This window comes from Tachyglossus aculeatus, chromosome 1 (genome assembly GCF_015852505.1).
Source record: "Tachyglossus aculeatus isolate mTacAcu1 chromosome 1, mTacAcu1.pri, whole genome shotgun sequence".
Taxonomy (NCBI): Eukaryota; Metazoa; Chordata; class Mammalia; order Monotremata; family Tachyglossidae; genus Tachyglossus; species Tachyglossus aculeatus.
In genome coordinates, this window is record NC_052066.1 from 149,051,952 (window position 1) to 149,322,715 (window position 270,764).

At 46.7% G+C, this 270,764-nt stretch overlaps 2 protein-coding genes across 2 annotated transcripts; one reads left to right on the plus strand and one right to left on the minus strand.

Moving 5' to 3' along the window:
* The first annotated feature begins 21,309 nt into the window (after nucleotides 1–21,309).
* On the plus strand, nucleotides 21,310–51,678 carry DEGS2 (delta 4-desaturase, sphingolipid 2). The gene is made up of 3 exons (XM_038749446.1): nucleotides 21,310–21,438; nucleotides 45,126–45,868; nucleotides 51,342–51,678. The coding sequence occupies exons 1-3, from the start codon at nucleotides 21,357–21,359 to the stop codon at nucleotides 51,486–51,488; spliced, it is 972 nt and encodes a 323-aa protein (XP_038605374.1). The 5' UTR covers nucleotides 21,310–21,356; the 3' UTR covers nucleotides 51,489–51,678.
* Nucleotides 51,679–57,368: 5,690 nt separating this feature from the next.
* EVL (Enah/Vasp-like) lies at nucleotides 57,369–226,280 on the minus strand. The gene is made up of 14 exons (XM_038743277.1): nucleotides 226,103–226,280; nucleotides 120,454–120,622; nucleotides 116,878–117,055; nucleotides 82,525–82,588; nucleotides 81,410–81,474; nucleotides 76,494–76,723; nucleotides 76,140–76,267; nucleotides 75,334–75,394; nucleotides 74,502–74,565; nucleotides 73,540–73,606; nucleotides 73,384–73,446; nucleotides 69,332–69,398; nucleotides 65,817–65,874; nucleotides 57,369–57,888 (listed from the first exon to the last, which is right to left on the minus strand). Exons 1-14 carry the CDS (start codon nucleotides 226,123–226,125, stop codon nucleotides 57,851–57,853), a joined length of 1,275 nt encoding a protein of 424 aa, XP_038599205.1. The 5' UTR covers nucleotides 226,126–226,280; the 3' UTR covers nucleotides 57,369–57,850.
* Nucleotides 226,281–270,764: the final 44,484 nt, after the last annotated feature.

The window sequence follows — 270,764 nt, forward strand, 5'->3', positions numbered from 1 at the left end:
ACCGCCCCATTAATATTTTACTTATAAATTCCCATTGCCGATGGATTATTTTCTACTCTCTCAGGAGACATTTCGGGGACATTAAATCCTTCTCAACCTTGAGTGCTTCACATAGGACTCAGGTCAACTCTGGCTGGACAGGACTTTCCAGTTCTATTAAAAAAAGTTAATAAATGCCAATTTGTTCTCTCCCAAGCACCTATTACAGTGTTTGGCGCACAGTGAGTACTCAATACATACCACTGATTGATTGATAAGCTCATTCCTCCCCCCTTCTCTCTTCCTCCCTTCAAGACCCTACTGAGAGCTCACCTCCTCCAGGAGGCCTTCCCAGACTGAGCCCCTTCCTTCCTCTCCCCTTCGTCCCCCTCTCCATCACCCCCGCCTTACCTCCTTCCCTTCCCCACAGCACCTGTATATATGTATATATGTTTGTACATATTTATTACTCTATTTATCTTACTTGTACATATCTATTTTATTTATTTTATTTTGTTAGTATGTTTGGTTTTGTTCTCTGTCTCCCCCTTCTAGACTGTGAGCCCGCTGTTGTATAGGGACCATCTCAATATGTTGCCAACTTGTACTTCCCAAGCTCTTAGTACAGTGCTCTGCACACAGTAAGCGCTCAATAAATATGATTGAATGAATGAATGAATGGTCATTTGAGAAAGTTTTGAAATGTTTGTCAAACCAGGATAATATGGCAGTGCTTCATCTATCCCACATTTTTCTCTGTTTGAGCTTTATAGTTCTGAGACTAGAATGGACAGGATATGCTTCGAGTCTGTTAGCATTTGCCACATCTTCCCGTTGTAAATTCCTGACTATTGAGAGCTTAAGGCGTAGGGTTTCTCATGTTATAACTACTCATAGTATATTAATAATATTATTTATAATATAATATAGTATCATATTCTATATGTAATTATTTATTTCCTCTCTCAGGGTCGCACCTGGAGACTTTCCAGTACTCTACCAGTCACTACTACAGGAGGGAGAGTTAAGCAGAGGCATATCCATTCCATTCCTAGCTTGGGCAGTGGCTACTGAATGGAAGGCAATCTGCTACCAGTCAAAATCAATCAATCAATCGTATTTATTGAGCGCTTACTGTGTGCAGAGCACTGTACTAAGTGCTTGGGCAGTACAAATCGGCAACGTACAGAGACGGTCCCTACCCGACAGCGGGCTCACAGTCTAGAATCAATCAATCAATCGTATTTATTGAGCGCTTACTGTGTGCCGAGCACCGTACTAAGCGCTTGGGAAGTACAAGTTGGTGACATAAGGGGGAGACAGACAACAAAACAGAACATATTAACAAAATAAATAGAATAAATATGTACAGATAAAATAGAGTAGTAAATAGATGCAAACATATATGCATATATACAGGTGCTGTGGGGAGGGGAATCAATCAATCAATTGTATTTATTGAGCGCTTACTGTGTGCAGAGCACTGTACTAAGTGCTTGGGAAGTACAAATCAGCAACGTAGAGAGACGGTCCCTACCCGACAATGGGCTCGTTGTCAAAACTCACCTATGCTGGGCAGCAGCGGCATGGGAGAGAGTTGAGAGCAGAGACTCGTTCACTGCGCGGAAGGAGGTAATGGTAAATCAGTTCCGTATTTTTACCAAGAAAACTCTATGGATACACTACTGGGATGATTGGAGATGGAAGTGGGGTGTTCTGGGAGAGATGTGTCTATGGAGTCGCTATGGGTTGGGCACGACTCGACAGCATAAGACAACAACAACTATTTATTTCATTAATGTCCGTCTCCCCCTCTAGATTGGAAGCTTGTTGTGGGTAAGGAACATGTCTACCACTCTGTTGAACTCTCCCAAGCGCTTAGTACGGTGCCCTGCACACAGTAGGCATTCAATAAACGTCATCGATTGATTGATCATATATTATTGTCATCTTTTGTGATGGGTTCTAGTGCTTACTGTGCTAAGCGCTTGGGAAGTCCAAGTCGGCAACATCTAGAGACGGTCCCTACCCAACAGCGGGCTCGCAGTCTAGAAGGGGGATACAGACAACAAAACAAAACATATTAACAAAATAAAATAAATAGAATAAATATGTAAAAGTAAAATAAAGTAATAAATATGTGCAGACATATATATGTATATGTATACATATACATATATGTATATACATACATATATACCCCAGTGCTTAGAACAGGGCCTGGCACCTAGCACTTAGGAAATACCATCATATATGTACTTTGTAGTGCTTTGCACATAGTAAGCGCTTAACAAATACCATCATATATACACTTTGCATCTCCCCCAGTGCTTAGAACAGTGCTTGGCACATAGTAAACGCTTAACAAATGTCATCATAGATGTATTTTGTATCTACCCCAGTGCTTAGAACAGGACCTAGTGCTTAGCAAATACCATCATATATGTACTTTGAAGTGCTTTGCACATAGTAAGCGCTTAACAAATACCATCATATATACACTTTGTTCTCCCCCGGCGCTTAGAACAGCGCTTGGCACATAGTAAACGCTTAACAAATGTCATCATAGATGTATTTTGTATTCATTCATTCATTCAATCGTATTTATTGAGCGCTTACTGTGCTAAGCGCTTGGGAAGTCCAAGTCGGCAACATCTAGAGACGGTCCCTACCCAACAGTGGGCTCACAGTCTAGAAGGGGGAGACAGACAACAAAACAAAGCATAGTAACAAAATGAAGTGAATAAATATGTACAAATAAAATGGAGTAATAAATATGTACAGATATACATATATCTGAATGTATATTATATATATATATGTATATATATATATATATATATATATTTATATATATACCCCAGTGCTTAGAACAGGTCCTGGCACCTAGCGCTTAGCAAATACCATTATATATGTACTTTGTAGTGCTTTGCACATAGTAAGCGCTTAACAGATACCATGATATATACACTTTGTATCTCCCCCAGCGCTTAGAACAGCGCCTGGCACATAGTAAATGCTTAACAAATGTCATGTATTTCGTATCTACCCCAGTGCTTAGAACAGGACCTAGCGCTTAGCAAATACCATCATATATATACTTTGTAGTGCTTTGCACACAGTAAGCGCTTAACAAATACTATCATATATACACTTTGTATCTACCCCAGCGCTTAGAGCAGCGCCCAGCGCATAGTAAGCGCTTAACAAACACCATCATATATATAATCCGGGCTCCGCCACTTGTCTGCTATGGGTCTTTGGGCAAGTCACTTCACTTCTCTGGACTTCAGTTCCCTCATCTGTAAAATGGGGCTCGAGACTGTGAGCCTCTTGTGGGACGGGGACGGTGTCCAACCCGATTTGCTGGTATCCACCCCAGAGTTTAGTACAGTGCCTGGCATATGGTGAGCGCTTAACAAAAACGATAATAACTTACCTCGGTTGGGGGAGAGTTGGATGCGATTAATTTAAGGATCCACTAGATGTCAGAGTCCAATCAATCAGAACGGCTCAGGGCCCGGGACCGTGTGAACGTTGAGGACGTGGGGAAACCAGGCACACAAACTGGCATCCAGGCAATGTCCAAATGGATGTAATCCAGGAAGAGCTGCTTTAACGAGGAACATGCATTAACGATCCCTTCCTCGTATTGCTGAACACGGTGTCCCTGCGGATCAGGGCCAGGAACTTGAACGCTAAAAGACAGTTGCCATCAAGAGGCAACTGATCTCCGATTGAAAAAAAGTTCAGGTCAGTTGGGTTGGTAAGTGCGGTAAATTCCTATTATCCTCAAGTTTGCCTCTTCCTCCTTCCAGACCCAAGCCACTTTCTATCGCCCTCTGATCACTCCTTTTCTTGAGGTATTTTTGGGAAACACTGTGGCGTAGTAGAAAGTCCACGGTCCCGGGAGTCAGAAGACCTGGGTGCTAATCCCTACTGGCTCCACCACCTGCCCACTGTGTGACCTTGGGCAAGTCACTTAACTTCTCTGGGGTCAGGGACTGTGTCCATCCTGATGATCTTTTATCTACTTCATTGCTTAATACAAAGCTCGGCACATAGTAAGGGCTTAATAGATACCATAATTAAATTAATTAATGAATTCTGCAAATGCTTCTCCCAGAACTCCCCTCCCAACTCCTTCCTCACTTGTCTTCCCAATAGAGGAAAAAAAAAAAAGACACACTGACCTGGAAAAAAGCCAATGAAAGCCTCAAGCCTCAAAGCTGGGTAGTGCCTTCTTGTCGTTTCTTTCCTTCCATTCTCCTTATTCATCCCACCCAGTGAAGCAATGGTACAGTGAGTATTTACATCTGTGTTGGCAAGCTATCTGCCTTTTAGCCTTATTTAAATCACATCTCCTCCAACAGGCCTGCTCTGACTAAACCCTCATTTCTCCTGCTACCTCTGTCACCTTGCACTTTTTTTTTTTAATGGTATTTGTTATGTCCTTACTTTTGCCAGGCACAGTCTTAACATTTAAGTCTTAAAATGGGGATTGAGACTGTGAGCCCTCGTGGGACAGGGACTGCGTCCAACCCAATTTGCTTGTATCCACCCCAGCATTTATTACAGTCCCCGGCACATGGTAAGTGCTTAACAAGGACCACAATTGTTAATATTATTATTGCTATTATTATAAATAATAATAACTGAGGCACAGAGAAGTGAAGTGACTTGCCCAAGGTCACACAGCAGACAAGTGGCAGGTAAGTGGTGGAGTAGGATTAGAACCCAGGTACTTATGACTCCCAGGCCAGTGCTCTATTCACTGGGCCATGTTGATTCTCACTTGGATTTGTACCCTTTATTCACCCCACCTCAACCCCACAGCACTTATGTCCATATCTCTACATACGTCTCCTCTTTCTAGGATGTAATCTCTTTGTTGGAGAGGGAATGTGAGCCCACTATTGGGTAGGGACCATCTCTCTGTGTTGCCGATTTGTACTTCCCAATCGCTTAGTCCAGTGCTCTGCACACAGTAAGCGCTCAATAAATACAATTGAATAAATGTATCTAGCAACTCTGTTATACTGTACTTCCCAAGTGCACAGCAAGCACTCAATAAATACGATTGATTGAATGACTGATTCCCGGACCTAGGTGTTGATCCTGCCTTTCGATGTTGAATCCGGCTCAAAGGGGCTGCTAGACATGAAACTTGATGCTCAGTGTTGCCAAACCCTGTTCAACTCAAATACATTTCCTACCAAGAGTGGACTAACCTATCACCCTACCCCTATGCGAAAGTCCTATCCAATCACACTGCTCGGGATTTTCGTAGTCTGATAGTTAATGAAGGAGAGGAAGTAATCAATCAATCAATCAATCGTATTTATTGAGCACTTACTGTGTGCAGAGCACTGTACTAAGCACTTGGGAAGTACAAGTTGGCAACATATAGAGACAGTCCCTACCCAACAGTGGGCTCACAGTCTAGAAGGGGGAGACAGAGAACAAAACCAAACATACTAACAAAACAAAATAAATAGAATAGATATGTTCAAGTAAAATAAATAAATAGAGTAATAAATATGTACAAACATATATACATATATACAGGTGCTGTGGGGAAGGGAAGGAGGTAAGATGGGGGGATGAAGGGGGGGGCGAGGGGGAGAGGAAGGAAGGGGCTCAGTCTGGGAAGGCCTCCTGGAGGAGGTGAGCTCTCAGTAGGGCCTTGAAGGGAGGAAGAGAGCTAGCCTGGCAGGTGGGCAGAGGGAGGGCATTCCAGGCCCGGGGGACGACATGGGCCGGGGGTCGATGGCGGGACAGGCGAGAACGAGGTACGGTGAGGAGATTAGCGGCAGAGGAGCGGAGGGTGCGGGCTGGGCTGGAGAAGGAGAGAAGGGAGGTGAGGTAGGAGGGGGCGTGGTGATGAACAGCCTTGAAGCCCAGGGTGAGGAGTTTCTGCCTGATGTGCAGATTGATTGGTAGCCACTGGAGATTTTTGAGGAGGGGAGTAACATGCCCAGAGCGTTTCTGGACAAAGACAATCTGGGCAGCAGCATGAAGTATGGATTGAAGTGGGGAGAGACATGAGGATGGGAGATCAGAGAGAAGGCTGATGCAGTAGTCCAGACGGGATAGGATGAGAGCTTGAACAAGCAGGGTAGTGGTATGGATAGAGAGGAAAGGGCAGATCTTGGCAACGTTGTGGAGCTGAGACCGGCAGGTTTTGGTGACGGCTTGGATGTGAGGGGTGAATGAGAGAGCGGAGTCGAGGATGACACCAAGTTTGCGGGCTTGTGAGACGGGAAGGATGGTAGTGCCGTCAACAGAGATGGGAAAGTCAGGGAGAGGGCAGGGTTTGGGAGGGAAGACAAGGAGTTCAGTCTTGGACATGTTGAGTTTTAGGTGGCGGGCAGACATCCAGATGGAGATGTCCTGAAGGCAGGAGGAGATGCAAGCCTGGAGAGAGGGGGAGAGAGCAGGGGCAGAGATGTAGATCTGGGTGTCATCAGCGTAGAGATGATCGTTGAAGCCGTGGGAGCGAATGAGGTCACCAAGGGAGTGCGTGTAGATTGAGAACAGAAGGGGACCGAGCACTGAACCTTGGGGAACCCCCACAGTAAGGGGATGGGAGGGGGAGGAGGAGCCCGCAAAAGAGACTGAGAATGAACGACCGGAGAGATAAGAGGAGAACCAGGAGAGGACGGAGTCTGTGAAGCCAAGGTCAGATAGCATTTTGAGGAGAAGGAGGTGGTCCACAGTATCGAAGGCAGCTGAGAGGTCGAGGAGGATTAGGACGGAGTATGAGCCATTGGATTTGGCAAGCAGGAGGTCATTGGTGACCTTTGAGAGGGCAGTTTCCATGGAATGTAGGGGACGGAAGCCAGACTGGAAGGGGTCGAGGAGAGAGTTGATGTTGAGGAATTCGAGGCAGTGCATGTAGACAACTCGTTCAAGGAGTTTGGAAAGGAATGGTAGGAGGGATATGGGGCGATAACTAGAAGGTGAGGTGGGGTCAAGAGAGGGTTTTTTTAGGATGGGAGAGACATGGGCATGTTTGAAGGCAGAGGGGAAGGAACCAGTGGAGAGTGAGCAGTTGAAGATGGAAGTTAAGGAGGGGAGAAGGGATGGAGCGAGAGATTTAATGAGATGAGAGGGAATGGGGTCAGAAGCACAGGTGGCAAGAGTAGCACTTGAGAGGAGGGAGGAGAGCTCCTCTGAGGATACTGCTGGGAAGGATGGGAGAGTAGCAGAGAGTGTTGAGAGCCGGGGGGTTGGAGAAGGTGGGGGGAGTGACTTTGGGGAGGTCGGACCTGATGGATTTAATTTTGTTAATGAAGTAGGAGGCCAGATCGTTGGGGGTGAGGGAAGGAGGAGGGGGAGGAACCGGGGGTCTGAGAAGGGAGTTGAATGTACGGAAGAGCTGGCAGGGGTGATGGGCATGGGTGTCAATGAGGGAGGAGAAATAGTTTTGTCTGGCAGAGGAGAGGGCTGAGTTAAGGCAGGAAAGGATAAACTTGAAGTGAACGAGGTTGGCATGGTGTTTAGACTTTCGCCAGCAGCGTTCGGCAGCTCAAGCATATGAGCGAAGGAGGCGGACAGTGGCAGTGATCCAGGGCTGTGGGTTAGTGGTACGAGAGCGGCGAAGGGAAAGGGGAGCGAGTGAGTCTAGCTGAGTAGAAAGGGTAGAGTTGAGAGCCAGAATAGGGCAGAAGTGCCCCACTCACCACAAATCGGGGAGAGGCTGGAAAAGGTGCCCATAAATCTGACCTGTTCAAACCTGCTTCACCAGAAGATTGGCCCTGGTGAGTCTCTATCTTGCCATCTGGGTCGGGTCTTATCTATAGCAGAAGAGGCCAAACCTCACAAACTGAAGGACTGCAAACCAAAAACCTAGTCCTGTAGACCGTAAACTCCTTGTGGGCAGGGATTGTGCCTACTAACTCTGTTGTATTCTCTCCCAAGTGCTTAGTACTGTGCTCTGCACACAGTAAACACTCAGTAAGTGCTAATGATTGTTTACTATGATGTTCTTTTTTTTAAAAAAAATGGTATTTGTGAAGCACTTTCTAAGTGCCAGGCACCTTTAATAACTGTGGTTTTTGTTAAGTGTTTGTTATATGCCAAGACACTGTACTAAACTCTGGGGTGGACATAAGCAAATCGGGTTGGATCCACTCCCTGTCCCACGTGAGGGTCCCAGTCTTTACCCCCATTTTCCAGATGAGGGAACTGAGGCCCAGAGAAGTGAAGCGACTTGCCCAATGTCAAACATAAGACAAGTGGCAGAGCCAGGACTAGAATCCAGGTCTCTCTGACTCCTAGGCCTGTGTTCTATCCACTAGGCCACACTGCTTGGATGGCTGAAGCAAGCAGCAGCAGCAGCAGGGAGCAAGAAGCAACGGGATCAGAGTCCCAGCCCCAACTCCTCTGTGCCTTAGTTACCTAAATGGGGATTAAGACTGGGAGCCTCATGTGGGACAGGGACTGTGTGCACTCTGATTACCTTGTATCTACCCCAGCACTTAGAACAGTGCTTAGAACATAGCAAGTGCTTAACAAATACCACAATTATTATTACTATTATTATCCCCCATCCTATTTCTACCTATCTTCATTCCTCTCTCACTGCAACCCATCCCACCCACTTTGCTCCTCTAAGTCTAACCTTACTCACTTTGCCTCCATCTCGTCTCTCTTGCCCTCAACCCCTTCCTCCCAGCCTCCGTCCTGACTGGAATTCCCTCCACCTTCACACCTGACAGACTACGAGGAGAAGCAGCCTGGCTTAGTGGAAAGAGCCCAGGCTTGGGAGTCAGAGGACGTGGGTTCATTCATTCATTCGATCGTATTTATTGAGCGCTTACTGTGTGCAGAGCACTGTACTAAGCGCTTGGGAAGTACAAGTCGGCAACATATAGAGACGGTCCCTATTCAACAGTGGGCTCACAGTCTAGAAGGGGGAGACAGAGAACAAAACAAAACATATTAACAAAATAAAATAAATAGAATAAATATGTACAAATAAAATAAAGAGTAATTGAGTCGGGTTCTAATCCCAACTCCGCCACTTGTCTGCTGTGTGACCTTGGGCAAGCTGCTTAACTTCTCTGGGCCTCAGTTACCTCATCTGTAAAATGGGGGTTATACTGTGAGCCCCACGTGGGACAACCTGATTACCTTGTATCTACCCCAGTGCTTAGAGCAGTGTTTGGCACCATAATTGTTATTATTATTATTGTCTTCAAATCCCTACTAAAGTCACATCTCCAGAAAGCCTTCCCTGACTAACCTCATCTGTATACCTTATCCTTTCTTCCCTCTACCATCAAGTCCATTCTCCAGAGAACAATTTGATACTCATCCATCCGTCCACGTATTTATTGAGTGCTTAGTGTGCAGAGCACTGTACTAAGCACTTGGGAGGGTACAATACAACAAAATAACAGACACATTCCCTGCCCACAGTGAGCTAATGTACACATTCTTATGTACAGCTGCAGCATGGCTTAATGGAAAGAGCCTAGGCTTGGGAGTCAGAGGCCGTGGGTTCTAATGTCGGCTCCGCCACTTGTCAGATGTGTGACTTTGGACAAGTCTCTTAATTTCCCTGTGCTTCAGTTACTTCATCTGTAAAATGGGGATTAGGACTGTGTGTCCCACACGGGACAACCTGATAACCTTATATCTACCCCAGTGCTTAGAACAGTGCTTGGCACATTAGTAAGTGCTTAACAAATACCATCATCATTATTATTATTCCCCTACCTGTAATTTGTTTTAATGCCCATCTCCCCTGCTAGATTTTAAGTTCCTTGGGAGCAGGGATTGTGTCTACGTTTTTTTTTTAAAGTACTCATTAAGTGTGTTAAGCTCCGAGGTAGATATAAGATAATCAGTTTGGACCCTTTCCATCTCCCATATGAGACTCACAGTCTAAATCAGGGAGGAGGATCTAATCTCATTTTGCAGATTAAGAAATTGAGGCATAGAGAAGTGTTATAACTTGCCCAAAGTCACACAGAATCAGGTAACAGAGCTGGGATTAGAAGCCTAGAGAAGCAGTGTGGTTTAGTGGCAAGAGAACGGGCTTGGGAGTCAGCGGATGTGGGTTCTAATTCCGGTTCTGACACTTGTCTGCTGTGTGACCTTGGGCAAGTCACTTAACTTCTCTGTGCTTCAGTTACCTCACCTGTAAAATGAGGATTAAGACTGTGAGCCCCATGTGGGACAACCTGATTACCTTGTATCTACCCCAACACTTAGAACAGTGCTTGGCTCATAGTAAGCGCTTAACAAATACCATAATTAAAATTATTATTAGACTCCCAGACCTGTGCTCTTTCCAGTAGGTGACACTGTTTGCCTACTCTAGTGTGCTCTCCAAAATACTTAGAACAGTGCTCTGAACATAATAATAATGATGATGATGGCATTTATTAAGTGCTTACTATGTGCAAAGCACTGTTCTAAGCACTGGGGAAGTTACAAGGTGATCAGGTTGTCCCACGGGGGGCTCACAGTCTTCATCCCCATTTTACAGATGAGGTAACTGAGGCACAGAGAAGTTAAGTGACTTGCCCAAAGTCACACAGCTGACAGTTGGTGGAGCCGGGATTTGAACCCATGAACTCTGACTCCAAAGCTGGAGTCACGCTGCTTCTCATAGAAAGCACATAGAAAGCACTCAATAAATACCATTGATTGATTGATTACCACTCCAGCACTTCTGTGTCACCCAAGCCCTTGGGTACGTACCGTGTCCCTTCCCCCATAGCACTTACATTCTATTGCTTCATCTTGTGATTTATTTTAGTGGCTAGCCCCCACTCTAAAGTGAAAACCCCTTGAGGGCAGGGATCATCTCTATTAACTCTGTTGTATGCTTCATACAGTGCTTAGCACAGTGTAAATGCTCAGTAAATACTTTTGACTGATGGAATGCAGGACCAAAAAATGTTCCAAAAATGTTTCTTTTGTTCCCCACAACAAGATCCCTGTCCCCACTTTGAGCCTCCCCAACCTTTGGAGTTACAGTGCTTCATTATTCATACATGTTACACTCCTTGCCTTGTTCTGGTCACATGATGAACTTCTCTGGACAGGCATGCTTCTTGGAAATCTTTCACAAGTTTAAATACACCACTGTGGGTCACCAACGTCAATGGAAATCTTTTCATATCAGTCAGATAGTATTTATTGAGCACTTACTGTGCACAGAGCACTATACTAAGCACTTGGGAAAGTATAATACAACAGAGTTGGTAGACATGTTCCCCACCCACAGTGAGCTTGCAGTCTACAAGAGGTTTTTGTTATGAAGGAATTCATTATAAAGGCATTTTTCAGTTTCTTAAAAACAGAAAGTCCTGTCTGTTGAGAATCAGAAACCTGAACTTCTACCCTACCGTTTTTTTTTGAAATGGGTATTTATTAAGCACTTGCTAGGTGTCAGGCACTGTACTAAGCACTGGGGTAGTTATGAGCTATTCAGGTTGGACACAGTCCATGTTCCACATGGGGCTCACAATCTTAATCTCCATTTTACAGATGAGGTAACTGAGGCCCAGAGAAGTGAAATGACTTGCTCAAGGTCACCCATCAGGCAAGTGGCAGATCCGGGATTAGAACCCAGGTCCTTCTGACTTCTAGGCACATGCTTTAGCCACTAGGTCATGCTACTTTTCATTTCACATGTTCCGTGAACGCCTGATCTATGAGGAATTCTGGGAGGGAAACATTTGATCTTTTAAAAAAGATCCGCCACTTGTCAGCTGTGTGACTTTGGGCAAGTCACTTAACTTCTCGGTGCCTCAGTTACCTCATCTGTAAAATGGGGATTAAGTCTGTCATCCCCACGTGGGACAACCCGATAACCTTGTATTTACCTGAGTGCTTAGAACAGTGCTTGGCACATAGTAGGTGCTTAACAAATAGCATTATTATTATTATTATTATTATTATTCTTAAAAAGGCACACGTACGAGCCAGACTAACAGGATCTCCATGTACCCAGCTGCGAGGCCCAGGTCCTCGACTCCAAACAGGGAGCAAGCTTGGTTCACCATATCCGCATGAGGGACTGGAAGCAAAAATGGGCTTAAAGGGGGCAAGGTCAAGGGTGAACACATGCCTGGCCATTCTGCATCGTATGTGGGGGCAGGGTGATGGGCAAGGGGTGGGGAGGGGAGGGAAGACCAAGGCATTTTAACTCCTGCTGGCAGTGAGACTCTGGTTCACCCTGCAGCACAGAGTGTACAAGGTGAACACCAAAGTTCCCCGGGCAGACTGAAAGAGCAGGAGCACGGGCCGGATTTCTTCTGAACCCAGAGCTGGAGCCCCACCCGGAGCCACCCAGGATCTCCGCGGGAGTTGGTGACCACCTCACTCACTATCTGACACACTGCAGGCCGGGCCTCACCCTGTGAGCTCAGGCAAGGGTCGCCACCACATCGGGGCCAAGTCCACTCCCTGGCACACACGCCCATGAGCCAACATGGTCCAGTGGAAAGAGTGTGGGCCCGGGAGTCAGAGCATCTGGGTTCTAAGCCCACCTCTGCCAATTGCTTGCCGGGTGACCCTGTGCAAATCACTTACCTTTTCTGTGCCTCAGTTACCCCATCTGTAAAATGGGGATTAGATCCTCCTCCCTCCAACTTAGACTGTGAGCCCCTAGTGGGACTGGGACTGTGTCCAACCTGATAAACTTGTATTTACCCCAGCAATTACATTTAATAAATGCTTAACAGATACCTAAAAAATGCAGGGCAGTCCAACCCCTGTACTACTCTGGAGTAAGAAATAAAAGTGTCTGCTTCAAGATAATTTAACCTTGAACAGGGACATTCTTAATCTTGTTTTTCTACTGATGCTCCATTCCAGACTGCTCTACCTCATTTCAATCAATCAGTCATATTTAATCATCATCATCATCATTATCAATCACATTTATTGAGCACTTACTGTGTGCAGAGCACTGTACTAAGTGCTTGGGAAGTACAAATTGGCAACATATAGAGACAGTCCCTACCCAAACTCTTACTGTGCGCAGGGCACTATACTAAGCACTTGGGAGAGTTCAGTATAACAGAGTTGGTAGACATGTTCCCTGCCTAAAACAAGCTTACAGTCTAGAGGGGGAAGCTGACAGTCCACTCTGGTTCTTCTGTGGTGAATTACAAGAAGGCAGCAGGCCAACATCTCGCTTCAAGGAATTTTCAGGTAATTGGGGGAGGCGGGGCAAATGCAAACATATAAAAATGCAAATAAATAAATAGCCAACACACCACACAGAAAAGACTTAGAAGTGTTTAAAGCTATCATGTATAGCAAATATACACAAGTGCCAGGGGGATACAGACATTTTTGTTACGCTCTTACTATGACCCAGGTGCTGCATGAAGCACTGGGCTGGATACAAAAATTTATTTGAAAGAATAGAAGCCTCTGGGAAGGCTTCATGGAAGAGATGATTTAGGTCTTGGTGAGGGAAAGAGTTGGAGGTAAGGTGGTAGATGGGGGGACAGTTGACAATTGGTGAAGGGACAACCTAGAGTTGGGGGACCCACACTCAGAAGAAAGCAGCAAGTGTGACCAGATGAAGCTGTCAAAGCCATTGATAAAGCAGGTTGCTGGAGGTAAGGCGGTAGATGGGGGGGACAGTTGACAATTGTTGAAGGGACAACCTAGAGTCGGGGGACTCACACTCAGAAGAAAGCAGCAAGTGTGACCAAATGAAGCTGTCAAAGCCATTGATAAAGCAGGTTGCTGGAGGTAAGGTGGTAGACGTGGGGACAGTTGACAATTGTTGAAGGGACAACCTAGAGTTGGGGGACTCATACTCAGAAGAAAGCAGCAAGTGTGACCAGACAAAGCTGTCAAAGCCATAGATAAAGCAGGTTGCTTGTAGCATTTTTGTTCTCCCAAACACTCAGAATGACAGACTGTGACTGTGAGCACACTGTTGGGTAGGGACTGTCTCTATATGTTGCCAGTTTGTACTTCCCAAGCGCTTAGTACAGTGCTCTGCACATAGTAAGCACTCAATAAATGCAATTGATGATGATGATGACAGAGGCCTGATGATCCTAAAAAAACACTCACATCTGCAAAACCCACAGCTCTATGTTCCTTCACATGCCTTTCTGATCCGAGCCAAATGGGACAAGAACTCAGTAAACATTGAAAGGTGTCAGGATCAGTTTCTGCCAGTGTGGGTAGGGAGTTTGGGCCCTAAGGTGGTGTCCTGATCGGCTGAAGGGTTTGCCTGATGGACATTTGCTGGTTATTCTGCACTGCCTCTACCTCACCTTGCTAACAGCCTGCTTCTACAAGAGGGCATTCTCCGCCTACTCTTCAGAATGCGGGGCGGGATTGGGGCCTGGAAAATCCCCAAATACCACTGCCACTCAGGAGTACTCGCTGACGTCAAGGCCCTAGGACAGTATTACCTGTAGGAAACTCACAAGACCGTCTTCGGCTTGTATTGCTCTCCAGAAACACTGGATTGCTGGCCGAGGTTTTAGACTTGTGCAGATTGTAGCCAGGAGGAATTTTCCACGAGAAAATTCCTCTCCAAAAATGCACTTGGCTCCACACAGACCAGGGTTGGTTGTTATTTTTTTTTTCCCTTTTAGAAACCATAGCGAGCTAGTCTGCCCATTGTGGAGAGGTTCTCTGACAATTCTTGGGCCTCAAAGATACCTACTAATACTGTACTCACTTTACTAGGCTGTCAGTGAATTAGTTCCCAAGCACCAACCAACTCCTTCCACGATTTACTTTGGACCTGACATTTAAAAACAGTTAGAACATCTCAAGACCAGGGAACCACCAGAAAGTCAACCATTAGCAATAAAAAGTAGACTTTAGTCTCTGCTGTCAGTTTTGTACCTCACTTGATCTAGCGGCTCCAAATGGAGATGAGTTGGAAGGGTTGGTATGGCAGTCCGAGACCTTATCAATTAAATTGCATTTGCATTCTTCTCCACCCTCCATTCCTTAGCTCCTTTAGACTGTGAACCTCATGTGGGATGGGCACCGTGTTTGTCCTGATCACCTTGTATCTGCCGCAGCCCTTAGCACGTAGTAAGCATTTAATGCTAAGAATTATCATGATCTTCTATAACAGTGAGAGGAGGTGGCTGAGAAATTTCTTGAACTAGAAGCGCATCCTCTAGACTGTAAGCTTGCAGTGGGAAGGGAACTTGCCTACAAACTCTGTAGTATTGCACTCTCCCAAGCCCTTAGTACAGTGCCCTTAGAGAAGCATTCAGTCATCCATTCATTTATTGAGGGCATACTGTGTGCAGAGCGCTGTACTAAGTGCTTGGAAAATACAATTCAGCAACAAATAGAGACAATCCCTGCCCAACAGTGGGCTCACAGTCTTGAAGGGGGAGACAGACATTAAAACAAGCAAACAGGCATCAGTAGAATCAATATGAATAAAATTATAGATATATACATATCATTAATAAAATAAATAGAATAATAAATAGGTACATATATACATAAGTGTTCTGGGGGAGGGAGTGGGGTAGAGCAGAGGTAGCGGGTTGGGGCGATAGGGAGGGGAGGAGAAGCAGAGGTAAAGAAGCAGCGTGGCCTAGTGAAAAGAGTACGGGTCTGGCAGTCGGAGGACCTGGGTTCTAATCCCAGTTCTTCCACTTGCTCTCTGTGTGACCTTGGGCCAGTCACTTCCCTTCCTCTGTATCTCAGTTCCCTCATCTGTAAAATGGGGATTAAGACTGTGAGTCCCATGTGGGACAGGGACTGTGTCCACCTAGGGTCCAAACCCTGCGATTTGAACTGTGCTTGACACATAGTAAGCGATTAACAAGAACTATTGTTATTGTTATTACCCCAACGCTTAGTACAGTGCTTAGGTACTATTATTGTTATTACTCGGTTACACATTACACATACGGTAAGCGCCCAGTAAATATGACTAATGAGGTTGAAAAGCAACACTTTCTGCCGCTCCTACTACAAGATGTTAAACCACTCCCTGTGTAAATGGGACTGAAAGCGGCTTCCAGCTTCTTTAGTCTACTTCAGGGCAGGGGGGAATGAGCTCCACCCCCCAGCCACCCTCCGCCCCGCACAGCTCGGTAATAATCAATCAATCAATCATATTTATTGAGTGCTTACTGTGTGCAGAGCACTGTACTAAGCACTTGGGAAGTACAAGTTGGCAACATATAGAGACGGTCCCTACTCAACAGTGGGCTCACAGTCTAGAAGGGGGAGACAGAGAACAAAACAAAACATATTAACAAAATAAAATAAATAGAAACATTAACAAAATAAAATAAATAGAAATAATAATTATGGTACTTGCTAAGCGCTTACTATGTGCCAGGCACTGTACTAAGCATTGGGGTAGATACAAGCGAATTGGGTTGGACACAGACTCTGTCTCACATGGGACTTACAGTCTCCATCCCCATTTTATAGATGAGGGAACTGAGGCCCAAAGAAGTGAATGAGAAGCAGCGTGGCTTAGCAGAAAGAGCCCGGGCTTGGGAGTCAGAGGACGTGGGCTCTAATCCCGGCTCTGCCACTTGTCTGCTGTGTGACCTGAGCCCGTTCATTCATTCAATCACTCAATCGTATTTATTGGGTGCTTACTGTGTGCAGAGCACTGTACTAGGCGCTTGGGAAGTACAAGTTGGCAACATATAGAGACGGTCCCCACCCAACAACAGGCTCACAGTCAACAAGGGGGAGACAGACAACAAAACAAAACATATTAACAAAATAAAATAAATAGAATAAATATCTACAAATAAAATAAATAAATAAATAGAGTAATAAATACGTACAAACATATATACATAAGAGAAGCGGCGTGGCTCAGTGGAAAGAGCGCGGGCTTGAGAGTCAGAGGTCATGGGTTCTAATCCTGGCTCCGCCACTTATCAGCTGTGTGACTTTGGGCAAGTCACTTCACTTCTCTGTGCCTCAGTTACCTCATCTGGAAAATGGGGATTAAAACTGTGAGCCCCACGTGGGACAACCTGATTACCTTGTATCTCCCCCAGTGCTTAGAACAGTGCTTGGCACATAGTAAGCGCTTAACAAATGCCATTATTATTATTATTATATTCATTCAAATCATATTTATTGAGCGCTTACTGTGTGCAGAGCACTGTACTAAGTGCTTGGGAAGTACAAGTTGGCAACATATAGAGACGGTCCCTACCCAACAGCGTGCTCACAGTCTAGAAGGGGGAGACAGACAACAAAACAAAACATATTAACAAAATCAAATAATAGAATAAATAGGTACAAATAAAATAGAGTAATAAATACGTACAAACATATATACATATATACAGGTGCTGTGGGGAGGGGAAGGAGGTAAGGCGATATTATATGTTGCCGACTTGTACTTCCCAAGCGCTGCACGCAGTAAACGCTCAATAAATACAGTTGAATGAATGAACATAATAAGCGCTCAATAACATAATAACAATTATTATTATGTTATTATAATATAATATCACAGCATAATACATTATATCATTATAAATACAATATATAGTATATTATAACACTATACTATTACTAATAATTAACAATTATCATTTATAATAATGATACTAACGATTATTATTATTAAATGACTTGCCCAAGGTCACACAGCAGACAAGAGGCGGAGTCGGGATTAGAACCCATGGCCTTCTGCCTCTCATCCCAGGCCCAGGCTCTTTCCACTAGGCCACACTGCTTCCTTCTAGACTGTGAGCCCGTTGTTGGCTAGGGACCGTCTCTATATGTTGCCAACTTGTACTTCCCAAGCGCTTAGTACAGTGCTCTGCACACAGTAAGCGCTCAATAAATACGGTTGAATGAATGAAATCCGGGCGCGGTGGACCCTAGACGCGGTTCGGATTCGGGACCGGACCCTTCGGCCCATTCTGAGCGCGGGCCTCAATCGGCTTCGAGGAGGGGAAAGAGCGAGCCAATCGGCTTCTGGGAGGGGAAAGAGCGAGCCAATCGGCTTCGGGGAGGGGAAAGAGCGAGCCAATCACCTTCGGGGAGGGGAAAGAGCGAGCCAATCACCTTCGGGGAGGGGAAAGAGCGAGCCCCGCCCACGGACGGTCCCCTATTCATTCATTCATTCAATCGTATTTATTGAGCGCTTACTGTGTGCAGAGCACTGTACTAAGCGCTTGGGAAGGACAAGTTGGCAACATATAGAGGCGGTCCCTACCCAACAGCGGGCTCACAGTCTAGAAGGGAGAGACAGAGAACAAAACAAAACGTATTAACAAAATAAAATCAATAGAATAAATATGTACAAATAAAATAAATAAATAGAGTTAAAAATACGTACAAACTTATATACAGGTGCTGTGGGGAGGGGAAGGAGGTAAGGCGGGGTGGATAAGGAGGGGAAGGAGGGGGCTCAGTCCCTATTCATTCATTCATTCATTCATTCAATCATATTTATTGAGCGCTTACTGTGTGCAGAGCACTGTACTAAGCGCTTGGGAAGTACAAATTGGCAACATACAGAGACGGTCCCTACGCAACAGCGGGCTCACAATCTAGAACAGGGAGACAGACAACGAAACACATTAACAAAATAAAATAAATAGAATAAATATGTACAAGTAAAATAGAGTAATAAATATGTACAAACATTTATACATATTCATTCATTCATTCAATCGTATTTATTGAGCGCTTACTGTGTGCAGAGCACTGTACTAAGCGCTTGGGAAGTACAAGTTGGCAACATATAGAAACGGTCCCTACCCGACAGCGGGCTCACAGTCTAGAAGCGGGAGACAGACAACAAAACCAAACATATTAACAAAATAAAATAACTAGAATAAATATGTACAAGTAAATAAATAAATAGAGTAATAAACATGTACAAACATATCTACATATATACAGGTGCTGTGGGGAGGGGAAGGAGGTTCCCCCCCTCCTGCCATGGGTCGGCAGTCTGATTAATGTTGGCATTTCTTAAGCGCTTACTATGTGCCAAGCACTGTTCCAAGCGCTGATAATAATAGCAATTATTATTATTATTATTATTGTGGTATTTGTTAAGTACTTACTATGTGCCAAGCACTGTTCTAAGAGCTGATAATAATAGCAATTATTATTATTATTATTATTGTGGTATTTGTTAAGTACTTACTATGTGCCAAGCACTGTTCTAAGAGCTGATAATAATAGCAATTATTATTATTATTATTATTATTATTATTGTGGTATTTGTTAAGCACTTACTATGTGCCAAGTACTGTTCTAAGCGCTGATAATAGTAGCAATTATTATTATTATTATTATCATTGTGGTATTTGTTAAGCACTTACTATGTGCCAAGCACTATTCTAAGCGCTGATAATAATAGTAATTATTATTATTATTATTGTGGTATTTGTTAAGCACTTACTATGTGCCAAGCACTATTCTATGCGCTGGGGGGGGGGGGGGGGGGGGCGGTACAAGGTAAACGAGGTTGTCCCACGTAGGGCTCGCAGTTTTAATCCCCATTTTACAGATGAGGGAACTGAGGCACAGAGAAGTTAAGAGACTCGCCTAAAGCCACACAGCTGACAAGTGGCGGAGCCGGGATTAGATCCCATGACATCTGACTCCCAAACCCGGGCTCTATTCATTGAGCCACGCTGCAGTCCGATGACTTCATTCAGTCGTATTTACTGAGCGTTTACCGTGTGCAGAGCACTGTACTAAGCGCTTGGGAGAGTGCGATTCAGCAATAGAGACAATCCCTGCTCACAGTGAGCAGTCTAGAGGGGCGGGGTGGGCGGGCCAGCTCACGAGGGACACAGTTCGCCACTCCTGTCCTGATGTACTTGGGAATTGTACTTCCCAAGCGCTTAGTACAGTGCTCTGCACACAGTAAGCGCTCAATAAATACGACTGAATGAATGAATGAATGAATGATGGGGACGGGGAAGGCCAGCCCAGAGAAATGGAAGGAGAAGAAAGCGGGGGACATCAAAGAAAAACGAGCCTCAGCTCAATCCGGTGTGCACCGCAGGGAACGCAGTTATTCATTCATTCATTCGTATTTATTGAGCGCTTACTATGTGCAGAGCACTGTACTGAGCGCTGGGGAAGTATAATTCGGCAACAGAGACAATCCCTACCCAACAACAGGCTCACAGTCTAGAAGGGAGTGACAGACAACAAAACAAAGCAGTCAAGAGACTTTAAGCCAGCAAACTCCCATCCGGCATATCTCTTTGGTTTTTCCTCCTTCTGGGGAGCAGGAGAACCCCAAAGGGGAAACAGAGGAAGGAATCAAGGCCTGTCCACCCCGTCCTGATGACCATCTATCTACCCCATTCGTTCTTTCATTCATTCAATTGTATTTATTGAGCGTTTACTGTGTGCAGAGCACTGGACTAAGCGCTTGGGAAGTACAAGTTGGCAATATATAGAGACGGTCCCTACCCAACAACAGGCTCACAGTCTAGAAGAGGGGGAGACAGACAACAAAACAAGTAGACGGTATTTATTGAGCGCTATTTATTTTATTAATGATGTATATATATATATATAATTCTATTTATATTGATGCTTGTCTACTTCATTCAATTGTATTTATTGAGCGCTGACTGTGTGCAGAGCACTGTACTAAGCGCTTGGGAAGTACAAGTTGGCAACATATAGAGGCTGTCCCTACCCAACAGTGGGCTCACAGTCTAGAAGGGAGAGACAGAGAACAAAACAAAACATATTAACAAAATAAAATAAGTAGAATAAAAATGTACAAGTAAAATAAATAGAATAATAAATACGTACAAACGTATATACATATATACAGGTGCTGTTGGGAAGGGAAGGAGGTAAGGTGGGGGGATGGAGAGGGGGAGGAGGGGGAGAGGAAGGAGGGGGCTCAGTCTGGGACTCAGTTTCAGTCTCCTTCTCCTGGAGTAGGTGAGCTCTCAGTAGGGTCTACTTGTTTTGTTGTCTGTCTCCCCCCACCTTCTAGACCGTGAGCCCATTGTTGGGTAGGGATTGTCTTTATCCGTTATGGAATTGTACTTTCCAAGCGCTTAGTACAGTGCCCTGCGCACAGTAAGCGCTCACTAAAAACGGTTGAATGAATACTGGGTGCAGAGCGCTTAAGAAATACCCTGATGACTCTTCTTATTAAAGGCCCCCCGGCCGAGGGTCTTCCTCTTGTCCCCTCCGAGCCCGGGCAACCCCGCTAGGAGGGGGGAGGACTCCGCGCCCGTAGCTCCACCCCCCTAACAGGTGTGCCCGCGTCCCATACAGCCCCGACCCCTCCCTTCCGTACAAGTGCGCCTGCAATCCATAAAAGCCCGGGCCAGGTGGCTGGACACCTTGCAGGGGAGACTGAGTCAGGAAGACAAGGTGCCCTGGGCACCTGGGGGCTCTGCCCACTGCTCCCACCGGCCATGGGCAACAGGGTGACTCGGGGGGACTTCGAGTGGGTGTATACAGACCAGCCACATACCCAGCGGCGCAAGGAAATCCTCGGTAGGTGCTGGGGTCAGGGCCAGCCTATACAGGTGTCCTGGGGAGGGTGAAGGAGTTGCCCGGTGAAGCAGCAGGGAGTTTCAGTCGGTCATGGGGCTGGGGCGCACAGCATGTCATTGCTTAAGGACTCTGCTGTCAGAAGGAAGGAATTTCTTGATTTTGTTTTTCAAAATAAGTGGTGTTTTTATTGGAGGGGGAAAAAAAGGCTCTGTGTTTCATCCTCTGGGGATTGGCTTTGGCTAGTAAGGTTGTCCCTCGTCCCCTTCCTGTTGAGTTTGATTCATTGGCTCCGTGCCTGGAATGTGGGAATGTTTGGAAGGTTGGCTGGGGTTTCTTTGGGATTGCGTCCTGGGGAACTTAAAGGTGTTCCAGAGGCACAGTGCTTGGGTAGGGTTTACTCCCGAATTCCAAGGGGAAGTGGGTGAGTTGTCCCTTTCTGGCTTAATCTCCCTGTTGGTAGACGGCTGGACACTAGTCCTTTTGCCCTCTTTCTTCTCCCAACCCATTTCTCCACCCTGGGGCGTTCTCCCCCATCGAGCGTTTGCTAACTCTCTGACAAGGCGTGTTGACTGGCTGGGAGCCTGAGTCGATACCTAGTTAAAGGAGGAAAGTGGCATAGGTATCGATGGGCATGATGCACCTCACTGTTCTATGTAAACCCAGCCTGGCCTTGCCACTTCCCCAGGTAGGTGTGTTGATGGAAATAACTAGAAAGCTTCCAAAACAAAGGTGTTGTCAGAAGAAGGCCCTGTTCTCAGTCTGTGTGCACATGTGCGTGTGGGTCTCTCCCTCATTCCTTCTTGGCTTCCTTCTTCTCCCAGCACCTTGTCGTCTTCCCACACCAGTCCCATATCAGGAACTGGTCTTGGGACGTGTTCTGAGCTGTTTTTTTAAAACTTTCCACCAGGCCAAGGTGGGGCATCCAGGAGGAATTCAAAAGGAGCAGATTGTTCTTGTTGCAGAACTCAAACTGCTGAAGCAGCCAGGGAATTTTACCTCCTCTGAGGGAAAGGGAGAGGAGCCAGTTCTTCATCAGTCGATCAGTCAATGGTATTTGAGTGCTTATGTGCAGACCATTGTGCTAAGTGCTTGGGAGAGTACAATACAGCAGAGTTAGATATGTTCTCATCCCTCAATGAACTTACAGTCTAGAGGAGGAGACAGACACTAACATAAATAACTTATAGTACATAACTTGAAAACATGTACACAAGTGCTGTGGGGTTGAGGTTGGGGCAAATATCAAGGTCACAGAGCCAAGTCACAGGTGACACAGAAGGGAGAGGGAGGTAGGGAAAGGAGGTCTTAACTGGGGAAGGCCTCTTGGCAGCAGTGTGACCTCAATAATGCTTTGTAGGTGGGGAGGGTGGTGGTCTGGTGTACATGAAGGGGAAGGGAATTCCAGGCTACGGGGAGGACATGGGAAAGAGGTTTGTGGCAAGATAGGTATGATCAGGGCACAGTGAGTAAACTGGCACTAGAGCATCAGAGTGTGCAGGCTGGGCCCTGACTAAGCCTCCTTTCCTCTTCTCCCACTCCCTTCTGCATGCGCTGACTTGCTCCCTTTACTCATTTTCCCCCCTCCCAGCCCCATAGCACTAATGTCATTCTCCTCACCATGCCTCGTTCTCACCTGTCCCGCCATCGACCCCTGGCCCACGTCATCCCCCGGGCCTGGAATGCCCTCCCTCTGCCCATCCGCCAAGCTAGCTCTCTTCCCCCCTTCAAGGCCCTACTGAGAGCTCACCTCCTCCAGGAGGCCTTCCCAGCCTGAGCCCCTTCCTTCCCCTCCCCCTCATCCCCCTCTCCATCCCCCCGTCTTACCTCCTTCCCTTCCCCACAGCACCTGTAGATATGTATATATGTTTGTACATATTTATTACTCTATTTATCTTGTACATATCTATTCTATTTTATTTTGTTAGTATGTTTGGTTTTGTTCTCTGTCTCCCCCTTCTAGACTGTGAGCCCACTGTTGGGTAGGGACTGTCTCTATATGTTGCCAACTTGTACTTCCCAAGCGCTTAGTACAGTGCTCTGCACACAGTAAGCACTCAATAAATACGATTGTACATATCTGCAACTTATTTGTCTGCCTCCTCCTCTAGACTGTAAGCTCATCGTGGGCAGAGAATGTATTTGTTTATTGTTATATCGTACTCTCCCAGGCACTTAGTACTGTGCTCGGCACACAGTAAGTACTCAATAAGCACGATTGAGTGAGGAGATACACGAGGTAGGATGGGGCAAGATGACTGAATCATCATCAATCGTATTTATTGAGCGCTTACTGTGTGCAGAGCACTAAGCGCTTGGGAAGTACAAATTGGCAACATATAGAGACAGTCCCTACCCAACAGTGGGGTTACAGTCTAAATGTCTGAATGCCCTAAAGCCTATGGTAAGGAGTTTCCCCCTTGATGCAGAGGTGGATAGATAGCCATAGGAGGTTCTTGAGGAGTGGGGAGACATGGACTGAACTATTTTTAGAATAATGATCAGTGCAGCAGAGTAAAGTATGGACTGGAGTAAGGAGAGAGTAGAGGCAGGAGGACAGCAAGGAAACAGTTGCAGTAGTCAAGCTGGGATAGGTAGCAGTTTGTTAAAATCCACCCCTTTCTCACCATCCAATGTGTGAAGGTAGGACAGACTGGTTTCGGTGACAGACCGAATATTTGGGTGGAATGAGTGTGATGAGTCGAGGACAATGCCAAGGTTAGTGGCTTGTGAGATAGGGAGGATAGTATCCTCTACAGGTTATGGGAAAGACAGGGAAAGAACAGGATTTGGGTAAGAAGGAGTTCAGTTTTGTGACATGTTTAGTTTGAAGTGTCCATGGGACATCCAGATAAAGATGTCCTGAAGACAGGAGAAAATGTGAGACTGCAGAGAAGGAGAGAGGGTGGAGTTGGAGATGTAGATTTGGAAATCATCGACATAGAGATGGTAGCTTGAAGTCATAGGAGCGAATGAATTCTCCAAGGGAGTGGGTGTAGATGGGGACCTACAACTGAGCCTTGAGGGACACCCCCCCGCCTCCCCCTACCACTGACAGAAGGTGGGAGGCAGAGGAGAAGCCAGCAAAAGCAAACTGAGAAAGGAGGATCAGAGAGATGAAAGGACAGTGTCAATGAAGCCAAGGTCGGGTAAAATTTCAAGAAGGGGCTGGTCTATGGGGTGGAAGGCAGCTGAGAGGTCTGGGTGGATTAGGATAGAGAAGAAGCTGTCAGACCTGACTAGAAGAAGGTCATTGCTTACGTTACAGAGGACTACTTCCATGGAGTGAAGGGGGCGGAAGGCAGATTGGAGGGGATTAAGGAGAGAATTGGAGGAGAGGAAGAGGAGACAGTGAGTGTAAACCACTCTTTCAAGAAGTGTGGACAGGAAAGGTTGGAGGGAGCTGAGGGGTTAGAAGAGGGCTTTTTTAAGTTAGGGGATACGTAAGCATCGTCACTGTCCACAGTGTTAGTTGCCAGCTTCTTGCACACAGGGTGCTTTATTAGACACCTCTTGTGAGCAGGGTGCCTGAAATGGACGCCTGGGAATGTACTTCCATCTTAAAAGCTGCTTGTGTGCGGGCAGCTAATGGTTGGAGAAGGGTGTTTCGGCACCACAGACAAATCCTTCTAGACTGTGAGCCCGTTGTTGGGTAGGGACTGTCTCTATATGTTGCCGACTTGTACTTCCAAGCTAGTACAGTGCTTTGCACACAGTAAGTGCTCAATAAATATGATTGAATGAATGAAACCCACCTAAATTGGACAAATCCCCAGGTTCCACTTTGGCTGCACCGGTGGGAACTGGATTTAAGAATGTTCTCATTCCCGCAGACCTCCATTTTAAACTTTTAAACAATGCACTGTCACTGAATGGCTTCATCTGTAAGACCAGCTGTGAGCCATTCTCACAGGGGCTGGGTCCTTTTTTGTTTATTATGCTTCTAAGTTCCACTCCCTGCACATTAGTGCAGAACTGAGCAGACAAGTAAGAGATTGTCAGTACGAAACAGAACCATTGCTTACAAACAAAGCGGAGGGATCAAGGTTGGGAGAGGCAGCAACCTGTGGTAAGAGACTCTTGCCGCAGGTTATTGAGAAGCAGTGTGTCCTAGGGGAAAGAGCATATGGGGCTGGGAGTCGGAAGACCTGAGATCTAATCCTAGCTCTGCCATTTGTCTGCTGTGTGACCTTGGGCAAGTCACTTCATTTCCCTGTGCCTACTTCCCTCATCTGCAAAATGAGGATTCAGTACCTCTTCTCCCTCCTATTTACACTGCTAACCCCATGTAGGATGTGATTATCTTGCGTCTACCACAGTGCTTAGTACATTCTTTCATTCATTCAATCGTATTTATTGAGCGCTTACTGTGTGCAGAGCACTGTACTAAGCGCTTGGGAAGTACAAGTTGGCAACATCTAGAGACGGTCCCTACCCAACAGTGGGCTCACAGTCTAGAAGGGGGAGACAGACAACAAAACAAAACATATAAACCAAATAAAATAAACAGAATTGTCAGATGAGTGACTTTAGGCACATCATCTCTCTGGGCCTCAGTTCCCTCATCTTGGCACATAGTAAATGCTTAACAAATACCATTATTATTATTATTCCCACTTAAAGGAGTCCATCAATCAGTTATTGACATTTATGATGATGGTATTTGTTAAGTGCTTACCATGTGCCAAGCGCTGCTCTAAGCGCTAGGGTAGATATGAGGTTATCAGGTTGTCCCACATAGGGCTCACAGTCTTAATCCCCATTTTACAGATGAGGCAACTGAGACATAGAGAAGTTAAGTGACTTGCCCAAAGTCACACAGCTGACAAATGGTGGAGTGGGATTAGAACCCACGACCTCTGACTCCCAAATCTGTGCTCTTTCCTCTAAGCCACACACACTTCTTTATGGAGCACACAGAGTGTGCAGAGCACTATACTAAATTCTTATGAGAATTTGATGCAGGAGAGTCAGCAGAGATGTTCCCTGCCCGCAAGAAGATTACAGTGTAGAGGGGGGAGAAAGGCATTAAAATAAATTATGGATATGTATGTAAGTGCTGTGGGGTTGAGGGTGGAGTGAGTGACTACCAGTTGCTTAGAGGGTACAAATCCTAGTCCAGGGATGATGAAGATGGTAGAGGGAGCTGAGGAAATGAGGGTTTAGTCAGGGAAGGCTTTTTGAAGAAGATGTAATTTTATCATCCAGAGTTTTTGTTTTTTCCAGTGAACGTTTCACTCTTCTCAGTTAAATTCCCTCAAGAGCTGATTACCACCTTTAGGTTAGAGAGGTGATTCCTCCCTTCCCTAGTCCTGGTTACCCCCTGCCATGCCTACCTTCACTGGAGAGGAAAGAAGTATCTCTAGATGGGTGCTTCATTATCAGTGGTATTCATGAAGTGCTGCTGAGTGCAGAGCACTATATTGAGCAACTAGGGGACTACAACAGAAATGACATACTGTTCCCCGCCCCCAAGGGATCTATTATCTAGTGACCGCTTGCTAATGGGGACAGATCTAGTCCAGAATTACTGGAGGTGAGTTGAGGGCTTGTCTCTATGACGCTTAAAAATATTCTGCCTCTATTCCCCATTTTGGGTTGGGAGTGGCTATGGAATACAAAGCTGCCTTCACTCCTGAGTGCTGTTGGGAAGGATAAACTAGGAGGATGGCATAGATTGTCAGCCAGGTTACCAGATCCTTGAAGGCAGGGGTTACACCTTCTCCCTGTACTGTGTTCTCCCAAGGGCTTAATACCATGCTCTACACAATTGCTCAATTGCTAATTTCTCAATACATTCTCCTGATTACCGAGAAGGATTTGTGAGTTCCAGGATTTGCCCTTAAAGGCCAAGGCAGTGTTGGAGGCCAGGGGCTGCTCTCGATCTCTCAAAACTTTCTCATGGGAGGGAAGGTCGAATGACGTGGGTAGCTAGGCCTCATCAAGTTCACCAGGATGCAGGAGGCATGAGGGGTGGGAGTCTCACAACACAGGGCTGAGGGACAGAGGAAGGACTTGTAGCAACAGACTCCAGGCCATTAGGCAAAGGAGAAAGCTGATGAAGGTGGAATGGGATGGGTTGGGGGTAAGAGGAGGAGGCAGCTCTCTGAGGCTGTTGGATGCAGTGGGTAAAGGGTCCCCTCCCTATACCTTCTTTCTGCTCTTCTTCCAGTTGTTCTCCTTCCTCTCTCTGCCTACTGGTGGGCATCTCTCTCAGTAGTGGGTGTGTGGGTGACCCTTTACAGGCTGTATCTTTGGCAAATCGGCTGTTTCCTGGATGGAAAATGGTGCTGTGGTTTCTCATGAATTCAAAAACACAGTTCATGTGTTTGGGTTTTTTTGTGTGTGTTTGTGTGTGTATTTTTTTTTTAAAGACAGAGGGGCTCTGTTGAAGACACAGCATGATCACTGATAGTATTGACTGTAAGGCTGATGCTTGGCCTAGTGGATAGAGCACAGGCCTGGGAGTTAGTTCTAATCCTGGCTCCACCATCTGTCTGCTGTGTGACCTTGAGCAAGTCACTTCACTTCTCTGTGGCTGTTACCTCATCTGTAAAATGGGGATTAAGACTGTAAACCCCATGTGGGACATGGACTGTGTCCAACCTGATTAGCTTGTACCTACCCTAGTGCTCAGTACAGTGCCTGGCACATAGTAAGGGTTTAACAAATACCTTTTTTTTTAAGAAAAGATGCTTCTGGGAATGAACAGTAATGGTAAAATCAATCAATTATATTTATTGAGCGCTTACTGTGTGCAGAGCACTGTACTAAGCGCTTGGGAAGTACAAGTTGGCAACATATAGAGACAGTCCCTACCCAACAGTGGGCTCACAGTCTAGAAAGATTGGTTTTATTTTAATGATGGATAATTATTCAGTGGTTCCTGTGCACCAAGCCCTCTAAGTGCTGTGGTAGATTCGGATCATCAGATTGCACAAAGTCTGGCTCCCAACGGGGCTCACAGTCTAAGAGGGAGTGAGAACAGGTATTTCATCCCCATTTTACAGATGAGGAAACTGAGGCCTCAAGAGGTTAAATGACTTACCCAAGGTCACACAGAAGGCAAGCGGAGAGCTGGGACTAGAACCCAGGTCTTCTGACTCCCAGGCCTGTGTTTTTTCCAATGAGGAGGGAGACAAATGGACGTAAAAATACCATAGAAAGAGGAGTAGGAGCATAGACACCAGCAATAAATGGTAAGCAAATGAAGGCTAAATAAACAGGTCATGAAGTCCTAAAATGGCAGATGCTAACCACCTGCTCCCAAGTGAGTTGCTGGCAGACTGGCACTAACTTCCAGACCAGTGGCTCATTTTTACTCTTGTACTCTCTCCTTTTGAGACCTTCCCTGGTGGCCCAGAAGATGATAATAATAATAATGATGGTATTTGTTAAGCACTTACTATGTGCGGAGCACTGTTCTAAGCGCTGGGGGGGATACAAGGTAATTAGGTAACCCCACGTGGGGCTCACAGTCTTAATCCTCATTTTACAGATGAGATAAATGAGGCACAGAAAAGTTAAGTGATTTGCCCGAAGTCACACAGCTGACAAGTGGCAGAGACGGGATTAGAACCCACAATGTCTGCCTCTCAAGCCCGTGCTGTTTCCACTGAGCCACGCTGCAGAAGATACTGTCTGTACTTGGATAGGATTGACCACCTTCCTTGTACATTGTCTTCTGCACTATGACTTCTGAGTGCAGGGATTCCAGCAACCGCTGGTATTTATTGAGCTTTGTAAGTGCACAGGAGCCAGTTGGCGAAGACACCAATAATGCAAGGAGTACAAAGCTGCATTTTGTAAGCAGATCTAATAGGGAAGCATACTCACACCCCGATCGGTGCAGGGAGAGGCTGACACAGCTGCACGGGAGGAGCGCAGGGAGCAAGACAGATCGTCGTTGGTATCAGTCGTGATGGCGTCTCAAATTCCTTGTTCGCGATCCCCCAAATATAGTATAAACAAGCCTATACATGAGGCCGTGACCTTGCTGTGAGGGAAGTGCATCACCACCTAATCTATACACAACTCAAGGCCCACAATGCTCCTGGGGCTTCCTCCTTCAGTGGCTCCTCCACTCCTTGCAGCTGGTACATTTCACCCTTATCACTGGAAGGGTCATTCTGAATCTGGGACAGGGATACAGAGACCTCCCTCCTGGAAATAGGAATCAAGGAGCCCACAGCTCCTGGGTTGGCAACAGGAGATATGCGGTGTGTTCGTTCAGGTCTCGCACACAAGATTGGTTGTGCCACCAAGAGCCCTTCTCATTATTCTTCCATGGAGTCCCTCTTTATAGTCCACCCTTGACACTTTGCCAATCACGAGGAGCGGCACTTCCGGGCACCGAGTATGCCGACAGCAGCAACCGTAAAGTAGGACAAAGAAAAGTAGAAGTAGTTAGCAAGCAAGGAGAATTCACAAACTGAGTTTCTCCATGAGTGAGGACACCCACTCCTTGGGTTGCCAAGTGGTGTCCCACAAGTGGGTCCGAGAAGCTGTATCGCGGACAGTTGTGTGAAGTGTTGGGAATAACCATTGTCCACATGACTGCCGTTGCCTGGTTAACTTCTGTTCCACCCTGACGGGAACAGGGCCTATCGCATCCCCCAGGCTGCAGCTGTGGCTCTATCCAGGTGATGTGCTAAGTGATGGAAGCAGTAAAATAGAAAGCCATTGCAACAAGTACTGAGAATGAGGACAAATAGCAGTATGCATCAAAACATCCCCCAGTTTACCTCAGCGCTTAGAACAGTGCTTTTCACATAGTAAGCACTTAACAAATGCCATTATTATTATTATTATTATTATTGTTATCTCTCAAAGGAGAATTCATTACAACATGGTCTAAGGGCCGGGCTCACCTAGCGTAACTAATATGCTAGCACTTTAAATATCATGCATGAATATATCGAGTCTAACCACACAAGGTGATTTAACGCCTCATCTGGCAGCAGCAGGTGGCATGGACACCCAGGTCGAAGTGGGGTCTACAGACATACAAACAACGACCAATCAGATACCCCTTCTTCCTTGCAGCATCAAGGCCAAGCAGGTGTCCTACACTCTGGGCAGGAGGGAGTGTTAGACCAGCTGACAAAAGTCTCATCCCATTGCAAAGAGCTGTTCCTCAATGCCAGTTTATATAGGGGTATCTGGCTGGACCCAGTTATTTTCCACTATGGGTACTTGCTTTGCTCTGTTTTGTTCCCCTCATTAACTCAGGGGAATGGGTGACAACCACTTCCTTATCCCCTCAGGGTCAGCAGCTGCAGTTGAGGACATCGACAACATCTGCTAACCCAAGGATAGTGGAGGACAGGCCATGCCCGCTTTGTGCTAAAGGCATCTTGGCCAAACAAAATGGAGTCCAGGCCTTGAGCCTGTCACATTCCACCCCACGGTATTTGGCCACCCCTTGGATTCTAGCCACCTGGGTTACCGTGACCATGGCCTGCCGTGTCCAGCACGTGGAGTTCCTTGCCTAGTCCATTGGGACCCTGCCCGGAAGAGGGGTGACTATGGTTGTGTGTTGTTTGAGTGTAGGCAGATATATGCAAGCATGCTTTGGAGGTGGTTTGCAATGCCAACTGACTTTAAAACTGGTTAACAAGTGCTCTGCTTTGCAAAAGGGTATGCTCACACATTAGCATCTGTGCCTTGTGGTGTGTCCAACAGTTAAGCGACAAGGTACAGAGTAAAACAACTGCCTGCAGAAACAATAGAATGACAACAGGATGCAGGGCCCACTTTAATCTTGTCCTTTGCCACAGTTGTCCTTGACTCTCCTATTTAGCTGAGAACCAAGGGAAGGATAGTCAGGAAGATTACTGCTTCCCCCCCAAAACAACATCATGTGGGGTTCTACCTGATCTATATATTGCCTTCTATTACCCACTTAGTATTCTGTTGCTCTCTGTTTACAGTTATCAAGAAAGATCATCCCCAAAATTATATAAAACAATCCATCAAAGACAAATATTCTTATGGTCTTGAAGTCCTCATCTTTACCCAGATGCTGGTGACCAAATTATCTGGACCAGGTGGTCTGGTGGAAGCATGTCCCCTTCCCTGTTGATTGCCCATCATGGCCCAGATTTGAAGACAGGCTCTCTGGGAGGTAGTTGAGCCATGATCTTTTTGCTGGACCTGTATGGAAGCCAGTGTTTCCCATTGGACTAAAACCTAGAAAGATACACTCTTAATCATTCAATTGTTAGGCAAATAAGTACCTAGCAGGTAAATTAGCAGATAAGTATGGTCAGATGCAATTGATGAAGTTTGAAGTAGCAGCTTTTCCCCTATAATACTTAACAAGAGCACATATTCCCAAGTATAAGCCTTCCTTAACTTTCCAAATCTCTGGGATCTGAGGTCTAAAACTTTTCCCATCCCCTTAAAAGGAAGCACAATTGCGAAGGCAAAGATAAATAAGCATCCAGACCTTGTCTTTTACATAAAAAAAATAATAATAATATTATAAGTGACTTGCCCAAAGTCTCACAGCTGAGAAGTGTGTGACAAGACGAGAAACACTGTGGCTAAGTGGCAAAAGCCCGGGCTTGTGAGTCAGAGGTTGTGGTTTCTAATCCTGCCTCCACCGCTTGTCAGCTGTGTGACTTTGGGCAAGTCATTTCACTTCTCTGGGCCTCAGTTACCTCATCTGTAAAATGGGGATTAAGACTGTGAGCCCCACATGGGGCAACCTGATCGCCTTGTATCCTCCCAGTGCTTAGAACAGTGCTTTGCACATAGTAAGTGCTTAACAAAACCATCATTCTTAAGTGGCAGAGCTGGGATTAGAGCCCTTGACCTCTGACTCCCAATCCTGGGCTCTTTCCATTGAGCCACACTGCTTCTCTATAATAATGATGGCATTTGTTAAGCACTAACTATATGCCAAGCACTGGGGAAGATACAAGGTAATCAGATTGTCCCACGTGGAACTCCATTTTACAGATGAGGTAACTAAGGCACAGAGAAGGTAAGTGACTTTCCCAAAATCACACAGTTGACAAGTGGCGGAGCCGGGATTAGAACCTATGACCTCTGACTCCCAAATCCGTGCTCTGTCCACTAAGCCACTGCTTCTTACATATGATCCTATACCCCTCAGAGTGACAACTTTATCTGCTCCTAGACGCATTCACCAGACTATGGTAGAGACAGCATGCAAAGTTTTCATTGTTTTAACCCTTAACATAGTAAGCATTTCATATTAAAGACCATTTGAACCAAAGGGCAAAGTAACAAGCAAATATGAAGAGAGAAATCCAGCTTTTAATACCCTTAATTTATGATGCTTAGCAATTTAATCTCTCTCTTGTGTGCAGCTGCCTCCCTTATCACAGATTTCTAGATTAATGGCTGACAAAGCTTTTCAGCCTAATACTATTCCTGTTAACCCTTGAGTAGTTTTGAGAGATGGGTTTTTTTTTGTGTGTGAATCTAAAATCCCTTGTCAAATGAGAAAATTTCCCAATCTTGGGCCCTTTTCCCAAGAAATTTATGCAACCCAGTAGGCCTCCCTGGGTCTAACACTGATTTCTTGGGTTTTTTTTAACTCCCATTTGCAAAAAAAAATCTAGATTTACTTATTCCAAATTCTCCCTTTCCAATCTTTAGTACTACCTTTTCATTCAGAACATTTCTTTATACTAAATTTCCATATTCCAGTTTACCCAAAATTATGTAAGAAAGGAACACTTGGTTTTTCTTTATGTTCCCATTTTTCACTAGACATTGTTAGTTCCATAGTGAATATATTAAGGCAAATTTCCTCATTCAGACCATCACATTTATACCAGCCAGATATGAAGGTTTGTAAGCAAGACTGTATCCGGCTTGCTTACAGACGCCTTTCATCAAATTTAGCAAAATCTAGAACTAGTACAATAGAATTTCTGCTATAGTAATTGAATTGTTACCCGTACAGGCATTAGAGAAGCAGCATGGCGTGGTGGATAGAGCACGGGCCTGGGAATCAGAAGGACCCGGGTTCATTCATTCAATCATATTTATTGAGCGCTTACTGTGTGCAGAGCACTGTACTAAACGCTTGCAAAGTACAATTCGGCAACAGATAGTCAGTCCCAACCCAACAAATGGCTCACACTCTAGAAGGGGGAGACAGAGAACAAAACAAGTAGACAAGTGTCAATACCATCAAAATAGATGAATAGAATTATAGATATATACATACCATTAAAAAAGTAGAGTAATAAATATGTACAAACACACAAGTGCTGTGTGGGGGGAAGGGGGTAGGGTAGGGGGAGGAGCAGAGGAAAAGGGGGGGCTCAGTCTGGGAAGGCCTCCTGGAGGAGATGAGCTCTCAGTAGGGCTTTGAAGGGAGGAAGAGAACTAGTTTGGCAGACGTGTGGAGGGAAGGCATTCCAGGCCAGAGTTAGGACGTGGGCCAGGGGTCGACGGCAGGACAGGCGAGAACAAGGCACAGTGAGGAGGCTAGCTGCAAAGGAGCAGAGGGTGCGGGCTGGGCTATAGAAGGAGAGAAGGGAGGTGAAGTAGGAGGGGGCAAGGTAATGGACAGCCTTGAAGCTGAGAGTGAGGAGTTTTTGCTTGATTCGAAGATTTATAGGCAACCACTAGAGATTTTCGAGGAGGGGAGTCACATGCCCAGAGCGTTTCTGTAGAAAGATAATCTGGGCAGCAGAGTGAAGTATAGACTGAACCTGGGTTTTAATCCCAGCTCTGTTACTTGTCTGCTATGTGACCTTGGGTAAGTCATTTATCTTCTCTGGGCCTCAGTTACCTCATCTGTAAAATGGGAATTAAGCCTGTGAGCCCTATGTGGGACCGGGACTGTGAACAACCTGATTAACCTAGCGCTTAGAATAGTACTTGTCATGTAGTAAGCACTTAAAAAGTACCATAATAATTATTATTAATTATTATTATTATTCCTAGCCTGAGAGCAATTGCAGATTCTCCTCTCCCAATTACCTCCTTAGAATTTGCACACTTAATCAGTTGAAAACTAACTTTTCCAGCAGTGAGATCCATACTTCACAATAAAGCAAGCTAATAATTTACTTGAGGGAGGCACCTTCCCTCAAACAAATTTTCCCTTTTGATCTTCTAAAGTGATAGCTCCAGCCACACTTTCAAACTGTGGAGTCACCCAAATTCATTTAGGAATTTCTCCCTGCATTACACATTTCCACAGCACTGGCCAGGTTATTTAAACAAACCCATCTCACACACACACACACACACACTCCTCTCTCTCTCTCTCTCTCTCTCTCTCTCTCTCTCTCTCTCTCTCTCTCTCTCTCTCTCTCTCTCTCTCTCTCTCTCTCTTCCCCCCCCCCTTTCCCCACCCCCACCCCACGAGCCTTCCTGTCAAATGAGGTGTTGGTTTCCATCTCCTCCCAAAAAAAACAAATGCCTAAATCCTTATTCAAAATTCTCATTCCTTTCCGCCAGGTACAGGTTCCTTCTCTATCCAAATTCACACCCCCACTATCTCCTTTAGGGATGACTCTTCAAATTTTTCACCCTTTTCCCATCTTTACAGATAATAATAATGATGGCATTTGTTAAGCGCTTACGCTGAGAAGCAGCGTGGCTCAGTGGAAAGAGTATGGGCTTTGGAGTCAGAGGTCATGGGTTCAACTCCTGGCTCCACCAATTGTCAGCTGTGTGACTTTGGGCAAGTCACTTAACATCTCTGTGCCTCAGTTCCCTCATCTGTAAAATGGGGATTAAGACTGTGAGCCCCACGTGGGACAATCTGATCACCTTGTATCCCCCCAGCACTTAGAACAGTGCTTTGCACATAGTAAGTGCTTAACAAATACCATCAATATTATTATTATTATTTTTACTACTATGTGGCAACCACTGTTCTAAGCACTAGGGGGGATACAAGGTAATCAGATTGTCCCACATGGGGTTCACAGTCTTAATCCCCATTTTCCAGATGAGGTAACTGAGGTACAGAGAAGTTAAGTAATTTGCCCAAAGTCACCCAGCTGATGAGTGGAGGAGACGGAATTAGAACCCATGACTGATGTAAAAGCTCTTTTCCTCGTTTCTAATCTATCTGCATCCATATGCTCATTATCTCTCTATAGGCATAATTTCACATTTCTACTCCTTTGACACACTCACACATACACAAACATGAGACTGGGGGGGAACCTTTAAACACATTTATATAGTCCGTTTGATACCTTAAAACAGAACTCAGATGTTCTGCCTTCACCATCAGTGACTTCTCTTCATTCAGCAGAGGCTAAGGGGCCTCTAACATTCTTCTTCCAGGGACTTGGGTATCAGATTACAGCACAAACTGTATCAGACAAACACTGATTTTTTCATGAGACACTCAACTACAATTTCTACTTGGTTAGTACCTATCTGAACATATACTTCACAAATTGAACTTTCCTTTCGTGAGGACTACACTTAGCTATTTGCATGCGGTGAACTGAACTTCCCTTTCAGGAGGACTACTCTTAATAATAATAATAATAATAATAATAATAATAATAATGTTGGTATTTGTTAAGCGCTTACTATGTGCAGAGCACTGTTCTAAGCGCTGGGGTAGATACAAGGTGATCAGGTTGTCCCACATGGGGCTCACAGTCTTCATCCCCATTTTACAGATGAGGGAACTGAGGCCCAGAGAAGTGAAGTGACTTGCCCAAAGTCACACAGCTGACAAGTGGCGGAGCCGGGATTTGAACCCACGACCTCTTGACTTCAAAGCCCGGGCTCTTTCCACTGAGCCACGCTGCTTCTCTAAATCAGCAGTTTCTCTTAATCAGTTCAGCGAATTGAACTTCTCTCTTGGAAGGAATGAACTTAGTTTTGTGGTGGTCTTTTAAGAGCCTCTGTCTCTTGCCTTTGTCGGTACCCTGCAGACTAGTGCAATGCAGCTACGAGGAGTCTGAGAAAGGCAGCCTTCTAGTTCCCCTACTCAGCGCTTAGAACAGTGCTTTGCACATAGTAAGCACTTAATAAATGCCATCATTACTACCCAATGCCTCCCCTGGATCTCAAGGAGGGCATCGTCCAGGATGCATAGGCCTGCTGCCTCCCACTCTGCCTTCCCTCTAGCTTCCAGCCAGAGTCAGTCCATCCAATCCATTACCCTGTTAGGGGTTAGTGCCATCACCACCTCTAACTCCGACCAGGCAGTTGGGACAGTCAAGCTCTCCAGCTGTGGTGCAACTGGTGCCCACGTCTTTATATCTGACCAACCTGGTACGCATCCTATCTCCCTGAGACCCTTTTTCATCCTGAAAAGCAGCAATGCAGTACTGGCATCCTGCCGACTACATCAGATGTAAATGCACAAGACATGGTTAATAATAATTAATGATAATTATGGTATTTGTTAAGTGCTTACTATGTGACAAGCGCTGTTCTAGGTGCTGGGGTAGAAACAAGTTAATCATGTTGGACATAGTCCCATGCGGGGCTCACAATTTTAATCCCCATTTTATAGACGAGGAAACTGAGGCCCAGAGAAGTTAAGTGACTTGCTGCCCAAGGTCATACAGCAGACGTGTGGCGGAGCCGGGATTATGATTCACAAAGATACCAATAATGCGAGGCACACAAAGCTGCGTTTGGTAGGCAGATTAAATAGGGAAGCATACTCATCCCCTGATCAGCGTGAGAAGATGCAGATACAGCTGCACGGGAGGACCACAGGGAGTATGACTGATAGACATCAGTATCAGTCATGATGGCATCTCAAATTCCTCATTCGTGATCCCCCCCAAATATATAGTAGAGAGTAAGCAAGGCTATACATCAGGCTGTGACATTGATGTGAGGGAAATTCATAACCACCCTAATCTACACACAACTCAAGGCCAACAACCGGTCTCAGGGCTTCCTCCTTCAGTGGCTTCTCCGCTCCTGGGAGCTGGTACATTTCACCCTTATCACTGGAAGTGCTGTTCTGACCCCGGGACAGGGATGCAGGGACCTCCCTCTCAGGAATAGGAATCAAGAGGCCCACAGTTCTTGGGTTGGCGCTGGGAGACACGTGGTATGTTCATTCAGGTCTCTCGCACAAGATTGGTTGTGCCACTAAGAGCTCTCCTTGTTATTCTTCCACAGTATCCTTCTTACAAGCGCTTAGTGTGTGCAGAGCACTGTACTAAGCACTTTGGAGAGTACAATACAACAGACTTGGTAGACACTTTCCCTGTCCACAAGGAGTTTACATATACAGGGTTCCAGTATCCTTGTTGGTCATCAAATAATGCTGGGTACCTGTGGCCTTTCATTAACGGGTCCTCTCTGTCCATATATTTCCTCCAAGCATTAGCCCTGGGCTCTGCTCTTCAACTGGTCCTCTCTTGATACCCGTGGTGCTGAAGACCAAACTCCCAATGCAACTGTCACCACTGTGAGTGTTGACTGAGCACTGACACTGTGCAGAAAGCTTGGTATGAAGCAATTAGGGACTGTGGGCAGGGATGGTTTCTTTAGACCTAATCCTGCTCTGTTTCCCATCAAATTCCCAGATAATTATAATGATAATTGTGGTATTTAAGTATTTACTCTGGGCTGAGTATTGGGGTAGATACAAGGTAATCAGGACCCACATGGGGTTCACCTTCTAGGAGGGAGCACAGGTATTGAATCACCATTTTTGCATATGAGGGAACTGAGGCTCAGAGAAGTTAAGTGCTTTGCCCAGAGTCACACAGCCGGTACATGGCAGGGCCAGAATTAGAACCCAGGTACTCTGATTCCCAGGTGCATGCTTTTTCCACTAGGTCATGCTGCTTTTTACATAAACGTACACATACACCCTTACAATTCACGCTTAGGAAAACTCTGTTTGGACTACAGCCTTCTATCTTGCTCTCAACCCAAAGGCAAATCTGGAGGGTCTTTCACCTAGAAGGTTTTGCTCCCAAGTGCAGCTCAAAGGTCAGCTGGGGACGGGAAGTACTGGAGATATCTCTGGGCAGTTTGACTGGAGGAAGGGTGGGGAAATGGAGGGTAGAGGTTCAGGCTATCATTCAAACATAAGTGGCAAACCCTTTTATGGAACTAATAAAGATGGAAATCTTTTTGTGTGAGCAAGCAAAACAGTAATCCCGCCTCCACTCCTTCTCCTGATACTGACAAAGATCTCACCAAAACAAAGTCCCAGGGTCTGACAGGGAGATGACAGAGAGGGTTAGAGAGAGAAAAAAAAGAAACTGCGACTGACTGACACTTCTTTAGCACCTCCAAACTGAAATCCCAAGTTCCTTGGGTAGGGTTAGCACAGGGTCCTTCTTGCTGGGTGTGGATAAAGAAAAGCCAACACTGACCTCTTCCCCACCCCTGTGGGTGTTCATGGGTCTGTGCACTTTAAAGCATGGAATGGACCTCCTGCTCTCAACCCTCCACAGACAGGCTCCTCTTTTCCCTATCCAGGCTGCGATTCAAATCTTCCCTCTCCCTGGTTGGGAGCCTCTCTGAGCTGTGGCATGCAAAATGGTTATTTTGAGCCCAGGGCCCTAGCGAGAGGTTTAAACTGGGATAACAGAGTTGGTGGTCTAGCCCTTGGATACCTCTTGGGTGACTGCTAGAGATCACTCAACCTCTCTGTCCTCAATTTCCTCAGCTGTAAAATCAGGATAGTGACCTGACTCACTGGGTTTTTGGGCTGATGAAATGAGATGACTGAAAGCAAGTTGGAAAAATACATGCTCTTCCAAGTCAACATATTTTTTCTTTCTCTCTAGAATCCCGAATCTGTTTGCTCCCTTCCTTGTTTGGGTGGCTTGTTTTCCACCACAAGACAGGTTTAGATCCTCACTAGCAACAGTTACCATATGTGTGGATGACACTTTGTTCATTAGTATGAGATCTCCACTACCATTTCTTTCCTGGACCCCAGACCCTTCTACTACCTAGGTTGCTGCAAAAAGGGAAAAACAGACCTATTTTCTGTAGCTCCTGTCAATTCTCCTCCCCCTCCCAACTATAAAGTGCTACTATTATTAATAATGATGATAATTGTCATATTTGTTTAGTGCTTATAGTATGCTAAGCACTGTATTTAACTCTGGGATAGATACAAGATAATCAGGTCCCACATGGAGCGCTCAGTCTAAGTAGGAGGGAGAGCAGGAATTGAATCTTCATTATTCAGATGAGGGAACTGAGGTTCAAAGAAGTTTAAATGATTTGCCCAGGGTCACTCAGTAGGTAAATGGTGGAGCCGGGATTAGAATCCAGGTCCTCTGACTGCCAGGCCCATAGGCTCTTTCTGCTAGGCCACACCGCTTCTCTGTGCAGCTTGGTTGGGTAAAGAGATGTATAGAGGCTAGAGAAAATACAATAGAAAGAAAATATATGGACCCTGCCTTCACACAGCTTGCAATTTAATGAGTGGAGTCCGACAGATACAAATTGACTTCCCAAGTGGGAAGCGCTCAGGACTGGCAGTCGGAAGACCCTATTTCTAATCCCAATTCTGCCACTTGCCCGCTGGGTAATCTTAGACAAGTCACTTAATCTATCTGCACTTCAGTTTCCTCAACTGTGAAACGGGAATTAGAGAGATTGTAAACCCCGTGTGGGAAAGGGGCTGTGTGCAGTCTGAGAACCTTGTATCTACCCCAGCGCTTAACATGCAATAAGAACTTAATGCTATGATTCTCCGTGACTATTACTATTAAATAGTAGGAACAGGAGGAAGATCAAAGTTAGAACTGGTAGTAGCAGTAGTATGGAAAGACGAAGTGATGATGAATGAATGAGTTGTGGACCATATGTCACACCCCTTATGCTCTTTGCATTTCCTCAAGCAGTACTGGGAGGATTTGGTCTTACCCAACACCAAATTGTGACAGCTAGTGTGCCTCTCTCTGTGAACCATAACCCCATTCCCCTCCACTGCTCTTGCTTCCTAGTCATGTGTTCTCCTTGGTTCACCCTGAAAGGGCCCCCTGCTTCTAAGAGGGTTTTCACCTCCCCATGTGATCTGCCCCACCTAACAACTTTTCCACTGCTGGTGTGTCACCTCAACTCGCCCCCTTTGCTCTTCCTCCACTCTCCCTGCTCCACAGCACTTATGTATGCATATATCTAAAATTCTATTTATTTATATTGATGCCTGTTTCCTTGTTTTGATGCCTGTCTCCCCCCTCTAGACTGTAAGCCCATTGTGGGCAGGGATTGTCTCTATTGTTGAATTGTACTTTCCAAGCACTTGGTACAGTGCTCTGCACACAGTAAGCAATCAATAAATACAACTGAATGAGGGAGGAGAGCATGACAACCTCCCTGTTTTGTGAGACTGAGCCCCAAGAGACTAGTCTCTGCCCCAACTGAGAGAAATAGTGGGATGGAGGGTTTGAGAAGAGTCCTCTCCTGCTCTGTGATCGAAAGAAGGAGAGGCTGCTGGGAGGTGCAGCGTGGCTCAGTGGAAAGAGCACGGGCTTTGGAGTCAGAGGTCATGGGTTCAAATCCCGGCTCTGCCAACTGTCAGCTGTGTGACTTGGGCAAGTCACTTAACTTCTCTGTGCCTCAGTTATCTCATCTGTAAAATGGGGATTAAGACTGTGAGCCCCCCGGGGGACAACCTGATCACCTTGTAACCTCCCCAGCGCTTAGAACAGTGCTTTGCATATTGTAAGCACTTAATAAATACCATTATTATTATTATTGTTATAGGTGGGGGTGGGGTCTGCTTTGAGCCCCAAGAGTGATCTCCAAAGGGGCATGCCAAAGGGGCTTGGCAGTGGGGATCCCAGGCCAGGGCAGAAAGAATGGTCAGAGACCTCATCAGGAGTAAAACCTCAAGTGATTGAGAATCCATATGACAGCTATTAAAGTTCTCTCTCTTCTACTTATCCACTCTCTTCTCTCACTACATCCTAGCTCGCACTCTTCAGTCCTCTCAAGCCAACCTTCTCACTGAGCCTCATTCTAGCCTCTCCTGCCACCCACCTCTTGCTCACACCCTTCTTCCTGCCTGGGATTTTCTCCCACTTCCGAGCTGACACCACTGTTCTCTGCATCTTCAAAGCCCTTCTAAAACCATATTTCCTCCTGGAAGCCTTCCCTGATCAATTTCTTATCTCCCTACCTTCCATCCTCCCCCCAATTATCACTATAACAGTTCTGTCCCAACTGAACACAAGAGTACTCTCAAACTCCCTCCCCCAGAAGATTTACATAACCAAATACTTCCCAACTATAACAATAATTATTATACTCATTAAGTGCTTAATATATGCCAAGCACTGTTCTAAGCACTGGGGTAGTTACAAGACAATCAGGTGAGACACAGTTCCTGTTCACAAGGGGCTCACAGTCTGAGTAGGAGGGAGTAAGATTTATTCCCCATTTTACAGATGAGGAAACGGAGGCACAGACAAGCTAAGTGACTGCCTGGGGTCACACAGGAAACAAGTGGCTGAGTCAACATTAGAACTCAGGTCATCTGACTCCCAGGCCTGTGTTTTCTTCACTAGGTCATGCTGCTTCTCAAATAAATCTTTAATTTATTTTAATGTCAGCATCCACCTCACACGGTTATGAACTGTAAGCTCACTGTGGGCAGGGAATGTCTTTCAATCTATTGTACTCTTCCAAATTCTTAGAACAGTGCTACACATACAGTAAGTGCTCAATAAATATGACTGATTGATAGATTGTAAGCTCCTTGAGATCTGGGCGCCAATCTAGTAATTATATTATACTCTCAGAAGCAGTTAGTTCTCTGCAAAGAATAGGTTTGCGATAAATGCAATTGGTTGATTATGGGGAAGTAGAGTGAAATGGGCTAAAGTAAGGTGGTTGGGTGGATAAGAGGGAGATCCCCCCCCCCACCCCCAAGACTGTTAGCTCGTTGTGGGCAGGTAATGTCTGTTACTGTTGTACTCTCCCAAGTGCTTAGTACAGAGCTCTATACACAGTAAGCAGTCAAATACAATTGAATGAATGAACGAGACAAGATCCCATCAGCCCTCAGCTACACCTGCTGTGAGAGAATCAAACACCAATCTATGGAGTCATTTCTCTTGCATTCATTCATTCATTCAATTGTATTTATTGAGCGCTTACTGTGTGCAGAGCACTGGACTAAGCACTAGGGAAGTACAAATTGGCAATATATAGAGACAGTCCCTACCCAACAACGGGCTCACAGTCTAAAAGGGGGAGACAGAAAATAAAACAAAACAAATACACAGGTGTCAATACCATCAGAATAAACAGAATTATAGCTATATACACATCATAGCTATATAAACATCCCTTCTAGACTGTGAGCCCGTTGTTGGGTAGGGACCGTCTCTATATGTTGCCAACTTGTACTTCCCAAGTACTTAGTACAGTGCTCTGCACACAGTAAGTGCTCAATACAATTGAATGAATGAATCATTAATAAAATAGAGTAATAAATATGTACAAATAAAATAGAGTAATAATTCTGTACAAATATATACAAGTGCTGTAGGAAGGGGAAGGGGGTAGGGTGGAGGGGGGGCCATGGGGCGGGGAGGAGAAGGAGGAGTGGAAACAGGGGAGGCTCAGTCTACGAAGGCCTCAGGGTTATACCTGACCAGGTGGTTTTTATGCAAACTCAGCTGACAGGGTTGGGCTGACCAAAAAAGGCTCTGGGCTGGAACCCCAACAGGCCAGTGATTCTAGTGTAAAAATGCCCCCCTCTCCATGCTGCCCAGGAGGAATCTGGATGACCCAAGAGCCCTGGAGGCAGACTTCAAGTCCAACTTACCTCTCCCTTGTCCTGTTCCAGGACCAGTAACAAAAGTCAGAGGAAAGGACTTCCTCGTTGTTCTGTACATTCACCTGCCAAGGCTATAGCTCCTGGGGAGCCAGGGGAAAGGACGTGGGGCAGCAAAGGGCTGAAGGCTTTACTAGATTGAACTGGGGAAATGGTCCAGGCACAGCCTAATGGCCGTTCACATCCTTCAGCCTCCGACTGTCCAGTCAGGAGTGGAAATGGGTTCCATTCATTCATTCAGTTGTATTTATTGAACACTTACTGTGTGCACAACACTATACTATGCTTGGGAGAGTACAGTATAACAATAAGAAACCACCTTGGTTTCTCTGCCAAGGATGCATACAAGGAAGGGGCAAGCCCAAGACCCCTGAGCACTGACCCTGACTGAGGGTGCATGGGGGCAGGGGCATCTGAGGACTTTTCTATCAAGGGTTGTCCTTTCTGGCTTTTCCTTTTTCTCTTCTCTCCTGTGAGTTGCACAGTGGGTTAAATGGCAGCTGTCAGTGGTTTAGGAGTTTGGGGAAGTTTCAAGGGGGAAAGGGGAATGGGTGGCTATGGGGATCTGTGCTGGGCTAGATCTAGTCCATGCCCAGATTCAGCATGGTGGTCCAGACTTGAGAAGAAGCAGCATGGCCTAGTGAAATAGGCATGGGCTTGGGAATCGGAGGGGTGTTGGTTCCAATGCCAGCTCTGCCACATGTCTTTTGTGTGACCATGAGCATGTTACTAATCTGCTCTGTGAAGCCATTTCCTCATTTGTAAAATGGGGATTCCACATGTGATCTCTCTCCCCCTTAGATTGTGAGCCCCACATGGAACAGGGACTGGGTCCAACCTGATTACCTTGTATCCACCCTAGCACTTAGTACAGTGTGCTCTAGACTATGGGCAGAGAATTTGCCTACCAACTCTGTTATGTTATATTGTAATCTTCCAGGCACTTAGTGCAGTGCTCTGCACAGAGTAGATGCTTAATAAATACGATTGATTTGATTGACAGAATAAGCATTAACAAATACCACCATTATTAGTATTAGGAGGAGAGGTTAAATGAATTGAGACTGATTAGCTGGAATAAGAGGAGGGCTGGTGGTAACTGTCAGCAGAACAAAAAGAGGTCTTTTGGGGAGAATGCTACTGGCTTCCTTGTTCACAGAATAATAATAATAATAATAATGATGGCATTTATTAAGCACTTACTATATGCAAAGCACTGTTCTAAGCGCTGGGGAGGTTACAAGGTGATCAGGTTGTCTCCCGGGGGGCTCACAGTCTTAATCCCCATTTTACAGATGAGGTAACTGAGGCACAGAGAAGTTAAGTGACTTGCCCGAAGTCACACAGATGACAATTGGCAGAGCCAGGATTTGAACCCATGACTTCTTACTCCACAGTCCATGCTCTTTCCACTGGGCCACGCTGCTTCTCTAAGAAACGGGTTGGAATTAAAGCAGGAGAAACTTGTGCAGGACATACAGAAGGTCCTCCTGACTGTCCACCATTAAGCTCAACAGACTCCCATCTGATGACATTTCATCCTTTATCTACTTGGTGGCAGGGAGCTGGACCAGATGGACATTTTTGAATCCCTCTGTGGTTTCAGCAATAATAATAGTAATGATAACTGTGATATTTGCTAAGTGCCAAGCATTGTACTAAGCTCTGGGGTAGGTACAAGCTAATGAGATTGGACATAGTCTTTGTCCCACATGGGACTTAAAGTCTAAGTAGGAGGGAGAACAGATATTGAATCCCTATTTTACAGACAAGGAAACTGAGGCTTAGGGAAATGACTTGCCCAAGGTGGTGGACAGGTGATGGAGCCAGGATCAGAATCCAGGTCCTCTGATCCCCAGGTCTGTGCTCTTTCCACTAGGCCACACTGCTTCTCATTAGTCCTTAGGTGCCTCTCTCTGACTTCATGCTCTCTTTGTCTTAGCCAAGTATCCGGCAATCAAGTCCTTAATGGGCTCAGACCCCCACCTGAAGTGGATCGTGTCCAGCATGGTACTGACTCAGCTGTTGGCCTGCTACTTGGTCAAGGACCTTTCCTGGAGGTGGCTCTTTTTCTGGGCCTACGGCTTCGGGGGCTGCATCAACCACTCGCTGACCCTGGCCATCCACGACATCTCGCACAACGTGGCCTTTGGGAACAAGCTGGCCAAGTGGAACCGCTGGTTCGCCATCTTTGCCAACCTGCCTGTCGGCGTGCCCTACTCCGCCTCCTTCAAGAAGTACCACATCGACCACCACCGCTACCTGGGCGGGGACATGCTGGACGTCGACATCCCCACGGACTTCGAGGGCTGGTTCTTCTGCACCCCGGGTCGGAAGCTGGTCTGGCTCATCCTCCAGCCTCTGTTCTATGCCCTGAGGCCACTGTTAGTCAACCCCAAGGCCGTCACCGAGATGGAGGTGCTCAACTTTCTGGTGCAGCTGGCGGCAGACGGGGCCTTGTACGCCCTGTGGGGACTGAAACCCGTGGTCTACCTGGTCGCCGGCTCCATTCTGGGGATGGGGCTGCACCCCTTCTCCGGCCACTTCATCGCAGAGCATTACATGTTCCTGAAGGGCCATGAGACCTATTCCTACTACGGGCCTCTGAACTGGATCACATTTAACGTGGGCTACCACATGGAACACCATGATTTCCCCAGTATTCCAGGATGCAAGCTGCCCCAGGTAGGCCCACCAGGCGGTGAGAGAAGGGGAGGAAGGAGGGAGGGTGGTCCCTGAAGGCCCACAAGCACAGGGCAGGAGGGCGTCTGTTATTCTAGCTCTACTGGACGAGGGGCTGACCAGCTGGTTACCTGACTGGGGAGATTCCTGTTCGGATTCCAGAGTTGTGGGGTGGAAGGTGTGGTGGCTTTAGCAGGGCTGACTGCACTAGAGTGTGCCCCAGGGCCTGGAGATCTTCCAACAGGTGGAGGAATCTGGGGAAAATAATAATAATGATAGTCATGACAACTGTGATATTTCTTAAGGGGAAGCGCTTACTGTGCCAAGCACTGAGGTAAATCCAAACAGATCAGACAGGGTCCCTGTCAGCCACAGGGCTCACAGTCAAAGTGGGGAGGGAGGGGCATTTAATCCCCGTTTTTCAGATTAGGAAAATTAGCCTCTCAGTGTACCATGATGGAGTCCCCATATTTGGGGGTCCACTGGTAAACCTCCATCTTGGCCCCTTGGGATTCAGTGGCCAAATCACTGAGTTGACCCTCTGGCCCCTGAAACGTGAAGCTGAGGAGATTCCCTGGATTTCTCTAGGCAACGAGATTTAGTAGTTTTGGCACTGTAGTTTCAAGGCACAAAGTGGCCTAGTAGAGCACAGGCCTGGGAGTCGGAGGATCTGGGTATTAATGCCAGCTCCGTCACTTGCCTAGTGTGTGACCTTGGGCAAGTCATTCATTTCTCTGGACCTCAGTTTCTTCATCTGTAAAATGAAGAAATTCGATGCTCGTTTTCCCTGCCCCTTGTGGGATGTGAGCCCACAAAAAACCAGATTTTTTTGTATCTACCCCAGCACTTTGTACAGTGGATAGCACAAGGTAAGGTCTTAACGAATACCACTATTAGTATTATTATTATTATCACTAATAATATTTAGCCAAGTCATAGGGCTTGAGGGCAAAGAGGGGAACTGGAGTCTCCAGGAGGATTCCTCCCCCGACTCACCGAGGATGCTGGGTGTTCTCCTTTGGGCCACTGAACCACTAGCTCTGACCTCACGGCTGAGTCTTGGCCACAAGGAGATTGGCACCTGGGAGTCCTTGGGCATGGGACGTTCTGCCTCAGGCTTGGGAATGGGTATTCAGTGGGGTCCTGAGAAGCCCCTTGCCACGTTCATGCTCCCATGGAATTATGATGATGGCATTTTTTGTTAAGTGCTTACTATGTGCAAAGCACCGTTCTAAGCACTGGGAAGGATACAAGGTGATTAGGTTGTCCCACTTGGGGCTCACAGTCTTAATCCCCATTTTACAAATGAGGTAACTGAGGAACAGAGAAGTTAAGTGACTTGCCCAAAGTCACACAGCTGACAATTGGCGGAGCAGGGATTTGAACCCATGACCTCTGACTCCCAAGCCCAGGCTCTTTCCACTAAGCCACGATGCCTTTCTGCCCTCCAGCACCCACTAGGTGAGGGGTCATTGCATTCTTAAAAGTCTTCCCCCTTATCCTTACTTATCTGTCTCTCCCTTTTTGAATTCCTCAGGGAGCTTCTGTGCTACTCTTCCAAGTGCTTAGTGCAGTACTTCCCAGTCAATCCATGAATCAGAGATATTTGAGTGTTTCCTGTGTGCAGAGCACTGGACTGAGAGCCTGGGAGAGTACAATACAACAGAGCTAATAGATACGTTCCCTGCCCACAAAGTGCTTGCAGCCTACAAGGGGAGACAGACATTAAAATAAAAAATAGATATGTATATAAAGTGCCATAAGGCTGAGGCTGGGCTGACTATCAAATGCTTAAAGAGTACAGATCCAAGTGCATGGGCGTTGAAGAGGAGAGAAGGGGTAGGGGAAATGAGGACTTAGTGAAAGCCTACTGATTGATTGATCAGCCCCACTGATCGATCAATTGCAAAGCACCCTGGCAACTCAAGTTTTTCATGAGACTCGGTTAGGAGAGAGAGTATGGCATAGTGGATAAAGCACCGTCTGGGAGTTAGAAGGTCATGTGTTCTAATCTTGCCTCCACTACTTGTCTGCTGTGTGACCTTGTGCAAGTCACTTCACTTCTCTGTGCCTCACGTACCTCATCTGGAAAATGGCGATTGAGACTGTGAGCCCCACATGAGACAAGGACCGTGTCCAATGTGATTTGCTTGTATCCACCCCAGCACTTAGTACAGTGCGTGGGACAAAGTAAGCACTTAACAAATATTATTATTATTCTCCATTTCATAAGCACAATCAGTGTCACCGTCAGATAACCCAGTCCCTCTGCCTTCCCAGTGCCTCTGGAACTGCATGCTGAAAGACCCAAATGTGGGTGGCCCTCCTTGATACCCCACTGGTGGCTAGGGATGGACCAACCAACCAAAACCCCCTCCATCCCTGACTTTCCCTCCAGGGATCCAGGGTACACACTCGTCCATGAAGCATTCCAAACCCTCCTTTAACCTGCTGCTATTTTCAGGCACGTATTTTCCCTCGGGAACAGATTCTGTACGTTTACCATCCGCAAGGTGAAGGAGTGTTTCCTTTAGTTTGCTCTGACATTGCCACCCTCCAGGCCTGAGGAATTCCAGCCCCTAGAGGATAGATCGGCCAGATAATACTCATTGGCCCTGCCTGGGTTTAATGAGTAACTTGTCTGCCTGGAGCAATGCAGTGACTGGGATTTGAGTTTATGATTAAAATTGGGAACAGGTGTGTGTCTGTGGCAGCAATTGAGGGGAGCCAAATAGAGTAATGCCAAGAAGCAGCATCCTTGAGTAGAGGTAAGGAATTCCAAGCTCTGGGAGAGCCAAAGGGGAATGGAAAGATCCACATTCAAAGAGTGAGGAGGTTTCCTCCAATTTGTACTTCCCAAGCGCTTAGTACAGTGCTCTGCACATAGTAAGCGCTCAATAAATACGATTGATTGATTGATTGATTTCCTAGATATTTCCCACCCTATCTGCAAGGTAGATCCTCGGGTCCAATGAGATTTCCCTCCCCATTTCCCTGCCCTTTCCACAAAAGGAAGTCATTATGTGAGGTTAGTGGCATCATGGGCTATGCTGTCCAGCTCCTCTCAGTGGGCAGCGCCCCATGCCCCATTTTCCTGAGTGTGGAGGAGGGTTTCCTCTCCCGATCAGCTGGTTCCATATAGGACAGTCTCTTTGTCATCTGGCCCGTCCCTTGTCTAGTCCTGGATGCTTTTATGCTCCTGTTAAGTTTTCACTGTTTACCGTTCCTCTGTCATGGCTCCAGCCGTGGAGTTCTGTGGCTCTGATGTTGTTCCAGACTCCATCTGGACCTGAGAGAGGAATGCACAGGCTTTGGATCAAGTGTGGGAAGGGATTTGGGGTCCCTCCGCCACCCAGGAATGCTCCAGGATCAAGCATGATTCACAAACTTCTGGAAAATAGTGGCCACAACTTCCACACGGTACTTGGTGCTCCTTGGCTTTTGGCAATTTTCTGTTTGCTAGGCAAGGCAGGGAGACGAATTGAAAATTTAAACTAATCTCTTTTACTGCTTTACATTCCCTCTGATGAAAGGTTTTGGTTAGGAAGGAATCTCCAGTGAGCTCAGGTAATCAACTCATCTGGAGTCCAATGAAATCTACTGATAACAGACTCACACGCTATCTTTTTTTAAAATGGTATTTGTTAAGTGATTACTCTATGCCAAGTACTATTCTAAGGTACATGCTAATCAGGTTGGACACAGTCCCCCAGGGTCCATACACTCTTAATCTCCATTTTACAGATGAGGTAACTGAGGCACAGAGAAGTGAAGTGACTTGCCCAAGGTTACCTAGCAGACATGTGGCAGAGCCAGGACTAGCTTCTTGAGGGCAAGGATCTTGTCTACCAACTCTGTTGTATTTTACTTGCCCAAGTGCGTAGAACAGTGCTCTAAACACATTAAGCACTCAATAAATACTACTGATTGATAGCAAATTCTTGGCAGCTGGAAAGCCCACTTCCTTCAGGTAGCTTTCCCTGCTTGGACCCCTGGAGCCCTGTCTGACCCACCCTCTAACCCTGGGAATAATAATAATAATAATAATAATGTTGGTATTTACTAAGTGCTTACTATGTGCCAAGCACTGTTCTAAGCACTAGGATAGATACAAAGTTATTAGGTTGTACCACTTGGGGCTTACAGTGATCCCCATTTTACAGAAGAGGTAACTGAGGCACAGAGAAGTTAAGTGACTTGCCCAAAGTCACACAGCTGACAAGTGGCAGAACCAGGATTAGAACCCATGACCTCTGACTCCCAAGCCTGTGCTCTTTCCACCAAGCAACTTTGCTTCTTAACTCAGATCCAAGATTAGGAAGTAATGGATGTGTTTTGTCCAGTTTTCAGTCCCGGACTGTGAGCTCCTAGAGGGCAGAGGTCACCGCCTGAGTGGCAAGTTTTGCGCAGCCTCCAGCTTGGTGCCCCAGGCCTGACAGGCCCAGTGGCAGTGATTTTTGATGGCAAAATCACTCATTTTCTCCTAAGCAGCCTTACACCTGCGTAATTGGGGCGGGGATTTGGGGACAGAGCAGTGATTCAGCTGAATCAACAGTAGCTAGGAGGAGAACAGGAAAGAGTAGGGAAAGGATACTTCTCTGAATCCCAACCAGGAGGGGAGAACCTCCGTCATGGCTTAGGGCCTGAGGGAGGGGGTGATACTTGCCATGGTTTAGGGCCTGTGGGAGTGGGAACCCTCAGCCGTGGCTTAGAGCCTCCGGGGGAGACCCTGTCGTGGCTTACGGCCCACGGGGGTGTTGGGGCATCTGTTCTAGCCCAGCGAGAGCCCAGGAAGGGTGGACCCAATGCAGGATGCCTCCAATTTCTGTAGGCTGCTGGGGCTGAGAGTTGGGGGGCTGAGTTTTCTCCTGCCAGTGCTGGTCTCCCCAGTGTAACAGGAGGTCTGGTCTCAGCCTCTTCTTCATGCTCTCCCCACACCCACTGTGTACCTAACCATCTGACTCTCCAGCCCTCTCTGCTGCCCTGGGTACCTCGCTGCAGGGCCCTCAGTGCCTCTCCTACCCATGGAGGAGTGGTATTTGGGACCCTAAGGGTGGGGATGGGGGGCAGGCAGAGATGGCATGGACCCTCTGAGCCATGAGGGAGAGGCAGTGCAGCAGACCCAATCTGATACAGCTGGTGCTGCTCTCTCTTGGCCACTAAATGGAATCTTTTCTATTTCACCCAGCTGGTGGGGGATGGGGGCGGGGGGAAACTGGGGGACCAATCAATCAATCGTATTAAGCGCTTACTGTGTGCAGAGCACTGTACTAAGCGCTTGGGAAGTACAAGTTGACAGTGAGGTCCTGCTCCCTTCAGCTCTTCCTACTTAGCCCCAGTCCACCACCCCTTCCAGACTGGACCACTCACCGGGAACCAAACCATCCCCTGGTCTTGTCCAGTGGGCAGAAGGTGGTGGGAGAAGGGGCTGGGGAGGCCTGGGCTGAGCCTGACCCAACACTCTCTGCTCTGTCAGGTGCGGAAGATCGCGGCTGAGTACTACGACCATCTGCCCCAGCACTCCTCCTGGGTGCAGGTCCTCTGGGACTTCATCTTCGACAGTGCCATCGGACCTTACTCCAGGGTTAAACGGGTGTACAAGCGGGCAGAGGATGGTCTATGACCCTGCGGTGAGGGGTCATGGCCTGTCACGGCAGGGTCTCCCCCTGCCCCTGGACCTTACTCTGACTCCTCTGAAGCGACGAGCCAGCCAGCCTGGACGGAGCAGACATTCACCACTCTCCTATTTCAAGAAGGGGATGTGTTCCCCTGGTGGTCACAGTCTCAGCGTTTCCCAGCTTGCCCCGGCCACCCCAGTGCCCCAATGCCTGGAGCAATACAAGCACATTCGGTGTTGGGGCAGGGGGACCAGGGGGACGGGGTGCGGGGTAGGAAGGGGGGTGAAATGGGTGGATCAGGCCCAGTACGGGCAGGTAAGCGTTTCCAGGCCACCCAGAGGGAGTGGGAAGATTCTCCCCTCTGGGCCGAGGCAGCGGAACTGGTTTTCCGGCATTGTGCACCCTGCCCGGGCTGCCGGTGCCCTGGGGGCTGGTTTGTGCCCTCTAACCCACCTGTGTCCTGGGGATGACGATCCTGGGCTTCCTAGGTGAACACTGAAAACTGACGTGTTTCTTCTTCAGGTCTGATCATCACTCAGGGCTTTCTTCCACCACCTGCTGGAGTTCTCAGGGCAAGACCCCTGCCCTCCCCACTCCCTCTTCTCCCCCTCCAAGGCTTCAGTGCTTCTCAGTCCTCCTGCCTCACCCTTTGAGCAGACAGCTGTAGCACTGGAAGGATTTTTCCGCCTCCCCAAAGGGCTGGTCTCTCTCCCCTTCCCCCCACTCCCTGTGAGAACAAGTCTCTCTCCATTAGACCCTAGATCTGAGCAACTTTCTCCCTGGCCGTGGTCCAGGCCAGAGCAACTGGCTCTAAAACTCAGAGTAGGGAACTGGGATCCTGTCAGAGAGGCTGGGAAGACAGTGAGTCTCACTCCAGGCAAGGGCCAAAGTGTGAAACTCAGCACTTGCCACTCGCTTAGTGTGTTCATGTTTGGCATGACACATTCTATCTATTCACACGTTGTGTGACCCTCAGAGCTATGGCACTTACTCTGGGATGACCAGTTCAGGGGAATCATTTTGCACTGGGTGGTTACAACCAGAATTTTCTTTTAACCATGATCCTACCCTTCTCCAAAGCTGAGAATGGTCCCTGTTTCTCAACTTGTCCCATCCCTCGCTCTGACCCCAACCCCTCCTGGCTTCCTCGGGCCTGAGACAGATCCTTAACCACTCTGCCTTCACCACTGTCTCCCTGCTTGCAACTCAGGAGCCTTGAGAAGCCATTATTTGGCCTGAAGGGGCCAGGAACACAATCCCCCTTTACTGAAGTAGAACTGGGTTGACTATATGGCCTTTTTTTCAACGTGTTATCCTTAGCTAAAGCAAAGGATGCCTGATGCGATCTCTCTGCAAGAGAGAATGCAATGACAGTGTCTGATTTTGCATAGCCTCGGTCCTGAGCTGGGCCCCTGGCTGCAGATTTTGCATATCTATTTGTGTGATGCTCCATTGGAGTTCAGTCTGCCTTGACTTTCAGGGAGGTGGCAGAAGGGGCAGACCCCCTAAGGGCTGGTGGGCAGACGAGAGGCCATCCATTAACACCTCTGCATCCTCTGACAGCTGACCTCTCATCAGAGCTGAGTCTCTGCCAGTCCTGAATCTTCTTCAGCTGAGGGCTGGGCCCATCTCTAGCTTTCACGGAGAGCATGTCTTAAGTGCATGGACTCCCGCTTTCAATCACCCTTCCTTGTAGGGTCGGCCTCTGGTTGTGCCCAACTGAGCCATCGCATGGCCTAGATTTTGTTTTGGAGTGGGAGGAAACATGGAAGCAGATGTGTGGAGGAGGCAGAATGCTGTTAGCCTCCTCAACCCGCTGGGGTTGGGCCAGTGATTCACACGTGGATGCGAGGAACTTGTGAATCTGACAGGGCCAGGGTCATCTCTAAATAGACCCTGGCCCATGGAGAGTGCTAAGAGGCTGGGACCAACCTAGCCCTATGCCTCATCCCTGTGTTTCCTGTCAGCCTGCTGCAGCCTGGACTTGCTTCTCCATCCTCATCTGGAGTGCAGGCCACCCAGAGCCTTGGCCTCCTCCTAAACTGGATTCAGGAGGCAGGCCTTGCCCTTGGGGATGGGGGCACTCCGACTCCCACAGTGACCCAGCTCTCCTCTCTTTGTGCCCAGGGAAAGGCCTGCAGACCACCCAGGTGCTAGCCACTCTCCATTATCCTGAGTCATAGCAGAACGAGCTAGGAACTCTGTGGCTAATTGAAGTCCACGCATAATACAGAAACCTCCTTTTTTGTCAAGAGTTTCAGCTTCTTCCTCCATCCTGCGAGGTGTCGGTTTGGGTGTTGATGCTGAGTGTGGATAGAGGCCAGGAGGATGCCTGCTCAGGCTTGTAGTAGACAGTGGGGTCCCTCTCCAGGAAGGCTGCTTGCTGTCAAGGAACCAGTTGTGACAGGGACTGAGGATTGGTCCATCCCATTCCCACTGATCAGGCCTTGTTGGGTGGAAGGAGGGGGCAGGGGATCCTCTGGTTCTGGAGGTATAGGGTTAAAGTGTCATCCTGTTGAGGGAGCCAGTTTGTAAGCATCTCAGGGGTCTGCAACCTCATGCTATGGAGGAAGCAGAACGGGCTGGTTGGGAAGTTTAGTGCACTGAGAAGTAAGAGTAAGACCTGGCTCCACTATTGTTTAAGCAGCTCTTCAGAGCTCCCTAGGATGGCTGCCACACAACCACCTGGATAAAACTCACCCGAACAAAGGAGGATGGTAGTACTTGCATTCAGGAAAGCCCTGGACACCCCCAGCCTCTGGTTCCCCGCTCCCCTGTCCAGGTTGGTGGCCCTAGTGACTTAAACACTGACCACCCTCTCTCCCTTCTCACCCCCAAGAGGTGGCTGTTTGCAGACCGGTCTCTGCTCGGGGGTTCCCACCATGTTCCTGCTTGTGATTTGATAGCTTCTTTCCTCTCCCCTGCCCTACCTCCAGGGGAAGAGTCAATCCTTTTCAGAGACAGGTGTGCAGATATCTCCCTCATTCTGCTCCAAAAGAGGGGCCACTCTGACTCATCAATACTGCCAGGGAAAGGGGCTTGGAGTTAGTAGAGCTGACTCTATGAGTAGGATGGATGCCACAGGAGTGAGTTAGGCTTGTCTTATGGAAGGCCTTCCCCGAAGGGTTGCCCAGCCTGTGGGCTGGATGGTCAGGATGGTTAAAGTTTGGAAACAGTGGCCTTTGGTGAATTTCCCTTCCCAGCGTTCTTTGTGAGCAGTGAGGGAGAGAATGATGAGGGAGGGTCATCCTGCTTAGAGGCTGAGGGCTGGATTATATGACCTGTATGGGACAATGGGCTGAGTTTCCTGGGCAAGTGGATGGGGAGAGGGAAGAGGAGGAGGGAATCCTTGAGTCTTCACCCTGCTGTGTCCCAGTTAGTCCTAGGAAGTGACTGTGAAGGGATGGGCAACTGTTAGTTGCCTCTCCCATCAGCCCATTGTCTTGCTGGAGGGGAGACGAGCTGAAAGTGATCAGTGAAACCAGGTACAGCCTGGTTCCCAGGATCACCTGAACAGCCTGAAGGATGGACTCTGTCCTATCACTTAACACTGAACCTCTTATGGGCTGGGCAATTGACCTTTTACCTCTTGCTCTTCCTTCTGTCCTACATCAATCTATCGATGGTGTTTGCTGAGTCCTTTTTATGTGAACGGCATTGAACTAAGTACTTGGGAGAGTTTGAAGTAATAGAATTGGTCATCATGAGATCATAAAGAAACTCATGCCAGGTTTTCCCAAGATTAGAAATCCAGCCTGGTTGGGTCAGCGTCAGGAATAGCAGTGCTTGGGGACCCTCGTTCAAACCAAATTAATTTGTGTGCAGCTTTTGGGTTCCCTGTCATGCCTCTCCCCGTCCCCACCCCGCAACCTCCAGTAAGGGTGCCTCCTGCCTCCAGCCATGTTGAAGACTGGATCGGAGTGGCATATCAGTCCTGTCCGGAGCCTGCTCCAGCCCATCTCCAAACCTACAGATGGCTCTCCCCACCCCAGCACTTGGCTTCCTAGCTCACCATTTCCCCTGTGCCACCTGGCACCTGCCCTCACCCACTCTGACAGGCCCTGGGGGGAAAGGCTGAGCCCAAAGTGACCGGGGTGGGGGGAAGTGGGGGCTAGGGGGTGCACATGAGGGATTGGGGGGTCCTAGATTGCTAACCACTCTTTGGGGTGGGATCTGCTCTCAGATTTTTTGCCCTCCTTAGCCAACTCTAAATAACAGTGACATTCTTGTTTGGGTAGGACTAGCTCCAGATACTCCTCCTCTCAGGGTCACACCTGGAGAGCTTCCGGTACCCTTCCAGTCTTGACTCTGGGAGGGTCAAGCATACCCACTCCATTCCTAGCTTGGCCAGTGGCTAGTGAGTGGAAGGCAATCTGCTACAAGTCAAAACTCACCTGTGCTGGGCAGCAGCAGCAGCAGCAGCATGGGAGAGAGTCGAGGGTGGAGACTCAAGTTCACTGTGCAGAAGGAAGCAGTGGTAAACCACTTCAGTATTTTTACCAAGAAAACTCTAAGGATCCATTACCAGAACGATTGCAGATGGAGGTGGGGCGTTCTGGGAGAGATGGGTCCATGGCGTCATTCTGGGTTGGAGACTACTCAAAGACATAAGGCACAAGATATTAGGGGAGGTGAGATGCAGATAGGAGGAGCAATTAGGGAAGAAGAAGGGGGAAGCAAAGAGTGGGAAAATGGAGAGGAGGAAGGGGCAAGGGGAAGAGACTTTGCTCCTCTCCTTCCTATTCCTCCTGTTCCTCTTTCTCCTCTCCTTCCAACTTCTCCTGCTCCTCCTCATCCTCCACTTTCTCCTCAATGGTGGCAACAGCAGCTTCTATCATGGCTGCCACAACTGTGTGGTTCCATCCCATGCCCTGGATCCAGGGGCGGAACATGGGACAGGGCCGTAACAAAGTGCCACCAGCCCTCTCAGCTCAGGGTCTCCCAGAAAGGGGAGGAAAGGACTGCTCCCACTGCTCCTGGAACTCAGGGTGGCACCCCATGGGCCAGGCCAGCCCCCAGACCAGTCACCATGCCCTCTCATCATGGAGCCTTACTGGGGTGGATGCTGGCCCCAGGGCCCGGGTCAAAGAAGGACCTGATGCCAGGCTGACATCCCCCTATCGTTCCAGAGGTCCTGGGGTCACCAGAGGGTCAGGACCAATGGGGGAAATCCTCCCGTACCATCAAGACCAGCCTCGGTCCAACAACTCGTCAACACAGCTAGCCATAATAACAGTAGTGCACTTGGTGAGAGTGCCACATCAACTAGCTGCCCCTTTGGCTTCCATGACCTGCAGGTGCTCCAGGTAATCCCCAGGAAATGGAATTCACCAGGCCCTTGGAAAACGGCTGCCCTCATTTATTCACTTACTTTGGGGCCAAGTGGTCCCAAGGGCCAGATGAGAGAGAAGCAGCATGGCCTAGTGAAAAGAACATGGGTCTGGGAGTGAGTCAGAGGACCTGGGTTCTAATCCCGGCTCTGCCCCTTGTCTGCTATGTGATCTTGAGCAAGACACTTCTCTGTGCCTCAGTTCCCTTATCTGTAAAATGGGGATCAAACCCTACACCCCCTCAGCCCCCTGCTTCTTAGACTGGGCACTCCATGTGGGACAAGAACTGTGTCCAACTTGATTATCTTATATCTACCCCAGTGCTTAGAACAGCGCTTGGCACATAGTAAGCACTTAACAAGTACCATTAAATGAAGAGAAAGGCAGACCAGCCGGGGCCCTGTGGACAGTAAACAGTTTATTACCAATATGGACACAGATACTGTGGTACACTGATGTACCATTTGAATAGCGTGAGAACTCTGAAACAGCGGTCATTCAACAACGCTAAACGTCTCTGTTTCTCTGGTGATGCCACAATAAATGATTGATTGATTTTTTTTTTCTTTTTTGCTGCTGTTGTTGTTGGCAAGGGGGTCTTTAACATTGCGGACTACCAATAAAATTACTCTGAAGTCATCTATTAAAGCAAATGGCTCACGTGTCTTCTTACCTACTACTAAAAGAAACGGAATACATTTAAATAAGCAAATACAAAATACAAAAAAGCCAAACAACCCAATGTGCAATGTCAGATGGAATCTAAAAAATCCAGAAATTGAAAATCTTGATCTTTCCTTTCGGTTAAGACTTTTTAAATGATGCAAACCCAAGGCAGCGAGCTCCAGAGTGGGCCGAGTCTGCTAATAAAAAGGGCTGAAAGAACCGAGACAGCTCGGGTGTCTTCATTCGCCAGTCCGTGGGACCTTGGAATGCTCCAGGCCATCCGGGTTTCCGAGGATCTGGGATTGGGGGGTGGGGGAGGGTGGGGTCTTCTGAGGCCAGGCGAGGGCAGGGCGGAGGGAGGGACGCGGTCACTATGTCGTGCTGATCCGACTCAACTCCTGCCTGATGGCTGCAGAGACACAAGGGGCAGGAGACTCAGAAACACAGTTAGTGGCAGCACCAAATTGGAGCCTGGGCTAGTCCTTACGGGAGTGGCTGGGGCCAGAGGTGGCCCCATTCAGTAGCCCCCATAAGTTCCAGTGGCCCATAAGGGGCTACTGGAGGGAAATGCGAAGGGAGTTAGACAGCCATCCCTAGCCACAAAGATGGAGGTCCAGGAGGGCAGTCATCCCAAACTTCCCCCACATATCTTGATGCCCTTCCGTACATTCAACTCCCTTCTCAGGCTCCCGGTTCCTCCCCCTCCTCCTTCCCTCACCCACAACGATCTGGCCTCCTACTTCATTAATAAAATTAAATCCATCAGGTCCGACCTCCCCAAAGTCACTTCCCCCCCCTTCTCCAACCCCCCGGCTCTCAACACTCTCTGCTACTCTCCCATCCTTCCCAGCAGTATCCTCAGAGGAGCTCTCCTCCCTCCTCTCAAGTGCTACTCCGGCCACCTGTGCTTCAGACCCCATTCCCTCTCATCTCATGAAATCGCTCATTCCATCCCTTCTCCCCTCCTTAACTTCCATCTTCAACGGCTCACTCTCCACTGGTTCCTTCCCCTCTGCCTTCAAACATGCCCATGTCTCTCCCATCCTAAAAAAACCCTCTCTTGACCCCACTTCACCTTCTAGTTATAGCCCCATCTCCCTCCTACCATTCCTTTCCAAACTCCTTGAACGAGTTGTCTACATGCACTGCCTCGAATTCCTCAACACCAACTCTCTCCTCGACCCCCTCCAGTCTGGCTTCCGTCCCCTACGTTCCACGGAAACTGCCCTCTCAAAGGTCACCAATGACCTCCTGCTTGCCAAATCCAACGGCTCATACTCTGTCCTAATCCTCCTCGACCTCTCAGCTGCCTTCGACGCTGTGGACCACCCCCTTCTCCTCAACACGCTATCTGACCTTGGCTTCACAGACTCCGTCCTCTCCTGGTTCTCCTCTTATCTCTCCGGTCGTTTATTCTCAGTCTCTTTTGCAGGCTCCTCCTCCCCCTCCCATCCCCTTACTATGGGGGTTCCCCAAGGTTCAGTGCTTGGTCCCCTTCTGTTCTCGATCTACACGCACTCCCTTGGTGACCTCATTCACTCCCATAGCTTCAACTATCATCTCTACGCTGATGACACCCAGATCTACATCTCTGCCCTTCCTCTCTCCCCCTCCCTCCAGACTCGCATCTCCTCCTGCCTTCAGGACATCTCCATCTGGATGTCTGCCCGCCACCTAGAACTCAACATGTCCAAGACTGAACTCCTTGTCTTCCCTCCCAAACCCTGCCCTCTCCCTGACTTTCCCATCTCTGTTGACGGCACTACCATCCTTCCCGTCTCTCAAGCCCGCAACCTTGGTGTCATCCTCGACTCCGCTCTCTCATTCACCCCTCACATCCAAGCCGTCACCAAAATCTGCCAGTCTCAGCTCCGCAACATTGCCAAGATCCGCCCTTTCCTCTCCATCCAAACCGCTACCCTGCTCGTTCAAGCTCTCATCCTATCCCGTCTGGACTACTGCATCAGCCTTCTCTCTGATCTCCCATCCTCGTGTCTCTCCCCACTTCAATCCATACTTCATGCTGCTGCCTGGATTGTCTTTGTCCAGAAACGCTCTGGGCATGTTACTCCCTTCCTCAAAAATCTCCAGTGGCTACCAATCAATCTGCGCATCAGGCAGAAACTCCTCACCCTGGGCTTCAAGGCTGTCCATCACCTCGCCCCCTCCTACCTCACCTCCCTTCTCTCCTTCTCCAGCCCAGCCCGCACCCTCCGCTCCTCTGCCTCTGATCTCCTCACCGTACCTCGTTCTCGCCTGTCCCGCCATCGACCCCCGGCCCACGTCATCCCCCGGGCCTGGAATGCCCTTCCTCTACCCACCCGCCAAGCTAGCTCTCTTCCTCCCTTCAAGGCCCTACTGAGAGCTCACCTCCTCCAGGAGGCCTTCCCAGACTGAGCCCCTTCCTTCCTCTCCCCCTCGTCCCCCTCTCCATTCCCCCCATCTTACCTCCTCCCCTTCCCCACAGCAACTGTATATATGTATATATGTTTGTACATATTTATTACTCTATTTATTTTACTTGTACATATCTATTCTATTTATTTTATTTTGTTAGTATGTTTGGTTTTGTTCTCTGTCTCCCCCTTTTAGACTGTGAGCCCACTGTTGGGTAGGGACTGTCCCTATATGTTGCCAACTTGTACTTCCCAAGCGCTTAGTACAGTGCTCTGCACACAGTAAGCGCTCAATTAATACGATTGATGATGATGATGATGATGCCCTGGGGGAGGTAAAATGCTGGGTTGTGGATGGACCGTGGGAATCGTTCCAAGAATGAAGCTGTACAGGGTGCATGCTTTGCTCCATTGCTCAGTTTCCGGGTCCTGTCTGTGACTTTCTTGCTACTGCTGTGCACCTACCATTCCCTCTGCTGGCATGTTTACCTTCCTGCTCCTTTTCCTCCTCTTCCTCCACTTTATCAATCATCAACCCATCCTGGTTTTCCAATTCCCAGAGCCAACACAGTGCTCTGGCCTGCCCCTTCTCCAGCTTCCCCAGCCCGGTTTCCTCCGTGGCTACTTGTGTCTCTTAAAGTTCTGTTCCACAGACCCATGAGCATTTCTCCTAACTCAGTGCTTGGATCTCTCAGACACTGGTTCACCAAGTCCAGCGGGGCCGGAAAGGCCCTGCTTGTGGTTTGCCAGGTGAAAGCAGGTTTCCTGGGCTCCTGCTCTGCCTCCCACCCGTTAATTGTGGGGCGTCCCTCAAAGCTCGATTCTGGGACCCCTTCTATTCTGATCTATATCACTCCCTTGGAGAACTCATTTACTCCCATGGCTCCAACTACCTTCTCTATGCAGATGACTTCCACATCTACAGATCAGTGGCTCAATGGAAAGAGCACGGGCTTTGGAGTCAGAGGTCATGGGTTCAAATCCCTGCTCCACCAATTGTCAGCTGTGTGACCTTGGGCAAGCCACTTAACTTCTCTGGGCCTCAGCTACCTCATCTGTAAAATGGGGATTAAGACTGTGAGCCCCCCAGGGGACAACCTGATCACCTTGTAACCTCCCCAGCACTTAGAACAGTGCTCTGCACATAGTAAGCGCTTAATAAATACCATTAGTATTATTATCTACATTTCCAGCCCTGATCTCACTCCTTCTCCACATTCTCACATTTTCTCCAACCTTCAGGACATCTCTTCTCTGATGTCCTGCCAACACCTCAGACTTAACATGGCCAAAACAGAACTCATCTTCCCACCCCAAACCTGTCTCCACACAGTCTTTCCTATCACTGTAGACAATCCCACCACCTTGTCTGTCTCACAAGCCCATAATCTTGGCATTATCCCCGATTCATCTCTCACATTCAACCCACATATTCAATCTGTCTCCAAATCCTGTCTATCCTGCCTTCACACCATTGCTAAAATCCACCCTTTACTCTCCATTCACTTACCATATCCCATCTTGATACTGCATCAGCCTCTTTGCTGACCTCTCTGCCTCCCATCTCTCCCCTCCTGGGTCCATACTTCATTGCACTGCCCAAGTCATTTTTCTAAAAAAACTGTTCAGTCCATGCTTCAACAACCTCCAGGGGTTGCCCATCTACCTCCACAGCAAACAGGCACTCCTTACCACTGATTTTAAAGCATTCAATCACCTTGTCCCCTCCTCTCTTACCTTGCTGATTTCCTCATACAACCCAACACACTTAATTCGCTCCTCTACTGTCTACCTACTCACTGTACTCTGTTCCTGCTTATCTCGCTGCCAAATTTTGGCCCATGCCCTGCCTCTGGCTTGGAACTCCTTCCCCCTCCAAATACAACAGATCATCACTCTCTCCACCCTCGAAGTCTTATTAAAATCACAACTCCTCCAAGAGGTCTTCCCCAGTTTAGAACTCATTTCCTCTACTCCCTCACCCTTCTGCATTGCCCTTTACCCTTTAAGCACTTGATATTCACTCCACCCTCAATGCCATGGTACTTATGTACATGTTCATAATTTATTTTAATGTCGGTCTCCCCCTCTAGACTGTAAGCTCACTGTGGGCAGGGAACAGGTCTACCAACTCTGTTGTATTATACTCTCTCAAGCACTTAGTTCAGTGCACTGTACATGGTAAGTGCTCAGTAAACACCACTGAAAGCAGTCAACACTAGTCCCAGAGAGAGGAGCAGGGAAAAAAAGGGGTGCAGTCTGGCGGTAGCAGCAAGTCCAGGGCAGGGTGGGCAGGGAAGGACAAGAGGGTGACATTTGCATGTGCAAACATGATCTGTGCCTTAGTTCTCATTTTTCTGCCAACCCCTGGCCCCACATTATCTTAATGGGGATGGGCACTGCTGGGGACAGAGGACACCAGAGTTGGGTGTTGGGAAATCCTCAAACCACCGGTTGTTTACTTTTTTGATTGGAGTTGGTTTCACCTGATAATTCTGGATCCTCTCTGGGCTTTCTTTGCTTTACGACTCTTTTCTCTCTGTCTGTTAATGTGACTCTGGACTGGATTGGAGGTGGGGTGAGGGGTGTCATTCCTGACTGAGGCTAGGGCTAATGGCTAAGCAGAGTACTAGGGATGTTTTGGAGACTGCGGACCGAGTGGCCCAGCTCCTTCAGAGGGCCATGCGGGCATGGGAAAGATCAGTGGTATTCCTGGGAGATAATCCCTGCTGGTGGGGTGTCAGTTGGGTTCCCCCATGGCTGGTCGGGGTGGGGGGACCCTGGCTGGTGATTTTTTTTTCCTGTATCCTCTATGTCACATGGCCTAGTGGACAGAGCACATGCCTAGGAGTCAGAAGAACCTGGGTTCTAATCCCGGCTCCGTAACTTGTCTGCTATGTGATCTTGGGCAAGCCACTTAACTTCTCTGGGCCTCAGTGACCTCATCTGTAAAATGGGGATTAAGACTGTGAGCCCCATGTGGGACAACCTGATTACCTTGTATCAACCCCAGTGCTTAGAATAGTGCTTGGCACCTAGTAAATGCTTAACAAATACCATTATTATTATTATTATTATTATTATTATGGATGTGGGTTCTAATCCCTGATCTGCCACTTGTCTGTGAAGTGACCTTGGGTAAGTCACTTCACTTCTCTGTGCCTCATTTACCTCATCTGTAAAATGGGGATTAAGACTGTGAGCCCCTTGCAGGGCAGGGACTGTGTCCAACCTAATTACCTTGTAATGGTCTTTGCTAAGCACTTACTATGCACCAGGAACTGTTCTAAGCATTGGGGTAGATACAGGATAACTGGGTTGGACACAGTCCAACTTGAATATCAACTAAGTGCTTGTATCAACTCCGCACTTAGCAGAGTGCCCGGCACATAGTAAGCACTCAACAAATACTACAATTATTATTATTATCATTATTATGATTATTATTATATTCTGGGGCCTTGAGTGCGCTGGCCCATTCCCTCAAGAGCTAGCAACAGTTCCAGGCTTCCCCACAGGTGAATGTAGGGCTGCGTCAGGTAGAGCACTGTTGCTGGAACTGGACCTCCTGGGAGATGTGGTTTGGCCCCGGTTGAGGGTTAATCTGCAGCCATATTGGCTCTGGGGTAATAATAATAATAATAATAATGATAACATTTATTAAGCGCTTACTATGTGCAAAGCCCTAAGCGCTGGGGTGGTTACAAGGTGATCAGGTTGTCCCACAGGGGGCTCACAGTCTTAATCCCCATTTTACAGTTGCGGTAACTGAGGCACAGAGAATTTAAGTAATTTGCCCAAAGTCACACAGCTGATAGTTGGCAGAGCTGGGATTTGAACCCCTGACCTCTGACTCCAAAGCCCGTGCTCTTTCCACTGAGCCACGCTGGGGGTAGTGTGTCAAACAGTGCAAGGGGGACTAAAAGGGGTTCCCCCTTTTAGACTGTGAGCCCACTGTTGGGTAGGGACTGTCTCTATATGTTGCCAATTTGTACTTCCCAAGCGCTTAGTACAGTGCTCTGCACATAGTAAGCACTCAATAAATACGATTGATTGATTGATTGATTGACTGCTAGGGCAGAACAGAGGGCCAGGGGCTGAGCCTAGACCACCCCCAAAGAAGAAGCCACACCTGTTTCTTTGGGGATCTACCCTGGGCTCTCTGGGGGCCAAATGGGTTACCATCAGACCACAGACCCTGTCTGGAGAGATCAGGCCCAGACGATGTATCTTCATAACACTTCCAGAATCCCGCCCCTTCCTCTCCATCCAAACTATTGCCACATTGATTAACACAATTGTCATAGCCCGTTCGACTAGCGCATCAGCCTCCTCACTGATCTCCCTTCTTCCAGCCTCTCCACATTGCAGTCCATACTCCACCCTGCTGCCCAGATTACTTTTCTAAAAAATCATATTTGACAGATAACTGCTGTCCACATCTTCCAAGTCCTACTAAAATCACGTTTCCTCCAGGAAGCCTTCCCTGAATAACCACTCACCTCCCCAGTCGATTCAGCCTCCCTTTTGTGATGCCTACGCACTTGAGCCTATACCCCCTGAGCACTTTGACATCCACCCCATCGCCACCCCCCACAGCACTTAGGTACATATCCATATGCTCTGTTGTTTTCCTTGCGTACAACTTATTTTAGTGTCTGCTTCCCCGCTAGATTGTAAGCACCCTGAGGGCAGGGATCATTTCAAGTATTCTAATATTATTAAGAGAAGCAGTGTGGCTCAGTGGAAAGAGCCTGGGCTTTGGAGTCAGAGGTCATGGGTTCAAATCCCAGCTCCGCCAGTTGTCAGCTTTGTGACTTTGGGCAAGTCACTTAACTTCTCTGTGCCTCAGTTCCCTCATCTGTAAAATGGGGATTAAGACTGTGAGCCCCACATGAGACAATCTGATCACCTTGTATCCCCCCAGCGCTTAGAACAGTGCTTTGCACATAGAAAGCACTTAACAAATACCATCATTATTATTATTAACCCTATGGTACTCTCCCAAGTGCTCAATACAGTGCTCTGCACAGACTAAGTGCTTAATAAATTGGATGATTGATACAACTATGAATTAAATACTGTGAATTATTTATTTATATTAATGTCTGTTTCCCCTTCTACACTGTATGCTTATTATGGGTGGGGAAAGTGCCTACCAACTCTGTTGTAGCGTACCCTCCTAAGTGCTTAGTACAGTGCTCTGCACATAGTAAGGGCTCAGTGAGTACCAATGATTGATTGACTGACTGGGTTAGAGGGAAGACCCTTGGGGGCCAATGTCCTTCTCCTGTGCCCTGGCCTCTGGGCCTGGGTCAGATTGAAGCCGATGCCCACCCACTGGCACAGAGTACAAGGAAGGAACATAGCACCTGGAGCTCTTTGAGAGCCATCGGTGCTGAACTGAGAAAGCAGTTGCAGCCTAGTGGAAAGAGCACAGGTCTGGGAATCAGAGGACCTGAGTTCTAATCCCAGCTCTGCCAATTTCTTGCTGTGTGATCTTGGGTAAGTCACTTAACTGCTCTGTACCTCCGATTCTTCAACTGCAAAATGGGGACTAAATCCCTGTTCTCCCTCCTACTTAGAGTGTGAGTCCCATGCGGTACAGGGACTGTGTCCAACCTAATTAACATGCACCTACCCCAATGTTTAGAACAGTCTTTGACACATAGTGCTTAATCAATCAATCTTATTGAGCGCTTACTGTGTGCACAGCACTGTACTAAGTGTATGGGAGAATACAACATAATAATATAACAGACACATTCCCTGCTAAATACCATTAAAAGACCCCCCCCAACCCAAAAAGCAAAAAAACTGAGTGCATTGCCACAAAGTTAGAGAACTCAGGGGAGCCCCTGACAGTAGCATTGGGCAAGGGACAGAGGGAGGCCACTTCTCTCTGATGGGAGGCAGTCCCCATGCCTTTCTGGCTTCTTACCGTCAATAATCTCCTCTTTCACTTTGTGGAGCTCCCGGACCACTTCCTCCAAGATTTCCTGTGGGGACATGGTGGGAAATAGTTTCAGACTTTCTACTGTACTGCCATCCCCCTACCCTGCCCACCCCTCCCAAACCCACATTGTCCCCCAGAGTCACCACTCACTCCGGGAGGTCCAGGCCCCGCTCCCGGGGCAGGGGGGCCCCGTGGGCCCACTGGCCACCACAAAACTCATCAAGTGAAAAGAAATCTCTGGCCGTGAGTATCTGAACAGAGCAGGAGGCAGCCGGGTGTCCTATCTGATGGGGGGAGATGTCATAACGCGTTGACTGTGACTGGGCCTCGGCAGCCGTGCCTCTTCGGCTGTGAGGCCGTAGAATTTGTCTGAGACCTCCCTAGACTCCCCCCAGCTCCACCCCCTGTCCCCTCAAGTGCCTCCTAAACTCACCTTCTAATTTACCTCACTCTTGATTTTCCACTGCCAACTCCTCAACTCATATGGCTCTCCCAGCCTGGAATTCCCTCAACCATCAATCTGCCAGACCCCAGCTCTCCCCATATTCAAAGGTCCCTTAAAATATCACCTCCTCCAAGAAACCTATCCTGATTAATTCTCAACATCCTAATCATGTCACTTCAGTGGTCACTTACTAACTGCCCAAACTCAGCCTTTATGTTCATAAGTAAATTCCTTCCTATAATCATTTTTCCAGTTCTCTCATCCTGGCAGATTTGAGTTACTTTGTATCTTATTGTGTTCTTCCTCTTGCTCCCACAATCTGAAAATCTTTTTTGTCTCTCTCTCCTATTAGATTGTGCGCACTCCAAGGACAGGGGATATATGTTCTGCTTTTGTTATATCCGCCCAAGTGCTTAGCACAGTAATTTATCCTCAGTAGGTCAATAGCTACTATTAATCTATTGATCGATTGATCCTACCTGAGCCAGAGGAATAAGTAACTGCCAGCTCCCTTGGCAGTGTTGGGCTGCTACCTCCCCTTCCCCTCGGCTTGGGGAACTCCGGGAGCCGGTGGTTGGGGTCGCCAAGAGAAGGGACTGGGCTAAGGGGCTAGGAAATCTGATATTTTACCTGAAAATCAGGGAGTTGTGATGATGGCAGGATCCTGGATTAGGCCTTGAGGTTTTTTTATGGCATTTGTTAAGTGCTTACGATGTACCAGGTACTTTACTAAGCACTGGGGCAGATGCAAGCTAATCAGGTTGGATACAGTGTCTGTCCTACGGAGGGCACCCAGTCTTAATCGCCATTTTACAGATGAGGGAACTGAGGCACAGAGAACTCAAGTGACTTGCCCAAGGTCATACCGCAGACAAATGGCGGAGCTGGGATTTGAACCCAGGTCCTTCTGACCCCAGGCGCATGCTCTATCCACTAGGCCATGCTGCTTCTCCTTCGTTGTTCATGGTTCTACAAACGTTACCCCTGTCAAGTTCTGAAGCAATGGGTTCAGGGAGATTCCTGGTCAAAGGTCCAAATGGGTTACTAATGGGAATATTAAGGATGTAGAGGAGAAAGATAGGGACCTATCCTAACCATAATGGTGGATGTCCAGGAGGGCAACAAATCAATCATTCATATTTATTAAACTCCTACTAAGTGTAGAGCAATGTACCAAGCACTTAGGAAGCAGGAAGTGTAGAGACCCATTGGGCAGGAGACCGAGGTGCTAATCCCAGCCCCATCACTTGCCTGCTGTGTGACCTTGGGTAGGTCATTTAATTTAGCTGTACTTCAGTTACCATACCTGTAAAATGGGGATTAAATACCTATTCTCCCTCTGGTGGATGTCACTGGGTTAGGGACTGTGCCTGATCTGACAGAATTGCATCTACTTCACCATTTAGTACAATGCTTGGTAGCAATAAGTGCTTAAGAAATACCTCAATGATTATTAGTATTGCTATTATTAGAAGAGTGCAATAGGTAGTAGGTATGATCCCTGTCCTCAAGGATCTTACAGTTCAGCAAGAGAGGCACTTAGTAAAATTATTAAAAAGTGAGAGGAAGAAGAAAAAAGGATTATGTTCCCCTCTAGACTGTGGTAGGAAATGGGTCTGTTCCACTGTACTCTCCCAAGTGCTTAGTTACAGTGCTCTGCACACAGTAAGCCCTCAATAAATACAAGTGACTGACTGACTACGTACTGGCATTAGTGCTTAAATGATGGGGTATAAAGATCTGTACCCAGGTGCTAAGGAAGGTTGTGAGTATACAAATACTTCAGAGGTGCTGAAGTGGCAGTTAGAGGATAAAACAAGGGGGGATTAGAAAGTAAATGGGGAAGGCCACCTGGAGCTGTGATTTCAGGAAGGCTCTGAAGATGAGGTTGTGAAGAGGGAGGAAAAGGGGAGGGAGTAAGCAAAAGGCTGGAGGTGGGAGAGTCGAGAATGAGGCTCAGTGAGTAGGTTAATGTCCAAGCCCCGGTAACCACTGTTGAAAACAGAATCCTGGGCTGGATGGACCATGGGTTGGACCTAGTAGGGGCCTTGAGCACGGCCTGACGTTCTCATGGCCAGTGCCCTCCCTGTCCTGTATTTTTAATCCTGAGGAATGGACAGGCCTTGAACAGATTCCCATTAGAAATGGAAATCTCCAGCAGAAAAACCTTCTCCAAAAATACACTTTCTCCAGCCACCTAGACTCAAGTGATTCTCAAATGCCTTTATCCTGTGAACCCTCTCTGGGGCTGCCTCCTCCCCTTTCCCTTCCACCCCACCCAAAAATAGGGTTAGAACTCTCAGCTGGGGAGGAGGTGAGAGAGAAAGGAAGGATGGCCATTTAACCCACTTTGGAAGTGGTCAAATGGGGGTGGAAAGGAGGGGAGGGAGAGTTGAGGAATAAAAAATGCTGATGGGGTCGGGGGCAGGGTGGGGAGGGAAGATGGGGAGAACGAGGGATGGGGCATGGTAGGAGATCCCTGTTTTCCATTCTTGTCTATCCTGCCTTCAACCTCTTCTTGTTCATGCCCTTCATCCCACCTGGAACTTCCCTCTCCTTCACAGCCTCCAGTCCGCAGCTCTCCGCATTGTCAAATCCCCTTCTGACATCACATTTTCTCCAAGAGGCCAGCTCCAATTTATTTTTCTTCTTCCCAGGCTATGGCCATTTGCTTTTTGCCACCTCAGCACTCTTGTACCAACTACATACTTACAGTCACCTAGCACTTCTGTACACATCAACCCACCTAGGCTGGAAGCTGAAGGCCAGTATCGTGCCTACCTATCTACTGCATTCTTCCAGGGGCTTAGTACAGTGTGCTGCACACCGCAGGTGCTCAATAAATAAAGCGGATTGACTGACTGATTAAAGGGGAAGAGGGTGACCAGGAGGCTGGTGAGCTGGGAATGATCCGGGATAGAGGATTTGGTGCCCAGACCCCCAATTTGTGAAGCAGTGATTTGGTCTGAGTAGCGATCCTCCTTTCAAGTCCCCCACTAATGGAGGGAAAACAGTCCCCCAGTGTTCACCAGCAGAGAGAGAGACCCCAACTCACCTGTTTCATCCGGTCAAAATCTAAGGCGTCCATAGTCACGTCATTGCCACCAGTGACAGGTTTCATCCTGGGGATGGAACAGGGAAAGAATCAAAGAAAGGTCTTGCCCATCTCTTCTGTGATGCTGACGGAGTGGCATCATCATCGACCACTCTGCCCTGCCCCACCACCCTCCCCTCATCCCCTCCATGTGGGCCTCTCATGGAGTCTGGGAACCTAGGGCTCTTAAAACTTTCTCCTCCCCCTCAGCCTCGACTGCTCCCATGTTTCGCACCCCAAACCACAGGACAGGGTGGGGACCCAGTGACAGCAGGAGGTTATGGGAGAAACAGTACAATTCAAGTCCCTTTTCTAGGCCCTCAGATTACACCGGAGTGGAGAGAACTTGAAATGATACCGCTAGGGTGTGGGGCTGTGTGTTCTACTTTCTCATAGTTTCCTCTTTGCCCTTCCTCACCTTTTCCCTTCCCATCAGCACTAATCGGCTCTTCCCCACCCAACCCAACTAGCTCATTTTTTTTTTATGGTATTTGTTAGGCACATACGACTTGCCAGGCACCATACTAGCACTGGGGTAGAAACAAGATAATCGGGTTGGACACAGTTCCTGTCCCACATGGGGCTCACAGCTTTAATCTCCAATTTACAGATGAGATAACAGAGGCACAGAGAAATGAAGTGATTTGCCCAAGGTCACCCAGCAGACAAGTGGGAGTAGAACCTAGGTCTTTTCTGACTCCCAGAAACTTGCTCTACCCACTAGACCAGTGGCTAGTCCACTGGCTAGTCCAGTGGCTAGACAAGCAGCGTGGCTCAGCGGCAAGAGCCCGGGCTTGGGAGTCAGAGGTCGTGGGTTCTAATCCCGGCTCCACCACTTGTCAGCTGTGTGACTTGGGGCAAGTCACTTCACTTCTCCGGGCCTAAGTTCCCTCATCCGTAAAATGGGATGAAGACTGTGAGCCCCCCGTGGGGCAACCTGATCACCTTGTAACCTCCCCAGTGCTTAGAGCAGTGCTTTGCACATAGTAAGCACTTAGTAAATGCCATTATTATTATTATTGTTATTATTATGCCATGCCACTTTTCCATTTCATGCTTCCTCCCCAAGACCAGGGCTTCTCCTGCCCCAGCCTTCCCGAACGGCCAGAGCACACACACCCAGAAGATGTTTGGCCCTGGCTGGGATGTTAAGTCTCAAAAAGTGGGAAGGTGATGGTTGGGGAGATGAGGGCACCAAATCTCTCTGGAAAAGGAGAGGAGTTGGCCAGCTGCTCCCTGGTCCCAGATAGGGAGAAAGCATTGATTTTATTTATATCAGTGTCTGTCTCCCCTTCTAGACTGTATGCTCACTGTGGGCAGGGAATTTATCTATTTCATTCAATTGTATTTATTGAGCGCTTACTGTGTGCAGAGCACTGTACTAAGCGCTTGGGAAGTACAAGTCGGCAACATATAGAGACGGTCCCTACCCAACAGCGGGCTCACATTGTACTCTCACAAGTGCTTAGTACAGTGCTCTGCACACAGTAAGTGCTCAATAAATACGATGGGCTGACTGACTTTAGATCCCATAACCGTGCTTAGGTTTGCTGAGTCCGGCTCGTGCCTGGTTCTGTGGCTTTTGCCCTGGGTCAAGCCAGGGCACCAGTACAGCCGACAGGGTCTTGTTGGTGAGAGTGGTGAGGCAGTGGCTCCCCCTTGTGTGGGTTGCTCATATATATGTATATATGTTTGTACATATTTATTACTCTATTTATTTATTTTACTTGTACATATCTACTCTATTTTATTTTGTTAGTATGTTTGGTTTTGTTCTCCGTCTCCCCCTTTTAGACTGTGAGCCCACTGTTGGGTAGGGACTGTCTCTATATGTTGCCAACTTGTACTTCCCAAGTGCTTAGTACAGTGCTCTGCACACAGTAAGTGCTCAATAAATACTATTGATTGATTGATTGATTGATTGATCCCTCCCCAGTCTGGATGAGGTCATCCTGGAGGCAAGGGCCACAGAAAACAGGGGATCAGCCCCAGTGGCCACACGCCTGGTCTCTGGAGCCTGAACTGGCCCATGAGGGGCCTGGCTTCTTTGGGCTAGGGTTGGCATGTGTCTCTAAAGCAGCCCCATGCACTCTTCCCTCACTAGGCACTTACTTTCCTTTTGTCCCCCTTGCCAGGGCAGTCCAAACTGAAGGCACTGTCACCAGGCTTTCCTTTCCTTCCTTTTCCCCTGCTCCACCATCTTGTCGTCAATTGAGGCCCAGCTTGGGGCCGGGGTAGCCCCAACACACCAGAGGGCTGCCCTGACCCTGCAGCTCCAGGGGGCCCAGAGAAGCAGCGTGGCTCAGTGGAAGGAGCATGGGCTTGGGAGTCAGAGGTCATGGTTCTAATCCCGGCTCCACCACATGTCTGCTGTGTGACCTTGGGCAAGTCACTTAACTTCTCTGAGCTTCAGTTACCTCATCTGTAAAATGGGGATTAAGACTGTGAGCCCCACGTGGGACAACCTGATCACCTCGTATCCCCCCCAGCACTTAGAACAGTGTTTCGCACATAGTAAGTGCTTAACAAATGCTATCATTATTATTACATGGTGCTGTTGCATTCATTCATTCATTCAATCGCATTTATTGAGCGCTTACTGTGTGCACAGCACTGTACTAAGCGCTTGGGAAGTACAAGTTGGCAACATATAGAGACGGTCCCTACACAACAGCGGGCTCACAGTCTAGAAGGGGGAGACAGACAACAAAACAAAACATATTAACAAAATAAAATAAATGGAATAAATATGTACAAATAAAATAGAGTAATAAATACGTACAAACATATATCCATATGCTGTGCTGTGGGGAGGGGAAGGAGGTAAGGCGGGGGGATGGGGGAGAAGGGGGAAAGGAAGGGGGGCTCAGTCTGGGAAGGCCTCCTGGAGGAGGTGAGCTCTCAGTAGGGCTTTGAAGGGAGGAAGAGAGCTAGCTTGGCGCATGTGCAGAGGGAGGGCATTCCAGACCAGGGGGATGATGTGGGCCAGGGGTCAATGGTGGGACAGGTGAGAACAAGGCACAGTGAGAATGAGGCACAGTGAGGAGATTAGTGGCAGAGGAGTGGAGTGTGTGGGCTGGGCTGTGGAAGGAGAGAAGGGAGGTGAGGTAGGAGGGGGCGAGGTGATGGAGAGCCTTGAAGCCGAGGGTGAGGAGTTTTTGCCTGATGCATAGGTCGATTGGTAGCCACTGGAGATTTCTGAGGAGGGGAGAAACATGCCCAGAGCGTTTCTGCACAAAGACCATCCGGGCAGCGGCGTGAAGCATGGATTGAAGTGGGGAGAGACAGGAGGTTGGGAGATCGGAGAGGAGGCTGATGCAGGCCCAGTCAGGACAAGGGGCTTCCAGAATCTCCTTCCTTTGCCACCACGGGGCTCTAACTGGTGCTGAGCTGAGTGAGGAGCCATGAGGATTCACAAGGAGCCAGCTCAGAGACCAGCCCAGATGAAGCAGAGGAACCTGTGCATTTCAGCAGGAACCCTAACCACCCGTCTCACCCCCGGTCCCTGACCCCGGGCACCCCCCACCCAAACATCCTGCCCCGGGGTTCCCCACGCCATTAGTCCAGCAGGACCTGGTGGTGCAGCCCTCCACCCTCCTGGAAGCCTTTGGTGGCTGGACCCCAGGTTCATTCATTCATTCATTTATTAAACTGTATTCATTGAGCACTTACTGTGTGCAAAGCACTGTACTAAGCTCTTGGGAGAGTCACTCCTGAGACCTGAGCCTATGGTCTCACTTGGCCATGGGTGGCTGCAGGGTGGCATGCCAATGCCCTGGCCTTTCCAGCCCACTGTTTCCCATTCCCATCCCACCAGAGCGAGACTTCAGCCCCCTTACCCATCCCTCCAGTCCTGCTCCCTGTCCCCCACCCCCAGCTCCGCCACCCACTGCCGTGACAAGGGCCAGGGGGTGGGGGGAGTGATGAGTGGTGGGACAGGAGTGGAGGAGCACAGCGGCTGTCCCCCTGAGAACTCACAGACACAGGGAAGCCCCAGAGCCCCTGCTCATTACCTAGAGTGTGGCTGGGACTGTACGGGACTCTTAGCTTCCGGACTCTTCACCACAGACGGCGTTCTACAGCAATGGAATGAGACGACAAGTGAATGGCAGTCACCTTCCTGCCCCGGACCTCCCACTCCAGATACCCGCCCTGAGACACACACTCACCGAGAAAGTAGCGAGGACACTGGTTTCTCCACCGAGTTGCTTCTTTCCCAGGGTTTCTTCCCGGGGTCTGCCGGGAAAGGGACGGGGGGAGGAGGAAAAGTGTCTGTTTTGGGGGATTCCAGAGAGGCTTGCCTGCTGGCCTCCTCTGTGAGGGTGACCTCCCACTGGAGCCGTCAAGTGGATGCAGGATGTCATGGTGGATTTGGGTCGATGGGGCTGCTCCCCAGAGGGGGGACATTTTCCCCTCTGCCTGACCCCCTGGTCTCTGCCAGTCCTATTCAATGGTGAGCACCATTCTGTGGAGATAGACCGTGCTGGACCAGGCCAAGGTCACCCTAGGAATGTATGGTAAGCTGTGGGGAAGGACAATCCCTGGAGTATGTTAGAGGTGCTCAGGGAGATGGGAGTGGGGGTGTGACTGGGGGCTTTTTATAGTTCAGCTACAAAAACTTCCAGAGAACGAATGATCCATTTCCCATCTGGGCAGCCTGGGCAGACCAGTGCTTGCAGCAGGCCAGGGTTGGGGAAGGACTTGAGGGACCAGGTTCCTGGAATCCTCGAGCAGAGATTTATGCTTCGCCCACAGGACCGGTCCCTTGTTGAGACTCCTGCTTCTTCCCATCCTGTCTCCCCATTAGATTCAGGGGAAGGGAAGGACTTCCCTTCTGGCTGAGACACTCTGCCTCGAGACTCTCAGCTAATGCTATTCCTTGGGCCTGCAGTGCCCCCACATCTGTCCCCTCCCACACCCTAATGCGGCTGCCTCCTTTCAGAGCACAATCTCTCAGTGCCCCTCCCTCCCTGCAACTCAGGGACTCTGCCTCAAAGTAAAAAGAGAAACCAAGCAGTTTCCTCTCCTGGTAAGGAGCAGCAGGTGACCACCCCCAGAGCCACCGCCTCTTGTCCGTCCCTATGGCTCGCCACCCCCAGCCCTCTCCTCAAGCGACCATCTACTTTGATACCTGAAGAATTCTGTGTCTGGCTGGGTCCTCGAGTGATGGGGGACGGGGAGAGGCTAGCATCTTCCTGAAACAGAACAAAATGGAAGTGTGGTCAGTCCCCCCCCGCCCCCGAAACCATCTTGGGGCCAAGCCTACCCAAAAGGCCGGCTGCTTCTCAACCCAGTTCTGATCAAAAAGGCATCAGTTTGGCTTGCCAGTTTGGGGCAGAGGTAGGAATTTTGATAGCTGGCTTTGAGCTCCCTGGGGGTGAAGGGAGAAGGAGGTGAGGGAGGTGGTGGAGATGCTTTCTCGAGAGATTTTTGAGGAAGGACAGTAGGCAGTGATTTGCTCGGAATGGTTCGAGTATCGGCCATCCTGGAGGCAGGGGGTTGGAGTATATGAGCTTCCCAGCCCCTGCTCCCGGGGTCTGAGCTAGCATGAAGTCACCCTGTCTCAAGCAAAACGTCTCCTATCTTCTGTACCACCCCTGTGCTTCCCTAACAGCCTTCTGGGCCTCCCCAAGTACCTGCTGTTGCAAAGTTTCACCCTTCCAGGAACCGCTAAGATTACATTCCATGCTCCCTGTCGGCCCCTGAACTGACGAAAGGCCCTTTCATATTGAATAGGGCCAGGACAGGGCCTGTTCTACCAATGTTGAGAATGAAGACTTCAGGGTCTGGTTCTGACTCCCTCCCAAGAGGGATTGGGTGTGTGTGTGTGTGTGTGTGTGTGTGTGTGTGTGTGTGTGGGTGTGGGTGTGTGTGTGTGGGGTGTGTGTGTGTGTGGGGGTGTGTGTGTCTGCAGACCCCTGGAATCCCACCCAGGCCATTGGGGAGGGGCAGACGGTGCTTACGTTTTGGCTTTCATCTTCCTTTTTCTCGGCAGGCTTGTCCGTCTGGGACGCTGCTTTTCTCCTAAGCACGGGGGAGATAGGGCATGGGTCAATCTGGCTGCCGGCCTCTTGTTCCAGCCCCTGTTTCCTCAGAAACTGTCACCTGGACAAGAAAATCCCAGCCCTTCTGGGCTTGGTGGCTTTGAGTGCCCTGAGGTGGGTGCCGGGGGGGGGCCCTTCCCACAGCCCCAGCTCTGGCCCAGCTCCAGATCCATGACCAAGTGAAGGAATGGGGTGGACGAGCCAGCTGGTCCCCTTCCCCATCCCCCAGACACGTGTGGCTCTCTGGACCTGTTCCTTGTATTTGCAACATGGCAAGATTCTCATGCCCTGAAAGAATGGTGCTTTGACTTTCCCAAGGAGCTTTCCCATTGTTTGTCTCACTTTGTCCTTCCAAGATCCCTGTGAGGGAGGGAGAACCTTATCCACATTTCACAGATGGGGAAATTGAGGCTCAGGGAAGTTAAGTAACTTGTTCAACAGGACCACACAGCAGGGAAAGCTGGGACTACAGTCTGGGTCCTCTGACCCCCAGGCCACTGGAACACTGAAAGCCGCTGCTCTGCCGACCCCCACTCCAGGGTGTGAACGGTGTCCCTGGGTGGCTAAGTTCAGATTGCCCCAGTTTTAGGAGAACACGGGGAGAATTTGGAACCTGCCCCCTGGTTTGGGCCTCTCTCGAAAGGGGGAAGGCGGGGCTTGGAGAGGGATGGGGAATGAGCCCTATCAGTGCCCCAACCACCAGCTTTAGGCGTGGGTATACAAACCTCTTTGCCAGTAATTTGTTCATTTCTTCCATGAGTCCACCGCTGCCACCACCACCACCGCTACTCGTCCGACTGGCATCAGTCTTCGGGACCCCGCTGGGGCTGGATCCTCCAGACCCATCTTCTGGCTTTAAGACAGAGCCCCCCACCCCCAGGCCTGGTTACAAGAGGAACTCTTGGGAGCTGGGGCCTGGGGAGCTCCAGCAGTAGCCGCCAGAAAGAGAGGCTCCCTCCCAGGAACCACCAAATGGGAACGTGGCACCCGAAGCGGGGCTGTTTCTGTGACAGACGGGCACCCCTCCCGTCCCCTCCAGCTGCTCCCCGAGTCCCAGCTCCCTGACCCAGGATGCTCACCCGCTGGACCCTCCTCAGTTTGGCACCGGCCAAGGCCGCAGCAAGCCCCGACACGGAGCAGTCATCCAGGCCCACCCCCAGGCTTCCTCCGGCTGGCAGCGGGGGTGGGGGTGGCGGCGCAGCTCCCATGGGTGGAGGGGGCACTGGTGGGGGCGGCGGGGGCGGGGGTCCACTGGAGCAGGCGGGTGTGGGGGCTGCCGATGAGGGATGCCCCAGTGGGAGGGTGGGACCTGGAACACAAAGGAGGCAGGGACGTGGTTTCTGTGGCCCCTGGGGTGTGTAGGGATGGGAAGAAATGAGATGGGATGGCATGGGGTGGGGCAGCCACATCCGGCTTCCGGTGTCCCCAGGTGTGGCCAAGGTGGGCCGAGGGACCCCAGCGCAGAGGAAATGGGGGAGTGCCACATGCCTAGGCCACCTTCTGGCATGTGGCCACCCGGTATTCCCGCAGGCTCCTTCGGCCCACTCCCTGCCTTGGCTGGGGCCAGGTACGTCATCCTCCTGCTTCCCGCAGCCTTCTGGAAGGAAGCACTCAGCCATCATGGGAAAGGGCAGAGCAGTGCTAAGCACTGCCATTCGCCCCACGGGGGCTGCACTGGGAGTCACATTGGCTGGCTCATCTTCATTCTAAATAGGGAAAGGTTTGGGAGTCCTGGCCGAGATGGGTCGGGGAGTCTTCCTCGAGCTCCCTGAGGGCAGGAACTGTGTCTTTCATCTCCACTGTACTCTCCCAAGCCCCGCAGTATATGCCTAGTACATCATTCACCAACACGGCACCCTGTACCCAGTCAGGGCCCACTACAGAGTTCTGTGCACAGTAGGTGTTCAGTAAATACTATTCACTGTTTGGTTGACTGTCCCCCACCTTGATTCAGACATTCTGCGAACATCTCCCCTGTCCCCGAAGAGCTTCGATGGTTTCCATTCCTCTCCACATCAAGCAGAAAGTCCTGACCATCATCGACTTTAAGGCGCTCGATCAGCTCTCCCCCTCCTACCTCTCCTCATTCCTCTCCCACCATTTCTCAGCTCGCACACTTCGCTCTCTTCAAGCCAACCTACTCACCATGCCTCGTTCTCTTCTCTGCCTACACCAACCTCTGGCTCATGCCCTCCCTCCTGCCTGGGGCTCCCTCCCTCTTCACCTTTGCCAGTCCACCATTATCCCCATTCCCCAAAGCCCTTCTGAAATCATATCTCCTTCAGGAGGACTTCCTGGATTGAGTTCTAATTTCCCCATCTTATATCCTCCCAACGGTCAATTGAGCACCTCCTCATTTCAGAAACATTTGGTTACTCCCATCACCCCTTAAGCACCATAAACATATGTTTATACTCTCTTACTTCCTCCTACTTGTAATTTATTTTCGTGTTTGTCTCTCTTGCTAGAGTCTAAGGTTCTTGAGGTCAGGGATTGTGTCTACGTTCTCTATTGCTCTCTCCCAACTATAGTGCTCTACTCTGAATAAACCCTCAATAAAACCCTTGGAGCAACGCAGGCTAGTGGAAAGAGGATGGGTTGGAGTCAGAGGACCTGGTTTCTAATCTCGGTTCGGCCACCTACCTGTTGCGTGATCTTGCGTAAGTCATTTCACTTCTCTGTGCCCCAGTTCACTCATTTGCAAAATGGGGATTCAAATCTCACTCTCATCTTACTTAGACTGTGAGTCCCAGGTGGAATCTGATTATCTTGTCTTTAACCCAGCACTTAGCACAGTGGTTGGCAAATGGTAATTATTATTATTATTATAATATATTATTACAGTGTACCACAACGTGGCTCAGGTAGAAAGAGCCCGGGCTTGGGAGTCAGAGATCACGGGTTCTAATCCCGACTCCACCACTTGTCAGCTGTGTGACTTTGGGCAAGTCACTTCACTTCTCTGTGCCTCAATTCCCTCATCTGTTAAATGGGGATGAAGACTGTGAGCCCCACATGGGACAACCTGATCACCTTGTATCCCCCCCATGCTTAGAACAGTGCTTCGCACATAGTAACTGCTTAACAAATGCCATAATAATAATAATTATTATTATTATTATTATTATCATCATTATCATTATTGCTCTTATTAAAATAGAGAAGCAGTATGGCCTTAAAGAAGCAGCATGGCCCAGACCTGGGAGTCAGAGGACCTGGATTCTAATCCTGAATCTGCCAACTTCTGGCTGTGTGACCTTGAACAGGTTGCTTAACTTCTCTGGGACTCACTTTCCTCAACTGTAAAATGGGGATTAAATCTTTCTTCCTCCAATTTAGACTGTGCACCCCATGTGGGACAGGGACTGTATCCAATTTGGTAAACTTGTATCTACCCCAGTGCTTAAAACAGTGCTTGATACCTATGTTGAGCAGTTAACAAATACCATTATGGGCAGGAAACATGTCTGCTAATTCTGTTGTATTGTACTCACCCAAGCACTTTGTACAGTGCTCTGCACATAGTTATCCCTCAAAAAAATGCATTGATTGATTGATTAATTTTAAAAAGTAAACAAAACAGTGACTGACTGAATGGGAAGTTCTTACTGCGAGTCTCCTGCTTTGACAAATTGGACTCTCGGGTAGAAGAAAGTTTTGCTACTGAGTTTGGGACTAGAGAGACAGCGAGAGACTGAAGTGCTAACTGAGGCCTAAGGTGGCAGCAGTAGTAGTTGAAGCAGTACTAATTATTAGTGTTCACTGGCTGCAACTCACTGCAAAGTGACATGCTTCCCGCTCCCCAGGAGCTTAGGGAAGACAGGATTCAACAGTATTTAGTTGTGTCTTCTGAGTGCAAAGTCCTGTAATAAAAATAATTCTGATATTTCTTAAGCACTTACTATGAGCCCAACACTCTACTACACACTGGGATAGACACAAGATAATCAGTTTGAACACAGACTCTGTCCTGCGGGGGCTCACAGTCTAAGGAGGAAGGAGAACAGGTATTTAATCACCACGTTACAGAGCAGGAAACAGAGGCACAGAGAAGTGAAGTGGTTTGCCCAAGGTCATACAACAGGCAAGTGATGGAGCCAGAATTTGAATCTGGGTTCCCTGATTCCCAGGCCTGTGCTCTTTCCACTAGGCTACGTTGCTTGCTCTTGGAAGATATAACAAAAGCAAGACAAATAATCCCTGCCCTCAACGAGTTTACAATCTAATGCACAGAAGTGTTTCCGCTACCACAGTTAGGAGGAGACTCCTTGTGGGAAGGGAACATGTACTCTCCCAAGTGCTTAGTAGAGTGCCCTACACAATAAATATCACCGATTAATCAATCGACTGGTTGAGACTGGCAGTGGAAACTGGGATAAGATGGGTTTATCATCTGGGTAGAAAACCATTGAGCATGAAAGAAAATAAAGAGACTACACCAGTTACACCCCAAGGAGAGAAACTAGACAAAGCAATTAAGGAAGAGGAGAGTCTAAGCTGTAAGAAGTAGAGCATCAATTAATCATTTAATGGTATTTATTGAGTGCTTAACTGTGCACAGAACACTGTACTAAATGCTTGGGAGAAGAAAATATAATATAGTTGGTAGAAGTGTTTCCTGACCCTAGTGAGCTCCAAAATGGGGGTTTTCTCTCCTGTCTGAAAGGACCCCAGGATTCAGAACTCCTCTTGCTTCAGCTACAACCCTGTGGTCCCCTTAGCTGGTTACAATCTGTTTTCTCTTCAGCATTGCTCCTGACTCAGGATCAGGTCTGCTACTTTGGCTCTGTAGACAGAGTCACATTTTGGAACCCAGGGACAGAGGTGACAGTCCAACAGTTCACTATGCAGAGTGTAATCATAAATAACCATTCAGGCAGCACTGCTGTACTTTCCAAAGAGCTTTCATATCACATACACTTTTATCCTTATAGTATTTTTGTGAGGTAGGGAGAGGAAGGCATTTTTGGCCCCATTTTATAGGTGAGAGAACTGAGACTCACAATTACCCAACAGGCTAGTGGCAGAACTGGGATTACAACCAGGACTCCTGGTTTCCAGGCCCATCCTTTTTTCAGTAGGCCACGTGGATGCCTATAATGGCCCAGTAAAAAGAGAACGGGCCTATGAGTCCGAGGACCTGGATTCTAATCCCAGCTCCACCACTTGTCTGTGTGTGACCTTGGGCCAGCCACTAAACTGCTCTGTGCCTCAGTTTCCTCATCTCTAAAATGGGGTTTCAATACCCATTCTTCCTCCCTCTTAAACTTTGAGCCCCATGTGGGACAGGGACTGTGTCCAACCTGATTATCTTGCATCTCCCCCAGAGATTAGTGCAGTTCTTAGCATAAAGTAACCCTTAACAAATATCTCAGCTGCTTATTATTATTAACCAATGGCTGGGAATGACTTTTTATGACATTTCAGCCTGCTAGCAGACATCCCTTAAGTTAGTAAATGAGTCAGTTCATTTTCCCACACTGTTTTCAGTGATAAGGGCCCGGGTCATGAAGAGTTCAGTATTCAAAGGACCTGGGGTTTTATGTGCAACAGGGCAGCAGTTTACTGCTGTTTTTCCAGAAGGCTGAAGCCTTCTGCCTTCCACCAAGGCACTGACCCAAACAACCCCGCTGGCACAAAGGGGCAACTCACAACCGAAGGGGTCAGGTCCGCTCTACCTTTCAGCCCGCCCCCTCCCCGTCCCATGACCCTCTTGCCCACAAGCTCACAGAATCTTCACCTGTGAAGTCCTACCTTCCTCTTCACCTCACGATTCCAAAGCCAAAGGTCGAACAGCTTCTGCCAGCTAGATGGGGTGTCTTTTGTCCGAACGACTTGTGAAAAATATGTCAAAGCCAGAACAGTCTCTACCCCGCTTGTCTCACCCCCCGTTCAAGCCCGTAACAAGGAAGCGAAGGGCTGATGTGATGCTGGGGACCTGGACTGGGTTGGGGGTGGGGGATGCAGGCGAGGGTCACACACCTGCAGTACTTACCTGTGGTTGAGGTTCTTCTCTCCAGTGATTCCTGACGCTGCTGCTGCTGTTGCTCCATCACCTGCCTATGGAGGGCAGAGCTGTAGCTTCGTTCCCTCCTCCCCCCATCCCATCCCTCCCACCCCCACACAACACCCCGGTCCGCTCGCCAACCAAAAATTGGGACTGTTGGTCCTGGTGAGCTGTGTGTCCCGCCACAGAGACCCGAGGATCAAGGCCTCCGGAAACAACCTGACATCCGAGCCCTCTCTCCGCAGAGGCTCCCAATGGGAAACCAAGTGCCGGCGTGTTTAGGGGGTCCTGATGGCCGGCAGACCACTTCCGGGGAAACTTCCTCATGGGAAAGTCAGTCCACACGTGGAACCATATCAGTATTTCTCCTGAGACTTTTTACCTTGCCCTTGACCTCAGCAAGGGCTGTGGAAATTCATTAAAAATCAACTTTTCAGGACACGTTAATCAGGTCTCTCCATCCTGGAGGGCAGTTCTGGCCAGAATGGAGGGCGAGGAAGCAGTACGACTGAATTCAACCTGCCCGGGCCCTGAAGCATATACTGCAGTTGTCGATAAGATAAATCCTTTGGCCGAGCGTGACCCTTCTCTACATATTCTCCTATTCGCCAGCTAGGCCCAGGGACCACTCTGACTGGGAAATGAATACATATTGCAAAATGAATGCTCCCTTGAAATCATCTTAAACCAACCACAAAGGTAGAAATGATTTAGTTAGCTACACTAACTACCTTTCGTTCAAGGCCTCGACAGAGTGCCACGGATGAGATTTTGCAGATACCCTACTAGAGGGCTTCGGCTCCTAGACACCACATACAAGGCCTTAAGGGTGGCAAACTTCCCCTTGGTGCCCCTTGGATTTAGCCAAGGGATCAGAAAACAGCAATAACTTCTAGGTCCTCTCAAATTTAAGTGGTGAAGCATGATGTAACCTGGAAAGCTGCAGGGTACGAGGCCGGTGGGCTCCCAGGAATGTGAACTGGGAGTTGCTCTTGGTCGGCCCATTGGGTAGGCGGGGTGGATCCCCCTCGCTCACAAGTGATGGGACATTCGGACCCGAAATCTGCTGCCACCAGCCCGTGGGCCAGGGCTGTGGTCGTTACCTTCTCTGCACTTCCATTTCATCGGGAGAGGGCCCATTCTGCACCTGGCGCTGGGTGGGAGGGCCTGTGGGACAGGAAACACAAAGAGACGCTGAATGGTGAACCATGTGAACAGGAAACAGATTCACTGAGGGAACTTATCAATCAATTTATCCGTTGTATTTATTGGGCACTTGCTGTATGCAGGGCACTTTACTAAGCACTCGGGAGGGTACAACACAACAGTATAATAGAAACATTCTCAGCCCACGACAATCTACAGTCTAGAGGAAGAACCAAGGTGCTAGGCTAAGAGAAATTCACCCCCCAACATTTTCCGCCAATGCTCTCTCAGACACAGGAAGTTCTCAGTCTTCCGTGAACTCTCGTCCCAGGTGTGACACTCCCTTTTGGCATCCTTAGTGACATGATTTATGGAACCCGTGGAGGGCCTGAATCACAAAATGACTGTGCTCCCAAACTTCCCCACTGATAACTGGAGGGGAGAAATCAGCCAAAGTCAATGAATCAGGCTGAATCAGAATGATCAGTCAGAGAGTCTCCTCTGGGGGAAGCAGGCACAAGTGGCAGATCAAAGGACAGAGAAAGGCCATTTGGGAGTGAGGGAGAATGTGGCGATGGACAGGTGACCTGGCTGTTGAGAGAGAGGGTCAGGAGGTGGATGGCACTAACTGCTCATCATTGCAGGGACGTTTGGGTGGGCTGGGAGTGCTGGGGAGACTAGGTTCCCAGGCACGTGGGCCAATGGCTCAGACAGCCACACAGGCAAGAAGCACAAGATGGCAGCAGGCTGAAGTTTAGCTCCTCCACGAGAGACCAGAGGTGCTGTCACCCGAGAACATGATGCTGGAAAGGGAAAGGCCACATGGAGAAGTAGCATTAGCTATGTTAAACCTCCCAGCTGTCAGCTTCTTGGCTCCCCTTCGTCTGGCTTCCTCTTAACTAGCTGCTCTCCCCTCCACACTCCTCCCAAGCCCATCTCCTAACTGTTCCTCCACGGCCACCAAACCGTGTCCCTCCCCACCTCTGAGGCCCTTCTACAATGCCACCTCCTCCAAGAGGCATTCTTTAATTAATCCCCACCCTGTGCTCCATACTTTCTGTCATGTCACCTCTTTAGCCTGCTCAGTATTCTGATGTGCTCACCTAATTAAAGCTGTCCTAAGATTATATTTCCTCCAGGAAGCCTTCCCTGATTAACCCCTCATGCTCCCCATCCTATTTTCCCTCCCTAACACATCATCCAGGCATTTGAGTTGGTATCCACTAAACACTTAATGACTCACCCCAACCCTCATCCCCACAGCACTGGATTACAATAGAGTATGGAGTAAGCCCCTCAGAGGGCTTACCATCTAGCAGGGGTGAGACAGACACTACAGTAAATTATAGGTAGGAGAAGCAAGCAACAATAATGATACCTGCATAAGTTCTTAGAACAGTGTTCTGCACTCAGTAAGCACTCAATCAATACCACCGATTGACTTACATTTTTACATTATAGTGATTTACTTATAGATTTGCACTTACCATTTAAATCTACTCTTACACTTTTTTTTACTTCTTTTCCAAAGTCTACTGTTTGCCCTCCCTATTGGATTGTAGCTTCTTCGCAGGGGAGATTGTCTTACCCTTTGGTATACAGTACAATGAAACAGAGTTGGTAGACACGATCCTGGCCCATAAGGAGCTTACAATCTAATATAGTTAAGGTGACCACTGAGGGTTCAGACAAATGTCAGGTAAGTATGTGATGTCACATGCATAACACGGAGTAGAATGTAACGCGATGACGTCTTAATCTCCATTTTGTGGCACTACACTGATTCTGCATGATCTGAGGACATTTTTCTGGGAGAAGCCTGATTCCCCAGCTTGCTCAAGAGCCTTTGTGTTTCCCTCCCAGGCACAAATTAACTCTGGCGCCATGTCCGAGCCATGGAACTGGGCAGCAGGATCTGTGGTGGACAGAAGCTTTACATTGAGAAATTTAAAAAGGCTTAAAAGTGTCTGGTTCCATTTCAGTACCAGACAGGAGATGGACAAGCTGGAAACTGGACAAATGGCCTCCCTAAGGTCGATGCTGTCTGTGCATAAGAAGTGCTCAGTCAATACTGTTGACGGTAATGTCGATGAGACCCTAAATAAATGTGATGCAAAATCCAATCTATTCCCCAAGCATAACACCTGCTAATCAGAACAGCGGGGAAAGGGGGAGATGTGGGGGGTGGTAGAGTGAAAGAGAAAGGAAGGGAAGAGAGATGGAGAGAGTGTGAGAGGTGCAAAAGAGAGAGAGAGCAATTTTCCAGAGACTTGTGGGAAGGGCAGACTGATCTTAATATTTGGTCCTTCCCATATCCCCCACTTTCGATAAAATCAGGTGCCCCTGCCTTCTCTTGCTATTGAAATAGTCAGTGGACCACTTGGTTTCTGTAGGCCAATCAATTTGTGGGGACGCAGCATAGTCTGTTGGCTACAGTACGGGCCTCGGAGTCAGAGGACGTAGGTTCTAATCTCAGCTCTGCCACGTGTCTGCTGTGTGATCTTGGGCAAGTCACTTCACTTACCTGTGCCTCAGTTACCTCATCTGTAAAATGGGGATTGAGACCGTGAGCCCCATATGGGACAGGGACCGTGTCCAACCTATTACTTTGTATTTATCCCAGTGCTTAGAAGAGTCCTTGGCATATAGTAAATGCTTAACAAATACCACAATTATTATTATTATTTTTACTTTCACATAACAATACCGTATTATCTGGCCAACGTGGTTTCAGAACACACCTGCTTTCTGCTGGAGGATCTCCCAGTTTGCTCCAGCCTTAGGGAATGAGTTTCCCCATGATTGTTTGGAGCAGCATGGCCTAATGGAAAGAGCAGGTGCCTGAGAGTCAGAGGACCTGGATTCCAATCCCACCTCTACCACTGACCTGCTGTATGACCTTGGGCAAGTCGCTTCTTGTCTCTGTGCCTCCATTACCTCATTTACAAAATGGGGATTCAATACCTGTTCTTCCTCCTACTTACACTGTGAGCTCCATGTAAGACCTGACATCTCATTACCTACCCTAGCATTTACTACAGTAAACACTTAACAAATACCCCAATTACTATTATTATTGTGATCTGGTGGCCCCATCTCAGATCCTAACCAATGGAGATATCCTCACTTCCAGCCCACTCACCCACACCCCCAGACTGTGCATTTGGCTTTGGTTTCAGGTCCTTGAGCTGGTCAGATTCACCCAGGCAGGTCTGCAGGCTAAGCAGCCAGCCCAGGGAATAGCAAACTAACTCAACGAGCAAGCAAGCATCAGACCAAGTATCTCCTACAGTGTGCCGCTTAATGCTGGTGGTTAATTGCTACTTGGCTAAAATTTCCTCAGTGAGTTCCCAGTGGGCAGAGACCACGTCAGAGTCAGCATCGTGGGACCTTTCCCTGCCAAGTACATTGTCAGCACTTAACAAATATTGGAAAAAATAACCCATGTGTGCTTGTTGGTACAGAGAAGCAGTGTGGCTCAATGGAAAGAGCACGGGCTTAGGAGTCAGAGGTCATGGGTTCAAATCCTGGCTCCGCCAATTGTCAGCTATGTGACTTTGGGCAAGTCACTTAACTTCTCTGTGCCTCAGTTCCCTCATCTGTAAAATGGGGATGAAGACGGTGAGCCCCATGTGGGGCAATCTGATCACCTTGTATCCTCCCGAGCACTTAGAACAGTGCTTTGCACATAGTAAGCACTTAACAAATGCCATTATTATTATTATTATTATTACAGAAACTCCCCGTGGCATGTTAAATCACAGCCTACTGGTTCTCTGCATCTAGATCCACAGGTGACATACTCAGGCAATTCAGGCCCATGGCCCGCGGGGGTCCCGCCCAACACACTTGGGGATGGAGAGGTCCGGCATAAGTCAGGCTGGGTGTGGGCACAGGGGGCATCGCTCGGGAGTGCTGGGGAGTCCAGCTGGGGGCTTCTTTAGGGGCTGCAGCTGGCTGAATGGCGTGCCCCAGCCTCTGACCTGCTACCTTTATCTCCAGATCCTGTATCCTTGGGGATTTCAGTTGGGATGAACTGAATAGTTGGCTAAACTGTTATAGCAAACTGACCCTGTTGGTCCTTTGGGGCTCTTCCTTCCCCCTCCCCACAACCTAGGGGAAGCAAATACACCCAGCTGCTGAAACATCCCCACATCTTTGAGGCTCCTTCCCCAGAAGAGGACACCAAGATCCACAGTGCTTATTAGTTGTTTAGTTGATAATTCATACAACTATTACAAACAATAGTAGCAACATTTGTAATGCACTTATTATGTGTCAGGCATTGTATTATGTATTGGGGTAGATCAGTTCAGATACGAGCACTGTCCTACCTGGGGTTCGCAGTCTAAGAGGAAGAGGGAACAGGGATTGAATCCCCATTGTACAGAAGATGAAACTGAGGATCAGGAAGGTTAAGTGACTTGCCCAAGGTCATGCAGCAGACAAGTGGAGGAGTTGGCATTAGAACCCAGATCCTTTGACTACCGGGCCCGGACTCTTTCCATAGAAGCAGCATGGCTCAGTGGAAGGAGCACGGGCTTCAGAGTCAGAGGTCATGGGTTCAAATCCCGGCTCCGCCACTTGTCAGCTGTGTGACTCTGGGGAAGTCACTTAACTTCTCTGTGCCTCAGTTACCTCATCTGTAAAATGGGGATTAGGACTGTGAGTCCCCTGTGGGACAACCTGATCACCTGTTAACCTCCCCAGTGCTTAGAACAGTGCTTTGCATAAAGTAAGCACTTAATAAATGCCACCAACGTTATTATTATTATTATTATTATTATTATTATTATTATTATTATGGCAGGCTCCATCCCAGTAGGCCATGTTGTAGTATCTGACAGGACTCACAGTTTTCCTTTCCCTTCTGGCCTGGAGCAGGTGGGATCCAGTGTCCTGCAGGTAACATGTCCCTGTGCTCACTCTTCACCCCATCTACCCTAGCTCTAAGAACGGTGCTTGGCCCACACTAACTGGTTAAATGCCACATTGGTGGCATTCACTAAAACCCTCAATGGCAGCGAGACAGACTCTCACGTGAGTGGAGCTCAAAAATCTCCAGTGGCTACCAATCAATCTGCGCATCAGGCAGAAACTCCTCACCCTGGGCTTCAAGGCTGTCCATCACCTCACCCTCTCCTCCCTCCTCTCCTTCTACAGCCCAGCCCGTACCCTCCGCTCCTCCAGCGCTAATCTCCTCACCGTACCTCGTTCTCGCCTGTCCCGCCATCCACCCCCGGCCCACGTCATCCCCCGGGCCTGGAATGCCCTCCCTCTGCCATCCACCAAGCTAGCTCTCTTCCTCCCTTCAAGGCCCTGCTGAGAGCTCACCTCCTCCAGGAGACCTTCCCAGACTGAGCCCCTTCCTTCCTCTCCCCCTCGTCTCCCTCTCCATCACCCCCATCTTGCCTCCTTCCCTTCCCCACAGCACCTGTATATATGTATATATGCTTGTACATATTTATTACTCTATTGATTTATTTATTTTATTTGTACATATCTATTCTATTTATTTTATTTTGTTAGTATGTTTGGTTTTGTTCTCTGTCTCCCCTTTTAGACTGTGAGCCCACTGTTGGGTAGGGACTGTCTTTATATGTTGCCAATTTGTACTTCCCAAGCGCTTAGTACAGTGCTCTGCACATAGTAAGCACTCAATAAATACGATTGATGATGACTAAAGGAATAGGGGGGAATCAAACACAAGTTTGGCAGAACACCCCCCCCCCCCAAAAAAAAAAAAAAGAGTTCCACTGACCCTGATCCTGGGCCTTCCTTGACCTGGGGAGGTGTATCTGTAGAATCTGGACTTTACTTGCATCTCTGGTCTGTCCTCCTACCCATATTGCCTTTTATTCTCTCCCACTACCACCCAGATCCAGGAACTTGATGGGGACTAAATGCTTTCCATGGACTTCTTTCCTTCCCTCCAGCACCAATAACCCAGAAAGTCGTCTGTAATGAAAAACTGGAGTTTTTATTTAAAACATGCTCCATTTCCCTTTCCGGTTCCAGTGATTCTGTGGAGAAGCTCTTTGCTGGAGCTTGGTGGACTAGAGAGGTAGGCATGGCTGTTGGCTTCAGAGTGGGCATTGGCAATGCCTGGCACTTGGGTCAGAGCATGGCACTCCAGATCTCTGGTCGTGGCTTAACTGTGGTATTTGTTAAGTTCTTACTATGTTCCAGGTACTGTACTAAGCCCTGGGGTAGGTACAAGCAAATCAGGTAGGACAGAGTCCCCAACCCACGTGAGGCTCCCAGTCTTAATCCCTATTTTACAGAGGAGGTGATTGAGAGAAGTGAAGTGACTTAGCCAGGGTCACATAGCAGAGGTGTGGTGGAACTGGGATGAGAACCCAAGTCCTCTGACTCCCATTAGATCTGAGTTCTAATCCTAACTTTTGCACTTGTCTCTATCCACTACGCCACACTGCTGGGAGCTACCATGCTCTCTTACTTGCTGTGGGTGCCCCTCACTCGCCATCTCCACGATCCTTTCTGGGAACTGGGGAATTGGGGGTTAGCCTCCTTCCAGACATGAGGCTTCTGAGGGATCCCAGGCAGGGTCCTCTCAGGCTGAGCCCAGACAAGCAACCAGGGCCATTTCCCAAGCCAAGCAAGCCCCAGGCCTCTCCGCTGGCTAGGTGGAGCAGAAACCAATAACTTAGTAACAGTTCAATTATGCCCGAATGAAGCAAGGTGAACCCACCTACCACCTGTTCCTGGAGCTCTGCCCGTCATCAAAACACTGATGAGTGAATCACACCTGCTGCCTCTCCCTCATCCCCTCCTAAATGCAGGTGCAGGGACTATGTCAGACCTAATTATCTTGTAGGTTCCCAAGCACTTAGTATGGTGGGTGACACAGAGTAAGCACTTGACAAATATTATTATTGCATTTGCTAAGTAGTTGGCAGAATCTAAGCACTTAAATATTATTATTACTATTACTAATGTATTTGTTAAGTGGTTACTATGTGTCAAGCACTGTTCTAAGTGCTGGGGTAGATACAGGTTTATGAAGTTGGACATAGTCCCTGTCCTGCACCCCCATGTTACAGAGGAGGAAACTGAGACAAAGAGAATTTGAGTGATTTGCCCAAGATCACACAGCAGGGATTAGAAACCAGGTCCCCTGACTCCTAGAATCATAATCTTTCTGTCAGGCCATGCTGCTTCTCATACTATTATTATTATTACATCTTAAAAAGAAAACATGGCTTCCCTATCAATCAGAAAAGATCCCACCACTGACATGGTGGGATCAACAGGCCATCAGCTTTCTGATCGGTACCAGGTTTCACCTCCATTCACGTGCCTGAATTCTCCTGTCGCCTGGGTCAGAATCTGGGTTGAGGAACTATAAGCTCCTCATGGCCAGCTTTTGCATCTCCTAAGTCTATTGTATTGTTCCCTCCCAGAGTTTAGTACAGTGCTCTCCCCACAGTAAGCGCCCAATAAATACTACTGATTGATTGATCGAAGGAAGGTGTTTCATTTGGTTACCCCCAAATGTCGCTGGATTAATGTTCTAGGGAGAGTTTTGGGCCACATAGCTGCAGCCTCGGGGTGTTTATTTCTGTATTTAATTGAGTGCTATGAGAGCCAACAGCACCAGTGATGGCTGTGTTCAGAATGTCTCTGAAATTGCCTGGTTCCCGGAATAATTCTGGGCCGCAGTGGCAGCGACAGACTAGCTCAGGGGCGGATTATTAATATTATTATTATTACTACTGTTGTTATCATTATGACATTTGTTAAACTCTAGTATGTGTCAACCCCTGTTCTAAGAGCTGGGGCAGATATGAGTTAATCAGGCCAGGCCACAGTTCGTGTCCCACCTGAGGCTCATAATCTTAGTAGGAGGATAAACAGGCATTTAATCCCCATTTTACAGTTGAGGAACTGAGGCAGAAAGAAGTGAAGTAACTTTCCCAAGGTCACATAGCAAGCAATTGGCAGGGCCAGGATTAGAATCCAGGTCCTCTGACACCCAGACCTGTGCTCTTTCCATTAGGCCATGCTGCTTCTCAGCGGCATTTTAGATGGGGCAATAGGGTGGTCTAGGTAACCTGAGCCTGAATGGCCCACCCTACAGCCCCACACAGCCTGGCATGTCACTGTTTCTCGAACAGCTAGCTCCATAGCCCCCCACAGCTCCACTTTGGCTCTCGTTCCCTTTCCTGAAGAGTCGAATCATCAGAAAGTGAGCTTCTCCCTCTCAGGCGGGCTTTCCGACAATTCCAGCAGAGTGGCACCCCTGAAGATACCTACTTGAGTTTTTCTTTCATGAGACTGAAAAAGATCATGTAAAGATCATCCTCAAAGAGCCAAGGATACCCGTCATCCAATCCTGGATGAGCCTGAGGGGTTTTGGAGGGCAAACGACGACGACTGTAATGAGATTTCTTGAAGAAAATCCTGAGGGCAACTGAAAACCGAGGGAGAAGTACATCTAGGCTTTACAATACAGTGACCAGATGAATTGGGAACATTGTTCTCTCCTCAGATCCTCAGTTTAGACCTCCACTGAAGTGTGGGGATGCTGGAATTATAGCCAGCCCCGAGCCCAACCTAATGACGACTCCCCTGCTCCCCTTTGACCTCTCCGATCGCCCCTCTCCCTGCCCCCTTAGACTTACCAATGGGACGCCTCGTGGGGGCTTTCTTCCCTATGAAGTAGTTTTCTTTCCGTCCTGTCCAACTAATCACCCTCCTATCCCACTGAACTTGAAAAGAAGCCTCGGTTTAATTAGAGGAAATGGGTCTTGCGGATGTATTTCGTAGAAGAGCTCCCTGTTTCAATCCTCCGACAAGCCACACATGGATATGCCGTGTCCAGCCCCGGGCCCCTGACGGGCAGCGAAAGCGGAAGCCAAATCAAGGGACAGTAAGTAGATGAAAAAAGTTTCCATCACCTACAAGACATTCTGCAAAGGATGAGGCAGTCACAGTGGCAGAGGCAGAAGCAGTGAAATATCCATTCCCTGGCGATCATAGTCCGTCCGGGCCTCCCGCCAAGCCCTCCTCTGTGCCGGGCTCGCATCCTCTCCACTCCTCGGGCTGGGTTACGCTAACTGTAATTGATACTCCAAGCCGGCAGGGAGAGGAGCCTCTTGATCTAAATATTTAATAGGACTTTCTCCGGGACCTATTGGAGGGCCTCCTGCATCAGATCCCAGGGCTGGTCGGGGCTGCTCAAAAGCCGGGCCCAGCCAGCCGAATCCAACGGAACCCCCGGAGCTCCTACTTTGGAGAGCGTCTCAGGTTTCCAAGGCCATCGAATTTCCCAAAGGTGTTCCCTCTGTTCCCTCCCTCCCCAGCCAGGACCTGCCAGCTTCCTTGCTCCCAGAAATCATGTGAAAGCACTTTGGAATAATAAAAATGCCATACAAAGTTAAGCTATTATTATTAATCAGGGTGAATCAATGGTAAGGTTTTATTTTTCAACATGTGCCTAAGGAGGTTGACAAACTGAAAATATGAAGATATAGAGTCTACACACACACAAAGACTTGTCTCCTCCCTTTCCCCTTCTTTCTCTGTTTCTCTCAGAGACACAGACAAACCCAAATTTAAGTCAGGGTGTGTATTCCGATTACAATTTGGCATTCAAACATAATATTTCACACTGTAGGGTCCTATTTCAAGGAACTGAATTGTATTCCATCTGGATCAGCAGGGATTCCATCTTAATACCTCACAACAGGAAACAATGAAAGCCATCCATCATCCTGATGATTATTTCTCCTGGGAAGTGCGCCGAGAGGGCACGTAACCAGGGCTCATAACTTGGTTCCCTTTCATTCATTCAGTCATTCATTCAATCATATTTATTGAGTGCTTACTTTGTGACTGGCACCTTACTAACCTCTTGGGAGAGTATAATAATACAATAAACTGACACATTCCTTGCCCACAGCGAGCTTCAGTGGCTTGCTGCCTGATCTCAGAGAGGGAGATGTGTCTGGACAATGTCTGGCCTCCTTCCCCTTGGGGCAGGTCCCTCCTGCCCAGGGGGAGCCTATCCAGAAAGGTCTTCCATAGACTCCCACGTTCCACAGTTTCTTGTGGGCAGGGAACATGTTTACCTACTTTATTATACTGTACTCTCCTAAGAGCTTCGTACAGTGCTCTGCACACAGAAAATGCTCAATAAAGTGCTCAAGATGAAGCATGGCTTAGTGGATAGAGAGAGCATAGGTTTGGGAGTCAGAAGGATCTGGGTTCTAATCCCAGCTCCGCCAAATGTCTGCTGTGTGACCTTGGACACGTCACTTCTCTTCTCTGGGGCTCAGTTACCTCATCTGTAAAATGTGGAATAAGAGTGTGAGTCCAAGATGGGACAGGGACTGTGTCCAGCCTGATTAACTTGTATCTACCCCAGCGCTTAGAACAGTGCTTTGCACATAGTAAGCGCTTAATAAGTACCATAATAATAATAATAATGATAGATGATTGTTTGATCAGAGCTCTACCTCACATTTATCTTACACATTTGTCCATCTCATTTCCTTTCCATCCATCAAGGGTTTTTATTGAGTGCTCCCTGTGAGTGATTGGGAGAGTACATTCCCTGCTCAGTAGGAGCTTATGTCCCAGGAGTTGATAAGCTGTGCCTGGGAGAGGGGCACCTCCAGGGGGTGCCCAGCCCCAATCAGTTAATTGGATTTATTGAGTGCTTACTGTGTTCAGAGCAATGTACTAAATGCTTGGGAGAGTACAGTGTAACAATAAACAGACACATTCCCTGCCCACAATGAGCTTACTATCAAGTTGTGGGCAGGGCGAGGTTCAGAGTACTGAGAAGCCAATGCCCAATTTTAGGTTTGGTCCTGAAGGCAGACACAAGTACTCCACTGCAAGATTTCTCAGTTTGGCAGGGGAGAGAGCACAAACAGCAGTGTCCAGAATGATCAGTGCTGCTTGTTGGCGTGACAGTGTATGTGTTGGATATTTCCTTCCCCACATTCTCAGGATTTCAAGGTCAACTTCACACAATCGCTTTCACTGGAGAAGCAGCATGGCTTAGTGGAAAAAGCACAGGCTTGGGAGTCAGAGGTCATGGGTTCTAATCCTGCCTCTGCCACTTGTCAGCTGTGTGACTTTGGACAAGTCACTTAACTTCTCTGTGCCTCAGTTACCTCATCTGTTAAATGGGGATGAAGCCTGTGAGCCCCATGTGGGACAACCTGATTACCTTGTATCTACCCCAGTGTTTAGAACAGTGCTTGGCACATAGTATGCACTTAACAAATACCATCATCATCATTAATATTTGATCCCTCTTGCCTTCTTTCAACCTGGCCGACTGTGGCCAGGAGGACCCAATGAGTGGGAGAATGGATATTGGCAGAAGGCCTTGGACATCAAAACACCATCAGACACCAGGGGCAACTGAAAGGTTACTCCTCATCCCGTCCCTCCCTCCACCGCCCCCCACACCATCACCCGGGTGAAACCCACCCCCTGGAGCAGAGTAGATAGAAGCTGAAACTGCAGCATCCCCATTCAGATATGGCAGAGGTTGTGGATGTTGGATGAGGGCATTTTAATTGCAACTCACCACTTCGGCTGTCTTGGTTTTGTTTATTTATTAACATTGCTTTGTCATTTTATTCTTTCCTTATGGGTTTATCTAAAGTCAATCAATCAATAATATTGTAGTGCCATGCATATATTATATTATATTAGAGAAGCAGCATTGCTCAATGGAAAGAGCATGGGCTTTGGAGTCAGAGGTTGTGGGTTCGAGTCCCGGCTCCACCAATTGTCAGCTGTGTGACTTTGGGCAAGTCACTTCACTTCTCTGGGCCTCAGTTCTCTCATCTGTAAAATGGGGATGAAGACTGTGAGCCCCCCGTGGGACAACCTGATCACCTTGTAACGTCCCCAGCACTTACAACAGTGCTTTGCACATAGTAAGCGCTTAACAAATGCCATCATTATTATTATTAATGTGTCTCTGTGCGTGTATGTGTGTGTCTATGTATATGTATGTGTGTGTTTGTGTGGGAGTAGTTATCTCCAGGACACTTTAGCCAGAGGGAAAACATTTCACTTCACAGAGAGAAACCAAGCATAGTAGAGCTGCCCCAGAGTAATGAATTTTGTTTACCAATTAGTGGGGGGAGGAGGAAGTGAAGTTGCGGCCTTTTCTTCCTATTCTGAATTTCTATCTGAATTGGGAAGAGCTTGCTTTTTCACCTTTAATGGGAAAAACGCTACGTCTGCATGATCTGGGGGTGGGGAGGTGGTGAAAGTGCTCAAGGTAACTAGGAAGAGGTGACGCAAAACCTAGTCAGTGTTGGAGGGATGGAGAGGGAGTGAGGAGAGATGCAGGAGGAGGGGGAGGAAGGGGGGAGTGGGGCAGGGGCAGCAGTCCCTCTGCTTCCTTTGTCATTGGCTCTTCGGTCCCTTTGGCCCGGACTACCTGGCAATGAGACAGCCCAGGGGTGGAGTGAGAGGTTGCCCAGGCCCAGCTCTACCCCTCCTGACTGGGGTTGGAGAGGTGGCGACGTTGGCCCCGGACCACCTGGCCCCTTCTGGGCTATGTCTATTCTAGGATCTGGTCTTGCAAGGGCAGCTGGGGCTTCTTCCCAGCATGTCTTCCCTTCAGCTGCTCCCCTCCCCTTCCCCCGACCAAGCATGGAAGACCAGGGCCAATGATCTCCCTCCCCAACATGATCTTTGACTGGGAGGGCACCATCTTGGCCGACCTGACTTGGGCCCCGAGCACAGAGTGAAGACATGCTGTAGCAGGGGTTGTGATAAACCTTTCCCTCCTCCAATTTTGGGCTGTTCCATCTGAACTGGGGCATCTGGTCACCTTACCCTAGGTATGACTTTGGGGGCAGCAAAATCAGGGAATTGCCTCGGATATAAAACGATGGTTGGAATGAAGTCCCATAGTCCTGTTCTAAAAATAATTTTTGAGCCATGAAATATGGACCCAACCCTTCTTACCCTCTATCAATAATCCCGGCTGTACCCTGGTCTGCTGTATGACCTCAGGCGAGTCGATTAATTTTTCTGTGCCTCAGTTTCCTCATCTGTAAAATGGGGACTCAATACCTGTCCTCCCTCCTACTTAGACTGTGAGCCCCACGTTGGTGGTAAAGGGGACTATGTCTGACCTGATGATCTTATGTCTACTCCGGTGCTTGGCACATAGAGAACGCTTAATAAATACCACGATAATGATGATGATTATCATTGCGGGGTCTCCCCGAAACAACAGAAGAAGCTGAAGTCCCACCCAGTTTCTCCCTCAACTGCATCCCAGGCCACTTGCCTCTTGGAACTGCAGTAGGGCCAGGACCTCCCTCCTGGAGGTGGAGAGCATGGGAAAGTCACGGGGCTGCCGGCCCTTTAAATTCTAAGGGAAGGAAATGATGCCATTTTGTCTAGAGCTAGAAAGTCGATTGCCAAAGTTAGCAAGACCTCATTCAGATGACCAGACTGGTCAGAGCAGATCACGGTGTCACCCACGATGATGGCCATTGCCACAAATCATCAGGGACCAGCAGTCTGGAGGGGCTGGAACCCTGTCATGAAAGTGTCCTGTGATGCCTCAATATGGTAAGTTTGTGGGCACAGAATGGGTCTACCAATTCTGTTATACTGTTCTCTCCCAAGTGCTTAGTATAATGCTCTGAATACAGTAAGCGCTCAATAAATGCCATTGATTGATTGTCCCCCATGAGTTCTGGAGATTCATCGTGACCTATTTGGGCAAACCAGTTCTCCAATTTGCTGAAGAGTGAAGGTTGTGAAAATTATCATTAGGATGGCTTTAGAGTGTGGTCTTTTTCAATCCACAGCATCTAAAATGGACAGAAAATATATTATGAGATGGCTATCCTTTGAGGGAAATGCCCTGAATTGCCTGAAAAAGTAGAAAAGACTGATTTGATGAAAGACTTCAGTGTCCCAGATCAGCTATCCTGCTGACAGAGAAGGAGTGTCCAAGCAATTAACTGATTCGGAAGATGGATCTGGGAAAAATTTGAGAGAGAGAGGAGAGCCATCAAAGATATGCAAAGATATCATATGATATCAAAGATATCAGAGAAGCAGCGTGGCTCGGTGGAAAGAGCACGGGCTTTGGAGTCAGAGGTCATGGGTTCGAATCCCAGCTCCACCACATGTCTGCTGTGTGACCTTGGGCAAGTCACTTAACTTCTCTGAGCCTCAGTTCCCTCATCTGTAAAATGGGGATGAAGACTGTGAGCCTCATGTGGGACAACCTGATTACCTTGTATCCCCCCCAGCGCTTAGAACAGAGCTTTGCACTTAGTAAGCACTTAATAAATGCCATTATTATTATTATTATTACATGAAAAGGGCCCATTTTGGCCAAGCTAGGAAGATTAGTGCATATTAGTGACTCCCATCTGAACTTTGGTTTTGCAAGGAGAGCAGTGGGTGCATAGTGGTATCGGAGATAATAATTGTGCTATTACATGCTTACTATGTGCTAAGCATCGTACTAAATGCTGAGGTAATGTAAGATAATCAGGTCCCACATGGGGCTCACAATCTAAGTAGGAGGGAGAACAGGTATTGATTCCCTTTTTGCAGATGAGGGAACTGAGGCACAGAGAAGTGCCCAAGGTCACACAGCAGGTAAGCGATGGAGTTGAGATTAGAACCCAGGTTCTCTGACTCCCAGGACTGTGCTCTTTCCACTGGACCACACTGCTTCTCCATGTAGGAAAGCCTACATTCAGGGCCACGGGTTAACAAGCTCCTTTCAGTGAGTTATCCCATCCCACCCCATCCCAACCCATCCCTTTCAGGTGTGGGTCTTCTGTTCACTTTTATCAAGAGTTAAGCCCATGGAGTCGGCCAGCCCCAGCACCCTGGAAAACATTCATTCATTCATTCAATCGTATTTATTGAGCGCTTACTGTGTGCAGAGCACTGTACTAAGCACTTGGGAAGTACAAGTCAGCAACATATAGAGACGGTCCCTACCCAACAACGGGCTCACAGTCTAGAAGGGAGAGACAGACAACAAAACAAAACATGTAGACAGGTGTCAAAGTCGTCAGATAGACAAATAGAATTAAAGCTATGTGCACGTCATTAACAAAATAAATAGAATAGTAAATATGTACAAGTAACATAAATAGAGTAATAAATCTGTACAACTATATGTACAAGTGCTGTGGGCCGGGGAACTAGGGTGGCGGGGATGGGGAGGAGGAAAGGAAAAAGGTGGCTTAGTCTGGGAATCAATCAATCAATCGTATTTATTGAGCACTTACTGTGTGCAGAGCACTGTACTAAGCACTTGGGAAGTACAAGTTGGCAACATATAGAGACAGTCCCTACCCAACAGTGGGCTCACAGTCTAAAAGGGGGAGACAGAGAACAAAACCAAACATACTAACAAAATAAAATAAATAGAATAGATATGTACAAGTAAAATAAATAGAGTAATAAATATGTACAAACATATATACATATATACAGGTGCTGTGGGAAAGGGAAGGAGGTAAGATGGGGGGATGGAAAACATCAGCTGGGGGCTGGTATTGAAGCCCTTCATCCTAGTGCCACTTCATCGGGTGCCTATCAGGGAGCCCGGAACAGAATTTTGGCAACTAGAATACGGAAACATTGTGTTGTATCTTCCCATATCTTCCCACCAGCCCCCACTCCCCCGGACCTGCAAAGAGGGGAGAGGAGGGGGCCAGACGTGGTTCTAATCCCAGACTCGCCACTTGTCAGCTGTGTGACTTTGGGCAAGTCACTTTATTTCTCTGTGCCTCAGTTCCCTCATCTGTAAAATGGGGATTAAGACTGTGAGCCCCATGTGGAACAATCTGATTACCTTGTATCTACCTCAGTGCTTAGAACAGTGCTTGGCACATAGTAAGAGCTTAATAAATACCATTATTATTATTATTTTAATAATAATGATGATGATGATGATAATAACAACAGTAGTAACAATAATGATAATAACAATAACAGTGTTAAGTGCATACTATGTGCCAAGCACTGGAGTAGATACAAGATAACCAGTTGGGACACAGTCCCTTTCTCACAAAGGATTTAAAGCCTAAGGGGGAGACAGCAGGTAATTAGCTCCCATTTTACAGATCCAGCAAGCGAGGGACAGAAGAGTTACCAGACTTGCCCAAGTTCCCGCAGCAGACAAGTGACAGAGCCAGAACCAGAATTTGGGTCTTTGGTCTCTCAGTCCTAGGCCTTTTCATTAGGCCAAACTACTTTTTTTTTTCATTTTAATGACATTTGCTAAGCACTTACTATTTGCCAGGCACTGTACTAAGCACAGGGTAAATACAAGCTAATCAGGTTGTAATCTCATTACAATTCACGCTAATCGCAGTCCATGTGAAACTCACAGTTTTAACTGAGGCACAGAGAAGTGAAGCGACTTGCCCAAAGTCACATAGCTGACAAGTGGAGGAGCCAGGATTAGAACCCATGACCTCTGATTCCCAAATCCATGCTCTTTCCACTGAGCCAATCACAACCCAGCTTACACATTTTGCCCCTCTAACGCCAACCCCCTTACTTATAATAATAATAATAATAATAATAATGGCATTTATTAAGCGCTTACTATGTGCAAAGCACTGTTCTAAGTGCTGGGGAGAATACAAGGTGAGTAGGTTGTCCCACGGGGGGCTCACAGTCTTCATCCCCATTTTCCAGATGAGGTAACTGAGGCACAGAGAAGTTAAGTGACTTGCCCAAAGTCACACAGCTGACAAGAAGCGAAGCCGGGATTTGAACCCACGACCTCTGACTCCAAAGCCCGGGCTCTTTCCACTGAGCCACGCTGCTTCTCTACTTATCTCACCTCATCTCACCTCTCTCACTGCCATCCCTTTGCTCACATCCTCCCTCTTGCCTGAAACTCCCTCCTCTTCCATATCTAACAGACCACTACTCTCCCATCTTCAAAACCCTACTAATATCATACCTCATCATCACCAACAGTATTTATCGAGTGCTTACTGTGCGTAGAGCACTGAACTAAGTACTTGGAAAAGTACAAGTTGGTATACATGGTTCCTAGCCACAAGGAGCTTACGGTCTAGAGGATCTGGGGCAGCTCCCCAAGAAAGACACTGAACCCCACTCTTGTCCCATTTCCTTAGTTTCCACCCATCCCTGCGAGAATCTCCAGGACCATGGAAATCCCCTCCAGCATCCCAGAAACAGGAAGACTGCTTTCTAGCCTGCAGCCTTTTCAAAGAGCCATGAAAATGGTCTGCTGTTTGGCAGATAACCTCCAGTGAAACTGGTTGGCTAATGCCATAAGTAAAATGGAGGTCCAGGTGAGATCAGCAGTGGTCAGGAAGGAAGGTGAATGAGAGAGAAGAGGGCGTCCCTCGGGAATGGAAAGGATCCGAGGAAGCAACATGGCCTAGTGGGAACAGAACTGGACTGGGAGTCAGAAAATCCTCGGTCTAATCCTGGCTCTACTGTTTGTCATCTGCGTGACCTTGGGCAAGTCACTTTACCTCTCTAGGCCTCAGTTTCCTCACCTATAAAATGAGGATAAAAATTCCCATCTCCTCTCCCTCTTCGAATGTAAGCCCCATGTGGGATAGGGACTTTGTTTGATCTGCTTAGATTATATCTACACCAGCAATTGGAAATTATTGGTACCACAATTATTATTATTATTATTGTTAGTCAATCATATTTATCGAGTACATAATGTGTGCAGAGCACTGTACTAAGCACTTGGGAGAGTACAACGTGACAATAACTCACATTCCCTTCTCACAATGAGCTTACAGTCTAGAGAGGGACACAGACAATAATATAAATTAATTAATTAATTACAGATATGTACATAAGTGCTGTGGGGCTGGGAGGGGGGATGAATAAAAGGAGCAAGTCAGTGATGCAGAAGGGAGGTGAAGAGAAGGAAAAAAGGGCTTAGTCAGGGAAGACTTTCTGGAGATGTGCTTTCAATAAGGTTTTGAAGGGGGAGAGTAATTGTCAGATATGAAGAGGGAGGGCATTGCAGACTAGAGGCAGGATATGGGTGAGAGGTTGGTGGTTCGATAGAGGAGATCAAGGTACAGTGAGTAGCATTAGAGGAGCAAAGTGTGCGGGCTGGGTTGTAGTAGGAGAGTAGTGAGATGAGGTAGGAGGGGGCAAAGAGATTGAGTGCTTTAAAGCCAATGGTGAGGAGTTTCTTTTTGATGCGGAGGTGGATGTGCAACCACTGGAGGTTCGTCAGGAGTGGGGGGACATGGACTGAATGTTTCTGTAGAAATATGATCTGGGCAGTAGAGTGAACTATGGATTGGAGTGGGGAGAGACAGAAGGCTGGGAGGTCAGCAAGGAGACTGATACAGAAATCAAGATGTGATAGGATAAATGATTGGATTAACGTGGTAGCAGTTTGGGTGGAGAGGAAAGGGCAGATTTTAGCAATGTTATGAAGGCTGACGTGACAGGATTTAGTGATGGATTGAATATGAGGGTTCAATAAGAATGAATTATTATTTTTATTGAAGGTAACTATGGTCTCCTTAATCCTTTCCAAAAGGGTGATCCTGAGACTCGACAAAATCTCTTACTGAAGAAGGGCAGGGCAGAGGGACACCTGAAGGAGCAGAAGCAGTATGGCTTAGTGGAAAGAGCACGGGCTTGGGAGTCAGTGGATGTGGGTTCTAATCCTGGCTCTGCCACTTGTTTGCTGTGTGACCTTGGGCAAGGCACTTAACTTCTCTAAGCCTCAGTTACCTCATCTGTAAAATGGGGATTAAGATTGTGAGCCCCATGTGGCACAACCTGATTATCTTGCATTTACCCCAGTGCTTAAAACAGTGCTTGGCACATAGCACTTAACAAATACCATAATTATTATTATTATTACTCTTAGTACCTAAAAGAATCAGCTCAGCTTACAACACATTTTACAGCCTGTTTCTTTGGCAAATGTGTAAACCAGAATAATTCCTTGAATTTATACAGTGTTTTTTATTTTCGCTAAGTACTTTTAGAACAATGATCTAATTTCTAGTCTCACAATAATCCTGGGAGGGGCGGGGGAAGATGGCAGGAATTGTAAATCTCATTTTACAGAGGAGGGAACTGAGGTACAAAGAGCAGACTGGAGCAGAACTGGGTCTCCTGACTCCCAGATTCCTGCTCTTTCCACCCACCATTCTGTGGCCTTACCAGTCAATCAATTGTATTTACTGGGTGCTTACTGTGTGCAGGGTACTGTACTAAGTGCATGGGAGAGTACAATAAAACAGACACGGGACGAAAAGCAAGGCCTAGTGGAAAGAGCATGGGCCTGGGAGTTAGAGGATGAGGCTCTGCCAAATGTCTGTTATGTGACTTTGGGTAAGTCACTTCACTTCTCTGTGCCTCAGTTACCTCATTGGTAAAATGGGAAATAAGACTATGAGCCCCAAGTGGGACAGGGACTGTTCCAACCCGATAACCTTGTATCTACCCCAAAGCTTAGAACGGTGGCACATAATATGCACTTAATGAAAACCACAATTATTGTCATATTATTATCATTACTATTATTAACAATATAACAGACATTCCCTGCCCACAACAAGCTCAACAGACACCATGATTCTGGTTTCCCTGTGCCGTTTCTGATCTCCAGCACCAATAGCAGATCTGGGTTCAGACTCCAAACCTGCTAAAGCAGGAGTTGGAGCGTCTAGCCAGAAAAAGCCCAAGGATGGGGTCAAGAAGCTAATAATGATAAGGATGCTGATGATGATCATAATAATAATAATAATAATAATCTTAAGCACTTACCCTGTCCCAAGCAATCAATCAGTCAGATTTATTGAGCGCTTGGGAGAGTACAATATAACAGAGTTGGTAGACATGTTCTCTGCCCACAACTATATTAAAGTCTAGAGGTCTGGACTAAGTCCTGAGGTAAATACAAGATTATCAGGTTCGACCTAATTTCCCATCCCAAATGGGGCTCACAGTTTGTAGTAAAAGGGTTAACGGGTATTTAATCCCCATTTTACATATTCATTCATTCACTCATTCAATCGTATTTATTGAGCGCTTACTGTGTGCAGAGTACTGTACTAAGCGCTTGGGAAGTACAAGAAGGCAACATACAGAGACGGTCCCTACCCAACAATGGGCTCACAGTCTAGAAGGGGGAGACAGACAACAAGACAAAACATGTAGACAGGTGTCAAAGTCATCAGAACAAATAGAATTAAAGCTATATGCACATCATTAACAAAATTAATAGAATAGTAAATATATACAAGCAAAATAAACAGAGTAATAAATCTGTACAAATATATAAACAAGTGCTGTGGGGAGGGGAAGGTGGTAGGGCGGGAAGATGGGGGGAGAGGAAAAAGGGGGCTCTGTCTGGGAAGGCCTCTTGGAGGAGGTGAACTCTCAGTAGGGCTTTGAAGGGAGGAAGAGAGCTAGCTTGGCAGATGTGCAGAGGGAGGGTATTCCAGGCCAGGGGGAGGACGTGGGCAGGGGGGTCGACGGTGGGACAGGTGAGAATGAGATACAGTGAGGAGGTTAGCGGCAAAGGAGCAGAGGGTGCGGGCTGGGCTGTAGAAGGAGAGAAGGGAGGTGAGGTAGGAGGGGGCAAGGTGATGGAGGGCCTTGAAACTGAGAGTGAGGAGTTTATCCTTGATGTGTAGGTTGACAGGCCACCACTGGAGATTTTTGAGGAGGGGAGTAACATGCCCAGAGTGTTTCTGCACAAAGATGATCTGGGCAGCAGAGTGAAGTATAGACTGAAGCGGGGAGGGACAGAAGGATGGGAGATCAGAGAGGAGGCTGATGCAGTAATCCAGTCGGGATAGGATGAGAGACTGAACCAGCAAGGTAGCAGTTTGGATGGAGAGGACAGAGGCACAGAGATGTTAAGTGACTTGCCCAACATCACATAGCAGGCAGGTGACATAGGCCTGCTACCCAAACCCCAAAATGCTCCCAACCCAGGAAGATGGGGCTTTTCTCTCTTGAGGCTTAGGAGTTACAGTCTCTCCTGGCCACCAACATAAAAGCAAAATGTAAAAGGCCGGTTATAGCCAGAGAGTGTCCCCTCAGCTCTCCCACAAGAGGGAAGTAGCTTGAAACCCAGAAGGAAACTAGAACTGCAGGTGTGATGGATAGAAGGCCAGTTTGTGAGGCTGCTTGGAACAACCGCTGTGCGGAGAAAGTTCCTTCTCGGTTCCCTCCAGAGTTGGGCAAGGCTTTCTGGGAAGCTGGATACCTGGGTGACTTCTCCCACCCCAATCTTTGGATAGCCGCCAGTCATCCCCTGTCCCTTCCTTGGGCAGTTGGCAACCCCACCTTGCCCTCATCCCTGACCACCTCAAGTGTTCACCCTGCCCCCTCAGGCTCCTCCTTCCAACTTTAAGGAAACCAAGGTGCAGGGGGTCTGAAACAGGAAGGAGATCAAGCCCCCAAGACCACCCTCCAATCAGTCAATCAATCAATGGTATTTATTGAGCACTTACTGTGTGCAAAGCATTGAACTAAGTGCTTGGGAGAGTACAATATAACAGTGTTGGTAGAACACTCCCTGCCCACAAAGACCTTACAGTTCAGAGGGAAGGCTTCCTGAATGCTGTTGCCCAGTGTCTGGAAGGCAGAAACTGGTGAGTCTCAGTTTGTCTAGGGAGATTCCTTGGTGTCTCCCTTTCCTTGCAACTCATCTTGCAAGGCCCAGGAAGGAACGAAAGAGAGTAGGAAGGTTGGAAAGAACCACCAGAAGACCATCATTCTGCTCTCCCGTGGTGGTTGGGTTTCCAGGATTTCTTATGGATTTCCAGAGGGAAATGAGAAAGGCCTGGGTGGGTGGTTTGGGGAGCAGTGGGGTTTGTGGCCCACTGGAGTAGCTTGTCATGATATTAGAGAAGCAGTGTGGCCTAATGGATAGAGCATAGGCCTGGGAATCAGAAGGAACTTGGTTCTAATCCCAGCTCTGCCACTTGTCTGCTGTGTGAAATTGGGCACATCACTTCACTTCTCTGTACCTCAGTTACCTCATCCGTAAAATGGGGATAAGACTTGGGAGCCCCATGTGGGCGAGGGATTGTGTCCAACCTGGTCAGCTTGTATCTATTCCAGTGCTTAGTACTAATGCCTAGCACATAGTAAGTATTTAACAAATACCACAATCATTATTAAATGATTATGATGTCTCTGGGGTCTGGCATTTCAGCAGAACTGCCATCACAGAAATGGATCACCAGGTACAGCTATGCTACAGCTAACTTCCTTCCTTATTACTAAAACTGGTCCCATGGGGAGGGAGCAGAGCAGTTAATAATAGTAATAATCATGACAGTTGGGGTATAGTGAGGTGCTTACTATGTGCTATGCACTGGGACAGCTACAACCTATTCAGGTAAGATACAGTCCCTATCCTACATGGGGCTCATAGTCCAAATGGGAAGGAGAACAGGCATTTAACTCCCATTTTATAGATGAGGAAACAGAGGTCCAGAGCCGCTTCTCATGTGCCGCTTCCCACATCCCGTTCTCTCCGGACCGCCCGGAGCCGGGGAGAGGCGGGACCGTGCCCAGGGGGACCGTAGTCTTTCAGACTGGCATCTGTGCAGTTGATAACCAATGCAGAGAAGCAGCGTGGCTCAGTGGAAAGAGCCTGGGCTTTGGAGTCAGAGGTCATGGGTTCGAATCCCAACTCCGCCACATATCTCGGGAGAGGACAATTTGACAGAGGTGGCGACTTTGCAGTCTGAAGCGTCCAGGAGCCTTCTGAGTCCCTCTTCATGAGCAGTGTGGCTCAGTGGAAAGAGCATGGGCTTTGGAGTCAGAAGTCTATTAATATTATTATTATTATTATTATTACTCTATTTTATATGTACATATTTATTTTATTTTGTTAATGTGTTTTGTTTTGTTCTCTGTCTCCCCCTTCTAGACTGTGAGCCCGCTGTTGGGTAGGGACTGTCTCCAGATGTTGCCAACTTGGACTTCCCAAGCGCTTAGTACAGTGCTCTGCACACAGTAAGCGCTCAATAAATATGATTGAATGAATGAATGAATGAAAAAGTGAAGGCAGCTCCTAGTGGGCAGGGAATGTGTCCATTTAGTGTTATATTGTACTCGCCCAAGCACTTAGTACAGTGCTTAGCACACAGTAAGCGCTCAATAAATACTATTGAGTGAATGACTGGAGCAGGCATGTGGCAGAGCTGGGATTAGAACCAAGGTGCTCTGATTCCCAGCCCCGTGCTCTTTCCACTAGGTCACGGGGAGTTCACCAGATAGGCCTTGGGACATCCAGAAAAGCCCTACAAAGGGAGCAGCTGGCTGGCAGAGCAGAGGTGATCGAGGACCAGGGGTAGGGGGCATGGATTTTCTCAGAGGGCAGAGAGTGCCACCTTGGCTGCCCAGGAAGGTTTGAGGTGTCTCCGCTTGCATGGTGAAAGGTGCATTCCCACGACAGGAAGATATCAGGGCACACACAGCAGGGGGAGGACTTGGCTAGCAGGTGTCAGGCCAGGTGTCTGTCGAATGTTACATCGTACTCTTCCAAGCGCTTAGTTTAGTGCTTTGCATACAGTAAGCACTCAATAAATATGATTGAATGAACAAATGAGTTGAGAATAACTTCCCACCTGCTGCCAACGAGTCCTTGTTTGGAAAACGGTGTTAGGCGGGTGTGTTAGGGAGCATTAAATAATTCATTGGGCTCCCCCGGGGCTTTGTGTAGGACTCAACAATGACACAGTTTTCATTCCTCCCACAGCCATGGGCAAGGGGAAGTCTCAGGACCAGGCTAAGTTGGGCAACAGTGATATGTGACTTCCTGGAAAGAGGGAGTCCATACTGCAACGACCGCTACAGATAGCGGTTTCCATTTTCCTTTAAAGAGAGTGGAAATGATGGAATTCTGGAAATCATCTGATTCCCAAAGAACTGCCCCAGGGGTGGACACAGCAGAATTAACTGTGAGCCAGGTCTCAACTTGTGAACAAGAAAGTTTTTATTCCACCTTAGACTGTTCAGGAATCACCAGTCTCTCTCAAATACAGGGGGGTAGACATGCCCCAAAACCAGTCGAGGCTTTCCCACTTTAGCAAAAGTGACCCAGAGAAGGTAATGAAAAGAAAGTCTCCTTTTCTGGCTGCCTCTATCCTGGTCAGAAGAAGGGTGTTATCTGTAGAGATGCCAGAAGATATTGCCCAGGATGCCTTGTGGTGGGAAAGCACGGCATTCACTGAAGGCAATGCCAGTTCTGCAGACTTCGCATTTATGGAAAGGGCAGGGCCCCCTCTCGTGGAATAACACCTCATGGAAGAATACAGGACTCAGTGGAGCTATGCTGCCTACTCAGAGACTCACTTTCTCTGCCTTCTCTATGCAGTGATGACAGCAATAATACATAGCATTATGGATAGAGTACCAGCCTCGGAGTCAGAAGGTCATAGGCTCTAATCCCAGCTCTGCCACTTCTCTGCTGTGTGGCCTTTGGAGAAGTGGCGTGGCTCAGTGGAAAGAACACAGGCTTTGGAGTCTGAGGTCATAGGTTTGAATACCGGCTTCGCCAACTGTCAGCTGTGTGACTTTGGGCAAGTCACTTAACTTCTCTGGGCCTCAGTTACCTCATCTGTAAAATGGGGATTAAGACTGTGAGCCCCCCGTTGGACAACCTGATCACCTTGTAACCTCCCCAGCGTTTAGAACAGTGCTTTGCACATAGTAAGTGCTTAATAAATGCCATTAAAAAAAGTCACTTCATTTCTCTGTGACTCAGTTACCTCAGCTGTAAAATGGGGATTAAGACTGTGAGCCCTATGAGGGACAGGGACTGTGTCCAACCCAATTTGCTTGTATCTACCCCAGCACTCAGTACGGTGCCTGGCACATAATAAGTGCTTAACAAATACCACAATTATTAATTATTATTATTATTACCTTGAATTGGGAAAGCATCTAAATTTTTCAGAAGCAGCTGCCCAGCACATCTCCATGGTCGGCAGGGGCAATTATTGTTATCCCTGTTTTATGGATGAGGAAACTGAGGCTCAGAGAGGTCAAGTGACTTGCCCAAGGTCACACATCAGATCACAGTGGGAGAGGCAGGACCAGAACCCAGCTTTCTGGCCTCCCAGAACTTGGGCTTTCTCTACTAGGCCTGTGAGGGCAAGGGCTCCAGGAGAAGTGGGGGGAACTGGGTGGGGAGCTGGCGGGGTGGTGGGCACATTGGCCCAGTGAGCTCCCTATCTTTTAGCCACTGAATCCCAGGTCCCGGCTTTGGGGCTCCAATCAGGGTTGCCAGTTAGGAAGTAAGGTGAAAGTAGTGCCAAGGAGCTCTCACACACACATGCACAACAGAAACTCCTCACCATCACCATATAAAGCACTCCATCACCTTGCCCTCTCATACCTCACCTCACTACTCTCCTACTACAACCCAGCCAGCACACTTTGCTTCTTTGTTCATTCAATCATATTTACTGAGTGCTTACTGTGTGCAAAACACTGTACTAAGTGCTTGGGAGAGCACGATATAACAATAAAGAGACACATTCCCTGCCCGCAATGAGCTTACAGTTTGCTAACCTCGCTGTACCTCAGTCTCATCTTTCTGGCCGCCATCCTCTCGCCTGGAATGCCCTCCTTCCTCACATCCGATAGACAATTATTCTTCCCCACTTCAAAGTCTTACTGAAGTCAAATCTCCTCCAAGAGGCCTTCCCTGTCTAAACCCTCCTTTCCTCTTTTCCCACTCCCTTCTACATTGCTCTGACTTGCTCTCTTTATTCACCGCCCCCACCAGCCCTACAGCACTTATATACGCACCTGTAATTTAATTTATTTATACTAATGTTGGTCTCCCCCTCTAGACTGTAAGCTCGTTGTGGGCAGGAGATGTGTGTTACACTGTTCTCTCCCAAGAGCTTTGTACAGTACTCTGCACACAGTAAGTGCTCAATAAATATGATTCACAGACTGACTGACTGACTGACAGTGGGTGGCCCCATCTCTGCATGCTGAGAGACAGCATCTCATTTCCTCAGGGGTGGGGACTTGAAACGGGAAAGAGAAGAGGTCAGCTCCACCCTACCTCCGGCTGCCTGGGCTGGCTCTGTACAGGGGATGGAGGAGAACTATTGGGTCTCCGAGGTAATCTGGGCTTCTTTCTGACTTACTTCAAAATGCTCACAGATCCACAAAGGATTTCTGCAGAAATACATTTCAAAAATGGGATTCCTGCAAGGGAACATCTTGATCTTCCAAAGGATTGTTTTTTTAAAGCTCTCAAATCCTCATCATTCTCATCAAAAACCTGGATCCAGTTGAGAGCCCGTTCCCAGTTGAGAATCAGGAGGACTGATTCTCTGGAGAAGACACTAATCCTAGGAAAAGTCCAGGAAAACCATAGAAGAAGCAGACAAGCAGCTAGATGGATGGAGACCATAACAACGATAACGGAAGAACCATTAGAAATGTTGCAGATTATGGCAGAGGACAGGATGTTCTGGAGAACGTATATCCATGGGGTTGCTATGAATTGGAAATAACTTGATGGCACATAATAATAATAATAATAGTTGAAGGGAAGGTGAGGGTTGTTGGGGTTGGGCTTTTCCCCAACAGGCAGTGCAGGGGTGTGTGTGGCCAGAGGCCGAGAGGGGATGGGGGCTATGAATGGGGATCTTCCTCAGCACTCTGGTAATTACTGCCACTGGAGCTCAAGTTACACAAACAACCCTATCCTCCTATAGCATGGGGGGAGGGGGGTGCTCCCTGAGAGCCCCTCCATAGGGGAAGCCCACCACCCTCATATCTCTGCAAAATGCTTCTTCTGACGTGGTGCTCCACTCAGACAGACAGACGGGTGGCCATCTGAAGAACATGCCCCACTGCCTCTACCACTGCATTCTAGCCAAGACCTGATCAACTATGTGCAGGGCACTATACTGAGAGCGTGGGAAAGTACAATCAAACAGAATTAGCAGTCACGTTTCCTGCCCCATAACAAGCTTACGGTCTAGAGGGGGAGACAGAGTGGAAACTCATGTTTTGGCAGGATGGAGCAAATTAACTAAAGCCCAAGACACCAGCTGAAGACAGCAGGGTCCACGGGCAATCTGGGAACTGACCCTCATCATGGCCAAGTATTCCAAAAAAATTCCCAAGTACCCATAGTAATAATAATAATTATGGTACTTGTTAAGCACTCACTACTTGTCAAACAATGTCCTAAGCGCTGGGGTAGATACAAGTTAATCATGTTGCACATAGTCCCTGTCCCACATGGGGCTCACAGCCTTAATCCCCCTTTTACAGATGAGGTGTCTGAGGCCCGGAGAAGTTAAGTGACTTGCCCAAGGTCACCCAGCACCAGCACATGGCAGAGTGGAGATTAGAACATAGGTACTTCTGACTCCCAGGCTTGTGCTCTATCTGCTAAGCAACTCTGCTTCAGTGGGCATCAAGAGGGAAAAAGTACATGCAATCATTATGCCGAGTCTCCTTGTTCTCCTGCACTACATCTATGCTACTGGCTCTGCCATGAGCCATTTCTGTTGGTCTCTTTCTTTTGCAATCTACTATCAAACACATTTTCTGTCCTATTAGGAATACATCTGGGGCAGGTGACTCTTTTACTTCGATCTCAGACGGAGACGGAAAAGGCAGCCACAGCCACACACACCTCCAGTTCAGCTTCCTGAACAACTCCATCCAAACGGCTTTCCAAAATGACAACAGCAGAAGCTTAAAAATACTGCCTTTTTTTTAAACAGTATTTGTTACGCACTAACTATGTGCTCCACACTATATTAAGCCCTGGGGTGGATATAAAGCTTATCAGGTTAGACACAGTCCCTGTCCCACATGGGGCTCACAGTCTTAATCCCTATTTTACAGATGAGGTAACTGAAACACAGAGAAATGAGATAACTGAGGCACAGAGAAGTGAAGTGACTTGCCCAAGATAAGACAGCAGATAAGTGGAGGAGCTAGGTTCAGAACCCATGTAATTCTGTTTCTGGGGCCAGTGCTCTACCCATTAGGCAATACTGCTTCCACCAGCCCGGTCTCAAGCTTGCCAAGTGAACCTACTCCCAAGGAACTGTGCCAGGCAGGGCCTGTTCACTAGGAGGAACCTGACAGACGGTGTCTGATGTCCTGGAATACAGTGGGTGACATTTCCCAAAGCCAGAAACGTGAGGGGAAAATCCCCTTCTGCTTGGGTTTCGGCCAGGGGAGAGGGCTGAATGTGCCACTTGTCCCTCGGGGCTGGGCAGCCGGCAGGTAGGTAGGGTGCACAGGGGGAGAGAAAACGCTTGGTGTGTCAGTCAAAGTGGCAGAAAGCCACCCCGCCCAAACCCCGGAGGAAATGGGGCCCAAGCATTCTGTATCCTCCCCAAAATCTTAATAATAATAATTGTGGTATTTGTTAAGTGCTTACTATGTGCTAGGCACTGTACTTGCTGCGGGGATGGGTACAAACAAATCGGGTTTCTTCCTGGAACTCATTCATTTATTCAGTCACATTTACTGAGTGTTTACTGAGTGCAAAGCACTGTACTAAACATTTGGGAGAGCACAATATAACAATAAACGGACATATTTCCTGCCTGCAACGAGCTTCCAGTTCTGTTTTCAGTTTGGCCACCCTCTGGGGGCCAGGGCAGGGTGCCTTCTTCCTTCCTCCTTCTTCCCCCTCTAGACTGTAAGCCTATTTTGGGCAGAGACTGCCTGTTATACTGTTAGATGGCCACTCTCCCAAGGGCTCAGTACAGTGCTCTGCATCCACTAGGCACTCAATAAATACAACTGACTCCTGCTCCTATTCTTTGTAAATCATCAGATTATGCACATATCTTTCAATTATATATTGTAAATTATTTATTTATATTAATGTCTGTCTCTCCCTCTAGGCTGTAAGTTCATTATGGGCAGGAAACATGTCAGCTCATTTTTTTTATAATGGCATTTTTATTAAGCGCTTACTATGTGCAAAGCACTGTTCTAAGCATTGGGGAGGTTACAAGGTGATCAGGTTGTCACACAGGGGGCTCACTCAGATTGTACTCTCCCAAGCGCTTAGTACAATGCTCTGCACATAGTAAGCGCTCAATAAATACCACTGAATGATTGGTTGATCTGCATCTGCCTTTCTCCCTGCTGGTGCACTGTAAGCTCCCCCAAGTGCAGACTGAGCCCCCTTTTTCCTCTCCTCCTCCCCATCCCCCCGCCCTACCTCCTTCCCCTCCCCACAGCACCTGTATATACGTTTGCACAGATTTATTACTCTATTTATTTTACTTGTACATATTTACTATGTACTATTCTATTTATTTTGTTAATGATGTGCATCTAGCTTTATTTCTATTTATTCTGATCATCATCATCATCATCATCAATCATATTTATTGAGCGCTTACTATGTGCAGAGCACTGTACTAAGCGCTTGGGAAGTACAAATTGGCAACATATAGAGACAGTCCCTACCCAACAGTGGGCTCACAGTCTAAAAGTCTGATGACTTGACACCTGTCCACATGTTTTCTTTTGTTGTCTGTCTCCCAGTTCTAGACTGTGAGCCCGTTGTTGGGTAGGGACCGTCTCTATATGTTGCCAACTTGTACTTCCCAAGCGCTTAGTACAGTGCTCTGCACACAGTAAGCGCTCAATAAATACGATTGAATGAATGAATGAATGAATGAAAGTGCTTAGTATAGTGCTATGCAGCCAGAACGGGCTCGATAAACACCAATGACTGATCAGCTGCTTGACTGAAAGTGAGAGGTGGATAATAATAATAACGATGGTATTTGTTACATGCTTACTATGTGCAAAGCACTGTTCTAAGTGCTGGGAGGATACAAGGTGATCAGGTTGTCCCACGTTGGGATCACAATCTTTAATCCACATTTTACAGATGAGGTAACAGGCACAGAGAAGTCAAGTGACTTGCCCAAAGTTACCCAGCTGACAATTGGCAGAGCTGGGATTTGAACCCATGACCTCTGACTTCCAAGCCCATGCTTTTTCCACTGAGTCATGCTGCTTCCCAAGATAAGACGGGCGAGTGGAATACAGATTTCTGCCCGGGTGGGGGGAGCGGAGGAAAAAATCAGACCCACCCTGTTAGGCAACGAGGTCTGAGGAAAAAAGGTCCCACTTGAGTTTCCTTGTTGTTCGATCACCAGCTGCATGATGGAGCCCTACCTGACCTCTTCTGGCATGACACTCACCACCCAGTTGAATGCTAGAGGCCCGGTCATAACCAAACTGTCTCCCTTTCCCCAAATTGGCTTCCTCTAGTTTCCAGCCCTGCTCACTGCCTCAGGGGGTTCAAGTAGTCTCCTGATCTTTGTGCAGAAACGCTCTGGGCATGTTACTCCCTTCCTCAAAAATCTCCAGTGGCTACCAATCAACCTATGCATCAGGCAAAAAGTCCTCACCCTGGGCTTCAAGGCTGTCCATCACCTCGCCCCCCACCTACCTCACCTCCCTTCTCTCCTTCTACAGCCCAGCCTGCACCCTCCACTCCTCTGCCGCTAACCTCCTCACTGTGCCTCATTCTTGCCTGTCCCACCATCAACCCCTGGCCAACGTCCTCCCCCTGGCCTGGAATGCCCTCCCTCCGTACATCCACCACACATCCTTCTCTCTTCCTCCCTTCAAAGCCCTACTGAGAGCTCACCTCCTCCAGGAGGCCTTCCCAGACTGAGCCCCCTTGAGGTCTTCCCAGACTGAGCCCCCTTTTTCGTCTCCTCCTCCCCAACCCCCCTGCCCTACCTCCTTCCCCTTCCCACAGCACCTGTATATATGTTTGTACAGATTTATTACTCTATTTATTTTACTTGTACATATTTACTATTCTATTTATTTTGCTAATGATGTGCATCTAGCTTTAATTCTATTTGTTCTGACGACTTGACTCCTGTCCACATGTTTTGTTTTGTTGTCTGTCTCCCCCTTCTAGACTGTGAGCCCGTTGTTGGGTAGGGACCGTTTCTATATGTTGCCAACTTGTACTTCCCAAGCACTTAGTACAGTGCTCTGCACACAGTAAGTGCTCAATAAATACGGTTGAATGAATGATCTTGGGCCACCTGGAATCAGTTGACTCATTTAAAAAAAACACCTGGTTTGAGCCAGGGAGTCGTTCTCGGGGGTTGCATCTACCTGGGCCATCCTGTTCCCTTGGGTTTGTACATCCTGATGCTGGTCGTTCGGGCATGGCCTGAAGTTGGCTAGCTGGGCCGGGTGACTTATTCATGACTTTGGACTAAATATAGATCTCAGCAAGAGCAGGTCAGGGAGGGCGAACACATCACCTTTGCCTCATCCGGGGGAACAAAGAGGCCCACTTGAGACTTTTAAGTTTCTCACTCACACACAACTCCCTCCCCCTCGTTTTATCCACCCTGACATTAGAGAAGCAGTGTGGCGTAATGGAAAGAGTATTGGCCTGGGAGTCAGGAGACCTGGGTTCAAATCCCGACTCCACCACTTGCCTGCTGCATGACCCTGGGCAAGTCATTTAACTTCCCCGTGCCTTGGGGATTCAATACCTCTTCTCCCCACCCCTACACTGTGAGCCCCATGTGGGGTAAGAGACTGTGTCCAACCCGATCATCTTGTATTTCAACTCTATTGAACTCTTTCCAGTGCTTAGTACAGTCCTTTGCACACAGTTAGTGCCCCCCGCACAATGTGATGGATCAGGGCAGACCTGCTCAAGAGTCTTTAGCAGGAGAAATTATATGGACACAGCTCTCATGTTTCAAGATGGCCAGCCCTTATCTTACATTGTGAGCCCCTCAAAGTCCAGGGCCGTGTCAAATTCCTACTTGTGTATTTTCTCCTAGGGCTCAGTACAGTGCTTTGCACACAGTATGTGCTTAAACAATACGATTACTATTACCTGCAGGCAGCACAGTCTAATGGATAGAACACGGGCCCAGGAGTCAGAAGGACCTGGGTTCCAATCCCAGCTCCATCGCCTGTCAGTCAGTTAGTCAGTCAGCTGGTCAAATGTACTTAATGAGTGCATACTGTTTGCAGAGCTCTGTACTAAGTGCTTGGGAGACTACAATATAACAATAAACAGACCTTGCTGTGTGACCTTGGGAAAGCCACTTACCTTCTCTTGGCCTCAGTTATCTCATCTGTAAAGTGGGGATTCAGACAGGGACAGGGCCCCCAGTGCTTAGTACAGTGCCTAATTGTTATTATTATTATTACTTTCCTGCTAGAGCTGTGTATTTGGCCCAACTTTTTTTTCGGGTCAAAGTGCTGAAAAATAGCATGTCCCTCTGGGTGTGAGTGCAGTTACTTGAAGGTGACACACACAATCCACCCCCATTTTTAAAGGTCACAGAATAAGCCACAAATTAAGAGCTCAGATGGGAACGAATATTTCTCTCTTGCACACACGCAGAAACTAACCATGCATAAGCTCCAGACACTAAGATAGCAGGCGGAATCTACCCACTATCGCTGTCCTCTTCAGTCTAGGCTCTGGGCCAACAACTTTACACTTGAAACCTCAATTCCGTCAATAGCAATATTTATAAAAGCAAACACCAATGAATCACACTGTCTCGCTCAGACACAGTCTCCCAAGTTTGTTCTGTTTCCCGATCTCCCCACCCAAAGATCAATGTGGTCTAGCAGCCCCCAGCATTCCCAAATTCCTTCCCCCCTTACTCCTATCCCAGGGCCTAAAAGTCTCACATAATTCCAGTCAATCAATAAGTCAATCGTATTTATTGAGGGCTTCCTCTGTGCACAGCTCTGTGCTAAGCACTTGGAAGAGTAAACCAGAGATGGTAGACATGTTCCCTTCCCACCAAGACCTTGCAGTCTAGTGGGAGATAGACATTAAAACATATTATGGATCTGGACTAAAGTGCTGTGGATGGGGTGAATATCAAGTGCTTAAAGGGTATAGGGCCAAGTCCAAAGGTGACACAGAAGGGAGAAGGAGAAAAGAAAAGGAGGGCTTGTTTGCCTAATCCCATCATGGGAAACTACTTTTCATAATGGATGGGGATTTTAAAAAAAGATTTACGTCATTTGCTAAGACCTTACCATATGTCAAACAGTTCTAAGCAATAGGGCAGGCACTAGTTAATTAGTTCAGACATAGTCACTGTCCCACATGGAGCTCACTGTCTAAGTAGGAGGGAGAACAGGTGTTTAATCACCATTTTACAAGTGAGGAATTGAGGCACAGAAAAGTTAAGTGATTTGTCCGAGGTCACACAGCAAGCAATTGGCAGAGCCAGAATTAGAATCCAGGTCCTCTGACTCTCAGGCCCATTCTCTTTCCACTAGAACAAGCTGCTTCTCTTGGGGATGAAGGCAAAACCTCCAAACTGCATAGATGAAATAACCCATGTCACTTGGCGTGCTAATGGGCAGTATATGAATATCATTTATCCTTATTTACATAGATGGCATATATGTGCAACTGCCGACAGAATCAACCCGATGGAAATGAAAGCCTTTTTGCAAACGATCAGAAAATTTGGTATGATAAGATCTAGTAGAAAGGGTCTGGCAGCTATTTCACCCAAAACCCTGGTCAGGGCCTCAGGTATGATTTCGGCAGACAATACTGTGTCCTGGTGGCAGCATGGCCTAGTGGCTAGAGCAGGAGCCTGGGAATCAGAAGGACCTGGGTTTTAATCCTGACTCCACCACTTGTCTGCTCTATGACCTTGGGCAAGTGACTTCACTTCTCTGGGACTCAGCTCCCTCACCCATAAAGCCCATTGCGGGCAGGGATTGTCTCTATTTGTTGCTGAATTGTACTTTCCAAGTGCTTAGTACAGTGCTCTGCACACAAGAAGCGCTCAATAAATATGATTGATTGAATAAAATGGAGATTAAGATTGTGAGCCCAATGTGGGACAGGGACTGTGTCCAACCTGATTAGCCTGTATCTACCCCAGGGCTTAGAATGGTACGTTACACAGAGTAAGCGCTTAACAAATACTATTATTATTATTAGTATTAGTATTGAGAAGCAGCGTGGCTCAGTGGAAAGAGCCCGGGCTTTGGAGTCAGAGGTCATGGGTTCAAATCCCAGCTCCACCACTTGTCAGCTGTGTGACTTTGGGCAAGTCACTTCACTTCTCTGGGCTTCAGTTCCCTCATCTGTAAAATGAGATGTATCCTCCCCAGTGCTTAGAACAGTGCCCTGCACATAGTAAGCGCTTAATAAATACCATTATTATTATTATTAGTAGTAGTATTATTAGTAAGAGGGCAAGAGGAAACCACCGGTCCACCCAGGGAGAAGTGGGGCAATTGGTGTGGGGTGGCCTTACCTCCATCCTGGGAATTCATGATGTTCAGGGCAAACAGCATCGCATTGGAGAAGGTGGTGGCCTCTTCCTTGCTCGCAAAGTTCAGTCCGTACACCTGCCGTGCATCGCGCCACTGGTGGAACGTAGGTGTTGCTTGATTGTACTTCAGCCCTTTCACGATTGAATAATTAATTACTACCTGTAATTGAAGTTGGAGAAATACGTGTAAATAAATTAAACGTAAGCAAATAGCTCTGCCTGTGTGGCTAGAGGGAGCAGGGCTTGGGTAAGGCTCACTAACCTCTTGCTTGGCTGAAGGAGAGAGTGGGGCGGAGAGCGGGCAGAAGATGGTGTCGGTCGAAAATGCTGACCTTCCAGAGGGTAGAAGTTTGGAGAATGGCTGCCTTTTGGGATGGTCCCAAGAGTAGGATGGACCGGGGAAATTGCCCTGGGCCCTTATACTTGGATTAGCTCCTTTTTTTTCCCACCCCTCCCTCAGCCCAACATCACTTAGGTACATATCCGTAATTCATTTATTTACCTTAATGTCTGTCTCTCCCTCTAGACTGCAGGTCGTTGTGGGCAGGGGACTTGTCTACCAACTCGGCTAAATTGTAGTCTCCCAGTACAGTGCTCTGCACACAGTAAGAGCTCAATAAATACGATTGATTGATTGATTGCATCTTTGGGAGTCCCATACTCCTCAGGCAAATGGAAGAGGTGAGGGCCCAAATCAGGCCCCAGACCTGCTTCTGGGTGGGTGGAGGGGGGGGGTGTGATTTGAAGATGGACCCACTCTTACTCTTAAACACTCTCCTCTCTCAACCCCTGACCCTCTACCAGGGAGAGGGTCAAGACTCTTCCTCCTCACCATCCCAGTGATGGCTGTACCACCACATATTTCATTTTCCTCTCATTGGCTCAACCCAGGATGTTGGGGCTCAGAGGATGCCCAAATTCCCTCTTTATTGGTTGGTTTAGGACTCCCAGACTGCTGTTGGCCTCCTTCCTCTTCATCAATAGGGCAACATCACAGGCCTGGAAATCAGAGCACCTGGCTTCTACAGCGAGGTAACTGAGGCACAAATAATTAAGTGACTTTATCCTCTTACGGCATTTGTTAAGCACTTACTATGTTTCAGGCACTGTACTAAGCGCTGGGGTAGAAACAACCTAATCCTGTTGGACACAGCCCATGTCCCACATGGGGCTCACAGTTTTTCATCCACGTTCTACAGATGACGTAACTGAGGCAAAGAGATGTTAAGTGACTTAGCGAAGGTCACCCAGCAGACAAGTGGCAGAGCTGGGATTAGAATTTAGGTCCTTCTAACTCCCAGGCCCCTTCTCTACCCATTAGACTATGCTGCTTCTCATACAAGTGGGAGAGCCGGGAATAGAATCTAGTTCTCTTTATGATAATAGTAATAAAAATGATGATAATCATCATCATCATCAATCGTATTTATTGAGCGCTTACTGTGTGCAGAGCACTGTACTAAGCGCTTGGGAAGTACAAGTTGGCAACATATAGAGACAGTCCCTACCCAACAGTGGGCTCACAGTCTGAAAGGGGGAGACAGAGAACAAAACCAAACATACTAACAAAATGAAATAAACAGAATAGATATGTACAAGTAAAATAAATAGAGTAATAAATATGTACAAACATATATACATATATACAGGTGCTGTGGGGAAGGGAAGGAGGTAAGATGGGGGGATGGAAAACATCAGCTGGGGGCTGGTATTGAAGCCCTTCATCCTAGTGCCACTTCATCCGGTGCCCATCAGGGAGCCCGGAACAGAATTTTGCCAACTAGAATACAGAAACATTGTGTTGTATCTCCCCATATCTTCCCACCAGCCCCCACTGTTAAGCATTTACTGTATACTGTACTAAACACTTGGATAGATACAAGATAATCAGGTTGGTCATAGCCCCTGTCCCCATTTTACAGTTGAGATACTGAGACCCAGAGAAGTTAAGTTACCGGCCAAAGGACATACATCAGACAAGTGGCAGGGCTGGAATTAGAACCAGGTTTTCTGACTTCTGGGCCCATGTTCTTTCCACTAGTCCATATGGCTTCTCAAGAAGCAGAGAAAAAAAAAGGGAGAGGAAGAAAAGGAAGAAGAAGAAGAAGGATAAGAAGAAGAGAAAGAGCAGGAACAGAAGAGAAGGGAAGAGGAGGAAGAGGAAGAAAAGGAAGAAGAATAAGAAAGAAGAGGAGGAAGAAAAAATAAGAGGAGGTAGGAAGAAGATGAAGATGAAAATGGAGTCGGAGATGATGAAGAAGGGAGAAGGGGAAAAGGGGAAATAGAATGCTTGCCTGCACACATTTTTTGGGTGAGCAGGGTTCACACCTTGATTTTTATTTCTTATTCCTTCATCCAGAGTCCCCTCATGGACTACAGCAGTGTGAAGCATTCCCACCCAGCATGGCCTACTGGGAAGAATACAGGCCTAGGAGTCAGAGGCCCTGGGTCCCAGCTCTGCCAATTGCTTGCTGTGCAACTTAGGGCAAGTTGCTTAACTTTTCCATGCCTCAGTTTCCTGTCCTCCCTCCTACTTGGACTGTGAGCCTCATGTAGACATGTACTACATGGAAGTCAGGACAGGGGTTCTAATCCCAGCTCCACTACTTGTCTGCTGTGTGACCTTGGGCAAGCCACTTCACATCTCGGTGCCTCTGTTACCATCTGTAAAATGGGGATTAAGACTGTAAGCCCCACAAGGGACACAACCTGATAATCTTGTATCTACCCCAGTGCTTAGAACAGTGCTTGGCACATAGTAAGCGCTTAACAAATACCATAATAATAGTAATAATAATGTCCAACCTAATTAGCTAGTATCCATCAATCATATTTATTGAGCGTTTACTGTGTGCAGAGCACTGTACTATTCCAGTGCTTAGCACAGTGTTTGACACATAGTAAGAGCATAATAAATACCATAAAAACACCCAAAACAAACAAATATACAAAAACTCACTTCCCTGGAAGGAAAAGCCACCAGACAATGAATTTAAAGGGAGTTGGGGGTTGGGGAGGTAGTGGGGGGAAGGACAGAGCCTGACATTTTGATGTCATCCTGGTAGAGAGGAGCTGAGCTGCAGCTTGCCTCAGGCAGAGTGGTGGGAAGCAGAAGAACCAAGTCTCAAGGGCAGGGGCAGTGCCAGGGGCAGTCACTGATGTCAAAGCTGGGCACAGTCCCTCTGCTCTCTCCGCCTGGAGCGCCCACTTCAGCAGGGCTCGAAGGGCCAGAGTAGGCGTGCACATTGCCGTCAGGCTCCGGGAAATGCCCTCCCCTCCCCGCTACCACTGGACTTTTCTCAAACCCATCTGGCTCTTACTGCCCTCTCACTCTCCACATTAACAATACAATTCAACAGGGTCAGTAGACGCGTTTCCTGCCCACAGCGGCCTAGACCTTTCAGTCTAGGAAGCGGCCCCATATACTCCACATGTCATATTGACATGGAGGTACCACCAGTGGCTCAATCACAGGCAAAGGCAAATCTTAGTTTTCTCTAGGAAATAGGTCTGAGGTCTTCCCTGAGAGGCGGGAACGAAGGAGGTCATGACTCTCACCTGTTGGTCTTGTAGTTTCACGCCAACCACTCGGAAGGTGTTACTGGCAGTGTTGTGGTAGATGTTGATCCTGCTGAATCCCTGCTGTCCGGGTTTAATTGGCACCCATTTTTTACTGGTGTCATCGTACACCATTACTGAAGCCCGGGCTTGGCAAATACTCTGTTCACTGTGAGACAAAAAGAATATGGCCATAAGTTATCATCGTTATTATTGTCATTATTATTATTATTGTACTTGTTAAAGCACTTACTACGCACCAAGCACTGCTCTGAGTGCTGGGGTAGATACAAGTTAATCAGTTTGGACACAGTCCATGTCCCACTTGGGGCTCACCTGGGGAGTAATGTAGAACAAGGTAAAAGCAACATCGCAGGTCAAGTTTTTAGCAGTAACTTTGAAAACCATCTCTGGTCCGGACTGCTTTTTGAGAAGATCCATTAACTGGTTTCAGAAACTTCCTTAGTGTCTCCAAGGGGAATGTGGACTGGTACAAGTCAGTACTCATTTGGAAGACTGCGTTAACTGAGATTGCATAATAATGACCATTGTTTTTATGGTAGCTATTAGGGGCTCACTAGGTGCTATGTACTATGTTAACTGCTGGGGTAGATAATCAGATTGCTTCCTCATTTGGAGCATCACTCCCTGAGGTGAGGAGTACAAGTGACTTATCTTCATGCTACAAATATGGAAACCAGTCCAGAGAGGGTAAGGGACTTGCCCAAGCTCACACAGCAGACCAGTGACAGAATAATAATAATAATAACAATTATAGTAATAATGATTGTGGTATTTGCTAAGCACTTATTATGTGCTAGGCACTGTAATAAGCGCTGGGGTGAATACAAGCAAATCAGGTTGGACACAGTCCCTGTCCCACATGGGGCTCACAGTCTTCATCCCCATTTTACAGTTGAGGTAACTGAGGCCCAGGGAAGTTAAGTGACTGTCCACACAGCAGACAAGTGGCAGAGCCGGGATCAGAACTTGTGTTGCCTGACTTCCAGTCTTATGCTCTTTCCACTAGGCTATGCTTCCTTTTTGCAACCCTTATCACAGAATGGCAGCGTGCAGAAGAAGGAGAGGGAGGTCACAGTGGGGCAGTGCAGAAGAAGGTGCAGGGAGGGCAAGGAGAATCCTGACTTAAGGCCACAGGTTCTCAAATTAACTAAGTAAAAGCCTCGGCTTGTACCCTGGAGGGGTCCATCTCTTTCTACTGCTCTCGAGACTTTGAGTATTTGTCTACAGATTCCCTCTAATGATAATAACAATAATGACAATACTGGTATTTGTTAAGCACTTACTATGTGCCAGGCACTGAACTAAGCACTGGGGTGGATACAAGCAAATTCTCCTGAATACAGTCTCTGTCCCAGGCTCACAGTCTGGATCCCCATTTTACAGATAGACTGTAAGCTTACTACAGGCAGGGAATGTGACAGCTAATTCGGTTGTACTGTTCTCTCCCAAGCACACAGAGCAGTGCTCTGCACATAGTAAGTGCTCAATAAATACCATTGATTGGTACTCCGAAGATTTCCTCTCCCCAAACACAGATTTCCCCCAAACCAAATCAGGAGGGACTAGAAATGAAATAGCATTGGATTTCCACTCAGCCCTCTGACTGATGTCACTTACTCTTGAATTTTTGCCCTGATTTCTTCACTCAGTTAATCAATGGTATTTATTATTAATAATAATAATAATGATGATCATGGTATTTGTTGAGCACTAACAATGTGCCAAGCACTGTTCTAAGCACTGGGGTAGATATAGGGTAATCAGGTTGTCCCACGTGGGACTCACAGTCTTAATCCCCATTTTACAGATGAGGAAACTGAGGCACAGAGAAGTTAAGTGACTTTCCCAAAGTCACACAGCTGGCAAGTGGCGGAGCCGGGATTAGAACCCACGGCCTCTGACTCCCAAGCCCGTGCTCTTTCCACTGAGCCACACTGCTTCTCTATTTATTGAGGGGTTACTCTAGAGCATGTATTTAGTGCTTGGGAGAGTAGAACACGACAGTGTTGGTAGACGCGTTCCCTGCCCATAAAGAGCTTACAGTCTAGGATGGAGGAAAAACAGACTTAGTGCAATCAATTACTTTGAGCCTCAGAGCTTGATTTTCATTAGCTGCTTGTTTCCTTTACAACATCAGGCATGGAGATGGGGACTTACTGTCATGACTGCTTTCAGAAAAGCCCGAATTTCCATGCTGCTGGACAAAAAATGTATTAAATGCTTATAGATGGTACCTATCACCAGGAAGTGGTACCTACATCTAACACACACACACACACACACACACACACACACACACACACACACACACACACACACACACACACACACAGAGAGACAACATGACTCTCTTATTTAGTTTTTCAATATGAGTTGAAGAATAAAGCATTTGAGCAGAGCTGACCTGGAACCTTCTCAAGCCTTCTTTCTATGGAGAAAGAAGTAGAAATAGGGAATGAAGATGAGGGGGTAGGTTTAATTGGAAGCAAGTGGACTCAACCTCAAATCCCAGCTAGTTGGGAACTAGATATAGTCTGGTCTACATCTCTGAACCTGCTCAAATCTACATCTCTGCCCCTGCTCTCTCTCCCTCCCTCCAGGCTCGCATCTCCTCCAGCCTTCAGGACATCTCCATCTGGATGTCTGCCCGCCATCTAAAACTCAACATACCCAAGACTGAACTCCTTGCCTTCCCTCCCAAACCCTGCCCTCTCCCTGACTTTCCCATCACTGTTGACGGCACTACCATCCTTCCTGTCTCACAAGCCCGCAACCTTGGTGTCATCCTCGACTCCGCTCTCTTGTTCACCCCTCACATCCAAGCCGTCACCAAAACCTGCCGGTCTCACCTCCACAACATTGCCAAGATCCACCCTTTCCTCTCCATCCAAACCGCTACCCTGCTTGTTCAAGCTCTCATCCTATCCCATCTGGATTACTGCATCAGCCTCCTCTCCGATCTCCCATCCTCCTGTCTCTCCCCACTTCAATCCATACTTCATGCTGCTGCCCGGATCGTCTTTGCGCAGAAACGCTCTGGGCATGTTACTCCCCTCCTCAAAAATCTTCAGTGGCTACCAATCGACCTACACATCAGGCAAAAACTCCTCACCCTGGGCTTCAAGGCTGTCCATTACCTTGCCCCCTCCTACCTCACCTCCCTTCTCTCCTTCTACAGCCCAGACCGCACCCTCCGCTCCTCTGCTGCTAATCTCCTCACTGTGCCTCATTCTCACCTGTCCCGCCGTCGACCCCCGGCCCACATCCTCCCCCTGGCCTGGAATGCCCTCCTTCTGCACACCTGCCAAGCTAGCTCTCTTCCTCCCTTCAAGGCCCTACTGAGAGCTCACCTCCTCCAGGAGGGCTTCCCAGACTGAGCCCCCTCCTTCCTCTCCCTCTCCTCCCCCTAACCATCCCCCCAGCCTTACCTCCTTCCCCTCCCCACAGCACCTGTATATATGTATATATGTTTGTACGTATTTATTACTCTATTTTATTTGTACATATTTATTCTATTTATTTTATTTTGTTAATATGTTTTGTTTTGTTGTCTGTCTCCCCCTTCTAGACTGTGAGCGCACTGTTGGGTAGGGACCAACTTGTACTTCCCAAGCGCTTAGTACAGTGCTCTGCATATAGTAAGCGTTCAATAAATACGATTGAATGAATGAATGGTGGACACAGACGGATGCCCCAATCCTAAATCTCAGAATATAGTGTAATGCAGACCTAGTCACACTTTCTAAAAGAGACACAAATACACACAGACACAACAAAAAATAGACCCACTCACAAATTCATTTCTAAAAAACCTTCTTCCTTTCATGGAATCTGGGAGGGTAAACATGTTACAATCGAAGCCATACCATCCAAACCAAAATTCAAAAAAGACTCTGGAAATGTCATCGGGCACTTGAGTCTGTAACTCCTAAGGACATAGGGGTACTCACCCCACCCTAATCTCTGCAGCACGTATGTTCAAACCCTTACTCTCAGATACTTCCCCTTTACAGTTTACTTTAATGCCTGTCTCCCCAGTTAGATTAGAAGCTTCTTGAGGGCAGGGGTCATGTCTCCTTACTCGGCTGTACTACCTCAATTTAGTACCATGCCCTGCACAGAGAAAGCACTCCATCAATCAATCATATTTATTGAGTGCTTACTGTGTGCAGAGCACTGTACCAAGTACTTGGGAGTATTTGGGAGAGCACAATATAATAAAGTTGGTAGACACCTTCCTTGCCTACAGTGGAGCTGGGATTAGAACCTGGGTCCTCAGCCTCCGAAAACCATGATTTTCCCACTAGCTCTTCAGAAATCCTGAGTCAAACACATAACTAACTTGCTAGTCTAGGGGCCAGTAGTCAATCAATCAATCAATCAATTGTATTTATTGAGCGCTTACTGTGTGCAGAGCACAGTACTAAGTGCTTGGCAACACATAGAGACGGTCCCTACCCAACAGTGGGCTCACAGTCTAGAAGGGGGAGACAGAGAACAAAACATATTAACAAAATAAAATAAATAGAATAAATATGTACAAATAAAACAGAGTAATAAATATATACAAACATATATACATAAATACAGGTGCTGTGGGGAGGGGAAGGAGGTAAGGCGGGGGAGATGGAGAGGGGGAGGAGGGGGAGAGGAAGGAGGGGGCTCAGTCTGGGAAGGCCTCCTGGAGGAGGTGAGCTCTCAGTAGGGCCTTGAAGGGAGGAAGAGAGCTAGCTTGGTGGATGTGGGGAGGGAGGGCATTCCAGGCCAGAGGGATGACGTGGTCGGGGGGTCGACTGCGGGACAGGCGAGAACGAGGCACAGTGAGGAGATTAGCAGTAGAGGAGCAGAGGGTGCGGGCTGGGCTGTAGAAGGAGAGAAGGGAGGTGAGGTAGGAGGGGGCGAGGTGGTGGACAGCCTTGAAGCCGAGGGTGAGGAGTCCAAGCCTCTTTCTTTGCCTTCTTCCTGTTCATTTCCCTAATATCAGTTTCCCAGTGCATGGAGGTCAGGAGGAGGAGATGGTGCTGAAGCACCAGTCTATCATGACTGGAGTTAGTCATTCAAATCAGTCTCTTTAGCATAGTGTACCCAAGTCTATCAGAACCAGTGTCAGTTATTCAAATTGGTCTCTTTAGCATAGTGTACCTGCGCCTGTGCTAGCCCTACTCTAGACAGGAAGCATATTATTCTTATGTTGTTACCCTAGACAGAGAAGCAGTGTGGCCTACTGGATAGAACACGGCCTGGGAGTCAGAAGGACCTGAGTTCTAATCCTGACTCCGTCTCACATCTGCCGGGTGACCTTGGGCAAGTTACTTAACTTCTCTGGGCCTCGGTTACCTCATCTGTTAAGTGGGGATTAAGGCTGAGTCCCATGTGGGCCACGGACTTTGTCTAACCTGATTAGCTTGAATCTGCCCCAGTGCTTAATACAGTGCCTGGCACAGAGTAAGAGGTTAACAAATATCATAAAAAGAATTCCCGCCATATATTACCCAGCAACTGGCAGAGGGTAGCCACTGTCCTCTTAGCCTTGTGGCCGGGAGGGCAAAACTTTGAAACACCTATCACTGGGGAAGGCATGAGCCTCCTGAAAGAGGCACAGTTCCTTTCAGGGCTTGGAATCTTAAAAAAAAATTGGGAGGGGGGTCTAATGCCATCCAACTGACAAGAGTTGAGCCTCTGGGGAGTATAATCCTTAGCAGGTTCATCGCTATTAAAAGTTATAACGTGATGCCCAGTGCCTGCCAAGTCCTCTGGAATCCACCCCTTCTTCTTCATCCAAACTGTTACCACGCTGCTCCAAGCACTCATCATTCATTTATTCAATTGTATTTACTGAACACTTACTGTGTGCAGAGCACTGTACTAAGAGCTTTGGAGAGTACAATACAACAATAAACAGACACATTCCCTGCCCACAATGAGCCTACAGTCTAGAGACAATGAGCTTACACTCTGCCTCCACTACTACACTGGCCTCCTTGTTGACCTCTCTCCTCCAGTCTCTCCCCAGGCCAGGCCATACTTGGCTCTGCTGCCTGGATCATTTTTCCTCAAAAAATTGTTCTGTGCACAACCCCCAACTCCTCCAAAACCTCCAAAGGTTGCCTGTGCATCTCAGCATCAAACAGAAACTCCTCACCTTCGGCTTTACGGGCTCAATCAGTTCTTTCCTTCCTATCAAGCCTTGATCCTCTCCCACTCCAACCCAATCAACTTATTCCCCTCCTCTAACACCTCACCAGTGGCTTTAAACCAATCACCTCGCCCACTCCTATGTCGCCTCACTCCTCTAATACTACAACCCAGCTCACACACTTCACTCCTCTAATGCTAACCTTCTCACTGTTCCTCAATCTCAACTATCTCGCCATCAACCTCTCACCCACATCCTCCCTCTGGCCTGGAAGACCCTCCCTCCTCAAATCTGACAATTACTCTCCCCTCCCTTCAAAGCCCCTCTTTCCTCTTCCACTCTTTTCTGCATTGCCCTGACTTGCTCCCTTTAGTCATCCCACAGCACTTATGTACACATCTGTAATTTATTTATATTAATTGTCTGTCTCCCCCTCTAGACTGTAAGCTCATTGTGGATAGGGAATGTATCTGTTTATTGTTATACTGCACTCCCCCAGGCACTTAGTACAGTGCTCTGCACACAGCGCTCAATCAGTCAGTCAATCAATAGTATTTATTGAGCGCTTACTGTGTGCAGAGCACTGTACTAAGCTCTTGGGAAGTACAAGTTGGCAACATATAGAGATGGTCCCTACCCAACAGTGGGCTCACAGTCTAGATTCAATTAAATACAATTGAATGAATGAATGAATAACACTAACCTACTTACTGTTTCCCAATCTCATCTCTCTTGCTGTTGAGCCCTAGCTCACATATTCCCTCCAGCTTGGAACTCCCTCCCCCATCATATCTGCTAGACTAGCAATTTCCCCATCTTCAAAGCCCTTTTAAAATTGCATCTCCTCCAGGAAGCCTTCCCCGACTAACCACGAACCACTGAGCTTCCCACCCCCTTCCCTTCTACATCACCTATGCACTTGCATCCAAACCCACTGAGCACTTTAATCCTCAAACCAGCCCCACATCATTTGTGTACACATCCTTATCCTCTGCACTTCCCCTGTCTGTAATTTAAATTAATGTCTGTCTCCTCTACTAGATTGTAAATTCCTTGTGAGCAGGAATCCTGTCTACCAACTCTATTAAACTGCACTCTCCCAGAGTTTAGTAAAGTGCTCTGCACACAGCAAGCACTTGGTAAATACTATTGAATGACTGACTGATTGATTAGGCACTGGGGTAGATACAAGTTAATCAAGTTGGACACAGTCCGTGTCCCACATGAGGTTCACAGTCTAAATCCACATTCTACAGATGAGCTAACTGAGGCCCAGAGAAGTGAAGGGACTTGTCTAGAGCCACACAGCAGATAAGTGGCAGAGCCAGAATTAGAACCCAGGTCCTTCTGACTCCCAGTGCTCCTATCTACCAGGCCTCGATGCTTCTCACCATTAGGCAGTCCTAGAAAATGGATCAGTACTGTGAATGCAACTGGACAGAGGCATCTCTCTGAAGACCAGCCACAGCGGGGATCGGTGATTTAAAATGCTTAATTGAACTTTAGTCTCAGTTGATTAAAATAATCCCTCCAACTCCTGCACACACACACACACACACACACACACACACACACACAACTGTGTTAGAGGGAGAACTCTGGAAAACAGGTTGGATTTACTTTTTGCCCAGGTTGGTATGAGGTGGGCCTGTTTCCTATTTGAGCAAAGGGAAAACTCAACTTGAAGGCCTAGATTCTGCTGCTCACATTTTTGGAGTTCGATCATTTCTTCCGATTTTTAGAGATGTGCTCGGCATCCAGGCCTCTGGAAACCAAATGCAATGATGAAAAGGAACTGACAAAACCAAAATAGACTTTGCTGGCTGAGCCTGGATGAAAATAAGCACTCATCCACAGATCCAGGACTTTAAAGCAATTGGGGCAAGGCAAATGAGAATCAGTAAGTGATCCAAAAAAAGAATATCACCCTACCTCTTCCTCCAGCTTATTTTGGTTGGATTCCAGTGGCCAGTGGGAGAACTCAACCCCATTGAGATCCCGGGGTTGGCTCATCCCAGTGGAGGGGCCAAATAGAGGGGCAACCTCAGGAAATTGGGTTGGTGTGGATCAATGGCTTTCAAAAGTCACTGGGTCCACAGAAATTCTATATGTAATTGGACCAAGCCACACAATGAAAGGCAATAAACCAGAAGCCTAATGGCTCTGGATAGGAAGAGAATTTGACCTTTCTCTGGGGAAGCAGCATGGCCCAGAGGAAAAAGCACAAGCCTTAGAAGGTACAGAATCTGTGTTCTACTCCCTCTCCTCCATGTACCACATACATATGATCTCAGGGAAATCACTTCTCTAGGCCTCAATTACCTCATCTGTAAAATGGGGATTAGGACTGCGAGTCCCATGTGGAACTGTGTCCAACCCGATTATCTTATATCTACCCTAGCACTTAGTACAGTTTCCCTCAGATAGTAAGTGCTTCACAAATACCATAAAAACAAAACCAAAACAAAAAGACACGCTGTTCGAAACCCGGTCAAGAGCATGACCCTGGAAACCATCAGGAAGACCATTTTAGGCATTGAGAACCACATAGGATATTCTGGGTCCGGCCGAGAGGAGATCAGCAAAGGGATTCTACTCAGTCTTTCTCAGTCTTGTGCTGTAGCTCTCCAAACAGCCTACAGAATGGCATCTCCTCTCCAGAGTTGTGGAGCACCACAAGAATTAGCATCACGGGGCCTGCCTATCACCACATAGCCAACACCAGACCTTATGAAAGCACCCACGCTGTTGGGCCTTTTTCTTTTTTTAAAAAAATGGTATTACCTTTCTACGTGTCAAGGAGTGTTCTAAGTGATGGGGTAGATACAAGTTTATTATCTCAGATACAGCCCCTGTCCCACATGGGGCTCACAGTCTAAGTAGGAAGGATTAGGATGCAATCCCCATTTTTACAGTTGAGGAAACTGAGGCACAGAGAAGTTAAGTGACTTTCCCATGGTCAGGCAGCAGACAAGTGGCAGAGCCAGGATCAGAACCCAGGTCCTCTGACTTCCATGTCTGTGCTCTATCCCATAGGCTGCTCTGCTTAAGCACATAGTATAGTGCTCTGCACACAGTAAGTGCTCAATAAATACCATTGGTGGATTGATTGTCACGAAATGACCAATATCCCCATCAAAATGTTGGGTTGGGTGTGGCCCCCTTTGACTATTTCAGTTTGGGGAGTTCTGTGGCCACTGATAATCCCAGATTCAGTCAGATGCTATTTGCTTTGAGATGGCAGAATTTTGCTCTCGAGTCCATTCGGACTCTTCTGGAACTGAGCTGTGGAACAGCCTGTTTGGCCACCCTGTGTTCAAAGAAAGCTATCTCTTTGGTCAGGCTAATCCCAATGTAAATAATCTCTACGTTGATTTGTTTTTTAAATGAAACTACATTTTTGCCTTGGGATTCAAACAAGGAGTGTCAGATAACAATTCCCTTCATCACAGCCTCCCACCTGTAGCAAATTTGGGCAAAGGTGATGAAATTCAATAGAAAGGGACCTCAATGACCACAGGGATCTTGTCCCAGGATTTCGACACCTTTTTCTACCACCGACAATAAGAAATTTAATAGGTCACGACCCATCATGGCTCTTCCCACTTGTTTCTATCCCCTCATTTTGATTTCACTTTCCTTCCCCAGCTCTTGCAAGATCAGTTGGAGATGAAGGCTTCAGCTGCCTGCAGCTAACACAAGCCTGAGCATTTTGTACAAAATAATCAATCAATTGAATATATTTATTGAATGCTTACTGTGTGTAGAGCACTGTACTAAGCCTTGGGAGACCAGCAATACAGAAGATACAATACAGCAGAGGTGGTTAGACATAAGTGCTTAGTACAGTGCTCTGCACACAGTAAGCGTGCAATAAATATGATTGAATGAATACCCTCAATGAGCTTAAAAGCCTACATAAACTGAGACACGAAAGCATGGGGTACTCCAATGTACTTCATTCATGATTACGATTAAGTATTTATTGAGTGCTTACTGTGTGCAGAGCACTGTACTAAGCCGTTGGGAGAGTACAACAATAAACAGACACATTACCTGCCCACAATGAGTTTACAGTCTAGTGGGGGGGGAGACAGACATCAATCCAAATAAATTAACTCAATCGTATTTATTGAGCACTTACTGTGTGCAGAGCACTGTACTAAGCACTTGTGTATGTACATAAGTTCTGTGGGGTTGGAAGGGGGAAAGAACAAAGGGACCCAATCAGGGCAGTGCAGAAGGGAGTGGGAGAAGAGGAAAGGGTAGGGCTTAGTCTGGGAGGGCCTATTGAGGAGATGTGCCCTTAATAAGCCTTTGAACCTGGGGGGAGAGTAAATGTCTGTTGGATCTGAGGAGGCACTCCAGGCAAGTGGCAGGATGTGGGCGAGGGGTTGGTAGCCAAGATAAGTGAGATAGAGGCACAGTGAGGTGGTTAGCACTAGACAACCCAAGTGTGTGGGCTGGGTTGTAGAGGGAGAGTAGCAAGATGAGGTAGGAGGGGGCAAGGTGGTGGAGTGCTTTAAAGCCAATGGTGAGGAGTTTTTGTTTGATGCAGAGGTGGATGGGCACCCATTGGAGTTTTTTTGAGACACAATCCAATTAATACCATCCCTTCCATCTTACAGTGAATTGGAAATTAAATGCCAAAGGAGCATCAAAAATGGGTACAATGGCTTCCATGTGTCTAAGTCATCCCTGATGGTGGCTTGGACATCCCCAGCATAATGAAATCTATTCATTACGAGAATTGAGAAGTAGCATGACTTAGTGGATAGAGCATGGGCGTGGGAGTCAGAAGGACCTGGGTTCTAATTCCGGCTCCACCACGTGTCTGCTGTGTGACCTTGGGAAAGTCACTTCACTTCTTTGGGCCTCAGTTCCCTCATCTGTAAAACGGGGATCAAGAGTGTGAGTCCCATGAGGGACAGGGACCGTATCCAACCTGATTAACTTGCATCTACCCCAGTGTTTTGAATGGTGCTTGGCACATAGTAAGCTGTTATCAAGTGCCATAATTGTTATTATCTAGCACGGAAGCCAGCAGGAACAGGTTGGAGTTACCCTTTTAGTGTCACGGCAGAAATCAGAGATAGTCTACGGAGCTTAGCCTGGTCTGCAGGGACTGGTTATGGGGAAGGGGTAGGAGGAGGGGTATGAAGGGACTCTACAGGACCAGAGGGGAAGTTAACTGGATGGAGGACTGTAAATTGAGCTCCTTTCACTGGACTTTTCACTCCAAGAAGTGGATTTCTTATTGGACAAGTATTTTAATTCGACCTCATTCAACTTGGGGCCCCACTGCCAGCTGTGTGTGTTTTGGAGGAGGTGTAGGGGGTTGCTTTTTGAAATGCACACCTAAGTTCCCTCTGAAATGAGTCATGGCAGGAAACGAACACCTCTCACAGTCCCGGCTGAACTTAAATAAGAAAAATAAAGGTGAAAGGGTGTTTGTTCATCTTCTGAATCAGGTTCTTAACACAGAGGCCCAGGGATAATAATAATAATAATAATAATTATGATATATGTTAAGTGCTTACTATGTGCCAGGCACTGTAGTAAGCACAGGGGTGGATACAAGTACACAGCTGATCATTACACTTTGCGTCATCATTTTACACTTCGGAGAGTTTGTGATTTCTGGATCTTTAAGATTTCTGGGATCATGCTCTTTCCTTGTAAGATGGAAATCAAGAGTGTGGGAAGATGGAATCCCTGCCCATAAACCTTCTGGGTTTCTCACCAGTTCATAATGATAATAATAATAATAATTGCGGTATTTCTTAAGTGCTTGCTATGTGGCAGGCACTGTACTAAGTGCCGGGGTGGATACAAGCAAATCAGGTTGGACACAGTTTCTGCCTCACGAAGGGCTCACGGTCTCAATCCCCAATTTACAGATGAGGTAACTGAGGCCCAGTGAAGTGAAGTGACTTGTCCAAGGTCACACAGCAGACAAGAGGCAGCACCAGGGTTAGAAATGACCTTCTGACTCTCAGGCCTGTGTTCTATCCACTATACCATGCTGCTTCTCAATGCTACATGTCTCCACTGGGCACCAAGGGCATTTGCATCTCTTCCTGACCTCTTTCTTCCCGAGGATCTTGGGCAAGCCACAAAGGGAAAACAAGAACAAAATCCCAATAGTGAATATATCGCCACAAAGGTTCCATTCCAGAGCCCTGGAATCTGGATTTCAGTCCATGGACCAGGAGATGCAGACATGCTCAAACCCTCACCAAAAAACTAAGTAGGTTCCTCCACTTCCACTGGGCAAATCAACCCTCCAGAAAACTCCGAGGAGGGGTAGTTGGGGATCACATGGCTAACAGCAGCATGGCCTAGTAGATAGAGCGCAGGCCTGTGAGTCAGAAGGATCTGGGTTCTTATCCTGGTTCTTCCATTCATCTGATATATGACCTTGGGTAAGTCACTTCAATTCTCTGTGCCTCGGTCACCTCATCTGTAAAATGGGGATTAAGACTGTAAACCCCATGCGGGACAGGGACTGTGTCCAACCGGATTAGTTTATATCCACCCCAGAGCTTAGAATAGTGATTGACACATAGTAAGCCCTTAACAAATACCATCATCATTATTATTATTAGAGTGAGGTAAACATGGTGCCTCAGAAGGCAGGAATGCCTTTGGAAAGAAATGAAGGATTGAAGGATTAGAGAGGTCTTCCTAAGGAATGCCAAGCTTAACCCAAAGATCCCATCAGCTTATCAAAGGGAGCCCCTGCTCACAAAAACAGGAGCACCTCTGTATGTTTTCTTCCAAAGAGATGAATTAAGACCTGCCCTCAGTCTCAAAATGAAAATTGTTAAAAAAAATTGGCTTCATTTTGTCCATTTCAAACCATGACTTCCCTTTGAGGTTTGGTCTGACGAATGCCCTTACAGAGGTGGAGTTACTGCTTAGAAGAAAGCTGGTGGGCAGGGAGTGTGTCTGTTTATTGTTATATTGTATCTTCCAAGCACTTAGTACAGTACTCTGCACACAGTAAGTGCTCAGTAAATACAACTGAATGAATAAATGAATGAATGATGGACTGGGGTCAAGCCAGGGGGCTGACTTTTGCCAGCCTCAGCCTCCTGGGTCCCGTTTCAACAACCCTCCCTTTTTTTGAGCTACTGCAACAAGGTCTAGACAGGGGGATGGAGAGGGGGGTGAGGGGGAGAGGAAGGAGGGGGCTCAGTCTTGGGAAGGCCTCCTGGAGGAGGTGAGGTCTCAGTAGGGCCTTGAAGGGAGGAAGAGAGCTAGCTTGGCGGATGGGCAGAGGGAGGGCATGCCAGGCCAGGGGGATGACGTGGGCTGAGGATCGACAGCGGGACAAGCGAGAACGAGGCACGGTGAGGAGATTAGAGGCAGAGGAGCGGAGGGTGCGGGCTGGGCTGGAGAAGGAGAGAAGGGAGGTGAGGTAGGAGGGGGCTAGGTGATGGAGAGCCTTGAAGCCCAGGGTGAGGAGTTTCTGCCTGATGTGCAGATTGATCGGTAGCCACTGGAGATTTTTGAGGAGGGGAGAAACATGTCTAGAAATAAATACCATTAACTGATTGATTCAAGTCCTGGAATGAAGTCAGTCTGGAAGCGTTGAAGCCAGTGCTGGTCTCAACACGTGAGCCAGGTGGCCCATTTGGGGAGAATGAATGACCACGGGGTACCGAAACTGCTATTTGGTAGTTAGCGGAAACAGGGAAACCGAAAGCAAGGTGGATGGAGGAAACACTTTTAAAACCCAGTACTTAGTACAGTGTTTGTCACAAAGCAAATGCTTGTCTTGTCTTATGCCGTCGAGTCATTTCCAACCCATAGCAACACCACAGACACATCTCTCCCAGAATGCCCGCTCTCCATCTGCAATCGTTCTGGTAGTGTATCTATAGAGTTTTCTTGGTCAAAATCCGGAATTGGTTTACCATTGCCACCTTCCACACAATAAACTCAAGTCTCCGCTCTTGACTCCCTCCTGTGACACTGCTGCCCAGCATGGGTGAGTTTTGACTCGTAGCAAATTGCCTTCCACTTGCTAGCCACTGCCCAAGCTAGAAATAGAAGGAATAGGCCTCGGCTTGACTCTCCCTCCCATAGCCGAGAATGGTAGAGTACTGGGAACTCTCCAGGTGTGACCCTGAGAGGGGAAGTAAATGCTTAACAAACATTATTATTATCACTATTATTATTATTGTTGTTGTTGAAATTCAGGAGAGCTTGGGTGTTCTCTGCCCTGATCAATTGGACCTGTCCCCTGGTGGTGAATTTTGCACAACCTTCTGGGCTTTCCATCCTTCTCCAGTTCCTTTCAAACATAACCAGGTCAGTCAAGGCCAGGTTGGTCAAAAGCAACTGCCACTAGGCCCCTGAGTTTTTAGCTTGGAGAAGAGAAGCAGTGTGATCTAGTGGTTAGAGCCCGGGCCTGGGAGTTGGAAGGACCTAGGTTCTAATCCCAGCTCCTCCACTGTTTGCTATGTGACCTTGGGCAAGTCACTTCACTTCTCTGGTCCTCAGTTCCCTCATCTGTAAAATGGGGAATAAATAAATAAAATAAATTGCGGTATTTGTGAAGCGCTTACTATGTGTCAAGCACCATACTAAGCGCTGGGGTGGTACAAGCAAATTGGGTTAAGCAAATAAGGCTTTGAGCCCCATGTGGGACATGGACTGTGTCCAAGCTGATTATCTTCTATCTACTACAGCACTTAGTAAAGTGCCTGGCACATAGTAAGCACTTAGTAAATACAAAAAAAAAAAAAAAAAGAGAAAGCGAAGGGATGCCTTGGTGATTCTCTCCAAAATTTTGGAGGTTTATTCAGGTATATGAAGGGAACACTGATCTTCATGTTCACAGAGAACAGAGGAAAATGAGTTTGAGTTAAAGTAAGATGGAACTCAGCTAGCCGTAAGGAGGAACTACCTCGTCATCAGGGTAATTAAATCCTGGGACAGGCTACTAACTGAAGCTATAGGTGCCAATTTTTTTTTATTTTGTGTGGGTTGGGTGGGGGGTGAAAAGGGAGCAGGGATTTTAATGGGGGTTGGGGAAACAGGGACTGGGCGGGTACAACAGTCTAAGAACTAACAGGCCAGAGAGCTACCATTGTGGGTCTTTTCAGCCCTGAGTAGAACTCTGAGGGCTTGTACAAGAGCTGCCACCACCCCTCATTGCCACAGGGCACCAATAACTGAGGAAGATAATGGGCACTCCTTGCCTGGAAGTCGGGCGGTCTTGGAAAAAGAAGTTGGGGAGTCCTGGTTCGGACCCAGCTTGTCCATTGATTTGCAGGAAGCCTTTGGAGATTCCTTAAGGAATTTAGGAGGCCTGCAAAAACTTCTAAAAAAAAAATGGCCAGGTGAATAATATGTACATATTTCTGTCTGTGAATTTAAATATATTGTTGTCCTTCTTGTTGAAAAGGACACCGTTGATGGGGAAATTTACCTATAGGTGGGTGTGTGACTGGAGCTCTCCCAAACACTTAGTGCAGTGCTCTGCATAATGTAAGCACTCAATAAATGTGATTGATTGTTTGATTGGAAGGGCTAATGGGGGATTCACAATCCTGATTGCACAGTGTACACACTAACACTGTGCTGACATGTCTATCTTAGCAGCAACTGGCACTGGGTTTTTTTGCTTTTTAATGGTATTTGTTAAGTACTTAATAATAATAATAACTGTGTTATTTGTTAAGCACTTTTTTATGGTATTTGTTAAGCACTGCCAGGCACTGTACTAAGCACTGGGGTAAATACAAGGTAATCGAGTTGGGTGCAGACCCTTTCCCACATTGGGCTTGCAGTCTTAGTCCCCATGCCAGGCGCTGTACTAAACGCTGGGGTAGATACAAGGTAATCAGATTGGGTACAAACCCTGTCCCACATAGGGCTTACAGTCTTAATCCCCACTTTACAGATGAGGGAACTGAAGCCCAGAGAAGTGAAGTCACTTCCCCAAGGTCATACTCCAAACAAGTGGCAGAACTGGGATTAGAACCCAGGTCCTTCTGACTCCCAAGCCCATGCTCAATTCACTAGGCCAGGCTGCTTCTCAGTGTTTCAGCTCCTTCTTCTCCTTTTTTTGGTGACAATATGCTGGTCTAGAGAACTTCATTCCCAGGTATCAACTGGGATGTGGCACATCCTTAAAAGTCAGTTAGTTATAATTATTGGGTGCTTACTATGTGCAGAGCACTGTACTAAGTGCTTGGGAAAATACAATATAACAGTATACAGAAACACATTTCCTGCCCACAACAAGTTTACAGTCTAGAGAGGGAAACAGACATTAATATAAATAAATAAATTACAGACATGTACATAAGTGCTATGGGGATGGGAGGGGGAAAGGAATAAAGTGAGCAAGTCAGGACAACACAGAAGAGACTGGGAGAAGAGGAGAGGAGGGCTTAGTCAGGGAAAGCCTCTTGGAGGAGTTGTGCCTTCAATAAGGCATTTGGGGGGGAGAGGGTAGTAATCATCTGTCGGATGTAAGGATGGAGGACTTTCCAGGCCAGAGGCAGGATGTGGGTGAGAGGTTGGTGGTGAGATAGACGAGATCGAGGTACAATGAGAAGTTTAGCAATAGTGGAGCAATAGTGGAGCTTAGTGTGTAGGAAAGTAGTGAGGTAAGGTAGGAAGGGGCAAGTTGATTTGAGTGTTTTAAAACCAATGGTGAGGAGTTTCTCTTTGATGTGGAGGTGGATGGTCAACCACTGGAGTTTCTTGAGGAGTGGAGAAACAAGGCCTGAAAGTTTTTGTAGAAAAATGATCAGGGTAGCAGAGTAAAGTTTGGACTGGAGTTGGGAGAGCCATCAAATGGGGAGGTCAGCAAGGAGACTGTTAGAGTAATCAAGGTGGGATAGGAAAAGTGATTGGATTAACGTGGTAGCAGTTTGGATGGAGAGGAAAGTGTGGATTTTAGTGATGTGTGAAGGTGGAACCAACAGGATTTAGTAATGGGTTGAATATGTGGGTTGAATGAGAGAGACAAGTCAAGGATAACACAAAGTTTACAGGCTTGTGAGATGGGAAGGATGGTGGTGTTGTCTACAGTGATGGGGAAGTCATAGGGAGGACAGGGTTTGGGTGGGAAGATAAGTTCTGTTTTAGACATATTAAGTTTGAGGTGATGGGAGGACATTCAAGTAGAGATGTCTTGAAAGCAGGAGGAAATGTGAGACTGAAGAGAGGGAGAGAGTTCAGGGCTGGAGATGCAGATTTGGGTGTCATCTGCATAGAGGTGGTAGTTGAAGCAAATGGGTTCTCCAAGGGAGTGGATGCAGATGGAGAATAGAAGGGGACCCAGAACTTAAACTGAGGGACACCCACAGTTAGGAGGTGGGAGGTAGAGGAGGAGCCTTCAGAAGAGACTGAGAATGAGCAGCCAGAGATATAGGAGGAGAACCAGGAGAGGACAGTGCCAGTGAAGCTGAGGTTGGATAATGTTTCCAGGAGAAGGGGGTGGTCAGTACCGTTGAAGGCAGCTGAGAAGTCAAGGAGAATTAAAATTGGTTTTAAAAGTGTAGTCCAGAAACATGCCCAAAGCATTTCTGGACAAAGACAATCCAGGCAGCAGCATGAAGTATGGATTGAAGTGGGGAGAGACACGAGGATAGGAGATCAGAGAGAAGGCTGATGTAGTAGTCCAGACGGGATAGGATGAGAGCTTGAATGAGCAGGGTAGCGGTTTGGATGGAGAGGAAAGGGCAGATCTTGGCAATGTTGGGGAGCTGAGACTGGCAGGTTTTGGTGATGGCTTGGATGTGAGGGGTGAATGAGAGAGCGGAGTCGAGGATGACACCAAGGTTGCGGGCTTGTGAGACGGGAAGTCACTTCACTTCTCTGGGCCTCAGTTACCTCATCTGTAAAATGGGGATTGAGACTGTGACACCCACACAGGACAGGATTGTATCCAACCCGATTTGCTTATATCCACCCCAGCACTTAGAACAGTGCCTAGCACATAGTAAGCAATTAAATACCAAAATAATAATAATAATAATGAGCATGAGGGAGAACCGGGATTTAATCGTCACTTTACAGATGAGGAAACAGGCACAAAGATCAATCAACAATATTTATTGAGTGCTTACTGTGTGGAGAGCACTATACTAAGTGCTTGGGAGAGGACAATGTAAACATCAAGTGACTTGTCCAAGGACACACAGAAAGCAAGTAGCAGAACTGGGACTGGAACCCAGGTCCTCTGACTGGCAGACTCATGCTCTTTCCATTAGGCCACAGTGCTTCTCAAACTTCCTTGTCAGGGTTTCAAGCTAGCCTCAGCAAAAGAAGAACATGCTCTCTTTTAAAAACCCAGGCTTTCATTACCTCTTTTATCATGTAACTGAAAAACTTTACCCTTTTCTAGAATGTAAGTAAGCAGTAAGTCAGAAACTGCAAAGATCAAGCGCTTGAAAACACAAAACTCTCTGTTACAAAGCCATGTGCAGGCCTGGAGCTTGCATGATAAACAGAACTGCTCAGAATCGCCAAAGAAGTTTGGCCCGGCTTCTATTTAAAGCTAAAGATCCAAATTTCACTAGTTCTGCTGATTGGGAGTGAGACAAAATTCTATCCAGGTCTTCACCAGCGTCCTTCCACAAACATAAAGCTCCCATGAAGCTTTAACAAACACATTTCCCTTCTTTGAGACAGATTTGCCAAGTCCTTTTTGTGTAAAGGACAGAACGTATAAAGAATCCTGGATTCACACCAAGTCTGCCGGCCCAGAGGGATGCATGAGGCTGGAATGGCAAAAGACCCAGATTTTAATTCCAGCTTTGCCACATACTGGCAGTGTGAGCTTGGACAAGTCATTTTATCCAGTAGTAGTTACTTATCGAGCATCATATAATAGTAATAGAGGCATTCGTTAAGCGCTATGTGTTAAACCCTGTACCAAGTGTTAGGATAGATAAAAGATAAACAGGTCCCACATGGGGTTCACAGTCTAAGTAGGAGGGAGAACGGATAATGAATCCCCATTTTGCAGATGAGGAAATTGAGGCACAGAGAAGTTAAGTGGCTTGCCCAGAGTTACACAGCAGACAAGTAGTGGAGTCAGAATTAGAACTCAGATCTTTTGACTCCTGGGCCTGTGTTTTCCCCACTAAGCCCTTCTGCTTCCCAACATCACCTGACTACCCTAACCCTAAGTGCTTTACTAAGGACTTGGGAAAGAACAGTAAGGGACATGTTTGCCACCCATGAGCTTACGCTCTGAAAGGGGACTTACATTTCCACATTTCTAAATTGGAGATAATAATTCCTTCCTCTACTTGCAAGGCTGCTGTGAGGGTAAAATGAGCTAGTTATACTGAAAGAGCTTTGAAAAAATGAAAGCACTCTATATATTCATGACGTTATTAAATTCAGTATTAGTAAAATGATCCCAACAGTCACTTTGCTTCCAAATGATTGACAAAGAAGACATCTCATCATATAGGAGGGAGAAAAAAAAATTTGTAGCAATTCTTCTCTACTCCACTTTTTCATCAATGTGCACCCCAGGCCTGATTAATTATTAAGTTTGAAGGAATATGAAAGAAAAGCTCTTGCTAAATGCACTAAGCACCTTGTGGGCAGGAAATGTGTCTCCCAACTCTGTTATATTGTACTTTTCCAAGCTCTTAGAACAATGTTCTACAATCAGTAAAAGCTCAATAAATACCACAAATTGACTGAATGATTAAATGTTCAATGATTCTTCCATTGTTCGCTTAATCCCAAATTACAGGCTCTCTCTAGTATCACACATCAGCACTTGGATTCATTTACTTTGATTTTTATAGGAATATTTGTTGGCCTTTTGCAGTTACTTTATTACTAATCCAAGCCTCATCAGGCTGTAGGAAGAGCTGTAGTTATGACTAATCAATCAATCGATCAATCAAGCATAGCTATTTAGCGCTGTTCTAAGTGCTTGGAAGAGTACAGTACACCAGAGTTGGTAAATACGGCCCCTGCCCACAACAAGCTTACAGTCTGGGGGGAGAGGCAGACATTAGTATAAATAAATTATGGATACATACATAAGTGTGGTAGGGCTGAGGGAAGGGTGAATAAAAGGAGCAGAGCCAAGTGCAAGGACGATGCAGAAGAGAGTGGGAGAAGAGGAAATAAGAGATGAGTCTGGGTTTAACTGACCCCTGACCCACAGATCTTTGAGGATGTATAATTCTAAGAAGAAGAAATTTTCATAGAACCACCCACTGCTTAGTCCAGTGAAGTCTAGGAGAAAGTTGCCCACCAGCCTAACCTGACTCAGTGGCTGGGGGACATTGGTTACTAATTTTTTTTTTGGGGGGGGTGTGATATTTGTTAAGCGCTTACTATATACCAGGCACTGTATTAAGCACTAAGTTAATTGGGTTGGACATAGTCCCTGTCCCACGTGGGGTTCAATCTAAATCCCCATTTTACAGATGAGGTAACTGAGGAATGGAGAAGTGAAATGTCTTGCCCAAGGTCACACAGCAGACTAGTGGTGGAGCCGGGATTAGAACAGGTCCTTCTGCCTCTCAGGTATGTGCTCTACTCACTGGGCCATGCTGTTTTTCAGTTTTCTACTAGATCGTTTTACTCCTAGTTGAAAATGCCGGTGAAAATGAGCCTTTACTTTTTTCCACATCACCCAAGCTTTGGAACTCAAAACAATTTGGATAATAATAATAATAATTGTTATTAGTAGTCCCAGGGAGGTACTGCAAGCTGTGGAACCAATCAATCATATTTATTAAGCACTTCCTGTGTGCAGAGCCCTCTATTAAGCACTTGAGACAGTACAGTACAACAGAGTGGTAGACACATTCCCTGCCCACAAGGAGCTTACGGTCTAGAGGAACAGACTGCATAATAGACAGAATACTAGTACTGTGCCTGCAACAGTTCAGGGCAGACAATATAGTCATCTCCGGAACTGCTCAAGGAGAAGGTTCACACATACTATTTTATTTTTAATGGTACTTGTTAAGCACTTGCTATGAGTCAAGAACTGAACTAAGCACTGGGGTTGATACAAGTTTATTAGTTTGGGCACAGTTCCTGTCCCACATGGGGTTCGGAGTCTAAATAGGAAGGAGTAGTTAGAAGCAGCGTGACCTATTGGCAAGAGAACGGGCTTGGGAGTCAGAGAATGTGGGTTCTAATCCCAGCTCCACCACTTGTCTGCTGTATGGCCTTGGGCAAGTCACTTCACTTCTCTGTGCCTCAGTTACCTCATCTGTAAAATGGGGATAAAGACCGTGAGGCCCCACGTGGGACAACCTGATTAACTTGTATCTATCCCATTGCTTAGAACAGTGCTTGGCACATAGTAAGCACTTAACAAATACCATCATTATTATTTAATCTCCATTTTACAGATGAGGGAACTGAGGCACAGAGAAGTTAAGTGACTTGTCCAAGGTCATGCAGCAGGCTAATGGCAGAGCCAGGATTAGAAGCCAGGTCCTCTGACTCCCAGGACTATGCTCTTTCCACTAGGCCACCCTGCTCTGCTATGAACACAAGGGGAGGAATCAACGCTGTTGACATCTTCAGGAGAGGAATTTCCTTTGAGAACAGATTCCTGGAGGAATTTCCTTTATGAAGAAATTACCTGCAAAAAGATTCCCACACGTTCCCACACACTATTAAATTTCCTTCGAGAAGAGATTCCCGGAGGAATTTCCTTTATGAAGAAATTACCTGAGAAGAGATTCCCACATATTCCCACACACTATCTTCTAAAGAAAGGAGGAACTTGCTCATCCTGAAGGACTCTTTGATGGACTGGGAACTAAGGGTAGGAGTCTGGGAAGAATTTAGGGGTTTGGATTTCTTTGGCAATGAAAAGCACAAGGCTTTGCTGGAAAAGTGTGCATCTATCAGATGATGCTGGGAAGGCTTTGGAAGCCGTGATCGTGTGGTCTCTTTGGTAATGGTTACCTGGTGGGACAGTTCTATTTTTTTATGGTATTTGTTAAGTATGCAGTATGTGTCAAACATCGTTTTAAGCCACGGGGTAGATACAAGTTAATCAGGTTGGATATAGTCCCTGTCCCATATAGGGCTCACCGTCTAAGTCGGAGGAAGACAGACTTAATCCCCATTTTACAGATGAGATAATTGAGGCACAGAGAAGTTAAGTGGCATGCCCGAAGTCACACAACAGATAGGTGGTGGACCAGGGATTAGAACCCAGATGCTCTTTTCTCTAGGCCAAGCTGCTTCCCCAGTCCTGTTACCTGAGCAGGTCAAGCAGTCAGAATAGTAATAATAATCATAACAATAATTATGGCAGTTATCTGCTTATTATGTGCCAAGCACCATTTTAGATGCAATTGTACAATACAATCAGATCAGACTCAATCTGTTCTGGGGATCACAGTTCAAGGGGGAGGGAGAACAGGTCTTGAACAGCCATTTTACAGATGAAGAAACTGAGGCCCAGAAAAGTTTAGCAATTTGCCCAAGGTCACATAGCAGGCAAGTGGCGGAGCCAGGATTAGAGCCAGGAAGGGTACCACAAAAGCTAAGCAAACGTTCCCTGCCCTTCAGGAGTTTATAATCGAACCCAGGCCACTGACCCCCTAAGCTCGGCACTCTGCCCACAAAACCAACAGGCGTGGTAGGAGGTGGTGGCAAAGACACCAAATCGATGTGCAGCCTCAATAAATCCGGCAGGCTCACAACTTTCTCCGGGACCCTCCCACTGTTACTCAGTGACTTTGCACCCTTGAGGACTTTGCACCTTTAAGGCCCTGCTGAGAGCTCACCTCCTCCAGGAGGCCTTCCCAGACTGAGCCCCTTCCTTCCTCTCCCCTCATCTCCCTCTCCATCCCCCCCATCTTACCTCCTTTCCTTCCCCACAGCACCTGTATATATGTATATATATTTGTACATATTTATTACTCTATTTATTTATTTATTTTACTTGTACATATCTATCCTATTTATTTTATTTTGTTAGTATGTTTGGTTTTGTTCTCTGTCTCCCCCTTTTAGACTGTGAGCCCACTGTTGGGTAGGGACTGTCTCTATATGTTGCCCATTTGTACTTCCCAAGTGCTTAGTACAGTGCTCTGCACATAGTAAGCGCTCAATAAATACGATTGATTGATTGATTGATTGAGGAGAAGGAAGGGTCGAGGACCCTCTCTCCCTCTTGGAATGGAGCAGAGGGGGAGGAGACACCAGCAGGGGAGTAACTCTGACGGGTCTGCCCCTTCCTCTGAGTTATTTCCAGCTCTCCGGCAAACCCTCAGTCACATGTCTATCCCAGAATAGCCAGAGTGTGGTTGCTGAGGCTGAACTGAGAGAAACTTCCTCTACTCTTCCTGTGGCTGCTGAGGAGTCTGGGTCTCAGTCGCTGAGGAGACAGCTCAGACTCTTCAGGAGTTTGAATGCTGGGGTCTAGCAAGGTTCTAGCATGGGTGGGCTTTAGGGTTGGGGGATGACATAGAGGAGAGCTTGGCCTTTCCAATCTGCCCTTGAATCTCCCCACTTCATAGCTCTGGTCTCAAGTTGTGTTGGGGGAAACAGGGTGGGGTTTTCTGGCAGAGGCTTGGGACCTCGCCAGGGTCAAAGCAGCAAACAACCAAAATTTGGCCTTAGTCTTGCATGTCGGTGAGGAGCTGGGGAGGTGGGTTATCAATGTGCAGTGAGAATCAAGCTTATCTCTCAAGTCTACCAATGAGAGGGAGACAAGACTGAACGAGCAATGGTTCTACCACAACCTAACCAGGCAATGGCACTGCTGGTGACTGAAGGGAGAAAAGAGGGGCTTAACTTTTGATGTGACCTGTCAATCTAACTGCAGATTCCTTCAGCTCTGATGATGATGGTAATAACAATAATGATAGAACATGTTAAACTATACATACACTGTGCATCGGCCTCCTCGCTGACCCTGCTTCCTGTCTCTCCCCACTCCAATCCATACTTCACCTTGCTGCTCAGACCATTTTTCTATAAAACTGTCCAGTCCACATTTCCCCACTCCTCAAGAACCTCCAGTGGTTGCCCATCCACCTCCACCTGGATCATTTTTCTCCAAAAACATTCAGGCTGTGGTTGCCCATCCACCTCCTCATAACACAGAAACTCCTCACCATTGGCTTTAAAGCACTCCTTCTCCCTCTTACTTCACCTTGCACTTTGGTGCTGCCCCCTCCTACTTCACCTTGCCTCCTCCTACAGCCCAGCCCACATACATCACTCCTCTAATGCCAACCTACTCACTGTACCTCAATCTCATCTGTCTCGCTGCCGACCTCTCGCCCACATCCTGCTTCTGTCCTGGAACTCCCTCCCTCCTCTTACCTGACAGGCAATTACTCTCCTCAACATTTCAAAGACTCATTGAAGGCACTTCTCCTCCAAGAGGCATTTCCTGACTAAGCCCTCCTTTCTTCTTCTCCCACTTCTTTCTACATCTCCCTGACTTGCTCCCTTTATTCATTCAATCATATTTACTGAGCGCTTACTGTGTGCAGAGCACTGTACTAAGTGCTTGGGAAGCACAAGTTGGCAACATAAAGAGACGGTCCCTATCCAACAACGGGTTCACAGTCCGTTTTCCCCCTCCCAGCCCCTTATGCACTTATACACATATCTGTAATTTATTTCTTTATATTACTGCCTGTCTCACCCTCTATTCATTCATTCGATCATATTTATTGAGTGCTTACTGAGTGCAGAGTACTGTACTAAGCGCTTGGGAAGTACAAGTCAGCTACACAGTCTAGACTGTAAGCTTGTTGTGGGCAGGAAATGTGTCTGTTTATTGTTATAGTGTGCTCTCCCAAGTGCTTAGTACAGTGCTCTGCAAAGAGTAACTGCTCAATAAATATGGCTGACTGACCGACAGATCATCCATCTCTGCATCAAACAGAAACTCCTTACCATTGGCTTTAAAGTAATCAATCACCTTTCCCCTTCCTACTTAACCTTTCTGATTTCCTACTACAATGCAGCCCGCACACTTCGCTCCTCTAGAGCTAAATTACTCATTGTATCTTGATCTCATCTGTCTTGCCACCGACCCCTTTCATATCCAACAGACAGACCACTACTCTCCCCAACTTCAAAGTCCCACTAAAATCACTATCTCCTCTACAAAGCATTCTCTAACTAAACTCTTCTCCCTACCATCTCTCCCTCCCGCCTTACCTAAGCACTTAGTCCCACTCCCTGGCACCTAGGTACTCCCCGCATCCCCACCACCACAGCACTTAATAATAATAATAATAATAATAATAATAATAATGGTATTTGTTAAGCGCTTACTATGTGCCAAGCACCGTTCAAAGCACTGGGGAGGTTACAAGGTGATCAGGTTGTCCCATGGGGGGCTCACAGTTTTAATCCCCATTTTCCAGATGAGGTCACTGAGGCCCAGAGAAGTGAAGTGACTTGTCCAAAGTCACACAGCTGACAATTAGCAGAGCCGGGATTTGAACCCACAACCTCTGACTCCAAAGGCCGGGCTCTTCTCACTGAGCCACTGAGTCACGCTGCTTCTCCATAATCAATCAATCATATTTACTGAACACTGTTCTAAGCACTTGGGAGATTACAATGTAACAGAGTTAATAGACATTAACTTACAGACATTAACCACAGAGAACTTACAGTCTAGAGGGGGAGGCAGACATTGATGTAAATAAATATATTATGCAAATGTACACAATTGCTGTGGGGCTGAGGGAGAAATGAATAAAGGAAGCAAATCCAAAGGCAAGGGCAACACAGAAAGGAATGGGAGAAGAGGAAATGAGGGCTTAGCCTGGGAAGGCCTCTTGGAAGAGATGTACCTTCAATCAGGCTTTGGAGATGGGGACAGTGATAGTCTGTCAGATATGAAGAGGGAGAATGTTCCAGGCCAGTGGTGGGATGTAGGGAAGAGGTTGGAGGCAAGATAGTTGAGATCAAGATACAATGAGTAGGTTGGCGTTGAGATGTGGGAAGTGGGTGAGCTGGGTTGTAGTAGGAAAGCAAGGAGGTAAGGTAGGAGTGGGCAATGTGATTGAGTGCTTTAAAGCCGATGGTAATGTGTTTCTGTTTGATGCAGAGGTGGATGGGCAATAACTGGAGGTTCTTCAGGAGTGGGGAAAGATGACTGAACATTTTTATAGAAACATGATCCAGGCAGCAGAGTGAAGTATGGACTAGAACAGGGAGAGACAGGATGCAGCAAGGAGGCCGATAGAATAGTAAGGAGGGATAACAAAAGTGCTTGGATTAACATTGTAGCAGTTTGGTTGGAGAGGAAAGGGTAGGTTTTAGCAATATTGTGGAGGCAGAACCAACAGGACTTAGTGACAGATTGAACATGTGGGTAGAATGAGAAAGAGGAGTGAAGGATAAAGCTAGGATTTTGGGCTTGTGAAATAGGGAGCATGGTGGTGCTACCTACAGTGATGGGGAAGTCAGGGGGAGGAGAGGGTTTGGGTGGGAAGGTAAAGAGTTTTGCTCAAGACATATTAAGTTTGAGGTATTAGTGGGATATTCAAGTAGACGTCCTGAAGGTAGGAAGAAACGTGAGACTGCAGAGAAGGAGAAAGATCAGGGCTGGAGATTTAGATTTGGGAATCATCTGTAAAAAGGTGGGAGTTAAAGCCATGGGAGCAAATGAGTTCTCCAACGGAGTGGGTGTAGATGGAGGATAGAAGAGGGCTCAGAACCTGAACTCTGAGGGACACCCACCATCAAGAGTTGGGAGGCAGAGGAGAAGCCCATGAAAGAGACTGGGAATGAGTGGCAAGAGACATAGGAGGAGAACCTGAAGAGGATAGTTTCAGTGAAGCTGAGTTTGGATAATGTTTCCAGGAGAAGGGGGTTGTTGACAGTGTTGAAAGCAGCTGAGAGGTCAAGGAGGATTAGGATCGAGTAGAGGCCATGGGTTTGGCAAGAAGAAGATCACTTGTGACCTTTGAGAGGACAATTTCTGTGGAGCGAAGTGGGCGGGAGCCAGATTGGAGGGGGTCAAGGAGAGAGTAGGAGGAGAGGAACTGGAGACAGCTGATTTAGACAACTTGCTCAAGGAGTTTGGGGAGAAATGGTAGGAGGGAGATGGGGTGGTAACTGGAGGGAGCCGTGGGATCAAGGGAGGGTTTTTTTAGGATGGGGAGACATAAGCACGATTGAAAGCAGTGGGGAAATAGCCTTTGGAGAACAAACAGTTAGATGGTGGTCAGGGGAGGGGCAAGTGTTTTGAAAAGTGAAGGGATGGGGTCAGATGCACAGGCAGAGGAGGTGGATTGTGAGAGAAGGCAGGAGATCTCCTCTGGAGATACTGCCAGGGAAAGATGTGAGAGTTGCTTCCCCAAATCATATTTTACTTTAATGTCTCTCTCCCCCATTTAGACTGTAAGCTCCTTGAGGGCAAGGATCACGTCTATCAGTTGCAATAGTAACTGTGGTATTTGTTAAGCATTTACTATATGCCAAGCATTGAACTAAGCTCTGGGGTAGATACAAGATAATCAGTCCATGTCCTACATGGGGTTCACAGTCTTAATCCCCATTTTACAGATGAGGTAACTGAGGCACCGAGAAGTGAATTAATAATAATAACTGTGGTATTTGTTAAGCACTTATTATATGCCAGGCACTGTTCTAAGCACTGAGGTAGATACAAGATAATTGGGTTGAACATAGTTTCTGTCCCACAGCAGGATTCACAGTTCTAATCCCCATTTTACAGATGAGGGAATGAGAAGTGAAGTGACTTGCCCAAGGTCACCCAGCAGACAAGTGGCAGAGCCAGAATTAGAACCCAGGACTTCTAACTTCCAGGCCCGGGCTCTTTCCTCTAGGCCTCCCGGTTTCTCAATCGTATTGTACTCTCCCAATCGCTTGTAAAAAAAAGCAATCAATAAATACCATTGATTGATTGATTGTGTGCCAAGCATTCAATCAATCATATTTATTGAGAGCTTACTATGTGCAGAGCACTGTACTAAGTGCTTGGGAAATACAAGTCGGCAACATATAGAGACGGTCCTCACCCAACAATGGGCTCACATTCTAGAAGGATCAGACATAGTCCCTGTCCCTCACAGGACTAAGGAAGAAAGAGAAAATGGGTATATAATCCCCAGTCTATTGATGGTGAAACTGAGGCACAGAGCAGGTATGTTGAATGGCCCAAGGTCACATGGCTGACAAGGGGCAGAGCCAGGACTGGAACTCAGACCTTTGGACCCCCCAGGCCTGTACTCTCTCCACTACGTCAGGCTACTCTGCCAGCCATTTTCAAGCAGCCCGAATCAAAAGGGTCTTAGCACCACTCGCAATGACCGGGCATTTCAGAGGACCCTCACTACTCCAGTCACAACTTAGCAGTCATAGGTCTGGGTCGACCAGTGGGTGGGCTGGAAATCAATAATGCCACAGCAATAAGCTCCAGGCTGGTATTCTGCAGATGAATAAGAACCAGGATTGGTTGTTCCTGGTCTTTTTTTGAATGCTATTTGTTATGCACTTATTTTGTGCCAGGCACTGTTCTAAGCACTGGGTAAGAAGTTGAACACAGTCCCTGTCCCACATGGGGCTCACAGTCTTCACCCCCATTTTACAGATGAGGGAACTGAGGCACAGAGAAGTGACGTGACTTGCCCAAGGTCACACAGCTGACATGTGCCGGAGCTGGGATTGGAACCCAGGTCTTTCTGACTCCAGTCCCATGCTTTATCTACTGGGCCATGATACTTCTCATTCTGCTTTTCCCTCAGCTTGGTGAAAGTTCCTTTTGTTCAAATAATTTTGATGCATATTTACCAATAAGAATAGAGGAGGTAGGGACCAGGTCGTGCTCTTTGTTCTCTACTTTCTACGAGCATGGGTATTAAATAACCAAAAAATTCAAGGTAAAAACCACAACTTTACAGCTATCAGAGGAGGCCCCTTGCCGGGGGCAGACATTTCAAACTGACACGGTGGTTTCTTAGAACACGATCCATCCCAAGAGAAAACCAGCCTTGGAAATGTCAGCAGTTTTTGGTAGAATTGAAGCTGTCATCCTACTAACACCCCCTTCCCCGGCCCCTCGAGAAACTTGGACCACTTCAAGACACCTTCAGTTGTCTTTATCAAAATAATCAATTCTATCTGATTTAAACTAAAGATGACGGACTGGCTGTTTCCTTTCTGAAGTGCATTTTTAGTTGGGGGAAGAAGTCAGTAGACATGTCAGAAACTTCCTATTTCTTCCTTTTCCCACTCAGACCACCACCACTGCTGCCACCACCATCAGAGAAAGGGTTATTTTCCCGCTAGGCTGCAGACAATCCTGTCAGCAATGCGATGGTATCCACTGCTCTCAGCAGAATGCTTTGAGAAATTCACTCATTCCATCGTACTTATTAAGCGCTTACTATGTGCAGAGCACTATACTAAGTTCTTGGGAAAGTACAATACAGCAGCAATAAAGAGGGACAATCCTGTCCCACAACGAGCTGAGATTCACAGTGTGTGCTGAAAAATAATGATGCAAATAGTCAGGAAGAGCCAGGTTCTCCTGATTTGGGTGAACCACTTATTTATAATAATAATTGCGGTATTTGTTAAGCACTTACTATGTGCCAGGCACTGTACTAAATACTGGAGTAGATACAAGGTAATCATGTTGGACACAGTCCCTGTTCCACGTGGGGCTCACAGACTCAATTCCCATTTTACAGATAAGGTAACTGAAGCCCAGAGTGAAGAGACTTCCCAAGGTCACTCAGCAGATCAGCCCTTAGTATAGTGTCTGGCACGTAGTAAGCACTTAAAAAATGCCACAACTATTAGTGGTGGAGCCGGAATTAGAACCCAGGTCCTTCTAATTCCCAGGCTCATGCTTTTCCACTAGGCCATGCTGCTTCTCCTGTCTGGGTCAATATTATTCTTTAACGTTTGGGGAGAGGGAGAAGATTGACCCAGGGAATGCACTGATGTTTATAAATACTGACCAACAGGAATCTGTTTTCAGTCAGTCAGTCAGTGGTATTTATTGAGCGCTTACTGTATGCAGGGTACTATACTAAGCACTTGGGTTTTCAAAGGAGTAGCACGTCCATTTTCACCGATGGGGGTTAAATTTCCTCTCTCTCCTGGCCAGAATCCACACTTAGGAAGGAGTAGCTTTGATACTATTAGCAATGTGCCAGGCTAAAAACCTTGGATTCAGGCTAGCTTTCAGCCCGCCCCCACCCCCCAGGCCCACATGCTGGTACTCACCCTGTTGCCATGGAGAAGACAATCCAGTCTTACCACAAACCCCCCAACAAGGATGGATGGTAAATCCGGGAACTGGATTTTTTACTTCTACTGCCTGCTACAGAGTTGCCTGAGAAGACTTTGCTCTCTGGAGACAGCTATAGAATTTGGTTTCAGATTCTTCTTAAAACCAAACAGGAAAAAGGAAGTTCTACCAGTCGTAAAGGGGAAATGAACCTGGTCGACAAGAAGAGTAGAACATGGAGACACAAAAGCTCCATAGCCCAGGCTCTAAACTGTGACGCAAAATATAGAGAAACCTAAGTCTTGGAAGGGATGTCAGAGCTAACTGACTTCCCCAATCCTGCACAGTAGGCAAGTGGAAGAACTGGGATTCAAACACAGATCCCCTGATAATCAAGCCTGTGCTTTTTCCACTAAGCTGGTTGCAAAATAGTTTAAACACTTAACATAACTGCTTTCTCAAGAGAGCTCCAGGAAGACACAGGGGCTTAGGGAGGAAAAGCTTTCTGTGTACATCAAGCCCATGTGAAGCCATGGACACAAAAGCTCCATAGCCCAGGCTCTAAACTGTGGAGTAAAAAAAAGAGAAACCTGTCTTAGAAGGGATGTCAGAGGTCATCTGTCTGTCCCTCAGCCTCTGACCTGGGTGACTCCTAGTGAGTTCACTTGGCCAGCTGGGACAGCTATCCTAGCTTGAACAACCCATCACCTTCCATTTTCCATCCTGGGAAAATGTACATTAAAACCACTGAGTTATCGAGGTGGGGTCCTGTGGAGAATAGACAAGAGATTACTGGGTTTACTGTAGATCTGCAATTGAGTAAACCCTTGTCAGGGGCAAGGTCATTGCTGTGATAGACAGAGCTAGGCAATGGATAGCCACCGGTGAAGAAATATCATCCAGGCTATTCCCTAATTTACATTTTATATTCACACACCACACACACTTACAGGTGCATGTGTGCAAGTGGGTGTGCGCACGTGTGCGTATGCAAGCATGAGACTATGTTTGCCTTCTGACAGTAAGGGAAGCTTCCCGCTGTCCAGGTGAGTGTGGCTGAAAAGACCAATGTGTGATTGACAGTCCATTCCTCATTGAAGGCATGCAAAGATCATCCATCACCTGACACATGCTTTGTCACTTGCAGCACCTCTGGCTGTTTTAGAATCTGGATCTCCAAATCTTCCTGCTATCTCTGCTTGAGGGGAATAAGGCCTCTCCTGATTTCCACGCATCAGACTGGTCTGTCTGCTCTCGAGGTCTTCCGTGACCCTGTAACTTGCCCAAACCCAGGGGCAGAAATACCACAGGGTGGCACTTTTCACCAAAGTGCCAAATGGCCCAGGCAGGCTGTGAGATGGCCAAAGCTAATGGTTCTGAACTCCCAGCCCAGTAGATGAGAATTTCTGTTTACAGATGAAGCGTGAGCACCGATTCCGCTCTTCACCAAGGGCATATGATCTCAGAGACTCTGTTCTCCCAGCTCTGCCCTGCTTCATGGACATGCCTTCTGTAGGCTTTCCTCCTCTTTCAGGACAGAGTGGACAGCAAGACTGTGCAATGTAGGTATCATTGCTTTGCTGTCTATGATCTGTCTGGGAGCACCTAACTTTAGGTTCTTCTAGCTAACATTTTTGTCTGACAGCTTGCCTGGGGTAGGGCTGCCCCGTTGTGCTACTGTCTTTGTAGAGGAGGGGGAGAGAAGCAGTGTGGCCTGGTGGATAGGGCATAGGATTCGGAGTCGGGAGACCTGGGCTCTTATCACAGCTCCGCCTCTCACGGTACTTAACCCTTATTTTACAGATTAGGAAACTGAGGTGCAAAGAAGCTAACTGACTTCCCAGTGCCGCACAGTAGGCAAGTGGAAGAACCGGGATTCAAACCCAAGTCCCCTGATAATCAAGCCCATGGTTTTTCCACCAAGCTGGTTGCAAAATAGTTTAGTTAAAAACTTAACACAGCCGCTTTCTTGAGAGAGTTCCAGGAAGACACAGGGGCTTATGGAGGAAAAGCTTTCTGTGTACATAAAGCCCATGTGAAGGTGAATGTCTCTGTTATTGTACTGTCTCAATTGCTTAGTACAGTGCTCTGCACACAGTAAGTGCTCAATAAATATGACTGACTGATGAAGCATAAGCCTTTGTAGGAAGGGGTGGCACAGGGATGGAGTTTTGAAGACCAGCTGAGGAAACTGTAGTGATGGGGTGAGTGCCTAAAGGAAGTGAAGGGCTCAGAACCATTGATTTAACACAAAGATGTGTTGCCCTAGATATCACTTCAAACAAGTTGATGCAGCAACGACAGTAGCTGAGTTAGTGTGGGTATGACAGTAGCTGAGCTAGTGTGGGTTTGGGTGCATCGATATCAGGATGTCTGGGGAAATCGCCTGTGCTCTATCCACTAGGCCACGCTGCCTATGCTGGTGATACGCAGGGAAACTGAACTCTGCTATTCACAGGAGTTGAGAGGTCCCATCCAGGAAGGGCCAGAAGAGTGGGATGGAGGAAAGAGGGAGAGTAGTGAAGGGGGAAAGGGAAAGAGGAGAGCAAAGAGGGGAAAAAGAAGAAGGTAGAGGGGAAAAGGGGAGGAGGAGGAATGGAAGAAAGGGGTAGGAAAGAAAAAGAAGAGACAGGAACTGCCCAAAGCCCTTTGGGGACTAGGACAGAATGCCCCTTTGGAGGGGGATGCCAGGATTGGGAGGAAGAGCCATACCAGGTGATCCCGGCAAGTCTTCCCTTCCAAGACATTTTTGAAAACTGCAATACTTGAGTTTCTGCCTGGAGATTAAGCTAAATAGCCAGATCCAGATGGTGGCCTAGTTAAATTCTGAAATGCAGCCTCTCTCCCAGAATGCATATTTCTCAGGACTGTGACCTTAGCTTCTCTCTCAAGAGCATACACTGGACCTGCCCAGCCATAATTCTCACAAGTACGGAGACTAGGCTGAAACAAAAATGAAAACAAATCCCACCTTTCAATGGCTTTAGTTTGAAAATGTTCCTCTTAGCAGTGACTACCTAGGCTCTTTAGTCACAGTTTGTGTCTTTAGAGGGACTAAAGGGACTAGAGGGACTCATATTTATTGTGTGCTTACTGGGTGCAGGGCACTGTACTAAGCACTTGGGAGAGTACAACACAACAATAGGAGTAGGTTGGCGTTAGAGGAGCGAAGTGTGTGGGTTGTAGTAGGAGAGTAGTGAGGTGAGGTATGAGGGGGCAAGGTGATTGACTGCTTTAAAGTCAACGGTAATGAGTTTCTGTTTGACTGTTTGATGCAGAGGTGGATGGGAAAACAAAGGAGGTTCTTGAGGAGTGGGGAAACATGGACTGCATGTTTTTGTTGAAATATGATCAGGGTAGCAGAGTGGAATATGGACTTGGCTGGAGGAGAGTGAGGTCAGCAAGGAGGCTGATATAGTAGTAGTAATAATAATAATAATTATAATGGTGTTTGTTAACCGCTTATTATGCACTAGGCAATTCCCAATCTTACTATTTGTCTCAATCCCCATTTTACAGATGAGGTAACAGAGGCATAGAGAAGTGACTTGCCCAAGGTCACACAGTAGACAAGTGGAGGAGCCAGGACTAGAACTCATGACTTTTGCCCCGATTCACTCCCTTTGCTCTACCCCAGCCCCCTGCCACCATACAGCACTTGTGTATATATGTACATATCTATAATTCTATTTATTTATATGAATGCCAGCTTTACTTGTTCTGGTGTGTATAGATATCTTTAATTCTATTTATTTATATTGATGCTATTAATGCCTGTCTACTTGTTTTGATGTCTGTCTCCCCCCTTCTAGACTGTGAGCCCGTTGTGGGCAGGGATTGACTCTCTTTGTAGCTGAATCGTACTTTCCAAGCGTTTAGTACAGTGCTCTGCACACAGTAAGCGCTCAATAAATATGACTGAATGAATAAATGACCTTCATACTCCCAGGCCCATGCCCTATTCACTACACTATGCTGCTTCTCTAATGATAGTATTCAAGGTGGGATAGGATAAGTAATAATAATAATAATAATAATGGCATTTATTAAGTGCTTACTATGTGCAAAGCACTGTTCTAAGCACTGGGGAGGATACAAGGTGATAAGGTTGTCCCACGTGGGGCTCACAGTCTTCATCCCCATTTGACAGATGAGGTAACTGAGGCCCAGAGAAGTTAAGTGTCTTGCCCAAAGTCACACAGCTGACAATTGGCAGAGTCGGAATTTGAACCCATGACCTCTGACTCCAAAGCCTGGGCTCTTTTCCACTGAGCCACACTGCTTCTCTATCAAGAAGAGATACTGCTTCTGCTACTCTATCAAGTATTATATTGTACTCTCTCAAATGCCCAGTACAGTGCTCTGCACACAGTAAGTGCTCAGTAAATATGATTCAACGAATGAAGTGCTTGGATGAACACGGAAGCAGTTTGGATGGATGAGGTCTTGACCATCGGGGTTAGCTTCAGATGCCCTTGTGTGAGAGAGGCAGCCCTGGCAGAAGGAGCTGTAGACCATAAGTTCCTTGAGGGCAGGGATCGTACTTACCAAGAGCTTAGCACAGTGCTCTGCACAGTGGTCACTCAATAAAATACCACTGATTGATTGATTGATTGGAGGGGGAAGCTAACGTCCAGGCCTCACAGTTCCATTCGGAAGTCTTAAAATAGGGCAACTTGGAGCTCTGCTCCTTGTAAGATTAAAATTGTTGGTGGATTACATTTATCATTTGTTCTTATTATCAATCAATGAATCAATAGTATCAATGGAGTGCTCACTAGGTGCAGAGCACTGTTCTAAGCATTTGTCAGAGTACAATAGAGTTAGTACACATGATCCCCACCCTTGTGTTCCATGTGACACCACTTTGTTTCTCTGTGTGCCTGGTATAGCGCATGCAGCATCACGTGCTGGGGAGGGACAGTGAAATTTGCCCAGTTTAGAGTGGTCTAATATAATGACAATAATAATAGTGGTATTTGTTAAGCACCTGCTTTGTGCCAAGCACTGTTCTATCATCATCATCATCAATCATATTTATTGAGCGTTTACTGTGTGCAGAGCACTGTACTAAGCGCTTGGGAAGTACAAGTTGGCAACATATAGAGACAGTCCCTACCCAACAGTGGGCTCACAGTCTAAAAGGGGGAGACAGAGAACCAAACCAAACATACTAACAAAATAAAATAGAATAGATATGTACAAGTAAAATAAATAAATAAATAAATAGAGTAACAAATATGTACAAACATATATACATATATACAGGTGCAGTGGGGAAGGGAAGGAGGTAAGATGGGGGATGGAGAGGGGGACGAGGGGGAGAGGAAGGAAGGGGCTCAGTCTGGGAAGGCCTCCTGGAGTAGGTGAGCTCTCAGTTCTAAGAACTGGGATAGATATAAGGTAATCAGGTTGTCCCATGCGGAGCTCACAGTTTTAATCCCCACTTTACAGATGAGGTAACAGGCACAGAGAAGTTAAGTGGCCTCCCCCAGGTCACTCAGCAGACCAGTGCCAGAGCCGGGATTAGAACTCATGTCCTCTGACTCTCAAGCCTGTACTCTGGCTAGGCCTCCACAAAGCATCATCTAACCCTCACCCTAACTCTAACCCAGACTGACTACAGCTTAAAGAACGTCTCTACCCCACAGAAAGGCAAGCCTTCCTCCAGTTCAACTGTGACTGGCTTGCCTCTCCCAGTCAAAAGAGGGGCAGGCTCCGGGCCACCTCCCATGGCCTGCCAGGCTCTTTTGATCTTGAGTTTTAAGCCCGAGTTGACAACCAGTATTAATGGATTTCTGGAGATCAGTTGGCAGAAGGTAAAATACATAGGCCTCCAGTTCTGCTCTCCTCCATCACTCCGCCAGAGCTCTGCCACTCAATCAATCAATCAATCATATTTATCAAGTGCTTATGTGTGCAGAGCATATATTAAGCACTTGGGAGAATACAATATAACAGAGTTGGTAGTCATGTTCCACAGTGAGCTAAAACACACATTAACAATAAGAATAATGATAATAATAATTGTAGTATTTGTCAAGTGCTTACTGTGTGCCAAGCATTGAACTAAGCAAGGGAGTAGATACAAGATAGCCAGGTTAGGCATCATCCCTGTCTCCCACTAAGTGGGAAGGAGAACAGGTATTGAATCTCTATTTTACAGATGGGGATTCAATATTTCTTCTCTCTCCTATGTACCCTGTGAGCCCCATGCAGGATTTAATTACCCTGTATCCACTTCTGCATTTTTACCAAGTAAACTCTATGGATACACTACCAGAACAATTGCAGATGGAGGTGGGGCGTTCTGGGAGAGAGGTGTCCATGGCGTCACTACGGGTCGAACACAACTTGATAGCATAAGACAACAACATCTACCCCAGCACTTAGGACAGTGCTTGGTGTATAGTAAGCGCTTAACAAATATCACAATTGTTATTAGGAAGCTGAGGTATAGGGAAGTTAAGTGATTTGCCTAAGGTTAAAAGTCGGCAAGTGGGGGAGCCAGGGTTAGAACGCAAGCCCTCTGTCTCCCAGGCCTGTGATCCTTCCACTAAGCCATGGTGTGGAGATAATAATGCCAGCCTCTCCCTACCTGTCAGGGGTATTTGAGGGCAAAATGGAGTAAGAAATGGGAGAGCAGTGGGAGGATAAAAGGGCTCTGCAAATTTGAGGGTTTTGGAATCGCTGCCTTTGCCTCTTTGCCTCAGGACCTCGCTGTGGGCCTGACCCGCTGCCGAGGGGTGTTTCCGCTCAGGCTCCTGAGGGTTCGGCTTGAGGAGGTACGCTGACCCTCTCAGGCTGGTGGCTGCTCTGATTGGATGAAGGGTGGAACAGCCCTCCAAGGACTGTTTAATCAGGAGGGGCAGAAAGCAATTGGTGCAGTCTGAAGGAGTGGAGTGTGAGGCTGGGGTATGAGCCAGTTGGCCATTCCGTTGTGCATGTGTGTGGGGAAAGGATAAAGGTATGTTTGTGTGCATGTGTTTTTTGGGGCGGGCGGGGGGAGGTGTGTGTAGATACAGATGATGTCCCACTGAGAGCTTCCTTTGTATAATGCTGTGGTTCACCTGTTTCCTGCCCAAGTCTGAGCGAAAACTTCAGGGCCTCCAACTGCACAAGAGTTGCCAAGGCTTTGGTACAGAGCAGATAGGATAAATGATTGGATTAACCCTATCCCGCCTTGATTTCTGTAACAGCCTCCTCGCTGACTACCCTGTCTCCTTTCTCTCCCCACTCCAGTGGGTACTTCAATCTGCTGCCCAGATCATTTTTCTACAAAAACATTCGGGACACATATCCCCACTCCTCAAGAACCTCCTGTGGTTGCCCATCTACCTCTGCATTAAACAGAAACTCGTTACCATTGGCTTTATAGCACTCAATCACCTTGCTCCATCCTACCTCACCTCGCTACTCTCTTCCTACAACCCAGCCCACACACTTGGCTCTATTAATGCTAACCTTCTCACTGTACCTCAATCTCGTCTATCTCTCCGGCGACCTCTCGCCCACGTCCTGCCTCTGACCTGGAACACCCTCCCTCCTCAAAGTTGACAGTGATTCTTCCCCACCTTCAAAGCCTTATTCATTCATTCAATCATATTTATTGAGTGCTTACTGTGTGCAGAGCACTGTACTAAGCGCTTGGGAAGTACAAGTTGGCAACATATAGAGTGCACACCTCCCTCCAGAGGCCTTCCCTGACTAAACCCTCCTTTTCTCTTCTCCCACTCTCTTCTGAGTCACCCTGACTTGATCCCCTTATTTATCCCCCCTCTCAGCCCCACAGCACTTACGTATATATCTGTAATTTACTTATATTAATGTCTGACTCCCTCTCTAGACTGAAAGCTCACTGAGGGCAGGAATGGTGCTTGTTCATTCATTCAATCATATTTATTGAGCTCTTACTGTGTGCAGAGCGCTATACTAAGTGCTTACAGAGAATGTCAGGAGTGGGATTCAAACCCACTCCTCTAGAGGAGACTGCGACCTGAATGCAGTGCCTTAGACCACTCGGCCATCCCAACCATGTGCTTAGCACAGTGCTCTGCACACAATAAGCATTCAATAAATACGACTGACTGATTGACTAGCCCCCTGGACCTTGTGTGCTGAGAGATTTTCAGAGAAAAATCTATTTCACGCCAAGATGTTTCTCTCCATACTCTGTCCAACCTGATTAGCTTGCATCTACCCCAGCCTTAGTACAGTGCCCGGCACATAGTAAGCACTTAACAAATATCATTAACAAAAAAAAAAGAGAGAGAGAGGATATGGACAAAAATGCAAGTGGTTGGAGTGGGCTATCATCAAACCAATATCCAAGGGAAAGATGGAGGTTCCAAGGGCCCAGCTGGCTAGACATATTGAATCCCTCCAGAAGGCAAGTGAAGATTAACTTAATGTGCCTTACTACTGCAGCTGCTGCTACTGCTACTAACTACTACTACTATCATTACTGTTAAGCACTTACTATGTGCCAAGCACTGTACTAAGCACTGGGGTAGATACACAACAGTCACATTGGACACCATCCCTGTCCCACATGGGGCTCCCAGTGTAAGAGGGAGGGAGAACAGGTATTGAATCTCCTTCTTACAGAGGAGGAAACTGAGACCCAGAGAAATTAAGAGATTTGTCCAAGGTGTCACATCAGGCAAGTGAGACAGCTGGGATTAGAACCCAGGTCGTCCAACTTCCAGGCCTGCTGCCTTTTCACTAGGCTACGCTGTTCCCCCATCTCATGAATGTTTCCAGGCCCTTATTTGCATGGCTCAAATTCCTGAAGAGCTTTAGGGATTACTGGGAGCGAGCTGGGTGCAGGACTAAGTCACCCTGGAATCTCGAGGTGACTGACTTTGTCATTTCACAATCTTGAGAAAGGTAGAGCCCCAGATTTGGGGTGGATCAGCAAACCAGAGTCCTGGAAAACTGGATCGTCACTGCCATGAAATAACCCAATTTCAGGAAATGTTTATACAAATGAAGCTGTTACCTCATCCCAAATGGTACGGGTTTAGCTCCAGCACCCCAGGAAGTTTGAGGGTGGTAGATTCAAATCAAACAAAAGAAAACATAGCCTGTAAAAGGAATTTGTTCCAACAGGAAGCTGGGCAGGTTGAAAACATGAGTAGGTTCACAGGAGTTTGGATTCGTTGATGAAAAGTTAGTAATGTTTGAAGACTTTAGAAGGATTAAATAGATTTGTCTGTTGCCTAGTGGATAGAGCACAGACCTGGGAATCAGAGGGATCTGGTTTCTAATCCCAACTCCACCACTTGTCTGCTGTGTGACCTTGGACAAGTCACTTTACTTCTCTGCCCTCAGTTTCCTCATTTGTAAAATGAGGCTTAAGACTGTGAGCCCCGTGTGGGATGTGGAATGTGTTCAGCCTGGTTAGTTTGTATCTGCCATAGTGCTTAGTACAGTACCTGGCACATAGTAAGAGCTTAACAAATATCATTGAAAAAAATTGTGGATGTTAGGCCCACAGTGGGCTACTAGAGGGAAAAGTAAGAAATGTAGAAAGAAAAGTCAGAGATATTAGATGGTTCATTCCAGATAGGAATTAGGGGACATAAGCCTTCATGTTACTGGAGGAATCCCACAGATGATTCTAACAGTCTCCTCTACAATTTTTTTATCCAAGCATCTCACCAATCACAGAACTGTCTCTTCTGTGTTTCACCTATCTTTCTTTACCCAGGCCTCTCCAGGGAAACTTAAGACCTTCCAGGTGGACAGGGAGGAAGGGGAGGAGAAAAAGTGAAAGCAAGGAGGCCTGGATTGATAATCCACACTGTGGAGAATCAGAGTTTAGATAATCTCTCTCCATCTTCAAAACCTTCCTAAAATCTCATTTCCTCTGGAAGCCTTCCCTGATTAACTCACAATATTCTAGTTTTATTTTTAATGGTATTAGTTAAGCACTTACTATGTGCTAGGCACTGTTCAAAGTGCTGGGATAGGTACATGATAATGAGGTTGAACACAGCCCATGTCCCACATGGGGTTCACAGTCTTAATCTCCATTTTATAGGTGAGGTAACTGAGGCACAGAGAAGTGAAGTGGCTTACCTAAGGTCACAAAGCAACAAGTAGCAGAGCCTGGATTAGAATCCAGGTCCTCTAACTCACAGGCCCATGCTCTATCCACTAGACCATGCTTTCTAGCTTTCAAACCCCAAAGGGGTGTCCCCTCTTCCTGTTGGAGTGGTATGTACGGAACAATAATTCGGTATTCTTCCTGTCCACATCCATCATGGTTTTATACTTTTCAATCTTGTCCCCTCTTGGCCTAGGTCTCTCCGGACTGGAGAGTCCTGACCTCCTCAACTCCTCCTTATAAGAAAGCTGATCAATCTTTCTAATGCTCTTAAGTCTAATGACCTCCTTATACATAGTTGTGGTATTTGTTAAGCGCTTATTATGTGTAAGACATTGTACTAAGCACTGGGCGCACACAAGCAAATCGGATTGGACACAGTTCCTCTCCCACATGAGGCTCACAGCCTCAATCCCCATTTTACAGGTGAGGTAATTGAGGCAGAGAGAAGTGAAGTGACTTGCGACTTGCCCAAGGCCACCCAGCAGACAAGTGACCTCTTTGCTCCATTATCTTAAAAAATTAAATTTGGTAAACTGGGCTAAGCACCACCACCGCCACCAGCATTATCATCAGCAATGGTATTTATCGAGTGCCTGTTGGGTGCAGTGTGGCAGACTAAGCACTTGGGAGGGAAAGAAAGGTAGGCATTAAGAACACTGTTCCTGCCCTCAAGACGTTTCCGATCAACTGAAGCATTTACAGTCAACTGCTATGTATCCCCACTGGTTTCATGAAAATACAGTGTGAAGGTATAGAGAGCTAAGCAAAGTAAAGTCTTTCACTGGAAATAATGCAAGGTCCATTAATGCAACCCTAAAAATCCAAAAATTGAGCAATAGGAATATATTAAACAGTGACAAAACACAATATGTACAGGTGTTTGATGAACAGCAATATAAATTGTTGACAATGAGGAAAGATTTCATTTGTTTTTTTGTATTCTTGCAAATACAGTGCTTAATTTATAAAGTGTTACCTTCCACATCCTACTCAGCATAATGGCCCCTTGTGCTAACATGCTACAGATCTACCACAACCAATAATAATGATAATAATAGTAATAATGGTATTTGTTAAGTGCTTTCCTATGTGCCAGGCACTGTACTAAACGCTGGGGTAGATACAAGCAAATTGGTTTGAACACAGTCCCTGTCCCAGATGGGGCTCACAGTCTTAATCCCTATTTTCCAGATGAGAGAACTGAGGCACAGAGTAAAAAAAACCTCCCCGGATCCCACAGCTCCCTCCAGTTATCTCCCCATCTCCCTCCAACATTTCCTCTCCAAACTCCTTAGGCGAGTTGTCTACACCCACTGTTTCAAGTTCCTCTCCTCCAATTCTCTCCTTGACTGCTCCCATCTGGCTTTTGTCCCTTTCACTCCACAGAAACCCCCCTCGAAGGTCACCAATGATCTCCTTCTTGCCAAACCCAATGGCCTCTACTCCATCCTAATCCTCCTCAACCTCTCAGCTGCCTTCAGTACTGTCACCAACCTCCTTCTCCTGGAAACATTGTACAACCTTGGCTTCACTGACACCATCCTCTTTTGGTTTTCCTCCTATCTCTCTGGCTGCACATTCTCACTCTTTTTCATGGGCTCCTCCTCTGCCTCCCATTCCCTGATTATTGGTGTCTCTTAAGGCTCAGTTCTGAGTCCCCTTTTATCCTCCATCTACACCCACTGCTTTGGAGAACTTATTAGCTCCCATGGCTTTAACCACTACCTTTATGCAGATGATACCCAAATCTGTATCTCCAGCCAGCCCTGATGTATCTCCCTCTCTGCACTCTCACATTTTCTCCTGCCTTCAAGAAATCTCTACTTGGATATTCTCCCACCACCTCAAACTTCACATGTCTAAAACAGAACTCCTCATCTTCCCACCCAAACCCTGTCCTCCTCCTGACTTTCCCATCACTGTAGATGGCACCACCATCCTTCCTTTCTCACAAGTCCATAACCTTGGCATTACTCATCTCTCTCTCTCTCTCTCTCTCTCTCTCTCTCTCTCTCTCATTCAACCCACATATTCAATCCATCACTAAATCCTATTTGTTTGACCTTCACAACATTGCTAAAATCCACCTTTTTCTCTCCATCCAAACTGCTACCATGTTAATCCAATCACTTATCCTATCCCACCTTGATTCCTGTATCAGCCTCCTTGCTGACCTCCCACCCTTCCTTCTCTCCCCACTCCGGTCCATACTTCACTCTGCTGCCTGGATCATTTTTCTACAAAAATGTTCAGGAAACTTTTCCCCATGACTCAAGACCCTCCAGTAGTTGCCCATTCACCTTTGCATCAAGAAACTCCTCACTATTAGCTTTAAAACACTCAATCACCTTGCCCGCCTCCTCCTACCTCACCTTGCTACTCTCCTGCTACAACGCAGCCTGCACACTTCTTCTCACTGTACCTCAGTCTCATCTATCTCACCACCAATCTGTCTCTGGCCTGGAACACCCTCCCTCCTCATATCTGAAAAACAATTACTCTACTCCCCTTCAAAGGCTTATTGAAGGCACAAGACCTCCAAGAGGTCTTCCCTTACTCTCTTCCTTTTTACCCACTCCTTTCTGCTTCACTCTGACTTGTTCCCATTATTTATCCCTCCTACCAGCTCCACAACACTTTTGTGCGTATCTGTAATTTACTTATTTATTTTAAAGTCTTTCTCCCCTTACAGACTGTAAGCTCATTGTGGGTAGGAAATGTGTCTGTTCCATTGTATATTGTACTCTCCCACATGCTTAGTACAGTGCTCTGCAAACAGTAAGCACTCAATAAATACTATTGATTGACTGTAGCCTCTTGTACTGAGGAATCACTTGTGCTTGGACAGTCAATTAATGAATCAATCACTGGTATTTATTGTGTTCATACTATGTGCAGAGCACTGTACTAAATGCTTGGGAGAGTACAACCTATCAGAGTTGGTAGACATGTTCCCTCTCCACAAGGAGCTTGGAGAAGCAGCACTGTTTAGTGGATGGAGAATGAGATATGGGAGTCAGAAGGACTTGGATTCTAATCCCAGCTCCGCCACATGTCTGCTGGGTGACCTTGGGCAAGTCACTTCACTTCTCTGTGTCTCAATTACTTCATCTATAAAATGGGAATTTAGACTGTGAGCCCTTTGTGGGACAGGGACTGTGTCCAACCCAATTACTTTGTTCTACCCTACAGCTTAGTACAGTGCCTGGCACACAATAAGAGCTTAACAAATATGATAATTATTAGTATTATTACATTTGGTACATCTTCAAGAGAGGAGAGTTCTGTGGCAGAGGAAGCCCGGCAAACTTGGGCACGTCCGAAGAAGAGCTTGACCTACGTACACTGTGGTCCATTCAATAGCATTTTTGTGTAACAATAATAATAATAATAATGGTATTTGTTAAGTTCTTACTATATACTAGGCACTATACTAAGCGCTGGGGTGGATACAAGCAAATTGAGTTGGACATAGTCCCTATCCCATGTGGGGCTCACAGTCTCAATCCCCATTATACAGATGAGGTAACTGAGGCCTAGAGAAGTGAAGTGACTTGCCCAAGTTCACACAGCAACCAAGGGCTGTGTGTGAACCTACAGTGCTTCTCAGGGAACACGTGCAGTGGCTGTGACTCCACATTTATACCAAGAAGCCATCGAAAAAACCCTAAAAAAACAAAATCTATTTGAGTCACCGCCTTGATCAGAGCAGAGGAGAGAACATGTTTACCAATTCCATTGTACTGTACTCTCCCAAGCCCTCTGCACATAAAGAGCGCTCAATAAATACCACCGACTGATTGAGCAGAGGAGAGGAGTGCAGAACCCTGGAGTTGAGAGCCATGGGGGATAGGTAGGGGCAAACAGGACAATGGGGAAGAGGATAATGTGCAAACAACAGCAAGGGAAGCAGTGTGGCCTAATGGATAGAGCACAGGCCTGGAAGTCAGAGCACCTGGGTTCTGATCCTGGCTCTACCACTTGTATGCTGCACGACCTTGGGTAAGTCATTTCACTTCTCTGTGTCTCTGTTACTTCATCTCTAAAATGGGAATTTAGACTGTGAGTCCCACGTGGGACACAAACTGTGTCCAACCCTATATCTATCCCAGCGCTTAGTACAGTGATTGGCACACAGACCATAAAAAATGCACACAGACATGCAGACAAGTAGGCACTATGCCCAAGAGCTGGAAGAATGAGTCCTGCAACAAAAACTTTGGAGCCTGAAGTAAAATGGCAACTTGCCTTGAAGACACAATGATCAATCAATCAATCATATTTATTGAGCACTTACTGTGTGCAGAGCACTGTACTAAGCGCTTGGGAAGTACAAATTGGCAACATATAGAGACAGTCCCTACACAACAGTGGGCTCACAGTCTAGAAGGGGGAGACAGAGAACAAAACCAAACATATTAACAAAATAAAATAAATAGAATAGATATGTACAAGTAAAATAGAGTAATAAATATGTACAAACTTATATACATATATACAGGTGCTATGGGGAAGGGAAGGAGGTAAGATGGTGGGGATGGAGAGGGGGACGAGGGGGAGAGGAAGGAGGGGGCTCAGTCTGGGAAGGCCTCCTGGAGGAGGTGAGCTCTCAGTAGGGCCTTGAAGGGAGGAAGAGAGCTATCTTGGCGGATGGGCAGAGGGAGGGCATTCCAGACCCGGGGGATGACGTGGGCCGGGGGTCGATGGCGGGACAGGCGAGAATGAGGCACGGTGAGATTAGCGGCAAAGGAGCGGAGGGTGTGGGGTGGGCTGTAGAAGGAGAGAAGGGAGGTGAGGTAGGAGGGGGCGAGGTGATGGACAGCCTTGAAGCCCAGGGTGAGGAGTTTCTGCCTGATGCGTAGATTGATTGGTAGCCACTGGAGATTTTTGAGGAGGGGAGTAACATGCCCAGAGTGTTTCTGGACAAAGACAATCCGGGCAGCAGCATGAAGTATGGATTGAAGTCGGGAGAGACATGAGGATGGGAGATCAGAGAGAAGGCTGATAGCCTTACATCAATTGTCTAGGCAAAATATTTCAAACCCTAGAGGAAAATGACTGTTGAAGCAATATGCATTATTGCCTAAATGCCAGTAAAAAGTCTCACACCTACTTAGTGACAAAGTACTATTCTCTGAGCTTGTCAAAAGGGCACAGAGAGAACATCTGGCTTAAAATGCTTTCACTCTTGCTCTGTTTCCTCTTCCCATGCTACAAAGGCCTAGCATGAATAGTTTCAGCAGGTGCAGGGGATGGAGAAAGTGCCTTTCAGCAGTTCTATATTCTAAGGAGGGTCTGATTTCCCCAGCAGAAAGCTGGGTTAACGCCCTGAAGGGGTAGTGAGTTGAAAGTCAAAGACATCTTGCTAACATGCAAAAGTCAACACGCTAAATCAAAATTGAGTGTGCTTTCCACACTCACACACCTTCTCCTGGCGGACGTTGACACCTGGGTCGGACACCCCCTCCCTGGCCCACAGTCCCTCTGGTTTCATTTACTTAAAGCAATGCAAATGTCTTGCTCGGTTCTCAGAGGCTGATGGGGATGGGGCAAGGGGGTAGAGAGTTTCTAAGGTAGGGACAGAGGTTCAAGTTAACTTCTGGTTCAGTGGAGGTCATGGGGTAGTCGGGGTGAAGGGAGTAACCTGCTCAGGGGCTGCAAGACAAACGGATGCTTATGTCACTCATTCTTCCTGCAAGATAATTTCTTCCTCCTGGGACCACATTCCTCTGGGCTAGGAGAAGCCAATGGCAGAGACAAGTTTCACATGGGCCTGAAATGACACGGAATTATTCCAACGCCTGCTAGGAATGTTTGTCACACATGTGTGGCTCAGTGGAAAGAGCATGGGCTTTGGAGTCAGAGGTCATGGGTTCAAATCCCAGCCCTGCCAATTGTCAGCTGTGTGACTTTGGGCAGGTCACTTAACTTCTCTGGGCCTCAGTTCCCTCATCTGGAAAATGGGGATTAAGATTGTGAGCCCCCCGTGGGACAACCTGATCACCTTGTAACCTCCCCAGCACTTAGAACAGTGCTTTGCACATAGTAAGCACTTAATAAATGCCATTATTATTATGCTGCTCCACCAGACTATAAATTCCTCAAAGGCAAGGATTATGTCTTCTAACTCCATTGTATTGTACTTGCCTAAGTGCTTAGTACAGTGCTCTGCACACAGTAGGGCTCAATAAATACCACTGATTGGCCAGCACCAGACTTCAGCTTGGCTTGCCAGACAAGGGTCAGTTGGAATGAATTTCATTGAGGAGTATGTGCTGAATAGAGAATGATAAGCAGCACCATGGCCTAATGGGTAGAGCACAGGCCTGGGAATCGGTAGTACCTAGGTTCTAATTCCAGCTCCACCATTTGCCTGCTTGGTAACCTTGGGCAAGTCACTTCACTTCTCTGGGCTTCAGTTACCTCATCTGTAAAATGGGGATTAAGACAATGAGACCCACGTGGGACAAGGACTGTGTCCAACCTTGTATCCACCCCAGCACTTAGTACAACGTCTGGCACATAGTAAGTGCTTGAGAAATACTATTAAAAAAATACATCAGAAGTCGGGAGGAGGAGGGAAGGTCAGACTCAGCCAGTGGAGTAAATCTAAGACAGTCAGACAAATTCAAACATTTCGTACCAAGCTCGGCACATAGAAAGCTCTCCATAAACACCACTGACTGACTGAGAGCAAGGGACTGTTGGAAGAAGAAAGAGGTTCAATATATAAGATGGGGAGATTGGGTGAAGCCAATTGTGAAATGCTTTCATTTGAGGAGGGGGATGGGAAACCTAGGTCGGAAAAACCCAAAGCCTGGAAACCTTGCAAGGATCTAAATTGCCTCTGTCCCTGCACCTGGGGGCAGAAAAGGACTCATTATTTTCAGCCAGCGGCCTTGAACTGAAGCTCTAAAAGTCCCAGTGGAAATTGGAGCTCAGAGGTGCTCTTGAGTTACCAAGTGTGCCCCACAACAGCACCTGGGAGGAACTCTTAAAAGCGTAAGGCCTCGTCACTCATGCCATATGTTATCGGGGAGACTTCACCAGGTATTGGAGATACATGACCTGTAAAATTGGACTCGGTTCTTGGTTTCTGTGCCAGGGGTTTTCTCTGTGGAGGGAGGATTCAATGTATTCTGGCAGCCCCCCGGGTGGTGGTAAAAATGCACTTAGAGGAGAAGAAAAAAAAGTCACAATGCAGTCCCCCGGGACTTGTGTGGGACGTTCAGAAAGTGCTGCTTCCCCTGCCCTGGTGGAACCTGAGCGGGAACTGGAGAGATGGAAGGATTAGTGGCCCTGTATCGCTGCATGGAAAGATGATGAGATGGTATTTGTTAACTGCTTTTTATGTGTCAAACACTGTTCTAAGCTCTGGGCTAGATAAAAGTTAAGCAGGTTGGACACAGTCCCTGTCCCACATGGGGCTCACAGTCTTCATCCCATTTTACAGATCAGGCAACTGAGGCCCAGAGAAGTATAGTGACTTGCCCAAGGTCACATAGCAGACAAGTAGCAGAGTCAGAATTAGAACCCAGGCCCAGGCTGTATCCACTAGGCCGAGATGACCCGGCCCAACTGGGCAGGGACCACGGGGCCAGTGGTGGCCCTCCATTCTAGAGCCAGAAAGGAGGGCCTGTCTGCCCGCAGGTCCTGCACCTAGCCATATCCAATTAGCTCTGCTCTGTCCTAATTCCCCCGTCTTCTCCCCTACCTGTGACATTGAGCACTCCCCCCTCCTGGAAATTTACTCTCAGATCTCAGTTTCATTAACTGATAATAATTGTAGTCTTTGTTACATGCTATGTGCCAGATGCCATTCTAAGTGCTACGGTAGGTACAAGATAATCAGGTTGGACATAATCCCTGTCCAACAAAGGACTCCCATTCTTAATTCCCATTTTACCGATGAGATAACTGAGGCCCAGAGAAGTGAAGTGACTTGCCCAAGGCCCCACAGCAGACAAGTGGCAGAGCTGGGATTAGAACCCAGGTCCATCTTACTCCCAGACCCGGGCTTTCTCCAGTAGGTCATGACAAATAGATCATCATCAAGATCCATGTTTACTAAGCATCTTCTGAATGAAGAGTATGGAACTGAGTGCCTTTTGTGTGCACAGTACTGTACTGAGTGTCTACTGTGGGCAGAGCTTGTATTAAATGTTTGGAGGTAAAACACTATACAGTCTATGGTATGCAGAGCACTACGCTGGGAGACTACTATATGTAGAGTACTACTACTACTAATAATAATAGTGGCATTTATTAAGCGCTTATTATGTGCAAAGCGCTGTTCTAAGCACTGGTGAGGTTACAAGGTGATCAGGTTGTCCCCCAGGGGGCTCACAGTCTTAATCCCCATTTTACAGATGAGGTAACTGAGGCCCAGAGAAGTTAAGTGACTTGCCCAAAGTCACACAGGTGACAATTGGTGGAGCCGGAATTTGAACCCATGACCTCTGATTCCACAGCCCGTGCTCTTTCCATTGAGCCATGCTGCTTCTCTAATATCAACGGTATTTATAGGGCACTTACTGTGTGCAGAGCACTGTACTAAGCACTTGGGCGAGTACAATACAACAGAGTTGGTAGACACCTTCTCTGCCCACAACCAGTTTATAGTCTAGAGGGGGTGGAGTGGAAATAACTGTGTGCAGAACACTGTACCAGGAGCCTTCTGTGTAAATGCACTGTTTTGAGGGTCTGTTGCATGCAGAGCACTGTACTGAAGGTCTACTAGGTGCACAACACTGTATTGGGAACCTGCTATGTACAGAACACTGTACTGTGGGTCTACTGGGTGCAGAGTACTGTATCGGGACCGACTGTGGACAGAGCATTGTACTAGATGTTGGGGAACAGACAATAAAAGTAGAAGTCAAGGTCCCTACCTGGTAGAACTTTTCTTCAAGAAGAGCACGCCCCAGAAGGGGAAGGGAAATATCGGATCCGGCCTTTGGGTGCTGCACGAATGACCCCGAAGCCATCACCGCTGCTGCTCCCCCTTGCTCTCACCCAGCGGGCACCCTCTGACACCTGGGAGGTCAGCGATCAGGGCTCTGCTGAGAGGACATCAGGAGGCAGCAGGGCCTAGTGGACAGAGCACGGGCCCAGGAGTCTGAAGGACCTGGGGTCTAATGCCAGCTCTTCCACTTTTCTGCTAGGAGAAACCCAGGTCCTCTGTCCCAGGCCCATGCTCGTCCCCCTAGGACATGCTGTTTCACTACCTTTTAGCTTCTATTGTATGTTCCGAAGCAATTAACAATGCTCTGCTAACAGTAGACATCTTATACAGTGCTCGGCAAACACTGGGCACCCAATAAAGACTCCATACACAATCAACCTTCATTGATTATTATTATGCTGCTGGCCTACCCCTAGTTTCTAGAGGGTCCCATAACACAGTTCCTTCAAGCTTCCTGTTGCCCATGTTGGAGACAGAATCCTGGATCGGATGAATTCTTGGTTGGACCAGTAGTGGTCTAGTGTCCTATAGCTACAGTCACAACCATCTTGTTTTCCAAGGTAGAACATCAGCTTCCTGAGGGCAGGCGATGATCTTCTTTGACGTGCATTTTGGTGCCCAAGACTGACACTACAGTCCTGCAGCTGCTCAATAAACACTGATTGGCTCAGGATGGGAACACGGGGCATCTGTCTCAGGGAAGCACAAATTCTTCAATGTCAATTTGATTCTTAAAATGGAGTGACATTCGTGGTCCCTGACTGGTTTCTGATGGCTGGACTTTTCCCAGCCTCCAGAGATTCCCCTCTCAAGACCAGCTGCCACTCCTTGAGGGCAAGGATCGAGCGCCCCACTTTCTTTTTAATGGTATTTGTTAAGCGCTTACTATGCATCAATCACTGTTCTAAGTGCTCACATAGATTCAAGTTAATCAAGTAGGACACAGTCCCAGGTCCACAGGGGGTCAAAGTCAAATAGGAGGGAGAACAGGTATTGCATCCCCATTTTACAGTTGAGGAAACTGAGGCACAGAGAAGTTAAGTGACTTACCCGAGGTCACACAGAAGGCAAGTGGCAGAGCAAGGATTAGAAACCAGGTCCTCTGGCTCACAGGTGCATGCTCTTTCTACTAGGCCATGCAGCAGTTTTGGTAGGTTTATCCCACTTGGCATCGGTTGATAAAAAGGTTGAAGAGGATGATGAACAGGGAAGCCAGGAGTAAGCTGATTTTGATCATAAACAAGTCCCTTGGTGCTTTTCACTTCCCTATTTCCAGCCTTCTTGTAATAATACTAATAATAATTGCGGTATTTGTTAAGTGCTTCCTATGTGCCACACACTGTTCTAAGCGCTGGGGTAGATGCAACGTAATCAGGTTGGAGACAGTCCATGTCCCTCACGGGGCTCACAATCTTGATCCCCATTTTACAGATGAGGTAACTGAGGCATGGAGAAGTTAAATAACTTGTCCACGGTCACACAGCAGACATATGGCAGAGCCAAGATTAGAACCCACGACCTAAGACTTCCAGGCTGTGCTTTTTCCACTAGACCATGCTGCTTCTCTAGGCCATGCTTCCTACTTATCAAATCAATGGTATCTGTACTATTTGTACAGAGCACTATACTAAGTGCTTTGAAGAGAACAACACAGTAGATTTGGTAGACACTTTCCCTGCCCACAAAGCCCCCACTGAGCTTCTGCGGCCAGGTGGGTTTACAAGCATGGCTGGCAGTGAGTAGTAGTTGTAGTAGTAGTAGAAATATTAATCAAGGTATTTATTGACTGCCTATTGCTTTCCATGCATTGAACTGAGCACTTGGAAAAGTCCAACAGAAGCATGAGATATTTCCCTGTCCCAAGGAGCTTATACCTAAATGGGGTTGGCAGACAGAGATCAATCAGTACAACTGAACATGGTAAACGCTCAATAAGTACGACAATGAATGAATGAATGACTCAGTCAATCAATATTTATTGAGTGCTTACTGTGTGCAGAGCACTGTACTAAGCACTTGGGAGAGAACAATAAAACAGAGTTGGTAGACAGGGTTGCTGCCTCCAATGAGCTGAAAAAGATTTACAAATAGGGTAATCAGAATGAATTGACTGAACAATCAATTATCAATCAATCAATCATATTTATTGAGCGCTTACTGTGTGCAGAGCACTGTACTAAGCGCTTGGGAAGTACAAGTTGGCAACATATAGAGACAGTCCCTACCCAACAGTGGGCTCACAGTCTAGAAGGGGGAGACAGAGAACAAAACCAAACATATTAACAAAATAAAATAAATAGAATAGATATGTACAAGTAAAATAAATAAATAAATAAATAAATAGAGTAATAAATATGTACAAACATATATACATATATACAGGTGCTGTGGGGAAGGGAAGGAGGTAAGACGGGGGGGATGGAGAGGGGGAGGAGGGGGAGAGGAAGGAGGGGGCTCAGTAGGGGAAGGCCTCCTGGAGGAGGTGAGCTCTTAGTAGAGCCTTGAAGGGAGGAAGAGAGCTAGCTTGGTGGATGTGGGGAGGGAGGGCATTCCAGGCCAGAGGGATGACATGGGCCGGGGGTCGTCGGCGGGACAGGCGAGAACGAGGCACAGTGAGGAGATTAGCTGCGGAGGAGTGGAGGGTGCGGGCTGGGCTGTAGAAGGAGAGAAGGGAGATGAGGTAGGAGGGGGTGAGGTAATGGAGAGCCTTGAAGCCGAGGGTGAGGAGTTTCTGCCTGATGCGGAGATTGATTGGTAGCGACTGGAGATTTCTGAGGATTTTTGAATTATACGAATATACTTAAGTACTGAAGAAAGGTATATATAAATGTTTCAGGTGGCTGTCATTTATTGAGCGCTAACTGTGTGCAGAGCACTGTACTAAGCGATTTGGGGTGCTAATGGTACTTGTTAGGTGCTTACTATGTGTCAAGCACTCTAGTAAGCACTGGAATAAATAGAAGACAATCAGGTGGGACACAGTCCCTGTCCCACATGGGGCTCTCAGTCTAAAAGGAAGGGAGTAGGATTTAATCCCCTATGTATAGAGGAGGAAACAAACCAGAGAAGTTAAGTGACTTCCCCAAGGTCACGCAGTAGACAAATGCCGGAGTCAGGATGAGAACCCAAGTTCTCTGACAATCAATCAGTCAGTTGTGTTTATTGAGTGCTTACTGTGTGCAGAGAATTGTACTAAGCACTTGGGAAAGTATAATAAAACAGAGTTGGCAAACATGCTCTCTGCACTCATTGAATTTACAGTCTAGAGGGGGAGACAGGCATTAATATAACTTATAATATATAATTTATAGATATGTATGTAAATAATATGGGGTGAGGGTGGGGCAAATAGCAAATGCCCAAAGGTCCCAGATCAGACTCCTAGGCCTGTGCTCTTTCTACTAGGCCATACTGCTGGGGTGTGGGGAATTAACTGGAGAAGGAGGAGCTGGGGAGAGCTGTAGTCTGGCAGGTTGCATGAAGGGGTGGACCAGTGCCAGGCTGGTGGAACAATGTGACAGAGAAATGTGCACCTAAAAGGTTGGCTTGGTGGGGGTGAAACAAAGTGGGTAAACTGAGGTGTAGACTGTATTCTGTAAGCTCCTTGAGGCCAGGGAACATGTACACCAACTCTGTTATACTATGCTCTCCCAAGCCCTTAGTACAGTGCTCTGCACACAGTAAACGCTTAATAAATAAGATTAAGTTTAAGTCTTCGGGTCAGGTTTTAGGAATGGTGTCAGAATCACTGTTCTTCAGGATTTGAATGCATGACTGCAAGACCTCAAGATGGCACAACTTCCAAGCAAATGATGCTTACCCTCACAGAGCTTTCAATCCAGTGTTATGTTTACAGAACTGCACCCCAAAACTTCCATGGTTATCTGAACACATCTCTCTGATTCCACAGGAATCATAAACAAGAACTCTTGCGGCTTGAATTGCTGTTGGTCTCGAGAGGTCCCTTGCCTCTGAAAAGGGCCCAGCCTCTAACCCTGCCCGGAAAGCCACGTCTTTTTTTCTGATTGGGGGGCAGGAGATCCCACCCCTTCCTTCTGATCCCTGCTCTAGCTTCTGACAACACTTAACCATGGCCTAGTGGGAAAACCACAGACCTGGAAGTCAGGGGACCTGGGTTCTAATCCTGGCCCCACCACCTGCCTGCTGGGTGACCTTGGGCAAGTCACTTCACTTCTCTGGGTCTCAGTTACCTCACCTGTAAAATTCAGATTAAGAGGCCCATGTGGGAAAGGGACATTGTCGGCAGAGAATATGTCTACCAACTCTGTTATATTGTACTCTCCCAAGCACTTAGTACAGTGCTCTACACAAAGTAAGCACTCAGTAGATAGGAATGATCAACTGACTGTGTCCATCCTGATTATCTTGTATGAACCCCAGCGCTTAGAACAGTGCCTGGCACATAGTAAACGTTTAACGAATACTACAAAAAACAACAACAAATGAAAACAAAACAAAAAACACAAGACCTGCTGGGTCCAGAGGACAAATTACAAAGCAAGCAGAAGTCACAGTCTCCTCCCCAGCGGATGTTTGTCACTTTGCAGCATGACCACTTTAATGGGGCCAAAGCAGACTCACTGGGGTGCCAAAAATGTCAAGACTGAAATAGCCTAGGCGCCACTGGTCAAGGTGGTGTCAAATCAGCAAAGCGGGGGACAGTGGGGAGAGGGAGACAGGGTCCGCTATTCTCAGTGGGGTTATTCTGGGCCCCTGCGATTGGCTTTTATGGCTACCACCACAATTGGTTCCTTGAAGCACTGGTGTGGTCTCCATTATCAAGCACACAATCAGCAAATCTTCCAACCCCATCTGATTCATTAGCTGAGAAGAGAAATGGTCCCCTCCAAGCACATTATTTTGAGGTCCAGATACTGTCTTAAAGCGAGAAGTGATCTGCGAAATATTTTAGGGTCAGCATGCTGGTTCTCAGAACGAAAGCCACTTGCCAAAACCTCTGGCAAGAAGCTGCAGTTGCCTGGTAAAAAGAAGCACTCTGCCCCCAGAGTCTTGGGGTTTCCTTGAAGAAGGCAGAAAATCCCAAATTGGGGCTTGGGTATCGAAACTTCAACTTTCTGGTGATGGGATGGAGCCCTAACTGGAAACACCCATTATCCCCTGCCAGATGGAAAGGAGCTGGACCCTCAGACCCTCTCCTCCAACAAACTGTGAGAGAGATTCCTGGAGAAGCAGCATGGCTCAGTGGAAAGAGCCCGGACTTTGAAGTCAGAGGTCATGGGCTCAAATCCCAGCTCTGCCACTTCTCAGCTGTGTGACTTTGAGCAAGTCACTTAACTTGAGGCCTTCCCAGACTGAGCCTCCTCCTTCCTCTCCCCGTCCTCCCCCCTCCATCTCCCCCCACCTTACCTCCTTCCCTTCCCCACAGCAACTGTATATATGTATATATGTTTGTACATATTTATTACTCTATTTATTTTACTTGTACATATCTATTCTATTTATTTTATTTTGTTAATATGTTTTGTTTTGTTCTCTGTCTCCCCCTTCTAGACTGCAAGCCCACTGTTGGGTAGGGACTGTCTCTATATGTTGCCAACTTGCACTTCCCAAGCGCTTAGTACAGTGCTCTGCATGCAGTAAGCACTCAATAAATACGATTGATTGATTAACTTCTCTGTGCCTCAGTTCCCTCATCTGTAAAATAGGGATTAATACTGTGAGCCCCACATGGGACAACCTTGATTACCTTGTATCCCCCCAGCTCTTAGAACAGTGCTTGGCACATAGTAAGTGCTTAATAAATGGGATTATTATTATTATCCTTCAACCCTCTGGCCTAGTGGAGACAGCACAAGCCTGGTAGTCAGAAGGCCCTTGGTTCTAATCCCGGCTCCACCACTTGTCTGCTTTGAGACTTGGGTAAGTCACTTCTCTTGGCATAGAGCAAGGGACTGGGAGTCGGAAAGACTCTGCCACTTGCCTGCTCTGTGGCCTTATGCAAGTCATTTCACTTCTCTGTGCCTCACTGATCTCAGCTATACAACGGGGATTAAGATTGCGAGCCCCATGTGGGACAGGGACTGTGTCCAACCTGTTTAGTCTGTATCCACCCCAGCATTTACAACAGTGCCTGGCACATAGTAAATGCTTAAAAGATGCCATAATTATTGTTATTATTCTCTACCTGGCCAAGAGGGCCCCCACCCTAGCTCCTCTCTTTCTATTAGCTAAAGGACTTTTCCTTCCCAACTTCTCTCCTTCAATCACCTGAGAGGTCACCGTCCCTGAAAGGCATGACCATCTTCTCTAAAATGGACTGTATTTATATTTTCAATCCAATGTTCAAAGCCTCATGTAATTTTCCCAAGGGAAACCCACTTACATAGTTTTCATTCTTCTCCAAGTGACCAGTTCCTACTTGGCTGGTTTGTCAGACAGCGAGTTTGTCTCTGACCAGCCATTAACCAAATGATATTGACCCTCTCTCCCCAGATGAGAACCTCTCTGCCCTTCTTAAAGCCCATGTTGCTGTAAGAAAACACAGGATCAGTTCTGAGCCTGTGAGCAAACCGAGGGGATGCGCATTTCTGAAAAACGAAAGTCTTGTCAGGGTGCTTGCAATTTCTCGACCAGTCCTGATGTAGAAAAAACCTCACAAGAACAGCGCCCGAAGACTCTGATGTTTTTAACTATAATGACTCCTTGTTTATTTTAAATGCCAGAATAAGATCACAACCCAAATCTTCCAAGCCTGCTAACATTCCGAGTCTTTCTGAGGACTTATAAAGCAGGCTCATTTACAGTGTTCACGGCTGATTGTCTGATTAGATTCTATTATATCCTAAAAGGCAGGTAAAACAATTCTGCAAGATTTTTCATTTGGAAATTCAATATTCCCTGACCGCCCATTTCAAATTGATTCCATGCTGAAAAAGAGTTTACTTTGTTATTAAGTTCAAATCATTTACCATCAGCCTCTGTAATTTTCTGGATTTGTACTAGCACGATGGAGCTTGAAACACCCGGAGAAACCATCAGATACCTAACAGAACTACTAGTGGATATGCACTCTCAAATGAGGTTCAGGGGCATGGGTGGGACACCCACATTGAAGCACGGCTTCCTCACGTCCCACCTGCCTTGGGCCGGACCTGTGAGGAGAAAGGATGAGGGGCAGCGTGGCCTAATGGATACAACTTGGGCCTGGAAGTCATAAGGATCTGGGTTCCAATTTCGGCTGGGCCACTTGCCTGCTGAGGGAACTTAAGAAAGTCACTTCACTTCTTGATGTCTCAGTTATCTCATCTGAAAAATAGGGATTAAGTCTGTGAGCCCCATATGAGACAGGGACTGTGTCCAACTCAATTAGTTTGTATCTACCCCAGTGCTTAGTACAGTGCCTGGAAAACAGTAAGTGATTTACAAACACCACAGTTATTAAGTTCTTCCTCTAGTAGACAACTTGTGACTTCCTGCCTCCCTCATTAGATTTAAGCTCCCTGAGGGCAGGGAGCATGAGAGCTACTCCTACTTTATATCCCCAAAGTGCCTAGAACATGGCTGTGTGCCCAGCTTCACCCCCAGCATAGTAAGCACACAATAAAGGATGTTGGGATCTCTCATCAAGAATGATGAAAGAGCAAACCTCAGCCACATTGGACTTGGGACCTAGGTGAAGAATTTGATTCTAAGAAGACAGTGGCTCATATTCTTTCTTCCCAGCCAGTCATTTTCCCTTTGGGCCACACAGAGCTCAAGAAAAGCAGTGAGGCCCAGAGCCTGGGACTGGACGTGAGGAGACCTCAATTGCATTCACTGAGTGCTTACTGTGTGCAGGGCACTGTACTAAGCACTAGGGAAAGTGTACTACAACAATAAACAGTGACATTCCCTGCCAACAACAAGCTCACAGCCTAGGGGCTGCGGGGAGACAGCCATCAATACAAATAAATAAAATTACAGATATGTACATAAGTGCTGTGGGGCTTGGAGGGGGGAAGAGCAAAGGGAGCAAATCAGGGTGATGCAGAAGGGAGTAGGAGATGAGGAAAAGCAGGGTTTAGTCCGGGAAGGTCTCTTGGAGATGTGCCTGCAATAAGGCTTTTAAGTGGGGGACAGTAATTGTCTGTTGGATTTGAGGAGGGAAGATGTTCCAGGCCAGAGTCAGGAGGTGGGTTAGGGATCAGTGGTGAGATGGGCGAGATTGAGGCATGGTGAGAAGGTTAGCATTAGAGGAGCGAAATCTGTGGGATCCTGATCTTGGCTCCACCACTTGCCTACTGGGCAAGTCACAGAACTTCTCTGTGCCTCAGTTACCTCATCTATAAAATGGTGATTAAGACAGTAAGCCCTATGTGGGACAGGGACTGTGTATAACCTGATTATCTTGTATCTACCCCAGTGCTTAGTACAGTGCCTGGAACATAATAAGCACTTATCCTATCCTGCTTTGATTACTGCATCAGCCTCTTTGCTGACCTCCCCGACTCCTGTTTCTCCCCACTTCAGTCCATACTTCATGGGAAGTAGCGTGGCTCAGTGGGAAGAGCCTGGGCTTTGGAGTCAGAGGTCATCGGTTCAAATCCCAGCTCCGCCACTTGTCACTTGTGTGACTTTGGGCAAGTCACTTAACTTCTCTGGGCCTCACCTGTAAAATGGGGATTAAGACTGTGAGCCCCTCGTGGGACAACCTGATCATCTTGTAAACTCCCCAGTGCTTAGAACAGTGCTTTACACATAGTAAGCATTTAATAAATGCTATCATCATTATTATTATACGCTTCTGTCTACCTAATTTATCTACAAAAACTGTTGAGTTCATGTTTCTCCTTTTCTCAAGACACTCCAGTGGTTGTCCATCTACCACTGCATCAAACAGAAACTCTTCACCACAGGCTTTGCTTTAAAGCACTCAATCATCTTTTCCCCTCCTTACCTCCCTGAATTTCTACTACAACCCAGCCTGCGCACTTTGCTCTAATGCCAACCTACTCAGCGTACCTTGATCTCTTCTATCTTGCTGCCAACCCCTTGCCCATATTCTCCCTTTGGCCTGGAACCCCCTCCTCCTTCATATCTGACAGGCGATCACTCTCGCCACCTTCCAAGTCGTAGTAAAAGCCCAACTTCCCCAACTAAGTCCTCAATTACTCTTCTCCCACTCCCTCCTGCTTCATCCTTGCATTTGGATTTGCACCCTTTATTCACCTCTCCCTTCAGCCCCACAGCACTTATGCACAAATCCATACTTTAACTGTACTTGTTAAGCGCTTACTATGTGCCAAGCACTTTTCTAAGTGCTGCTGTAGACACAAGTTAATTAGGTCGGACACAGTCCCTGCCCCACGTGGGGCTCACACTCTTAATCCCCATTTTATAGATGAGGTAAGTGAGGCCCAGAGAAGTGAAGTGACTGGTCCATGGTTGCACAGCAGAAAAGAGGCAGAGCCAGGATTAGAATCGAGGTCCTTCTGAATCTCAGGCCCCGTGCTCTATGCACTAAGCCACACTGTTTCTTAGCAATGTTAATTTATTTTAATGACAGTCCCCTACTAGACTGTAAGCTCATAGAGGGCCAGCAACATGTGTACCACTTCTGTTATTGTACTCTCTCAAGCATTAGTACAGTGCCCTGCATACAGTAAACACTCAACAAATTTGATTGATTTATTGCTTAACAAAGACCATTAAAAAAAGGAGCTCAAAGTAGGAAGGTATAGTAATAATGATAATAATCATGGTATTTGTTAAGCACTTACTATGTGCCGAGCACTGTTCTTAGCACTAGGGTAGATACAAGGTAATCAGGTTGTCCCACATGGGGCTCACAGTCTTAATCCCCATTTTACAGATGAGATAACTGAGGCACAGAGAAGTTAAGTGACTTGCCCAAAGTTACATAGCTGATTAGTGGCAGAGCAGGGATTAGAACCCACAATCTGTCACTCCCAAGCCCGAGTTCTTTCCAGTAAACCACGCTGCTTCTCTAGGATTTAATCCCCATTTTACAGATGACAGAACTGAGGCACAGAGAAGTGAAGTGAATTGTGCAAGGTCCCAAATCAGATAAGTGGCAGAGCTGGGATTAGAATCCAGATCTGATTTCCAGGCCCGTGCTCTATCCAATAGGTCACGCTGCTGAGGTAACCTCAGCATAGTGTCGATGCTGTGCTGTTGCACCATGATGCATGCATGACTGAGTGGACATGAGGACATTCATCTCCCAACTGCCAGTTCAGCACATCCGTGCCGCCTAGGCATTTAAATACAACCTCCTTTAGCACTTAGGCTATCTTTATACCCTATTACTTCCTCCTAGCTGTAATTTATTTCAATGCCTGTCTCCCCTGCTAGATTTTAAGCTCTATAAGGGCAGGAATCGTACCCATTAATTCTATTGTTTCCTCCCCAGACCTTAGTAATGATAATAATAATAATAATGGCTTTTGTTAAGCACTTACTATGTGCCAGGCACTGTTCTAAGCACTGGGGTGGGGGATACAAGGTAGTCAGGTTGTCCCATATGGGGCACACAGTCAATCCCCATTTTACAGATGAGGTCACTGAGGCCCAGAGAAGTTAAGTGACTTGCCCAAAGTCACAAAGCTGACAAGTGGTGGAGCCGGGATAAGAACCCACAATCTGTCACTCCCAAGCCCGTGCTCTTTCCAGTAAGCCACGCTGCTTCTCTGATCCCAGTAGAACCTAATAAGTATGTCTACCTGATCAATTCTTGACTTTAAATGGAAAAGTGGGACGTGCTGAAATCCACTACCACAAGAGGGAAAATCTTCCACCAATCAGCAAAAAGTGGATAACATTAGGGCCCCTTTACTGAGCTTGTTCTGAATGAAAATGTGCTCCCAGTGGTTCTGAATGAGCCTCTGCCTCTGATTTAGAACCTGTAAATAACGATGTTGGATTGCTTGCCTTATAAAAGATTTTCTGGCCTCGCGCTGGTATTATTCCTTTAATTATAGCACTCAGTGAACATTTTGCTTTGAAAGGAATAATTAAATCCTTGCCCTTTCTTCAGACAATTCAACCCTAAGTGATTACTATGTCGGTTGGCAGGGCTTCCATCAGCAGCTTCCAATAAGGAAAGTCTGATTTGCTGCCAAAGGTCTTTGGAGGAAAGGAGAATTACGATGGCAGGTATCACTGGAAAGCAATGTTTTTTGCCGGCTCCCAGGAAGACAAAAAAACCCTCCAAAAACAAATGAAAGAAGATAATTTCCCCAGTTCCTGTGGAGAATGTCGAGTGGCTCTGACGTTGGTGTCTTCGGCAGTAGATATGGCAATCACCAGAGGAGAGGCCAGCCAGGATGCTTGGGATCGCTAAATCCGTGGGATGACAGAGTCTGGCCTTTTAGAATTCTGAGTGCTTGCCAATTTGGGGGTTTGTTTATTTTATGTTTCTCAAGATGGTGTGGTGTGCTTAATGCACACTACCTGGGTTAATTCTGATGCTGTGCCTGCTCATATAAGAGTCCCAGGGCTAATGAAGTGATTGCATTTTGCAGACTGCATGGAGCACTGTAAGCCAGAACACGCCCCAGGGACGAAGAGGGGGATTTTCAGGTTTAACTGCGTCTTCAGGGTGCACGCGTCTCTGAGCATCTTCTGTTACTCTAATCTGCCTTTGGCTGCATAAGTCAAGGAGCCTGGGAGAGATGAGCTGCAGTCTGCAGCCACCTCTCTCCTTGCTGGTGGGAAAGAGGAATGGATGCGTGGGCGAAGGCGGTGCTCGGAAGAAGATGTGGGAGGGGTGGAAGAGGGCTATGTGTATGCAAGGACAGAATGCTCTGTGCCCAGCTGACATGGCCACTGCTTGTGGTCAGGGCCCACTGAGCCTCCACAGTTCATTCATTCATTCAATTGCATTTACTGAGCACTTACTGTGTGCAAAGCACTGTACTAAGCGCTTGGGAGAGTACAATAATAAACAGATACATTCTGTGTCCACAATAAGCTTATGGACTAGAGGAGGAGACAGATGTTAACATAAATAAATAAATTACAGATATGTACTTAAGTGGTGTAGGGCTGGGAGGGTGAATGAATAAAGGGAGCAAGTCAGGGCCCCACAGAAGGGAGTGTGAGAAGTGGAAAGAAGGGTTTATTCAGGAAAGGCCTCTTGGAGGAGATGTGCATTTGATAAGGCTATGAAAGAGGGGGAGGGTAACTGTTAGATGTGAAGCAGGGAGGGCATTCCAGGCCAGAGGCGGGACTTGGATTGAGACTGAGGTACAGTAAGAAGGCTAGCATTAGCACTGTGCGCAGAGTATAGCAGTTGGCAGCTGGAGGAAGTAGAGGAGAAGCAGACAGTGACCTGATCCCTGATCTGATAGAGCTTACAATCAAAAGATAGAAGCTACTGTGGACTGTAAATTCCTTCTGGGCAGGGAATGTGTCTACCAACTCTGCAATATTGTACAATGCTCTGCACACAGTAAGCGCTCAATAGATACCACTGACTGATTGATACCGTCACCTTGAAGGCCCCTTCTTGGATCCCGCTCTTCCCAAAGCCATGCTCATGGAAGTCAGTTAGTCGATCATATTTATTGAGTGCTTACTGTGTGCAGAGCACTATATTAAGCATTTGGGAGGGGACCCTCTCCTAATTTTCATTCCCCAGGCTGGCCTGTGTGCAGCTCTCACTGCCACACTCTCAGACAGTGGCTGTACTTCACTGGGCCTTGAGAGCTTTAGTTCTGACCTTCCCGATTACGCATGCCCTATGCCAATACAAGAATGGCTTGCAGCATGGCCTCCTGGATAGAGCACTGGCCTGTGAGTCAGAAGGACCTAGGTTTTAATCTCAGCCATTCCACTTGTCTGCTGTGTGATCTTGGGCAAGTCACTTCACTTCTCGGTGCCTCAGTTACTTCATCTGTAAAATGGGGGTTAAGACTGTCAGCCCCATGGGGGACAGACTGTGTCCAACCCAATTTGCTTGTATCCACCCCAGTGCTTAGTATGGTATCTGGCATATAATAAGCACTTAACAAATACTGCTATTATTATTATTATTATTGTTATTATTATCCTGCTGGTGGCCTCCCACGAGGCAGAGCTAGGTTCAGATGATCTAGATGAACAGGGTAGCCTTCAGGGGATATGCAGGCCTAAACAACACTGAAAGGAACCAATAGCAAAGCTCTGGCTGCAGCATGATGAAGCTACACTTGTGGGTAGGGAATGTGTCTGCTTCTTGTTGTATTGTACTTTCCCAAGTGCTTAGTACAGTGATCGGAACACAACAAGCACTCAGTAGATACAACTGAATGAATGAATGCCACAACAAACTGATCTAAAGTGTAGAGAGGGTCCTCATCATTAACTATAATTCATCAGATTCCGACACCCCTGGGGGCTCTCAGCTGAGCTGAGCACTAAGCAAGCTGACCAGCAGCTCCTGGCCTTCTGGAATTTCATTCATTCAATTAGTAATAATAATAATAATAATGGCATTTATTAAGCGCTTGCTATGTGCAAAGCACGGTTCTAAGCGATTAATTCAATCATATTTATTGAGCAATTACTGTGTGCAGAGCACTGTACTGAGCGCTTGGGAGAGGATGATACAACAATAAATAGACACATTCCCTGCCCAAAATGAGCTTTCCCAATCACAGCATGGCCCAGCATTCATTCATTTATTCAATCATATTTATTGAGCGCTTACTGTGTGCAGAGCAGTGTACCAAGTACTTGGGAAGTACAAATAGGCAACATATAGAGACGGTCCCTACCCAACAATGGGCTCACAGTCTAGAAGGGGGAGACAGACAACAAAACCAAACAAGAAAGAGCATGAGTCAGAAGACCCTGGCTCTAATCCTGGCCCTGCCACTTGCCTGCTGAGTGACTTTGGGCACTTCTCTGTGCTACTGTTTCCTCATTTGTAAATGGGAATTCAATACCTGTTCTCCCTCCCTCCCTTTCCTAAGAGCTCCACATGGGTCAGGGACTGTGTCTGATCTGATATACTGTATCTACCCCAGTGCTCAATACAGTGCTTGGCACATAGTAACAATTAACACAGAGACTAGAATGATTATAACCACTGATACCTATCAGTACAAAGGAGGTCAGAAAGCACTTGATCTTGGGTTCTAACCCCAGCTCTGCCATTTGTCTGCTTTGCAACCTTAAGTCACCCCACTTTTCTTTGCTTCAGTTCCCTCATCTGTAAAATGGGGCACAAGACTGTGAGCCCCATGGTGGGACAGGGATTTTGTCCATCCCGATTTGCTGGTGCCCATCCCAGTGCTTAGTACAGTGCCTAGCACATAGTAAGCGCTTAACAAATACCATAATAATTATTATTACTTGGAGTGGGGTGGTGGGGGAGATAAGACATCAAGAGATAGCACCAAAGGAAGAAACAGGAATTAAGGAATCTTTGGCTATTAGTACCAGGGGAGTTAATGTTTCTGATCTATGGGTCAGGGAGGTGTGAGGTTTAGGGAAAGAAAGGAAGGATTATGCTACAAGAAGTCAGTTAGCCAGTATGTTGATAGTTCACAATTATGAACTTATCATTAAGTGCCTAGTACAATGCTCTGCAAACAGTAAGCACTCAGTACATACCATTGATTGATTATGGAGGCCCAGCCACCAAGCACTAAACATGAACAGCCCCTTTAAAATTAGACTTGGTTCCTACCCTCCAGGACCTTCCAAGGTAAATGAGACTGACACACAGCTCATCAAACCTACAAATGAACCCCGTTTCCTTCCCCACTGTAAAGAAGTTTGGACTGCCAATTTAGGCAAGTTCTGAAACGTCAGCCAATCTGTCAACCAGGATTTATACGGTGCCTGTCACTGAACAGTCTATCAGAAAACAATCCATGGTACTTACTGAGAGCTTACTCTGTGCAGAGCACTGGACTAAAAGCTAGGAAGAGTAAAATAGAGTAAAGAGACATATTCCTGTCATCAGGGAGATGGCAATTTAACAGAGTGATTTCCCATCTAGGGAGAACACAAATTTAAGTGCTCCTATCTTCAACCTAATGGGAGGAGAGCCCCATCCCACCAGCATAAACATGACAAACGATCACTGGTATCTGTTGAGCACTTACTTTATGCAGAGCACTGGACTAAGTGCTTGGGAGAGCATAATACAATAGACTTAATAGAAATGATCCTTGCGTGGCTTAGTAGATAGATCACGGCCTGGGCATCAGAAGGACCTGGGTTTTAACTCTGGCTCCACCACGTCTGCCATGTGACCTTGGGCAAGCCACTTTACTTATCCGGGCCTCAGTAACCTCATCTGTAAAGTGGAGATTAAAAGTGTGAGCCCCATATGGGATGGGGACTGAGTCTAATCTGATTAATTTGTAACTACTCCAGACCTTGGCACACAGTAAGTGCTTAACAAGTGTATAATAATAATAATGGGCTTACAGTAGTCTAGGGGAACCAAAAAACCCATCACTAGAATGATTTAAGGGGCAGGCAGGGATCCTGGTTTGGACTGGTTTGGCTACAAAGCCAGCCTTCCTCAGGATGGAGCTCGGTCCCCATTGTTGACTGAGGAATGGTTCCTCACAGAGAGGGAGGCCCAGGATCTCGAGAGATGAGAATGGAGGTTCTCTCCCAGGCCTGCACCACTGTCATTTTGACGTTTGTCCGACCACAAACTGTGAAGGCTAGTACAGCTGGTTCTTCTCAGCCCTCAACGCTGGGCTGTGAAGACATTTGATTTCACATTCATGAATGAATTTGTCTTCTACTAAACCTTTTTATCTTTGTCCAACTGTCCTGAAGGCTGGGTCTGGCATATTCACTCTGACAGCTTGTTTAAATCAATGTCACACGAGCGGCTTGCTTGTAAATTATGTACAGTCTATGTCCGCTCCGTGATGTGTTTGGGTGGATTTACTAAGGGGCCTCGGGTAGTGGTCTGGGGGACCTGGATATGGCTTGGTGGTCCATCTTAGTTCCTAGGGCAGACAGCGGGGAGTGGTCCAAACCTATGCACTGACCAGTGACTTGAGAAGGGCTATGGACAGCTCAACAGGGAGAAAAGAGAGACTGATGCCTCTAAGGCAGCTGAAGGAAACTAGATTTCAAATCCTGAAGAGGGAAAGTGCTGTATTTCGGGAGTTTAATTAGTCATAGGAAAGAGTGTTCACATGGCCAACATCCAACCATTTCTGGAAAAAGCAAACAGGCATTCACATCATGTGTGAAAAAAGACATGTGTGTATAAACATGCAAGCACATGTGCATACATAAACACACAAACAATCCCAAAGTTACCTTTGAGCATTGTTAGCAAAAAAGACTAAAAACAGTTTAGATATAATAGTAAAACAAGGGAAAGAAAAAAAAAGTAGGGATGTGATAATAAAACAAGAGACTATAAGAATTACAACTCTCCCTAAAGGTTAGGAGTAAGAGCTTAGTACAGTGCTCTGCACACAGTAAGTGCTCAATAAATATGATTGAATGAAAATAAGAAATGGCCCAATAATTAATCAGTTCTCATATCAGTATGACAGAGTGCTTGGGAAAGTTCATTAGGGGTAAAAGAGATGATAAAGTGCTTAGTACAATGCTCTGCATGACCAGGAGAATGCTCTGCATGAGCATAGAGAAGCAGCGTGGCTCAGTGGAAAGAGCCTGGGCTTTGGAGTCAGAGGTCATGGGTTCAAATTCCAGCTCCGCCAATTGTCAGCTGTGTGACTTTGGGCAAGTCACTTAACTTCTCTTTGACTCAGTTACCACATCTGCAAAATAGGGATTAAGACTGTGAGCCCCCCGTGGGGCAACCTGATCACCTTGTAACCTCCCTAGCACTTAGAACAGTGCTTTGCACATAGTAAGCACTTAATAAATGCCATTATTATTATAGGAAATAATTATCATTGTGGGCAGAGAACATGTCTACCAACTCTGCTGCATTGTACTTTCCCAAGTGCTTAGCAGAGTGCTTTGCACACAAAAAGCGCTCAGTAAATACTACTGACTTCAATTGTTGCCAAATTGTACTTTTCAAGCGCTTAGTACAGTGCTCTGCACACAGAAAGTGCTCAATAAATATGATTAAATGAATGAATGAATGAATGTCACTTTGTAATTTCACCTGACTCTACCTAAGAGATTGTGATGATGATTGTGTCACTGTTCCAATTCAATCCACTGGAATGAAGGGAACCTTCCCATTTTAGTTTCAGATCTTCCTCTTTGAATTCACTGAGGCTATTTCAGCAATGCCCCCAGTGCCTTTGAATTTTCACTGTAGCTATTTCAGCAGTGCCCCCAATGCCCGTGGGCATGTGCAGGTGCCAAGGGATTCCCAGGAGGCCACAACCGCCACCCCACCCATGACCCTGCTGCTAGACACAGCCGGGCTAGAACTCTGCCCTGCCATGCGTAGCCTGCCTGCAGAAGTCTCCTTACAGAGGGCTCACCCAGAGCCGTGATGGAAGAGTAGGTCTAGAGCCCTTCTTTCATGACCCAGAGAGAAGATTGTGTTTCCAGGCTGGTGGAATCCAGCTGCGTCCAACACACACACACGCACATGCACAAATAATAATAATTATGGTATTTGTTAAGTGCTTTCCATGTGCCAGGCACTATACTAAGCGCTGGAGTGGATACAAGCAAATCGGGTTGGAAACAGTCCTCTCCCATGTAGGGCTCACAGTCCTGCACCCCATTCTACAGATGAGCTAACTGAGACACAGAGAAATGTACTAAGCGCTTGGGAGACAACAATGATGCCTGGTACATACTAAGCATTTAACAAATGCCATAAAAAAATACAACAAAACAATATAACGGAGTTGGTAGACATGTTCCCTGCCCACGGCATTAAAGAGTACTCACTGTTCTGCATCCGAAGACAAATCAATCATATTTACTGAGTGCTTACTGTGCACAGAACACTGTACTAAGCACTTGGGAAAGTCCAATATAACAATATAACACACACATTCCCTGCCCAGTGAGGATGTGTGTTCTTCATTCTCTAGCCACTACAATGCAAATAATCTGCAGAACCTGTGTTCCAGACTGTAAACCTCAAAACCAGATAAATGGCCACCCCAGTGTGGAATCACAATGCTGGCCCTTCTCTGCCCTGCTTGACCCAGCTCTTGTCCCTGGTTAATGATGGCATTTATTAAGCGCTTACTATGTGCAAAGCACTGTTCTAAACACTGAGTCAGAGGTCAGAGTAAGCGTTGTTAGAGGTCATCTAGACCAGTCCTTCCACATCTTTCCTCCGGACTTCTTGTCCTTAAGTTCCCACCCCTAGAGGAAAGAGCTTGGACCTGGGAATCAGATGGTCTGGGTTCTAATCCTAACTCTTCCATGTAACTGCTGTGTGACCATGGACAAATCACTTAACATCTCTATGCCTGCTACTTGATCTGTAAAATGGGGATTAAATCCTACTCCCTCCTACTTAAACTGTGAGCCCCATATGAGACAGGGACTGTGTCCATCTTGGTTAACTTGTATCTAACCCAGGGCTTAGAACAGTGCTTGGCACACAGTAAGCGCTTAACTAGTACCATAAAACAGCAACAACAACTGGACTTAGGGCTGTCTCCTCCAGTGGTCCAACAAGGCCTAAATTCACGTGGCGATGTGCTTGGGGGGCTGACTGCAGGATAGGGAGGACACTGGACATTAGGTGTCCCTTGTGAACACTGGAAATAGAGACATATGGGGCAGTGGGTAACATGGTAACATCACAAGCCACATTTTCCGGAAGTCTAGTGTTTCCCCAAGGGCATCCCTGACCACCCTGTTTACTTCAGAGTCTTCGGGTTTCCTCTTCCAGACCCCCAGGCACACAGGTGCCAGCTCTGAGTCCTGGAACTTGGCAGCAGAAACCAAGGCAAAGGGAGAGTGGGCACCTAAAATTAAAATACCACTCATCTAAAGGCATCCAGTTCACGAGCGACAATTCTATTGTACTCTCCCAAGCACTGAGTACAGTGCTCTGCACATAGCAAGCATTCAATAAATACCATTGACTGATAAATCAATTCCTGATAGGAGATAGATCAGCTGAAAACCAGACTGTCCACCTCAAAACCAGATAAATGGCCACCCCAGTGTGGAATTACAATGCTGGCACTTCTCTGCCCTGCTTGACCCAGCTCTTGTCCCTGGTTAATGATGGCATTTATTAAGCGCTTACTATGTGCAAAGCACTGTTCTAAACACTGAGTCAGAGTCAGAGTAAGCATTAAGTCAGAGGTCATCTAGACCAGTCCTTCCACATCTTTCCTCCAGACTTCTTGTCCTTAAGTTCCCACCCCTAACATTCTAATCAATCAATCAACCAATGGTATTTATTGAGCCCTTACTACATGCAGAGTACTTGGGAGAGTACTGTACAACAGAGTTGGAAGACCCATTCCCTGCCCACAAAGAGCTTACAGTCTAAGCCTCTGCAGGAGCGGTTACAGGATATAAGAATCACACAGGGACTTTAATAATAATTATTGTGGTATTTGTTAAGTGTTTACTATGTGTCAAACACTGTTCTAAGAGCTGGGGTAGATACGAGCTAATCAGGTTGGACACGGTCCCTGTCCCGCATGGGGCTCACAGTCTTAATCCCCATTCTACAGATGAGGTAACAAAGAGAAATGAAGTGACTTGCTCAAGGTCAAACAACAGACAAGTGGCGGAGCCAGGATTAGAACTCTGGTCTTTCTGACTCTCAGGCCCGTGCTCGATCCACTGGGCCAGGCTGCTTCTCTCTGCTTCTACTACAGTCCAGCAGTAGAGACAGAAACTTAGATAAATTAGGCCCTGGGGGAGTGATAGAGTGTATGAGCTGTGATCTCAAGTGCTGCACGGGCAGTGATAATATAAGTGTGACTCAGTGGAAACAGCAGGGGCTTGGGAGTCAGAGGTCATGGGTTATAATCCTGACTCTGCCACTTGTCAGCTGTGTGACTTTGGGTAAATCACTTAACTTCCCTGTGCCTCAGTTACCTCATCTGTAAAATGGGGATTAAAACTGTAAGCCCCACATGGGATAACCTGATTACCTTGTATCCCCCCCAGTGCTTAGAACAGTGCTTAACACATAGTAAGCACTTAACAAATACTATTATTATTATTATTATTATTATTATTATTATTATAAGCACTGGTAACAAAAGCACTTAAGTGGCATGGGTGGGCCGAGATGGCAGCTGGAGAAGACAAGGTGGGGAGAGAACAGATAATTTAGGAAAGACCACCTGGTGGACATGTGAAAATAATAATATTTAAGCAGTTACTATATGTCAAGCACTGTACTCAGTGCTGGGGTAGATACAAGATAATCAGGTCCCACTGTGGGCTCACAGTCTAAGTAGGAGGGAGACCGAGTACTGAATCTACATTTTGCAGAGGACAGAACTGAGGCACAGAAAAATTAAGTGACTTGTCCAAGGTCAAACAGCAGGCCCTGGACCTTTCCACTGTGCCCCACTGCTTCTGTGATTTTAGCAGGATAGGAGAATGTTTGTCTGGCTTCTGTTGCCCTCTCCCAACCGCTTAGTACTGTGTTTCCCACTCCATAGGCGCTCAATACTGCCTCAATTGATGATGATGTTAATGATGGCATGGATGAAGACAGTGCCCCTAACGTGGTCCTTAGCAATGTGTGGGCAAGTGTTGCCAAGAGGGATGACAGGTGGCCAGTGGTGCCACCCACCAGGCACATCTGTTGGCCTTCAACCCTGCAGTGAAACTCACTGCTGTGCTACTACCCCTCTGCTTGTGCTCAATGTCTTTGACTTGCCCCAGTTGGGGCATATAAACAGTAATAGGATGGGGGAGGCATGAGGGTGTTAGGTTTCACAGAGGAAGGTACTTTCAGAAGAGTTTTCAGTCAGTCATCAGTCAATCAGTAGGGTTTACTGAACATCTACCATGTGCAGAGAACTCACTGTAATACTAATAATTATTATTAATTCACCCTCAGCCCCATGTACATACAAATCCATAATGTATTTATTTTCATTAATATCTGTCTCCCACTCTAGACTGTGAGCTTCGTATGGGCAGGGATCGTGTCTACCTAATGTGTTGCACTGTACCCTTCCAAGTGCTTAGTACACCGCTCTGCACACAGTAAGTGCACAATAGATACCACTGATTGATAATAATATTTGTTTAGCACTTACTATGTTCTATGCCCTAGGGTAGATTTGAAATAATCAGTTCTGACAGTCTCTGTCCCACATTAGACTCACAATCTAAGCAGGTGGGATAACAGGAATTGAATCCCCATTTCCCAGCTGAGGAAACTGAGGCACAGAAAAGTCAAGTCCTCAGGGAGGAAGAGACAAGGCAGACTCTTCTAAGCATGTGATACAAGAGTCAAAAAGGGAAGAGAGATGAGAGAGACTGGGGGAAGGAAGTGAGGAGAGGGGGTAGGGACCGGGAAGAGGTGGGGACAAGAGCTGACACTTATTTTTGCACGAACACCTCCTGCCAGGGCTCCGTCTCTGCCAGAGCCGACAGCATGAAGGTGGAGCTCTTGGAAGACAAACTGAATTTAAATCTCTCCTAGAAGCAACTGCCAAAACCCTGATTGAGATAATTCCATGCTCCTCATTTGTTTCTTCCTTTGCCCCCATTCTAATCAATCAGTCGTGATACTTGTTAAGGACTTACTGTTGTGCGGAACACTGAACTAAGCATTCGGAAAAGTACAATTCAAGAGAGTCGGGAGATGTGAACCCGGCTTATAAGGAATGTACAGTCTAGAGGGTGAGACAGACATTAAAATAAATTCTGGATATGTACATAAGTGCAGAGGGGCTGAGGGTGGGGTGAATATCAAGGGCTTAGGGGGCACAGATCTGAGCAGATATGTGATACAGAGGGGAAGGCTGGTAGGTGAAATGAGGGCTTAGCCAGGAAAGTCCTCTTGGAGGAGACGATTTTTACGAGGGCATTGAAGGTGGGAAGAAGGGTGGTCCGTTTGGTATGACTCAATCATATTTATTGAGTGCTTACTGTGTGCAGAGCACTGTACTAAGTGCTTGGGAAGTACAAGTTGGCAACATATAGAGACAGTCCCTACCCAACAGTGGGCTCACAGTCTAGAAGAGTGGGCTCACAGTCTAGAAGAGGGCAGGAGTACCAGGCCAGAGGGAGGATGTGGACAAGGGCTTGGGTAGTAGCATAAATCATCATCATCATCATCAATCGTATTTATTGAGCGCTAACTGTATGCAGAGCACTGGACTAAGCGCTTGGGAAGTACAAGTTGGCAACATATAGAGACAGTCCCTACCCAACAGTGGGCTCACAGTCTAAAAGAATAAATTAAATCAGGATATACAGAGTAGGCTGATGTTAGAGGAGCAGAACATTAGGCGAGGGTTACAGTAGGAGATCAGCGACATAAGATGTGAGGGGGAGAGAGGAAGCCATAAGAGGGGAAGGGTCTGACTATGCAGAGCAGGAGCAAAACAGGGCAGCAAGGAGGGTGGGGACCCTCACCCGCCTCTCTCGATCTCCGTCTAGAGGAGTAACAACCCGAATGAGAAAACTGGACATACCAAGCCTAAGGACCACCAGCAGGAACTGGTGGCTTTCTGACCCAAAGTTTGACTTTCAAAAACCCATCACTCGGAGTTCGAGCTCCCCGAGCTGTTCCCCTTTACGTATCACCTTCTGGGGCCATGGTTGATGAACTGAAGAGTTTCAGAACAGAGACTCACTCTCCTGGCCCACCAGCAGGGCCCCGTATCCGGCCACATAAGCTTCGGTTTGTTTCCTGTCAGTAAACTGAGCCTAGAGGGACTCCATTCAGGGGCCGCTACTCTCTCAGTCAATCAAGCTATCCCAGTCAGTCGGTCAATCAATCGTATTTACTGAATGCTTTCTATGCACAGAGCACTGTACTAAGCACTTGGGAAAGTACAATGTAACAATAAACAGACACATTCCCTGCCCATAATTAACTTACAGTCTAGAGGGGGAGGCAGATTTTAATATAAATAAATGTTACAGATATGTACATAAGTACAGTGGGGCTGGGAGGGGGGATGAATAAAGGGAACGAGTCAGGGTGATGCAGAAGGGAGTGGGAGAAGGGGAAAGGAGGGCTTAGTCAGGGAAGGCCTCCTAAAGGAGATTGCTTTCAATAAGCCTGAAGCAGGGGGAGAGTAATCGTCCATCGAAAAAATATAGAAGGCTTCTTGAATTTGCATACCACACCACAAAGGGCACTTCAAGACATTATCTTGACCTGCCCCTGTCCCAAACATCAGAAAGCTACCTCCTTAAAATGATCTGGAGAGCTTTCAAATCTCTTTGGCAAGAAATGTCAGCACCCTGCACCCCAGAGGAAGGAAGTTCTTGGAAAAGCTAAACACTACTTTCTTTCCATCCCTCTTTTCCTCTCACATGGATGCCTTTGATGTTTGGTTGCATTGCTCTCCATAGAAGGGGGCTGGCGGAGTGGTGGGGGGCACATGCCTCAGGGGGTGGTTTAAAGACATTCATTCACTTTCACCTCTCTTACAAGATTGTTGAGGTTCAACAGAAACATCCCACCTGCCATTACTGGGGTTTCACTTTCTTCTTCTCTTCAGGCAGAACATTTGTAAACTCCCCTCTGGACTGTAAACTCCTTGTGGGCAGGGAACATGTCTATGAACTGTGTGCTCTGCACATAGTAATTATTCAATGAACATCACTAACTGTCTCTCTTCCCCGTGAAAAAGGAAGCAGGGTGGCTTAGTGGCAAGAACATGGACCTGGGGTCTAACCTTGGCTCCACTACTTTTTTGCTGGGCAACCTTGGGCAAGTCACTTTACTTCTCTGGGCCTTTTACCTCAACTGGAAAATGGGGATTAAGACTGTGAGCCCCATGTGGGACATGCCTTGTGTCCAACCTGATGATCTTGTATCTATCCCAGTGCTTAGTACAGTGCCTGGCACCTAATAAGTGCTTAGCAAATACTATACAAAAATAATTCTGGGACTATGTGGTGTAGCTCTTCCCATTTCCAGTCTCTCTTTGAGAAGCCTTAGGTGATTAATTCCCCATATCCCAAATCATACCAATCAACAGCTATTTACAGCACTTCTCCATTTATACTTTCTGTATTACTTTATTTCTATATTTACGTGTATACAGTCAATTGTAAATTCACATCTCCCTACCCAAATACCTCCAGTGGTAGTCTATCAGCCTTAAGGCAGTCAATCAGCATTCTCTCTCTTACTCATTCCAGATTCTCTCCCACTACAACCCAACCTGAACACTTGGCTCTTCTAGCACCTCCTCACGTGCCTCAGTCTTTTCTCTTCTGTGGCTGATCCCTTTCTCAGGTCCTCCCTCCTGCCTGGAACTCCCTTCCACTTCATAATGAATGAGACCAGCCTTCTACCCATTCTACCCTGCTAAAATTACATCTTCCCTACAAATCCTTCCCTAAGCTCTCATCCCTCTCAGTCTATTTTCCCTCCCTTCTGCCTCACCTATGAATTTAATCCTATCTCCTAGGCACTTAGGTGCTCCCCTCCCCATCTTCCCAGCGCTTATGCATATATTCCTTATACTCAGCTGCTTCCCCTACCTGTAATTTTTTTTTAACATCTGTCTTCCCCACTAGATTATAAACTCTTTGACAGCAGGGATTATCTCTAGACTGTAAACTCGTGGTCAGGGAACGTATCTACCAACTCTGTTTTATTGTACTCTCCAAAGTGCTTAGTACAATGCTCTGCATGTAGTAAGCATTCAATAAATACCATTGATGATGTTGTCTACTTCACTGCATTCTCCCAAGCGCTTAGTAGAATACTCTGTACCAATTAAATGCTCAATAAATACCATCAACTTATTGAATAGTGGCTAAAGCATGGGACAGGGAGTCAGTCTAATTCTGGCTCTGCCACTTGTCTGCTGTGTGACTTTGGGCAAGTCACTTCAATTCTCTGTGCCTCAGTTCCCTCATCTGTAAAATGGGGATTAAGACTGTGAGCTCTATGTGGGACAGGGACTGTGTCCAACCTGATTTTCTTGTATCTACTCCATTGCTTAGCTCAGTGCCTGGCACATAGTAAGCTCTTAACAAATACCAAATTTATTATTATTATTATATTCAATTATTTATTCAGATAGTCCATCCTGATGTGCTACTACCTGCTACTTCTTCTTCTTCCTCTTGTCCCACTTTTGGTTAACTATATATGTCTCTCTTTCTCACCCATTGTATTATTAAGCCCTCGAGGACAGGGATCATGCTTTTTGGTTCTAGCTGGTGGGGAACTCTCCCAGTTACTTAGTATAGTGCTTAGAGTATGTGTGACTGATTGAGCGAGAGACCATTTCTGGTTGTTAGCAACTCGATTAAAAGACATTCGAGGTAAGGTGCTGCTGTAACTGTGTATTAGAGAATTCCTTCAATGACTCTTTCTTGCTAAATTACCATAATCCTCATATATTAAAATAGAAAAATTAGCACCTCAGTGCTATTCCCCTTAGGTTGCATTTAAATATATGGAATTTGGGAACCCAGGAAGTTAACCTATTTATATTTTTGGTCTGCACAATAGGAGTTTGGAAAAATTCATGGCTGAAAGGTTCATAATGAATTGCTATAGGAAAAGCAAGGAGTGTAGAGAGAAAAATTAGGGGTGCTGGAAGGTCCCTCTCAAGCTAAGATGGCAACCAGAATATGGTGCCTCTAAAAGCCCTTGTGCTGATGGAGTCAGAATCCTGGGCTGGATGAACCATGATGGGCTGAGTAGGGTAAATTCCATTCCCAGGGAGTTATTTGCCTGGACAGATAACATCATGTTCAAGGCCATGACAGAGCTCCAGGAACAATATCTGCATAAGGAGGGGGTGGGGACGGGTTACTCGAGTGGAGAACACGGGCCACATGCCACAGTTCTGCAGAGAGACAGGGCGTGCGTCACTCAAATTCTGGATGATTACCTGTCCCTTCCTAACAGACCTTTCCAGAAAAGGCAATGAATGGAGGAGTGAGCCTGTAGGTAGGGGATGCCTGATGACAAGAGCCTGGGGTCGAGAGGTTCAATTTGGGAGTTGGGTAGAACCTTCCCCTCCCAGCCTTCCCATTTCATCGTTTTATCGGTGAACCTCCTCCCAAGTCATCCATATTTGAACCACCCCCTTGCAGGGTTAACCCTTGCCTGGCCAATTTAACAGCAGCCAATCTTGGCTCTGCAGACTCCCTGCCCCCCACCCATTTTCCCGTAAGTGAGCTTAGGGGTCTCCTCCTAAACTTTCATTCATCCAATCGTATTTATTGAGTACTTACTGTGTGCAGAGCACTGTACTAAGCGCTTGGGAAGGACAAGTCAGCAACATATAGAGATGGTCCCTACCCAACAACGGGCTCACAGTCTGGTTCCTCAATTAACCTCTTGTGCCCGAGCCTCCAGAGCTGTGCCAAGCTCGCTCTCTACAAGTGCTCAACAAGTGACTGACCATGGTGATGGTGACAATGGCCTGGGCCAGATACATTTGGTATTTCCCTCCTGTCTTGAACTAAGAAATGGAAAGAGCGTGGGCCCGGGAGTCAGAAGGATGTGGGTTCTAATCCCAGCTCTGCCACTTGTCTTCTGTGTGACCTTGGGGAAATCACTTGACTTTTCTGTGCCTCAGTTCCCTCATCTGCAAAATGGGGATTAAGACTGTGAGCCTTATGTGGGACAGGGACTGTGTCCAACTTAATTAGCTTGTATTTACTCCAATGCTTAGTACAGTGTCCGGCATATAGTAAATTTGTTATGTTGTACTCTCCCAAGAACTTAGTACAGTGTTCGGCACATAGTAAGTGCTCAATAAATATGATTGAATGAATGACTAAATAAGCTCTTAACAAATACCTCAATTATGATTACTATTGTTATTCATAAGCAAATGTCCCATACTAATAATAGTATTTGTTAAGCACCAACTATGTGCCAGGCACTGTACTAAGCAGTGGGATAGATACAAAATAATCAGATCCCAAATGGGGCTCATAATCTAAGCAGGAGGGAGAACAGGTATTGAATCCCCACTTTGCAGTTGAGGGAACAGAGGCACAGAGAAGTGAAGTGACTGACCCAAGGTCACAGGACAGGCAAGTGGCAGAGCCGGGATTAGAACCTTGGTCCTCTGAGTTCCAGGCCTGTGCTCTTCCCATTAGGCCATGCTGCTCTCATATTCACAATAGACCATGTTTTTCCATCTATGGACTCTATCTCAGTCCTAGAAAGCCCCCTTATTGTGACATCTGTTTACTTGGCCAGCTGCTTTAAAAGTGTCCTCTTTAATGTAGGTCAGAGAGATGATGGATTTTCTCTAAGCCATATATTTTACTGTGTCATTAGTTCACACATACATCTCTTCCATTGCCTTTAATTCCCAGCATGATTCTCCCCAATGGTTCAGGGACTGATATTCTCTACTGAAAACAAGCATATAGAAAAATGTTGGCTGAGCTGATATAACTCTTGCTCACAGTCAATGGTACTTATAGAGCACTTACTGTGTGCTGAGAACTGTATTAAGCACTTGGAAGAGTACAGTATAACAGAGTTGGTAGACATGTTCCCCACCCACCAGATAGGCAGGTCACCAAACACTGATTTTTTTTTTAATGGTATTTGTTAAGTGTTTACAACGTACCGGGGTAAGGGGTGAGCACAAGGTAATCAGGTTGGACATAATCCATGTCCACATGGGCTCACAGTCTTAATACCCATTTTACAGATAAGGGAACTGAGGCAAAGAGAAGTTACGTGACTTGCCCAAGGTCACAGAGCAGAGAAGTAACAGAGCTGGGAATAGAACCCAGGTCCTTCTAATTTCCATGCTCATGTTTAATCCACTAGGTCATGCTGCTTCTCATGCTGCTGTCCATACTGCTCAATAAAATTCCACCATTCTCTAGCCCAGAAACCTTCTGAGGCCAGGGAAACCTAGTAGACATACTGCTGCTACTACTATTAATAACAACAACAACAACAATTGCGGTATTTGTTAAGTGCTTACAACGTACCATGTGCTGGGGGAAGATACAAGATAATCAGGTAAAACATAAGTCTCACAGTCTAAGAAGGAGGGAAAGTAGGTATTGAATCCCTATTTTGCAGATGAGGGAACTGAGGTACAGAAAAGTTAAGCGACTTGGCTAAGGTCACCCAGTAGACAAGTGTTGAAGTCAGAATTAGAACCCAAGTCCTCTGACTCCCAGGCCTGTGCTCTTTCTGCTAGTCTATGCTGTTTCTTTTTGCTTTGACAGACATCAAAGCAAACTGCTCTGCTCTATCTAGTTACACGACCCCCCGAGCTGCCCACCACCTAAAACTCAACATGTCCAAGACTGAGCTCCTTGTCTTCCCTCCCAAACCCTGCCCTCTCCCTGACTTTCCCATCACTGTTGACGGCACTACCATCCTTCCCGTCTCACAAGCCCGCAACCTTGGTGTCATCCTTGACTCCGCTCTCTCATTCACCCCTCACATCCAAGCCGTCACCAAAACCTGCCGGTCTCAGCTCCGCAACATTGCCAAGATCCACCCTTTCCTCTCCATCCAAACCGCTACCCTGCTCATTCAAGCTCTCATCCTATCCCCTCTGGACTACTGCATCAGTCTTCTCTCTGATCTCCCATCCTCGTGTCTCTCCCCACTTCAATCCATACTTCAAGCTGCTGCCCGGATTGTCTTTGTCCAGAAATGCTCTGGGCATGTTACTCCCCTCCTCAAAAATCTCCAGTGGCTACCAATCAATCTGCGCATCAGGCAGAAACTCCTCACCCTCGGCTTCAAGGCTGTCCATCACCTTGCCCCCTCCTACCTCACCTCCCTTCTCTCCTTCTACAGCCCAGCCCGCACCCTCTGCTCCTCTGCTGCTAATCTCCTCACCGTGCCTCATTCTCGCCTGTCCCGCCGTCGACCCCCGGCCCACGTCATCCCCCGGGCCTGGAATGCCCTCCCTCTGCCATCCGCTAAGCTAGCTCTCTTCCTCCCTTCGAGGCCCTACTGAGAGCTCACCTCCTCCAGGAGGCCTTCCCAGATTGAGCCCCTTCCTTCCTCTCCCCCTCGTCCCCCTCTCTATCCCCCCGTCTTACCTCCTTCCCTTCCCCACAGCACCTGTATATACGTATATATGTTTGTACATATTTATTACTCTATTTATTTATTTTACTTGTACATATCTATTCTATTTATTTTATTTTGTTAATATGTTTGGTTTTGTTCTCTGTCTCCCCCTTCTAGACTGTGAGCCCACTGTTGGGTGGGGACTGTCTCTATATGTTTCCAACTTGTACTTCCCAAGCGCTTAGTACAGTGCTCTGCACACAGTAAGTGCTCAATAAATACGATTGATTGATTGATCTAAAGCATCATCAGCCATGAAGGGCATAGACAATGTGGCTTTTAACTCATGGCAAAGCCACTTCACTCATGACTCGAGTCATGGTAATGCCACAGGTGGGGCTTGATTCTGGACTTTCAGGAGTCAGAAGAGGGGCAAACATCTTCCAAAGAGCTAGTTAGCTGGGAGAGTCTCCACATATACAGTAATGAAGTGACACCTGAGGCCAAAAGAGAAACAGCATGGCCAAGCAGATAGAACAAGGGTCTGGGGCCCAGAAGGGCCTGGGTTCCAATCCCAGCCTTGCCACTTGTCTGTCATGTGACCTTGGGCAAACCATTTAACTTCTCTGTGCCTAAGCTTCTTCATTTGTAAAATGGGGATTAAGACTGTGAGCCCCATGTGGGACATGGACCGCGTCCAACCTGATTAGCATGTATCTAGCACTGTGCTTACTACAGTGCCTGGCACATAGTAAGCGCTTAACAAATGCCATAAAAAAATCTATCATGTCAGCATTAGATTTGTGCCATTCTCAGCATTTTACCATTCAGCACTTTTAAGGACAAGGACAGTCTCAGCTAGTACAGTCCAGGTGGAGATAGCAGAGGAGGAGACAAGACAGACAATGAGAGGAGAAGACGGTATAGAACAAGAAGAGTGAAACTGCTGAGATCATTTGTCAATAGGTAAGTTTCTGCTTCTCCTTCTACCAACTCTGTTGTACTTTATTCTCCAAGCGCTCATTCCAGGGCTCCTCACACAGTAAGCACTCAATAAATGCTACTAACAGTCTACCCCAACACTTAGTACAGTGCTTGGCACATAGTAAATGCCTAACAAATATAACAAAAAAAAAATCCACCTCACTAGACTGAGATCAGCTGTGCACCAGGTTAGGAACAGTAAACCAATGGAACTACTCTTTAAGCAACTCCTGAAAGAAAATGCAAGTCAATCAGTGGTACTTATTGAGCACTTACAGTGTGCAGAACACTGCTAAGTACCTGTGAGAGTACAATACAACAGTTGGTGGACATGTTTCCTGCCTACAAGGAGCTTACAGAAGGGAAGGAAAGAGGAGCTAGCTCAGCTATTAATAGGGTGCCTAGTTCTTGTTTTTCTCAGAGTTGACCTAATTAAGAGATGATCTGAAGTCAGTGAAAAATTCCATCTACTTCTATGCATTTCATCCATGCCTCGCTCTCTACCCTTATTCCGTTCTGTCTACTTAATGGTTCTCCTCTTCTCCCCACCATTCCCCAATTCCACATCTGCTTTGCATCCTTATGTGCTCACTTGTTTTTCCCACCTTTAAAACACTGCATTTGTTTAGAACTTTTCGCATCAGCTTTATCATTTGATCCTCACACCATCCAGGTGAATTAAGAAGAGGAGGGTCTTATTATTCCCCTTTTACAGTTGAGAAAACTGAGGCACAAAAAGGTAACCCAAGATCACCCAGCGGGTCAGAGCTGGGACTAGAACACAGATCTATGCCCTTTCTGCTACATCACACTACCATCCTTCCTCTTCTCAGTCTCCTCCTTCTCCCTTCCTTTTCTGTCTTCTGATTCTCTCTCTCTCTCTCTCTCTCTCTTTCTCTGTCCCCCACCTTGCCACCCCACCGACGGCACTCACAGATACCAAACAGAGAGATGTACATGGGGAGGCCTGTTATCTACTTCTATATTGGCTCATCTGGTTTTCAGACAGCTTGCCCCCATCCAGTCCCAATTTGGAACTACATGCTTTTATGTCTGATTTTAAAATTTAAATTTTGGGTGCTCAGCCTCCCTCTTCTATGGCTACTGCCTCTGACTTTTGACGGCTCGGAAACTGCAATAGACTTTTCACTGACCGGGGAGTGGAACGCAGAAGGCTCTGAAGCAGCATGGCTTAGTGGCTAGAGCACGGGCTTGGGAGTCAGAAGGACCTGGATTTTAATCCCGGCTCCACCACTTGTCTGCTGTTTGACCTCGGGCAAGTAACTTCATTTTTCTGTGCCTCAGTTCCTTCATCTGTAAAATGGGGATTAAGACTGAGAGCCCTATGTGGGGCATGGACTGTGTATGGATTGTGTCCAACCAGAATAGCTTGTATCTACCCCAGGGCTTAGAACAGTGCCTGGCATGTAGTAAGTGCTTAACAAATACCATGAAAAAAAGTGGGACATATAGCAGTTTTCCACCACTCCCTCCTACTCCTAGGAAATGTGCATACTTCTGCAATATGGCCCTCTTGACATCATTTCTCTTTAGGCTGCATGCCTGGAATTCAGGAGGGTTTTCAGCTCCACCCTAGACACAGATGACATCCCACATGATTCTCTGGTCATACAACCAACATCATGATGTCCTAGGCTCCCATTTTGTAGAAGTCCCTCACAATCCCCCACCAAACCTGGAGCGTTTCCCCTACAGTCCCCCCACAGCCCCAACTTGCTCCAGAGAGTTTACGCTCTCCTCTCAGATTCTTCCGAACACGGGTGCTGCTTTCAAGCCCCAGGAACTGGCAGCAGGCATCACCATGAAGGGAGAGTGGGTGATGGAAATTAAAATACTGGACACAAAGGTGCCTGGTGTCATGTCCGAACCAGCCAGGGAACAGACTGGGTGAAAACAGGCCTATCTGGTACAATGATAATAACATTAATAACAACTATTATGGTATTTGTAAAACTCTTACTATGTGCCAGAGACAGTACTAAGCACTGGGGTGGATACAAGCAAATTGGATTGGACACAGTCCCTGTCCCATGTTGGGCTCTCGTCTCAATCCCCATTAAGAGAAGCAGCATGGTTTAGAGGAAAGAGCAAAGGCTTGGGAGTCAGAGGATGTGGGTTCTAATCCCGGCTCCGCCACTTGTCTGCTGCATGACCTTGGGTAAGCTGCTTAAATGATCTGTGCCTCAGTTACCTCATCTGTAAAATGGGGATTAAGACTTTGAGCCTCACATCGGACAACCTGATTACCCTGTATCTACCCCAGTGCTTAGAAGAGTGCTTGGCACATAGTAAGTACTTAACAAATACCATAATTATTATTATTACTATTTTACAGGTGAGGTAAATGAGGCACAGAGAAGTGAAGTGACTTACCCAAGGTCACACAGCAGACAAGTGGCAGAGCCGGGATTGGAACCCACAACCATCCGACACCCAGGCCCCTGCTCTATCCACTACACCATGAAACTGAGTGAGTGAGTGGCCATCTGCTCTTCTCCCTGTCCCTCTTTCCTTCCCTTACACCTAGATGAGTTATTTTCTCCTTTGGTCTTACTGAACATACCCAAATCTCCTTCTTTCTCACCAGTGTTACTAAGTTTGCTCAGTTCAATCAATCGATGGTATTTATTGAGTGCTTACTATGAGTAGAGCACTGTATTAAGCACTTGGGAGAGTACAACAGAATTAGTGGACACGTTCCTTGTCATAATGAGCAAAGAGTCTAAAGATATGTTTTTTTTTCTCCAGGCAAGCTCAGCTCAACAGACGATTCAGCCTCACATTTGAATATTCAGATAACCCACTGATCCCAGAAATAATTGCCCAGGAGGGGGACTACTTTCTCCCAGATACTTGACAGCCTTAGCAAAGGCCCCCACTTACCCCTTGTCTCCCCTTTGCCTGAAAGGAAGGGCAGTTGACAGGGCTTCTGATCACTCAACCCATTCCCCTCTCACTGCCATCACCCAGGCCTCTCAGCTCCCATTCTGGCTATCAGGCAGCTTGTGGAAGTGGCTGAGAATGAGGGAAGCTAAACCACAACCCCCTTCTTTTTACCCTGGGCAGTTCTCCCTTCTAGTTTCCACAGCTTTGAATGCAATAGACTGTGAGCCCGTTGTTGGGTAGGGACCATCTCTATATGTTGCTGACTTGTACTTCCCAAGTGCTTAGTACAGTGCTCTGCACACAGTAAGCACTCAATAAATATGATTGAATGAAAAGTACCTCTACTTACATGGGAAGATGGGTGATCTGGCAGAGAAAATGTGGGATGGGAACTCAGGAGACCCAGGTTCTAATCCCAGCTCTGACACTGGCCTGCTGTGTGACCCCGGGCAAGTCACTTTACTTCTCTGGGCCTCAGCTTCCTCATCTGAAAAGGGGATAAGAAGCCTGCTCATAAGGGGAAGGAAACTCCCTGCTAATTCTGTTGTATTGTACTCTCCCAAATGTTTAGTACAGTGTTCTGCATTCATTCATTCATTCAATTGTATTTATTGAGCGCTTACTGTGTGCAGAGCACTGTACTAAGCACTTGGGAAGTACAAGTTGGCAACATATAGAGACGGTCCCTACCCAATAATGGGCTCACAGTCTAGAAGGGGGAGAAAGACAACAAAACAAAACATGTGGACAGGTGTCAAGTCATCAGAAAAAATAGAATTAAAGCTAAATATACATCATTAACAAAATAAATAGAATAGTAAATATGTACAAGTAAAATAAATAGAGTAATAAATCTGTACAAACATATATACAGGTGCTGTGGGGAGGTGAAGGAGGTATGGCTGGGGGGGAAGGGGAGGAGGAGAGGAAAAAGGGTAAGAACCACATCCAATTTTCACTTGTTGTTGAGCCAGCACCCTAGATGTCTAATGTTCAAAGAGACCCATAAAAGGGATGTTTCATCTAGGTAGAATTAACTGCAGGGTCTTCAGACTGACAGCTATAATTAACAACAAACAAATGATTTAAAAAGACTCATTTCAGAAAACAACAGTTAAGTAAAAGATGTTGTTCTAAAGGAATGAATTTTAGAAACTTTCATGTTTCTGCATGTAGTGGGAGTGCAATAAATACCATTGATTGATTGGATTGGGAGCACTGTGCAGGACAGGGACTGTGTCTAATCTGCTTGACACATAACAACTCTAAAAAAATAATTATTCTTGTTATTCTCATAGACAACTTAATAAATTCCACACAAAACTACCCAATAAGTCTCTGGGTTGGCATAGATCCACTACTGCATGCTGCGAATTATGGGTACTTGCAAAACCAGACTTTTCAAACTGACCCTCCCAGACTGGTGAGCACAAACATGATGGGCTGTTTTGCATTGTCACATAATCCCTGCCACATTAATACTGCTGCCCTCTGACCAGTACCAATAAATGACGGCATTGTGCTTGTAGGCAAGGGGTGATTTTTAAACCTACAATCAATAAAGTGAGAACTCTGACCCAAACCCCAACCTCTGCCTCAACCCTGTTGGATGACTGGCTCAGATAAACCGTGGCCAAGGTCAACACATTTGATCAGCTTCAGGGAAAACAATGGAAAAAGCTCTTTCTATTTTCAAATAGTTTGGTAGAATATCTTCATTTTCACTCAGGTGTCGGCCTCGCTCTGCATGTGAAAAGATCCCTATTGTTTCTTAAATAAAGGGGAAGTTATTTAACTGAAAAAAAGTGCAAACAAAAAACAACCCAACAAATTGCAGGTCTCTGGGCATCACATTTGGAAAGTGGTCATCTTGGTGACATAGGTGTTTGGCACAGAAGATGGACAGGGGAATATATGGAAGTCAAAGTCCAGGGTAAGTATCTGAGGAGAGAGAAAAGAATTCAGGGGACTTTGCCAGTGCTCTTTCCATAGCAGTTTGTGGAGGTGTACAGTAGTATTTGTTAAGTGCTTACAGTTTACTGGGCACTGCACTAAGCACTGAGCTAATCAGGTTGGACACAGTCCATGTCCAACATGAAGCTCAGAGTCAACCCTCATTTTACAGATGAGATAACTAAGGCAGAGATAAGTGAAGTGACTTGCCCAAGGTCATACAGCAGACAAGTGGCAGAGCTGGGATTAGAATCCAGGACCTGTGCTCTGTCCATTAGGCCGCACTGCTTCTCCTCCCCACTTGCTGAGAAGCAGTGTGGCCTAATGGAAAGAGCACAGGGCTGGGAGTTGGGAGACTTGGCTTCTAATCCTCACTCTGACATTTGCCTGCTGTGAGACCTTGGCCAAGTTAATTGATGGTATTTACTGAATGCTTGGGAGCGTACAATAATAATACAATACAAAAGAACAAAACTGACCTCAAGGAGCTGACAATCTAGTGAGAGAGACAAACGTTAAAATTACAGATCAGGGAAGCCTTAGAATTTGAAGCCATGTAAATAAGTTCTGTGGGACGGAGGGAGAAGTGAATATCAAATTGCTTTTGGAGGTACAGACCCCAGTGAATAGGTGATGGAGAAGGGAAGGAGAACTGGGTGGAGAGATGAGGGATGATTGAGGGAAGATGTCTTGGAGGAGGTATAATTTTATAGGGCTTTGAAGATGGGGAGAATGGCCATCTGTAGATTTTAAGAGAGAAGGTGTTCCAAGCAGTGGGGGAAAGATCAAGATGGGTGTCAGGAGAGAAAAGAGAGAGAAAAAAGAGAGAAAAGAGAGAGAAAAGAGAGAGAGACAGAGACAGAGAGAGAGACAGAGAGAGAGACAGAGACAGACAGGCCTGAATGGGCTTAAAGCCAATGGTAAGGAGTTTCTGCCTGTTGCTAACTTGGATGGGCAACCATGAGAGGTTTTTGAGGCTTATGAGGGGTGGGTAAATGTGCACAGAATGAATTATTTTTTTTAGAAAAATGATCTGAGCAGCAGAATGAAATATGAACTAGATGGGGGAGAAGAGGAGGCAGGGAGGCCAGCGAGGCCAAGTCACTTAACTACTCTGTGCTTCAGTTTTCTCATCTGAAAAATGGGAATTAAAAGTATGAGTCTTGTGTGGGACAGGAACTGTGTGTGATTCTACTGTACCTACCTCAGAACTTGCCACAGAGCAGGCACTGAGAAAATAGCACAACTCTGAGAAGCAGTATGACCTAGTGGAAAGAGCACAGGTTTGGGAGTCAGAGGACCTGGGTTCTAATCCCAGATCCACTGCTTGTCTGCTGCATGGCCTTGGGCAGATCACTTAGCTTCTCTGTGCTTAGTTACCTCATCTGTAAGACTGTGAGCCCTGAGTGGGACAGGGATCGTTTCCAAACTAGGTATCTTCTAGCCCAGTACTTAATACCTAGCACATAGTAAGTGCTTAACAAATACCATGAGAAAAACTACAATAATAATAAAAATATTATGATTATTATTATCCCTCATCCACTAGCTAAGCTTTTTTCCTTCATAACTGTGCCTTCCCCCCTCCTCTTGATTACGGCTGGTTGTGCAGAAGGTGGGCAAGGCAGGCAAAATGGGGGTGACTCAAAACCGCTCCCCAGCCCTGCCCCTCACCTACATTTTACTCTGAAGCTGCCTCTCCCACTGCCAGGCCTGTAGTAACACTTGGCCTTTTAATGGGTTTCCTCTGGCTGCCTCCTCTCCTGGGGACATGCTATTTTTAACGCATTCTGTCAGGACGTCTGCCAGAGAAGCAGATTTGAGTTTCCGTGTCTGCAACAAAACATGCCGGCCTAGGCCTCGGTCCAGTGGATTAGCGCTCGCTGTGGGTTCTGAACCTAATTTGAGCCTGGACAGCGCCTTGAAGCATTTTAAAACTCTGCCTTCATCTTACGCTTCTGGAAACCCTCCAAGATACAAATGTGCCTATAAATGTGTCCTCTTCTCTGGGAACAGGGGGTGATGTCACTGAAGACAAATACTCCTGCACTCAGAGAATCAGCCCTGCTTTTATTTTGTATTGTATTTGTTATGTGCTATGTGCCAGACACTGTGGTAGGCTGTGAACTTGCTTATTAATAATAATAATGATGGCATTTGTTAAGCGCTTACTATTTGCAAAGCACTGTTCTAAGCACTGGGGGGGATACAAGGTGATCAGGTTGTCCCACGAGGGGCTCACAGTCTTCACCCTCATTTTACAGATGAGGGAACTGAGGCCCAGAGAAGTTAAGTGACAGTTTATTGCTACACTCTACTCTCCCAAGCGCTTAGTGCAGTGCTTTGCCTGCAATAAGCGCTAAATAAATACAATTGAATGAATATAAGCTAATCAAGTTGGACCCAATCCAATTCCCACATGGGGCTCTCAGCCTTAATTCTCATTTTCAGATGAGGTGACAAGCATCGATAATAATAATAATAATAATGTTGGTATTTGTTAACGCTTACTATGTGCCGAGAACTGTTCTAAGCGCTGGGGTAGATACTTGCCCAAGTGACTTGTGCTTGGCCCTTATATCACTTGGGCCATAGTAAGTGTTTCAACATATCCCCCATTAACATGAAATGAGGAGGAGAGGCGAACAGATGGCGTCGAGGTCTGGGGACGGCCCAAGGCAACCGTGTCACACACAGTCCTAGGAGTAATGTAGCTTGGCATTTGAACCCAAGACTAAATTCACTTCCCTGTTCAGCTGCTTAATTGAGGTCCGGATGGGCTCTGGCCCCCTACCAGGGGGTCGATTTGAAAGTCAAGGACCCGTCAGCATATTCTCAGGCTGACAGAAGTGTGGAGAAGCCTCCTGCCCCCGCGAGGACTTACACCAAACCTCTTCACACTCAAAGGCCTGAGACTAGGTGCCCTGTGTGAGATCGGATCTATGTCTGATCTGATGATCTTCCTTCTACACCAGTGCTGAGAACAGTGCTTGGTACTAAGTAAGCACTTATTACTATCATCAGGCCTTTATCCTGCTCATCACTCCTGCCAGCGGGTTTATACCAAGCAAGTATGAATGAACGGGATTGGGTGACAACACCCAGAACAAAAACAAGAATTCTCTTTCTCCAGGGTGCGCACACGCATACAAACACACACCCACACAAACATATCTGCATCTGTATATCGATACCCATAAAGCAGGGATTTTTATAATTCAGGTTGCTGCAGCTCAGTAAATTGGTTCATTACACACTTGATCCATCTTGCCCCACCCAGATACTAACCTGCTTTCGGTTTTGAAGATGATGCAGCTGAAAGCAAGATCCTCTGTGTGCACTGAGGGTGAGCTGCAGGTTGATGCCACAGTGAATGCAAAGACTGTCCTTGATTATACTGACACACTGCCCCACCGGGTCTCTTGTCGTCCCCCTGAGCTCCACCCAGGACAGTGAGGAGGCAGCAAATACCACACCTCCAAGACTTTCATCATCACCCTGAACTCCAGCTGGGACGGTACCGGGGCAGCAAATTCCATGCCACTGGGACTCTGATCGTCCCCAGAGCTCTGGCCATAACAGTGAGGGGCTGGCAAATGCCACACCACCAGGACACTCATCATCCTCACCTGAGCTCCGGCCAGGACGGTGAGGGGGCAACTAATGCCACACCTCCAGCACTCTCATTATCCCCCCCAAAGTCCAGCCAGGATGGTGAGGGGCGCAGGGAATGCCACTCCACCAGGATTCCCATTGTCCCTGCGAGCTTCTCCCGCAACGGTGAAGGGGCCGGCAAATGCCACACCACCAGGACTCTCATCATCTCATCATCCCCCCCAAAGTCTGGCCAGGATGGTGAGGGGGCAGAGAATGCCACACCACCCGACTCTCAACATCCCTCCCTGAGCTCCACCTGGGACAGTGAGGAGGCAGCAAATGCCACACCTCCAGCACTCTCATCAACCCCCACCAAACTCCAGCCAGGACGATGAGGGGGCAGAAAATCCCACGCCACCAGAACTCTCTCATCATCATCATCCCCCCGCCTCCCGAGCTCCAGCGGGGACGGAGAGGGGGCAGCCCACTTCCACTTCAGAGTGCCTGGCCATTTCTGCAACTGCAGCTGTGACTGTGGGACTCTTCCTCTTCCTATTATTACTCTATTTACTTATTTATTTATTTTACTTGTACCTATCTATTCTATTTATTTTATTTTGTTAGTATGTTTGGTTTTGTTCTCTGTCTCCCCCTTCTAGACTGTAAGCCCACTGTTGGGTAGGGACTGTCTCTATATGTTGCCAGCTTGTACTTCCCAAGCGCTTAGTACAGTGCTCTGCATACAGTAAGCGCTCAATAAATACGATTGATTGATTGATTGACCCTGACCTGCAAGGAGCACAAAACTCTGCTCCTCTGGCTAAGGGGCCCGACCTGTCCTGTCGATATATCACTGCCTCATTCTCTATGTTGTTTTTATGATTTCATTTCCGTGGCTTAGTGGAAAGAGCCCGGGCTTGTGAGTCAGAGGTCGTGGGTTCTAATCCCTCCTCTGCAACTTGTCAGTGTGTGACTTTGGGCAAGTCACTTCACTTCTCTGGGCCTCAGTTACCTCATCTGTAAAATGGGGATTAAGACTGTGAGCCCCACATGGGGCAACCTCATTACCTTGTATCTAGCCTAGTGGTAAGAACAGTGCTTGGCAGATAGTAAGTGCTTAACAAATGCCATCATTATTATTATTATTGCCCTTCACTGTGTGTCTGCCACCCAGCCCCTTACCCCAAACTTATCCCTAAACAGTGAGCCCCTTGAGGACCAGGGATGTCTAATTTCCCCCCATGAACTTTTTCCGCAATGTTTAAGTACAGGGCTCCACACAAAGTACTACTTTAGTGCTACTACTCTGCTTGAAGAAGCTCCCCTCACCTGATTTCCATCACATGTGCACATGGGATGCACATAAGAAATGCCACAAACACCACTGTTATTACTATTATTATTATTGTCCAGTCACTTGGTCAATCGCATTTGTTGAGCGCTTACTGTGTGCAGAGTACTGTACTAAGCACTAGGGAGAGTACAGAAGAGTACAGAAGCGCTTGGGAAAGTGGAGAAGCAGCATGGTGTAATGGATAGTGCATGGGCTTGGGAGTCAGAAGGTTACAGGTTCTAATCCTGGCTCCGCCACTTGTCTGCTGTGTGACCTTGGGCAAGTCACTTTCCTGCTCTGTTCCTCAGTTTCCTCATCTGTAAAATGGGGATTAAGACTACTGTGAGCCCCAGGTGTGAGAGGGACTGCACAAATCACACAACCTGATTTGCTTGTATCCACCCCAGCACTTAGTACAGTGCCTGGCACACGGTAAGTGCTTAACAAATACCAGAATTATTATTATTATTATTGTTACTATAATGCAAGAATAAACAGACACATTCTCTACTATTCTTCTTCCACCTGCTAGGTTGTTGTGTCTGCTGTGGTCACAACCCACAAGCAGAGGGTCCCTTGGTCTTTCTAGGAGGGGTGTTCAGCAGGCGGGGGATTGGCCACCACCAGGCAGAAGATCATCAAGAGAAGCAAGCTTGCTGGAGGGCCAGGGCTTGCTGGAGGGCCAGGGCAGCTAGGCACCTAATAAAACACACAACCACTTGGTGCCCAGTAGCCACTCTAGTGTGGAAGACACCCAGGTTGAAAAAAATCAATCAGTGGTATATGTTAAGCACTTATTGTGGGCAAAGTACTGCCTTCAAGGAGCTTGTAAACTGCAGGAAACCTCGTTCATCTCTCTTGGCTGGGGTTATATCACTGTCAACGTGGCCAAGACTTCGACTTTTTTTGTCTTAATGGTATTTGTTAAGCTCTTACTATGCGTCAAACACTGTTCTAGGTGCTGGGGTAGGTACACTTTAATTAGGTTGGACACAGTCCCCATTCCACATGGGGCTCACAGTCTTAATCCCCATTTTACAGTTGAGGAAACAGGCCCAGAGATCACACAGCAAGCAATAGGCAGAGTCGGGATTAGAACCCAGGTCCTTGCTCTCTCCACTAGGCCATGCTGCTACCCCTCTTAATCGCATTCCAAGCCTTTCAGACTCTGTCCTGGGGCTCTTAGGCAGGAAAGAGGAGGCCCACAAAGCCTGTTCTCCAAGGACCTCCTCTCCAGCACTTCTTGGCTCCCATGAAAAGCTGGCATGGGAGTGAAGACCTTGGGCATCCTGTTCTGCTCATGACCCGGAAGTAACACATGTAGTTTATGTGCAACATGCAATCAGCTACGCAATGCAGCATGATGACATAAAACAGAAAACTGTGTTAGTTTGCAGAACCTATGGCATTTCATTGGGCGGGGGGATGGGGGTGGGGGGTGGGGGAAATTCCTGGAGCATCCCTCACTCCACAGCCCTTTAGTTCCCCTTCCCGGTCGGTCCTGCTTCCAAGCAGCCCAAAATATTTAGTTGTTGGGTAGGGACTGTCTCTATATGTTGCCGACTTGTACTTCCCAAGCGCTTAGTACAGTGCTCTGCACACAGTAAGCGCTCAAGGCTTTTATCTTGAAACTCCAGTGTAAAGCTTTAGGCACATAGTGTTTCACATCTGCCACCCCAGCAGGGTGACCCCAACCGACACTCACCTTTTGGCACCAGGATGGGACTGGGGATGCAAAGTGACATGCACACACCATTCACATACATGTATGAGCATTAAGCGCTTAGTACAGTGCTCTGCACACAGTAAGCACTCAATAAATACGATTGAATGAATGAGGGCATGCAAACGCACTTCTCCCTCTCCTGCTTCATTGTTCTCCGTTTTCATTATTCCGGGCACATTCTGTGCCCCCCTGCTGGACTGGGGCTGGCACACTGCGGTCATTCACTGCACAACTAACTCTCAAACAACCCCCAATGGTTGCCCATTCACCTTGGCATCAAACAGAAACTCCTCACCCTCGGCTTGATGACATTTAATCAGAGAAGCAGCGTGGCTCAGTGGTTAGAGCACGGGTTTGGGAGTCAAAGGTCATGGGTGCTATTCCCGGCTCCCCCACTTGTCAGCTGTGTGACTTTGGGCAAGTCACTTCACTTCTCTGAGCCTCAGTTCCCTAATCTGTAACATGGGGGTTAAGACTGAGCCCCATGTGGGACAACTTGATTACCTTGTATCTACCCCAGCACTTAGAACAGTGCTTGGCACATAGCAAGAGCTTAACAAATACCACCATTTATTATTATGTCTCTCCCCTTCGCCCCCCACACACCTAGCTTCACTCCTCATCCTTAACAAATCCAGCCCACACACTTCAATCAATCAAATTTATTGAAGGCTTACTGTGTGTATAGCATCATACTAAGTGCTTGTGAGCACTCAATACAAGATAACAGACACATTCCCTGCCCACAACACATGTTCACTCCTCTGATGTCAACCTACTTGCTGTGTCCCGATCTCGACTCTCTCGCCGTCGACCATTTGCTCACGTCCTTAGTAGTCGATAGACCACCACTGTCCCGTCTTCACTGCCATTCGAAAATAATATCTCCTCCATGAGGCCTTTCCTGACTGATTAGTAATAATAATTACTAATAATATAATAATATTAATGACTCATAATAATAATGATGATGGCATTTGTTAAGCGCTTACTATGTGCAAAGCACTGTTCTAAGCGCTGGGGAGGATACAAGGTGATCAGGTTGTCCCACGTGGGGCTCACAGTCTTAATCCCCATTTTACAGATGAGGTAACTGAGGCACAGAGAAGCTGAGTGACTTGCCCAAGGTCACACAGCTGACAATTGGTGGAGTCGGGATTTGAACCCATGACCTCTGACTCCCAAGCCCGTGCTCTTTCCACTGAGCCATTGCTCATCTCCCCACCCTACTTTTCCTCTCTTTTGCATCACCTCTTCCCTTAAATCCATACCCGTTAAACACTTTGGTCTTCACCCCTCTCCCATAGAACTTATGTACAAATCTTTATGCTCTGTTGCTTCCCCGACCTGTAATTCATTTTAATGTTGTTCTCACCAGCTGTCAATCAATGATATTTACTGAGCATTTACTGTGTGCATAGAACTGCATTGAGCACCTGGGCGAGTACAATACGAAGGGTTAGGTATAGAAGATCCCTGTCCACAAACACCTTACCTACTCCATCATACTGCACTCTCCCAAGCACTTAGTACAGTGTTCTGTACACAGTGAATGCTTCATAATTAATATTGACTGGTTGACTGAAGCAGTGTTTCCGCCAAAGACATAGCTCAAGCCAGTGGATGACAATGGAGAAGCTGCATGGCCTAGTGGAAAAAGCATGGGCCTGAGAATCAGAGGACCTGGATTCTAATCCTGGCTCTGACAATTGCTTGTTGTGTGACCTTGGGCAAGTCACGAAACTTCGGCATGCCTCAGTTCCCGCAACTGTAAAATGACGATTAAATATCAGTTTTTCCTCCTACTTAGACTGTGAGGCCCACGCGGGACAGGCACTGCATCCAACCTAATTAACATACCTACCCCAATGCTTGGAACAGTGTTTGATACAGATAAGCACTTAACAAATATGTTTTAAAAAAAAACAGTAAGAGACTGACCCTCCGCACAAACTGGCCAGGAGGGCATTTCCCAAATGAATCGTATCTTGAACCTAGCTTTGATGGGGTTTTTATTTCCAGCCTGCTCCCACTTTTGCTGAGGACCACAAGAGGCTTGCGTCTTGCGATGGACAGACTCTCTTGAAACCCAGTGCTTAGTACAGTGCCTGGCACACAGTAAGTGCTTAACAAATATCACAGTTATTATTACTACTTTTACAAGCTAATCAAGTTGGACACAGTCCCTGTTCCAAATTGAGCTCACAGTCTTAATCCTCATTTTACAAATAAGGTAACTGAGGCACAGAGAAGTTAAGTGACTTCCCCAAGGTCACACAGCAGACAAGTGTCAGTGTCAGTATTAGAACCCAGGTCCTTCTGACTCAAAGACCTGTGCTTTTCCACTAGGCCACACTACTTCAGTGTACAGTGCTCTTCACAGAGTGCTCAATAAATATGACGGATTGATTTTCACTGGAATGTGCTGCCTCTTTTTTAAAAAATGGTATTTAAGCGCTTGCTATGTGCCAAGCACTGTAATAAGAGCTGGGGTAGATATCAGCTAATCATATTGGACACAGTCCTTGTCCCAAATTGGGCTCATAGTCGTAATCCCCATTTTACAGATGAGGTAACTGAGGCACAGAGAAGTTAAGTGACTTCCCCAACGTCACACAGCAGAAAAGTGGCAGAGTCAGAATTAGAACCCAGGTCCTTCTGATTCGCAGGTCCACGCGCTATCCAGTAGGCTACACACATTTACACAGTTGAATAAGATCCATTGAGAGAGGGAATGAGAGAGGAGAGGCGGAGAGAGAGAGGAGTAGGTGGAATGATAGTATTGCTGTCCTCCTCCAGCCTGGGATGGAGTCCACCATAAAATTCCCAGGTTCTCACTTCCCCATTGCCCTTCAGGCCATCATGGAAACCAGAATGAAAGCCTGAATCATTTACTCATCTTCCCCACATATGGACCAGATCACAAGCTTGATGGCTGAAAGTTCTTCCCCTCCACAATTCCTCACTTTTTAATTATTATTATGCTTCTTATTAGAGAAGCCTGGACCAAGGTGAAGTCATCAGTACATTTCTCTACCATGCTGCAGGGAGGCTTTACCTAAACCATTTATCAAGGCTGCAGTGTTTCCACCATCAGGAGCTCAGTCCACACTTCTCCACCTCCTGAACTCTCCTTTTTTATGGCATTTAAGTGCTTACGACGTGCGAGGTATGGTACTAAGCTCTGGGGTAGATACCAGCTAACCAGGATAGACACGGTCCATGTCCCTCTGGGGCTCAATGTCTTAGTCCCCATTTTACAGATGAGAGAATAAAATAATAATTGTGGTTTTTGTTAAGCACTGTACTGTAAGCAGTGTAGGCACTGTATTAAGCACTGGGGTGGATACAGGTAAATCAGGTTGGACACAGTCCCTTCCCCGCATGGGGCTCACAGTTCTAATTCCTATTTTAAAAATGAGGGAACTGGGCACAGAGCGGTGAGGTGACTTACCCAAGGCCACATAGCAGGCAAGTGGAGTCAGAATTAGAACCCATGACTTTCGGACCCCCAGGCCTGTGCTCTATCCACTATGCCATGCTGCTTCCCCTGCACAGAGAGATAAAGCAACTCTCACAGTCACATAGCAGACATGTGGCAGAGTCAGGATTAGAACCCAGGTCCCTTGATACTATGCACTAGGCCATGCTGCTTCTCTTTTATAGCATTTACTATGTGTGTATTATGCGTCAACACTGTCCTAAGCACTGGGATAGGTACAAGTTAATTAGGTCAGACACAGTAGATAGGTACAGGGGTACCTAAATCTGGCCTCCCTCTCTTTAGAAATCATTTCACCTCTCACCAAATCCCTAGTGTAACAAAAATGCTTTCTACACTTTTGGTAGATTTTTAGCAGCTGCTAGTTGTTAAAGCATCTGAAGACCTGCAGGGAACAAGTTGGTAAAACAGCCATGATTTGGGACAGGTTAACAACACCTCTCCTTACCACTTCTGTAATTTGCTGGAGTCCCCGACCAAAATCTTTGCAGAAGTGAGATCTGAATGTCTACAACAAAAGCTCTGGCCTTTCCTTGCTGTAACACTATTTAATACCAGCTGGACTACTAGTTTACCCACCCTCTACCCTGAACGGTGGAGAAATGAACAGATTTTGTTAGTTTAGGAAAGCAGGGGTCTTCTAGATGAAACACGTATTTCACTATCTTAACAGGGAGCGACTCAACAGCTAAAATGTTTATTGATGAAACCGATGGGGTTGACAGAAAACATACTTACTAAATACAAATACTTTTCAGCCATTCCGCTTGGCATTATCCTTGACTCCTCCCTCCTCTTCCACTTCTATATTCGGACTGTCACCAAATCCTGCCAGTTTTTCCTCCATAACATTTCCAGATCCACCCCTTCCTTATTCATCCAAACAACCATCCCACCGGTCCCAGCTTGACAACTTGCTTCAGCATCTTCCTCCATCTCTTTGGCTCCAGTCTTGGCCTTCCTCCAGGCCAGATTTCACTCTGCCACCCTGATCATTTTTCAAAAATTACATCTATAAAATCTCTCCACTCCTTAAAAACCTCCAATGACTAGCCATTACTCCCTGCACCAAGCAAAAAGTCCTGACCGTGGATTTAAAGCACTCAGTCAGATGTTTCCCCCTCTAACCCAGCTCACACTCTTCATTCCTCTCATGCTAACCTACTCACTGGGTCTCATTCTGGTCTCTCCCACTGCCAAGGTCAAGGTCCAATCCTTTCCCCTCCCTAGAACTCCCTCTCCAGGCAAACTCACCAGACCCTAAATCTTGCTGTTTCCAAAGCCTTTCTGAAATTTCATCTCCTCTGGGAGACCTTCCCTGATTAACCTCAAATCTTCACACTTTATATCCTTCAAATTGCCACATCAGTTCCTCCTCTCCATCTCTCCTCCAGGGCTCGGTACAGTGCTCAGTATGCACTTAATAAATCCTATTACTACTCAGTACTTAGTACTCACAACCCTCCAGAGCCCTCATGTACATACCTTATTTCTCCACCTCTTGTCTCTCTCTCTGATCCCCTGGTCTGGAACTCCCTCCCTCCCTCCCCACATCAGACAGATTGCAGGTCTCCCCACATTCAACTCCCTCTTCCTCCAAAAAGCCTTCCGTGATTGACCTCCCAGCACCATTGTTGTCTATCTCCCCCTTCTAGACTGTGGGCCCGTTGTTGGGTAGGGACCATCTCTATATGTTGCCAACTTGTACTTCCCAAGTGCTTAGTACAGTGCTCTGCACACAGTAAGTGCTCAATAAATATGAATGAATGAATATATTTCCATCAGCCAACTGTAGATTTTATGAATTTATTTATATCCACCCACAGCACTCGTGTATGCCCAATGATGTATTTTAACATAAATATTAATTTTTACATTTGCCTCCCCAATTAGAGTGTAGGCCCCTTGTGGGCAAGGAACATGTTACTTCCATACTTTGTTCTTCCCCAGCATCTAGTTCAGAGCACCACACTAAGTGGGCACTTAGTAAATGAAACTATTACTAATTCTTCTACGTTACTATTTCCTCTTATTTACTTTGAGTGTCTGCTTCCCCAGCCCGGTTGCCTGCATTCACACCAACCCAGCCCCTGTTTTCTCCTGCGTTCACACCAACCCAGCCTCTGTTCTCTCAAGCACTAGCCTCTTCACCCTCAAGGACCCAAGGACAATTCTACCATCTCCTCAGGGTATCACCGGATTAAGAAGTTATTGCTGTATTTTACCTCACCCCAGTGCTTAAACTTCACTGACCGGACCATGGGTCTTAAATCCCCCAGCTCCAGTCTACTCATCCCAGTCCTCCCTCCACTCCCACCACACCTCCCACACTGCCACCCGACCCCTCCCCACCCCTTGCACCACCCCACCCCTCTTTCCTTCCCCATCACTGTAATCCTGTCCTAGCATCATGCTTCACCTCCCCCTGCATCCCTTCCCATTCCTGCCCCTTCTTCAACTCTCCCATCTTCCCCAGCACTATCTCTAGATCTTCTGCCTTCTCTCAAAATCCACCCCTCCACCTGCACATCTGACCACATTCCTTCACACCTTATCAAACACCTGCCCTCTCCCTTCTTCCCTCCCTAATTGCCATCTTCAACTGTTAGCTCTCCAATGGCTTCTTTCCCACTGCTTTCAAACATTCTCCTCTATTTTTTAAAAAAGGCTTGACCCCCACAGTTCCCTCCATTTATCTCCCCATCTCCCTCCTACCATTCTTATCCAACCACTGTCTCAAGTTCCTGTCCTCCAATTCTCTTCTTGACCCCCTCCAATCTCTCTTCCATCCCTTTCACTCCACAGAAACTGGTCTCTCAAAGGTCACCAATGACCTCTTTCTTGCCAAATCCAATGGCCTCTACTCCATCCTAATCCTCCTTGGTCTCTCAGCTGCCTTCGAAATGGTCGACCACCCCCTTCTTCTGGAAATTTTATCCACTGACACTTTCCTCTCCAGGTTCTCCTCTTCTCTCTCTGGCTGTTCATTCTATCATGGTGCTTCCTCGGCTTCCCACCCCCTAAGTGTGGGTGTCCCTCAGAGTTTAGTTCTGGATCCCCTTCTATTCTCCATTTACACCCACTCTCTTGGAGAACTCAGTCGCTCCCTTGGCTTCAACTACCACCTCTATGTAGATGTTACCCAAATCTACATCTCCAGCCCAGATTTCTCACCCTTTCGGCAGTCTCACATTTCCTCCTGCCTTCAAGATATCTGTACTTGGATGTCCTCCCATCACCTCAAACTTATTATGTCTAAAGCAGAACTTATCCTCCCACCCAAACCCTGTTCCCCTCCTGACTTAACCAACACTGTAGATGGCACCACCATCCTTCATGTCTCACAAGCCCATAACCTTGGTGTTATCCTTGACTCCTCTCTCTCTCAAAATAATAATAATAATAATAACTCTGGTATTTAAGCACTTACTATATGTCAGGCATTGTACTAAATGTTGGGATGGATACAAGCAAATCAGGTTGGACCCAGTCCCATGTGGGGCTCACGGTCTTAATCCCCATTTTACAGATGAAGTAAATGAGGCACAGAGAAGTAAAGTGACTTGCTCAAGGTCACACAGCTGACAAGTGGTGGAGCCAGCATTAGAACCCATGACTCTCTGGCTCCCAGGCCCATGATCCATCCACTACGTCATGCTCATTTCATTCTCAATTCGACCCACGTATTCAATCCATCACTAAATCTCATTGGTTTCACCTTCACAACATCGCTATATCTGCCCTTTCCTCTCCATTCAAACTGCTACCATGTTAATCAAATCACTTATCCTATCCCGCCTTGTTTACTCTATCAGCCTTTCATTAACTCATTCAATCGTATTTACTGAGCGCTTACTGTGTGCAGAACACTACACTAAGCACTTGGAAAGTACAATTTGGCAACATATAGAGACGGTCCCTACCCAACAACGGGCTCACAGTCTAGAAGGTGGAGACAGACAACAAAACAAACCTCCAGTTCACATTTTACTCTGGTGCCCAGATCATTTTTCTTCAAAAACATTCAGAACATATTTCCCCACTCCTGAAGAAACTCCAGTGGTTGCCCATCACCTTCTGCATCAGATAAAAACTCCTTGCCATTGACTTTAAGGCCCTCAATCACCTCGCCCCCTCCTACTCTCCTCTCTCCTACTACAACTCAGCCTACACACTTCATTCTTCTAATGCAAACCTTCTCATTGTACCTCGATTTCATCTATCTCACTGCTGACCTCTCGCTCATGTCCTGCCTCTGCCCTAGAATGTTCTCCCTCCTTATATCTGATTTTCCTCCCCTTCAGAGCCTTATAGAGGGCACATCTCCTCCAAGAGGCCTTCCCTGATTAAGACCTCCTTTCCTCTTCTCCCACTCCCTTCTGCATCACCCTGACTTGTTCCCTTTATTCATCTCTCCTCCCAGTCCCACAGCATTTATGTCCATATCTCAATTCATTTATTTATTTTAATGTCTACCTCCTCCTCTAGACTGTAAGCTCACTATGGGCAGGGAATGTGTCTATTATATTGTACTCTCCCAAGAACTTTATACAGTGCTCTGCACACAGTAAGCGCTCAATAAATATGACTGGAATGCTTATTAAAATCATATCTCCTCCGTGAAGCCTTCCCTGACTAAACCCTCATTTCTCCTACTTCCTCTCCCTTCCTTGTCATCCTGGAATTTGGATCTGTACCCTTTAAGTACTTGATATTCACCTCACCCTCACCCCCAAAGCACTTCTGCACATATCCATAATTTACTTTCAGTGTCTGATTGCCTCTCTAGACTGTAAGCTTCTTGTGCTCAGGGAACATGTCTACCAAGCACAGTTGGGTTGCAAGAACAGTGCTTGGCACATAGTAAGTGCTTAACAAATACCATTATTATTATTATTGTGGCCTAGAAGAAAGAGCACGGGCTGGGAGCCAAAAGACCTGGGTTCTAATCCTGGCTCCACCACTTGCCTGCTGTGTGACCCTGGGTACATCACTTCACTCCTCTGTGCCTCAGTTCCCTCACCTGCAAAATGGGACTTCAGTAGCTGTTCTCCCTCCTATTTAGACTGTGAGCCCCATGTGGGACCTGATTCTCTTGAACATACTTCAGCACTTAGTTCAATGTTTGGCACATAGTAAGAACTTAAATATTATTTATTATCATTACCAACTCCTGTATTTAATACTCTCCAAGCGCTTAGTACAGTGCTCTGCACACAGACCGTGCTCAATAAATGCCACTGATAGATTGGTTTGCGGGCTCCTTGAGGGCAGGGATTGTGTTTACAATGTCCGCAGAATTCACCCTAGTGCTTAATACAGTGCTCAGCCCATAGTACGCACTCATTAAAGATGATTGATTGATCTCAGGGCTCAGCAGACAGGATTTGCTTATCTAATGTCATTGTTATTCCCTGATGGATAACACTCAGTTCTCCCTTAACATGAGGGCTATATTCTTGATAAACTTCACGTTAGAAAAACTCACATTACAGTATGGGCAACTTGACTGAAGCTACTTTATGTGCCCAACCACTTCTTTCAACACTGCATTGTGTTCCAAGCAGATGAGTCTGTATAGCAGGAAGAATATTCCCTAATTTCCTACCAGAATCCTATTCAAAACGTCTGCTGAAAACGTGCAAATCAATGATATTTATTGAGTACTTAATCTGAATACAGCACAGTACTAGGCGATTGGGAGCATATCAATCAATCAATCGTATTTATAGAGCGCTTACTGTGTGCAGAGCACTGTACTAAGTGCTTGGGAAGTACTAGTTGGCAACATATAGAGACAGTCCCTACACAACAGTGGGCTATAGAGTAGACATGATCCCTGTCCACGTGGAAGAACTAAAGAGTGTCCTTGCAGTGAGACGCAATGTGGCCTAGCACCTGGCAGTCAGAGGATCTGGGTTCTAAACCTGGCTCCTCCACTTGTCTGCTGTGAGGCCTTGGGCAAGTCACTTCACTTCTCTGTGCTTTGGTTATTTCATCTGTAAAATGGTGAATAAGATTGTGAGCCCCAGTTGGGACATGAACTGTGTCCAACCTGATTATTTTATATCTACCCCAACACTTAGAACAGTGTCTGGAACCTAGTAAGCGCTTAACAAACACCAGAAAAAAATGCTTTCTTAAGGTAGAAAAAGCCTGTAAAATGAATCTCCCATGTTTTCATGACAGAGCAAACAGCTTGAAAGCATCTACCTCTTTCTAAAGAAAAGTAACTATAGGTGTGAGGCTGTATAGTTTTTGAGGCTGAACAAACCTCTTCCTTGGGAAGACAGAGCTGACTGGGCCCTCTGAGCTTCCCAACAAGAAAATCTCCTCAGAAAATGAAAACTCCACATGACTCAGTTCCCTGAAGAGCTGGAAAAAGCCCTTGGAATTGGACCCAATCACTGAGACGCTGACCCTCTGTACCTGAGGAAGAACGCTGGTTACAGTATCCCGCTTCTCCTCTTTCCTGCAGCTGCTCCACATTCCTGTCCCCCTCCGGCAGAGAAGCTGCAGGTGTCACTGGCTTCTGGACAGAAGCAAGATCCTCTTCCTTTGGTTTGCCCACAGTGAATCTGCTGTTTCCTCCCGGGTTTAAGGTCTGCCTCCCCAGCCATGATGAGACTTGCTGCCTCTGTCAGAAATGCCCATAATTCAATGTATCGGTTTCTTGGACTCCCCGGGGTGCATGGTCTAAATACACTCCATTCAGCTGGCCCAGCTGATCCCACCACCCGACTTTGCCGATGGCACCCAAGCGAAACTGGGTTCTGACTGGAATGGGCTTGTGGTTCCCAGCTGGGCTCGAGGGACCCCTGAGTGTGCCCCAACAATTTGGGGATGCTGCCATCTTTGAGTCCAGGGTGTGGGAGCTGTGAATCCCTGGATCACCTAATCATCCCTCCTTCCCAACTCTCCTTCCTCAGATGCGTTGCTCATGCTATTCCCCCAGGAATGCCTGGTCCCCATCAAAATCTGCCAGACACAGTTCTCCCCGGTGTCAAAGCCCTCCTAAAATCCCAGCTTCTCCAGAAAGCCTTCCCCACATAATTCATAAATCCTAATTGCTAACATTCATTGACTTTCTGCCCATCTTCAGTTCTGTTGTCTAAATGTACATTAAATTATTTTCCCAGCAATTTCAACCTGACAAATTCATTCTACTATCGGTTACATCCTCATTCATCCTCCTGATCCCACTCTTCATTAATCATTTCTGTAAGTTGCTTGAAGGCAGGGAACATACATTTGCTTCTGTTTTCCCCTCCCAACTGTTTAGGCAAGTGCTCTGCAATCAATACTGTGAATTGATTGAAAATGGCAGGCCCCAACCTCGGACATGTTACCTCCTTCCTGGGCCTAGGATGGGCACTCTGGGGGCATGTCTCTTGCCCCCATGGACACCAGCTTTGGGTGCTTGGGAACGTGGCAGTGGAAATGTACCCAAGATCGCTCATCCTCTGTTGGAAACACTCATCAACTGGTGCTGCCTGGATTGACCTAGGATTTTGAACTTCTATGTAGATTTCTGAACTCAGTTTCTAATAATAATAATAAAAATGGTATTTGTTAAGGCTTACTATGTGTCAAGCACTGTTCTAAGCTCTGGGGTAGATATATGATCAAGTTGGACACAGTCCCTGTCCCACACACACCCTTAATCCCCATTTTACAGATGAGGTAACTGAGGCCAAGAGAAGTCACACAGCAGACAAGTGGTAGAGCTGGGATTAGAACCCAGGTCCTTTCGATTCCCATGCTCTATCCACTAGACCACAGATGAATAGCCAAATCTCCATCCCTGGCAAAGTGTCTTAGGACAGTAGACGTCCCTTCTCTAAAACCAAAGAGAGACATGTCTCTCAAGCACAGTGTTCCGGCCCTTGAGCTTCTTGAGATCTTCACTACTGCCCAGCATTGCCATTTCTCATCCATGTGTCACTGGAATGGTGCAGATAAGTAAGTTTGACCATCCTGAAACATGTGGTTATTCAGAATAAAATTCTGCAGGGAGTTCTCCCAACCAACTCCATTGTATTCTTCCAAGCATTTAGTAATTAGTCAGTCAGTGATATTTATTGAGCATTTTCTGTGGGCAGATCACTGTACCAAGAATTCAGGAGAGTTCTAGACTGTAAGCTCCTTGTGGTCAGGGAACATGTCTACCAACTCTGTTGTACTATATTCTCCCAGCACTTAGTATAGTGCTCAGCACATGGTAAGTGCTCACTGAACACCACTGATAGATTCAACAGACTTGGTATTCACGATCTCTATCATCAAAGGAGTTTATAGCCTAGCTGGGGAGAGAGATCAAATAAATTACAGGTAAGGGAAGCAACTGAGTATAAGGCTATGAAATAAGTTGTGTAGGGGTAGGACTAAGTGGGGTGAGACAGTAAGGAGGAAAAATAGGGTGGAGGAGGTGTCATGGAAGGCTTCCTAAAAGAGACATGATCAGTAATGATCATGATCAGAGTAAGCATTCAAAAAATAGTTTTCAAGGATACAAAACAGGGAGGCTACATAAGATGTTTGGAGGGAGGTCCAACCTGTTGGTGGGCAAGGTGGCTATAAGAGGATTGCAAGTTCTCAATCAATGGCATTTCTTGAGTACTTACTGTGTGCACAGCACTATACTGAGAGCTTGGGAGAGTATATTCTAACAGAGTTGTTAGACATGTTCCCTGCTCACGGGGGGCTAACATCCTAGAGGGTCCTGTCCTCAGGACCCTTCTTCCATTTGACCCTTGGTGAGCCTGGAGGGCAGATTTAAAATTTAACGGACCAGGGTAAGTGGTTGAAAACTAACCTCACCCACCTAAGCTCTGCTGTGCGGTGAGAAGCCTGCAATTCACCTCCTCTAGCCACAGTACCCTTCTTTTGATTTCCACTTAGTCTATTGTCCTGGTTTATGTTAAATGCTTTATCGGTCCAGAGCTTATTATGATAATTATTTTTCATAATGATGATTATGGTATTTGTTAAGCACTTACTATGTGCCAAGCATTGTTCTAAGCACTGTGGTAGATACAAATTAATAATAATAATTGTGGTATTTGTTAAGTGCTTCCTATGTGCCAATGCAAGCATTGTTCTAAGCACTGGGGTAGATATAAGTTAATAGTAACGATAATAATTATGGTATTTGTTAAGTGCTTACTATGTGTCAATGCCAAACACTGTTCTAAGCACTGGGGTAGATACAAGGTAATCCCGCATAAGGCTCACGGTCTTGATCCCCATTTTATAGGTGAGGGAATTGAGGCATGGGAAAGCGCAGTGACTTGCCCAGGGTCACACAGCAAACATGTGGCAGAGTCAAGATTAGAACTCATGTCCTCTGACTCCCAGGTTCGTGCTCTTTCCACTAGGACATGTTGCTTTCTTTAATCACACTGGAAACAGTCGTGTTACACATGGGGTTCACAGTCTAAGTAAGAGGGAGTAGGAATTAATTCCCATTTTACAGATGAATTAACTGAGGAAGAGTTAAGTGAAATAACTTGCCCAAAGTCACATGGCAGACAAGTGGCAGACCTGGGATTAGAACCCAGGTCCTCTGGCTCCCAAGCCATGCTCTTTTCCAATGGCCACACTCCTTCTCTATGTATCTTTCGTATTTGTTGTCATTCCGCTCTTTCCCCTTCTATTCTTAGATTCTGTGTCCCTCGGAGGGCCAGAGACAGTGTGCTTAGTACTGTACTCCGTATACCGTAAGCGCTTCATAAATACCATTATTGCTACCTCCCTAACACCTGACCATAAAACGCTGTGGGCAGGGGCACTGGAATCTCCCTATCTTGGGTGTGCTCAAGTGCCTAGGGTCTCTTCCTTCTGTTCCATAGTGTGGGTTGGGAGCAGCACCCCGCTGCACTGCTCATGTAGTTCCACTCTAGCCGTCAGCTTGTTGGCCGCAGAGACTGCTTCATATTCTTCACAGTGCCAGGGTGCCAACGCCGTCCTCCTTGGCCATCATCCAAATTCCCCGCTTTAACGTCACTGCCCGGGCCTCTCAGAGCCCTGGCAACATGGATTTGGAGGGGGGGGGGGGAGGGAAAGGGCAGGCAGTCCCCTAATTTACCCACAACCATGAAATTTAGGGAACAGAAAAGCAGGATCTTACTACAACAAGCTCCTCTTTCTTAGGAAAACCAGCCCCCTTGCACCCAAAAACTCAGTTTTTCCCCTTACAGAGATCTGGAGATTTGGGAGCGACATTCTGCTTGTTTATATTTTGTTTTTATAGGGTGGAATGCTTCAGATGAGAAAAGCTATTGAGGATGCTGATTTTACCTGGCATTCTTATACTATAGAGCAAAAGGAGGAGTAAATCAGTCTTTAAAAAAGAAAAAAAAAGACTTCAGAGGTTTAGAAATCTAGTATCATTGGTCTGGTATCAGGTACAAACATGCACTAAACAGGTCTGCTCCTCTGACATTCATTCTTCTTTCAATTCATCTTTTAAAAACCGTGCCTATCAAAACAGACCTCCACACAGTCCTGCTTAAGGATGGGTTTGAAGCGAAGCAATGAAAAGAATAGGAGCAAGACGGAATCACAAAAGATGCTAATTTTGAACATTAATAATGGCAGCAGCTGCAAAGGCAAGGGAACTCCCATTCAGGAAACACAATCACTGTGCCTCACAAAGAATTCCATGGCCATAACATTATTAAAAACAAGCAACACCACGACATAAATCAAAGCTCATCTATTCGGAGACTCAACATTCTCTTCCATAACTACCACAATTAGCATTTTCTCTTTCAGCACAAGAATCCTCCAGGTTTACAAAGAACAAAAATAACCCAGACCGGTTTCTGGCAGCGCAGACTCGATTTCGTATTTATAACTCAATACTGTACTTCCAGCCACGGACAGTATGGCTCTTAGATTCTTATGAGATATAATAAATTATCCAGCTGGCAGATCAACATTCAGTTAGCGACCATTTACCTGGATATCATCTTAACCCACTGCTCACAATGCATGGAGGAAACACCGCAAAACGCAAGGAGGAAAAAAAGAGATCTTTCTGCCCGAAAGAACTAACTGGATCCTAAGCTGACATTACACAGCAAAAACCTTGCAGGAACAAAAAGCCAGCAGGCTGTTGGAGGAAACAGAAAGCCTACCTGAATTCTTCAAATGCAAACATGGCCTAGGAACCACACAATTTCCTTGAAATTGAAAATAATCTTCTTCACGCCGAAAAGCACCATTTAGTTGGTCAGATGGCTGCAAGATGCATGGTCCAGAAACAGTAGCTTTGAAATACTGTGAAGGGAAAGGTTGATGCCGAGGCGGCTGGCCTGCAGTCTCCTGCTGAGCCAGCTGCTGACATGCAGCAGCTAACAGAGACAGGACATAGAAAACCATGTGATCATTCCAGCAAGTCTGATTAATGCAGTCTACTCCCAATACGGCCTGATATCTCCATTATTCAAGTCAAGGCAATGGTGACGGGGTCACAGCTTAGATTCCTTTTTTTTTTTTTTTTAAGGGATTTTGCATCAAAAACCACGCCAATGTGGGAGGGGGAGAGGGGGCTAAAAAGGAAATGTGCAAAATGGGAGCTTTAAATGTTAGCAATCCGTCAACTCCATCCACCTCACTTCCTTACCTTGTCTGTGCCGTCATGGTTCACCTGAATTGCCAATCCTGCGAATGAACTTTCTGCCAGGGGCAGCAGTTCAGACTCACTTTCAAAAGCAATTCATCTTGGAGAATCCTGGCCCAGCTTGGCTGTGGTGGGCAGACCAGCCCCTCCGCACCACTGACTACAGCAGGATAAAATCCGGAGTTCAGTTGCCCCACAGTGAGAGAGAATGGGGCTGAGGGTCTTCCTATCGAGTCCTCCCCCCAAGCCCCAGCCAGCGAGCCGAATAATCCCTCAGGGCAAACTAGGAAGGCCTGAAGCTAGAGGAAGTGAAACAGCCACCTGGAAATTCTTCAAAATGAATGAATTGTTAAAACCCCAGATGTTAAGTCCTGGTTCTGGCTTCAGCTTCGTCACTGGCTTGGAAAGTTTATTTGTGAAAATGATTTTACATCCCTGGGTGTTGGAGACAGGGGAAGAGACTTTCAAAATAATAGCACCACCTCAGGGCTGGATCTCCACTAGCAAATAGGTTCTAATTCTGGTTCCTCAGCTTGTCTGCTGTGGGACCTAAATCCACTTAGGCCAAAGTGTCACTTCACTTCCCTGTGCCTCTGTTACTTCAACTGTAAAATGGAGATTAAGGCCGTGAGCCCCCATGTGGGACAAGGACCTTGTCCAACATGATAATCTCGTATCTGTCTAGACTGTGAGCCCACTGTTGGGTAGGGACTGTCTCTATATGTTGCCAACTTGTACTTCCCAAGCACTCATGCTCTGCACATAGTAAGCGCTCAATAAATACGATTGATTGATTGATCTGTCCCTGTACTTAGCACGGTGCCTGGTACATAGTAAGCACTTAACAAATTTCATTAAAAAAAAAATCACCTGGAGAATTTGGGTCCCACAATTCCTCCTGACCTCAATTATCTGGGTCTCTCTAGTTGAAGGCAGATGGACAATTCTGCCAGAGTTTTGGTGTGAAACTGAGCTCCACTTAGCACTGGATGGGGGAGATAATAATAATAAGTATGGTATTTATTAAGCACTTACTATATGCCAGGCACGGTACTAAGTACCAGGGTGGATACAGGCAAATCGGGTTGGACACAGTCTCTGTCCCACGTGGAGCTCACAGTCTTAATCCCCATTTTACAGATGAGGGAAGTGTGGCACAGAGAAGTTAAGTGAACAGAACAGAAATCTGACACAGCCCCCATGGCTGTCTTCAGTTTCAAGGGCAAAACCTGTGGTGTCCTGCCACCTGAAGGACAGGCGCTGGCTAGGCTTTTCATCATTTAGTCAGTCAATCGTATTTACTGAGCACTTACTGTGTGCAGAGGGCAGTCCTAAATGCTTGGAAGAGTACAACACAACAATAAACAGAAGCATTCCCTGCCCACAATGAGCTTACAGTCTAGAGTAGTGATGAGGGTTTGCACTGAACCATCCACGGTCCCTCGCCCATCCCCCGTGGCCAAAATAGTTGGTTTGGGCACGGGAGCAGGCCAAGGCTGCGGAACCCTCATGGCAGTAATAATAATAATAATAATAATGGCATTTATTAAGCTCTTACTATGTGCAAAGCACTGTTCTAAGTGCTGGGGAGGTTACAAGGTGATCAGGTCATCCCACGTGGGGCTCACAGTCTTCATCCCCATTTTACAGATGAGGTAACTGAGGCCCAGGTAAGTTAAGTGACTAGCCCAAAGTCACACAGCTGACAAGTGGCGGAGCTGGAGTTTTAACCCATGACCTCTGACTCCAAAGCCCGGGCTCTTTCCACTGAGCCACACTGCTTCCATGTGCAAGACATGTGCAAAACCTTGCTATGCCCCAGTAGAGGCTGTGCACTGTTTTGGAGTTTGACTCACGGCCACTGTCCCAGCCTCGGAGGATGGAGAGGGGCCTCCGTCGAGAGGTCACAGTTGGCCCGGAGCTGGGGGATGGACTCCTCTGTGTGGCTGATGCCCCCCTAGCAGTGCCCTAGAACAGAGCGGGTTGTGTATAGGGGGACCAAGGGGAGGTGGAAGTGGGAGCACAAGCGGCATGTTGTCAAGGAGGGAGAAAAAGTCACGGTGCTTCCTGGTGGGAACTGCTCACTCGACGCCAATGTCAGGATGTAAATGGCCTCCCTTGCTCGCTGCAGTGCCATCAGCTGCCTAGATCTCGGTCTGTCCTCAAAGATCAGTCGTTTGTCCCTTGGGTACCAAGGGAGTGGGAGACAAGGAAATGTGGGGCTTAGTCAGAGAAGCCCTCTTGGAGGGGATGTGCCTTCAATAAGGTTGGGGCCGGGGGGAGTAACTGTCTATCAGAAATGACAAGGGAGGACATTCCAGGCCAGAGGCAGGAAACATGTCTACCAACTCTTTTATACTGTACTCTCCCAAGCATTTAGTCAAGTGCTCTGCACACAGTAAGTGCTCAATACATACTGATTGATTGATGATCCAGGGAACCACTCAAGTCCCTCCTGCCCTTTTATTCATTCATTCAATCATATTTATTAAGCACTTACTGTGTGCAGAGCACTGAGACCCCACCGACAACCACATGTGAACACCGAGACTGCCGCTTGCCCTACTCTACGTGAGCTCAGACACCCAAACGGTTGCTATGTACGGTGAACTGAGATGGGGAAACTGAGAGCCAGGAGGACAGAGGAAACTTTTGAAGGATAAGTCCTCCACCCTCCTACTTAGGCTGGATATAATGAGCCCCATGTGGGGCAATGACTGTGTCTGGTCTGATAACCTTGTATCTTTTCCAGCACTTAGTACAGTGCTTGGCACATAGTAAGTGCTTAACAAGTTCCATAAAAAAGGATACAGGGAAACAAAACATCAGACAACATTGCATCCCATCTCTTACTCTAGACCTTTATTTTATGGCATTTGTTCAGTATTTATTATGCGACATGCATTGTACTAAGTACTGGGGTAGATACAAGCTAATCAGGTTGGACACAGTATATGTCCCATGTAGGGCTCACGGTCTTGATCCCCATTTTACAGATGAGGTAACAGGCACAGAGAAGTTAAGTGACTTACCCAAGGACAAACAGCAGACAAGTGGTAGAACCATGATTAAAACCTAGACCCTTCTGACTCCCAGCCACTAGGTCACGCTGCTTGAAGACTTGTGGGCAGGGATCGTTTCCAAACCAATTTATTGCTGTGTATGCTAGTGAGCACTTAGTACAGTGCTCTGCACTCAGTAAGCACTCAATAAGTACCATTGATTAACTGAAACAAGGATCAATCATCACATACAGACCAGCAGGGCAAACTGCATCGGAAGAGAAGTGACTCATTTTGAGCAGGAACTTTAGGACACAGAGATCGTGACCCATGGAGGCAAAGCAAAAACAGGGCCAGAAGCTGCAATTAGAGAAGCAGTGTTGCCTAGTGGAAAGCGCACAAGATCGGGAATCGGGAGACATGGGTTCTAATCCCTGCTCCACCATCTATCTGCACTTCCCAAGGGAAAATGACCTAAGTCCTCTGTACCTCATTTCTCTCATTTGTAAAATGGGGATTAAATGCCCAGTCTCTCCCTTAGATTGAGTCCCACGTATGACAGAGACTGTCTGATCTGATTGCACTGTATTGACCCTAGCGCTAAGTACAATACTCTCCTCAGAGAAAATGCTCAATAAATACGATTGATTGACATTTTCCCCCTAAAGTTTCACACCAGTTATTTCATTTTATCCTCATAAAACCCCACTGAGGAGAGACAAGAATTATTATCCTTAATTGACAGATGAGGAAACTAAGGCTCAGAGAGGTTAAATAACTTGCCCAAAGTTATCCAGGAGGTCATAATAGCAACAATAATGTTATTTATGAGGCACTTACTATATGCCAAGCATTCTACTAGTCAATAAACAGAATTTATTGAGCACTTACTGTATGCAGAGCACTGTAGTATGTGCTTGGGAGAGTTATAAATAGTGGAGTGGATACACTGTATCCAGCCCCAACACAGTCTCTGCATAGGGTTCACAGTGTAAGGGGGAGGGAGAACAGGAATTTAATTTTCATTTTGCAGAGGTGGAAAACTGAGAAAAGTTAAGCCCAAAGGTCATCATTATCAATGGTATTTTTTGAGCACATACTATGTGCAGAGCACTTGGCAGAGTCACACAGCAAGCAGCTGACTGAACTTGGATTAGAAACCCAGACTCCTGTCTTCCCAGGTCAATTGCAGTGAATGGGTGTTTTAGCTGCTAGTAACAAAAGAATGACAATTTCAGGATTCTTGAAAGGAGTGACAAGCAGCAGTACTTGCTCAATTTTACAAATGGGTATCAATCTCAGGGCCAGAGGAGTAGAAATCAGGGGTAGTTTGCTTATTCATTCATTCAATCGTATTTGTTGAATTCTTACTGTGTGCAGAGCATTGTACTAAGCACTTGGGAAGTAAAATTCAGCAATGGAGACAATCCCTGCTCAAAACAGGCTCACAGTCTAAACGTGGGGAGACAGACATCAAAACAAGTTAACAGGCATCAGTTGCATCATTATAAATAAAAAGAATTATAGATAAATACACATCATTAACAAAAATAAATGGAATTATAATTATAAATATGTACATAGATACACAATTGTTGTGGGGCGGGGAGGGGGTAAAGCAAAGGGGAGATGGGGAGGGGGAGCAGAGGAAAAGTAGGGTTTAGTCTGGGAGTTTATCTATCGGCTTCCTCAATGTTTGCCAGTAAAAGTATTTCTGGGTTAGTATAGTTTTGTTTAGTCTGCGGGACAATATGGGACAAGAACTGTGTCCAACCTGATTATTTCGCACCTACCTCGGCACTTAATACAGAGCTTGATACATAGTAAGCACTTAACAAATACCACCACCACTATTATTATTATTATTGCCTTATTAAGGGTATATCTCATCCAAGAGGCCTTCCCTAATTAAGCCCTCTTTTCTCCAAGTTCCCGCTCCCTCCTGCGTCATCTGTGCTCTTGGATCTGTTCCCTTTGGACATTTGATATTCACCCACCCTCGGCCCCACAGCGCTAATGTACATATATTTATCATTTCTTCAATTGTACTTGTTAAACGCTTACTATATGCCAGGCACTATTCTAAGATACACAATAGTCAGCTTGGACATAATCCATATCCCACATGGGGCTCACAGTTTTAATCCCCATTTTACAGATTAGGTAACTGAGGTACAGAGAAGTGATGCGACTTCCCCACGGTTACACAGCAGACAAGTGGTGGAGCTGGGATTAGAATCCAGGTCCTTCTCACTCCCAGGCCCATGCTTTAACCACTAGGCAATACTGCTTCTTTATATCTATAAAGTCTATATTATAAATTATTTATATGAATGTCTGTCTCCCCCTCCAGAGTATAAGCTTGTTGTGGGGGCAGGAAAGTGTCTGCCAGGGCTGTTGTACTGTACTCTCCCAAGGGCTTAGTATAGTACAGTGCTCTCCACATTGTAAGAGTTCAATGAATACCCCTGATTGAGTGATTGACTGATTGATGTGGTCCAGCAAAGGTCCTCTTTGGGGGTTTAATGGGGCATTGCCTGAGTCTTCCACAGGGTTGTGAGGCAGTATAGCATAGTGGAAAGAACAAGGACTTGGGAGACAAAAAGGGCTAGACCCAGCACCCCCATTGGCATGATCTGTGACCTTGGGAAAACTGCCTAACCTTTCTGGGTCTTAGTTTCCTCAACTGTCAAATGACGATAATAATTCCTGTCTCTCCTCAATGGGATGTTGTGAGGACACAATGAAACAGCTGGTGTGAAATTTTAGGAAAAAAATGCCAATCAATCATAGTTATTGAGCACTTACTCTGTTCAGAGCACTGTACAAAGCACTTGGAAGAGTACAATATAACAGAGTTGGTTGACATTCCCTGCCCACAATGAGCTAGATGGGGAGACAGACTTTACTATAAATCAATTACAGATATAATAAGTAAATTGCAGATACAATAAATTATAGATATAGTAAATAAATTACAGATTTAATAAATGAATTGCAGATATAATAAACTATAGATAGTGCCCTAAAAATTCCCACATTAGAGGGATGCACATAACTGCCTCGAAAGACTAAGACCTTGTCCCACCAGAGGAGGGTGATTGGGTGGGAAGTCACCACAGACCATGCCCAAACTGGTTTTCCTAAGGTCCAGATTTAGGGGCCATTAGTGGGGTTAAGGCAGGGAGGGGTGGGATGGACTGGCCTGCAGGGATCCCAGGGAAAACCCACTTGGGCTGGCCCAGTTCAGAGACAGCATGGACAGCCACACTGAGAATGAAATAAAAAGAGCTTCCCATCCTCAAACAAGGCCCTCAACTACTCTGTTCTCACCTCATTGCCCCAGGAGAATTTCCTAGCCAACCCAGCCCTCGTTGGAAAACTTGAAGATCCGGTGAAGTGATTTTCTTAGAAGATGGGATTCAGCTGAGTCACTCGACATGAATCTTAATTTTAGATGCACTAATTAATGATCCCGATTACACCCCAAACCCAAGTCCACCCACGCCTCCTCGGATGTAACTCTTTTGCATTCGCCACTCTCTGAGAGGCGCTGTCGAACCAGGGCTGCCTCCTGTGAACGGGAGAAGCCAGGGAAGAAGCTCAGAGCCCAGGAGCCCATCCGGAACCTCTGGAGGAAAGAAGTCACCCTTTCCACTAGCTCATGGGGAACAAGGTGAGGAAAAAGACCCACTTCCTGTTCATCATTCCCAAATTCCTCCAAGGTGTGTGCGTTCTGGAGTCAGGCAAGTGGTTCCAACCTGGTTCCTGAGGGGCCCCCGATAAGATGACTTTTCAGTCTCCATCCCGGCATTAAGCTGCAGATGGTTCGGGGACACCGATGAGCTGGATTAAATCTACCCTGGATGTCAGGACCTTGGCCTCCAACTCCCGTGGAGGCCAGTCCCCCCATGGGGGCTACCCACTAAGGAAACATAATAATAATAATAATAATGATGGCATTTATTAAGTGCTTACTTAATAAGCAAAGCACTGCTCCAAGCGGTGGGGAGGTTATGAGGTGATCAGGTTGTCCCACGGGGGGCTCACAGTCTTAATCCTCATTTTACAGATGAGGTAACTGAGGCACAGAGAAGTGAAGTGACTTGCCCAAAGTCACAGAGCTGACAATTGTCGGAGCAGGATTTGAACCCATGACCTCTGACTCCAAAGCCCGTGCTCTTTCCACTGAGCCATGCTGCTTCTCGACATCCTTGGCATATCATCAAGGCAATCAATCCATCAAGGGGATTTATTAAGCGCTTACTCTGTGCAGAGCACTGAACTAAGTATTTGGGAGAGTATAATATGACAGAATTGGCAGACATGTTCCCTGCCCAAAGTGAGCTTACAGCCCAGAGGGGGAGATGGACATTAATATAAGTAATTTATAATTTAAAGATATGTACCTAAGTGCTGTGGGGTTGGGGCGAAGTTGGGGCGATATCAAATGGCCAGAGGTCAGTGATCTGAGTGCAATATGAGGCCATATTCCCCTGATGGAAGGTATAGTGGATACAGCACAGACCTGAGAGTCAAAAGGTCATGGGTTCTAATTCCAGCTCTGCGTCATGTCTGCTGTTTGACCTTGGGCAAGTCACTTCACTTCTCTGTGCCTCAGGTACCTCATCTGTAAAACGGGGATTGAGACTATGAGCCCCACATGGGACAGGGACTGTGTCCAATCCAATTTGCCTGTATCCAACCCAGCACTTAATACAGGCACACAGTAAGTGTTTAACAATTACAATTATTATTATCATTGGCCAAAGAGTCTTCAACCCTGAGAGCTGTCTAGCCCCCAGGGTAAGACACGGGAATGGAAATCTTGGGTTTGTAACCTGCCAGACCAGGACAGCCATTCCACTGAATTGTTCTAGTCGATTCACTATGCAGCAAACATTCACAAGGTGCACTGCACTGATTTCTGACCTAGGAGGCAAGAAACATTCTCCACTCTCATTCTAGTTAGGACACGATGGTTCCAACCTCGCTGAGAACATAATAACCCTACCAGCAGCACCATTAGTGGGTCAGACTAATGTTTCATCCAGCCCAGGGTTTTGTCTGTGACAGTGGTGACAGGATATTCATTTCTCCATTCAACTGTATTTATTGAGTGATTACTGTGTGCAGAGCACTGTACTAAGAGCTTGGGAGAATATAATTCAACAATAAACAGACACATTCCCTGCCCACAATGAGTTTACAGACAGGATATTGGAGGAAGCCGTGTGACTGTTGCCCTTGTTGATACCAGGCCTTCATAAGGAAGGCCTTTTTAACATCCCTAATATTTCCCTCCAATAACCCATCATGAGTGTAGAGATCCTATCAAATGAAGAGGACAGCGGGGCAGGGGATGGGGTGGGGGCTGTGGAAGTACTAGTTGTGTTGGGGGCAGGACAGCCCTTTTGGAGGGTCAGCCCAAGGTTTGCAGCATGGCCTAGTGGATAGAGCACAGGCCTGGGAGTCAGAAGGACCTGGGTTCTAATCCCAGCTCTGCCACGTCTGCTGTGTGACCCTGGACAAGTCACTTCACTTCCCTGGACCTCAGTTACCTCATCTGTCAAAATGGGGATTAAGAGTACGAGTCCCATGAGGGCCAGGGATTGCGCCCAACCTGATTGACTTATATCTATTCTAGTAATTAGAACAGAGCCTGGCACACAGAAAGTGCTTAACAAGTGCCCTTGTTACCATTATTATTATTATTATTATTATTATTAGGGAGAAGACCAGCAGCATTCAGAGTCTATCAATAGCCTAAGGTAAATACCAGAAAGATGTCAAAGATGAACTAAGATGGCAAACTTCTGGGATGGGGGATAGTGGTGTTGCTGACAGCAATGGGAAAGAAAAGAGGAGGCAGTGGTTTAGTGAGGAATTCAAATCTCCTGCAGCCTCAAACATCTTCTGGATGGCTTGCTAGAAACTTCAACTCTCTACACAAACTTAATGGGACTGCTCCAAAGACACCAGTTACTCTAAGGGACTGTTTTAATTTAATCAGCATTAAATACGACCTCATCACAAACAAGCAGCAGCCTTAACCAATATTCCACAATTTAACCAAGTCCCCCAGGATTTGGCTGCCATATTCAAAGTAAGGAGGAACAAATCACCGTCCCAAAACCCAACTGCACGTGCAACTAGATAAACATCAAGAAAGTAATGTGGATACTAAAATTCTATCACTGGTGTATACCTAAGGATTTCCAATAATAACAGTTGTGGTATTTATTAAGCACTTACTATGTGCCAGGCACTGTACTAAGAGCTGGAGTGGATACAAGCAAATTGGGTTGGACACAGTCCCTGTCCCACATGGGGCTCACAGTCTCAAACCCCATTTTACAGATGAGGTAATGAGGCACAGAAAAGAGTGATTTGCCCAAGGCTACACAGCATGGATTAGAACCCATGACCTTCTGACTCCCAGGCCTGTGTTGAATCCACAACCTCACAATGCCTCCAGTGACTCAAATGACCCATGGCACTTCATACGGTTATGAATTGATTTGTACTTTCCAAGCTGTTAGTACAGTGCTCTGCACATAGTAAGTGCTCAAAAAATACGACTGAATGAATGAATGATGAGCTGAGCATGTCTGTAGTGAAATGTGTCAACCTCAATCGCAGGATCTATTAAATTTGAGCATAAACATCAAATGAGTCACAACATGGGCTTCAATTTTTTCTGATCATCACTAGGAATTCCGTGGCATTTACCTGAATGAACCTAGAAAACACCCAAAGAATGGATCTTTCCACCCACTCACCTTGACTCTGTGACTCTGAATTAAGATTTCTTGATTCCAATTCTCCCAAGACCCACATTTACTCCCTGGTGTAACTGAGGCCCCTTTTGCCCAGGAATGGACGGGCTTTTTGGGAGATGCCATGACTGCTCTGGAATGCAAAGGGAACGCTCAGTGTGTTGTTGAATGCATTCCACGTTCATTACTGCTGTGCTATTCAATAAGTTTTCCCTGGTAATTTGGTCAAATCGATCAATGATATTTGTTGCGCATTTACTCTGGGCCAAGCACTGGAATAAGCACTTAGGAGAGTAAGTAAGGCAGAACAGGTAGACACAATCCCTACCCTCAAGGAGTTTAAATGCTCCACCCAAAGGGCCTGGCTTTGCAACAGCCATTTGAAGCCCTTGGAGCATCAGGATTTTTGTGACTGGGAAATTCCTTTTCTGTACAAGGCTCACTCTAAACTGTAAACTCCTTGTGGGCAGGAAACACGTCTACCAACTCTGTTACATTGTGCTCTCCCAAGTGCTAAGTAAAATGCTCTGCCCACTGTAAGCACTCAATAAATATCACTGATTGATTGATTCAGCTGTTCTCCAGGTGGATTTCACAGAGCCCAAAATGGAATGACCCCCATGGGACGGGACCACATGTCAAGAGCTAAACTGCTGACACTTGAGAATCTGCAATGTATCCGGGCCCCGGCCCAGAAGACACTATCCAGGGAACACGTGCATTTCAAATGCCACACAAACTCGGAGTTGGAAAAGGAATAGAGATCCAGACCAGGTTCAAAGCCTAATCCGGCATCATATTCAGGCCAAACTGCTTCTCTCAAGAAGAGGTTGACCCTTAGGCTGTGTGATCATCTTTTTACTTTGAGAAATAGAAACTGAATGCTCAATCAGGGGTGTTCACTCTACAGAGGCTGGTCAGGACAATTACTAAACCTTATTAATTTCTTTGTAAAAATGCACTTTCCTATAGTTTGAATTTCGAGGATGCTAAGGGTTTGGAGTCTGGCTCCAGGGACGTACCCCTGCATGATTAAATCTGGGTGGATGGATTTGTAGAGGGTAACCTCCTGAGGGGAAGAAGCTGTGTCTACCAACTCTGTTTTATTGCACTTTCCCAAGAGCTTAGTACCATGCTTGGTATACAACAAGCACCCAATAAATACCACTGATTGATTGATTGGAAGGAGAAAGGGAAAGAGTGTGTGTGTGTGTGTGTGTGTGTGTGTGTGTGTGTGTGTGTGCATGCTCATGTATGTATAATGGCCAGTTCTTTATACTGTACTAGGAACCAAAGTCAAATTCAGAGACATTAATAAAAATTATTAATAACAATAACAATAATAATAATAATTCTTAATTTGAAGAGAGCAGTCTCCTTCCACTCTGACTGCTATTTTTCCTAGAAGCCTTTGGCTTCAGAGTCAACAAGAAAAAACAATACTCCTACTTCCTGAACTGATTCTTTCTCTCTGTTGGACTTAACGTTCTCCTAATCAATCAATCAATGGTATTTATTAAGCATTCAATAGGTGCAGAGTACTGAATGAAGCACTTGGGAGAGCACAATACCACGGAATTAGCACACATGTTCCCTGCCCAAAATGAGCTTGCCCCCTCCTTCCCAGATTAGACCTGGCAAACAGGGAAAATTGCCCTATTGGATGTGAGGGGAGAAACATGCAGGGGCTGGGGGGAGGGAAAGGCAACAGGCATGCATGCAAATGCACCTAAACCCTACACACCTGAGGGGCTTGCACAAGGGGGCATGGGTGCTGCCACCCCATGGGTAGAGTTACCTACCCCCAATCGAAAAAGGTGCCCAGGAGTTGTGAGGTATTAGAGGGATTTAGGTGGGGAGGGGTATAAGGAGAGGCAGAGAGAAGATAAGGCTGCTCAGTGCTGTCATAATCCCCTTGGATCGCTGTTCTGCTGCAGATTTCCACTTCCTGATAATCAACATACTTTGTTTTCCTCCCTCAATTCATCTGTTGTGTAAGGCCACTCCTAACTCCAGACCTCTTACTAGAAAGCATTCTTCACAAGCAGCCCAAGCAAGTGAAGCAGCAGCCTGAGAAGCAGGATGGCCTAATGGATAGACCACGGGCCCAGGAGTCAGAAGGATCTGGGTTCTAATCTCAGCTCCGCCACATTTCTGCTTTGTGACTGTGGGCAAGTTACTTTACTTGTCTAGGCCTCAGTTACCTCAACTGTAAAATGGGGATTAGGACTGTGAGCCCCCTGGGGGACAGGAACTGTGCCCAACCTGATTAGCTTGTACCCACCCCAATGCCTAGAACAGTGCCTGGCACATAGTAAGCACTTATATCCTGAACGCTCAGACCCTAAATGGATCTAGGGCAGCAAACCCACATGAAGCAGGAGAGGAAGTGATTTCCAAACCAAGAATGGGATCACTTTGGGCCACTGGTTTCGAGGGTCTCCACCAGTTTCAGCCTTCTTTACAGAGTAACTCTCTTCTCCAGCTCACACACTTCACTCACTCCAAGGTCACTTTCTAACTGAACTATGTCTCCAGACTCTCCCACCTCCAACCCCTTCCACCTGATTGAAACCCCCTCCCTCCTCAAAACCCACCATGCCCCAGATCTTATTTTTTTATGGTATTTGTTAAGGTTTTACTATGTTCCAAGCACTGTATTAAGCACTGGAGTAGCTACAAGCTAGTCATGATGGACTTAGTCCCTGTCCCACATGGGGCTCACAATCTTAATTCTCATTTTACAGATGAGGTAACTGAGGCACAGAGAAGTGAAGTGACTTGCCCAAGGTGTCACAGCTCTTCTGATCCTCACAACCCCGCCAAAATCATAACTTTTCTAGGACGTCTTCAATCCATCGATCATACTTATTGAGCGCTTACTGTGTGCAGAGCACGGTACTAATTACTTGGGAGAGGACAATACAGCAGAGTTGGTAGATGTGAACCCTGTGCTCAAGGAATTTATAGTCTAGATAGGGAGAATAACAATAATAGAAATTATAAATGGGGGAAATGGCAGAGCATAAGGAGACCTACCTATACGCTGATTGGGTGAGATGGCAATCAATCAATCATATTTATCGAGTGCTTACTGTGTGCAGAGCACTATATTAAGCGCTTGAAGAGTACACTACAGCAGAGTTGGTAGACTTGTTCATTGCTCCTAGAGGAAGGAGCCCTGGTCTGGGTGTTGGGGGATCTGGTTTCTTGTCCCAGCTCTGCCATTTGTCTGCTGTGTGCATGTCATTTCACTTCTCTGGGCCTCAGTTGCCTCATCTGTAAAATGGGGATTAAGACTATGAACTCCACATGGGACACAGACTGTGTCCAACTTGACTAGCTTGTAGCTATGCTACAAGCACAAGCCAGCACATAGTAAGTACTTAACAAATACCATAAAAAAAAGAGCCCACAGTCTAACGGGGGAGACAAACATAAATAAATGGCTGCTATGTACATAAATGCTGGCTTCAAAGCTTTCCATCACCTCACACCCTCCTAACCTCACCTCCCTTCCCTCCTTCTAAAGCCCAGCCCGCGCCCTCCGCCACTAACCTCCTCACTGTGCCTTGTTCTCACCTGTCAATCAATCAATCATATTTATTGAGCGCTTACTGTGTGCAGAGCACTGTACTAAGTGCTTGGGAAGTACTAGTTGGCAACATATAGAGACAGTCCCTACCCAACAGTGGGCTCACAGTCTAAAAGGTGTCGACCCCTGGCCCGAGTCCTAATTCTTGCCTGGAATGCCCTCCCTCCTCAAGTCCGCCAAACTAGCTCTCTTCCCCTCTTCAAAGCCCTACTGAGAGCTCACCTCCTCCAGGAGGCCTTCCCAGATTGATCTCCCCTTTTCCTCTGCTCCTCCTCCCTATCGCCCCTACTCCTTCCCTCTGCCCTAACCCCTTCCCTGCCCAACAGCACTTGTATATATTTGCACATATTTATTACTCTATTTTATTAATGATGTGTATATACGTATAATTCTATTTATCAATTTTGATGCTGCTGACACTTGTTTTGTTTTGTTGTCTGTCTCCCCCTTCTAGACTGTGAGCCCATCGTTGGGCAGGGACAATGAGTTCCCCCTCTCCATCCCCGCTGTCTTACCTCCTTCCCTTCCCTGCAGCACCTGTATATATGTATATATGTCTGTACATATTTCTTACTCTATTTATTTTACTTGTACATATCTATTCTATTTATTTTATTTTGTTAATATGTTTGGTTTTGTTCTCTGTCTCCCCCTTCTAGACTGTGAGCCCACTGTTGGGTAGGGACCATCTCTATATGTTGCCAACTTGTACTTCCCAAGCGCTTAGTACAGTGCTCTGCACACAGTAAGCGCTCAATAAATATGATTGATTGATTGTCTATCCTGTTGCCGAATTGTATTTTCCAAGCACTTAGTACAGTGTTCTGCACACAGTAAGCACTCAATAAATACAACTGAATGAATGAATGAATGAAGGTACTGTGGGGCTGAGGGAAGAGTAAATAAAAGGTGCAAATCCAAATGTAAAGGTGGCTCAGAAGGGAGTGGGAGAGGAGGAAATGAGGACTTGGTCGGGAAGGCCTCTTGGAGGAGATATGCTGAGATGGTACAGTTTCAGGAGCATAAAGGCCTCCTCCTCCTTCCCAGATACCATTCAGCCAACAGCCACCATTCACCGATAGGCACATCTCAGGACTGGGGTAAATCCAAGATAATCAGATTGGACACAGTCCGTGCCCCACATGGAGCTCACGGTCTTAATCCCCATTTTACAGATGAGGTAACAGACACAGAAAAGTGACTTGCCCGAAGTCACAAAGTAGAAAAGTGGTGGAGACAGGATTGTAATCCCAACTCGGCCACTTGTCTACTTTGTGATCTTATGCAAGTCACTTCACTTCTCTTTGCCTCAGTTACCTCATCTGTGAAATGGAGATTAAGACTGTGAGCTCTACGGGGACTATGTGCAACCCAATTAACTTGTATCTACCCCAGTGCTTAGCACAGTGCCTGGCACACAGTAATCACAATTATTATTATTATTAAAATTGCATTTGAGATGGAACATCTTCTAGGGAAACTCTTTGGCTGACCCCATTACTATAGTGTCATTTTTGTTGTTCGCATTTGTTATACTCTTACTATGTGCTAAGCACTGTACAACGTGCTGGGGTAAGTACTAGAAAGCCACATCAGACACTGTCCCTGTTCTACATGGGCTCACAGTCCCACTAGGATGGAGAACAGCTATTTAATTCCCACCTCACAGATGAGGAAATTGAGGCACAGAGATATTAAGACGACTTGCCCAAGATCATCCATAATAATAGATTGTGGAATTTGTTAAGAACCTACTAGTGCCAAGCCCTGTACTAAGAGCTAGCATTGAGTTAGAACAATCAGGTTAGACAGTCCTTGTCCCACGTAGGGATCACAGTCTAAGGGGGGTGGGGGGTATTTGGTTCTCATTTTGCAAGATGAGGAAACCGAGGCCCAGAGACATATACCAGGCAAGCTGAAAAACTGGGAATAGAAAGAACCCAAGTTCCCTAACTCCCTAGCCCGTACTCTTTCTGTTAGGCCACACTGCTTTCCACGGTGGGCAGCTCGAAAACAGGACCTGCTAACCAGTCAGCCACAGTTCCAAACCCTTCCTTGGGCAGCCAGGGCCTGCCGCAGCCTGCCCATCTGGTATGAAACCACTCCCGAGCCCCCAGACTGCATCACAAATGTTCTCAGTGCACTTCTGCTTTGGGGGAACAGCAGTATCAACGAGCTCAGTTGTATTCCCGAGTTTACCAAACAGCAGATTGTCTGATCTGTTGGCCAGCTCTGGCAGTCTGTTGTCACGACTCCATCTCAGAATGATGGGCGGCAGATGTTTGCAACTCATTCTTGGGTTCATTCTCACAGTAAGCTGGTGCTACGCTCCTTGCCTTGTGATTGAGGGCTTTGACGTCCTGACCTGACCTAGAAACGAAAGCAGTCAAGGACTTCCCGCTTCCAATTACACCGCCATCACCTGTCTCGCTAGCTTTGTAGTTCCTCGGCCTCTACTTTCAAGCAAGTTTTCCCGCATCTTCTACGGGTGATCATTTTAGGTGCCAATCACCCAGGTCCCAAATGGCTATGATAAACTTTTCCTTCTCACCGAAAGCACTAAATGAGAGCAAGTCAGTTAATAATGACAACTGTGGTATTTGTTATGCACTTTCTACGTGCCAAGCACTGAGGTAGATACAAGATAATCAGGTCCCCCATGGGGCTCACAGTCTAAGTAGGAGGGACAAAAAGTAGAGAAGCAGCGTGGCGCAGTGGAAAGAGCATGGGCTTTGGAGTCAGAGGTAATGGGTTCAAATCCCGGCTCCACCAATTGTCAGTTGTGTGACTTTGGGCAAGTCACTTAACTTCTCTCCGCCTCAGTTACTTCAACTGTAAAATGGGGATTAAGACTGTGAGCCCCACGAGGGACAAACTGATCACCTTGTAACCTCCCCAGTGCTTAGAACAGTGCTTTGCACATAGTAAGCGCTTAATAAATGCCATCATTATTAAAAAGTAATGAATCCCCATTTTACAGATGAGGTAACTTAGGCATTGAGAAGTTAACTGACGGTCCCGAGGTCATGCAGCAGACAAGTGGCGGAGCTGGGTAGAACCCAAGTCCTTCTAACTCCCAGGCTTGGGCTCTATTCACTAGACCATGCTGCTTCTCTGTACCCTTGGAGAAGTTTAGAGGGATTCCTGTGGGAAAATTTACAAAGTACATTTTTCCTCTAAGTATCTTCCAGATGGAGCCAACTCTATACCAATAGCTCCAAAGGGTGCACCTTTTTATGGTATTTTCTAAGTGCTTACTATGTGCCAGGCACTGCTTTAAGTGCTGGGGTAGATACAAGCTAATCAGGTTGAACCCAGTCCCTGTCCCACATGGGGCTCACTATCTTAATCCCCATTTTACAGATGAGGTAACTGAGGCATAGAGAAGTGAACTGACTTGCCCATGGTCACACAGCAGACAAGTGGCAGAGCCTGAAATAGAACTTCTGACCCCCAGGCCCATGCTCTATCCACTGTACCACACTGCTTCTCGTGAAATTTTACGGCACGCATGGATTCAGTTGATGGGAGCCCCTGTTATTCTGAGAGTTGCAGCCTCTTCACAGCCACCCAAAAGAAGCCTTTCTTAAGCTTTTATCCAGGAGGTGAGAAGTAACCAGGTCATAACTCAGAGCCATACTCCCTAAGCTTCTGGAGGCTGGGTTGGGATGCTACCCCATGGAGGCTGCAAGCACATTTTGGATAATCAGTCAATCATATTTATTGAGTGCTTACTGCATGCAGAGCATATTAAGCCCTTGGGAGAGTACAATAGAACTGAGTTGGGAGACACATTCCCTGCCCACATTGAGCTTTCAGTCTAGAGAGTGGAGACACAGTCTTGGGGAGGGAGGGGGACACACAGTTTAATGGGGGAAGCCAGAGTCTAGAGGAGGGGGAGACAAGCTAGGGGGATAAATGGGGCTTTAAGCACAGGGAACTGCTCTTCACCCTTTTTGTGGCCTCTAAGTATCTTAGAAAAAAGCATCTACTGCACATAGTCATCTTCACCTTTGGGTCCATCCTGACTTGGAGAGAGAGGGTAAATAAGAACATATTGAATTCCGCAAATCAAATCTCTGGCTTTCAAGGCTGAGAGTATCACAATTTGAGACATTCTGAATTGGATGAAGGAATTCTGTTAACTCAGGGCTGGGCTCTTTTGCTCACAGTGCATATTTCTAGATTTCGGTCTGTTCATATTTTTGTAGTTGCTCTCAGAAATCTCAGAGAATGCGGCTTTTCCTCCTTGTCTCCTGTGAGGATACATGCTTGAATTAGAGAAGCAGTGTGGCCTTGTGGAAAGAGATCGGACTTGGGTTCTAATTCTGGCTCCTCCACTTGTCTGCTGTGAGACCTCGGGCAAGAAAATTCAGTTTTCTGATCTGTAAAATGGGGATTCAATGCCTGTTCTTCCTTCCCCTTTGACTATGAACCCCTTCTGGGACAAAGATTGTGTCCAACCTGCTTAACTAGTCTCTATCCCAGGGTTTAGTAAAATGCTTGTTAAGGTTTGGCTAACAAGACTGTAAGCTCCTTATTACTATTATTATTATTAATAATAATTAGTACAGTGCTCTGCACACAGTAAGCACTCAATAAATACGATTGATTGATTGATTAACAATAATAGTCATTATTACTATTATGGCATTTGGTAAATTCTTATTATTTTCCAGGTACTGTACTAAGCGCTGGTGTAGATACAAATTACTCAGGTTGGACACAGTCCCTGTCCCAAATGGGGTTTACAAATCTTAGTCTACATTTTACAGATGAGGTAACTGAGGCCCAGAGAAGTGAAGTGACTTGCCCACAGTCATTCAACAGACATGTGGCAGAGCTGGAATTAGAACCCAGGTCCTTCTGACTCACAGGCCCGTGCTCTATCCACAAGGCCATGCTGCTTCTCCTTGTGGTCAGGGAATGTGTCCACCAACTCTGCTATATTGTTCTCTCCCAAGAACTTAGTACATTGCTCTGTCCACAATAAACACTCAATAAACAGGGTAAGCCACAATTATTATTATTGATCTAGCCTTGTCACAATATTTTTTAGCCATTCTAAAAAACCTAACCGGGAACCAGTATTCAAATGAACAAAGGCAAAGTCAGTTAAAACCTTCACATATACAGACATTTTCTCACTAATTTTTTTTCCATCTTCTGACTGTTGCTAGATATGCAGTTTGCTTTTTCAGTGGTTTTCCTACAGAGACAAAAGAATTAAGAACTGAAAGAATTTTGTCTCCACCTCAAACCATTTCATTCTCTTATTCTTCAGCATGTCTCTAGAGTGAGAGATCAATGAATAAATTGTATTTACTGAGGGCTGAATTTGTGCACAGCACCGTACTAAGCGCTTGGAAAGGTACGATATAACAGAGTTGGTAGATATATTCCCTTCCCACAAGGAGCTTACAGTCTAGATCCAAATTGGAGATAAGAAATCAAGCCCATTATTTGCAAAGGTACAAAACCAAACACTTATGAGAACCAATAATCTCACTTTAAGAACACGAAGCTATAGGCTGACAATGTAAGAGAAGCTTTCCAAAATTTTCTCTAGAGTGGAGGGACCTCTCCTCATGGGATTAGAAAGAGCCCAATTCTTCTTTCTGAGAAATACTTGTTAAAATCGGAGCCCAAATTAGTTTGAAGGAACTGCAGTTTGATGATGAAGGACATAACCTACAATATCTCACAGTGGATCATGTAACCAGTTGCGCTCTCTAGTCATGATCATATATGTTGAAAATATACCTGATCTTGGGAAACAAATGTATGATTTATGCCAGGTGTGTGGATGGGGATGGAAGAGGGGGTTTCAAACTGTGATCCCCAATCCATATTCAAACTAGGGAAGCCTAGGTTAGTGTTGCACGACTAGTTAGACTGTGTATTTTGTATGGGTCACCATCTCTAGCTTGTGTGTTACCTCCTTCGCTTTCAGGAAGTGGGGAAAAAACATAGTCCGTTCTAACCTCAGCTGGGAACAAAACTGAGCATGCTGAATGCCAGACAGGGAAAACCCAACATTTAAGGAGAATGTAGCAGCTGGAGACAGTGCCAGGTCATCTAAAACACTAGCCAGAATGGCCCCAGTTCTTGGACTTTTGACTAACTTTCTAGTACATTCCATCAAACTGAATCCTATCCTCAATGGGGCACTCAGGCTCTCCAGACATATCATTCCATCAGTTTCATTTATTGAATGCGTACTGTGTGCAGAGCACTGTATGAAGCACTTGGGAGAATACAATATAACAGCATGGGTAGACATGTTCCCTGCCCACAAGCAGTTTAGAGAAATATGTTATAATGGGCTTTGGCTTTCTTTTCCATAATGACAGGACTTTTGCTTATTTTTCCAGATGATTGTCTTTTCTCCACATGACAATTTCTTATGATTGCCTCCAGAAGGAAGGGAAGGGAGAGGATCTGGAAATCAAAGTCATTGAATAGGGCAGTTGAATTTCCCCTGGAAAATTCAAAGTCGGATGGGGGGCTTATTAATCTGTTTACTGCCTCCTCTCCATCACCACACAATTCAAATGTTGGAGATACTTAAAACCAATAAAAGCCAGAAAACCTCTCTATCAAACTCTCCAAGCGCTTATTGTACTTTCCAAGTGCTTAATACAGTGCTCTGCACACAGTAAGTGTTCAATAAACATGATTGAATGAATGAATCAAATTCCAAAAATGGGTTCTCTTCAGTACAGTATTTGGCACATGATAAGAGATCAGTGGCAAAGTGGATAGAGCATGAACCTGGAGTCAGAAGGTCATGAATTCTAATCCTGACTCTATCACTTGTCTGCTGTGTGGCTTTGGGCAAGTCGCTTCACTGTGCCTCAGTTACCTCATCTGTAAAATGGGGATTGAGACTGTGAGCCCCATGTGGAACTGGGACCGTGTCCAATCTGATTTGCCTGTGTATCCACCCCAGTACTCAGTACAGTGCTTGGCACATAAGTAAGCACTTAAATACTACAATCATTATTATTATTATCATTATTACCACTGATTGATTTGTAATAATAATAATGGTATTTGTTAAGCACTTACTATGTGCCAGGCACTGTACTAGGCAACCTCAGGCATACAGTGTGGACACTTTCTTTTCAAAGACTTCCCCAAGTCTATCTCGTGGCTCAGTGGAAAAAGCAAGGGCTTGGGAGTCAGAGGTCATGGGTTCAAATACCGGCTCCACTGCTTGTCAGCTGTCTGACTTTGGGCAAGTCACTTAACTCCTCTGTGCCTCAGTTACCTCATCTGTAGAATGGGGATTAAGATTGTGAGCCCCACATGGGACAACCTGATCACCTTGTATCCTCCTCAGTACTTAGAACAGTGCTTTGCACATAGTAAGTGCTTAACAAATACCAAAATTATTATCATCTCACAAGGCAGGCATATGCAGCGTCACCTTAGGGGTGATGACGTGGGTCGCTCCATATCAGAATAGGTAGGCCTTCGTATGTTGTATGTAGAAATTCACAGCATTTGTTAAGTGCTTACTATGTGACAGGCACAGTACTAAGTGCTGGGGTAGATATGATATAATCAGGTAGGACATAATAAGCAGTGAGGTTTTCTTATTGGCTGTTTTTGTTCTGGGTGAAAAAGCACTCTAAGCATCTAGTACGTGAAATTAAAGTCTCGAAAATAGCAGTGCAATTGAAAAACTCAGTGCAGTGCAGACTGAAGTCCCAGAAGCAGACTGCTTAAAGCTTTTAACTGCAGTCTTCCTAAGGACTGAAGCATGGATCTCAGAATCTTCCACAGAAAAGAGGTCCCCAATGTAATGAATGTGGAAAAGCCTTCAGTCAAGGTTCAAACATCAGAGACTTTATCTGTAACAAATGTGGAAAATCTTCCATTCGACACTCTATCCTTATTACACATCAGAGAATCCATGCTGGAGAGAAACCCTTCAAATGTAATGAACGTGGGAAAGGCTTCTATCAATATGCAAACCTCACTGCTTTATTGGAGAATCCAGGCTGCAGAGAAAGCCTAAAAACGAGCGCAGACATCACAAAATCCATTCCAGAAAGAGCATGGGACTGATAGGAGACCTAACCTCAGCCCCACAGCACTTAAGTCCATATCCATAATTTATTTATATTAGTCAATTGTATTTATTGACCACATACGGTGTGCAGAGCACTGTACTAAGCACTTGAGAGAGTCAGCGTGACTCAGTGGAAAGAGCACAGGCTTGGGAGTCAGAGGTCATGGGTTCTAATCCCAGCTCTGCCACTTGTCAGCTGTGTGACCTTGGGCAAGTCACTTAACTTCTCTGAGCCCCAGTTACCTCATCTGTAAACTGGGGATTAAGACTGTGAGCCCCACGTGGGACAACCTGATCACCTTGCATCCCCCCAGTGCTAACAGTGCTTTGCACATAGTAAGCGCTTAACAAATACCATTATTATTATTATTATTATTATTATTACACTATAACAACAGACACATTCCCTGCCCACAGTGAGCTTAAAGTCTAGAGGGTAAGTGTGTCTCCCCTTCTAGACTGTAAACCCCTTGTGGGCAGGGAACATGTCTACCACCTCTGCTGTATTATACTTCTCCCAAGTGTTTCGCAAGGTGCTCTGCAGACAATAAGTACTCAATAAATACCACTGATTGACTGAGTCTTGGGTTCCAAACCTAGCTTGGCCTCCTGTGTAACAAGTCACTTAAATCTTTTGTGCCTCTATTCCCCTAGGAGGAAAATGGGGATAACATCCTTGCACACACTCCTTCAGACTGTGAGCTCCCATGGAGCAAGGACACTGTCAGATATGGTTTAATTGCATCTACTTCACCATTTTCAATACCATAATAACAAACATTTACCCCATAATAATAATAATACCATAATATTCCCTGCTTATTAGAGATGAGGCACCCTTGTTCTCTGATGGGAAGCAGTGTGGAAAGAGCACAGGCCTGGGGGTCAGAAGAACCTGGGTTTTAGTCCCAGCTCTGCCACTTCCGTCTCCTGTGAACATGAACAAGTCACTTCTCTGTGGCTCAGCTACCTAGTCAATAAAATGGGGATTCAATATCAGTTCTCCCTCCTACTTAGACTGTGAGCCCCATGTGGGACCTGATGATCTTGTATCTACCCCAGTGCTTAGGAGAGTACTTGGCACATACCACAATTAAATACCACAATTATTATTATGATTATGTTCAGCTATACTTTTGAATTCTCTTGCATCCTGCGGGTCCACTTCTACTCCACGACTGCAAGTCTTACCCGGGGTTTAATTCTACCCCAGCCACATCTGGCTTCCAAGGAAACAGTTTCCTAATGGAATTTCCTCTCCCAGTCTAGTATGACTACAGTTCTTACAAAGGTTCTGTCCAGGCTTTGTTCAGTTTTTGGTAAGTGCTCAAGATGGTTTCCCACCAAAGCTCTTGATACACTAGTGAATTTAGAAGATCACTTTATACTTTAATAAGTCAAGGAATAAATTTCCCCAAGACATATTGTTTTCACAAGAGGTCCAAGTAGGTCTGAATTTTACTGATTTTTTCCCCCCCACTTACCCCTTTAGTACTTCACCAAATGTCCCTTGGCAATTCCTGATTTTGTGTTTTTATTTTCAAAACATTTTGCTTATTGAAATATTCCAGGAACACAGATGCAATCATCAACTGTGAATAATGTTACAAACACAGGGATAATTTATGTACCATATAAGATGGCCAGAGAAGAAATACTGAGAACGCCAATATCATTGCAACAGTGGACCAAACTAAATATGCTGCCCTGCCATGTGATCTGTCACACCACCCTCAGAAGTCATACTGAAAGGATCCTCTGCCAGGCATCCCTTGTATATGTGGAGCTGGCAAATCCCTAAGCACCACTCACTAGTGGGGCATAATACATAATCTAGGCATGCCTCATACCAGCGTAGTGTCATAAATCTGGCAGACCTACACCCTCATTTCTCTCCCCAAGGGCATGAATTTTTATCAATAAACATTCCACAGAAGGGTGTTATAAGCATATGTCACCATCTACATTCACCCTGATGGCATTTTCCCTAGGCATCCATTGTCCTCAACCATTCAAATTGCAGGCAAGCATTTGAAAACAGAGATGAATCACAAATCATTCATGTTGAGTAACATTCCTCCTCTTCTTCAACTTGCTTTTCAGGTAGGCTCTGGTCTCCCTGAGTACATCAGGGTCACCCAGTCCCCAGCTTGGAGGGCTGTTCTGTTTTGGGACCATGTGATGGGGAGGAGGGGTCGCGTTTCATCTCTCCTTGAGGAGGCAAGTGTGACAAATATGACCAAGGCCTTGACCAGGGAGAAGTTGAGGCAGGTGGCACGCCTGTGGGGGAGTCCATCTAGCCTAGTGGATAGAGCCCGGGTCTGGGATTCAGAAGGTCATGGGTTCTAATCCAGGCTCCGCCATGTCTGCTGTGTGACCTCAGACAAGTCACTTCATTTCTCTGTGCCTCAGTTACTTCATCTATAAACTGAGGATTGAGACTAAGCCCTACGTGGGACAGGGACTGTGTCCAACCTGATATGCTTGTATCCAGCCCAGTGCTTAGTACAGTGTTCGACATATAGTTAGCGGTTAACAAATACCATTATTATTATTATGCTACTCCCCTCACCCGGGCCAGGCACTGAGTGATCTCCCAACCCCACTCCGTTTCCACTCCGGCCCATTGCCTTCTTTGGAACTGACCAAATTCGCTTTGCGGCGGGGTAGAGAAAGCAGCTCCAGCTCAAGTTGTGAAACCCGGCACCCCAGACAGGGAGCTGTTCTCAGAAAATAGCATGAGGGAAATTGGTACTCGGCAAGCTGTGCGACATTACCAATGCCCGGGAGAGAAAGGGTCGTACGATGCCAGGACGAGCAGACCCTCGGACGCTGCCAAATCAATCAGTTGACGGTGCTAAATCGATAAGAACACCTACTGAATGCAGAGCGCTGGTCTATTCGAGAGAGTATTACAGTACCAAACATATGTTTCCTGCCTTCAGGAGGTTTGCAATTGATGCATTACCCCCAAAGTCTCCCAGAAACAACCTATCAGCTGGCAGCAGGGACAGCCTGAAATCCATCAGCAGCTGCACTCCCAGAGAGGCCTGCCAACGTTCTGGAGTTTGGGAAGGTGACAGAGGCTGGTAGGATTACCAAACCTGGCACAACTGCAAGAGTGAGTGAAGATCCTGAGAGCTTAATCAAGAGTGCCACCTACCATTATTATTATTATTATTTTATTATTATTATCTGATACTTGGCCACCGGCTTGGCTCCACTTGATGAACTTCACCAATTCACGTCTGCTCCACATGAGGGGGAAGGGAACAAGGGAATAGAGGGCCGAGGAACAGGCGGGGGTGTAGGATTAGGGGGAAACAGAGCTAAACAAAAGCAGCGTAGCCTAGTGGATAGAACACGGGCCTAGGAATCAGAAGGACCTCAGTTCTAATCTCGGATCTGCCACTTGTCTGTTGTGTGACCTTGGGCAATTCACTTCACTATGCCTCAGTACCCTCATCTGGAAAATGGGGATTAAGGCTCTGAGCCTTAAGTGGGACAGGGACTGAGTCCAACCCAATTATCTTGTATCTCCCCCAGTACTTAGAACTGTGCCTGGCACAGAGTAAGCACTTAACAAATATCACAATTATTATTATCATTATTATAATTTACTTAAATATGGTCTCTTGCAAATATTCCCCCAGGTTATTTGGGGGTCATCACCTGGGTTAATATTATTATTAACAATATTGTTAAACACTAATTATTATTAATATTTGTTAATCACTTAGTAGGTATCAAGCACTGTGCTAACAGCTGGGGTAGATACAAGATAATCAAGCTGAACATAGTCCCTATCCCACTTGGGGTTCACAGCCTAAGGAGGAGGGAGAATGGGTATTTAATCCCCATTTTATAGCAAGGAAACTGGGGCACAGAAAAGTTAGATGAGTTGTTCAAGGTCACATAGCAGGCGAGTAGCAAAATTGGAATTAGAACCCAGGTCCTCTGATTCCCAGGCCTATGCTCTTTCCACTTTGCCAAACTGTTTCTCCTTGCCGATATTTATTTTTAGGTCACCAATCCTTCTTCAAAAACTCTACAGATCTACTTGTCTACGCATCTGTGATGAGGAAAACAGTCAGAGTTGACTAGCAGGCTTCAAACCTAGCAGAGGGGAGGCAGGGAAGTTGTAAGAAGCACCCATCAAAAACAAACAAATAACTGATAAGCACAGGCAGCAGAGCAGCTGACAGTGACAATTTTGTTTGACTAGCTCTGCTATCAACTGCACTCCTATTGGAAGACTTATGGCTTCTTTTTGTTTTGTTTTTAAACAGTAGGTCAACAAGCAGCTGTTGAATGGCAAGCTGAAATGGGATTCTTGCAAGCCAATAAGGCAGAAGGCGCATTTCCAAGACCCTGGGAAAAACAACTTCAAACAATGCCACGGACACTAGGATGGAGGGAGACAGCGACGGCAGCCCAAACCAGCCTGACACACAGTACACAGAGTTTTGGGTGAGGCTGTTGCCTAAAGCACTCAGTACAATGCTAATAATAACAATAATTATTGTTACATCCCACTCTACAACAGAGTCGGTAGACATGTTCCCTGTCCACCAGGAGTTTACAGTCTAGAGGGGGGAGACGGACATTAAAATCAATTAAGGGTAAAGTTCAAAGTGCGTAAGTGACACCGAAGGGAGAGGGAGGGGGGAGAGAAGATGAAGGCTTAATTGGGTAGCACCTCTTGGTTGAGGATGTGATTTTAAAAAGGCTTTGGAAGTAGGAAGAGTGGTGGTCTGTGTGGATGTACTAATAATCGGATTAATAATTGTGGTATCTGTTAAACGCTTCCCCACAGCACCTGTATATATGTATATACGTACATATTTATTACTCTCTTTTACTTGTACCTATCTATTCTATTTATTTTATTTTGTTAGTATGTTTGGTTTTGTTCTCTGTCTCCCCCTTTTAGACTGTGAGCCCACTGCTGGGTAGGGACTGTCTCTATATGTTGCCAACTTGTACTTCCCAAGCACTTAGTACAGTGCTCTGCACACAGTAAGCGCTCAATAAATACGATTGATTGATTGAATAATAATAATGGTATTCATCAAGCGATTACTCGTACCAAGCACTATTCTAAGCATTGGGGGAGATACAAGTTAATCAGGTTGGACACAGTCTCTCACCCACATTGGGCTCCCATTCTTAATCCCCATTTTACAGATGAGGTAACTGAGGTCCAGAGTAAGTTAAGTTCATTCACTCATTCAGTCGTATATATTGAGCACTTGTGCACTGCACTGTATTAAGCGCTTGGGAGAATACAATACAGCCATAAACACATTCTCTGCCCACAATGAGCTTACAGTCAAGAAGTGACTTGCCCAAGGCCACACAGCAGACACTTGGTGGAGCCAGGATTAGAACCCACGTCCTCCTGATTCCCAGGCCCATGCTCTATCCATTAAACCACGCTAGTAGACACTCAATAAATACCTTTGAACTAATGAATGAACGAATGAAGCAGGCTTGGAAACAATACCGGAGACTGCAGATAGCCAACGCAAAAGCCTCGTTGAGGACTTTATGTACTTGTGCAGTGTGTGAGGAACTGTCAGTCCCACACCAGTCTTTCCAGTCACACCAACAAAGCTCAGTAAGGTTTGCTGCTGGAGGCACTGTCTTCAAACCCAATGACTGTCTCCATGAGACCTCTGGATTCAGCTTGGCTTTAATTGCATGGAGCAGAATTGTCCTCTTTACGTTCACCTGGCTTATTTATGGATCCTGGGGAGCACACTGTCTTGTCTTGTCTTATGCCATTGTTTCTGACCCATAGTGAAAATGATGGACACATCTCTCCCAGGACACCCCGCTCTCCATCTGCAATCATTTTGGTAGTGTATCCATAGAGTTATACAAGCCTAAAATAGAGTGGTAGAAATCCCTGCATTTTAATATGTTGCCTGATTTTGGAACAGCTTTTAAAATCAAGGTCCACTTCATTGAAGGAAGTGCCCTCCTCTGGAGAACTATTGCTGAAAACTGGTAAAGTTCATCTTCAGCTCTGATCTCTCTCCCTTTCTGCATTCTCACATTTCCTCCTGCCTTCCAGACATCTCTACTTGGATGTCCTCCCATCATCTCTACCTTAACATGTCTAGAAAACTTAACAGAACTCCTTACCTTCCCAACCAAACCCCAGAACAGAACTCCTTATCTTCCTATCCAAACCCTGTTCCTTCCCCTGACTTTCCCATCACTGTAGATAGCACCACCATCCTTCCTGTCTCACAACCTTGTAACCTTGGCATTACCTTTGACTCCTCTCTCTCATTCAACCCACATATTCGATCCATCACTAAATCCTATGGGTTTCACCTTCACAACATCACTAAAATCTGCCCTTTCCTCTCCATCCAAACTGCTACCACTTTAATCCCATCACTTGTCCTTCCCACCTTGAATACAGTATTGCCTTTTTGGTGACCTCCCTGATTCCCTCCTGCCTCTCCCCACTCCAGTCCATACTTCACTCTCCTGCCTGAATCATTTTTCTACAAAAACATTCAGGCCATGTTTCCCCATTCCTCAAGAACATTCAGTAGTTGCCCATCCACCTCCACATCAAACAGAAACTCCTCACCATTGGCTTTAAAAAATTCAATTCCCTTGTTCCCTCCCACCTCACCTCACTCCCCTCCTACCACAAGCCAGCCTGCACACTTCACTCTTCTAATGCTAACCTTTTCACTGTACCTCGATCTCACCTATCTCGCCGCCGACCTCTTGTCCACATCCTGCCTCTGGAATGCTCTCCCTCCTCAAATCTGAGAGACAATTTCTCTCCCCACCTTCAAAGCCTTATTGAATGCACATCTCCTCCAAGAGGCCTTCCCTGACTAAGCCCTCTTTAATTCCCTTCTCCATCACCCTGGCTTGCTCCGTTAATTCATTCCCTCTCCCTGCCCCATAGCACTTATGTACATATCTGTAATTTATTCATTCTTATTAATGTCTGTCTCTCCTTCTAGACTGTAAGCTCACTGTGGGTAGGGAATGTGCCCATTATATTGTTATACTGTACTCTCCCAAGTTCTTAGTAGAGTGCTCTGCACACAGTAAGCGCTCAAACATGATCGACTGACTGACTAAAGTTGACTGTGTCGCTCAACTGCACCCAAATAACCAAAGTCATGTCACAACTTCTCTGTGCCTCAGTTACATTATCTGTAAAATGGAGATCAAGATTGTGAGCTCCATGTGGGCAGGGACTGTATCCAATGTAATTAGTTTGTATCTACCCCAGCATTTAGTAGAGTGCCTGGCACAAAATAAGTGCTTAATACCATAACAAAATAACCAAAACATTCCAATCTGGTCCCCACATATCTAGAAAATGCAACTCTAGATTTATCTGGGCTGTGTGCTGGGCTGAAAGATCCAGGTCTACTCTGACATTACCTAAGAGCAAGAGCAACAATCAATCAACAATATTTATGAAGTGTTCACTGTGTACAGAACGCTATACTAAGAACTTGGGAGAGTACAACTGAGTAAATAGGCACAATTTCTGCACTCAGAGGGCTTTCAATCTAGTGGAGGAGACCAGAATTGAAATAAATTATAGGTAGAGTCACTGTCTTTCAAATGGTGGGAACAAGAGGTAGAAAGGAAGACTGCAGCCCCTCGATATTGTTCTGGAGAGTCTGAAGAAGGGTACTACAGTAGCTACAGCTCTTCACCCCCTGTGAAAGTGATGCTATAGATAACCAAATGTTGCCTGTAGTATTTTCCAATCCTTTTCATTGTGCATGTCAATCTATTTACAGATGACCTGATCATGTAACGAAAGAGAAAAATTCAATTCTCCAAATTAACCTTGTATTTTATCTGCTCTAATCTATGCCCCATGTATTTTAGACAACTGACTCTTTCCTGTCCCAATATCCTGTTTCGGGGCTCAGACGCTGTTTTCTGGGGACACACATTTGAAGTTGACGGCTAGAGGCTCACTTCTGAAGTTGCCGCATTTGAAGCTGAGGATGAGGAACGGTCAGGGAAGACACATCTGGCCTTCTCTGTGACATGGGCAGACCAAGCTCAGCAGCAAATGACGAGGCAGAACAGTCAAAGAAGCAGCGTGGCTTGAGTGGAAAGAGCACGGGACGAAGAGTCAGAGGGCCTGGGTTCTAATCCTGGCTCTTCCAATTGCTAGCTGTGTGACTTTGGGTAAATCAATTAACTTTTCTGTGCCTCAGTTACGTCATCTAAGTGGGGATTAGTGTTTCATACAGTGCTTTGCACATGGTAAATGCTCAATAAATATGACTGAATAATAATAATTGTGGTATTTGTTAAGCGCTTACTATATGCCAGGCACTGTAGTAAACCCTGGGATGGATGCAAGCAAATCGGGTTGGACACAGTCCCTGTCCCATGTGGGGCTTACAGTCTCAACCCCCATTTTACAGATGAGGTGACTGAGGCACAGAGAAGTGACGTTTCTTGCCCAAGGTCACACAGCAGACAAGTGGTGGCGGCTGGATTAGAACCCATGACCTTCTAACTCTCAGGCCAGTATTCTATCCACTACACCAAGCTGTTTCTCAATGAATGGAGATTAAATTCTCTGCCTTCAATTTAGACTGTGGGCCCCAGGTGGGGCAGGGACTGTAACCAACTGATGAGCTTCTATCTACTCCTGATAAACTTCTATCGAGAATAATGCTTAACACCTAGTGATTGTTTAACAAATACCACATAAACAAACAAAACTGCAACCAACCCTGAGGTCTTAGAACACAGTCAGCTCACCAGCAGAGAAGCAGTGTTCATCACAACACAGTCTCTGCTGGGCAGGACATGTAAAGAGAAGGGATGCCCACAGGATATGTAAGCTCTTGCTGGGTGGTGAACTGCAATGAGGTGTACAAGGTGCAGGGAGGGCAAAAAAAGCATTTTAGAGAACCAAAGAAGATCCGTCTCAAACAACATAGTAGAGTAGCAGACTGTTGGGAGGCAATAGCAGGGGACAGACCATGTGACTCTTCATGACTGAAGAGAGGAAAGGCGGATTGAAATGAGTTACAATCCCTGTAAACGGCAATTACATCTCTCCACATTCAAAGCCTTATTTAAAGTTCATCTTCTCCAAGAGACCTTCTCCGACTAGGCCCTCATTTCTCTCCTCCCACTCCCTTCTGCATCACCCTCGCATTGGGATTTGCCCCCCTCCCTCAGCCCCAGAGCATTTATGATTATATCCTTAGGTACACTTAATGTGTAATTAATGTAATTAATTTATTCATATTAATATCTGTCTTCCCTTATAGACTATAAACTCACCGTGGGTAGGGTCTGTACTCTCCGAAGTGCTTAGTATAGTGCTCTGCATACAGTAAGGGCTTAATAAACATGAATGATTGACTGATTGATCAGGGTAGCAAAAACCACCTTCGTAGAATGGAGTGTCAGCCAGTTATCAATCTTTATAGTCACTTTTACATGTATGGATAAGCTCTCCTATCAATAGCTCCATCTTATAATAAGAAGGAGGGCAGGGATTATGTCTACCTATTATATTGTATTGTACTCTCCCAAGCATTTAGTACAGTGCTCCACACACTGTAAGAGCTCAGTAAATACCATGGATTGATAGGACAGCTACGTGTATGCATGCATAGGTATTTGGGGAGCAGGTGGGGTGGGGAGAGTCCAGGCAGAAGTAATGCAAGGTGGGAGTGATCTTGTTCATTCATTCATTCAACCGTATTTATTTAGCGCTTACTGTGTGCAAAGCACTGTACTAAGTGCTTGGGAGAGTACAATACAACAACAAACTCACATCGGGATTCAGGGTGTGTGAGGCTCCTTCACCGAGGGAAGGGCCCAGTGGAAGGCAGGTCTCATCTGCAACTCTGCAAATTGGTGGGTTTGGGGACCCCTCCCTCTTCCCAGCCCCAAGTTCCCCACCTGTAGTGCCATCCCGCCTTAGGCTCGACTTGCCCCTGCTATTTCCAGGGGCTCCCCATTGCTCCCGCAGCGGATCGACTCACCACCCTGGTGGGTGCCTCGGCTCCCCCATCCCATAATAATAATAATAATGATGGCATTTATAAAGCGCTTACTATGTGCAAAGCACTGTTCTAAGTGCTGGGGAGGTTACAAGGTGATCAGGTTGTCCCACAGGGGGCTCACAGCCTTCATCCCCATTTTACAGATGAGGTGAGGCACAGAGAAGTTAAGTGACTTGCCTAAAGTCACACAGCTGACAGTTGGCAGAGCCAGGGTTTGAACCCATGACATCTGACTCCAAAGCCCATGCTCTTTCCACTGAGCCACGCTCCGCAAGCCTCCCTGACCCGCAGCACAATGGATGGCAGAATGTTACCTGGCGCCCCCAGAAGCAACCCACCCTAAGCACCTTAAGTGAGAGAGGCAATGGCAAGACATTTTCAATCTATGCAACATGGTGTTAAATCAAAAAATATCACGCAGACCCTCTGCAAAGATCTGACTTGATTTAAATGAACAGTTGACATAATTAGTGCCTACTAGGAATCTTCCTGGTTTCAACTTCTTCTGAAGCTGCATTTGAGTTGTGCTCAGGTGGAAGCCTTAGGAAGATGCCCTCTGTTATAGTGTACGCTCTCAAGCACTTAGGACAGTGCTCTGCAAACAGTAAGCACTCAATAAAGAACTATCGGTTGATGGATTGCTGTCTGCTGGGGCTGAAAGTGAATCTAGTGGCCTAAATGAGTAACTTGGTTTTTAAACAGCCAGGACAGAAGGGGCAGGAAGTGAGCAAAAATAAATACTACTTGCTACACCTAGTACAGTGCTTTGCATACAGTAAGCACTCAATAAATACGATCGAATGAAGTACGAAAATCCTGTGGCCTGAGCCGATGCTAAAACCGCTGTCATCATGGCTGAGGCACACATTTCTCTTAACTAAACTACTACAGTCTCCCTCCGAGGGGGCCAGCGGACTGTGGTTTCTCTGTGAAATTGTTGGGGAGCCATATGTTTCCAGATGCTAGGATTTGAACTGGGTTGGGACTGGGTCCAGAACAGCCTGTGCTAGTCTGTGCTGGGTCTCACTGGGGCTGCCCCCCAGGATCTCGGCAGGGGAGAGTTAGGGGTGTGGGCCAGGTCAGCAGCCCGAGGCCAGCTGGAGGGCTGGGTCAGGCTAGAGCTGAACCAAATTCCTCCAACCTCTACCACCAAATCCCAACTCTCTGGAGTCTTGGATGGGCAATTTGGCTCCCTGACTTTGGGCTCCTATCTGGTCCTCCTGCTCTTCCCCATCACTCCCCCCATCCCCAATCTATGCTGTCTTTCTTCACTTGCACATCACTGTCAATTACCATGCTATTGATTTATTATTTATTATCGGGTTTTGAGCACATCTGGTAGCTGGCAGCAGGAGTAGCAGCTATCAGTTGCAGATGAAGATGGATATTTTGTCTAAGTGGATTAACAGTGAGCTTGCAGGAGCCCCTGAAAGCCAATTCAAAACGGGGCAGGTCTCTGGAAGCTTGGGCAGGCATTTCCACAGGAAGGGGAGTCAAGGAGAGGGGATGCAGAGCCCCCAAATTGCTACTTCCCCCTCTCTCCAGCTTCCTTCGATGGTCATACCTTACTTCTCCCAATTTAGTAATCCCTGGCTAGAGTCTCCCGAGATACTTTAGTTTTGCATTTGGCCTTTATTGTATATGAAAAACTGAAAGAGTTCAGCCTCTAGGCTTTGATGAGTTTAAAGACACACATAGCTGGATTCATCCATAATTCAAAGGAGTCAAAACTAAGTAAATCCTGGTAGAAGCTGTAAATTGGAATGAAAAAAGAAACCCTCATTTCCCCAGTGTTTTTTCAGTGAGAGTTACTGTAATTCTGGTCTGGTGAGATATCACTAGACTGTACGTATGCTTGTTGTGGGCAGGGAATACGCCTACCTGTTGTTATATCGTATTCTTCCAAGCGCTTAGTACAGTGCTTTGCACACAGTGAGTTCTCAATAAGTATGATTGAATTAATGAATACCACAGGACCTTCTCTGTGCCTCAGTTCCCTCATCTGTAAAATGGAGAATAAAACTGTGAGCTCTATGTGGGACAGGGACTGTGCCCAACCTGATTAGTATGTGCCAGACACTATTCTATGGACTGGGATAGATACAAGGTAATAGGGTTAACAAATCCCATTATTATTATAATTATTAGTATTATGGCTACCATGCAGAGCTCTAGTTCCAATGGGATGTATTCATATGGGTGCTTAGGCCTCTGCTTTTCAAATCAGTCAATCAATTGTATTTATTGAGCACTTACTGTGTGCAGAGCACCATACTAAGCACTTAGGAGATACAATATAACAGAGTTGGTAGACAAGTTCCCTGCCCACATGGAGCTGCACTGATGTCCCAAGAACTAGTAACTACTGAAAAACCTTTGCAAATGGCCCAAGCCCAAGCAGTGTCAGAATTAGAACCCAGGTCCTCTGACTCTCAGGCCTGTGCTCTATTCACTAGGGAATGCTGCTTCTATTTTTTCAGTTTCCCTTCCCGGAGACAAAGCAACCGGCAACATTCAACAAACAAACCGCGCTCTGATGACACAGGGTTTCATGCTACTTCCCATCCACCATGAAAGGCACCCACAGTGAGGGGACAAAATTGGACTAGCAAGACGTTGTCTAAAGAGGAAGGGTCCCTCCTCTCACCTTCACGAAAGCTGGGTCCCATGAGGAAGGCACTGATATCTGGGTTTCACCCACCACCTCCTCTGCCAGTTTTGCCATTTGAAAGGTCTGTACCCGATCCTCTCTGTGGCAGAGAATGTGCTCCAGAGAGCATTCAGCTGGTTCCATCTGCTGGTGGAACAACAGAGCTGATTAACCTGTTTCACTCCCCTGCCCTCTCCTATTTTATGCATTTTATATTTGTTCGATGACATAGCTCTACACTGTGTCAAACACTGTTCTAAGCGCTGGGGTGGGTACAAGGTAATTAGGTCAGACACGGTCCCTGTCCCACATGGGAGCTCACCATCTTAAGCAGGAGGGAGAACAGGTATTGAATCCCCATGTTACAGCTGAGGAACCTGAGGCACAGAGAAGGGAAGTGACTTGCCTAAGGTCACACTGCAAGTAACTGGCAGAGCCTGGATTGGAACCCAGGTCCTCTGATTCCCAGGCCCATATGTCCCCTATTGGACTGCTTTTTCCTTCTTTTGGGGGTGAGCCAGGAGCTCCTCTGGGTACCTCCACTCTGGAGACGCAGTTCATCCTTCAGAAAGTCACAAGATCTGTGAATGACACCCCCCCCACACACACACACCCTGGCCAAGTGGGTGCTGTAGGGTCACAGAACAAGAGAAATTGGGCAAGTGGAACCTGGACTAAAAGGTGGGGTCTCTACCGACCAGCTCTCTGGATAATCTGAGCCCACAAAAATACACTTGGTCCACAATTATGTGAGTACTTAAAACACTTAGATACTTGGGCTGTGAGCCCCATGTGGGGCAAGAACCGTGCCTGACCTGATTAGCTTGTATCTACCAGAGTGCTTAGAACAATATTTGACCTTTAGTAAGCACTTAACTACGAAAACAATAATAACAATAATAATAATGTATGGACACTCAGGACAGACATGCATCCCCAGGGGTGAACAGAGAAGTCTATCACAGATACAATCTCTTCAATATCAAGCCTGAACTGTGGGACTGAACTTGATTGGGTGATGTAGTATTTCATACTCATTCAGACTCAAATATGCAACTGTACTAGAAAAGTGCAGCTCACTACATGAGCTCCCAATAGTGTTACTAATTGTCCAAATCAAACCATCCACAAAACCAGCAAGGGAATTCAAAACAAGCAGTGATGTTTTCACTCCACAGTTGTAAATGTTTTTGTCCATTTGAAGAGCAAGAGGCTTGGTCCTGAATGTCAAAGCTGCTTAAATATAAACAAAGTGTAGAACCATGTTGCAATGGCAAAGCTTTGGGGAATGTCCACCAAAGGCTGCTTGGAAAATGATTATGGACCGTGAGAGAGGCAGTGTTTCTATAAAAGGGGGCAAAACAACATTGTAAATTGTGATGATCTTGTTTGGAAAATTGTCAGGTGGCATTTTGTCTGCGAAGCAGGGTGGCTACAAAGCGGACAGAGCCCCGGCCTGGGAGTCAAGAGGACCTGGATTCTAATCCTGCTTCTGCCACCTGTCGGCTGTGCTACCTTGAGAAGCCTCCTAACTTCTCTGTGCCTCAGCTACCTCATCTGTAAAACGGGCTTCGACTCCAACCTATGTGGGTCAGGGACCGTGTCCTGGGCATTGACTACCCCCTATGTGGGACAGGGACCGTGTCCATCATGATTATAACAATAATTAATAATTTTGGTATTTGCTATGCGCTTATTATGTGCAAAGCACTGTTCTAAGCGCTGGGGAGGATACAAGGTGATCAGGTTGTCTCACAGGGGTCTCACAATCTTAATCCCCATTTTACAGATGAGGTAAACTGAGGCACAGAGAAGTTAAGTGACTTGCCCAAAGTCACGCATCTGACAGGCGGCGGAGCCGGGATTATCTTGTACCTGCCCGACATTCAGTACAGTATCTGGCACACGGTAAGCCCTTTAACAAATAACCGTTACAAACAGGAGAGAGAATCCATACCAGACAGTCTTCCACCAAAAAGAGTCAGAGGAGATAGAAAACATTCCCATCTCACTCAAAATCAGTTTCAGCATTGATCTAAACACACCACACTCACTACCGACTTTCCTGGACTTTATGGAAGCCCAAGGAGCACTGTCGATCCAATCTGATTCCAAGAGCATCTCCCCAAAGAAACGCGTCCCCTTGCCATAGGGTGGGCCCGGACCAGAGGAGACCCGGCTGCCCCCTCCCATCCCGACCGGGTGTCCCAGACACAACATGCCAACTGTCCTTGGGAGGCCCAGGCTCAGCCCGAGCAGGAGAGAGGGGCGAGGGGCGCACAGGGCCGGGACCGATTCAGACGCCCCCCGCCCTTTCGGACCCCATTTAGGACCGGGAGAAGCAGCGTGGCTCAGTGGAAAAGAGCACGGGCATTGGGGTCAGAGGTCAGAGGTTCAAATCCAGCTCTGCCAATTGTCAGCTGTGTGACTTTGGACAAGTCACTTCACTCCTCTGGGCCTCAGTTACCTCATCTGTAAAATGAGGATTAAGACTGTGAGCCCCCCGTAGGGCAACCTGATCACCTTGTAACCTCCCCAGTGTTTAGAACGGCGCTTTGCACACAGTAAGCACTTAATAAATGCCATCATTATTATCGGGACCGTTGCTCCCCGCCCCCAGACCCCAGGAGACTGCAAGCCCCTCATCAGAGGCCCCAGGAGGCGGGCATCGGGAGAGACCAGCTGGGCAGGAAAGCGACCATCTCCCTGGAAATGCAAGCTGCAGGGGAAGGCGTCATGGAAGGCTGAAGCCCCCTCCTCCCACAAAACACACACACACGTTCCGGGCTACCTGGCAACAGGGAGGGGAGGAGAAGAGAGGATGGGGGGGCGGTGGGAGGTCCCTCTCTCTCTCTCTCTCTCTCTCTCTCTGTGTGTGTGTCTGTCTCTGCTGGGAGGAGTCGACGCCCCCTCCTCCCACCAAACGCGGGGGTCTTTCCGCAGCCCCCGGCCTCTACCCCCAGCCCGTCCCTCCCCCTCGGCCCTGTGGCTCAGGACCCCGGCCCAGCCAGGAGTGGGAGCAGGCTGGCCCCTCGCCCTTCCTTCCTTCCTTCTTTCCTTCCTTGCTCCCGCCCCCCCTCCCGGCACCAGCCAGGGCCGGTCCTTGCGGTGCGCCCCCCGCCGCTCACCTCATTTTTGCTGTCGGGCCCGGCCCCCCGGGGGGCCTGGGGGGCTCTGGGGGTGGGGGGGAGGGGGGTCGGGGGGTCCCGGGCCCCTGGGGTCAGCGCGGGGCTGCAAGGGGGAGGCGGCCCCGGGGGGCGCGGCCGGGGGAGGGGGCGGGGGAGGGGGCGCAGCCGCTCCGGCTCTCGCTGGCCTCGGGACGGGGGCGGCGCCTGCGCATCTTTTGGGGGAGGGAGAGATGGAGGGAGGGAGGGATGGAGAAAGGAGGGAGGGAAAGGAGGAGAAGAGGGAGGGGGGAGGGAAAAGTGGAGGGAAGGATGGAGGGAAGGGAGGAGGGAAGATGGAGGGAGGGAGGGAAGGAGGGAGGAGGAAAGGAGGGAAGGGAGGAGGAAAGGAGGGAAGGAAGGAGGGAAGGGAGGAGGAAAGATGGAGGGAAGGATGGAGGGAGGGAAGGATGGAGTGAGGGAAGGAAGGAGGAAGGGAGGAGAAAAGAGGGAAAGATGGAGGGAAGGATGGAGTGAGGGAAGGGGGGAGGGAAGGAGGGAAGGATGGAGTGAGGGAGGGAAGAAGGAAGGGAGGAGGAAAGGAGGGAAAGAGGGAGGGAAGGGTGGAGTAAGGGAAGGAGGGAAAGAGGAAGGGAAGGAGGGAAGGATGGGGTGAGGGAAGGAGGGAAAGAGGGAGAGAAGGAGGAAGGGAAGGATGGAGTGAGGGAGGGAAGGAGGGAGGAGGAAAGGAGGGAAAGATGGAGGGAAGGATGGACTGAGGGAGGGAAGGAGGAAGGGAGGAGGAAAGGAGGGAAAGATGGAGGGAAGGATGGAGTGAGGGAAGGGAGGAGGAAAGATGGAGGGAAGGATGGGGCGAGGGAAAGAGGGAGAGAAGGAGGAAAGGAAGGATGGAGTGAGGGAGGGAAGGATGGAGTGAGGGAGGGAAGGAGGAAGGGAGGAGGAAAGGAGGGAAAGATGGAGGGAAGGATGGAGTGAGGGAAGGGAGGAGGAAAGAAAGATGGAGGGAAGGATGGAGTGAGGGAGGGAGGGATGGAGGAAGAGAGGAGGGAAGGAGGAGGGAGTGAAGCAGGGAGGGATGGAGGGAAGAATGGAAGGATGGAGGGAAGAATGGGGATAGGTGGGGGTCGCGCCGCCAGCTGGGGAGGCGTTCCCCGGATGCTGGCAGTTCTCCCCCAGCCCCTGCCATCCTCCCCCTCAGCTGTTGCTGCCCCTAAGCCCCGCCCCATGTGTGTCTCTGGGGTGTGTGTGTAGACTCGCGTGTAACAGGCAAAACAGAAATAAACAAAGCCGCTGTGTCCCGGGTCCTGCACCAGTCTCTCCTGGGTAGGGGGCGGGGAAGAAGACTCCCCGGGGATCACAGAGCACACACACACACACACACACAAATTCACATTTTCATCCCCAGGCTGACACCATCAGAGAGAGCTTGGCACCCCGATCCTGAGGCATAGACCGGTCCATGACACATTCCTTCCCCCAAGACAGGCCCAATCAGACACAAGGACAGACCCACACCATCACACACAACCGCATGATGCATGCCTTCCACCACCACACAACCACCAAGTCCGTCCCCCCCAAGCAGTCCTCTAAGCTACCCCACCCCTTACCAGTTTACACTTTGCTCCCCATTGCAAAGTTGCAGCCCTTCAAACCCAACCACGCCCAAATACCTCTCCAAGACAGTTTCCCTCACATAGACACGACACAACCTCAAAGTCGCTCCAGAACCAGACACACACCACCCTGAATGATACAACCACAGCAATCGCCTCCACCCCACAGTCTCCTCCACTCTGAGCATTCACTATTCAAAGATTCTCACCCTCCATCACTGTTTTCTGAACTTTAGGAGAAAATCGTTGTTCTCTGTTGAGTTATGAGAAATTGTTCAGGCAGTGGTGGGGGTCATGATTTGCAAGCTAAGGCTGGATAGAAGGCCCTCCCTGGAAGAGAGATTTAACTCGGGGATTCTGAGAGCGTCACAGAACTACCACTAGTATTCGTGAGTCATAAATCAATCAGCGGTATTTATTGAGCGTTTGCAGTGTGCAAAGCACAACACTACAGAGTTGGTAGATGCAATCCCTGTCCACAAGAAGCTTACTGCCAACGGGTTCTAAAACTCATTCTGTTTTACTGTCAACAGGTTATAAAACTCATTCTGTTTCAATCTCATCCACAGGTGATTGCATATCAGCAACTGCTTAGTTCCACCTCTTCTTCTTCAAAAAAATCCCCCTCCTATTTTGGTTCACATTTTTCCATCTATTTTTTGACCTTCAGCCCTTCTTATCTTCCTTCCCTTCCCACTCAATTATCAATCAATCACATTATTTACTGAGCACTTGCTGTATAAAGAGTGGTGTACTAAAACGCTTGGCAGAGTACAGTAGAGAAGGTAGATCACGATCCCAGCCCTCACCCTTTTTTCCTTTCTCCTCACTTCATAAACAAGTTGTTTCAAGTGCCAACGCAGCCACACGTGAACTATTTTTAGAGTTGGAATCACTTGAGGCCCAACTATTCAGAATTAACCCCACCTGGTAACCTTCTGAATAGTTGCTTAATGTTGCAGGGTTCTGTATGGAATCCGTTTGTAGTAATTTACTCCTGGTTTTACTTTCCTAAATTTCCACTTCTGAAGAAAGCAGTGCACCTCCAAAGTAGCTGTAGCAATATTTTTTTTCTGAACCACCCTAAATGGGGAAACTTAACACATTTACTTCCTCTTGGTCTGGATCAACTCCATTGTTACTGAGAACCTCCTTCAGCTGAGCCCAATTAGACACAATCTTCTGATGAGCTCCCAAGCCCTGAAAGGCACGGGACTCTTTTGAAAGCCCCCACAAGAACGATATAATTGGTGTGAACAATAAAATTAATCATCCATCCTTTAGTTGAAATATGAGATGGATTTATGCAAGGGAGAATTATGCTTTACATAGCCACAGTAATAAATGGCTTAATGAGTCTCATTTCTTTATCTAAACAACTCGTTACTGACACCTGTGTATACTATACTTTCTACTTGGAGCAACTATTTCAAGTGGTAGCTACTCCTGACATTTATTAAATTAAAATTAAAGTATCCATATGGGAATTTTACCTCTCAAGTGTCATTGCCTTAGAAATATTTTCAGCACCAAATATGTTTGCAGTGAATAGGAAAACTCAGAAGCTTCCACTTGGTTTAGTTGTTCAATTTCTAAGAGAAATGATGCCAGTTTCTAAAAAAAATGAATATTATCTCTTGCATCCTTTGCCGGCCAATCCTCAATGTGACACAAGACACTCCTCCCAAGAAAAACACCAAGGCAGATGTTACAAATACCCTGAGATGGTTATTATGAAATAATTTTGCAGAATCAATTAATAATTACTTAAGCTACGACTTTAACACCTTCTTAAAAAGCATGCCAGAAAATGTGAGCCCAAGAGAACAAAATGCACCAAGAGGAGTTTTTAATGGGACAGATAAAACTAAAGTATCACCACAGTTTGCTAATATAAATCACAGGATTGTCATCATCAGCAGTACTTAGAGCATAGAACTGTAAAAAAGGAATGATGATGAGAATAATAATTTTATCATTTGTTAAGCAACTACTGTAAGCCAAACACTGTGGTAGACATAGGATAATCAGATCAGATAACAATCTTATCCTACATGGGACTCAGAGTCTATGCAGGAAGAGAACAGACTAGAGTGTAAGCTAATTGTAGGCAGGGAATGGGTCTACCAGCTCTCTTATATTGTTATATTGTGTTCTCTCAAGCACTTAATACAATGCCCTGCACATAGTAAGCGTTCAACAAATGTGATTGACTGAACAGGTATTAAATCCCCATTTTACAGATGAGAAACCTGGGAAGTTAAGTGATTTACCCAAGGTTGCACACAGTGGGCAAGGGGCAGAGCCAGGGCTAGAACCCAGTTTTCCTAGTTCCCAGCCCTGGGCTTTATTTATCCATGAGGTCACACTGCTTTTCATGGAAAAGATAGGCCCCAGTGCCTACCCTCCAGGGCTTGAATTCTAATAGGTGAGAGAGGTGGACGCAAGTAGCTTGTATTGCCAATCAATTGTATTTATTAAGTTCTTACTATGTGCAGAGTACTGTATTAGACACATAGAACCTAGAGTGCATAGAACAAGCGCATTTGGAAAGGAACAGTATAACAGAATTAGTAGACACGTTCCCTGTCCGTAATGCGTTTACAGTACAGAGGGGGAGGCAGACATTAATATAAATAAATGTACTTACATTGGTAAATATACTTATGTACATGTATTTATAAATACATTTATGCTACTTATTATACATCTGCCAGAGATGTATTCAGAGGAGTATGACCCAGAGATCGGCTCAGTCCTTTCACTCTTTCCTGGACTGACCCTTTTCCTAATTTTGGAAATCAAACTTTAAAATGGAAGTGGATAAACTGGAGAGGACCCAGAGAAGGGTGGGGAAATGATTAAAAGCCTGGAAAATGGATCAAATAAGGAAAGGTTTTGAGGTGTTTAGCCTGGATAAATTTTTCTTTATTTTACAAAAACTCCCTGTAGAAATAACAACATTCCATTGGAAACAGCCTCAACAATAATTTGTGATTTCTCTTAGGTTCGTTTCCAATTTGCCATTGCTTTCTTCACACCTCATGTCCTCGTGAGGAGCAACCTGGCCTAGTGGAGACAGCACAGGCCTGGGGGTAAGAGGATCTGTCTTCTAATTCTGGCTCATCCACATACCTGCTGTGTGACCTTGGTCAAGTCACTTAACTTCTTGGTGACTTAATTGCTTCATTTGTGAAATGGAGTTTAAAATCTGCTTCCCTCCAGTGCCCTATATGAGATGCTTGAAAGAAGAAAATAAAAGCAAATATGTTTCCCTGCCACGAGGAACTTATACTCGAAGGGAGGAGACTGACATGAAAACATTTTCAAATAGTAGAATAGAACAATTGAATTTTCACTGAATAATCAATCAAACATATCCATTGAGTGCTGATTGTGTGCAAGGCTCTGTACTACGCACTCCGGAGAGTACAATATAACAGAGTTGGTAGACACGTTCCCTGCCCACAGTGAGCTTACAGTCTAGAAGTGATAACAAATATACACACGTATTGAGGATAGGTAGTACTAGGCTTAGAAGGATAAAGGCCTTGGCTCAGAGAGGGAGTTTTCTGGATCTTGGGTTCTCAGTAAATCCCCACAGAAGAGATACATTGGTTTTCTGGGTCCTCCCATTTCACCCTTTCTTACATTTCAAAACTTCTCAAGGCAACCTTCCAGGTCAGAGGGCACCAGTGACTCTAAAAGTCACAAAGTCACATACATCCACAAGTCAGAGTTCAAAGGTAAACACATGTGATGAAATCTTATTACTTCAGGCCTTGCTTACTAAGAACTTTTGATGTTTCCGAGTAAACATTCAGTACCAGATTCCTCCCTTTGCCCTTTCTATTACAACCTAAGTCAGATTTGATCCAAAGAAGAACGTATTTGAGCTGCATCGTAGTCAAATCAAGAGTCCGTTAAGCTAAAAGGCAGATCTCTAAGGAGGGGTGGGGAGTTAGGGGGAAGACGGGAATCTGTCATTCCCTGTTTCTCTTTATGCACCCTCTTCCTCAGATCTGGCCATGTCCCATTTTTCTGTCTTCTCTGTCAGCACTCCCACCATCTCCAAACCCTCACTACCTGAGAGGCATGGCCAAGCCTATCGCTGGAGACAACTTTGACTACAATATACAGACGCAGAGATGGCAAAATGCACCCTCAGTCCCACAACACTTATGTCTGTATCTGTAATTTATTTCTACTCATGTCTATCTCCCCTTCTAGGCTGTAAGCTCCCTGTAGGCAAAGAACATGTCTACCAAGTCTGTTATAGCATACTTTCCCAAGTGCTTAGTACAGGGTTCTGCACACAATAAGCACTCAATAAATATGATCAATTGATTGATTGATTAAGCCCTCGAAGGGAATGGCAAGGGAGAGAAAAGAAGATACAAAAGATTGGACTGTAAAACATGTTTTCATTCTGATTGTCTCTCCTTTAATCTGGACTTCTTTTGTGAGGGTGTCCCATGAACCAAACCTGCCCGTTCCCCCATTCGACAAATGGGACAACTCTTATGTAATCATACGTCTTTGCTGATCAGACAGGCTCCTTACAGAGATATTTCCTGCAAGAGGTTCTGGGATAGTCCTTCGGGACAGTCTATTTAAAATATCTACAAATAGCTGAGGTAGAACTTTAAAAGATCTCTTCTAAGGGCACTATTAAGCAATCATCTCCATAACCCTGCCCTAGTCATCTATGTTTGACACATCTCCTTGATGGATTGGTTGTATGTCATTTTAAAGATAAATGTTTTCCACCAGAAGGTAAGATCGTGATGCTTGCGTTGCCCAGCAGTAGACAATGCCCAGCCTCCACAGATGATTAAACTGAAAGTGTTAATAGGAAAATAAAGTTGTATCTAATTAGGGAGACCTCGCAGAACCCTGAGAGAAATGGAAGTTTTCCTCCTGTCAACCCACCGGGGTTCACACCTCCTTTGAAAGGAATCAACCCCGCATTTGCTATCCCCACCACAGACGTCATGACCGTGACACACATTTCACTTCACAGTTTTACTCTGGAGCGGAGTCTGGTCCTTTCTTGGCCTTCCAAACCTCTATATCCTTTAATACATTACTAACATTTTCACCTAGAAACAGAAAAATGGCAGTTCTGAGGCAAGAGGATACCTGTTGCCTCTGTGGGGAACCTGACATGAAACATATTCCTTTTCCTTTAAGAAGTATAAATTGTGGCACAATGAAGAAAAACATGGAGACATTCTTGGAGACATTCTGCCCCACGAACAATGGCTGCTCCCTGCTATCCCTGATG

Coding starts and splice junctions, on each gene's coding strand:
- DEGS2 (XM_038749446.1), top strand. CDS start 21,357: ATGGGCAACAGGGTGACTCGGGGGGACTTCGAGTGGGTGTATACAGAC. Junction 21,439..45,125: donor GCGGCGCAAGGAAATCCTCG/GTAGGTGCTGGG, acceptor TCTTTGTCTTAG/CCAAGTATCCGGCAATCAAG. Junction 45,869..51,341: donor CAGGATGCAAGCTGCCCCAG/GTAGGCCCACCA, acceptor CTGCTCTGTCAG/GTGCGGAAGATCGCGGCTGA.
- EVL (XM_038743277.1), bottom strand. CDS start 226,125: ATGTTTGCATTTGAAGAATTCAG. Junction 117,056..120,453: donor TGAAACTACAAGACCAACAG/GTGAGAGTCATG, acceptor CTTCAATTACAG/GTAGTAATTAATTATTCAAT. Junction 81,475..82,524: donor GAAATGGAAGTGCAGAGAAG/GTAACGACCACA, acceptor TGCCCTCCATAG/GCAGGTGATGGAGCAACAGC.